This window comes from Myodes glareolus, chromosome 18 (assembly GCF_982192425.1).
Source record: "Myodes glareolus chromosome 18, mMyoGla1.1, whole genome shotgun sequence".
Classification (NCBI taxonomy): domain Eukaryota; kingdom Metazoa; phylum Chordata; class Mammalia; order Rodentia; family Cricetidae; genus Myodes; species Myodes glareolus.
The window spans coordinates 61,937,061-62,223,204 of NC_142043.1; the positions used below are offsets into that span (position 1 = coordinate 61,937,061).

A 286,144-nucleotide genomic window follows, 5' to 3' on the forward strand; every position below is an offset into this window, starting at 1 on the left:
TCCCTTCCCCCGAGACCCACACCTCCAGAAAAAGCAAGTCCATTTTGTGTTGTCCATATATTAGCTGGAGCATGGTCAAATTCCTAGTGGCTAGCCCCACAAGGGAGGATGAGTCTCTCCTGCTTGCATCCACACCAGAAGCCATCATCTGAGGAAAGCCGTTTGGTGGACAGAGCTGGACGGGGCTAGTTTATCTGAGCCCATACCACATATTGCAGTGCTGTGGCCCAGTGAGGGGTAGAGCCAGCTCTCCTGTGAGGAATGGAGCTAGATCTCCCACACCCACGGACATTAACTTGGCTTCAGGGGGCAGTCCCGACCACAGGCATCTACGCGGGTTTTAGTGGTAACATGGGCCGCAGACATTGACAAGGCCCTTGGCTGTATCAGAACCACTGACCCAATCACGGCCCTCAGTGGCTGCATGGACTGTGAGCCTCAACATGGTCTCAGGTATACATGGCACATCAGCATGGCTCCCCAAGAAAGCAGAGTCTGAGGACACCACCCAGGTACTGGGCAGCAGCACAGACTGCATTATGTCCCCATGGCTCACAGGCTTCATCATGACCTGGGCAGCAGCATGTGAGCCACAGCCCTCTCTCTGACCGGTCACTGCCATCGCGTCCCCAGTTCAGCCTCTCTCCCTAGCACAACACACCACTCTGTGTTTCTATTTTTCCTACTTCTTTATCATGTGTTTTTTAATTTACATATATACATATACATATATACATATATACATATACATACATATATATATATATACATACATACATAATTTTCTGGGCACCAGATCTCATTATAGATGGGTGTGAGCCATCATGTGGTTGCTGGGAATTGAACTCAGGACCTCCAGAACAGCAGTCAGTTCTCCTAACCTCTGAGCCATCTCTCCAGCCCTTCCTCATGTATTTTTTTTGGCATAGTGGTATCTGCCTGCCCCGAGCTGCGGCTCCAGGGTGGCACTTTGGTGGCTTCCAGCAGCCTGGGGCCATGGGGACCTGCCTGCTCTTAAGAAAGGCAAGAAGGTTTGTAGAGAAAGCCAAGCCAAGGCAAGGCCATGGACCTTCGGAAAAAGACACACACATCCATTCTGTAGGAGTGGCGTGTCCAGGATGGGGTAGGAGGGGGATGTGCCACCCTCTCTGACTCTCCTTTGCCTCCAGGAATGACAAGGATGAACGGGCACACCCAGGTGACTTTAGTGCCTGAGTGGAGGGTAATGAGGCTGAGAGAGACACAGGTCTGGTGGAGGCACAGCCTGGGGCTGAGGAGTAGCTGATGCTTCTGTTATCAGATTCAGCGCTATGGAAGGTCCAGTCTAGGCTCATAGCAAGTCCCCAGGGGCAGGTGCTATACATAGCTATAGATGCAGACAGCTAAAAAGAAAGAGTCAGGCCACATGTCCTGTATCTTGGACACTGAGTAGGAACTTCAAAGGGTCTGAAGTTTCCGTGACTAAACTGTGGTGATGGGGATGCAAGCTGGGGCTCCCCACTGAGGACCTCCATGCCTGGGAACCCCCAGCAGGGTCATTTGGAAACCATTTTGGATACAGGCTTGTCTGAAAACCCTGGAACTCCCTATGTAGACCAAGCAAGTTGGCCTCAAACTCACAGAAATCAACCTTTCTCTGCCTCCTGAGTGCAGGGGTTAAAGATGTTTGTCACCATGCCTGGCTAGTTTATGAACTGTTGATGGTCTGAAAGTCTTGACTGCTTTTGAACTACCCACAACACAACCCTTTGCTTGAGGGTTGCTCTAGAGAGCATTAGTTTTTAGAAAAGCATAGTAAAAATTATGAAGATATACATGTACTGTACCCCCAGTGATCCTGTCCCTGGGACTTAAGCTTAAGAAATGGAATCTGGGGGGCTGGAGAGATGGTTCAGTGGTTTAGAATACTGGCTGTTCTTCCAGATGACCCAGGTTCAGTTCCCAGCACCCATGCAGTTCACAACGGTCTGTAACTCCAGTTCCAGGGGATCTGACACCTTTACATCAATGCACATAAAGTTAAATTATTTTAAAAAAAAGAAATGGAATGTGGCTTGTACACTAACTAAAAAATTATAGAGTATAGACGTTGCTCTTAATTACCCACCATAATTAGACCTTATTATTGAAGACACTACTCATCCTGGATGCAGGGCATAGAGAGATCAACCTCTACTGATTGGCTATGAGGTCTGCTCCGCAGGTCAGATATCATGCCTGGTTCTGTACCTAGTTAAAAGCCCATGACTAGAGAGATCATGTTCTGGAGGGAAACCTGTTATTGCTATGTTAATAACTGTTATTGCATGTTAACAGTCAAGCTGCCTTCTAAATATTTATGCTTATGCCCACAGATTTGTGTGGCTTTCAACTTGGTCAGAAAGGCTTCTAAAAAGAAGTAGCAGCTGATGCAGAGACTTCTATCTGGCCAGAGTGCCAAGCGTGAGTAACTGTGAATGCTCGCTCACCTGTATTAAATCAGCCCGGCAAAGGCTGAGAGAGCAGCAGAGGAGTGGGCAGAGCGGAAGTGCTGACGGATGGAGGGGCAAGTGAAATGACGACGTCCGGATATGGTGTGTGTGGCTGCTGCACACACCAACTCACAGCAAGCCATGCATGGCTACTTACACAAGACCTGCACAAGATCAAGCCAGTCAAAATGACAACACAAATGGGGGAGGGGCCGTTAGCAGTTGGTTGTAGAGGGACGGAGGGAGAGGAACTCTCCTTTGGGAATGTGGCTGCTGGGAGGTTTCCATACCCCAGCGGCTGGACTCACACCCATGGACATATAGACAGGACTAATTGGACTCAAAGTTATTAATAACAAAATGGGGGCATGGAGTTGGGAGGATGACATGGAGGGCACTAGGAGGAAGAGCTGGGAGGGAGGTAATGGTGGATGGATATGGTCAGAATCCATTGTATGAATATATGAAATTCTCAAGGAATAAATCAAATATTTAAAATCACAACTGGAAGGAAATCACCACGAAGAAAATTACAAAAGTGTTATATTTAAAAACTGACTGCAGGTGCAGTTAAGGAAAGGTGTTTTGGCAAATTACCCTACTTGTTTGCTTTTTTTTTCCAGAGAGACTCATTTTATATACTCCACGTTAGTCTTGAATTTGTGGTGATCCTCCTGCGCCAGCCTCCCAAGTACTGGAGTTCCAGGTGTACAACTTCACATCTTGTTCCATTACTGTGCTTCTAATAATAAGACAATAAACAGTATTGGGAAGCATAATACAAAGACTGAACGGGGTTATAAAACAGTAGTCCCTTATTTTTAAAATTTTAAAAATAGTGTGTGTGTGTGTGTGTGTGTGTGTGTGTGTGTGATGTAGAACCCATAGAGACTAGACAAAATCATCAGATCCCTGGAGATAGAATTACAGATTACAGGTGGTGTGTGTATGTGTGTGCGTGTGTGTGTGTGTGTGTGTGTGACAGAGAGACAGAGAGAGAGAGAGAGAGAGAGAGAGAGAGAGAGAGAGAGAGAGAGAGAGAACGCCCTGGAGATAGAATTACAGGTGGCTCATGATGTAGGAGCTGGGACGAGGGTCTTCTGCAAGAGCATCTCCAGTCCTATTGTCCTATTTTTAAGACTATTGCAGCCTTGTTGATAACTCAAACTAGTGTTTAAAGACTTGTCCCCCAAACGACCTTGGGGTCTGAGTGGAAATAAAAGTCTTTAATGGAGGAGAAGACCCTGAAAAAAGAGGACAATGCCTCAGGACTCAGAGTTGAAGCAAGGGGTATAACTGACAGTGGCAGAACAGGCTGGAATAAAGAGAACAGAAACACTCCATTGTTTCCAAAGGGTTCACAGTGTCTGCCTGGTCCCCTGTGTGGGACAGACCTGGCATGGGGCCACAGCCAACCAGCACTCTATTTCTCAGTACCCTGAAGCTTCAAAAGCCTTCACTCTCATCTCAGTGGGAGATAGCTTTGAGTTATCTGCTGTTTCCTTGTTGAACAATCTAAAATAAAACCCTTTGCTCAACCAAAACCTGGGGTCCAGACACTGGTTTCCATATGTGCCAGGCAGTGGCCTTCCTTGGCATCATCTTGAGGCTTATGGAAAGGTATTTGGCTTGAATGGGAATCATAGAACTATGATTCAATAAAAGGTAAGTAGAAAGATAGCAAACAATGTTAGCAGTTTGCTTGTAACCTCAGATGTGGAGACAGGAAGATCCAGAGTTCCAGGTTATCCTAGGCTACACAGCAACTTCAAGACCAGCTTGGCCATGAGAGGCCCTATCTCAATAGACCCCAAGCCAAAACAACAGCAGCAAGAGATCTGCAGAGGTCCAGCTGGGAGATGCAGATGCTCAAGCTTGCCTTTAGCATTTCTGGCTCATTTTAAGATACTTGCTGCCTTCTGATGAATGTACTGGGGTTGCCACTGACCAGGGTGTGCCAAGATGCAGTTAACTGAGCAAGCCCATCCCTGGACTGGCCCCCTTTCCAGAACATGCAGTCAGAGGACACTGACCCCACAGGGTCATTTACGAGATCACAATGCACAAATGTACACAGAGGTTTGACCCTCTGTCCACAAGAGAACAGAAGAGGGATCAGGACAGGTGAGGGGTGATGTCTCCTTGAAGCAGAGCAGAAAGGTGAATTGCTGCCGCAACACCATCCCTTAGAGCACCTCAGGGAAGAGGCAGCACATCTGCCGCAGGCTGGCTCGTCCACCCCATTACCCTCACTGGCCATTAGTGAGGGGAAGTGGGGCTCGGCTGCACATTCAGGTTTCGGTAAATAACGTGTCTGTTCTCAGCAACTTCCCGGCCGTGAACGGGTTTGCAGCCCCTGTAGTCATTAGCTTTTCACATGGGTTCTGAACTCTACTGCAGAGGGCCAGATGCTCAAGTTCACTCCTGCCTCCTGACCAGCCAGCCTCAACATGCCTGTTCCCAGAAGGGCAAAGACTCAAGGGTCGGCTGGGGATAAGTCAGTGGTTTGAGAAGCTTCAGGGTCTGCCTCCACCCTTATGGTCACATCAGGAGGTCACCTTGCCCCACAGGACAGAGCTTCCTGGTGCCAGGGAAGGGGACAAATGGATGCCACAGCCCAGTGTAACACTGGATGAGACAAGCCCTTTTAAGGGACTTCTAAGAGCCTCAGGCATTCTGAAAGAATACAATGTGCTAATCACAGCCTGCCCCCCACCCCCAAGCTCAGAGCTCCCACTCCTTACAGAATCAGTGACAGCCACTCACTAAGGAGGCCCTGCCTGCAGGACCTTGGAAGACCTACATGAATTTTCACAACAGGAAGGGAGGAATAGAAAGACACATGAGAGGTATTTGGGAACCTCTTGTGGAGGCTGAGGTATGTATGACCTGGGCATCGACCCATTTAGAGAAGAGTCTGAGGTTAAATGAAGGGTTGGTGACACTGGCTTGGGGACAGACCTGGGCCCGCTGCCCCTAGGATGCATTTACTATCCAACACAGACTGAAGCATGGGTCCTAAGGCCCCACCCAGGAACTCAGTCCTCCCCCTGGCACTAAAGATCTGCACCCCTGGATCAGATGGCTTGTCCTGGGATATCAGGGGCTGGGGCTAGGGGTAGAGATTGGTGTGGGCAGGAGTTACAGAGGATGTGGACAGAACAGTTCACACTCACCTAAACCTAACACCTTAACTGTCATCCAGGTATGTAGCAATGCTGATACCCCCACAGAGCAGCAGCGGCCACAGCACCCTCCCAGCACTGGCACCTTCTACCCACATCTGCATAGCTCCCTAGCTTGGCTGTGCTGTGGACCACCAGCCACTTGGCCTGGGAGGTCAGACACCTCTCCTGAATGTCCGGCCCAGAGTGCTGCTGAAGAGCCAGGGCTACAACTGGGACAGCTGAGTCCCCAAGAGGCAAACTTGACCAATGTGAGGTGCCCAGGCTCCCTCCTGTCTCCCTCTCTCCCAGACTCTTCAGAGAGACATTCCTCCTTGCAGCCTGTCCAGAGAGAATGGACAGAGGGTAGATGAAGACAGTCCTGCTAAAACTGCTATCATCTAAGGTCTCTTGAGAAGGGACAACAATGACTTCACACTACCGGGAAAACTGCTCTCAGTGTCATACAAAACAGCTTTGTGATGAGGCCCTATGAATGAGGAACACTTATATGAACTATCAAAAAGGTAAAATAGTTATTGAGCTATAATGACCTGAGCTTGATCCCCCATACCCACATAAAATGTGTGTGTGTGGGGGAACAACCCCACAAAGTTGCCTACTGACACCCATATGTACATGCTGTGTCATGAGTGTCCAGATAAAACACACACACACACACACACGAATAATACAATTGAAAATTAGAAGAATGACTTTGTAGAAAAACTTTACATGATTTAGAGACTACGAGTTTAGGTTTTTCAGACTCCAGAGATGCTTCTATTGTTTGATGGCGGTGTCTGTCAGTTGGCACGGTGTCCATTCTATCTGGTATACAGAGTTGATAACTATTTAAAGACTGACAGGGGCTGGAAAGATGGTTCAGCAGTTAAGAGCATTGCCTGCTCTTCCAAAGGTCCTGAGTTCAATTCCCAGCAACCACATGGTGGCTCACAACCATCTGTAATGAGGTCTGGTGCCCTCTTATGGCCTGCAGACAGAATATTGTATACATAATAAATAAATAAATAAATATTTAAAGACTGACATACAAGACTGTGTCAAGGGCACATACATGCCGAATTCCAAAGAGTGTATAATTAAGTATTGAGACATTATTAGAATCTTGAAATAAAAAAATCTAATTTGACTTTCCTTTCCTTTATTCTAGGCCTTAAATAAGTTAAAAGAAGTAACAATTGATTTTTTATAGTGCTAATAGCATACCTTATGATTCCTAGGCTATCATTCTTTATCAGTCTAAGGATTATTCTTTTTGTTATAACTAAAGATATAAACAAGTTATAAATGATCCAAACCAACAGCTGCTTATAAGTCATAGACATACATGTTTTAAGCTGGTTATAACAAAAAAAGTTACTTATAGGATTTTCTAAGATCAAAATTTAGTGCAGAGGTCTTCTCTTCATATAAATGTGTGAGTGTTTTGGCTGTATGTGCACCACAAATGAGCCTGCTAACTACATAGACCAGAAGCTGGTGTCTGATCCCCTAGAACTGGAGTTACATATGATTGTGAGCCACGCTGTGGGTGCTGGGAATTGGGCCTGTGTCGTCTGCAGGAGCAGCAAGTGTTTCCCATTGCTGAGCCATCTCTCCAGCCTCTCCACACTTCTTTTTGTTGGTCAAATTAGGCAGAGAGATTATTTTTTGACACTGCCTTTCTTCCTATGTGGCATCAGATCAGTACAGGTTATATCAACCCCTAGCCACAGAGTAAGTACTCAATAATGCTGTCAGGGAAAAAGTGCAAGATCTGAACACCCTACCAAAATCAAAAATTAGAGCCCTAGAATCAACGAGGTTCTTGGGCATGTCATTATCTCTCCACTAGGTGGAGCTGTTGCTCACCTTTCTGCCTTGATCCCCATTTGTGTTCTGTGCTTAGTCTTAGTAGGCCCAGGAGTGTGGTTCCCTTTTTTAACTCATGCTCTTAGATCCCACATATCAATCAAGTGATAGACAACTAGAAGACAGTGTTTCAGAGCACTGGACAAGAAGCAAGACTCTGATGGGGCCTAGCGTTTAAAATCTCAACAGGAGATTGCACCTTGAGAGTGAAGATGGCAACCCTGGCCCCTACAGAGACTTGTCTCCAGGTTTGGTATTGTTCATGGCTGACTATTCATGTGCATGCTTTTTAGCGTTTGTTTCATCTTTTCTGAAGTTCTAACATTGCTGTGGACAAGGCAGAAACAAACTGAGTATTCTATCCCTGAGTTTTGCAAAACTGAAACGTCATCTTCCCATAGGTATAAAATGCTGCTTTGTCTCCCTCTGACCAGCACAACCATGCCATGGCCAGCGACTAAAGTAACATTTTCATGCCCTAAAAACATTGTGTGCTTCGCCAAGTCAGCCCTCCCTCCCTCTCTCCAGTTCTGGGCTTCCACAGATCGTTTTGCTGTTTCCATAGTTCTGCCTCTCCCGAAATATCACAGCCATGCAGTGTACAGTCTTTTGAGATCAGCCTGTCACGACGCTTACTTGCCTTTTCAGGACTTAAAAGCTTGTCTTTTCAGCACTAACTCACATCCTTTGGCCTGAATGAGCTGGTTTGGTCTGGTCACCCATTTGTCTACTGAAGGGCTTGTGGGCCCCTTCAGTTTGGGACAATTATAAAGAAAACTGCTATTGTTAGCAGCATCTACCATTTGTACTGCTACCCAAAGCCAGGGAGACAGTAACTAATGAGAGGAAGTAGACTCAAGGCTGGTGAGAGTACACAAGTAAAACAAGGAAAATGGACTTTCTCTCTCAAGCGTCCGTCTGAGGGGCAGTGCTCAGGTCTCTCCTTCCACCACGGGGATCCCAGGCATCAAACTCGGGTCTGAAGTCATCACCAAATCCTGGGAGTTTGACAGTTTCACATTCTATACTTAATAACTTTTGTGATGGGTTCACAGTATATCTAGATTCAGTTTTCCATGTGGGTGTCCAGTTGCTTCAGGACCATCTCTGCTTGGTAGGGTTGTCTTTCTCCTTTGTCAGGGATCAGCTGATGATGATCAGTTATCAATAGGGCTCTTTTCCCTTCCACTGACTTTTTCTTTCTCATACATCCCAATGGCACCCTGCTTACTTGCTTTAACAGGTCACTCCAGCTCTCCTCCTGGGCAGTGGTCTTCCTAGGAGAACCCTCCCTCGGACTCTCAGGTTTCTATTCAGATTGGAGAGGGCTGGGGTGTAAGCACCTGGCAGTGAAGGCGCACACAACCTGTTTATCTGTTCTTTCGATGCTGGCTGTCCATCTCTCTAACTGCTGTTGTTTCTTTCACGAGACAGGAAGGGACCACCACCGGTCAATGCTGGCCCTTTAACCTGTTATCCAGCCCAAAGCACACATGAACAAGCTTTGTCATCACACGCCAGATCAGGCTCTATGGACAGAATGTTTGTAGACCAGTCTCTTAGGACTAAACCTACCTATAATCAGTGGGGTCCAAGACGACCACACAAATGACAAAGTCAACTGCTGTGGGAGGTTCTTCTGTCTATGTGTTGCTTTTATTTTATTTAAGATTTTATTTATTTATTATGTATACAACATTCTGCCTCCATATATGCCCACATGCCAGAACAGGGTGCCAGATCTGATTACAGATGGTTACTGGGAATTGAACTCAGGACCTCTGGAAGAGCAGTCAGTGTTCTTAACCGCTGAGCCATCTCTCTGGCCCTATGTGTTGCTTTTATTGGTTAATGAATAAAGAACTGCTTTGAGCTTGTGGCAGGGTGGGGTGGAGTAGAGCTGGGTAGGGAGGACTGAACTGTATGGGGTGGGGGAGAAGGACAGAGTTAGGAGACGCCATGGAGCTGCCACCAGTGTCAGACATGCCAAAACTTTTCCCTGTAAGCTCCGCCAGAGACAGACACTGGAACTTTACCAAGTAAGCCACAGCCACGTGGCAATATACAGAATAATAGAAATGGGTTAAATTAATATAAGAGTTAGCCAATAAGAAGTGAGAGCTAATGGGCCAAGCAGTGATTTAATTAATACAGTTTCTGTGTGATTATTTCTGGTCTAAGCTAGCCGTGCAGCGGGAACCAACAAGCACCTATTACAAAATCAACAGAGTTGTTACTATAGAAAAAAAAGCAATTAAGCCCTCTGGCTTCACCTACTCATAGCTGACCTAAGATTTTGGAGACTACATGGCTGAACCATGCATTATGTGCTTCCCACTAGCTCCGATAACACCTTGACATGGGTTAGGATAACAGTCGCTTAAGTACTTTGTGGAAAGCCAAAGGCTGCTTTTGCAAAAACAACAACAACAACAAACAAACACACACACACACACACACACACACAAGTACTTAAGGCTATACTATCTGATGGGTGACTAAGATAGAATAAAAGGCACATTGTGTCTGTACCCTCTGCTGTTTCCATTCAGGCCAGTCTCTCCTCAGTTTTGCATGTAAACTTTTCACTTGAGTATGTTGCTGAAGCCTAACACACAATGAGCTTGGCCTGCTGCCAGTTAAAGTGAATGTGCCTTCTGTCCTGTCGTGTACTTTGCACCCACGGTCCCTCATCCTTATCCTAAGACCCAGACAGAAACATGAAGCCAGAACAATTCTGAAGACAATAAAGCCAGCTGTAGCTCAACAGTGCCTAAGCCAAAATGATTGCATACAACAAGAAAAACATCGTTTGAAACCATGCCCACGGACAACTGCCAAACACCTTAGTCTACTCCAGATGCTCAAGTAACTGCGAGCTGTTCCCTCTGTTGAATGGGATGGCCTGGTGATGTCTTAGATCATGGCCTCTGCTCTTACTCTGAAGCTTCACCCTGCCCCACCATTTTTAACACTGTCTATCTTGTTCAATATGTAGCTTGGTCTCATTTCTACAGTTTCCATATCACATGGTCCCATTATGTGTTATCAACTTCTTTCCAGTTCAGAGCCCACTCACCCATGAAAACAAGTTCCACCCAGACCCCAGACGACTAAGTAACAGCTGCCTGGTCTTTATTCTATCTTGTAGAGAGTTGACTAAGATTGTGGAGCAAAGATCTCAGCCTAATTCCCTTGATTTTTTGACCAAGGCCCTTCCACTGTGCATCTTCCCTCTTAGAGTCAGACACAGTACAGAGTCCTTTTTCATCAAACTGTTTCACCAATGTGCTCAAGTTCTGTGGCTTCAAGAGCATCACAATCTTCCTGTGATGCAAGGCACCCTGTCCATTCCTGGGCAAAGGCCTGACAGGGCTCCCAGGCCACCTGGATGGCCAGGTGAGAGGGCCTGCTGTGCAGTTGGGAGCACACCATGGTCACTCATGGTTGCTACCAAAGGCAGTAAGAGCAAAGCTGGAAACAACAAAAAATGAAAACAGCAAAATTCTACTATGGGGCTCTGATCATCATCAGTAGCTGGGCCACTCACCTTATCACTAGACATCAGCTATGTCCACAGCTTCGGTGGAAGCACAGACAGGTAGGTCCAAAAACATCTTCCCCTCTGTTCACAGGAGGCAGGTGACGAGAGCTGTAAGGCATGTGCAGCATAGCCTCACACAGGCTGCTCATCGACTCAGAGAAAGATGAAGGGCTAAGTGACAGGGCTGATGGGGCCCTGCCTGCCAGGTGACAATATTTAGCTGACAGCATTTTTGCTCTGTAACAGCTAACTACCAGGAAATCTGACATATGCCAGGAAAATACAGCTTTCAACTATACCCTTTTAATAAAAAAGCTTTCTGAATAAAAAAGTTACTGCCCAGGGTTAGTTTGAAGTGGTTTTTATAGGGTAAGTTCTAGAATGTGTCACAGTGCACTGTAAGAAATGTTTTCCCTCTTGCCAAAGGCAAATCCATGTCTGGAATGGATTCCCCATCTCACCGGGACACCCAGGCATCCACATTAAGCTGATTAATGCAGGGTGAAAACAATCAAACAAACACAAGTTTGGAGGCTGCCCTCACCTGACTTTGCTAAAAACACCCCATCTCCACACAAGCCCCCACATCCACACTCTCTGGTCCTACTTCTCCGGTTTGCCTCTGAGCTGGGGGGACAGAATGTACTCACAGAAGAGGGTCTCTGGCCTTAGAAGACGCTGGGGCTACAGCTCAGCAGACACTGAGCAATGACCTGCCGATTCAGGGTGCGCTTTGAAGTCTTTGGAGCAGTGGGGTTCGCTGGATATCTACCTGCGGGGTGACCACTTTACAAACCACCTGGCTACAGATCCCGCATCCCTCACCCACAATGGGGAGGTCCTGGGCAGGCTTAGGAGGGGCTCACAGGCAGGGACTTTGGTCTTGTTCATTATCCCATACTTTTAAATGTCTTCAGCTGTAGATACTCTGCATCGGCCCAGCCTTCCCTCCCGTGCAGCCCTGCTCCAGCACATGCACTCTCTCCTCGCATCCCTCCCACTGATACCTCACCCCAGGTTTCCAGCTATCAGACCACTGCTCTGGCTCTCCCTGTATCCGGCTCTTAGTCTGTGAGGTCTGGGTGACTGAGGTCTGCTGAGATCAGATTTAGCAGGCATGCCACCCCACTCCACCCTCCACTTGGCAGAACAAGCTTTTTTCATGATTTCCCATCTCAGCAGAGAATTTGACCCTATGTTAAGTTCTTTTGCTTCTCAAAGTGGTGATCATACTAATTTCTCTGCTACAAACAACTTCTTATGAATGAACGCTTAAATTTACTCTAGTCAAAAGCTTTGTTAATGATACCCTGGAATTATATTATTTTCACACACCACAATTTTTCAAAAACATATGTCAGGCGGTAACTTAATGTCATTGACCCAGTACCTCCTAATGGGTTGATGAAGGGCTTTTCCAACCTCCAAGAAAGGATCAAGAGGCCCTTGTTCCATTGTGGCAAGGTTTAGCCTCAGTTACATTCTAATTTTGTCATTGTGGGTATGTTAGAAAACTGAATGAACTAAAAAAAGAATAATCATACCAACAGTCTTGACTGTATTCTGAATTTCTAAGTAATACTCCCCAAATCCAGTGGTTTAAAAATTTAAAAGTTGTAAGAATGATTTTAATGCTTCGTCAGCTGTCAAGTCAATGAGGTTTTTATTCAAGTGTTTTACAGCAAAGGATTAGAAACCACTTGGCTTGCAGGAGAACCTGTCATCCTGTCATCCCGAGTCACGGTGTTTATGACACAGCCTATCAAGGGGCTGCCATTTATCTGTGATTCTTTGTCACCTTGTTAAACCTAATAGATTCAGAAGGGTCTGGGACATTGAGATACAAATTTCAATGTCCCCCCCCCCATTTAATATTGGTAAAATGCTTTCCCTGCGCCAACATTTTACATTCCACTGCAACAGTGCAGTTGCAGAGCTAGTGCGGTCTATTTATGGCAAACGCCCTCCATATAACCTAATCCTTCTTGTCACACCAGTGAACCAAGTCAGACCTATCTTCTGTCAGAAAAAAAAAAAACTGACCTACTTTTCCAATAGAAACAAAAGTGTGAGCAAGCTTTTCCAGGGAGATTGAAAAAGAAAACCATGAGAAATGAGTTACGGTAGACAGCTTGGAAGAGAAATTTCTGGGGACAATGAAGTTGGGATTTTAAACACATGGCTCTAATATAGTTATTTGACTCATTTTGTATAGAAAGAAAATGAGTCTTAATTTGTAACAACCTCATGAAACATGCAGGTGAATGTTCAGGTTGTGCACTGAGGGAAGAAGACTCGTGTCCTCACGCTTATGGCTCCTAGTTTGTTTGCTTGCATAAACATGCTCTCTCTTCCCTCTAGTTTCTACGGCACTGGGGATGGAACTCAGGGCCTCTCCCATGTGCTCGGACTAACTGTATCACAGCCCTTCTCTTATCTGTTAACATCCTCATCAAATGCTCCTTCAAACTTACAAAAACGAAAGGTAGGAGTTGTTGTCAGAATTCTGAGAGCTTGTAAGAAAATTCCAAAAAAACAAAACAGTCTTGTGACCTTTTTCTTCAAAAATATGGACTTGTTCTCGAAATGCGTGTTCATGCTCCTCCCAGGTGTAGCAGATAGAAGTGAGTTTACTTTGGATTCTTCACCACAACTGGCTGTTGTTATTGTTTAAACACCTCTACAGAAAAACATGGTTTTGCCACGTGCAGTTTGTCCCTGTGGCTGTCCACAGCTGATCTCCTGAGAACTCTGCTTATGTGACCATTCTTAACCCCAAAGGATAAACTCATGCTCTGAATGAAGTTGGCTACTGCGCGAGACTTTAGTCCACCTCATGTTCAAGATCAAACCCAGGTTCAACCACCGGTTAGAGCAGTAACAGATTGCTAAAAAGCGAAGTCAGGTAGCTGTCACACCACAATGTACGTCTGCAATACTTTAAAGAACATTTAGTTCACTCACAGAAAATAAAAGACACAAGCAGAGAGACAAACTGCCTGAGACCTAGCCAAGTGGCCTCTGACCCTGGAGAGGAGGGTATGAAAGGAGAAGAGGCAGTTGGCATTTCCTAGGTCACACAGGTTAACAGTTGTTTGCCCCCATTTTTGGTTTCCCTGTTTTCAGCCTGAGATAAACAATCAAAAGCAAACGTGTTTAACTGAGTAAGTCAAACTGTCAGCTGAATTGGTTTTACTACCTGACCAGTTTCAAAACAGAGAAGAAGGTCATGCATGTCTCTAACTGTGTTGCTTTTAAAAAATAGATGGGCACTGGGCAGTGGTAGTGCACGCCTTTAATCCCAGCACTCAGGAGGCAGAGGCAAGTGGATCTCTGTGGGTTCGAGGCCAGCCTGGTCTACAGAATGAGTTCCAGAACAGGCTCCAGAGCTACAGAGAAACCCTGTCTCAAAAAAACAAAAGAAAGGATGGATGGAAGGGAGGAAATAAGGGAGGAGGGAGGGAGGGAGGGAGAGAGGAAGGAAGGGAGGGAGGAAGGAAGGAAAGGAGGGAGGGAGGGAGGGAAAAAGGGAGGGAGGAAAGAAGGAAGGAAAGAAAGAAGGAAGATATATGGTACATATGACTCTTTAAAACACCTTTACATTTATTTTATATTTAATTGTAGAAATATCAACCAAATAGGTGTTTTCAACAGAAAATTAAAATCAAAGCCATTCCAAACTCTACCATAGCCATAGTGCCTTCCTTGTAGACTTATCCACATGCTTCTTTACATAATACATGCACATTCCCTCAAGATTACGCTTTCTACAATCTTGTAGCCAACTCTCCCTGAATCATGAACGTTCTTCCTTTTCACAGCACCCTGTATACTGGAGCAGAGTCAAAATGTCCCCAGGAAGACAGAGTAGCCAGGAGCAAGGAATTGAGGGAGTCTCAAGGTGGACACATGCACTGAGCACTTGGTGCAATGTACAGGAGATAACATGACCAGACACACTCGAGACCCACAGCCCTCAGGTGGCAGTTATCCATACTTTTCAAATTATGATCAAGAAGTTTTGATTCTAGACCCACCAATGGAGGCAAGAACAAAAGCAAAAAGGACAATCTCCACAAGAAATCATAGTGAAATGTCTTAGTCTTTATTGAGAACATCTCAGTCCTTTGTCTACATGTGACAACATCTCATGCTCAGTTCCGGCTGGGCTCGGTGTGAGAGGAAGCTCATGCAGGCTGTAACATGTGGTATATACATAAATATACATACAGAGAACACTGAGGATTGTATCTTAGCAACATGTTTCTTGGCTGAATTACATTCATGAAAAGTGTCCAGATTCTAAAATCAAATTAAAAGTATATAACTCAAAGCCTGGAAAAGCAAACAGCTTTCAGGGGCTTATCCCATTAACATTCCACAAACTGTGCTTTTAACCTACTGTGTTCCATTCAGAAGAATGGCCCATCAGTTCCTTATGTACCATCAGCTCCTGCTGTGGCTACAATTAAGTGCTTCTGAGGCTGGGCACTTGTCATACAAACAGCAAACACAAAGTACAGGCACTACCACAGAGACATGAAAATTTCCCCAGGAACAGAAGGAAAAGTGCACTGAGCGGCCAGTCAAGATTGATCAGACCTATGTGACTTATCTGCTCATTCCCTAATGTCACATGAACTCAGCAGCCCCAGTGTGGAGCAGTTCACAGCTGCAGATCGGGTGTCACCACCTCTTCAGCCTTGGGGAGACTGTCACAGGCTAGATATGCCAAGAGACAAGGATGCATACAAGCTGTACACACTGAACACATACACTCTGCCCTTCCCATGATATAGTCTGGGGCTGACAATATGAAGGAATCTTCAGAGAGGTTCCCTAATTTTGAGAACTTACAGATGTGAATTTCAGCTCATTTTCTGTCTCTTTCTGGATCAAAGTTACGACTGGACAGAGCTGACATTTCCGAAGTAAAATATTTTGGAAGTGACAAGTTGCTCCTGCACTGTGTGTATTTACTCTTAGCACGGGGTAAAATGCAGCTTACCCCACATTCCTGACTCTCTGGTGGCTGCCCACCCTTGGTGCACCTGTCTGAAACTAAAGGGGAGACATAAGTTTAAAAAACAAGTAACTACAGCCTGGGTAAGATGAGCTGGGGATAAAATAGAGAGCAGCCTTAGGAGACGATGGCTTGCACACTTAAAACTTATTTTTAATTATTAGAAAAAAACCTTAATATAGGAAGAATGGTCAAAGACTCAGATTCAAAGCTGTAGTTCTTTGGTGTCCCTCGCTGGGAGAGGTGCTTCCTCCTGATATGATTAACAGGTCAGGGTTAATGGTATGGACACCACAACCACCCTGCCTAGATCTAAGTGGAGAGCCCTGGCCCTGCGCAAACATGCTAGCCTACCTGAGACTCCCTCGTGATAATGACCTCCTAGTGCGTAACTACAGCCCTGTCAAAGCTGGGCCTGAATAGTCCTGAGGGATACTGTTTTTTGGAATTAATACTTCAGGTTTAGCAAAGTACACAGAACAGAGAACCTCCTGACCTTTACCTGCTGAAGTATCCAAAAAATTTGCATCATGTTCTTGGCGTGCCAAGCTTTCTGCTGAGTGTGTGATGTCTAGATCCTGGACATGGACTATCATCATGGCGTCACCCACGGTGACCTTCAGGAAGGGGCTCAAAGAGCTTAGTATCTTAAATTAGCATTTCTGTTTCCTTTCTCTCTGTCACAGGCTGTTTGAGCTGCCCTAACCAGGGGCAGGCAATGCATGCCCCATGCTGCCTCCTTCTCACCACAGGGTGCCCTCTAAGCTGCCTTCCTCCCTCCTTCCAGGGCCTTGGTCAGGTGTATACAGGACAGGCCCCTGTGGTTTCAGGAGCTCCATGTGCTGTAACATTTGCTTCCTGGTTGGGCACCCTTGTTATGTGACATGGAAAGTCAGATGTAATGCAAGGTTTTTAGTGTATATGGGATATACTTTTGGTGCACTTTAAAACCAAAATGTACTTAAAAACAAACAGAAAAACCCAATTAAGTCCCTCTCCCCACCTCCACTAGAAAAAATACATTTAAAACAAGAACAAGAGCACACCAACATGGTGTTTTTCTTCCTGGAAAGTGCAGGAACCTGTGGGGAAGGTGCTGATACTATGACAATACGAGACCCTTTTCCTAAGGAACCCCAGTGCATTTTACCCAAACAAGGCCCTGCCATGGCACACAGGGCTCTGCGATCCTGACTGGGAGAGCTCACCCTTGTCAGGAGGGCAGGTGGTGAGTTGGAGATGTCTGTGATAACACATGTCACTAGAGAGTTCTGGTAGGACCTTCATGCCATGAGGATCAAGTCCCACAGGACGAGAACCAAGTGAGATACCCACAAGGACACAGACAGGGCTCCTGACATGGGGACACAAGTAGGTTCCGTGTAAGCAACAACACACAGCCTCTTGAGGTCTGCTGGGAAACTGGTGGAACCGACAGTGGCTATGCTTTTGTTCTGGTTTTTCGCAGTGTGTCAAGGACACAAACACCTGGATGAACAGCGCAGAGCCATACAGCTGTCAGCGCTCTGGATGCAGCTGCAGTGCACGTGTGCTGTGGGATGAGTCTGCATCTTCTCTGCTCGTGGCCCTGAGGCTCTTCAGAGCAACCCGCTGGACCAGGCTGGCACATTGAGCTGACAGCCACAGCCCCTCCTCTCTCTACTCCTCCCTAATCCTGAGTGGAAGCAACAAGGCACCTGGGGCAAGTCTGAGCACAGGAGGTCCAGGCGGTCCACTCCAGGGCCCTGGGGGCCACCCTGTGCCTAAAGGGTGCTGAGAAGCATTTTGGGGCTTAGCCACAAGATGCCAATAGCACCCAGGCCTGCCTGTCGAGACACCAATGTCTGGTCTGCAGCGTTCCGGCCTCACACTGTCTCACCAGCTTCAACCTGAATGTTTTATAAACACGAGTCTGATAAAGCTAGAAGAAATAACAATACTATGCCCTACCTGGCATGCTCCAAGAATGGTACCGGCTTAAAGAACTCTTTCCATCCTGTGAAGCTTTCTGAGTAGTCAGTGGTTCCAACCCACCAGATCCCAAGGAAGGAGCAGAAGGCAGGCTGTGTGCTCTGTGTGCATAGCAGCCCTACTGAGTGCTTCTAGGTCCCAAAACCTACATGGTTTAAACCCCCAAGTGATGACCAGCCAATACAGGCTATGGACATATTTCATCACCAGTTATTTAGAAGCAAATCAAGTTCTCCATGATTTGAGCCTAACCAGGGGCATGGTAGTTTCTAGAGGCAGCCAATCCTAGGTCATGACTCTGCAGGACACAGCATCCCTGCTGCAGGGCCAGTATGTGCCAGGGTCACACCATATCATGCTGGGTCACCCCAAAAGAGCTGTTAAAACCTACTGTGAGGACCTAACTGTGAAGGACCTACGGAGAGGAGCGGCCATGCATAGATGGGTGCATGGTGGTTCTCTCCCTACCTCTATATTCTCGTGCTCTTCCACATAGAAATGCTTTTCTTTTTTTGCAATTAAAATAATGTGGCATAAAAGTGACCTGACATAATTACTTCTTATTTTATAAATCTCATTCCTAGCTCTGAATAAATTATTTATTCAAGAATCTCACACAAAGTAATTTCTATTTTCCTATACTTAGGAAGCCCTACTCAGTAGAACTCAATGTCTAATGTAAACTGAGATATAAAGCGGTCACTGGGTAGCTCAGGAGGGGAAATGTGTGATAAGGGGTGGTGATGGGCCCCTATGCCCCCCCCATGCACCTCCACTGTGCACCTGATCCCCATTCACATGTGAGGTGCCCGGCACCAGACGTCCCCATGCTGCCCTGTTGGGGTGAGAGCTGCTGGGGACGGTGCTTGATGTCCAGTGGTTCCCCCAGACTCCCCATGCCCTCCCTAAAGTGCACACCTGTCCCGGTTCGGATGCAAGGCTCTGGGGGACGACTCGGCACTGCAGCCTCGCACTCTGTGCTTGACACCCGCCTGGCTCAGGGAGTGAGAGAGAACTGGTCCTGCTCTGTGGGCTTCTCCACCCAGGCGCCCAGCCCCGCCTTGATGAAGGCAGTGAACAGACGTGCCTTGGCAGCCTGGTACTCCTTCGCTGCCAGCTTGGACTCGTGGTATGTAGTGGGCTTAGTGATCTTGGTGCGCAGCAGGTGGGGGGGAACCTGTAGAAGGATACATGCACATGTAAAGCAACCACTGGAACAGCAACAGAAGAGAGAGAAACCTAGGGTAATGTCAAAAAATGATGCTCAGGACTGTGCTGGTTTGTGAAAAAGCAGACAGAAGAAGGTGCTCTCCTAGAACAGAAGCGTACCCTCAAGAGGCCAGCCTAACGCTCAGTTCCATCTCTAAGCAGTGGCTTGCAGGTCAGACAGATGGCTGCAGAACCTGTGCTTCTGGAAAATCCCAGGGCACAAGTTCCACCTGTCTCCTGTAACTATTAAAAAGAACACCTAGGTGATGCAGGCCTTGCCACATGGCAGAGACAGGAGGTGTCCTGCAGAGCCCTTGGGTTACCATGACAGCATTTATTTGTCTTTCCCCATGAAGATGAGAGAGCCTGTCTGAACCACTACTCTAAGCTGGCCCCATTGTAAGAAAACACCACATCCCTGACTTAAACAAGAACAAATGTTATTCTGCCTTATTAGCTTAAGTTTTACTTGGGGAAAAGGGCTCTGCAGCTAAATTAAGTTTCTGACCCTTGATGAAGGGAAAAGAAGCCAGCATGGCAGTGCTCAGTGATTTCCCTTCCTTTCCGTGATTCCCAGCACAATGGCACCAGCAGTCTCCTCCCTCGGTGCCAGGACAGCAGCTAAGACTCTGCAGGAGTAAGGGAGGAATCTGCCTTTGAGGCAGCTCTCAGGCTTGTGGAAACAGGACCATACTTTTAAGCTAACAACAATCTGAAGAAATAGTTTTCAAATGATCTCGTTAGGAAGTTGCAATGACGACATGATGATGAAAGCCAGGAGGGATGGAAGGAATGGAGACGGACACGCTGGGGGAGGTAGGCCGACACCCAGTGAGGGCGCCTCAGTACCTTGCCGTGTACACGCATCCAGCGACAGTACAACGCGTGCTTACACAGGCGGGATGGGCGGCCTAACTCGTCCTTCCCTGTTGTGGCATTGATGATCTCTATGGCAGAGTCGCCCACTGTCCAGTTGACACTGAAGTTGGGTGCCTTCCCCGGCTGCCGTGCCTCTGCATTGCTGATGCCTGGAAGAGAGCAGACACAGAAGTGACATGAAGCCCTTGTTTCCTACCAGGAGGAAGGAGGTGGCCAGCACAGCACACAGTTCAAAGCTCAGGATGTATATCATACCAGGACAAAGCACATGACTGCCACAAGGAGAAGCCTAAGCCTCCCAGTGTACAGCTGCTTCTTGGTGGCCCAGGAAAAACAGGGCTAAGAAGTCAGAACTGATACATAACTATATACTCGCCTGTGAAGGACAGGACTACAGTCTGACAGATTCCTGAATCCACAGGATTTCCTACCAAGTCTTAGCTCTCCCTGGGGACCAAGAGAGCTAGAAACCTCAAGCTGCCTCAAGTTCTACAAAGTGGCATCAGTGGGACTGCTCAAAGACAGACTATAGCCTTGCCACTAAAATGCCATGTACCAGGCCACTCAGTCTCACAGCACAGCACTCCAGGCATGTGCGGAAACCTAGTACTTAGCAAGTAAGTACAGGTGCATCCTCGTACTTAAGTTATTTCACTGTAACTAACCACAGGCTTGCTTGAAGAGTGAAAGGTTTTAGGAAGATATCTGGCCAGGTGGTGGTGATACATGATTTTATTCCCAGCACTCAGGAGACAGAGGCAGGAGGATCTCTGTGAATACATGGCTAGCCTGGTCTACAAAGTGAGTTCCAGGATAGCCAGGGTTACATGGAGAAAACTGTCTTGGGGAAAAAAAAAAGAAAAGAAAAAAGAAGGAAAGGAAAGAGAAGTATCTGGCTAAGGAAACTGAACACATACATTTAAGTTTTATGCTGTGCCTTAAGATATAGGACATGTGCATGCTATGGCCCTCTTACAGTCAGAGTTCCTGGGAGAGAACAGCACAGGGACAGAAATTCTGCAGAGAGTATCCCTGAGCAGGAAGACTCATCACAGCATGCTTGCTATTCAAGACTAAAGGCTTCTGAGTGGACTGAAGGGAAAGGTACCTGGCAAGTACATATAAGACAGAGACAAAGCCCTGGACCAAACTTCTAAAAAGAAATCAGTGTTAGAGAAAAAAGTATCTATGATGGACTTCATCACAGAATTCTGAGTGCAGCAAAAAAATACCAGTGAACCACTGGGCATGATGAGAGAAGCTACTCAGAATAAAATACACACACACACACACACACACACACACACACACACTTGGGGGAGGAGTTAGATAACATGAAAGAACCAAACCTATGTCTAATTTCTGAAAGAAATGGGACACAGAAAAAAATATGTGAAGAAACAAGAATAAAATCTTTCCACATTCTACGGAACCAACAAACTACAGAACTAAGACATTCAGCTACCCCCAAGCATACGGAGTATGAAGAAACGACATCAAAGCGTATCAGTAAACTGCTCAACATCAGCAGAGAGTAAGAAATCTGAAGCACAGTCAGGGAAGACAAACAGAGGAGCCAAGATGGGCTGGGCAATGCAGATAAGAAGACAGGGCAATGGCCTTTGAGTTCTAAAGAAGCATAAAGCCCCTACCATCCCAGAAAGATACACGAACTCAGCAAAATCTATTTTTAAAGATGAAAGCAAAATACACTTTCAGACATACTGACGCTGAGTAGTTAATTCATCTTCAGGAGACTCTTAAAAGGAAGGTAAGAAAGTCCTTCAGTCAAGGGGGAAGATGATAGCCAAGTAGGAATCCAGACCCACACAAAGGAAAACAGGGAGGGGGAGGGGCGGGAGGGGGAGTGACTCCTTTATCATTTAAATATCTTTAAATATAATAGAATTTTGAAGTGAAAGTAATAATGTGGAATTTTTAGCACACAAAAAATTAAAATGTGATACCACAAAGGCTGGGGGAAGAGAAATGGGAGCATCTATTGTAAGAGTCAGGGGCATGCCACTGTGTGTGAAGTGGGGTAGTATCACTTGAAGGCAGACTGTGGTACATTAAGGATATATATTGTAAACCCTTTAAAATTATTAAATCTACAAAAAAGTAACAGATAAAAACGTAAAAGGGAGCTAAAATATAATCAAACACAATTAATACCATGGTGAGAAAAAAATAGAAAGGGGAAACAAAGAACATTTGGATCAAATAGAAAATAAGGAGCAAAACTGACAAAGTTAATATTATCATAATAAAAATAAACGGATTAAACACCCCAGTGAAAAGGAAGAGATTATCATGTTTAAAATAAAAAGGTATTTAAAAGATATATATGCTATCACTAATCAGAGGAAGGCTGAGGTCACAAAGCAGACTGCAGAACAAAGGACATTTCCAGAGATAAAGGTCATCTTACAGTGATAAAGGAGACTGATTTATTAAGAGAAGTCAAAAATCCTAAACTTCTATGCATTTATCACAGAGCTGAAAAAATACATGAAGTACACACTTAAATTAGGAGAAAGAGACAATCTACAATTCTTGTAAAGAGAGAGTCAACATGCTCTCATGAACTGACAGGTCAAGTAGATCAGTTAGGACATGAAGATATGACAAAGTCAGTCAGCTTGGTCCAGCTGACCTTTGTAGATCATTCTACCTAAAAACAATCAATATGCACTTTTTTCTGGTCTCACAGATGGATTGTAAAAATATATTTATGCAGGGTGGTGCTGTACACCTTTAATCCCAGCACTCAGGAAGCAGAGACAATCTGATCTCTGAGTTAGAGGCCAGCAGGTCTATAGAGCAAAGTTCCAGGATAGCCAGGGCTACATACAGAAACCCTGTATGAAAAAAAAAACAGTATGTATATATTTATTTTGTATACACATGTACAGAACAGAATAGACAGGTGGTGGCCAGAGGATAGCCTGTGGCAAATGGATCCCTTCCTTCTACCATGTGTACCCAGGGGATCCAACACAGGTTACTGAGCTGGACAGGAATTGTCTTTAACCACTGAGCCATCTCACCAGCCCAATACAGAACATTACTGCAATGGAAAATAAGTCTTAATAAATTTAAAAGGACCTAGATTATAAAATGAAAGTCCATTGAAAACTGTAACACAGACATTTTTGCAAACCCCTCTAGTATTCTGAAAATAAGCAGCACACTTGCAAATAACCTATAGGCAAGTAGTTCTGAAATAAGTGAAAACACAACATAATGATATTTATAAATTCTTTAAGAGCAGTAAAAGATAATGATCTCTGCTAGCATCTTGAAGAACTAGAAAAAGATCAAGTAACACATTGTGTGCACAAAAAGATGAAAATAATGAAGAAACAGGAGTAATTAAAATACAAAACAGGAAATAATAGGAGAAAATCAATGAAAAGCAGCGATTATTTTTTTAGAGATGATCTAAAGAATTGCTACTAGTCATCTAGTTAGGCTGACTGCACTGCCTCAGTTTCTACTGCTGTGATGGAACACCATGACCACAGCAGTTTGGGGAGGCAAGAGTTTATCTGGCTTATATTTCTACATCACTGTTCATTATGGAAGGAAGTCAGGACAGGAACTCAAGTAGAGCAGGAACCTGGAGGCAGGAGCTGATGCAGAGGCCATGGAGGAGTGCTGCTTCCTGACTTACTCCCCTGGCTTACTCAGTCTGCTTTCTTATAGAACTCAGGACCACCTGCCCAGGGATGGCTCACCCACAATTGGCTGGCCCTTACCCATCAAGCACTAATTAAGAAAATGCCCTACAGGCTTGCCTACAGCCTATTTTATGGAGACATTTTCTTAAGTGAGGCTTCCTCCTCCCTGAGGACTCTAACTTTTGTCAAGTTGACATAAAACTAGTAGGCAGTACAATCACCAATATGATGGGACACAATGCCACTAGAGATGCCACAGAGATTAAAGTGGTAAGAATATCAGGGAAACATTTACACGCACATTTCACAATCAGATGAAATGTACAAACTTCTTAAAGATACAAACCACCAAGCTTACTCAAAGACAACGAGTGAAGAATAGACACTTAATTTGTAATTTCTTGTGACTGGAGAAATGGCTCAGTTCAGTGTGGTTGGGACTACTGGCTACTCTTCAAAAAGATCTATGGCAGCTCCTAACTGTCTGTAACTTCAGTCCAGGGTATCCAACACCCTCACACAGACATACATGCAGGCAAAACACCAATGCCCATAAAATAAAAATAAATAAATCATTAATTTGTAATTTCCTTATAAAGAAATCTTCATAAAAAGGCTTTACTATGAATTCAACCAAACATTTAAGGAAACATTAATATGAACCCTAAACAAATGTGAAAAGAATTTGGAGAGAACTGAATCTCAACTCATTTTATGATTGAGAAAGATATTGAAAGAAAACTATGGCCGGGTGGTGGTGGTGCACACCTCTAATCCCAGCACTAGGGAGGCAGAGGCAGATGGATCTCTGTGAGTTCGATGCCAGCCTGGTCTACAGAGCAAGTTCTATGACAGTCAGAGCTATTACAGAGAAATCCTATCTCAAAATAAAGAAGAGAAGAGAATTACTGCAGTCTTGCAGCTCAATGTGGTAATGTACCCCAATGTTGTAATGTAATCCCAGCACTCAGGAGGCTGAGGCAGGAGGATCAAGAGTTCTATCTAGGTCAGGCTGAGCTTAACATTGTAAGACATAGTAAGAAAGTAAGGGTGTAAGATAGAAAGGCAAAGGAGAGTTGACCTTACCGCTGTCTAGAACTTCTTAAAACATGGAGTTTGTCACATACATGGCTACCCACAAAAAAGGCGAAGTTAGACATCACAAGAATGCGCGCTGCTCAGAAGGAAAGTACCACAGATGTTACCAGGTATAACTGGTTCAGTGTTACCCAGCAGCTGTCAGCACTGCTGCATGTAAACAAGGCGCAAGCAGGGTTCTTGCCAAGAAGTATATGTGCTGAGCCCGCCCAGCATTTTAACAGCTAAGACAGCCCATGACACTTGTGAAGGAGCATGTTCAAGGCTGCAGCCGTGACAGACAACTCAGCATCTTGGGCTACTTCCTGAGTCCTATCACTTCCTCTGAGAACAATACCCTTCTCAGTTTTTCATGGGGATCCTTGATTCTGATCCACCTTAGGATCTGCATCTGCTTCCTCCTGGCTTTGCTGCTGAGCTATCCAACTGCTGAATGGAAAATACCAAGACAGTTCCTTTTCTGAAGGGAGGAAGAATGAATGTCCACTTAGCTGCGATTTGTGGGAATCTCTGACCATAATGAAACTGGATGTTTCTATACAAATGGCTATTTGGATTGTGTCATCTTCCTTTTCAATCGCATTACTTTTGTGTGACAGAACCAGAATGAAGGCCCATTGTTGAGTGAATTCTAGGCATTAGCTCTGCAACATTCTACTTTGACACTAAATAGCCAATTAACTAAGAAGTAAAACTCTAAAAGTGCAAACACCCCCCTTATATTTTAAGCTAAGTAAATTGCCATCTTTAACAAAAGCAGAGCAAATAAGGCAAAAAAAGAAAATAGCTAGCCCAAGGTTCCAATCTAACTACATGCTTTATCTGAGCAGAAGGCTTTAAATGGTCACATGAGTACATTTCAAGTCTCCAGGGCTGACACATCATGAGGACGGACACCCATGAGCAACTTACCTCTCTGGGGCTGCAAAGTGAGAACTAGGGTAATGAGTTGATCATAGGCCACCGTGCAGAAACCAATAAAAACAGGAATGACTTGGCTGGTAATGAGAGTCCCCAGTTGTTGTAAATTAAGTGTGCTAAATAAGAACTTTTAACACAAAACTGCAGAGAAACTGTGAATTGGCCTAATAACGGATTCAACAAAAGAATCAGGAGAGCTGGCACTGACTTTTTCTTATTTTCAAATCAAAGGCAAATTCTAATAGGTCCCTCACATGATAGAGTAAAAAGAAATAAATTCTACATATAATTATCAATACAGATACTTATGATTTCTATCAGTTCATGTTTTAGAAATTATTATTAGTCCTTATTAGTAGATTAAGGGAAATGCAGTTGTGTTTGGTTTGAAAGAAAATGGCTCCCAAAGGGAGTGGCACTATTAGGAAATGTGGCTTTGTTGAAGTGGGTATAATCTTGTTGGAGAAAGTGTGTCAGGTGGAGGTGGGCTTTGAGGCCTCCTATATGTCTCAAACCACTTCCTGCTGCCTATAAGTCAATATGTAGGACACTTGGCTCTTTCTACCTGCATACCAACATGTGGTACCATGATGATAAGGACTAAACCTCCAAAACTGTAATCCATTCAATTAAATATTTTTCCTTTATAAGAGTTGCCATGGTCATGGTGTCTTTTCACAGTAATAGAAACCCTAAGACAGCCCTAGTCTTTATTCTGCAAATAAGAAACTGAACACCCAATCCCTTCCCTCTGGGGGAACTGAAGCAAAGGATTTTACATGGAAGACAAATGCTCTATAACTGAGCTATGTCTTTAGCCCCAGGCGTGAGTTTTAAGAGTGATGCTATGTAGATGGTACCTGCCCATGATGGCCCAGAGAGCCACCAGACATTGGAGGGAAGCTGTGTCCACTGACAATCGATTACGTAAGCTGGAAGTTGTGCAGCTGTGGACTGTAACTCTTACTTTCTTTACAGAAAGTGGCTTGGTTGCTGCTTGTGAACCCCCTAGGCTGAGCAGCCACTGCTCTCCTGCAAGGAGGAGTACAGCTTCCCCAAGCATGGCAGTACTACTGTCTCTCCAGAGCTTCCTCACACACAGGCTACACTCCTAGAAATCATCTGCCCATGACCCCTGGTTTGTTCATTCTTGTGCCAATATTGCCCTTAAAACCAGCATTAAGGGAGCCCAGTCCACCCCATACCATCACAGCAGTCTGTCTGTCACCCAGGCCCTAGAGCACTCATGTAGGCACAATTATTGCCACTGGACTTCCTTTTTGTATCTCAATGAGCCTTGGATAATGGTATTGGTTAGTAGAAGATCAAAGTCAGGGAAACTATTGGACGAGAGCTGACACCCAGCTGCCCTGAAATATGCAAGTGCTGGATATGCAGCTGGCCGGGAAGAGCTGCTGAGAAGGGCTAGAGAGGCTTCAGTCTCAATCACTGTGAAGTGACGCCAGGGAGATGGCTCAGGAAGTAAAGTGCTTGTCCCACAAACAGGATAAGGACCTGAGTTCAGATTCTTAGCATTTGTATAAAAAGTAAGTGTGGCTGCACATGCCTGCAATACAAACCATCACTTGTATGTGTGGCTTCATGCCAAAGCCAATGCACCAGCAAATTCTCAATGATATACTTTCATGGAGAAATAAAAATTAATTCTTATTTCAAATGTGGCAGCATTAAAAACAAGCAAAACAAAACAAAACAAAAAAAAAAAAAGAAAAAAAGAAAAAAGAAAAAGAAGAAGCAGTCTGGTGCCAGACTTTTTAACTTGATTTGTGAAATTTTAGATCACCTTGTCTTGGTGAGTTTAATCATTTTGTGTTGTGTGTGTGTTGATTTCCGTTCCTCCCTAAAGACATGACAATTCACACGGTACAATGGCCTTCATTCTCACAGAGAAAACTGGAGGAGGCAAGGTCTTCAAACACAACACCAACTATAACCAACAAATGTACTTTACACCACATCTGCTCAGCTCGGAAGGGCTGACAGAAATCAGCTGATGTCCCAAATGTCCCTTTGTTCAAGTCGCTTGTTAGATATAAGATAACATCCTAGAGAACTGAAAAGGCTCTGCCATGATGGGTATTTCCTAAGAGTGTGACCTCACAAATTAAAGATGATATCAAGTTCTCTGCGTTTGTTTCTATCACTATGGTATCTGTTTCCATCTTTAACTCTTCAGGGATGTGACTTTGCTATGGACCATGAGAACAGGAGTATTTACCTCTCTCAGTCCCTGGATCACCTGACTTCAGGCATCCTAATCTGAAGGGTCCTTACTAAACAAAGCAGCAGCAGCAGCACACTGCTGCTATTTCAAAAGCAAAACATCTCCAAAAGCTTGCACCTTGCAAGGACTCTGGTGCTGTCCAGTGGCTCAGCTGTGAGTCATGCTCCACTTCCCGAGACTGGACAGTACACCTGTACTTCTCATCCAGAAGGACCAAAAAAGGTACCTGGTCCATCCCAATCACTGGACGAAAGAAGAAACCAAGGCACACAGGTTATCAACAAGGCAAAGTCAATAGAGGGTTATGACCTAGACTCTCTTTGCCATCTGCATAGTCAGCCTTACTCAGCTGAATTGCGGGTATGGTCTCTGAGAAGGTAGGTAGGCCAAAGGCAGGATGGCAAAAATAAAGGTTTCTGAGAGGCCTTGGCGAGTATAGGTGATACAAAGAGGAGAAGGTGAACAACATTTTCTTTTACATACTTTGTACTCTCAAAAAAATATGGAATACATTAGTAACTTTATATTCTATCCAATAGATATTTGCCATATATATATATGTGTGTGTGTATATATATATATATATATATATATATGTATGTATAAAAATCCACTGAACAAGAAAGGCAGGACCGTGAGGAGTGCGTTCACCCACTGATACAAGGGGACTGATCTAATAAGAGTTCACCAAGGCCAGTTGGACTGGGACTGAACGAGCACGTGATCCAACCAGATTCTCTGAATGTGGCCGGATTCTCTGAATGTGGCTGGCACGGGGTCTTTCTGAAAAGCCATTGACAATGACACGGGGACTTGTTTCCTCTGCATATACTGGATTTTTGGGATCCAGTCTGTTTGGATGCTCACCTTCCTGGACCTGGAGGGAGGGGGGAGGAACTTGAACTTCCCACGGGGCAGGAAACCCTGACTGCCCTTAGGGACAAAGAGGGAGGAGGAGAGGGAGTGGGGGGATTGGGAGGGTGTTGGGAGGAGGGGCGGAAATGGAAACTTTTATAAATTAATAAACTTTTATAAATAAAATAAAGAAATGAATTTCCTATACATAAAACACATCTGATTTTTATGAATGAGGTCCATCTGTCTACTCAGCTCTCTTGGGGTATCTGTGTGGCCTGTCTCTCACATTCACACTCCGTGAATGAATGTAAGACAGTGACAACGGGAGCTGAGCACTCACTATGCTTTGGATCTGGCTGGACTGTGTTTTCTTATACTTGTACAGAAGCTTGTACTTAGTGTGCTGAGGCCAAGGGGGTGAGGTCATTGGGCATACACCCTCATGAGGGACTAACTTCTCACAGGAAGGACCTGGCCAGTTCCTGGAGAGCAAGGTTTATAAACAGGGATCCTGGTCCTTACCTTGTTTTCTTGTCATGGGTTTGTTTCTTTGTTCTCTGTCCTTCTCTCAAATTTGTGGGGAGGAGGGAGGGAGGGGAGGAGAGAGTGCACCCTGATTGTGTTGTGTGCCTGTGGAGGCCAGAAGAAGCATCGGGCCCACTGGAGCTGAAGTTATATATAGTGAGCCACGATGTGGGTTCTGAGAACTGAACTGGGTGCTCTTAACTGCTGAGACATTTTTCTAGCCCCACCATGGGCTCTACACGCCTTGCTCTCTTTCTCTCTGTCTCTGTCTCTGTCTCTGTCTCTGTCTCTCTCTCTCTCTCTCTCTCTCTCTCTGGTAATGTCTTCCTATGCCACACGAGCTAGACACTGAACAAATGAGGCCCCCTGATCTTGGACTTTAGTCTCCAAAACTGTGAGCTAAACGAGCATCTCTATAAACTAGCTATGTTCTAACACTTAGCAACAGCTAAGAAAGTAATCTTCCTCCAAATGTATCACACTGAAAATTTTCTGACTCGTGAGAAATTCATGCAATAACAATACTCAAAAGGGTCTCAATATTCCAAGTTCAACTTAACCATCAGGTTTTGAGTAAAAAAAATTAAGGAAAAATAACTATGGAGCTGCAATATTTGATTCCAGATAACTTTCATCTTTTCCATTCCCTGATTACTTCATATGCTCTAACAGGCATGCTATCGAATAAAAGTCCACACTGCTTTCTTGCAGTTAAAGACATGCTAGTAGCCAGGCACTGAGGCAGAAACACATGCACCCCCAAATGACATTTCTTTTAGTTTAGGATATGGTTTTAGTCTTGAGCTTATAGAAGTAAGTAAAATGTTATTTTTTAAAAGAGTAAAAATACCTTAACTGTGTCCTTTTAAATAAGGGTGGCTTAGAAGGTAGGACCTTTGAATTCAAAAGCTCCTGTTCACTCTACTGTTAGCCACTGACACTCTAAAAAAGAAAAGAAACCAGTAATAAAGGTGTAAAGGGCAGGAGAAGGCACCAGTGAAGGACAGGCATGTGTGATCAGCATAGCTGCCACACCTACCACAGTTCAGAGGAAGCTGGTGGGCTGGTGTCAGCAGCACTTGGACAGTGTCTGGGTGAGGATGGATGGTTGCCAAGGCCCAGTCTGGTTGGTCTTGGGAAGACAGCCTAAGTCTTTGCCACTGGGGCAGGAATGAATACAAAGTACACCAGAAAACACAGAGGTGTCAGGCTCCTGCAACTTCTCTAGTGAATACCGAGGTTCACAACTGTGGAAAGGCATTTATCTTGTAGAAAGATTGCCTTAAAAGGCCCTGGAGACTAGGTTGACAAGGTTGACCAGGCAAGAGACAAGGTCTTGTTCCCTTTTAATGGCTTTGCTGCTGCCTGACAGTCATATGCTGGCTCCAGGTGGGGTGATGTATAGGACCTAGATACTGTGAGCTCAGGGCACTGAGGTGGGAGGTGACGCAAGGGTACTTGCCGCTGAGCAGGGGTTTGTTGAGGGTGTAGAGTGGCGGCAGGTCCTCTATGTTGGAGATCCGCTGGTACATAGCCCTGGAGAGGTGGTCTCCATGGTACAGGCTGCCCAAGATGATGCTGGAGAAGTAGATGGGTTCTACGAAAATGCTGAGCAGGGACCCCTGGATGCCCACCACGTTCCAGCTGCAGGGAGAAAAAAGCACATCTCAGTAGACACGGGTATGGCATCACACACAGACAAAGCTCGGAGATACACGGCTAATGCTGGAGGGATTGTAAAAGGTGAAGACCATGGCAGTGAAAACTGCTGACTTAGCAGCTCAGTTAAAAATTATCTTACACAGTGAAATAACTTTGGATCATAGGCTTAGAGTTTCTATTGCTGTAATAAAATGCTACAACTAAAAGCAACTTGTGGAGGAAAGGGTTTATTTCATCTTATAACTCTCCGTCAATCACATCCCATTACTGAGGTAATTCAGGACAGGAACTCAAGGCAGGACCTGGAGGCAAGAACTGAAGTATTAGTCATGGAGAAATGCTGCTCACTGGCTTGCTTCCAATAGCTTGCTCAGTTTGCTTTCTTTTTTGTTTTTTGAGACACAGTTTCTCTATGTAACGGCCCTGGTTCTCTTGGAACTTGCTTTGTAGACCCGGCTGGCCTTGAACTCAGAGATCGCCTACCTGTGCCTCCTGAGTGCTGGGATTAAAGACATGCAACACCATGCTCTGCTCAGCCTGCTTTCTTACACCATCTAGGACCACCTGCCCAGGAGTAACACCACCCCCTTTGGACTGGAACTTCCTACATCAATCATTAATCAAAACAATTCCCTATGACTTGCCTACAGGTCAACCTTACAGTGGTATTTTCTCAAATAAGATTCCCTCTTTCCAGCTATGTGTAGGTTTGTATCAAGTCGATAAAAACTAACTAGCATAGCTATTAAGTTTTCCCATGATAACACATTTTCTGAAGGTTATTTCTTAAAAGATATTAAGAAGTCAAATGTTTCTTGTGAAAAATCTGAGGGAAATTTCTCAAGGACAAATACATATACTTTTTCTTCTTCTAATCAAATGGTTGTTCAATCAGGGAACAAGGTGTCCTGATCCAGGACTGACCAACCAACCCTGCAACTACTCAGGCCCAGAACCAGGGTTATGTGTTGATCCACACCAACATCTACCCCATCTGCTGGGGTATGGAGTGGGGGCAGTCCTGTGAATCCTGGGCTGCAGGATCTCCACAACACAAGGCAATGGGATGTCCAGGAAGAGTCCCAGTGAGGGCCTAGCATCAGTGGTGTAGCAGAGACCAGGGGCCTTGAACTAGACAAACGATTCTTTTTAATAAATGCTTGAATGGGGGGGGGGGTTGGAGAGATGGCTCAGCGATTAAGAACATTGCCTGCTCTTCCAAAGGTCCTGAGTTCAATTCCCAGCAACCACATGGTGGCTCACAACCATCTGAAATGAGATCTGACTCCCTCTTCTGGCCTGCAGGCAGACACACTGACACAATATTGCATACATAATAAACAAACAAATAACTAAATAAATAAATACCAGGTACTGGAAGGAAACACATTAAAAAAATAATAAATGCTTGCATGTAAAAATACATGGATAACAGGGTTTACTGTGTGACTCACTGTGACACACTGGAACTTCTATGACAAGATTTTCCTTTTCTTTATTTCTCTCTCTTTTTCCCCTCTTTCTCTCTTTTTTATTTTGATTTACTTTTTATTTTATGTACATTGGTGTTTTGACTACATGTGTGTCTGTATGAGAGTATCAGACCCCCTGGAACTGAAGTTACAGACAGTTATGAGTTGCCATGTGGGTACTGGGAATTGAACCTGGGTCCTCTGAGAGAAGAGCCAGTGCTCTTAACCACTGAGCCATCTCTTCAGCCCCCTTCTTTTTCTCTTAAATTTGATTTTGGGGTGAGGAGGAAGATGGGTGGGATCATGAAGCATGATTAAAAGATACAAAGAATAAATAAAAAATGAATTAAAAATAAAAAGAATAGATCTAGGCTCTGACTTCTGGCTAACACTCTAGCTAGACCATGATCAAATAATGCCACTATTGTTTTGCCTTTGTTTCCTCTCCTGAAGGAAACAAGAGGTCTGCTTCTCTCTCCCTGCAGCAGCTGGCACAGTCCTAGGAACACAATGACTGATCTAGTCCACTTCCTTCCAGGAACCCCCCTAAACAGGTCCTCAGAAATTAGCACATGTCCAACAGGTCAGTTCTCTCTTACCAGCTCCCCTGGAGCTCCCGAGGCTCCTGGCTTCTCTGCTGCAGTGTGGAGGACTGGGCACACGTGTACTAACCACTGAGTTCCCTCACCAGCCCTTCCTGTACCGTGTACTTCTAATCTCTGTGACCTCTCTCAGCCCCCACAAAGAAGGTCAACGCACTGAATGGACAACCTATAATTCCTAGGACACATTTTTTTCTACCCTCTAAGAAGGAAATGAAAACAGTCTTCCCCATTCTTAGAGAACATCTGAAAAGATTCAGCTTGGGAAGCCCAAGGGCTCCTTTCTGATGCAGATGAGAAGCCTGCTGATTTAGACGACTAAGCAGAACTCAGTCCCCTGGGCAGTGATGCTGTGATCTTGCAGAAACCAGCATCTGTTAGGACTCATTAGTTCTGAGCACACTTCCTAGGAGATCCCAGGAGCTTCTAGAGCTCCAAGGTACTGGGTAGAAAACAGCTCTTAGCAAGCTCTACTCAAAGACAAGCTTCTGTCAATCAGCCTTACAGAGAATAGCCAGGCCCACTTTCCTGGACCATAGACCACCATGGAAGGACATCACAGATACAGCAAGATTCAATGTGGCAAAGTCAAGTAACCGGCACACGCACTGCAATCATACACCTAGAGATGCCTGCCCAGTTTCTATGCCCACCTAGGGCAGGGCACTAGATGAGGAACTTTCCTGCTCAGGCCGCAGAAATTTGTCACCAGAAGACAATGGGTATCCCTGCCTCTTGGCCTTAGGCCTGTCCTGCTGGGTTCAGGACTGGTCTGAGGCTTTTTTGTTTTTGTTTTCTTTAGGTTATTCTTTGAGGATGGGCTAAACAATATTGTCATCTGATTTCTCTCTCCTGACCTGGCCCTGAGCATACCAAAAACAGTGACCAGAAGATATACAACAAGAGTACTACACTGACTCAACCATGGCCTCCTTCCACAGCCCTCGCTCAGACAAGCAAACTGTTCAGGACAGCAGTTTGCTCAGTGGGTCTCCTTCTCTGCTTCCATGTCACAATTAACCTTCAGAGAAAGCCACCTCTGCCCTTTGAAATAACCTTGCCCACAGTTTGGCTCTTCCAGGAGCTTCTGATGCCTCTATAGAAGGCCCTTTCCCCATCCTGTCAAGGAAAGCTGCTAACAGGGAGTGGAAAGAGCCCAAGAGAAAAAAGTGTACTGTAGCCAACAAAGCTGGAAGGAGTTGGGAGATCTGAAGAGTGTTTTGATATCAGACATGGAGATGCAGAATTTGGAGTTTGCCCAGCTGGTTTTCAGTCTTGATTTGGTTCAGTATGTCCTCACTATGCTACCTTCCTACATTTTGGAATAGTAATGTATATCCTGTGCCATTATATGTTGGAAATATGTGATCTGCTTATTGATTTTGATTTTATAGGAGATTACAATTAGGAGACTGTATGATTTCAGAAGAAACTTTGAACTTTAGACTTTAAAATAAAAGTTTGAGACTATTATAGACTGTGGGAACTTTGGAAGTTGGAAGTTTTGTAATATATGGCTACAAGACTTTGGGGGCCACGGACTGGAATGTGGTGGTTTGGGGGAAAAAAAGGGAGTGGCACTGTTAGGAGGTATGGCCTTGTTGGAGTAAGTGTGTCACTGTGGGGGTGGACACTGAGGTCTCAAGCTACACACAGTGTAGAACTCAGTTCACTTCCTGTTGCCTGTGGATCAAGATGTAGAACTTTCAGCTCCTTCTTCAGAACCATGTCTGCCTGCATGCTGCTATTTCCCACCATGAAGATAATGGACTAAACCTCTGAAAATGTCAGTTACCCCAATTAAACATTTTTCTTATAAGGGTTGTTGTGGCCATGGTGTCTTTTCACAATAGAAACCCTAACTAAGACAGGCAGTGATGGGTAGAATTAGAGTTTAAAAGCTACTGAAAACAGACAAGCACCAGGTTAGGATCCAATTCTATTGGCAGACACTAAAGGACCAGGAATTCAGAAAGACCAGAACTTATTAGGAAAACCTTTCTTGCACAAAGTCAATATACAGAGGCTGGAAGAGGTGTTTCTTTTTCTAAATGCTCAAGTCCAGCTAAGCAAATAAATAAAAGGCAGCAAAAATAAAAAGAGAAGCATGGACCAAAGACTAACAATAAATTTCCTGAACACAATCTTGAAGAAATACAGATCTATGAGTGCCCTGGAAAATAATTTAAAGTAACTGACATATGAATATCTACTGAGCTAAAAGAGAACACAGGCACTCAACAACACTATGAAAAGACTGGATGAACAAAACGAGATTATCAACACAGAGGAACTACATCAATACATGAGACACTCTGAACATGAAGAAAGCAACTGAACTGAAAAACTTGGCTGTGGGATCAATGGGAGAAAGAGCCAGTAAACTTAAAGACAGACCATCAAAATCATCAGTAGAGAAGAGAAGAAAAAAATACAAAGAATATAAATGAAGAAAGGCTGTGGGACTTACGAATACCAGTGAGCAGAATAACTTGTAAGTCCTGGGAATTCCAAGAGAGAAAGAGAAAGGCAATGAGAGTTTATTTGAAGAAATACTGCATAAAACCCAAGGAGAGAAAAAGACCACACAGATTCAAAGGCAAAGAACTGAAATGAGCATAAATACAAGGAAAATGACAGTGAGTACATTTCAGCCAAACTAAGTCAAGACAATCTTAAAAAACAGTGGGGAAAAGTCAGTGCTCATATAAAGGGAGTTTATCAGTTTTTCAATAAAAATGTTATGAACTAGAAAAGAATGGGAAGATACATCTTCAAGAGTCCTTCATAAATGAAGGGGAATCATGACCTCCTCGGAGATTACCCTGATACCAGTGGGCAGAGTTCATTATTTCTAGACCTTAGAAGAAACAGAAGCACAGACAGGAATCCTTCAAACTGAAGCATCACAACAGTAGACAGCGATATAAGGCTGGATAAAAACATGAGACTCTCCTGCAGAGGTAGTCACATGGTCAAATACAGTAACGTCAGTGGCTGAAGAGATAGCTCAGCAGTTAAGAGCACTTGCTCAGAGGACAGGGTACCCAGCACTCACATCAGGTGGCTCAAAACCTCCTGCAACTCCAGCTCCAAGAGATCCAATACCCTTTTTCCAGCTTCTGCCCTCACATTTATGGCATTCGTTCATATATACACACACACACATACTCATAAATAAAAATAAATCTTTAAAAGTTAACTATTATAATTTTTTATTTTAAAGACAGAGTCTCATTGTGCAGTTCAACTGACTTAAACACAGGATTCTCCTGCTCCAGCCTTCTGAGTGCTGAGACTGGATATGCACTACTATACCTGTTTGTAATTTTGATTAACTGAATTTAAATAAATTATGACTACAGATCTATGTAAGGGGCATAAAACATACAAAGACGACCTGTGATATTGACAACTGTGAGGGAGTGGAGCTAGAAAGAAGAGTTTTCATATGTATTTGAAATTATATCATTATCAGTTTAAAATAGAATGCTATAATTTTAGGATGTTTTATGCAATTAGAATTATAACTACATGGATAGAGAGATGACTCAGCATTTAAGAGGATGTTCTTCCAGAAAACCTGAGTGTGGTTCCCAGCATCCAGATACAGTGGACTACTGACTGCCTGTACCTCCAGCTTCAGTGGTATTCAATACCTGACTGTCACACACATCTGCACAGCCCCTCACCACACACACGGCAATAATTTCTTAAAAAAAATCTAATAAAATGAATCATAGTCACAAAGGAAGTTCTGTAGAAAGTATACAAAAAGAAATGACGCCTATGAGGACATTTTAAAAGAAAGGTGGTTAAGAGAGTAAATCAGGTAGAAATAAAACTATATGCTGCACAGAAATAATAAGATAAGCCTTCACTACCAAGAATGTTTTAAATGTTAGTGGTCTAATCTCCCAGCCAAAGGACAAGATTGACAAATGGATTAATTACATAATAGGGTAGATTACATATTAAGAAATTGACTTCAGCTGAAAGTGAAGAGATGACACGAGGTATTTCATGCAAAAGATGGCCAAATGAGTAGGGATCATCAGACAACAGGAGCAAGACAGAAACAACAGACTTCGAACACTGTAGACCCTTGGATCTATCAGAAACATAGAACACTCCACTGTTAGAACTGCAGGCTACACATGCGTCCCAAGTGCATCTGGAATTTTAGGCAGACCATGCATCAATCTCAAAACAAATCTTATAAAATTCAAGAAAATTAAATCATACAAGTAACTTTCCACTCACAACAGAGTAAAACTATAAATCAATGTAAAATATGAAAAATTAAAAATTAAATATACAGAAACTAAATGTCATGGCCTGTAGTCATCAACAAACCAAAGTTACAAAGGGACTTAATGCATGAAAATAAAAGTGAAACATACGAAAGCAATGGGATACAGCAAGTTCCTGTGACATCTCCAGGAAGCCTGGAAAACCAAACAATGTAGGGGAAAAAAGAATAAGGATGAAGGGTCCTATTTTCTAATTTAAAAATGGTGTAAAAATGATAGTAAACAAAACACAGTGATACTGGCAGACAAACATACAGTGTAACAGAACAGAAGGGACAGTCCACAGATAAGCCTTCATGTACTTAGTCATGATTTCCAGAAGGCGACAAGGCCATTCAATGGCAAGGATCCAAAGAAGATCCTGAATTACCTCAAAGCTTTAAGGATGAAAGTAATAACAATCATGAAAGGATCTCTCCAAATCAAGAAGAAAAGGGCAGAATTGGAGAGACGGCTCAGCAGTGGACCTAGGTTTAGATCCCAGCACTCACACGATGGCTCACAACCATCTGTAACTCTAACATCCTCTTTCAGTCTATGTAGGCACAAAGCATGCACCTGGTTCACATACATACATGCAAACACACATGCATACAAATAAAATAAAATAATCTTTAAAAGGAGAATTAGAAAAGGCTTCAAATGAAAACAACTTAAAAACAAGTGGGTAAAGGATATAAATATGCAATTCAAGGATGATAAAAATGAGTAAGTGCTTCACTGCTACTGAAGAAATGTTCCATGTCCCCACTAGTAAGAGGAGGGATGCAAACTAAGTCCCATCATGTCTGCTTATGAAATGTGGTGGAAGCAAATATGAGTCTACATGGTGTCAGTTGATGTGACAGCAACCTGACACGACTCCTAGTCTAAAATCCCAGAGGCTCTAGCACAGGTTTTGTTGTGAGTTTCCAGGAGTTAGGGATGCAGGGAGAAGGTAGCCAAAGTAAATCCCATCATGATGGACACTGGGGACCATCACCTGACCAAAGAGATCATTTGCTGAAACATAAAAACAGAATAGCCACTGGAACTTGTACTGGCATCTGAAGAAACGATTTCTAAAATCTGACCTGGATTTAAGCTCCCAAGGGAAGCTGTTCCCAAGGCACGTGGCAGGTTAACTAGAGCAGCTTGTTCATGGAGCACTAGCCTTGGCCTGGGACAGCTCACACTGTTCTAACTGGTAAAGATCAATTGCCATAATGTTAACTGATGGGCACATCAACCATGGACACCGTGTTCCCTGCTGACAAGGAAATGCTTGCGTGTTTTCCTCTGGGAGCAAATTGTGTCAAATTTCATAGCCTGTAGAATGCTCAACATAACCAGCTTAACCCTGACACCTATATTGAAGAAGACATAGTAAAAGAGAAGATGAATGTTCTGAAGCAAGTAGTGTGGGGAAACTGGGGTGTCCTGCGCCATGGTCTCTCTTGTCCCCTACAGGCAGTCCTAGAAGTACCTGTATAGAACCTTAGTCTTTAGAGAACTCTTGGAGCACCTGAGCAGGAAGCCAGGTTAAAATCCAAATGATTTTGAAATTGGAGAGTTAGGAAAGGCTAATAAGAATCACACGTGCATGGTGAGGGGGCAGGCTTACCGTGCTATCTTGTCACTGCAAGACATGGTGAGCAGCCGTTCCCCCTGTAGCACCCCATCCCAGGTCTGGATGCTAGCGTTTGATCGCACAGGGATTGTCCCTTCACCAGACTCTATTTTTGTCCGTAGCTGTCCCCTTGCTTTGCGATTCGGATGTCTATCAGCTGGTTCTAAATGGAAGAGAGGGTTCAAAACCCACAAGTAATAAAACAGCTAACTTAATGAAAAGCACATCTAATGTACTAAAATTTAAAGTATAATTTATGGATATTTATGCAAACACTTATTCAACCCACACAAAATATACATTCCAGTAAATATGTAAATTGAAGTGAAAAGACACAATACAGACTAAATTATGAACATGGAAAAAGGTGGTTTACATTTTCACTGAGATGATTTCTATAATTAACGAGTGGAAACAAATGGAGAAAAAGGCTAAGATTTGCTAATTCTGAGTGATAGATACTCAGGTGCTTGTTATACACTAACTTTTGTATTTTTATCATTTCAAAAATAAATACAGACAAACACAGAAATCAATCCATGGGAGTATGTGAAGGTATTTCCAGTGATTATCAGTGAGTTATAGGAATATGAGTGACTTTGATCTTTTTATTATTATTTTTAAGAGTAGTAATTATTTACAGTGAGTATTGCTGTTTTTATAGCCAAGGAAATCCATTTGCAATTCATGGTGCTTCGGCCTGAGAGTAGGAATGTACATACAAACTGTTATAAAACCACAGTCCATGGCTGTCCTCTCAAGGATGGGACAGACAGGCACTAGGGGCCTTGATGGCCTTTGTCCACCTCCTCTGTGAAGTAGCCTCAATGCTCAATCACACATGCCTCAGTCAGCACTTACTGGAAATACAGGGGTCACTTAGAGGTTGCTTAAGGCTGGAAATGCCTTCATTCCACTCTAATTACTTAGCCAAAATTAGCACCTTTCTTTTAGAATTAGCATTTTTCATTCATTAAATTTTAGGTTAATTTGGAAGAAAGCATCTGTACTCTTATCAAATCCATACCTAAGACTGAAATTTAAAAAAAAAAAACAAAGAAAAAAAAGAACATTGATGTGGATGTGTTCTAACACTACATTATATTATGTTTCTTAAAAACCTGTCAGCTGGTGAGAGTCTGGCGTCATACCCTCTAGCACTGGCTCGTGTGGAGAGAATATTCTGGCATCTCCACAGGGAGAGGTGCTGATGTACAGGTGGAACTGTACAGTATCTTTCAGTCGGAACCCGCCCCGTTCTGACTTCTGAAAGATGGACTTTTTCTGGTCTTCTTTGTTACTGCAAGGGAAAAGTCATGAGAGTGACAATTAAAGGTGTGTGTAGCCAATAGGGGTCTATGGTCCCTTCAGTGATCAATATGTCAGACTGCAAGGTGGAAAGACCACATGGGAAAAACGGCATTGTCAAGAGGAGCAGCCAGGTGCAAGGTCAGCTCTGACCATGCCCAGTGATAAACTGAAGATGGCCTTCTTTATCAGGCAGTTTAGGAAGACATGTTTAGATTCACAATGCATGATTCACAATGCATGAGACAAAAACCACCGTCTCAAAGGGACTTGAAATTTATGGATATGTTATGTTTCTCAGTATGCATCTTATGTAAGTATGTTTGTGTGTGTGTGTGTGTGTGTGTGTGTGTGTGTGTTTATGAGTTAGTTCACTCTAGTTCACAACTGAGCATCATGGGAGAGTGGGACCTGCTCAGACAGCATCACGGGAGAGCAAAGCGTGGCATTAGTATTCTTCACACAGTTTTGGTCTTGAGAATTCCTCAGTGCTTACACAAACAAGTCAAGCCTATGCAATGCTTTCTGAAAGAAAGTACTTTTAAAATAGCTCCTTCACTTGTTTATTCCTAAACTTACTTTAAATAAAGCTCAAGTTGTGCATAAAGAAACCTGAGCAGGGACCTTCGGGAGATTATCTCTGCATGGCAGTCATTTAGTGCAAGGCCACGGTCACTCATGTATTCACCGTTGATACATTTCGTCCCTGTCGAAACACTTATCACCTTGGCGTCTTTGACATCTGTACCTGAAAGACAGGAGAGTGACTGGCAACTAATGACACTGGACTATTTGACATATGCTCTCAGCAACTGGACTACTTAGGGTCAGTTGAACACTTAACCTTGTTTTCATATGTCTCAGTGTCTCCTGATTCCTACCCTAAGAAACCTGAACCTATTTAAGGTTCTGTACCACTTCCAGGAGGCTACCTTCCTCACCCTGTAGTCTATACCCTAAACTTCATGTGGTCACTTCTGGCATGCAGGGGTGTTTGAACATTTACCCTTGACTATAGGTAAGAAGCACCATATAAATTGCCTGAAATTAGCCTCTAAAGTAAATATTTAAGAGACTAGGCTTAAAGGCCTAAGAGTACCAAGGTCCACATTTTCATTAGTAATCTTAACCATGCCAAGAGTGAAATATACAATGTAACCTTCCAGAGAGGGAAAATCATGATTACATCCTATGAAATAGATCCCTGACCCAGACATGCTACAAAGACCTGGATATGAGAGGGGATGTGTCTCAGTGGTAAAACATATACCTGACATGGGTAAGGCCCTGGGATACATCCCTAGAATAACAACAGAAAACAACGAAAAATCCGACAGCATCAACAAACCAATCCTGAGTATGACCTTCATGCAGACTTGGTGACTGGTAACTGAAATAGTATTGATACCAATAAGGTACAAAGGATCCACGCTTCAACAGAAGCCAGACAGTACTACACTGTTTCTAGAGCATATCGGGTCATAATGATGTCATATGGTGATATAGCATGCTCTCTCCAAAGGAAAAGGCAGGTTAAAAAGTTGAACATTTTGGGGACTAAAGAGATGGCTCAGTAAGAGCACTTGCTGCTCTTACTAAGAATCCAGGTTTAATTCCCAGCACCCACATAGCAACTAGAAACATCTGTAGTTACAGTTCCAAGAGAATCTGAAGCCCTCTTCAGGCCTCTAAGGACACTGTATGTATATGGTAGACTTATACACATAAGAGCAACATACATGTGCTCTCTCTCTCTCTCTCTCTCTCTCTCTCTCTCTCTCTCTTTCTCTCTCTCTTTCTCTCTCTCTTAAAAGTTGGATATTTTGGGAGGCAGAGACAGCCTGGTCTACAAAGTGAGAGTCAGAGCTGTTACACAGAGAAACCCTGTCTTGAAAGCCAAAAAAAAAAAAAAAAAGTTGACTATTTTAGATGAAAAGAGTTTTGCTTTATGTAAATTGGGTTTTTTGGGGGGGGGCAGTTGCTAGAGATTGAACTCAGGAATCCTGAGTGCTAAACATGTGTCCCGCCCACTAAGTTATGTTCTCAGTCTAAGGAGAAAAAGGTTTCTGATGCATAAAGACAAAGAATAAAAGACAGTTTTCTGTTGGTGTCACAAGAGAGCATTTATGTTTTTCAAACCAGACAGCAGACAGGCTTGACAGCAAGCCAGATGCTTACCTGTGGTCATCACTACTCCAGAAAGCACTTTCCTTCGTGCGTGGGGGGAGGAAAAGTTGTCTGTCAGGTCGCTGAACTTACCCAGGACCAGGCGTGAGACAGCATCTGCCAATACCTGGGTGAAGAGCAGAGACCAAGTTTAGGGCCAGGGGATCCCTGTGGTGGAACCACTCTCAGTGTCAGCACACTGCTGTCTACTGCAAAGAAGAATCTTATTGTCTCACTGCTCCTCTGGGAAACCCACACAGGCACACCCAGCAAACAAGGGTGTGCATGCACGGGGCAGGAGTGGAGGCAGGGAGAAAAGTCATCAGTGTAAAAGTTTTACCTAGCATGGATCCTGTGTGCTATACTACTAATGACTTGGCAACATGGGTGCACTAGTGCAATTGTGGCATGACTGTTATTGTTACTTTACAGTTGAATTGGAGGCCCATTCTACACAAGGAAATTCATGCCTGGCACTGTAAACCTGTCCCAAAGTCCATGGCTGGGGAGCTCACGGCCTTAGAGATGTTTTGCTAAATGGACATGCTGTCAAACGGCCCTGTAAATATTTATGTTTATACTCAAAGACTAGTGCTGCTCTTAGTCTTAGAGAAACATGTCTTTGTATAGCCTGCAGCGGTGAGTGTAGAGACTGATAACAGGCAAAGGTGATGGGAACCAGTAACGGTTGAATGCTTAGCCCTGAACAGAACGTCTGTATTATCTCCTGTAAGGCTAAGAGAACACTGTGGAAAAGAGATAGAAAAAAAAAATTAGGAGGTGGAGGGATGTGAAGAAGTGCTGAGAAACACTGTCATCTAGACATGACACAGCTTCTGTAACCACTCCCTGGCCTTAGGAAGAGCATTAGTGGTTACCCACACAATACCTGAAAAAGGCTGGGTTCTATCAACATTCTATTATGAGTGGATGGGTGTATTATCTTCTTTTCTTGTTGCTGTGATAAAATACCCTAGCAAATGCAGTTTAGGGGAGAAAGGGCTTATTTGGCTCACAGGTTACAGTCCATCATGGCAGGGAAGTCGTAACAGCAGGAGCTTGAGAGAACTGGTCACCTTATATCCACAGTCAAGAGCAGAGGGCAATGAACTGATGCATAATTCTAGTGCTCAGTTTGCTTTTTCTGTTCTTAGACAATCTAGGTATTCCTGCTGGGGAGAAGATGCTACCCACATCGGGTGGGTCTTCTCCCCCAATTAATTAATATAACCAAGATACTCCCCACCCCCAGTGCCCCGGGCCATCCTAATACCAATAATTCTTCATGAAGACTGCCTTCCCAGGTGGTTCTAGATTATAACCATAATATTGAGGGAGAGTGGCTCTGAGGCTCCAGCTATCCCTAAAGAACTATAGGAAGTTAATGGTGGATGGGGGAGAGGAAATCATTTTCCTCGGTGGTGTAGCTACTGGTAAATTGCTCTTGCTCAAGTAAATAACCCCTTACCCATACTCGTGCAAGCAATCCTAATTAGACACAGTGGGTCACACACAAAAAGAAAATGATATGAAAGTAGAAAGAGCGTATGGTGGTTTGAAAGAAAATGGCCCCAAAGGGAGTTGGCAATAATAGGAGGTGTGGCCTTGTTGAAGTAGCTATGTTCTTGCTGGAGGAACTGTGTCACTAAGAGGTTGGGTTTTGAGTTCTCCTTTGCTCAAGCTACACTCAGTGAGACAGACCACTTTTTCTTGCCTGTATATCAAGATGTACCCAGCATCATGTCTGCCTGGACATTGCCATGCCTCCCACCATGAATTGTAAGGCACCACCTCAATTAAACATTTTCCTTTATAAGAGTTGCTGAGGTCATGGTGTCTCTTCACAGCAATAGAAACCCTAATGAAGGGAGCTTGTTGGGGAGAAGTTCAGTGGGGGTAGGGAAGGATAAGAGAGGAAACTGGGAGGGAGGAAATAATCAGAGAAATATATATGACATTGTGAAAGAATGAATTTTTCAAATGTACATTTTCGTGATGTGGGATTCCCCTCTGTATGCTGTGAATATCATTGGTTAATAAAGGAACTGTATTGGGCCTATAGCAAGCTACAAGGGAACAGAGTTAGGTGGGGAAAACTAAACTGAATACTGGTAGAAAGGAGGCAGAGGCAGAGAGAAGCCATGGAGCTGCAGCCAGAGACAGATGTGCTGAAACTTTGCTGGTAGGCCACAGCCTCGTGGTGATACACAGATTAATGGAGATGGGTTAAATTAAGATGTAAAAGTTAGCCAATAAGAAGTTAGAGCTAATGGGACAAGCAGTGATTTAAATAATATAGTTTCTGTGTGATTAATCATGGCTAAGCAGCCAGGAACTAACTAGCAGCCTCCTCCAACATTTTTAAAGTTTTAATTTCATATAAGGGCAGGCACAGCTCCAAGTGACTTTTCTGCAGAAGTGTGAGCCCCTGACACTTGAGCCAGGAGCCTATGATGTATACTGTGAGACACGGGCAACTGAAGAACACAAGTATTTCTGACTCTCTGAAAAGGCCTTATGGACCTTACCCTTTGTGGCTGGGGCTGTACTCAACAAAAGTATAAAGATCCTAAATGTAGCTGGGCATAGCTGCCTACTCCTTTAATCCAGTACTTGGGAGGCAAAGACAAGTTGATCTCTTGTGAGTTCAGGCCAGCTTGGTCTCTATAGTGAGTTCCAGGAAAGCCAGAGCTACACAGGGAGACCCTGCCTCAAAAAACAAACTAAAACAAAAACAACAAAACAGAAAAAACAAAGAAAAGATCCTATACCCCAACTACTCACCTTCAATAACACACACAAGGGTGAGGACGTGCTTTACAGTTGATTCTTGCCAATACTACACTGGCAAGCCTGCTATAGCAGAGTGCCACAGTTGTGGTATGGCCAATGCTGTCTGACTTTATAGCCCCACCTTAGCCTGGAATATCAGACAGGCAGATAGCCCTCAGGCTGGGGATGCTTGGTCCAAGCCCTTTAAGAGATATTTTAGGGTAAAAGCAAGAATTTACATCTATCCTGGAATGCAGGCCCTGAGTCTCGCCACCCTGGACCCCTGCATATATCCACTGAGTTTGGTCCTGGAAGTCCACTCTGAAAAGATTTTACTGTCTTCATCCTCTGTGGTTCATAAATTTCTGAGCTACCCTGGGGCTTTAAAAGGGGCAGTGCTGGTTGTGCCACCGAGCAAAGATGTGACAATACAGCTCTGTTGTTCCCAGGCTCTAAGTGGCCCCAAATTAGAGGTCTAGAAACTGGTGTTTGACATCTCAGGACCCAGAGGGAAGCAGCATTAAGAGGCAAGGAGGGGACCAGCCTACCTCAACACAACTAGATCCTGACAAATGCCATTTGCCTTCCCAGGTCAGGAGCTCAGTCCTTTCCATACCAAGCCACTGAGGCAGCCTCAAGGGGCTAGCGGGGTGTGGTGGGGTGCATGCCTTTAATCTCAGTACTCCCTGAGACAGGCAGATCTCTGTAAGTTTGAGGTCAGCCTGCTCTACATAGAGAGTTCAAGACCACCAGGGTAACATAGAGAAACCTGTCTCCAAACAAATAAACAAATGACAACAACAACAAAAAGCAGGGCCGAGGCCACCTGTCCTCAGACCATCTATGTGCTATCCTTCTGCGGGATCCATGGCATCTGAAAGAGTTTCAGTGGTTTGGATACCACTGTCAACATTAAAGGAAGACAAGCCACATCAGATGGAATGTTAAACTCAGGCCAAAAGATTTTAATAAATCTAAGTCTGGAAATAAAAGTCACTTGGGATCTAGTACCATTAGTTTGTAAAATAACCAATAGACTACTTGGTTATTTATTCTTGGAGGGATGTTAATAAGGGACCCATTGGGAAGTAAGTACATGTCACAGAAAGTCAGTAAAACACCATATTCATTCCTCTAGACTAAGCTGTACTTGGTTGCTTTAGGTAAAGCAGAACAAGTCTTTTTTTTAAACCAATATTTGGGTTTAACCCCAGAACTTGGGGGTTAAACCCAAGATGAATCTTGGTGAGTTCAAGGATAACCTGATCTACATAGCAAGTTCCAGACCAGATAGGGCTATAGAATGAGACCCTTCCTTTAAAAAAACAAACCAAAACCAAAAACCAGCAAGAACTATGGTCACCATAACTCTAGCTGTATCACAGGCCAGAGAGAAAGGGCCACACCTGACTCCTAGGAGAATGCAAACCTTCCTATCCACTGCATTTTCTAACTTGTTAATTCACTAATTCTGGTCAATCGCTTCCACACTAAAGAGCATTTTGACAAAAAGGAATTAAGAAAGAACACTGAAAAACAGATCAGTGAAATCTGGGATTCCAAGAACCCAGATACATTCAATGATTTGGGATTTGATGAGGACTGAAGGTCCCTTTCCCTTCTTCCTCCTTCAGAGACCTACCCTGAGCTACTTCAACATTTCCTTTTTTTATGATGAGTTTTCTATGAGGGGCACAAACTTGAGTAGCTGTCCACGTCCAACTGGAGCAGGGAGAGGCCTACACAGATGCCACAGAGGAAATTTGGCACATAGAAAGTCCTAGCAACTGGCACTTTCTAGAATGTTTATGAAAGGGCTCCTTCTTGCCACATCCCCTGCCCTGCCAATATGTTCTCTACTGCTCTGGGGCTAGTGTCCCATCACCCTGACCTCAATAGGGGCCTTCAGCTGCAGACTGGCCAGCAGCCCTTATTCTGGGCATGATTTCTCTGTGAAATGTCTCAAGGGATGCCCCACTGAACAAAGGACAAAATTCCAGCATCTGGGCTCCTGGCCCCATTCCCAATAAAGGAATGCTAAGGGGAGAGGGTCCCTTTAGGGCAGAATTAAATGGAAAGGCAACTGTGGTTGTCCTGGTGCAATTCCTGAGGTATCCCTGCTCTGCACTGTCATGACCCTAGTGAGCATAAATCAGAGGAGATTAAATCAGATTATCAGTGGACAAGTGACCATGTGAACTGAGGCAAAGTCACTCCATAGTCAGACTTACCAACAACTGTTCCTGCTAAGTGCTTAGCAACATTGGAGTCAAAAGTAATAGTGAAGACTAAAGGCTGCTTAAAACGTCATCAAGGGAAAGGCCACTCTTTTGCAAGCACCCATTTTTCCTCACCTGCGGCAAATGCAACTGAAGACCCTCACTGAGAACAGGCTGGCGAGATGGTGTTTGGTCCAAGTGCAAATTGAAGACAGTAGCCAAGGCAGACTGTGCAGCCCGGGCCTTGGCAAGCTTCTTGTTTCTCCCTGAGCCCTCAAAGAACTGGCCATCTACCACCACGGACATGACAAAGCTCTTGGCATGGCTCTCCCCACTCTCAGAGAGGAAGTCATACTTCAGCCCTGGACGCAGCTCATTCAAGATCATCACAGGATTCTTCCCACTTGGGGGTGGGAATGGTGGTGGGATAGGCAGAGGAGGCTGGGTGAGGCTGGCAGGCACTGGGGAGGCTGACAGGCTAGCATCTCCACTTGAGCTGAAGGAGTCATCCCCATTGGAGCCTACGTAGAAGGGTGGCTCTGACTTGTCTGGAGTCTCGAAGCCATTAAAGAGTGTGTCAGGGAAGTCGGCCTGGTCAGATGTGAAGTCTGTGTTCACAGAGAGGGTCCTTCCCATGGCCAGGTGGGCCTCAGAGGCATTGGGAAACTGGACAAAAGACCTCAGGGCCTTCTCAGCGGCATGGAGTTTTGCCTTTTTCTTTGTAGGGCCAGAGCCCTCAAAGACCTGCCCGTTCACCTCCACAGACATGACAAACAGAGGCGCATGCACGGGTCCTGTCTGGGATAGCAGCATGTACTGTAAGCCAGGTTTGATCTCGTTCAGCTGCATCAGGGCATTCTTGGGCAGAACTGGCCCTGGTGTTTTCCTTCGCTTCTTCAGGCGGTACTTGGAGTGGCCATTGCTGCCCTCCTCTAGGGGCCGCTTCCTGCTGGTGCTACCACCACCCCCGTTGGAGAGCGGAATAGCCTCGCCAGGACCAGGTGTGCTGCTGTCCTTGGGGGGCATGTTGTCCAGATTGCGGTTTTCTTTAACATCAGTGCTGCTGGAACCTGTGGTGCCCAGAAAGAGTAACTTACAACGCCTTCGTTGCAGGATCTTGTAAATGTAAAATTTATAGATTCCTTTATCTCTTTGTAGCTGGGTAAGTGATGTGTGTGTGTATATTTCCTTCCTTAGTGCAAATGTGAAGAACTACACACTGACCAAAGACATAACTGTTTGGGGCTGGAATGCACTTTGAGGTTTTGGGTTTTTTGGTTTGTTTGCTTTTTAAACTAACACCTATTGTCTCTTTTAGTTAGTTTATCAATTTCTTCTGCATTAGAAGATAAAATTTTAAAATTATTTTCTCTATCAAAGACATCCTAAATCTTTCTAGCTTACCAAGATGCTAGATGTTAAGTTAATCCACAAAGATTCACACTAAGGCTAATAACGAAGTGGCCTCAGAAACCATCAGTCACAGGCATTTATCTCAGCATTGTCTTCCTTTGCAAGGATACTGACCTCAACTGACAGCAACGTTTAAACTGTAGCACTTCTCAGCAGAGGAGGCGCCACTTAGCAATGTGTCTTCACAACTTACTTGGTTCTTGAGGCTCCAAATACCTAACCAAATCTGATTATTCGGTTTAGTTTATGAATTAATCATAGAAAACTGCTTATATAATAAAAGTATTATGACTTTATAGATTTATTTTTGAAAAATAATGTATACATTTAAGATTTTTTTCATTATACATCAGTGCTATTTGCTTCAGAACCTTTAATAAATTTTACACTAGGAAACTATATAAGAATGAGATACAGAACTGGAGCAGCAGGCAAGCAGTGCTCCCTAATTTCACAACATGCCACAACCCTGCCTTTCTAAAGACATTGGTAGGTTTCCAGAATAACTTGGTGATCTTACGTTTCAAATGTACTTTACGTGGAAAAATAAAAGATTATTTTGATATTTAAATGGAAAATAAATGTCAGGCATGATCGTGCATACCCGTTATTCTACGACTCAGAGGGGAGTTGAGAGTCAGAGGAAAAACTGGCTATACACAGCCATGACCTTGTCTCAACCTCCCACCAAGCAAAAAGAGAAACTATTTTTTCAAAGTGGGGAGTGTTCAGTCCTCCCTTTAAGTTTATTAAGCTTTCTAAAAAAAAAAAGGCAACAATAATTTCTCTTTTATCACTTGGTTTTGCAGGCTTGTGCAGCGTGCCTGTGCAATGGGGCTGTGGAGTGTTACGGAGATCTCCAACCACTAGCTCCAAAAATCCAAAGTAAATCTTAATGGATGAACATATTCCTAAACATGGTGGCTCCAGGGTCTGTTTCCACCATGCAATACACCAACAGATTTTCTTTATGTCAAACAATCTGAAAACACTGAAAATGTTCCTCAGTGAGCCTGTGGGCAGGGTTAATGTGAGGAACGTCCTGGTTGTTGCAGTCAGACTCTGGAGTTAAGAATCAGATGCCCCAGGCCATCATCATTCAGCTGAGACAGCAAAGATGATCAAGATAAACTCTGTCCATGGAAAATCTCATGTGTGAGGTGGGAGAAGGGGTCTCTCAATAGACACCTCTTCCCTAGAACACTCCTGACACACACACCACTTCTCCCAGCTGACAAAGCTAATGGAATGGGCACTAAATTTTCATTTATAACATCCTCCAGCAAAAGACCGGTAGGTTACTCCTTTCGGTACTCAGGGAACAAAAGGTGAGAAGGCAGAGCAGAGACGGACAGAGATTAATAAACGGGGAGAACATCACATACTACATTCTGCTCACAGCTCGAGTTCATCAGTAAACAGTATGACCAGCATAGAAACAAACATCAAGGCACTCCGGCAAGCATTTAGCCAAACATTAATGGTGACAAACAGCCAAATGCCCCCAGAACTAAGGTAACAGTATAGATTATGAGAAAAAAAAATACACTTTCTGTGACAGCTGAAATCATTCTCAACTCTTACTCACTTCAGAAGAAAAGGTACCCATCACATGTTATCAAAAAAATGCTCCTGAACAAACAAAAATAAAATACTCCAATTAGAGACAGAGCCCACTCTCTGCTGAAGCAGGCACTCTCTCTGCATACCACACTGTTGCACTGAGAATGTAAAGTGAATCACAGTAGAACTTTAACTGCTTTTAAAACTGCAAGAGATATATGACTGACATTTCAAGTTTGCACTAGACCCGAGAGTTTATTTTTATAGGAATATTATTTGGGAGGACCCTTCCTTAGTTAAATTACCCAAAGCTCAACGGTGATGGCCACAGCTGTAGACACAACCCACAGTCTCCAGCCAGCAGGTAGTTCTGGGGACACCTTCATATATTCCCCAGGGGAGGGTCACTGGACTGGCACAGCACTGGCAATACTGTCTGAAATTTAGTTTTAGACCTGTCAACACTAAGAGTGCGGGGTGGATCCGCCAGCAAAACCACAGCTTAAAACATCTCAAGAATAGACCTGAGGAGAAACAACCAGTGAGCTGTAAGCAGTGTCCACGTCAGCTGAGGCAAAAGCATGTCAGCTACACTATTCGAAATGGCACTGGGCAGCTGCTTCATGCCAGCCAGTGGTGGTTCTTAGGGTAGAGGGTGTCTGCTGCACAGCCCACCCCAGACCCAGCACAGCACTACAGACTCGCCTGTCTCACACAGTGCTGTGAGGCTCTGAGTGTCCAAGAATTGCAGAGCAACAGTCCCTGCCACTGGGCTGAGTCACGGAGAGCGTGCTGAGCCTGGTTCTCACCAGTATACCACCCCTAGGAAAATGTGGCTCTGCTGTGCAGCTGCGTGTTCTTCCTTCAGACAGACAGAGCACCTTAGCTGGAAAAGTGCCTTCTTCCAGGCAACTTCCCCTTTAGACCTGCCCCTCTCTGGGACTGAGGGTGGGCAGCAGTGACTGGTGACTCACAGAGAGCAATGCCAAGGGAGGAAACGTCGGTGTGCCTGAGGCCCCATCCCCGCAGCCCTGTGGAAGTCGGTGTGGAGAGCAGAAAAGAGCCCCAGTGAGGGTTTGGTTCACACTAGCACCAATCGTGTTCCAGTCTTCAGAGACTAAGATCATGTGGACACCCTTCCCTCCAATGCAGGAGCAGCGACTGGGTTTGAAGGGAGCTTTTTGAACTGTTTTCCAGTGACCAGGAATCTGAGTCAATCAAAAAGGTTTTCTTGAGTTTATACTGGTGAAAGTTCAGAGCTTTATTTTAAGAACCACAACTTCACGTGAAGCCACACAGCATTATGAGAGAGGCACCTAGAGGCGTATTTTGGAAATAAAAATGATGGTCCCATGATGATAATGAGGAATGAAAACACTACATAGGTGGCTGTAAGAAAAATGTCCACAGTAAATATTGATGCCTATTATATAAAAACCCACCACTGCCAATAGCCCACATCTTGGGAACCACCAAACTAGTCTTATTGATCAGATTTACAAACACACTAATATTTTAATGGGACATGAACTACTTGGGCACTATGTAATAGGCCTAGATCTTACTCATATTCTCTTCATCTTCTATATCCATGGTAAAATGCTTTTGAGGGTTTCTTGACTGGCGGAGACCACTTCTGTCTGAAAGACAGCAAGAAAAAATGTTTAGTGTGTGATCCTGGAAAAATGAGGGATGATCTCTGTGTGTACTGATCACCACATCCATGCAATTAAAAAAAAAACCAAAAAACAAAGATCATAGAAAGTATTTGGCTTGTCATTCGGGAAGGAACATTCTCAGCCTCTTTCATCTCCTCTCTTCATGCTCCAGGACACCCGACTTAGCTGCCTTACGTGGAAGGACAGTGGAGGTAAGAAGGGGTTGCCACAAAGGAACCTCAGTGTTCAGTGTCCCTCCAGGGAGTAATGGGCCACTAAGGATTCTGGACCAGGAACAAGGGGGTAAGTCTACCCCGTAAGGGCCTGCTGTCAACAACTATGTCATAGCTGATCACAGTCTCACAACAAGCTCCAGAGATGTTTGTCACCTCTGCCCTGGTAGGTCTATGGTGATAATGATGTCACATACAAGATACCTCAAGGAGTTTACCCACACTTCCATGCACCCAACAGCATGTCACAGGAGAACAAAATGTATATAGTAACTTAAATCTAATGCAATTTAGTCTAACACATTCCTTCACCACACACAACTATTTCATTAGCAGGAGAAATAATGAAAAGATCTAAAGAAAAATTACAACTGCCAAATCACTGACCAATTCAAGGTTTCCATCTTCCCAAATATTTCTGATAAATTACAATTAAGAGAAAAAGGATTTGCAAATTTTGAAACCAATATTCCTCTGTAAACAGAATTTGTTTTATTAATATCAATAAAGTAAATTCCTTGCTTTTAGGGAAATGGTAATTAAATATGCTAGGTAGTACATATATCTCACATAGCACTTGCATGATGGAATTTCTACACAGAATCCTTTAGTCAAAGTTTTCAAGGGGTTTGAGAGATGGCTCAAGCATTGGATGATCTTCAGAGGGCTCAGGTTTGATTCCCTGCACCCACATGGAAGCTCACAACTGACTGTAACTCCAGTCCCAGGAGATATGATACCAGTACTCTGTGGTCTCCACAAGCATTACATGCACATGGTGCACAGACATACATACATGCAGGCAAAACACCCATACATATAAAATAAAAATAAAATAAATCTTAAAGAGAAAGCTTTTTAGGGTGCTAGAAAAGCATTATCACTTTATATTAATTCATTGTTTTAAGATATAGTTCTAGTATCTATTATGTTTAAAGTAATGCTGGGCACCATAGGAAGTGAAAATCAATCAGATAGATTTTGCAATTGAGGAATCCAAATGTTAGTACTGTCCAGACAGCTGGTTATGTTAAGGAACTTTTGCTAATAGTTATGGGTGTGGAAACAGTAGTTATCTGTTAGAGGTACATACTGAAGTATTTACAGATGAAATGATGATGTCTAGAACTTATTTCAAAATAGTTTGGTGCAGTTTGGAAAGAAACAGAGAGAGAAATAGTACTGGGCTAGTGACTCTACAGGGGACGAATATGAAGGGGACAGGCATGCAGGGGACGGGCATGCAGGTCCACTCTGCAATGGTGTATATTTTATATGATTCTGCACTGTATGACTCAGTGTCCTCACTATGCAAAGTTTTATTTTTGAGTGTGTGTGTGTAAGTCAGAGGGTAACTTTGTAAAGTTGGTTCTCTCCTTACACCTTTATGTGGATTCCAGAAATGAACTGAGGTCATCAGGCTTACACAGCAAGCACCTTTACCTACTGAGCCATCTCGCCAGCCCAAATCACAGCGGAAAGTTTTAGGAGAAAGTGGGGGTTTGGTGATGTATCAAGTATGGGAACACTGTAGCGGGGCAGGCACCTTTAGGAAGGAAGGGGTAAACTCAGGAAACAGGGATGTAGTTGTTCATTCAGACAAGTTTTGGCCACAGGTTAGCCTGTAATAATACTGCAGAGACAGAAAATAAGTGGAGGTAAGTTAAACAGGACAGAGAACAGACTTCTCTGAGAAACCCAGACTATGTGGTAAAACGGAAACTTAACAGAAAGTTCTTGTTCGCTCAGAGGAGGCATAAGACAGGGAGAGGGCACAGAGGCTTCTTTCTGTAATGATGTGTAACTGCACAGATCAATAACTGTTCAAATTACCAAGAATAAATAACTGTGGACTGCTTAGTCAAGGGTGGGACACCTACGTCACTCCCTTCCTATACCCCCACACACATACGCATGCACAAACACGTGCTCACGCATACACACACACAAACACATGCACACACACCTCAGAAAACATCACTGAAAAGGGGGTAAGAATTGGAGTCAGGTAAGGAACGGTGTGGGAAGCTGGCGTCGGCCATGATGTGGTTGTTATACTCTTGAACTCACAGCACTTGTGATTACCTGCACAAGACAGGACAGGAAGGGGCTCATGAACCCCCCACCCCCACCCCCGCTGCTAATAGCTGGTGGTGGAGAGAGAGACATTTTCTCAGTGGTATAGCTACTGGTAAGGGATTCATGTCCTGTAAACAAGTTCATTTATGGTACTGGAAACAATCCAAATGAAACTCTTTGGGTCACACACACCAAAAATGTAGCAGAAACAAAGCTAGTTAGGAAGAGGATGGGTATCAGTGGGAATGGGAGGGGACAAGAAAGGATAATTGAAATATGCTCAAAATCCAGTGTGGAGAAGATGGAGAAAATATACTTTATCTTTTCTTCCTATTCTGTGATATACAGCTGAGAACCCCAGATTTTAGAATAAAAGAAATAAGACAACCAGATCAGGGTAGTTATGCTGTGCCCTAGAAGCCAAGGTGGTACCCAGAAGCTCTGAAATTTCCTTCAACCTCATTAACCTGACTTGGATTGGAAATTGCCAAAACCAAAGGGCACGGATCAAAACAAAGTGAACAAAATTAACCAAACAAGAAAACAAACCCTGACAAAAGCAACTGTTTCTGATGAGAGGGAAAACTCACAAACAACACTATCTACTATAGCAAAGCTCACAAAAGAGTCCAGCCTAACCCCATCCATGAAGGGCTCTAAGTAGGAGCCTGAAGTTCTAGACAGGGGTGGAATGAGACTAGCCCAAGAGGGGAGTCACAAGGTTCACTCCCACTAGGCTGAGACAACTCTGTTAGCTACCTGGCAGGAAAAGGCCACTTATTGCTACCACTGGAACCCCTAGAAGGGGCAGTAAGAGGCCTTCAGTGCAGGCTGGTTTTATGTCAACCTGATACATGCTAGAATCAACAGAGAGGAGGGAGCCTCAATAGAGAAATGCCTCCACAAGTTTGGACTAAGCAAGCCCATAGGGCATTTTCTAGGCTGGTCGTCCTGGGTTCAATAAGAAAGTAGGTTGAACAAGTTAAGCAGCACCCTTCCATGGCATGTGCATCAGCTACTGCCTCCAAGTTCTTGCCCTGTTTGAGGTCCTGACCTCTCTGCTTTTGACAATGAACTGTTACATGGAACTGGGAGTGAAGTAAATCCTTTCCTCCCATGTTGCTTTAGGTCATGGTGTTTTATCACAATAGTAACCCTATTGTTACTAAGAGACTTTCTGAGGTGGGAAGCAGCAGTGAGTCCCAGCAGAGTTTTGGACTTGCCCCCTCCCTCTCAGCACTTGCAGTAAGGCACTGTTCCTCTTCCACTTACAGAGTGTGGAAGAGTAAGCTTAAGTGAACTGGAAGACCCTGAGTCTCATGACATCACATGAACAGACTGAAATTAAAACAAAACAAAATAAAACAAAACGCCTATCACCCAGCGGCTAAGCGCACTGGCTGCTCTTCCAGAGGACCTGGGTTTAATTCCCAGCACCCACATAGCAGCTCACAACTGTCTGTAACTCCAATTCCAGGGATCTGTCAGGTCAAACACCAGTGCACTTTAAAAAGAAAAAAAGAATTGAAGTCAGAGAATCCGGAGGGCACCAACAGTGAGAACAGTCCACAGATGACAACACAGAGATGACAGACAGGTGGAGTGGTCAGGAAAAGAACTTAACACAGAATTCACCCCTAGGAAAAAGGGAAAGGAGGAAGGCACTGCAACTTCAGCCCTCTGGGTAGAGGCACAGCCGATAGCTAGGTCAGAGTCAGCAAGGGACAGACAGCAGAGCACAGGACAGAGCAGAGCTCAGAACAGCCCCTCACAGATGAGCCTAGCAGCCTGGACAAAGGTGCAAGGATGGCCAGAGGAAGGACAGCCTTCAACACAGAGGGGAGCCAGGAGAGGTGGAGGCTTAGCAGAACCTTGGCATACTGCATACAAACATGATCTCAAAATGGGTCAGGGACTGAAGTGCAAAAGAAAACCATGAAACTTGCAGGAAAACCTTAAGAGAAATTGCTTGGAATCCAGGGCCTGGCAGAATTGTCAGACCTGACAGTGTAAGTGCAAGCCAGGAAAGGGAAAGTTGATAAACTGGACTTTAGAAATAAACCTGCTCTTACAGGCTATGCTTAAGTACACATTAGGAGAAACCAACTGAAAACTCCGGCAAGGAGTGTAGACAAGAAGATCAACAGTAAAACAAATATCTAATAAGAAAACTAGAAAAAGTCAGAAAGAAACCATTTGCCACAAAGGACACACGGGTGGGAATCAAGCACAGAAAAACATGTCCACTGTGCCTGGCCATGAGGAAAATGTGGGTTAAGAGAACTAAGCACTGCTACACAACGAAGAGAACATCTCACACGAGCACCTCAACTCGGGTGCCACGAGGACTAGAGAGACTACACCTGTGCCTGCTGGCAGGAGCAGGGATAGAAAAGGCACGAGATGGAAAGGAATGTAAAGGAGACAGGAGAACAATAACTAAACATGAAACTGCCACACGACCCAGCAAATGCACTGTGAGGCCTTTATCCCAGAGAAACAAAGGCCTTCATCCTCATAAGCCCCGGTTCTCATATTGCACAGGGATCGACATTATCTCACAGGAGAGTTTAATTCAAAGATGGGCAGAAGGCACGCAATTAGTCTAATTTCACTTTTTATATAATTAACTAATAGTCAATGTGGGTGGAAGTTGGCTTTACTTAAATGTCTGCTGCAGTGCTGGATGCTAAGGCACAGGAGAGCACAGCCTGGTGAGGACCACCTGGCTTGCCCAGTCTGCCTGATTGTCCTGCTCTCACTGAAATTCTGTAAAGGACATGGAAAATGTCTCACAGTAGAAAATAATTGTGCTATGCTTGGTGGCGGGTGGGGGACCTGTGTGGTAAGAACAAGAGCTAGAAATCCCTGCAGAGCAGAAGCCAGCACCTACAAATGCCAACCCTCACACCAAAGGTTATAAAACAAAGTGGAGTGAGACGCCAAGAACTTTACAGCATTTCACATGACTGTTTCTTAAAGCCTGAAAAGAAGCTCTTGTGGCCTGAACTATGAACAAGAATTAAAACCCCATCAAAAATCCTAAAGGAAGAAAATTCCAGGGATGGGCTTTATTTGACAGCAACATTCAAAATAACTACTTCATTCTTCAAGCTGCCTCCAAGGGCAGAGGTAAGCTAATGCTGTGAGGCAGCAAGTGCGAAGACCTTCTGACTGCATCAGAGGAGCAGAGACCTGAATTTAACCATCTGACTTTGCTTCTTTAGCACCACTAGTCAAAATGATCCTAATAGCAGTGTAGAAAAAGAGAAGTTTAGAATAATCATGCAACTCAAAACTAAAGCAGCAACCTGTGGGGAGCATTTCAGGATGGACACAAGAGCTTCCACACCTGAAGGGCCTCAGCTCAGAGACCGAGTGATAGAATGAAAAGCCAAGCATTAGAACATAACACATTCAGAAACAATGCTTGGCAAAGATGCTGCTTTAGCTAGGGACGTCCACATGAGCTTTCTCTGACACATGAGCAATTCATCTACACTGTCCTTTCTCATTTACCAAACAATACTGTGATTAAATTGGCAATATTTTATTTTTAAATTAGGCGGGGATAAGTGATTCTTCTTATGTATCTTTTTAGACTCTTCTGTTGTAAAACAAAAGAACAAAGGCTTACATTAACATCAACCTTCTAGGCAGCCCTCATCTTCCCATGGTGGTGAGGCTACAGACCTTCCCACTCTCTCCCTTTAACAGAGATATTCTAGACTACAAGAGAAAGAACATGACTACATGACTTGCTTATATCAAAAATGTACCAGAACCTGAATCTTTTCTATTGAGCTAGTGAAAATGTTATCTCTAAGTATACTAAAACATTTACAGATAAAGATAACTGGTAAACAGGAGGGCTAGGGAACACTTCTGTTGGTAAAGATCACATTCTGCTGGACAAACGTCAAGTCCCAAGTTTGGATCCCCAGCACTCACATGAAAAGTTGGGTGCAGCAGACAGTGTCCTGGCTTCAGTGCTGAAAGAGTGGAGCCTGCTGGCAAGCTAGCCTAGCCAAATTGATGAGTTTCAGGTTCAGTGAGTGACCTTACAAAAAAATACAGTGGAGAGTAATAGAGGAGGAAGACACTCACCATGGATCTTGCCTCTACATGCACCACATAAAAAAGGTAAGTTGGAAAACATAAATAAACTCACTAATAATTATTATGGATTTAATCAATTTCCATTTTCCCTCAAGAAAATATAGATTTTTTTTTGAGACAAGGTTTCTCTGTAGCTTTGGAGCCTGTCCTGTAACTAGTTCTTGTAGACCAGGCTGGCCTCGAACTCACAGAAATCTGCCTACCTCTGCCTCTCGAGTGCTAGGATTAAAGGCCTGTGTTACCACTGCCTGGTAAGAAAATACAGATTTTAAGAGTACTTTTACATGTTTCTTATGACTATTATTGTTTTTTTTAAAAATATTTTTTATTTATTATGTATACAATATTCTGTCTGTGTGTATGTCTGCAGGCCAGAAGAGGGCACAGAAGGTTGTGAGCCACCATGTGGTTGCTGGAAATTGAACTCAGAACCTCTGGAAGAGCAGCCAGTGGTCTTAACTCTGAGCCATCTCTCCAGTCCCGGTTTTATTTTAAATATCTATGAACCAAACAATTAAAATCAGAGCTTTGTTATTTGTGTTGAGACATTACATAGGCTCAATACTAGGATAAGTTTATAGCCACTGCAACAAAACAAAACACCTAATGAAGAGTTGATTATTTAAAATGGTTCCTGAAATACAAATGTCTCATACCACCTAAAAAAAGAAATAAACTGAAATTCACCAAGTTAATCAAGTGTGTCAGAAAATGCAAAGCATATCATGACTGGTATTTTGCTTTTGATATCACCTAGCAAAATAATACCACTAAAGTTTCCAAAAATATTCAATTGACGGTGTTTTCAAGGAAATATTTTTCTTTCCAGAAAACCACCCACGTATCCTGATGCTTGTTTAACTCCTGCAGAGTCTGTACATATTAAGGAGGAGGAGGCAGGTTGTGTCAGCAAAGAAGGAACTGGACATAGCATTTAAGCAAGTATGTCTTTTACAGTATAATGCAAGTGGGGAAATTACAATCAGGACAGCCAGGCACAGCATTCATCATGCTAGGTAGAGGGTTAATAAGAGTGGCTCATGCAGCCGGAAAGAAGGAGCCTAAGGGCAGCAGAGAGCACTACCAGAGGCATCAGCTCAGGAGGACCAGAGCAGGTTACTGATGCCTAGCAAGGACAGAGACAAACAATGAAGATAATAGAAATCATAGGAAGGGAAGCAGCAACACTACAGGGTGTGGTCTAGTTCCCTCTACTTCACTAAAAACAAAGTATCATGCAAAACTCACACACAGACAGCAGGAGAGTCATGGTGGGGGGTCTGTCACATGCCAATTACATGTACAGTGCTCAGCTACTAGTGGACAAAGCCTGGCAGAAGTAAGTCCAGTACACAGAAGTCACAGAAGCACAGGCTCCCAGGCCCACACTCTGCAAGCTCCACCGTGGCCCACATGAGCATCTCCTCCTGGGCTCTGTTAACTGTAATCTTGTCCCAGGCTAGAGGCCCTCAGCTTGACTTAGTGCATTCATCTTGCCTCACAATTGCTGTGAAGCCTCTGAGCAACCCTGATCTATTTTTCTGTATCATTTCCTACTCACAATCAGTACCAGGAATGTGCCGGCATCTTACGTTTTAGCTGGATACAAATCAAGTTCATTCCAGCAAGGATGGGAGCCATTTTGATGAATACTCAATAAGCACCCTCTTTCTGCCCCAAGATGTGGGAATACACCATTCTTCCTGCTTCTCTGACCATGCTTCCACTTGCCAGTCTCTAATAAGCTACATCATCTGACATCCTGGATCTGTCCACCTTTCTTTGGCCTTTAAGTATCTCCTGTCAATGACTTATGGTTCTTTTACAGCGGGTTTTCAGAAACACTGGGATCCCTTAGAAGACTAGATGTGATTTCTCCCAATTGTAGATCTGCAGTGCTCTCCTTCAAATTACTGCAGGGTGCTTGCCTCCTCTCCAGACAAGCCCAGGTCAAACACCTGCTCAGAGAGACTTTAATCATCAACCCATCCAGGTGCTACCCCCACTCTAGACATGGTGGGCCTAACACTTGTAGACTCCCTTCCACAGCCAAAGCCCACATGGGTGAAGCAACTTAACTCTCTTCCAGTACCCATCCATTCCTATCAGCCCATATGACTCACAGGTCAGTGAAGATGGCATGGGGGAGGGCTGAGCTCCGCCCTTCACAGCTCTATCCACCTCCTGGCAATAGCTGTGCTAGATAGAGAGGTACATTCTAGCCCGTACCACCACAATCATGACCCCCAACGCTTTACATTGTCATATGACTGCCACAGTTTTTCTTCAAAGTAACCCATAGGGTGCAAGGAGGGCCAAGAAACTCCTGGGTGCTAGCTGTTTCTATATTGGCTAGTCATTAACATGGCCACACACTATTCTTTACCAAAAGAGGAAACATGTACTTTTACCAATTATTTCTATCTTGAAATAATTGAATAATTTTTGCTGGAGTATGCCACTAGACAGCAATTTGTCCAGTTGTGGACTAGCCACTGTGACTGAGTAAACACACATCTATTGTGCTGAGACACACACAACTGGGGCTATGTGGCTAATGCCAGCTAAGTTTACCAATAATGTCAGGTAGCAGCAGGGTAAATGGCCCCATACTGACGGCAAGTACGAGATAACCATGGTGAGGACTAGAGCCCCAATGTCCTCTTTATTCAGCATGTCATCTGTATGCATGACTTCCCTCCCCAGGAAGTGCCACACAGGCTTGTTGTCAAGATGGAATTGTAGGTACTGATGGTCTCAAAAGCCCAGAGTCAACATTTCCTCTGGGTGACCCAGATTCTCATACATAGCTGGCCTCATCTGCAGTAACCTGCCCCGACAACAGCCTATAAAGCCCACAAAGCTTTTGATCTCTGTGTCTGCGGCACATAGCAAAGTATTTCCCAGGGTACATAAAGGTGGGCGCCCCCATTCCTGATCACATCTATGCTCACAGAACCAAGGTGCCTTAGGGGACCACATCAGCCACGTCTGCTTCCTTTGCACTGAGTCTATCCTTGACAGTGTATGGCTGCAAGTCAGGTCCTTGATCTGGAAGGGCTTATAAGGTGAAAGGATCAACGGAAAAGGCAGTTGTTTGACACAATCAAGATTAAGCAGTATGTTCCAGATACTTTTACTCTCCTTGGCTGAGGTACATAAATTCTCTGCTCAGGTCCCTCTCTACCAGATACCAATAACAGCCTGAGTTACACAGGATGGCTGTGGTGGGGATGCTGGAGAACAGCTGGGCTGCGTCTTGCTAAGGTCTGCAGGTCCTCTGACCAGGCTTGAGCAGTGACACACCTTCCTCGTGGGGGCAGTGAAGGTCACATTGAGTGGGCCCTTGTGACTGAGCGCCAGTATGGCCTGCATACGGTGAGTACTCCGGTCAATTCGAAACACATTCCAGCAAGAAGCCAGGCCAACACAGAGCCTACTGTCATGCCTCTTCATGTCCTTGATCAGTGACTGTTCTTGGCGAGTCAGGAAACTGACAGTGATAGAATCTTGGACAGGGTTAACCGTGGTCAGCAGACACAGCCTGGTAATGCCCTAAAGTCTGGCTGTTTAAACTAAAACAGTCCCTAAATAAATACATTCAAGTCACAGCTCAACTTTTTTTTTTTTGGTTAAACACACATGTAACATGGAGCTTATATTTAACAACATAATGACCTAAAATGGAGTAATAAATCAGGTCTACATCTATGAATTAACTGAGAAAATCAAATCCAGACCATTTTCTCTAGGAAGAGCATTCACTATAAACAAATGATGAAACAGAGTATAAAATATTTAGTATGTAATTTAAAACTACATAATAAGTTAAAGCTATATCCAGAAAATTTTTAGCAATTTATATTGGATATATAAAATCTAGAATATTCAGCTTTATATTTAATTAGTTTTCCTTCCCATTGGGACAACTAAATGGAGCAAAGCCACTAAAAATGTTTCTAAAACTGTATTTTCAATATTAACATTTACACTGGGAATTGGAATTGCTGGGATTTATTTTGGATCCAATTTCTGTAACAGTTCAAGTGTGAATTCACATTCCAAGTGTGATTCAGGACTTCAGCTGCTAGACCAGAATAGGATGCTGCACGGAATGCATCCTCTCTGAGAGGAGCCCTTGCTCTGGCATCAAGGTCCTCACTTGTGTCACGAAGTCATCAGCACAAAGACAATGAGACACACTCCATATCTGCCAAGTCCAGAAAATCTGAGCTATGTACCCACAAGTGGTGCTGTTCGGAGAGAATCAGCAGCAACTTTCTACACGTGAGGCCCTCTCATAGCTGACATCACAGATTAAGTATCTTCTACTGTTACCAGAGCTTAGTGAATGTCCTTCCTCTACCTGTACAAACAGCGTAACAGCACAAGTCACAGAAATCACCTCCCTAATCACACGACAAGTTCATATGGTCCATTCCAGAACAAACCTCATGCCTGAGAGTCAGGACAACTTACTACTGAAATCCTGGTTCTAGGTCTGTGCTGTGAATGTCCAAATCTTTGATGCCAGAATGCAGAAGTTCCTTATGAGAACTTGTTGGACAAGTGGGTAGGTGTGCAGATGGGCTAGGGCCACTCCATCCTACATCCCAGCACTTGCCTTCATCTTCATCTCTCAAAGTGACCTCTCTGCATAGACTAAAGCTGAGACTAACCCACGACACTGAGCAGGGAAGGTTGCTCTGCGTCTCAGGGCTATTTTCCAACAGTACTCAGAGTGTGTGTGTCTCTCCTGAGCTAGAGCTTCACTGCCGCAACGTACCCAGCCCCATTCACATCTCCACCCGGAAACAAGGCAGAAGAGGCTGGCCTCAGGTCAGAACACCTGACAACAGCCTTCATGTATGAGCAGAAGGACTGGGAATAGACTAAAGATGATCTCACACTTGGGGCAATCGAAAGACTCAGTGAGAAAGCAGAAGAACTGGGCACAGACATGGGATCTTACACAAGGCAGGGGTGGGGTTGGGGAATACAGTGAAGGAGCACCTCTGAATTTCAGCTCACCCCACCAGTCACCTACCTACATGGTGGCTTGGGACTGACCCCTGAATAGGCTCTAATATGACCCACAGTCTGACCATGCCAAAGGCTCCTGTCAGGCCTTGACCAGCAGCATTTGCCTGGTCAGCACCAAGACTAAACAGCTTTCCTTCCCATGGGACTTTCTGCTGTGTTGGTGGCTCCTTCTAAGTCTGCTGCACATAGCTGACCAATGTTTGTCTGGGCACGGCAGGGCAGGGGGAGAGCAGCCACTCAGGAAAGGCAGGAGAGAGGAAAAAAATCACTGAAATTGTATTGTTGCCACAGTTCAACATGCAGCTTAATACTGCAGTTTCAACACAAAACTAAATTTTAAAAGGCATGCATTATCCCAGTCTTAGAAAAAGCGCAATTCATTACACATGCTCTGTAGCCCCTTAAAGTATTTCAAAAGCTCACACTTTCCATCGTAAATAACTTTGGTATAATTGGATGTGCTATCTTAACAGCCCCCATTGTTTTAGAGGTGTTTCTATTAGTTTCAAAGACATATTATAAACCACCAAGAGCAATTGCCACCACACACAGTCACGCTGCTCAGTAACTGACGATGAGCTTATTAGAAGCATGGCCAGAAGCAAAGTCCCCATACTGTCCAGGCCTTGCTGCTATCATGTGATACTCTGCTCTTTAAGATGCTAGCCTAAAGAAGGCAGCCTCACAGCAGAACTTTTCCTGCAGCAGACAGCTCGAGAGGACTTAAGGAGGGTGCCCAGAGCTGGGACCGCAGTGAGGCCAAAGAATGAGGTCAGAATAAGGCTTGGATGCTCCAACATTCTCCCAGCTAGGTGGTTCGTAATGAGGGTCTACAGAACAACTGGCATTTCTAAACTGGGTTATTGGGTCAATGCTTCCTATAGTTTTGCTTTTGTGTGCCTGACTGGCACTATGACCTCCAACCTTTTAAAACTTAACTGAAGATACAAAGGCCAGCAGGACTGGATTCATTCAAGATGAGAGCAAGTGGGTAATTAAATGGGCTTTTTTGAGCCTCTCTTTGTTCTACACATATAGTAGCAACCTCAAGGGCACAGATACAGCGCCCACGAGGATGTAGGAACCGTGATGTCCTCTAAACCCCACCATTCTATTAAGTAGAATTAAGTCTCCATTACACTGAGCACGCTATAAAGACTGCTGACTCTGAAATTAATTTCTTCTTCATCCTATAAAAACAATAGCTCATTTTATTTCCTGAGGAATTATCATTGCTGGCTTCAGAGTCTGCCATGGTAACAGGCCATGCCCTAATCCTGTGCAGTGGTAGCTCTAGGCAATGCCTAAGAAAACAGGCAGGGGCAGTGAGTCTCACAACTCACGGCAGCTGCTCCAGGCTAGAAGCATTTTTTCCTTGAGACATTTTCTAATATTTCCAATTATATGAAGACAGTAACTGTGGGCAGCATTTGTGAAATATTTTTCATCCAAAAGCCAATGGTTTGAAATTTTTATAGTAATGGACAACTCTTGGATTCTGTTTTTGTTTTTTTTAAAACAAACAAACAAACAAACAAACAAAACAAAAACTATGGATTTCAAAGTCTTAAAACACTGAATGGAACTCAGTACTGAAATAAGCCAGGTACTGACTGTGGGGATTTATCCTCTGCTTTTGCAAAAGGAAACTATTCCCACAGTGACAGCTATGGTCTTACCCTCTCAGAGTAATAAGCAAATTTAGGGAAAAAAGGCACTAATGAAGAGAGGCAGCAAAAGGCAGTCATTACGAATCATCTCTACAGAAAAGTCTTGTAATGTTAAAGCTTCAAACTTCTGCAGCCTTACAAACATCCTTCCAAAAGCACCCTGTAGACAGAAGCTGAAAGAACCTCTCTGCTCATACTTACAAACGTGTTTTCAGAGCTTCCTTTGTCGGCATGCCCTAATAATTCCATAAAGTATCAGCTGAAAAGAGGTAGTAAAATTAACAGTGAAGCAGAGAAGCAGCTGGCACTAGCAAGGTTGAGCCATGAGGCAGTCCACCCCAGAAGACACTTTCATGTGGCATGCTAACTCCACTTATATATCCGAGTAATTACCTTTCCTCTCAGAGCGCTTCTTGCGCCTCCTTTTATACCGACGCCTCACGATGCTGAGGAAGGCGCCCGTGGTCAAAGTCCCCAAGCCCAGCGATGCCATATGGACTGATGAGTGCCTGCCAGCCCCTGCTAGTCCCAAGCTCGTTCTGCGTTCCTCGGTCGCTCAGCAATAACACAGAGAGTCGTTTCAGTGTGCAAAGCTGGGACTGAGTCGACAGCCACCCCTGCCGGCAGGATTTGAGTGACTGACTGCTCCTCTGTCTCAGGCTCATTCATTAAGCCTCGGAACTAGGCAGAACTGGGCTGAATGGGACCCAAATGCACAATGATTTCCTTGCACACACCCCCAGAAAGTGACATGTGACAGTTAACCCTCTAATTCCAGCACAAAACATTGGGGTGGCTGCAAACCTTTCTGGGAAAAGTCTCTTACAACAAACATCAAAGTCCTGTTTAAACAAAACTTCCTAAATTATGAATAAAATAAATAAAAGTGAAATAAATAAAATAATATGAATATCAATAATGGAGTAGTTTGTAAAATAAAAGAGCAGGAGAAAAAAGAAAACTAAAAACAGGCTGCTACAAACCACAATGCAGACAGAGTGAAGAAGGGAGACGAGAAAAGTCATAAACATGCCAGTGAATGGTGAGGCTGGCCCAACAGAGTCCCTGGGACAAGACCACCTTCACTCACAGTCTCCCAGGTATGCCCTCCTCTCTTCATTCATGTGTTTGGGACCAGTGCTGACCTGGTTCCTTCAAGAGTGTAGGGTATGGGCACTGATGATCAGTGCTGAAGGATTGGGGAAGACACTAACCTCTATGTTTTCCATCATGCCTAGGGAACTAACACACAGAGCCAGCCTAGCCTAGGACAGTACTCTGCCCAGCAAGAAATATGTGCAAATTGTGTATACTTTCAATTATATATTTTAATTTTTTAATCCTTTAGATTAAGACTTCACATGCTTCTTTTCTGTAAAGGGCCAGACAGGAAGACCTCACGGCTGTATGTCCCTGCTGAACTTTTTGTTTTGTTTTTATCTTAAAATGTATAGAAATAGGTTATAGCCTAGCTGCCAACACTTCTTTAGGTTGCTATTATCAACAAAACATGGTATCTTGATTTGCTATTTGTTCCAACATGAATGAGCTTACCACAGAATACCCAGACACATGTAGTTACAACTTCATTCAGGCGTCTCTGCTCTTTTGCCAACTTTCAGTCATAAAAACCCATCTTTCCACATGTTCTTTCCATTCTGAAGGCATATTTGTTGGAGAACAAAAACACTGTTTCAGTAATACATTGATTTAATTTTTTAAAATCTAGGCAAGATATGTTGTTCTCACTGTACTCTTATCTCAAACCTCCACCCTGCTATATCAGGTTCAGGCCAGTAACAATTGCAGACAATAGGCCCAGGGAGGCTGCAGCTGTCCTGGAGATGACCTGATGCTGACAGATGACAATGGCTCATGTATATGCATGGTGAAGTCTTAACTTAATACATGATCCACGCTCTCACCACAGGAGGCAGGAATGCCTCAGGAGACACCTATAAGATGTCTGTGTGTGTGTGGGGGGGGGGGTCCTGGAAGTATCTGCTAAGAAGGGCAAGAACCAAGAGCCCTTGGGAAGATGAGACTGAACCTGTAGTGCTCTGTGGTGGCACAACGGTGAGTTAGTATCATGGGTAGCAAGCAGGGTCTGATTTGAAAGGGCTCTTCCAGCTTAAACAATACTTTAGAACTTGTCCTGAGAGACACACAGAATTCACATTTATATCCTACAGTGGACTGGTAGGAGGGTAGGATGTAAACAGACAGGGCTGGTGGCAGTCATGGCTGTAAAGCAGAGAAAAGGAATGATGGAAGGCTGGCAGAGAAGAAAGGATGCTGAGGTGGGCAGCAGAGGAGAGAAGCATGCTTCCAGGGGAAGATCAGACACCAGAGGACATAGAGCTCAGCTCCTGAGAGGGCACTGTAGTAAGCAGCTGAGACAGGCAGATGCCAGCCCTGTTCCTACTCCCTAGACTGCCGGGGACCAGACCAACAGGGGTTACCAGAGAGTTGATTCTCCTAAGCCCAGCTAGGATGACAGATCCCTCCTTGTCACACTTTCCCTTCCTGATTAGTTCCTGCACAAACCACCTTAGCACATGGTTTAGTGTCACTGACAGGGGAACCCAGCCTGGAACCCACTCACCTGGGCTCTGGCTTCAGTACAGCCTCTCCCCACCCATGAAACTCTCAGCTCTCAGGACTCTCACCCATCACTCGAGGGCTATTGGATTTCAGTATCATCAAGGAATGGATCCAAGATACCTGCCCCCATACGAGATGTGTAGAAGTTCAGGTCCCTGACATAAGTGGCACAGAATCTGCATGACCTGTGCACTCATCTTCTCACAGATTTTAAGTCACCCTACAAGTAATTTTCATACCCAGTACAACACAAATGCTATATGAGTATTTGTCACACTATATTAATTAGAAATGGCAAGTAAAAGTCTATACATGCTCAGCCCAGAAGCAATTTTCCCAAAAACTTTCAACCCATGACTGGAGGTAGATATATTCCACAGATATAAAGAGGGGTTATCAGTAGGCAAGAGCAATCAGAGCCAAGTCCAATACCTACAAGCAATTATTCAGCTTTAATGCCTTTATACTGTGTTTACACTTCCTGAGGCTGTTGGAGCCCTGCACACTTGGTAACAGAGGACAATCCTCCTTTGGGTACCAATAGTACATCTAAGGAAAGACTGGCTACGGGGGAAGTGCCTTTAAGGCTGTCCCATGTATGGGAAACAAAGAAACCCTTTCACAGAGATTAGTGGCTAGTTTTGGTAGCAACATTGACATGTCTCCAAAGTTAGTTCAAGAGGGCTGTGTGTCAGGCCTGCCACCTCACTAGGCCTCCTGCCAGGCAGGCAGCATGAGTGGGAGGGGCTGCCAAGAATAAGGCAGTAGAAATGCCTAGAGGCACTACAGAGGGCCAGATGGCCTCATAGGTTTGGACACCAGCCCCAGGGTGATCTAGACCTATCCCACACCTCTAAGAACAAGCCTGTGGGAACCACACTGTGAAGACTGCTGGTCACACTCAGAGGCTCCTGAGCTGGGATATGAAACTCCTCTTCTGCTGTTGCTGTGTTTTTACTGTGCCCCCAGGATGTTTGGTCTTGGGAGAAGATGACCTGTTTTGAAAAACATCTGGTCACACCGTCTCCAATCTAGGAGGCAGGTTCTATAGTTTCTTGTCACAAGTCACTGGGACAAAAATCTACTTGCCTGTGCTTGAATAGCCACTGGACATCCAAAGCCACAATCAAGATCAGGTGTACGGTACAGCTCCCACCACAGAGTCAAAAGCACCTACGGGGACGAGCACCAAGCCACAGAGCCACAGAGAAGATAATCACTTAAAAGGAAAGTAAGTGAACCTCAGTTATTGGAATAAGGAACTGGAAAGGCTTGGCCCCACTCAATTACATTGAGTCCCTTGCTGTATTTAACAGCAGAGACTTGGCATCTAGGCAACAGTGAGCAAAGCTGGTGCTGTGTGCACTTGTCTTCTCACAGCAGCCATCTGGATCTCATCTGACAGCACAAATCAGGGCACATGATTGACTTGGCCTTCTTGAGAGTCAGTGTGATTTTTGATTGCAGCAGTTTGACAAGGAACATGGCATGAGATCTCTTGGAAACTGGGGTATATGGCCAAGAAGAACTCTGGTGACACTGGTGTGTTTAACATGCCAATTAACACGGAGTCATCCCATAGTCTCCACTGAAGAATACATGTCCTAACTCTCTCTGTGTATACCATTTCCTTCTTTCTTCTTCTTCTTCTTCTTCTTCTTCTTCTTCTTCTTCTTCTTCTTCTTCTTCTTCTTCTTCCTCTTCCTCTTCCTCTTCCTCTTCCTCTCCTTCTCCTTCTCCTTCTCCTTCTCCTTCTCCTCTCCTCCTTCTCCTTCTTCTTCTTCTTTTTGCCTTCCAATTTCTTCTATCTTTAGGATTAGTTAAGAAAAGCATCAAAATTTCATGTCTGATTCATGAAAATAAAAAAAATGCTGCAGAAGTGGCTTCCCTGACAATCACACAAACTGGGTGTAATTTAAAAAACACTTCAAGCCAGGTGTGCTGATACATGCTTTTAATCCCAGCATTCAGGAGGCAGAGGCAGGTGGATCTCTGAGTTCGAGGCCAGCTTGGTCTACAGAATGAAATCCAGGACAGCCAGGTCTACACACAGAAAAACCTGTCTCAAAGAAACAGAGTTGGGGGGTGCTGAATTATAAACCCTGAGTCGATTATTTACATAAACCCAAAATGTGAGAAAATGTAACATTCCTCAATATAATATTTGAAAAATGTTAAGGAGCATGTGAGTGTGTGTGTGTGTGTGTGTGTGTGTGTGTGTGTGTGTGTGTATGTTTGGTGCCCTTGGAGGTCTGAGGGAGATATCAAATACCCTGGATGGATCTGGATAGTTGGGAACTACCATATAAATACTGGGGACAGCACTGGGTCCTCTGTAACCACTAAGTCATCTCTCTAGCTCCTCTTCAATATAATATTAAAATGCCTCAGAAGTATTTAATAAGAAAACCAGAAAAATATCCCCTTATCTAACTCACATTTACTGGAGCACAGGATGTCCTTGATGCTCAAAAAACATCAGGAGACAAAAACGCATGACTGTTTTCCTGAAACCTATGTTCAAACAAGGACAAGAAGGATGCACAGGGAGCATCAGACAGCTAGATGACACAGCATGCCCTGTGGGTAGTGGAGAGATGCCTAGAGTGGTCAGCATGGGGTAAGGTTTCTCCACGCTGATAAGACAGTAGGAAAATGGACCTCAGGCTGGTGAGGGAGCTGGCCATGAACATAAAGCATTCATATTCCGTAGGCAGTGCCCAGCTAGGTGCTGGCCTAACTGCCAACCAGAGATGAAAGAAGGGGTCTACGGGCTGAGCATGTGGGACTTCCTAGGCAAAGTGGCAGTCACTCAATAGAGGGGACTACCATGGGACTGTTGGTTCTGACCTTGTTTTAAGAATGCTGGAGGTTAGGAGGGAGCAGTCAGAGGTAACGCTTAATGCAGGAACACAAGTCACGACTCAGGGACAACAGTTTAAGATGCAGTAAGCAAGCATCCCATGATCTCAGAAGCACAGCCAACAGCTTCCTGGATACGAGTGTGGAATCCAAGAAAAGTGCAAAGGAGAACAGAGAGGGGGACCACAGAGCAAAGGAGCAGGATCTGGGTGTTTGCAGATCCACAGGAGCACACAGTTAGCAGGGTCTGAGTCTGGAAATCAAGAGGAAAGCCAACACTGGAGACAAGGGGTTGGGACTCTCCTACAGAGGTACACTAGATTATCAGCAGACTGGCCTAGATGACCAAGGGCAGGGCAGTGCCTGAAGAAGCACTGCAGGAGTCTAGATGGGGCGGGGGTGCTAGGCGAGGTAGGGGTAGAGCAGGGAGTTCCCCAGGGAACATGCTACCGTGAGTGCCTCAATGGCACCCATCCATACTACAAGTGTCTATACATGTACCCTATACATGCTCACTTAAATCTCACCAAATCTCAGTAAGGAGGCTTTACAATGACTGTATAAGAAGAACCAGACACCCATCAATTGCTTTACAGCCATTCATGCCATGCTTGTTTAAGGAGTTGTGCAGTCTACAATCTACACAGGTACATGCATCACCATGGTTATAGCACAAGCTAGAGCTAGTACCCCAACCAAAGGCTGCTTCATCTCTAATGGGCCAGGCTTATACACAAGTGCTCACTTATTTACTTCCCTGAATCTTCATCTGTCAACCATTGAAAGCAGCCTTGGGACAAATCCTGGGCTAACCTGGGAGTGTATGTCTTAGCTTCAGAGGCTCTCAAGCTGTCAGGGCTGATGCTGCCCTGAGGGGCCTGGCAGCTGCTGAGGCCCTGCACTTGCTGAGGTGCAATCACAAGCAGCATGCCAACCTTGGGACTCAGGCTCCACGTGTTACTACAGCAAAAGCACATTTGCTCTAGTTTACTCTTTAATAGAGCACAAATGCTGAAACAGTAAGCAGCAACAACACACACACCTTCTTTGTCGTGGCAAGCTTACACTTATCACGTTAAAATGGAGGGAATGTAACTTGTTCTACTGGCTCAGCCCCTGGTGCTGATGCAACAGCTTTGCTTGGCGCACTGCTCTCTGCAGTGATCCTACAGCACCACCTGCTGGCGAGCGTAGCTCTGAGATGGGCCAGATGACACCCAGAGAGTGCTGTTAGGAGCTGACACTTGGTACTTGATCTGAGAGCTGGAAATTACGGACATTTCCTTCAGAGGGTGTGCTGAGGCCAGGAAGAACCAGGATACTGACTGGGACGTGGAGGTTGACTGCAGAGGACAAGAGGAAGGTGTCTCTCCCTTGGTGGCAGTGTGAGAGAAACTGAACATTTTTTTGGAATAGGTCAAAAATCTTTCCAAATCTCTCCTTAGACTTGTTCCCTACCATGGGCACTTACACAGGCCCTGCCCAGTCCCATGCTGTCTGGCTTCTACGTTGCCTGGTGCCCTTTCTGTCTCACCCTGCTCCTACCTAGGGTGCCCACCTCCTGCAACCTGTCAGTTAAATACCTATTCAATTCCTGCACTGGGTTCACTTCATGTTGCTGGCAAAGCCTTGCCAACTTTGTCCTTTGGTTCACATCTCTGCTTAAGACCACCAGGGGGCATACATACTTGAGAGCAGAGAAGTACCTGGCCCTAACCTTGTCCTTTTTACAGTTACTCTCTCTGTGTAGTCAACGGACCTTGACCATCACTAGTCACAAAGGCCTGAGAACTCTAGGGAGTCACAGAAAGACACATAATGTTTGATTCCGGATAGACACCAAGGAAGGGGGTGCAGCTCCCTCACCATGGTGGGCAGCTCCTTGCCATGGCTGTTGTGGGTAAAGGAGGCATCCAGGGCCTTCAGTATTCCAAGTTTTGTCAGATGTTTCTTGGGAGAAAGCTTTTCAGTGTCATACAGCAATGTGGCAAAGGTACACTGATGGGTCTCCACAGGCCCCGGTCTGTGGGGCCCTGCTGGAACCAATCAGTATGTTCAGACTCTCCCGATCTGCAGACCCCTTTACTTCCAGCCCCAAGGATTCTGCAGCTATTTAGTGAAGAGGAAACAACAGCCACCTTCCAAGAGCCAGCTACTGCCCAGTTACAGCCCAGCTGAGAGCCAGCTACTGTCCAGCTACTGCCCAGCTACTGCCCAGCTGAGAGCCAGCTACTGTCCAGCTACTGCCCAGCTACTGCCCAGCTGAGAGCCAGCTACTGTCCAGCTACTGCCCAGCTACTGCCCAGCTGAGAGCCAGCTACTGTCCAGCTACTGTCCAGCTACTGCCCAGCTGCTGCCCAGTTACTGCCAAACTACACCAGAAGATGGATCTTGACATCCTTACTACACTTTCATGGACAATCCTGAAAACTTAAGAGCCATAACAGACAGACTAGGAATCCAACCACTTAAAAACTTAGTGTTCTTTAAAACAAGTTTTACTCAGACAAAAACTTTTAAAATGAAAACAATCTCAGATCACTGACTCAATCATTCCAAAACTACAACTATCCTGCCCAGCTACAGATAAGGCCAAGGCTGCACCCCCTTCCTCTTCCGCACAGAGTATCCTTGCCACCTGTTGGGGAATATTATTTTAAGGTGTGTTGCTTTTGCTTACGCTGCATTTGTTTAACTCTGTGAAGCTGTGATTTTATCTAAAATTCCCAATGGTCCTAATAAAGAGCTGAATGGCCAATAGCAAGGCAGAAGAAAGGATAGGCAGAGAGAGAGAGAGAGAGAGAGAGAGAGAGAGAGAGAGAGAGAGAGAGAGACCCAGCCACTCATGGAGTAAGAGTGAAAATAAGATATACAGAAGAATGGAAAGAAAAAAGTATATAAGCAAAAGGTAGTCAAGATAATTTAAGAAAAGCTGGCAAGATCAAGTCAAGCTAAGGCTAGACACTAAGAATAAGCCTCCGGGTCTGATTTATTTGGGAACTGGGTGGCAGGCCCCCCCCAAAAGCCAAAAGAGCAAAGAGTAAAACATCACAACAGCTACCTGTCAAAAGGACCCAAGGACAGAATCCAGGGTGACCTGTTCACTACATGCCTCCTCCTAGGCAGCACTGGAACTCAACCAGAGGCCACACCACGGTCTCGGCCCTCTGCACAGCAGGCAGTGTGTGGTAGCCCAGGGTTCTCTGCTTCCAGGCAGGTCCCATGGTCCTCCCTACCTCTCCCTGCAGTTAGGCCCATCCACAGGGCAGGCACACTTGTTGGTAAATGAGTGAAGGAACACAAAGTGTAGAAAGGATCTTACTAGCACTGTGACTCATACAGGGACAACCTCCAAAAGCCAACAGTGTACTCAAAAGTAGCAACTCTGTATTTCTTCCCTGCATCCAGGGAGTGTGCCATTTTCTTAGCTCATCCCCTCTAAGGAAAGGGCGTTCAAGACAACACATTTCAAACAGAAGGTGACTGCTCATTTTTGAAATCACAGTCATAGACTACTGAATCTGTCTATGTATCACCGGGATATAGCATGATAGAAAGCAGAGCCCAGCCACTGGGACCACATTTTCATAGAAAAGGTGACAAGGCCATTCACCAGTCCATCTGTAAGCAGAATAATGAGGGTAGCTCAGCTCCTTTTCAACATGGGATGGGTAGACTGCACCCCTCCTGGCTCCAGCCCCATACACAAGGGTCTCCATGGGACTTGCCATGGGTCAGCAACTGCCCTGGTTCCAGGCTATAATGAGGTTTGGAGAGCAGTTGTGGGTGACTAGATTCTTAGGATGGTATTCAGCTTCATTCTAACCCTATCACCAAGTACTACCAAACAGCATGGCTCCAGTTCTAGGGCATCCTGATCTACAGAGAATCTGAGTTCAGCACCTGGGTGCTAGAAATTGAATTCAGATTCTCAGTAGATCAGCCAGAGCTATTTACCACTAAGCCATCTCTCCAGCTCTCAGCTCCTTTAAAACAAACTACAATTATTTATTTGTATACATGTGTGTGTATATATGTGAGTTTGTGCATGCTCATGTGCACGCGTGTGCACACATCCACACACATGTCAGAGGATTCCCAGTGTTTTTCAGGCTTGGCAGCAAACATATTTACCTACTGAGTCACCTTATCAGCCCTCCAATTCTCTATAAAGAATATTTTGAAAGAAATAATCAAGAAGCCTATGAACAGGTTTCTAGGGCAAGATCTGGAAGGGTTTTGTGCAATTTGTACCTTAGGACTCTGGAATACACTCCTCCCAGCTCATGGATGAGTTTCCATTCACCTTCCAGACTACTGCCCTGGCAGCCCCTGTACTAGTTCCTGGAGTCCTCTGAAGCACCAGTCCCTGGAGATGTTCCTGATCTTGGCATGGGTCAGATCCTTAAGAGAACTATGGACCATGTACCACTCAGATAGACAGACAGTTGGGACTGTGAGAGAGGAAACAGGAGTGGAACTCAGTAGTGGTAGCAGATGGAGGTACAGGGGTTTGGTCATTAGTAATGCAGGTCTTTATAGATTTTAGGAAATGAGAAGGACCCTCCCAAAACAGAATTATACACTGTACTATAGTAGCCAATATTGTTTGTCAACTTGACTACATCTGAAATCATCTAAACACCAAGCATGCCTGTGAGGGATTTTCTTGACTGGATCATTTGTGGGGGGGGATACCCACTCCTATTCTGGCCACACTTCTGATGGCAGCTCACGTAAAAGGACATGGAAGGAAGGCACTTTTGCCTTTTGCCTGCTTGTCCTCACCCTCACTGTTCATCTATCCTGTTGCTGAGGCATTCATTTGCTGGTATTAGAGCCCACTTCAGAATTCTTCAGGATAGACTGAAGATCAGTGCTGAGCTCTCTAGGAATCCTCTGGAACTCCAGCATCAGATGAAGGCTGCTGGGCATCCAGCCTCATGAACTAATCACCTTCCAGATTCTTTGTCTTTCTGTCAGGAGACAGTAACTGTCTGACAAGCAAGACTACAGCCTATAAACCACTCTAAGAAATTCCATTTGACATAGAGGGGTCAATTCTATCAGTTCTGTTCCTCTAAAGAAGCCTGACTAAGACACACACCAAAAGTTGTCTAAAGTGAGCTATGTGAAGACCTACTTGTGATTTACACACAAGCATAATGATGTTTGTATATCTTTATCATATGGGTTTTTTTTTTTCAGCAATGTAACCCCTGTGATGCAAAGAACACAAGATTGCATCACCTTAAGAGGGAACCCCAGTACCTCTGCCAGCAGTAATCCTCAACCTCTACTCCACTTCTTACCAAGATAGCACAGCCAGCCTGCCAGCACTAGATGTAAAGCCCCCAGCACAGTGCCATGCCTGTCCGAGGAGAGTGCCTGTTATAAAGTAGACATGTGAGCAAGAGAGAAAGACTCTTTCAGCCAAAAGATTACATGTTATTTTCTTCAAACCTGAAGAAAAAACAAAAACACCAAACTGCTGCCAAAATTAGCTTACATCACCCAAATTAAAAGCAATACACAACTTCTAGACTGTGGCTAGCATTTATTCACAAAGAGCCAGTAGGAGGAGACACACTCCACAATGCTAATACTTTATTATTCCAGTCTTTAGCTTTGCTTGCTCAACACATGCTTTACCTAGTGCCTTGTGACCTGATTTTCTTGTATCTCTTTAAAAACAATTTATTTGTGAAAGGGCTATAAATAGCTCACTCCTCTAGAGCTTACATTACATAGGAATCTTGCTGTTTCATATACATGACAGAAGTAAGGCGATGCTTAATTTCTATGGCATTAAAAACAGGTAGTCATTAGTTGAGCTCAGAGAAGCAGCATGAACCTTTAGGTCTCTTCAGATTCACTTCAGCTCTGGGATGTTCGGTGTCTCTCGGAAAACTTTGGTTGCAAACTGACTTCACATCACTAATGGAGCTAAAAGATGGGCCATCAGCAAAAATAAAACTCTACTCCCAGGCACATCAATGACGGTAACTGTGATTTTGTTCTTTCCACTTCCTGATTGCCCCCCCCCTCACCACAGCCCCGCCAAAGATCAACATCAGATGTAAATAAAACAGAATCTCCTTTAAAGTTCTTAGTTCTAGAACATTTGTGAGCACAGAAATAACGGATGGGTCATTTTTTTGGCACAAAGTCAAAACTCAGGAGAAGAGCGTCCACTGCTGTTCCCCAAACACGGTGATCTCCAGGGGCTGCGAACTGTCCTGTTTTGCTCACGTGGACACCCTCTGTAACTCACCTATTCGCTTGACCCTAACTGCTATCAAGGCTCTTCAGCCGGCCGTGCAGGACTGGTCAGTGGATGGCTCACGCTGGAGCTGCCGCACAGGTGCAGAGTCTATACATGAGGAAGCAGTGAAGCCACGGACATGCTGTGGCTACAGGCACAGAGCACCCTCTGCCGACACAGTCCTCCCATCTTTGCTTACCTCCACACCAAGAAAAACTTCCAACCCTCACCTTCTTGAATGTGGCCATAACTGAGTTACTCTTCATACTAGCATCTTGGGGGCTTTAGCACCCCAACAGAAACAGATGCTAACTTAACTGACAGTCATAAAAACGAAACACCAAAAAAAAAAAAAAAAAAAAAAAAAAGAATCCAAGAAAACAGTAAGAAATGGTAAAAAGCCTTCATAAGACCTTGCTTAGTACCAGGCACAAAGCACTGACTTTATCAACAATGATGAAATCAGAGTCAGTCCCAAGGACAGCAGGTGGGATGTGAGGTCTAAGAATGACTATGGCCACAGAAAGACCAGAATGAACCCAGAGTAACAATCTGTGCCGAGAATTATTCAGTGAAATCCATTTCAAAGGCAAGCCAGGGGACTTAATTAAAGCTTTCATTTTCTTTTCTTAAAGGCGGGGCTTTGCTAAGTATCCCAGGCTGACCCTGAACTCTTAATTTTCCTGCCTCAGCCTTTTGAGGACTTGGAATTCAGGCCTCTGCCACCACAGCCGGCACAAAAGTCATCTGTCAGACTTTATGAGATTTTAAAAGGCTTTTACTTACCTTGAAATTTGTTTAGTTTTTATTTTGGTTCAAATCCTGAGGCAAAACTCCTTCAGGACAAGCAAAGTGAGATCACAGCTCAGCGCTAAAATAGCAGGTGTGATGCTCTGGGCTGATGTCTTCCTTTAGCCACACCTAGAGTTCTCCATGTCCAGTTTGACAAACCTCGATCTGTAATAAAAGATTCAATTACTCAGTACTTTAACTCAAGGTTAAAGCCTTTTCACCAATTTAGAAATGAACTCTAATAATATTCTTATTTGTAGGCTTGGCCTTGAACTTGAGATCTTGCATCCACCTCCCCAGAGCTGAGATTACTTACAGGCATGTGTCATTGATTCAGTACTCTGAATTCTAAAAGTCTTCTTCCTATACATCAGCTTATTCCATTTTACACATGGTCTTATGAACTTTTTCTTTCTTTTTTTTTTTGTTTTTTTGTTTGTTTGTTTTTGTTTTTTCGAGACAAGGTTTCTCTGTAGTTTTGGTGCCTGTCCTGGAACTGGCTCTTGTAGACCAGGCTGGCCTTGAACTCACAGAGATCCATCTGCCTCTGCCTCCCGAGTGATGGGATTATAGGCGTGCACCACCACCGCCCAGCTGGTCTTATGAATTTTTAAAGGGGAGCCACAGTAACTAGTCACTTGACCACCACAAGTCGGTGCACATGTTACACCCACACTTAAATCTTGTTGGCCCAACAGAATACCCTAACAACACCAGGGTTAGAAAGGAAGGAGGCCTCAGGTAAAATATATTCTCTTTAAAATACAATGCACACATTCACATGCAAATACATGTGTGTGAGAGTACAGACACAAGAACACATATGCCCAGCCCTCACTTCTGCCCTTCTGGCAACCCTGAGGCTCCTAGAGGCTAACTGCAAAATGATATCTATAGCCCAGTTCTCCTGTTTTCAACTAGTACTTCACCACATAATAGACTCAGAACCCTACAGAGCCCATCCTAGATATCTGGGGAGTTATGTTCGGAGGTGACTAGGCTTCTAAGTAGATCCTTGCTAGGAGCAAAAATGAAGTGTACTTTGTGCAAGAGCTGCCCAGAACAGCTACTTCATCACCTCACCATGCTAGGGCACAAGATCCCAGTCCTGATGATCATAAACATGATGCTATTTTATATGCACTGTCACACTGCACTGAGATGCACTGTCAAATACCCAGTGCAGTCAAATAAAAATATTACTTCAGACTACGGCAACACTAAACATAGAGCATGAATTTCACCTCCAAAACTTTTAAAAGTTAAGTAAAATTAACAAATGCCAAGAAAATTACAGACTTACAAAGACTTCAGAAGAAACAGAATACCTGACTAGACTGTATGTGTGAAAGCATCAGAAAACAAAATTTACCCGACAACAAACTCTCCATACCTAGACGGCTACTCCAGGAAGTTTAACATATCTGCCAAGATAATGAAAAGGGAAAAGACTGGTCAGTCCCATGCAAACAGAGGTCCAAGCTCTAAATAAGAGGTGAACAAATCCAACCCAACAAGATGGGTTACGCTGTGGCTGCACACGTGAGAGAGTGCAAAAGCCAGTTTCAGTGATCTGCCAAGTTAACCAATAGGAGAAGCATGATGCTGCCACTGCCTGAAGTTTCCTCCCAGCAAGTCCAACCATACCCTCACAGGTGCAAGCTTAAATGGAAAATCGAGGATAAAAGTCAAGACAGAATTTTAAAGTGTAGTGTAGAAGGCATCTACCAGTGTGTGAGGGAAGATGCCATCAAAGAGCAGTATGGAGCACACTGGGTACCAACGTCCATCTAGTTTAAGCTGGTGATGGGTACATGGTCATGCAGTTAAAGTTATTCTTTTATACTAGTTTCTTCTGTATTGAAAACATATTAAAAATGTATTAGAAAAATGTCTTCAATAACAATTGGTTTACAGAGCATTACTTGCAGCTGCTATAGGGCTAGCTAATGGCCACCTGTTGGATATTACCACCAGATGACCGCCTGTAGCATAGAAAAGAACAGAGGACCTCACGCACAGGTCAGGGATGAGGGCTGTGAGTCAGCATGAAGGCAGCTGGAGACTCTATATTCCTCAGAAAGGAGAAGAGATACTGAGGAGAAAGGGAGACGGGAACTAAGTATGGCAGGCAGACACGCACATACACACACACTAGGCAGAGTTGTGACTCTTGTGCCTGCACAGGCACATGAGTGACTGAAAGAACAGACAGCCCTCAGGGTGGAGGAAGAGACAGTCACACCGACTGACACTCCCAGGAGCTAGTATCCCCTCCACTACTGGAGCTCCTCTTGGTGGCTGTTCCAAGTCTCAGAAGCTGACAAGTGCTCCAGGCTCATCAAGCTGGAAGGCGTCTTCAACAGCTTACACACTCATACAGGAAAGGCTAATACCAACAGCAGTACAGTACAAACTGTATTAGCATGAATTTATCACTCAGCACTTGATAGATTTGCTGTGCCCATAATAATTGTATTGATTAAATGAAACAATTGCATTTCGTCTTAAAGTGATATTTATCATTATAGTTTAATCAGACTATGGGAGTAAGGACTTTGCTCTGCCAAACACTAAATACTCTCATTTTCTACCTTGTAAAGCCATGAAACCAACATCATTACACAAGCATGGGGTTAAAAGTAAGCTCACTGGCAGAGCCACAGTGCTTTCAAAGGGCTGCTATCCCAGGTGTAGGTACAGCAAGCTCATCTGATAAACAACAAAGATAAAATCACCAGGGCCTGGAAGGGCACCGGGACCAAGAAGCAACCTCCCTACCATGAAAACTGCTTCATGTGGAATGCTAACATGGTCCTGAGAACTGGCAGTTATAAGAGGAGGACTGAGGGTCCGCAGACCCAGAGAAGAGGGGTTGTCACCCAGGGAGACAGAAGGGATACTGCCTCAGCTGACTGTCCAGGCACTGTAAGAGAAGGGGTAAGGTAGAAGGCTCCAGCCCAGTTAGCAGCAAGAAATGTGCCTGAAGGGTGTGAGCTGGAAGCTGGAAGTACGAACTGGCAACAGGAGAGTCTCTCAGAGAACTCAGTGACCAGCGCCCAGCAGAAAAGCAAGCCCGAAGTTGGCAACCACTCCTGGGACTGTGGTTCCAAAACGAATAGGTGAGATTTTCAATAAGCAATGTGCTAAAATCAAAAGGGAAGAGAAATCTTAGAAGCTTCATGGATTGCTTTAAAGTAGGAGGCCAGTGAACTACAGTCCATGACCATGTGCATCTCAATAAGGACAGCACCTTCACACCAGCACACAGACCCAGCACAAAGACCGTGCATACAGTAAAACTTAAGAATAACAATCCTTCATAGAGAGACACTAGCAGCTGAGCTCACTATTCCACTGAAGGATGCTCTGAAACAGGACCAAAGTGTATTCTAACAGTTCATGCCAGTTTGGGTTTTAATTTAACCCCCTTTTTTTTTCTCTGACACAGACTAACATCCTAAGAACAGACTATGGAAATTTAAGGGCTCACGGCACATACAAAGCTCCACCTACACAAGCCTCCTGGGAAATGCAGGGGCACTACATGGCTCACACAGTCTGGCTCCCTGGCAGGGACAAGCAAGGGTCAGCAAAGGCTGGGGCAGATATGGAAGTATCACCATCTTCTCATAAACTCAACTGTGATAATACTGTTCACTGGTGTGGGAGAATTGTCTGTATTCTGTCAATCACATTTTAATAAAACGCTGATTGGCCAGGAAGGCAGTATAGGCGGGAAAGCCAGACAGGAAGTAGGGGTGGAGCAAAGAGACTGAGAGTATTCTGGAAGCAGAAGCTCCCTCCGCCACTCCTGCGCAGACCATCGAAGAGGCAGCATGTAACTTGCCCAGCTGAGAAAGGTACGGAGCCATGTGGCTAATAGATAAGGATAGTAGATAAGGATAATGGGGTAACATAAGTTATAAGAGTTAACAAGAAGCCTGACCTAATGGGCCAATCAGTTTATAACCTTATGGAGTCCTGTGTGTGATTTCTCTCTGGGATTTGCCGGCTGTGGGGTACCAGGCGGGATGGAAACCCCAATAAGCCAGCCCCTTCATGTTACAGATGGCGCCCAGACATCGATAACTGAATCCACAGAAAGCCTGAGAAAGCTTGGGAAAGAATAGAGTAAAGCATGTTTTGTTGGTAGCAGCAATTTCTCGGGTCTGCTCTGCTTGCTAGAGGCAAGCAAATGCTTTCATCTAAGAGAGGCTTCCTGACTCAGCTTTAGCTGCAAAACGTTGCAGCTCATTAAGAGGTCCTGCTACGAAACACTTAAACGGTGTTGATGAAAAGCTGAACGCATGCTTTTCGGTTTTCAGTCGTAGCAGGAAAAAAGCTGCGCTGTTTTAAAATGCCGGCCGTCCTGCCAGGGCAAACTCTGACTCTTCCAGGCAGGCAGTCCGACTGAGTGTGGTCTGTGAGCAGAATGATGCAGCTTGCTTGCTGGCAAGGACCTTGAAACGCCATAGACTTGTGGCGATAGAGCGGTACCTCTGCTGTGAGGCTGGAAAGCCAAGGAATGGGCTGGATTCAGCCATCAAAGCCATGGCTTTCATCCTCTCCTTAATGAATCCTGTAGTCAGAAAAAGAGAGATATATAGTAAAAGAAAGACTCAAAGTTGAAGAAAACCTCTAAGTGGTTTACTATGTGTTAAAAATACATGCAGGTTAAAGGTTAAAGTTCTTAGGGTGAAAAGGGAAGAAAGAAAGTAGTTGGGTGTGGTAGTACACACCTTTAATCCCAACACCTGGGAGGCAGAGGTACGTTGACCTCTGAGACTTTAAGGGGCAGAGGTAGTTGACCTCTGTGATTTCAAGGTGTGGTAGTACACACCTTTAATCCCAGCACTGGGGAGGCAGAGACGGTGGGATCTCTGTGAGTTCAAGGACAGCCTGGTCTACAGAGTTATTCCAGGACAAAGATATAGAGAGATCCTGTCTCAAAAAGTAAAAGTAAAAATAGAAGAAATAGAGGTGAAAATAAAGATGGAAAATACACAGAGAATCTTGATACTGTATGCTATTATGCTCTCTTTGAATTGTTTGATTGTTGAGGAAGGAGCAACAGCTGCTAAAGGACTGTTGTTTATAAATACTGCTGAACTAACCCAAGATAGGAATTTTGAAAATACCTTGGCTTCAAAACTGAAGTCAAAAGGTTTGTTACTTTGGAGAAGAGATTTTGCTTTTGTTTCCACAGAAAATGAAAGGCTATGGATTCATTCTGGGTTAAGAAAAATCATCTTTGATCAAGGAAGACCACCTGAGAAATCTCCAATAGGAACAGATGGCCCAGATGACAGAGTTCTATATCCAGAACAGATTCAAAACTGCTGCCTGAGATGATCAAGACTCACAGGATACTCCAGTCAGGACTTGATTATAACTAAATTTTCTTTAGGTCCCCATAAGATCATCAGCACCCCCAACCAGCAGGAAGTAGCCTGAAATACTACGCCCACATTCCCAACAAATGGACTATGGGTATTTTCCTTTGTTTAAAAAAAAAGAGGGAAATGGTGTGGGAGAATTGTCTGTATTCTGTCAATCATACTTTAATAAAATGCTGATTGGCCAGGCAGGCAGTATAGGCGGGAAAGCCAGACAGGAAGTAGGGGTGGAGCAAAGAGACTGGGAGTATTCTGGAAGCAGAAGCTCCCTCTGCCACTCCTGCGCAGACCACCGAAGAGGCAGCATGTAACTTGCCCAGCTGAGAAAGGTATGGAGCCATGTGCTAATGTAGATAAGGATAATGGGGTAACATAAGTTATAAGAGTTAACAAGAAGCCTGACTTAATGGGCCAATCAGTTTATAACCTTATGGAGTCCTGTGTGTGATTTCTCTCTGGGATTTGCCGGCTATGGGGTACCGGGCGGGACGGAAACCCCAACAAGCCAGCCCCTTCATGTTACAGTTCACTTTTAAATATGTTCACAGTTTTGTTTTGTTTTTTGTTTTTTTGTCAATTCTGACTCTATGGAATTTTTTAACACCCCCCCCCCCACTCCCCACACATACTGAATCTCATACAATCCACACGGGCCTCAAACTTAGTATGCAGCCACAAATGACTTTAAATTTCTGATCCTTTCGCCCCTATATTTTGAGAACTAAGATTAGAAGTGTGTGAACTGAGGCTGGTTGATGTGGTACTGGGAGTCAATCACAGAGCTTCATGCATGCTGGGCAAGCACTTCAACAACTGAACTACAGGCCCTGTCCCCATCTTGCAATTTTTAAGTGAATTAGTGAACATTTTTGGAAATACTTTTATGACTTTAGAGAAAATACTATTTCAAGCTTTCAGTGATCTAATGTTCCATGTGAAGTTAAGGCCTGTTGCAAATATTAAAAGAATTCATTAAACAAATGGAGTTTCCAACATCTGACTGTTTATGATCAGTTCAAGAAGAATCTAATAATCCTAATATCATGAATGAGCTCTGTAGTTCTAGAGCTAGATACCAGAGGAAAGACAGACATGGAAAGAGATATACAGAAAAACACAGAGAGACAGAGCCCAAGGAGCAAGCCAGCAAGCCAGTGTGGGTGCTGGCCTCATGCTGAGAACAGAGTGGAGGTAGTGAGTGAGAGAGATGCTGGCTGGTACCTTCTTCCTCAGGTCCACCCTCCTGGGAGAACTGTCCACCCCTGAGCACACGACAGGTGTCGGGGAGGGGGCACTCAGGCCCCAGGAGGAGGGCCTCTGCCATGGTCAGGTGCTCACATCCTGGCAGACTTTGTTTGTTTGGGCACTGGAAAGGAACAAATACCATCTTGCTGGGTGGGCCTTGAGAATTTTCTACATAATTAATAAAGGGCTACAGGGGCTGAGATTTTCTTTGTCACTAAACAGGATGATCAGCCACATCATTTTCACTATGGCTTTTTCTTGCTTTTAGGGAACTATTTTTATAACTTGAAAGTAAAGGTACTTTCACCCAGTTATAGCTGACAGACTAACAAAGGCAAGAGGATTGAAGTCAGGGTGGAGCACATGCAGATAAGGAGTAACAGAGACTCCTGCTTCAACAACAGTACCTCACATAACCTCTTGAGGCAGTGTCCAGTCAAATGAACTTTTCTTCTTAGCATGAGTGACCCTGGGTCCCCAGATGACACACTGCTACTGGATGTATCTGTGAGGGTTTTCACACATGTTGGCATTTGGACCTCAGTAGACCGTCCTCTATGTGCTAAGCATAACCTGACTCACTGAAGGTCTGGGCAGAACCAAAACAGAGGCAAGAGGACTCTGTCCCCTTCTACCTCCCTCCCTGGTTGACCTATGATATCTCTGGGCCTAGTGCTAGGACTCACACTGATGCTCCCTGATCTCAGTCTTCCCAACTCAAACTGAATTACACCCTAACTTTCTCAGGGATTCAGCTCACAGAGACGGGCTAGGGAATTCCCAGCCTCACTGATTACAACCATCAATCTCTCTCTTTAGCTTGTTTGCTTTCTCTTACATGACACAGAAAGATGGAGAAATTAAAAACAGAAGCAAGGACACACCCCAGTATTTCTCCAGACAACACTGAGTGATACACCAGCAGACACAACTCTGTTGAATGGACCTGTCAACTCACTCTTTCCCTAAGGAAACTTGGAATAGATTGTTTAAAAGAACAAATAAGATCCAGAGAGATGGAGACCTGAGTTTGACCCCTGGAGCCCACATAAAAGTGGTTGGAGAGGGGCTGGAGAGATGGCTCAGTGGTTAAGAGCTTTGCCTGCTCTTCCAAAGGACTTGAGTTCAATTCCCAGCAACCACATGTGCTCACAAGCATCTGTAATGAGATTTGGTGCCCTCTTCTGGCCTGCAGGGATACATGCAGGCAGAACAATGAATACGTAATAAATCGATCTTTAAAAAAAAAAAAGTGGTTGGAGAGAAAGGACTCTACAAAGTTGTCCTCTGACCGCCACATGCACATCACAGCACACAAATGCACCTCCCATTACACATAATGACGAGGATGATGATGATGATGATGATGATGATGATGATGACACCACAACTAAGAATTTCAATGAAGAATCATACACGAGAGGGGGAGTGAAAAAGAAGAATTAAACACGTAGAATTGCAAATTCAAGGAGTTTTCTATAACAGAAAGAATAAAACAAAACCTGAGACTTGGTCTAAGTCAAGTAGAACAAGAAGAAAGATGTTCAGAAATCCTGATGGTGGTCAAGAAGGCCAATAAACCAGTCTTGGACAGGTGGGTACCAAAACAAACAATAAATATAAGGTCCAATAAATTTGCTCTGTGAACTTAAGGAGTGTAATAAAATAACAAGTACCAGCTTTACTTCTACACACCTACAACTTCACCTACATATGATCACCTCCACACACACCAACTTTACTTTACCTTCCCACCAACTTCACCTCCACACACCTCAACTTCACCTCCACACACCCCAACTTTACCTCCATACACCGCAACTTCACCTACATATGACCACCTCCACACACAACAACTTTACTTTACCTTCCCACCAACTTCACCTCCACAAACCACAACTTCACCTCCACGAACCACAACTTCCTGCCTATATTCTCACAATTTGACCTCCAAATAGCTTGATGTTCCACCAACTTCTCTAACAAGACTCAGGCCTATCAACCAATTTTGTTAATTAAAATCATAGAAAATGTGATCTGTTTATATAAGTAATGTTATACTTTTGAAGTATTTGCTAAATCAACATAAAAAATGTCATTTTACACGTGCAACACTGTATCTAACATCTAAACATGAAGGGCAGCTGCCTATTCAGGAAAGCCCTATCATTACATTACTACTGCATTCAGATCTGTATCTTGCTCCTTCAGGATGCACTAAAGTCTTTAACCACAGACCAGACAGGGCAGAGAGGGTCAGAGAAAAGCTTACAGAAGGACTCATGGTAAGGACTGTGCTTCCATGAGGCCAACCAAGAACTGAAACCACCCTCCCACCAACCCAGCTACCGAGTCCAACTCCAGCCAAGCATCTAAGATCCCTTTATAAAACAGTAACAGCAGCACTCCTCCAGGGTTGCTGTGATACGGAAGGGCAAATAAGATACTGCAGCTGTGTCTACTTACAGCACCTGTCAAAACCTGGTTGAGTAAGTATATCAGAGACAGAGGTCAGGTTCAGGGTCAAAGTAAGCCAGGTTCAGTTATGCTGGGACGTTCAACAAGCATCCCTAATGAAAGCAAAGCAGGCGTCCCTAGTATACAAAAATCACTATGACCCCAAAGATCAGAGGTTACATGTGACTAGGTACCTAAGAAGCATTCTGCTGCACCTACAGTGCCAAACTTCAAGGGTATACTGACACTTGGCAGAAGAAAAAGCACATCCTCTCTGGAAAACCTCCTCATCATCTGAAGCCATCACGATTCACACAAGACAATGTCAAAAGAGAATGGATTGTACTAGGAAAACAAGGTATGAGGGAGAACAGCAGCAGCAAGACATTCAAGGAACAGTTCATGGAAACAGGTGAAAATAGGAAAACAGGATAACCAAATGGACTTGAGGGAGGGAAAAAGAAATTCCAGAAATAAAAAAATACAGTGACTATAATTAAAAAAATTAATGGACATGTTAACAGCATAACAGACCTAAAGATAAAAGGGAAACAGAGGAAGAACAGGAGGTATGATCTAGAGTGCAGTGTAGAAGTATACAGGAAACACAAGACACTGGGGCCTAACTGTAACAGAATATGTGCCTACTATCTTAGCTTTTCGTTACTATAACAACACCTGAGGCTCTGCTTTGGAGGCTCTTGTTCCTGACTGACTGGCATGAAGCAACAGCATCCTTGATGAGGCAGCATTATCACCAGAGAGTACATGGCAGAGAAACACCACTCTCCTCACAGCAAGGATGCTAACAGAGGGCAAGCAAAGAATGTAGCTTCTATAATCCCCTCCCCTGTGACCTGAGACTTGGCTGTCAGGCCCCACTTCCTAAAGGTGCTGCTACCTGACAGTATTTTCTTGGGGATCAAAACTCCAACACAGGATCCCTTGGGGTGGGGGGATGGGTACTCTCAATTCAAATTCTAGAAGGCAGAGAAAACACAAATAACTACAAACCTTGACCAGGAACAGAGAAATGAACCAAAGCAGGAAAAATCACAAAGACACATGAAGGTGGGGGTGGGGCACGAGATTCTAAACATGTGTAGCCAGAACAATCTTTTCATAATGAGGACAAATAAAGGTGTTTCAGACAAACTGCTGCTGGGACAATCTGCCACCAAAGAAGTCCTGGGGAGACATTTCAGAAGTAATATGGTCCTAGTGAGAAGACATAGTATAGAAGACTGAAAAAGAAAGAAGCCACGTGTGAAGACATCAACAAGCGGGGGAAAAAGTTTCACATAACCGTTCCAGCAAGTGGGACCATGTCCCAGTCTTCATGAGGCCAGTGTAACCCTGCTGCAGACACCACGAATCAGTAGTCAGTGTCTCTTATAAATGTAAACACAAGAGTCCCCAGAAATTTAAATCTAGTAATACATAAGAGACAGAACACCAAGCAAGCTGGATGCATGCCCACCAGGAACATATAGTTAGCTTTAACATTCAGAAATAAATTGAGGAGGTAATTTAGCATGACATTTCTACTCGAGCATTCTTCAAGAGTCCTTAAAATTTCAAATTGGTGTTGACATAACTTTCCAACATACAATGAATCTGACAGTTTTCACAAGGAAGAAAGAGAAAGAAGGAGGAAGAAGGAAGGAGAAAAGAACAGAAAATAAATAACAAAGCTGATAGAATGAAGACAATGCTTTTGTTAATAAAAATGAAGGCTAAGTATCACAACCTCCTCATATCCCTCCTCTGGAGGGGGGCAGCAAAGTTGACAGGCACAGCAGAGCACCTGGGGGCTGTCCTAGGAGACATTAAGTCATTACTAACCAAGCTGAGGGGAGGCAGGAGCGAGACATCTGACTTTGGTTCCTGGGAGACCCCAGGATTGCTCTGTTATTCTCATCTAGCAGGAGCAGGTATTCTTGTTAAAAGGTAGTTCACCATGGAGCTTCCGGAGGCTGTGAAAACTGTAGTCACAGAGTTCTGCACTGTGTGCTCAGGTATGCTTATCTAGTAAAATTGAACCTGGTTTAAATGGTAGGAATGCAGCTCAGTGACAGAGCATTCAGTGGCAGCTCCAGCATTCACAAGGCCCTGAGGATCATACACCTCCAGTCTACATAAAAAAAAGAAATTAACTCAAAAGTTCCATACCACAGAGCTCTAGACCTACATACTGACATGTAGTACGGCACAAAGTGAGCCCAAGGGCACCAAATACACCCCAAACCCAGTCTCCTGTAGTGCACACAGTGAAACTTCATACCCTCTCTCTTAACACAATTGAAGTTTGCCAAGGGTAACCTATAATGTGACTTTACACAAGTCTAATTCATTACAAGAAGTATGGCTCTCATGCAAAGCTGTGACGCTCATGCAAAGGATGTCTGCTTATGGAAGCCACGTTTAATTTATCTAGACATCCACTACTCTACCTAGTTTTTGTTTTGTTTTGTTTTGTTTTCTCTGTGTAACAGTGCTGGCTGACCTGGAACTCACTTTGTAGACCAGACTGGTCTCGAACTCACAGAGATCCACCTGCCTCTGCCAATCCCAGTGCTTGGATTAAAGGCATGTGCCACTGTCACCCAGCACACCTAGCTTTTATAACCACAGACTTGCTTTTGTATAATCGTTTCCATATTAGGTTTGCACAAGTTGTTTTACAGTGCTTCTGAACCATAATTATTCAATAACTTCATCTGGAAGGCCACTTCTATTTTTTCCCTATAAAACAGATGTTTATAATTTCTCCAACTTGTTAAGGTTGTGACATCTTATCTGCTGGGAATTGTACTGACTAAGATAACGGGAAATTCTACTTGTGATGATCCAGACAACAAAACCACCCAGCCATCTTCAGTTTATGGAGTGTACTTATGCAATGAGAAATGACACATAAAGACACACCATCTCTTACACACAAGCTACTGATGAGCTCCCTGGAACTGGCTTCATCTAGTTTCTTCCCAATCCCTCAACAATGCTGAGCTATGTTTCCATTGGAAAGCAAGACTGTCCCCTGTAGAAGGGGCTGAAGTATGGAACCCTGCATTCTCCAGAAGAGATTTAAGAGTTTCTGATTCAAGTGGTGATGAAGTTTCTGTCTTCTCATTCAGCCCACTGGAGGGTCACAATGTCAGAAAGGGTCCTTTATGCCATTATGTGAGCCACAGTAGAACTGACAATTACAAAAGGAACTTAATGACAAACAAGAAAACTTGCCAAAGTCCTGAAAGCACGAGCAGACAGAGGCAGGGTGACCTGACAGAGCACACTGCAGCACGGGACCACCGAGGGAAAGAATCTTCTCAAGCAGTCAGACGTGCGGTAGGTAAGAACTAGAAAGTGTAAGCATTCCCACGGCAGATCTAACCATTGATACCAGTATCTTAAAAAAAAAAAAGTCAGTTGGGTGGTGATGGGGGTGAAAAGAAATCAAAATGTCAACGAGCAAGGATGGGAAGAGATTCCCCTGCAATAGAACAAGCTGATATCCAATTTCTCATCTGTAACATCAGACACTGGAAATAACAGAGAGTACTAAGTTCAGTTCAGAGGGAAAGTGATACAAACCCTGAATTCCAGACCCAGTCAGAGGATCAATCAACTGTTAGAACATAATGATTACATGTTTGAACACTGGGTAAGAACTCAAGAAGCCTGTCAGTCATGATTCCATAAAGCAGCTGATTAAGGAGGGGCTCCAGCAAAACAAAAATAGAACCCAAGAAACAGACATCATAAGATAGAGAAGCCATGGCAACGGAAGCTGCCAGAAGCAGCACGAAAACCTACAAGACAGTTTCCATGTGAACCTTCTTTGATTGGCAAGGGTTCTCTGCTTCAGAATTACACTTCATTCTATTTGGTTCTAAAGCAAAATATATTTATGTTGTAATAGTGTTGTAAATGTTGCTTTTTTTACAGTAAAATTTTTAGATTAAAAATTCTGTAGAAAAAGCACAGAGACCCTAAATATAGATGACAAACAGATTACAAGTGTTTCAGACTTTGCCAATATAAATTTAAAACTATAGCTCATAACAGTGGAGAGCTGGGAGACTGACAACTGCCCACAGGATCTAACCACAGAGAAAATAACCACAGTGACCATGAAAAAAACTTAAAAGAGAAAAAATACAATCCACACTGTATACTGCTGGGCATGGGGAGGACAGAAGGAGGAAATTTTCTTTGTGTGTAAATGTATGTTGGGGTATTTGCATAAAGAGACCAGAGGTCAACCTTGAGTGTTATTCCTCAGATGCCATCAACCTTGTTTTTTTTTTTTTTTTTTTTTTTTTTTTTTTTTTTTTGAGGCAGAGTCTCTCATTGACTTGGAACTCATTGATTAGGCTAGGCTGTCTGACCAGAGAGTTCCAGGGTATCTGCCTATATCTGTATCACACTGGCTTTTTGTTTTGGTTTTTTGGTTTTTGTTTTGAGACAGAGTCTCTCTGTGTAGCTCTGGCTGTCCTGGAACTTGCTCTGTAGTCCAGGCTGGCCTCGAACTCAGAGATCCACCTCTCTCTGCCTCCAGAGTGCTGGGATTTAAAGGTGCACACCAATGCCACCTTGCTTCAAACTGCCATTTTAAAACGTGGATCTGGGGATCAAACCTTCTGTTAAAAATGTTTTAGACTTATTTTATGTGTATGAGTCTTTTGTCTGCATATACGTATGTGCACCATGTGCATGCCTGGTACTTACAGAGGTCAGAAGAGAGTATCAGACCCCTGGAACTGCGGTTACAGACAGTTGTAAGCTGCCATGTTGGTACTGGGAAATGAACCGAAGTCCTCTGCAAAAACAAGTGATCTAAACCACTCTCTCCGGTGTCATCAAATCTTCTTAAACATAATTTATAACTGTCTGTTACTTGAATGCTGTCGGGTAGCTGTTTCCTCAGGATTGACCCAGTCTTTCCTAGAAGCAAGAGAGGATTCAGGAGGTTCATGAAACACATAAGAAACTTGCAAGATTCCCATGTTCCCCTCCAGGTTATACGAATAAGTTACTCGCTTGTAGGGAGCAAACTCCAGTGGTGTGGTTGTCTAGAAACTACAATGAGGCAGCTTTCATGAGTCATCACCCATGCTGAGGTGGGCTTTTTTGGTGATGTTGTTGCTCTAGTCATCCATGTTTCTATAGGTAACTCCAATAAACTAACTGATACACCAGGCTAGACTTGAGTAGTTTCTTTGGTCTATCATTGGCTTATTTGGGGTAAACAGAAACAGACTCTCCCCCACAAAAAAGTCATACAACAAATGTGTTTTTTAGTACTTCCTGGTATCACTTTGGGTTTTTAAATCACTAAATAGAGACTCATTAATAGAGAGGACTTGTTAAGTAGCTTAGTGTATTAACTGAGGACATGACTGCTGCAAGGTATGGTTAAGTAGAGGGTTTTTATTGAAGATATTAGGGAGAGAACAGCCAGAGACATCTGGAAGAGTCCAAAACAGAGAGAAAGTTGCAGACTGAATATGGCCAGCAGCTTGGGCCTGGCCAGGAGAGGGAGTGGGGAGAAAGAGAAGACAAAAAGAGAAGAGGCCCAAGAGAGAAGGGCAAAAGAGAGAGTATAGCTGAAACAGCAGGGTGACAAGAACTGTAAGAAGCTGTGGGGAGGGAAGCCCATAAGCTGGAGATGTTTACAGTGGGAAGGAGGTGAGAAGAGTCAGATAGCATCATACTGAGGGGACCTGGAGGCTAGCATGTGCTTTGGTATACTAATAGGTACCACAGGTAGTCATTTATCCCTTCTGCCAGTGATAAGGGTATTGACCACTTTGTTAGAGGGTAAGGGGTGCCAGAATTTGGAGAATGAAGTTTCCTTTGGACCTGACACTTAGCACACTCTGTACAACACTGCAGAATAATGTGCTCTCCTCCTTAAAGGATGGGACATAATGTGAGCAATGAATGGTTGGGTAGTATCATCATGATGCAACTCTGCATCTTCATCCAAGTCTAGATGGCACAGCTCACCACATACTGAAGCTGCATGGTGTGTGTATGTGGCAGGAGCTCTAAGAGCTGTGGTGAACAAAATGAGGCTCCATCAAGCATAAGAAGAAATGATGTAATAAGATGCAGTAGAATGAGGCTGCTGCTGACACAAAATGGTGTACTGTTTTCTAGTAAATTTTCATTTGGATGACAGAATATACTCTGAAATAACAATGAAATATAGTTAAACAAATACACAAACTAAAACCACAGTCAATGATGCCCAACCATATGTGCTGTACTTTTAGGCAATGGCAGAATACAGAAGAGATGTGTATACACCCCCACCACCACACACTTCAGCAACAAGTACATTACAGCATTACTACAACTACCATGTAAGCAGGCAGTGGAGATTTTTCCAGTTCTCATGTAATCTTAGATTCTGCAATCATACATATATGTCAGCCACTGACTGAGAGGTTGTTATGTGGGACTACATTTGAAATCAAAACTTTTCAAAAAGGGATTTTTCACTGTACAAGAAAAGGATAAAATATGACATCCTATGAAGAAGGGGGAACTTTCTACAGAACACATCATGATATACAAAGCAAATGGATGCGATGGGGAAAATTATCTTAAAAGAAACTCAGAAATGTAGAAATTTTTTTCCTCAGTAGTGGAGGCAAACAGAGATGTAGAGGAGGGGGGAACTCAAAGCCACTCTGAGCAGACCCTTCCCAGGCTGGCCAGAGATCAAAGGCCTGGGGCAAAGTCAATCTCAGGAACAATCCTGATTGACAGTGAGGCAGAAGAGAGCACTCTGTGGGCTGTTAAGGGAAAGGGCCTATGGTAACAACTAAGTTGTTTACATAAGCTAGCTTCAGTGACAGCAGAGGCTGGAGTCCAAAGGATGATTGAGGGTTAAAACAGTAGAGCATGAAACAGAAATAATAAGGGGGCTTGTAGCTGGGTATAAGATAACCAAACTAGGGAGATTAGACAAAGGGTGGGGCTCAGAGCCAATGACGCAAAAGAACAACTGTAAGGCATTACTATACTATTCCTTCTTACAGCCTTGGTTCTATTGTAGCTAACCGTAGCAGACGGACCTAGAGGTAAGGATATCTTCCATCATGAAGCTTCCACCTAGAAGACCACCCCAGACCACCTCACCTTCAGATAAAAGGCTAAATATGAATCAAGAAAGACTGTAGCTGGAGCTTGGTGGTTACAACAGAATAAGTCTTCTGCCGTGACAGAGTTGTAAGCTGTTCACATAGATGTGAGAACTAAGAAAGCTTAGTGCAATTAACAGCACTTGAGACCCTGCAGGGTTAGAGGATGGTTAACACTGGCCCACTGACTAACAGTTAGGAGTCAAGATGAACAACAAACTAACAAAAACACATGTCAGAGGTGGACAGGGGTTGTCAACCATTCCTGATTGGGTAGGCAGCACGTGAACAGCAGAATCATCTCCCACTGGCTTGGTCCATGATAGCCCAAAGAGAAATGATGTCACAGTAGTCACCTCAGCCTATGTCCGGTTTCTGCTATATTCCCATAAATGCCATAGACAAGTTAAGCATTTTTTCCTCTCTTAAGAGTATCTTCTACTCTCAGTTTTTCCTATTTTTCTTTAAATGACTAATTTTCCTCAGTTTCTCACTTTTCTATAAATTTTAATAAAGCTTCTCCTGTTCTGCATATATACAGCTGTCTTTAATCTTTATTAATAAGAGACAATGAACTTGGACCCACTGTTTCAGGTTGATCTTTGATAACCATTCAGTGTCTCACACCTCAGGACCCTGGGCCAATACAAGTGAGCTAAAAGAGGCCTCAATAGGATAACACAAAAGCTCAAATAAATTGATGATCCTGTGCCTGAACCTGACACTTTTCTCCTGGGGACAGTGACAGATGCAGTGGATATCTTTGCCCCACTACCTCCTTTCATGAGGTGGGAAAAATTGAACCCCATTTCTTCTAGGCAAGTGTCATACCTCCCAAAGCACACTCTAGTCGTTGATGGCATTATAACTGGCATCCCCTAAAGCACTTATATTCTTAGTCCTACATGATCCAACCTCATACAAGAACTTGGTTTCCACCTATTAAAAATGCAGTATTTAGTTCCACTGCAAGAATCCCTTCCCTGGGAGGATGTTAACAATGTCTACTCCCTCCTTTTAAGGTCCCAGTGACCAACAAAGAACAAGCCTACCAACTTTCAACCTGGGGAATCAATGAGTTTGTTGTTTGGGTGATCTCAAAGTTTCCTTACTGAAAAGTTCCCATCCAGCATGGATGATGGTTTCCCCAGAACTACTGGACATGGAGTCTCCTGTTAATCTCCCCCAGACTAAATATTCTACCACTTCCCTGAGGCTATGTACAATTAGGGCAGAACTGCAAACAAACATCTACAAGGAGCATCAGGACTCTCTGGTGAAGGTCTAATGGTTCCCCCCTCCCCCTCCATCTCTGAAGGAATACCCACAGTGAACAAACGCAATGGAGATGATCTCTTGCAAGCAGGGTTGGCACAGCTGATCTGATGGATAGTGACAGCTGTTCTGCTCAAGGATAACACTCTTCAATAGTTCCTTAGGTAAAAAGGGTGACAAAGAAGAAACACACTAATATACAAATGAATATCTCTTTAGCTTCTAGCCTCGAAAGAAGAAATAACAAACTCCTTTTAAATGGTAAGTAGGTGTCTCTAATATTTAACCTTGCAGAGGCAATTAGACTCAGAACTACACAATCCCACAGTATGGAACAGAGATGCAGAACCACTCTACTGGATTTTACAGCAGATGAAGGCTCCACACATTACAGATGAAAGTAAAAAAAGCAAACAACTTCTGAAAAGAACTGAAAAATTGGTACATAATTAATAAAAATTTTAAAAAACATCTAGATTACAAAATTTACATAGCAGACATGTAAAATTCAAAAGTCAAAGTGCAAAGTGTGGGGTGGGGAATGTATTTCAAAGGAAGTCAGGAGCTTGACTCTGGTTTGCTCACAACATAGGGCACAAGACATTATCTATAACCAGATGGTGAGTTCTAACTGGGCTTCTTACTCCAGGTTGTCTGGAGAGTTCGGTTTGGTGGACTCAGTCAACTAGAGGCAAAAATACAGCCAGTTACTGTGACCATCCAGTGGCAAGAGGAATCCACAAAAGTTCAGGACTCTGCTGTCCCCATGCGGCGGGAAACCTAAATATAGGACAGGCCCTTGGACCTTCACTAGGGCTGAAGTAATCCCAGGAGATGAGCGCAAATACCTCAAACTCACAGTTTGTACACCTCTGAGATGAAGGAGTAGACTATTCAAACACTGTTGTGTAGCTATTTCTAAACAAAACATTGCCTGAGTGGAGGTGGGGCTTAATAGGTTAGGAACTCAAGGATATTTAGGAAGCTCAGAGAGTTTTAAGTGTCACAAGCCCTGTCCCCAAGGCTATGCAGAGAGCAAACTACTGCCAGGGAAAGAAGATTTCCATTGGAGTTGTCTACAAGTTACCCACAAAGCTCTAGGAATACTGGGTCTCAGGTGGGCTTTTTGGTGATACAGCTGCCTTTGAGTCATCCGGACTCCTGCAAGTACCCCTCACCCACACTCCTGTGAGTAACCTCAATAAATGCACTCATTCACCAGGCTAGACTTGGTTGAAATCTTTTTTTTTTTCTTTTGGTGTGTCATCAGTGCCTTATCTGCAGTGAGTAGACGTTTGTTCACGTCTCCCCAGGAAAAGTCACACAGCACAGCTTTTCATTAGACATTTGGTCATCCTAAGATTTCCTGGGCCTTTATAAGTCAAGGGGCCCACAAGGCCAGCTTGTGAGGAGATAAGTGAGCTTGGGAAATGTGCCCCCAGAACAGCACACTGGTGTTTTGTTTTTTTTGTTTTTTTTTTTTTTTTTTTTTTTTGCCTCTGTTGATCTGAGTAAAATCACATTGACTCTGACTCATTCTCCCTACAGCTAGCACACTGGTCTCCACACAGGACAGAATGACCCTCATGCCCAGAACTGGAAGCTGTCCTGTTTGAGAACTCAGCTCCACAGTTTGCTGGCCTTGGGCCCATATTTTAATCCAAAGCTCCTGGAGCCTTCCTCCTGCAGGAGAGAGTAGCAGTGGTGCCTACCACAAGAGCTACATAGTGTGGGTAGATGACCCATATGGAAGAGTGTATAACCCCTATTAAGAGCAAATGCTCAATAAATGCCAGCTATCCCTGGGGACAGGACAACTTCAACACTACTAACAACAACAGACTGCCAAGCACAAAGCTTAGATATATTCCTGATCAACCAGTTAGTCGAAATTGAATAGTTTTACCATTTGCTTTAGTACAGCCAAGTCTTAAAAATCATACTAGAACTCTGAAAGAGATGGCTCAGCAATTAAGACTAGTTGTTCTTCCAGGGGACCTCAATATGTGCCCCAGGTTCAGTTCCCAGCACCCACATGGTAACTCAAAACCATCTGTAACTCCAGTCCCAAGGCATCTGATACCCTCTTCTGGGCTCCCTGGGCACACAAGTGGTACACAGACTTGCATACAGACAAAATGACCATATACATAACATAGAACAAAACCAAACCACACTGAGCTCAAGCCTCAACTCCTGTGCACATTGCAAACATGAAACCTGCCTGGGAGACAGACTGTTGCTCCACTGCCCCAGTGCCCATGTGCTATTGCACAGACTTTAGACCACAGACATGCCTGATCACACAGTGTTCCTTGAAGGAGGGAACAGTTTTAGCAAGTACTAAGAATACTTTAAATCAGCTGAGTGTTAGCTTTCTATGTGGCATTCATGACAGGAGATTACTTACACAGTAGAAGCCAACTTCTAAGCTGAAATCTGAGAAATGTAGGCAGTAGCCAAGATGTAACTGACCTTTCCACTTGCTGGGGAAAGGATCGGAAGGCTGAAGCTGGGCTAACTCTGCATGAGAGCTCCTCAAATGGGGACCCATATTGGGGAACCCCAGGGGCACAGGGTAGTAGCATGGCCCACTCAAGTCTAGAGCCTCCATTAGGCTCAGCTGCCAGGCAACTTGCTAGCCATTCCTAACAAAAAGCTCCCAGACACTTCTTTAGCACCTTTTCAAAAGCAAAGTTATAGATAAAGGTAAAAATTAGCATTTTACAAAGTATTTTAAAATTTACTAACATATTTTGTCCTCAAATAACCCTAGAGAGACATCCAAGGAAAGAACATAGATTCTAAAGCAGAATGAAACATATAGGCACCCTCCTCCAACTGGGGCCTTCCTCCCACAATCACAGGGCTACACGTGTACCTCCTGGTTGCGTTACCCATGTACATATGGTCCACAACTCACTGTGCATTCTCTGCCCTTCTGAGGACACTCTTGACCTTTGGGACCTTAACTTGGGATCATGACCTAACTTGACTAGGACTTCTGGGTCAACTCTTGAATCACACAAGTTATACTGGGGTAATTATTAATTGTAGGCTCTTTCACTATCAAACATGTCTAAGCAACATATCTCGTGGTCACTTACTCTGTGAGGCCTACTTGCCCAGAGCAGAAACTAAGTATCCATACTCAGCAGGATGAGTGAATAAAGGCTATCTGTAGTCAAACAGAAAGAATCACACAGCAGCATGAATGAGCTGCTGGAAAAGCAGGAACACAGATGTGCCTCACCCCTCAGTACTGAGCAGAAGAAACAAACACAGAGATTTTTAGGGCAGTAGAACTATTCCCCATGACACAATAAAGATGGTTACATGTTGTCAAGCATTGTCTAGCCTACAGAGTGTCTACTACCAAAAGAGGACTCTGCTGTAAATGTAGGTGATGATGATGTATCAGTGTAGTTCATCAACTGCTTGGAAGGCCCATAGAACACAGGAAAGAATTACATGGCTGGCTTGTAAGGATCTACATGAAGAGATGCAGTTAATAAGGAATGCTCCAGAGTTCCCCCACCATCTCCAGAAACCACCTCTAAAATCCTTTATACATTCCCAACTCTATCCTTGAGGTTTTCTGGAACCTTCCTAACACAGACATAACTTCTAGTAGCTTAGTAAGAACCCAGCAAGGCCCTCTACTCCAGTGATCCAGTCTTCTTTACTTCAGGGAACAGGTTAGGATTCCCCTGCCTCATGACCTGCAGAGGACAAAAGCACACCAGAATGTATTTTCTGTGGCCTCTAAAGGCCAGGGAAAGATGAGTCTGATGACTCACCTAGGGAAGGAAAACTAGTTTCTATGGCCTGCAATAAGGAGGAAGTAATGAATTGGGAAGTGTGTATGTGTGTATGGGGGGGGGTGTATAGATAGAGAGATACTGACTACAATAACATGATATATACAACTATTATACATGATATAATATATACCATAATATGACATCTTCGTACCTTCTAACGGAATGTAGACAGTGGAGGAGACTCCACATATTGGGTACAGGGGTACATAGAGACTGTTATACTTTGAATGTGAAATATCTTCTATAGACTGAGTTTGAACACTTGGTCTAGAGCTGGGAGTGCTGTGTGGAAGACTGTGGTATCTTTAGGAAGTGGAGTCTTACTAGAAGTGAGTCACTGGGAGCAGGTTTTGTAGTCCAGCCCCACTCTGCTATTTCTCTTCTTCCTGATGGGGATGCAGTGTAACAGTCACCTCCCTAGGTGACTTGATTATGATGAACTGTATCCTCTTGAACTATAAACCAAAATAAACCTTTCCCTCTTTAAGTTGGTTCTTGTCAGGGATTTGGTCACAGTAACAGGAAAAGACATGAAGACAGGGATTCTCTGTACATTCTGTTTAATTTTTTTCAGTGAAAATAAAACTACTCTAAAAAAATAAGCTTTGTAGAAATGCTAAAAACAGACAGGGACAGGACTACAAATGCTAAAATGCTCACTGTGCAAGCATGACAATGTGAGTCTGACCACCAAGAACACACATAAAGAACCAGGCACAACACTACTTGCAATCCCTGCACTGAAGAGAAGACAGAAGAATCCCTGGGTTCATTTTAGTTGAATAAGCAAACTTCACATGCATACACCCTGCCTCAAAAAATAAGGTGGAAGTGATTAAGGAAGGCAGCTGATGTCTATCTCCGTGCAAGTAGACACATGAGCATGTGCGTGCACACACACACACACACACACACACACACACAGAGGTGTGCACGCACACCAAAACAAAACCTATACAGGTAAAGAGTCTGATGTGCCCTGGCAGGGCCAGCAACAATCTTTTTGGAGGTTTTTTTATTTGGGCGGTGGGGGGGGGGGGAGGGGGTGGTGTCCGGACTTGGCCTGGGTGGAGGTAAATAAGTTTGCTTTGCAGCACTTCACTAAATTGCAAGCTAAGGCCCATTGCACTTTTCTGTGTGTGTGTGATGCTTCTCTGGTCAGACAGTAATTGTTTCAAATCACTGCTGATGGGAAACTTAAAGATGGGAAAGCAAGAACAGACAGAGCCCCAGACATAGGGTCATTGTCTCGGAAAGAATATGAGACACAGTTAGGCATCCTGATGACTTAAGCACACACTCATAGAACACACGAACTCACAGAGCACGTACGCTCAAGGGACAAACACAGAGGGAGGTGCATATGAGAGGGAGAAGGCAGATGATCATGGACCTGTAAGAACAGAGACTGGGAGAGGCAGTCTGAGTGATTTGAGGAAGCAGCATGGGAATTTTTCTTTTTCACAACACTGTCCATGAGGTTTGATTTACTATTATTCTCTTAAACAAGGAGAAACAACAACAATGACCTAGTCAAGACAAAATTAATCTTGACAGTGACAGCAACCAAAACCACTAAATACCAACAGATCTTTAAATACTGGAGCCTCCAAAGGGATTGGTTTGTGCTTAAAGAAGTTAGGATTCTTCCTTCAAACTGCCATCATGAAGAATATAATCCCCCAAAAATTAAAATGTTCTGTCAGAAGCAGTTATTTGGTTCAACTGCCAGGAGGAATAAGTGAACAAACAAGAGAGAAAGTGAGCAAATCCTGCCAAGGTTGCCACCAGCAGGTCCTTACAGGCACCGCACCCAGCCCTCTCTGGAACCTGCCTGAGGCCTGGAAAACACCAAGTTCTTTGCCTTGGTGTGTGCTGCTTTCCAACTAGCTGGAAACAAGGAAACCAGAATTCCATCACAGGATAAGCAGTAACGACTTCAGGCTTGTTTCCTGGGGCCACTGGCCAGTCAAGCTGCCATTTCGCTGACGCCAGCTTCTCAGTGCAGACTGCACGACCAGGAAGCCAATAGTGCACAGGAAGGAATCTTACATTTTCTTTTCAAAGTTTGGAAGTGAAAACACACGTAAAACAAACTAATTTGAGCTTTCCTTTCCACATCAGCTCACAAAGCAGAAAGACAGGCTAATAAAGAAGTCCAAGCTTTCTGGAAGAGAGCAGGGGCTGTAGATACATGCTTACAGTGACTTCTGACTGAAATAGAGCTTTCTGTGGAATGTCTATGAGGACAGGGAAGGAGGGAAGCAACTCCCCTCAGTGAGCTAAACACATCAACAGAACCTTCTATGGTGAATTACGAAGGGAAATTTCAGGAGCAAATTGTTGCTTAAACCCAGTTTGCAGTAGCTTTTCTATAAACTACAACTTAATCAACTAAGAAGCACTTCAAATACTGGTTTTAATCCCAAATCTGGGAAAACCAAAGCATACTAACAGCTCAAAAATTGTATTTGCCTTCTTGCCAGGAAGGTAGTTCACACCTAATAAGTCTCCATCTAGAGGAGCACAGTGTACTAGGCGTGCAAGCCACAGACCAGCTTCTGGGGACACAAAACGATGAGTGCTACAAACAGGTGTGGTGACACATGCCCGGAACCTCAGCACTTGGAAGGCAGAGGAGGGAGGATCACTGGAAGTCTGAGGCGCCTGAACGACAGAGAGTACCAAGTCATCCTGAGCTATAGAGTGAGAATCTGTCTCAAAAAAGAAGGGAGGAAGGAGAAAATCACAATATTAATGCTAAAATCCAGGAACCAAAAAAAAAAAAAAATCAAACCAGTTTCACAAATAACAACATACGTTGAGGATGTGGGATAAAAGAAATCCCTATTTACTGCTATTGGGAATATAAATTATGGAATAATTCAGTATGGAAGTCAGTATGGAGATTTCTCAAAAAAGAAAAAAAAATCTAAAAATAGAACTATCAAACAACCCAGATATACCACTTCTGGGTATTTACCCAAAGGCCTCTAATCAACATATTCAAGAGATACTTGTACTTTAGCTTTTACTGAAATACTATTCATAACAGCTAAATCATTTAATTAACCTAAATGTCCATCAACAGAGAACTTTTAAAAATGTATATATATACACGATGAAATTTTAGCTATAAAGAAAAATAAAGCTTTCAGAAAAATGAATGGACTTGGTATTATTAAGTAACCAAACTTAGAAAGACAAGTACCACATGTGTTGGGGCTGAAGCTATAGCTTAGAGGTTAAGAGCACTTACTGTCCTTGCAGAGGATCCAGGTTCAAGTCCCAGGACTAACATAGTGGCTCACAACCATCCATTGCCCCAGTTCAAGAGGATCCGACACACTCTTCTGACCTCCATGGGCACCAGGCACACATGTGGTGCACATACATTCATGCAGAATCACTCATACATTAAGAAAGCACCACATGTGTTCTCTCATATGTAAATCCTAGCTTCATATATACATGAAGGTGTGAGTGCGGGTATAGGTCATAAAACTAGAAAGGGGACTATGAGACAGCAAAAGTTTTAAGGAAGTGGGGCAAGGGGAACAAAATGCACATGCCATAAAAGGAAAAAGGGAACTAGTAGGATTAGAAAGCTAAAGCAGGGAAGAACAGAGGGATAAGGCAGAAAAAACGTACTCTGCAAAGCAGGAAATTGTTTATGACACATAAATGAAAGAATTCATGACAAGTTAGCAATGATCAGGAGATATGAGTATACACAGACATAGTCAAACCAAGACACAGCCATGCAGACAAGAGGTTCACGCATGCACTCCAGCCCGCAGGCACATGACTTAGCCCCAGCTCTGTCACAGCAGGAGCTTCAGCAAGTGACTCGGCTTTTCTTCTTGTTCAAACAAGAGCAGAACCTGAGCAATGCCTACTTCCCCGCCATGTTCACAGGACATGTACAGGCCACTCAACTTCTGGTGGCTTGACAAGGACCACAACCACCCAGCCTTCCCGGATGCAACAGTACCCTTTCAACTGATTCTACACCTAAGCTATGAACATTACAAAGCCTATAATGACAGAACTACCCTAAGGAAAAAGTAACAGAGTAGAAACTTTGAATCCTAATTACAAATTTAGAAATGAGGCACAGAAGTCGGGGCAACCTCAACCGAAGAATGGATAAGGAAAATGTGGTATATTTATATAATGGAGTACTACACAGTAGAAAAAAATAATGACATCTTGGATTTTGCAGGAAAATGGATGGAGCTAGAAAACATCACTTTGAATGCGGTAACCCAGACACAGAAAGACAATTATCACATGCACTCACTCATAAGTGGTTTTTAAACATAAAGCAAAGAAAACCAGCCTGCAAATCACAATCCCAGAGAACTCAGACAACAATGAGGACACTAAAAGAGACATACATAGATTTAATCTATATGGGAAGTAGAAAAGGGCAGATCTCCTGAGTAAATTGGGAGCATGGAGACCTTGGGGGAGGGTTAAAGGGGAAGAGAGAGGCAGGAAGGGGAGCAGAGAAAAATGTAGAGCTCAATTAAAACTAAAAAAAAAAGTCGGAGCAAAGGAGAAACAACTCAGAGTCACCCAAGGCAGAGTGAACAGTAAGCAAGGAAGATGAGGAAGCATCTGGCAGTTTCTACGTGCTGCTGCTAGGTGAGAATTTGGTTCCCAAATGTCTACCAATCACACGATTGGTACCTACATGCTAAATCATTCAGGGATACAGTTGTCGTTGCTCTGGTTAGAGTCCCTTCCAAAATATGCTTACAGAAAACTCAAAAGTAAACCTCATGAGCAGCCACACTTTCTTCCAATCAGTAAAGTACCTGCCCCTTCCCTTTTATTCACAAATCACTTCGGTGATTTACATCATTTGATGATGCCCTTATTGGTGAATTAGCACAATCTATGCTTCAGAACACTTGTCACCCAGACATGTGAGGGATGGTATCCTAGTTCCTGAGTCATTTCCACATGTGTATGCATTAGTTACTTTTCTCTTCGCTCTGATAAATGCAACTTAAGGAAGAAAGCATTTATTTTGGCTCGTAATTCACGAAGGCAAAGAAGGCCTAATAGCAAGAACAGTTCTAGCTGTGGCAGCAGGAATGTGAGGTGGTTGGTCACACTGTCTGTAGTCAGAAAGTACACAGAGATTAATACTGACTCTTATCTGGCTTTCTTTTGCCCATTCTTTTTTCTTTAAGTTTCTTTTTTTAAATTATTTTTATTCTATGTGTATTGGAGTTTTGCCTGCACATATGCCTCTGTGAGGGTGTTGTGAATTTCTTGAAACTGGAATTATAGACAGTTGTGAGTTGCCATGTGTGTGTTGGAATTTTGAACCCTGGCCCTTGTCCTCTGGAAGAGCAATCAGTGCTCTTAACCACTGAGCCATCTTTCTAGCCCCTTTCTTTCTCCCATTCTAATATGAGATCCCAGCCCATGGGATGGTGCCAAACACACTTGGTGTAGGTCTTCTCTCGTTCGTTAACCTTCTCTAGGAACACACTACCAGACACTCCCAAAGGTATAACTCTCAAGTGATTCTGAATCCAGTCCAGTTGGCAATGAAGATTGAACGTAACAGCATGTTTATATGTATGTTGTCTTATCATGTCTTTTGTCTATTTTCCTATAGGTTTCTGATCTTTTCCCATTCAATTAAAAAAAAAAAACACGGGCAAAAGTTTTTTATGCAACATCCTTAATGTACTCAAATTTACCCATATTTCATTTTGTTGAACCTAAACTAAGTTATATTCTTGAAAAGGCTTTCTTTCCTATTTGCCCACATTTTCATTTAACACTGCCAACTTTCTTTTTCTTTTTCTTTTTTTAAAATTCTTTATTCTCTGAACCATTCTGAGCTTTTTATGGTATGCAATATAAGGAATAAATCTATAGTGGGTGGTTCTGTCAGAGCATAATTAAAAAGGCCACCCTGGGCCCAGCAAGTTGAGGTATTCCTTTATTATGCACTAGATTTCCGACTGGTTTGGGGGCTTACAATGAACTTGTTTAATTCCCCTGTCCATGAGTGCACCAACACCATACTTCAGGCAGGCTTCTCTTAATAGAGATACTGCTTGATAAATGCATTGTTAGAGTTTTTACCGTGGAACATACATTAAGGGTTTACTAACACAATACAGGATGGCTATGGTATCAGTAGGCCACCTATTCTAGAGTGCTAGTTATGCTACCCAATGTTGAGCTGATTTTGGCATGTCGTGTATGGGTATCTTCTCTGCAGAAGCTGGCGGTGTGTGGTGACACTAGTAGGACTATCATCTATTCTGAGCTCCTTTTCTCTAATTTTTTGGGGTATTCATGTCTGTTTTCTATTCAATTTTAGAATCAACTGTATGACTCACCTCTCCCCTCTCCTAAAAAAAAAAAAAAAAAAAAAAAACCTGACTCTTGTTCTTTTCATATTTGTGCTGGCGCTACATTAAGTTTAGAAATTGACTTAGAGCCTAGGGAGGTAACTCAGTTGGTGAAGTGTTTACCTAGCATAACTGAAGCCCTAGCATTATAGAAGTCTAGCATGGTGGAGAATGCCTATAACCCCAGCACCTTGGAGGCAGAAGCAAGCTCAGGAGTTCAAGGTCATCCTTGGTCACACAGTGTGAAACCTTATCACAAAAAACAAGCACTATCACTGAGATGGACATGTCTTGGTTTTTCCCTACGTGATGTTTTTTATTTGCAGGCTCTTGATATTAAAAAGTAATCTTTAATTATTATTATTATTGTTTTGCTTTGTTTTTTTCATACAGGGTTTCTCCGTGTAGCTCTGGCTATCCTGGAACTCACTCTGCAAACCAGGTTTGGCTTCGAACTCAGAGCTTTGCCTACCTCTGCCTCCTGAGTGCTAGGATTAAAAGTGTGCGCCACCACCACCAGGCAAAAGTAATTATTTTTAAAACACCAAGTTAATTAGGCAAGATTGACTCAGAACTGACATTCTGAAGATGCTGAAACACCTAAACCAGGAACAGGGCAGCCTCTACATTATCCCTTATACCTTAGATTTTGAACAGTTTTTGTTCTAAGAGCTTTTATTACTGGCTTTGTTGATATAGTTATCTCTTACACAACATCTCGCAGCTGGCTCCTTATGGCATGAAAATATTACTGGTGTTTGAATATTAATTTTGTACTCCTGTCTTGGGAAATACTTTTATCAGCTGAGTTATTTTTATCGTGGTTCCCTAGAGTCATCTGATACAGCAGCCACCAGCCAGGCCTGGGCAGGGGGAAGGGTTCCAGTCTGCTGTAGGGTTTTTGGGCAGTCTACCAACAAAGACACATTGCCTTCTACTCTTCATCATTGACGTCTTTGTTTTCGCTTGACCTTGACTCATCTTGCCTGGATGGTTGGCACACCAGGACCTCTTTGTCATCACTAACGAATTTGTACCTGTGTGCTTGGTGCTGCTTCTTCCTGCCTCAGGTTCTTCCGTGCTGCCCACTTCTCTACTCTTGGGGAAGTGGGGGTGGTGAAGAGCAAGGAAAAAGAAGAAACAAATTACCAGCGCACAGCTTATTTTACCTTCCATCTCATAATCCTTTACCTCTCTGCTTCTCAAGTACATTCAAGTGCCTCTAGTGACAAACTGCTTCACAGAAAACAAACAAAAATCTCAAAGCTCCCGGCTGAGCTGGACAGTGGTAGTGCACACCTTTAATTTTGGCACTCAGGCAGGTAGATCTCTTGAGTTCAAGGCCAGCCTGGTCTATAGGAGTTCCAGGATGGCCAGGGCTACAGCAATAGAGAAATTCAGTCTCGGGGTGGGGGTGGGGAGACAAACAAACAAAAAACCCGCTTCCATCTGATACATGTTAAATTACAGTGGTGTTTGTGAGTACTGAAAAAGACAGATATTTACACTTGTAGATATCTTTATTAGAATTTAAAATAAAGAAAGAAAATGCATTTCCCCCATCATTACTTCAGGATCCTGACGCTCACAGGCTTATTGGTCCTATGTATAATCTTCATTAACTTATGATTCCTTTCAGCTGTGTACGCCTCCAGACGGACCGATGTCTGTCACACATGGCACAAGGCTTTATGGTTGTAAAGTAGGTCAAGTTTGTTCATAGTGGCTTGGAAATTGTTTTTAATAATTTGCTGATTAGTCTCTAAGCCATTCATCATTAGGACAGTTAGAGAGGGAAGCAAGCACACATAGGTCTACAACTCCCAGTGTCTTCAGGTTTGTAGGTAACAAGCAATCTGTTTAAATATGGCAGCATTGGGTCTGTGTACTTCCTCCCACCTGCCTCTAGGACAATCATCCCTGATGGACACTTAGAACTAGAGTCATTCTAGTGAGTGGCAGACTGCACTCACAGTCACACACCAGTTTAGGTTGCAGTGTTGAATACAACCTCAACCCACATGGAACACAGAGAGCTTTGTTAAGGATCATAAAAAGGCTTTAAACTCAGCAGGCAACACAGGCAAGCAGAGAAAGGAACCTATAAAACCCCCCATGGAATTTAATAAGCCTGTTCCAGGATACAATTGCAATAAAGAGAAAGAAAGGAATTAATACTGCTATGGAAAAGAAAATAGCTTTGAAAAGTTTAAATTCTATTGATAACACCAATGAGCAAGAAACAAACAGTCCTGACCCATGAAATGACACCCCACAGAAGAATTTCTCCACCAGATTGCTGATAGGCCTCTACAGTCACATCACAGAACAAGACGACAGTATCACTAGCAAAACAGACGGAAAGAAAAAAAAAGCCGATTTCAGCCAAAATCCCTAGGCACGGGCATACTGTGAAAAGAAACTCACATAGTACGCTCAAGGGTTTCCTGGCACTTCTGCAGAAAGGTGAATCACATTTCCAGTCTACGGTCTGCCCGCAAGCCCCAATCCATTTTCATAAAAAAAAAAAAAAGCCAGCTCACAATAAAAGGTACATACAGAGAAATACACTCAAACCTCACTCCTTCCTTATTTGCAATTTGATTTTGCATGGTTATAATTACCCAATGTCAACCACAGTACCACCATATTCAAAAAGGCTAGTGAACTGTAAGCATTTCTGAGTAACACAAAGAAATCTCTCATTGTGTGGCTTTACCCCACCTAGAAGGTGAATCATCCCCATGTCTAGTACCTGCACACACACACACACACACACACACACACACACAGCAGACACCACCTTCCTGTTAATCACTCAGGAGCCGTCTTGGTTATCAGACAGACTGTTCAACATTCTAGCACTGCCCACATCACCCACCTTACTTTTTTACATCAAGTAGGCTCTGTGTCATCTCACACCACCACGATGACAGAAGGTGCTGTGCAATAAGATGTCCTAAGAGACAGCATGGTAGCTTTGATGCTACAATATAATTGTTCAATGGAATGCTGCTAATTTTGTACTGGGCCTGATGTATTGGTTAAATATTATCACAAGTGTGTATGGTTAGGAGAAATAGTACCTATAAGGTTTGGTAGTATTCACAGTTTTAGGCACCCATGGGATCTCAGAACACATCCCCGGTGGGCAAGCGGGACACAGTCTATACTTATATGAAACAAATTTAATAGAGAGCATAAAGATACAATTGTAGAATGCTTTTATCTTTGCAGTGATCAAAATAACTCAATATTTAGGACTGGCTCTTATGGATTGTCTCATTTAAATGCAATTAATTAATTGTGATCTGAGAACCTCCATGACTGAGCACAAGAGATGGAACCAATCAGGAGCAGCTGAGAAAAACAGAGAAACCAGGTCTTTCATCTTTCTCATCGTTCTCAAATGGCCAAAATGAAACTCAAGTTCCTCTAAGACATAAACCAAATAGCCAAACATTAAAATGCAAAGGATCAATGATGCATCAAAGACTAACAGGAAGGCCACTTAGGAAGGAAAGCCAAAAATCCAGCAAGCTTCACCAGCCTCCACACTAGCCCTGCTGCAAGAAACTTCTTCAACTCAATCTCCAATGCTGGACTCAGAATGTGAGGACTTGATTTGGGAAAATAGACTTTCTATTCTTACTACTAAAGTTTAGATCCCTTGGCAGATAGCAGACATCCCAAAAGACCTGCAGAAGCATGTGGAGACAGCACCTTGTGTGAGGCCCCTGCACAGGCTAGAGGTAAGCTCAGCAGACCAATTAGAAAGTGTCTACAGCCCTGGCATCTACCCATATAATGCTAGACTAAGTGGAAGGAAAGATTTGGTTTGGTTCACAGTTTCAGAAGATTTCAGGGAGACATGGCAAAGCCATTCAGTTCTTTGTGGTGAAAACATGAGGGAGAGGCTGTTACACCACAGTAGACCAGGACAGGGGCTAAAAATAACCTTCAAAGGCCCACCACCAGTGACCAACTTCTACCATTTAGGCTCTACTTCTTGAAATCTCCAGAATTTCTGAAAATAACACCACCAGTGTGGATCACTATAAGTCTGCAGGGACATTTCATATTCAAACTATAACAACCTCTCAAAGACATCCATAGATATTCAGAGCTTCTCAAGGCTACCCAAGGTCATCCAAGGCCACCCTATGCTACCTATGATGACCCAATGCCTTCTAAGGATACCCATGACTGCCCAGTACCATCTAAGATACCCAAGGTCACTGAAGGCCATACAAGGATAGCCAAGACTGCCCAAGGCCATATATATAGATACCCAAGACTTTCCAAAGCTATTCATGATACCTAAGACTCATAATCTACACATCCGAAGGTACCTAAAACCAATGAAAACAGCAAGACCACTCAAGTCCACCCAAGATTATTGAGGATTGTCCAAAGCCACCCACAGTCAGAAGACACAAAAAGAAAAGAGAATGGAAGCTCACATGGAAGACAACAGTAATGGTCCTACATGAAGGAATTATTCTCACTTTTGGAAAATGTATAAAATTGTACAAGCTAGAAAACACTCACTCCCAGGAGGACCCTGAAAACAAAGCCTCTGGGGCTTCATGTATTAACCCGTATTTTCTAGTTTATTACATGTATTCATGTACTCCTTGTAAGTGTGCTTACCACTGCCATTTAGTATTCAAGATCTAAAGATACACTGTTTAGGGTAACAAACCTGTAGGAGGAGGAGCGGGGCCCCTTGTTTGTACCGGCCGCCAGGCTAGCTTACTCAAAATAACCACACAGAAATTGTATTAACTAAATTACTGCTTGGCCCATAAGCTCTAGCCTCTTATTGGCTAACTCTCACATCTCGATTCAACCCATTTTTAATAATCTGTATGTTACCACGAGGTCGTGGCTTACCGGGAAAGATTCAGCATGTCTGACCTGGCAGCTTCAAGGCGGCTCTCTCTCTGCCTGCTTCTTTCTCCCAGCATTTAGTTCTCTTTTCCCTGCCTATCTAAGTTCTGCCCTATCAAAAGGCCAAGGCAGTTTTTTAAATAACCAATGAAAGCAACACAAATATAGAAGGACGTCCTACATCACAAACCTACAAAGAAAAATTGACAACAGACGTCAGGATGAGATGATCTTCATTTGAGGCAGAAGGTATAGACACAAGAGGAGTATCTAAGGAATTATTAATGTTTTCTTAAACATGTTTTATGTCTGAAATATTTTATATTTAGAACCATCTTAAATTGAGCAAAACATGAAGTATTCACACAGCTCACACTTAGGTATGTTCTTCTATAATGAACCTAATATTAGTATATTTCCTTACAAATAAATTAATATTAATTAATATTAGCTGAAATCCATACTTTAGTCAGATTTCCTTAAACACTCCCATCCAAAGACTTGACATTTGTCCTCCTGTCTCTTCAGGCTACTCCTGACTGTGAGTTTCTCTGACAAAGAAATCAAAAGCATTTTTTTGGTTTTTGACCCCCCAACTGGAACATGCCCTATGTTTTCTCGGAAGTAGAAGGGGCCTGGGTTGTCAAAAGGAAGATCACACAGACCAAGGGCTATCTTCATGACATCATCCAACTACATACAGTCAGCCCAATCCATCACTGTGGTACTGCCCTGGATCACCAGGTAGATGTATATTTTCCAAGGTTCTCTCTGTGCAGACTTTCATTGTTCCCTTTAACCTTGTGCCCCTAAGAAGAACTCAGCCTTCCCCCCACCATACCCAAAGGCGGTCATGAGCCTCTACATTCCCCTTCCCTTTTTAGGACACAAACAGCAGAGGCTGTGGGTTCTGGTAGAAAGAGAGCTATGCCTCTTCGTTTATTTACCAATCACTGATTTATGTTCATGTAGACTCATAGATATCTACTTCATACTTTGTGCTATCACTCAATATTACTTTTGTTACTGAAACTGATCCAGCAGGGTCACTGGCATAGCCTCCAAGTACTCCCAGGTTGCTCTAATCTTCCCATCAATGTGGGGGTTGCTGTATCTAAGTATTTCCTCACTTTCTGTCACCAACAGGTGTCAAAGGCTCACCATGAGCATCTCCTGTCTAATCTAGGCCCCTGCAATTTCCAAGAAGTTCTTGTTCCTTACATCTTATTTTCATTTTTTATGGAGCATGCAGTTGTTCTGCCACCTTAGGGTACATTATGTCTTCTGACAACAGCCTTCAAATATGCTGAGAAAATGGCTTTTCCACTGGATGTGTCTACATAAGCCTATAAGAAGAGCTGGCTGCATGGAGTGGAAAGAGGAGGAAGTTTAAACCATGCATAAATATTCCGGTAATTTAAAAATATCTTAAATTCTGTATTGATAACAAGTAGATATTAAACAAAGTAAGGAAGATAATACTTAAAATTCTGATTGGCAATCTAAAAAAAAAAGGTCTAAATATCTCACTTATATTGGGAAAAAACATGGTCGCCACTGCACTTGCATTTATTCCCTTAGAACAGTTAGCAATAAACAAACAAACAAACAAATAAAAAGGTCTGCCAGCATCCCCGCTACTCAATCCGAATGCCTGTGATTCTGATAACAGAATGCTACCTGGCAAGTCACACGCTGTGCTTGAAGAGAAAATGGAAATATGCACTACTTTCCAAAAGCAAAAGAATGGCTAATGGCAGGAAAAACGTAGTCTCCAAATTCTGACAGGAAATAAGTATCATATCATTTCAAAAGCATTAGGAAAGTGTTTTAGTTATATCATGGGGATACTACGGAAGTCTGCACCATGTTAAGGCTTTTAATACAAAACTACACCCACTCCAAGGGGAAAATTTCAACAGTGCATCCTGGTCTGCAAAGACTAGGTCCTGGGCATCATCTGAGCATTTCTTTGAAGACCATGGGGCTATAAAAGAGAGTACTGGACAGGAACCATAACTAGGCAGTTACAAGACCATAGAGCAGCAATGGAGGTAGTATGCAGACAGGGCAAGACAGCTTATGAGGTCCAGTGGGCAAGGAGATGGGGTAAGGTAGGTTCTCTTCCATCACATAGACCCCGCATGTCCTATCTGGGGCTGACCATAAACAGTACAGCGGCAAATCCTCACTGAACAGGACCCAGAGTAGACTACAAATTCCTTGACTAGAATCTCCAACCAGCACCTACACACACCAGCACCACAGAGCACTGTGTGGAGCAACATGGCCATGGTGGCCGAGCTTGACTTGGCATTACTGCTGCCGGAATGAGGTGGCCTGAGGCCACCATGCCTACCCCCATCCTGACCCCTAGTGGCCCCTGATTAGCCGTGAAATCACTACCCAGCATTGGGCTCCATACCTACAGCAGCTTCCTCCCTGTACCTAGCTCTCTCAAACTGCTTGCTGTGCTGGCTCTGAGGCTCATGGTTAACTAGGGCCGATAGCCTGTACGTTGCAGCTTACAGATAGCATGCAAGCAGTTGACAATCAATATTAAAGCCTCCAGAAATGATCAGAAAAGAGGATCTCACTAGACGGGTTGGAGTCTCCAGATCCTAGGACCAACACCAAGAGAGAAGAGAAAAGGCAGTTTCCTGCTGAGCTAGAACACTGTTTAGGAACTTAGAGCACTGTAACTCTACCCTGGGACTCAAGTGTGCCTTTTCCTTTTATCTTTCACTCTTTAAACTTACGAAGTCACAAAACAATGGGTTGCGAATGGAACCTCAATGTCTTGGGAGAATATGGGCAGTCGGCATTCTCCTAGGTCACCCTTGTAGCCACCGTTGCAGAGTTCTCTCAAGAACCAAAGAGTTTTGGGGACTTGACTTAGGGACAAAAGTTGACCAACCAACTGGCTCAAGGACAGCTACATCAGCTCCACACTACATTAGTCAGCAGGTCTATCATGTGTGCTCCAGCACTCAACACGAGCCTGAAGCTACAATTCCAACCTGCTCCCACATGATCTTCAGGTGCTACCTTTGGCATCTGTGTAGGTCAAATAGCTTTGACAAGTTAAAAGTAAACTGTTAAAAGTAGCTTTTAAAATCTTTAACAAGAAAGACTAAAAAGGAAAATTAAGTATTTAAATAGGAAATACAGGCTAGAGAAATTGCTCAGTGGATAAAAGCACCCAACTTCTCTTACAGAGGACCTAAGTTCAGTTCCCAGCACCCATATCAGACAGCACACAACAGCCTGTAACTCCAACTTCAGCAGTTACAATGCCTTCTTTCAGACTCCATGGAGACCTGGACTCACAAATATATACCCCCCCACACACTTTTTTACTCTTTAAAAAAGACTAGAGGTCTGGAGAGATGGCTCAGAGGTTAAGAGCACTGACTGCTCTTCCAGAGGTCCTGAGTTCAATTCCCAGCAACCACACGGTGGCTCACAACCATCTATAATGAGATCTGGTGCCCTCTTCTGGCATGCAGGCAGACGTGGAAGGAATGTTGTATACATAATAAATAAATAAATCTTTAAAAAAAAAGACTAGAAGTTTACTTGCACTATGTTTATAAAAATGCTATATTGTTTTATGCATGCTTTTATCTTTGCAAATTCATATTTAGACTACTTTGTGTATAAGTCAGTATCTCTAGACAGGGCAAGAGACTACACCTCAAACAGATTATGGAGCATAAGCTGATGCAACAGCCTTCTGGTAGCATCAGGTTCACATCCTACAGATACTTGAGGACCTGGGTACTGTGACCATCACAGCTCAAGGCAGGCAGGTCACGAGGCAATACCAGGTATGATGGTTAACTCTCTGTCTGTCTGTCTCTCTCTCTCTGTCTCTCTCAGATTTAGGTACCTTCATCTGCATCCAACAGAAACGGTACTGTGTTTTTAAAAGGACCCCAATGTGCCTAAACTTTAAAAAAAAATAAAAACTAGAACATTAGGGTTGGAGAGATGGCTCAGTGGTTAAGAGCACTGACTGCTCTTTCAGAGGACCTAGGTTTAATTCCCAGCCACACATGGCAGTTCACAACTATCTGTAACTCCAAGATCTCTGACACCCTACACATATAGGCAAAATCCAATGCAAGTAAAAGAAAAAAAAAAAACCTAAAACATTGAGGGCCAGGGAGACAGCTCAGTAGGTAATGTTGCTTGCCACCAAACCTGACACCTGAGTTCAATTCCCAGGACCCTTGGTGACCGTCCCCTTAAGTTGTTCTCTCATTTCTGAACATACATGCCCATGCCCCCAAACAAATACAAACATAAATAAAACATGTTTTAAAATGATTTTAACAGACTCACATTGAACATTAAAAAACACAACTAATTGTAACTGATTAGATACAATAAAATAAGACTGCTGTCCTATTAGAAATCGCATTTTTCAGTTCCCAGTCCTACAATGCTGTGAAGAGCACTGCTAAACCCACAACCATGAGGATTCCTCAATGGGAAGGCAGGAGTGAACACGTCTGTCAGGTCACCACACACAATCCTGAGGATCCATCACCTATCAGTTAGTGTTCCACCCCACCCCATGAAGCTGGTAAAACAGCTACTGAGATAGTATCTTCTTGGGGGAAATGAGCACCTATAGCAAGGATATTTCTGCTCTACAGGGAACATGTAGTTGGTCTAAAAATCTCAAGCACTAATTCTAAGACAGAGGCAATGAGGGTCAGAGAGAAGCTAGGCCAACACCCAGCCTATACTGGTAAAACCTCTGCCCTAGAGAGAAACTTGAACTAAGTTTGGGACAGAAGACTGGAAAGGCACTCAAGTACACTGACAGATGGGACAGACATCAACAAATACTACCTTAATGGCAGCTTCTGACTCCTTGGTATATCCTGTTCACCTTGCCTCAAACACAGTGTTCAATAATTTAATCACCACAGGAAAGAGGGACTAACATCTTGCTTTTACACATTGATAAACTGAGGCCCAGCAGGTTAACAATCACATAGTAAAGCAAGAATTCTACCAAGTAGTCAGATTCCAGGACCCAGATGATGACCCCTTCCCATGGCTGAGAGCAGGACCCAAGTAGATGGGGAAAGCTGTATGAGGAGGCCACGGTCGCAGTAGACACAGGGAGGGTAGTCTGAGGGACTGCTGGCAGATGAAGCCACGTCCAATATACTTCAGAGCCAATGAGATTTTTATCCCAGCGGTGCTAGGAAGTCTCTGAGGACAACAGGCACAGGGCCAGGACAGTGAACTCTAATAACTGCAAGCAGGGTACCAATAGCATGGAAGAACTGTGGAGTTCAGTCAGGAGATTACTGTGGAAGAAAAAGAGAGATGTGGGTTAGCCTGCCAACTACTAAGCAGTAGAGAGCCCTAGAGAAGTGGACATCTTGGAAAGGAGGCTGCAGGGACAGTGGGTATATTGATGCAAGGGACCTGAATGATAAAAGGAAGCAGAGATTCTGGGACATGCACCAGCTCTCTAGCAACCAAGTGGGTGGTGGTGGCAAGTGCTGTGAAGAGGAAGGCTGAAAGAAGAAGCACCGGGTGCAGATGTCATGCATCTGGAAAAGCAGGTGAGAAGAGCTCCCAGCAGGCCACCAGGAGCCAACATGGAGCTTGAGAAGGGAGGGGGGACTAGTGACTAGCATGACCCTGAATCCAATGACACACCTCTCAGCTGCTAAAGCTGAAGTCATGGCCCTCTGAGCTGTGTCTAATCAAGACAGGTCCAAGTGAAACACAACCTCATGGGCATATCTCAAGTCCTCACTAGCACTAATCCTCCTGTCATAGAAACTCCACAGGTAGACAGCACAGTGACCTTTCCAAACTAGCTTTGAATTTATCCTGCTCCGAGGAAGGGAAGTTTCTTTCCCTTTTAAAAAAGACCCAAGTCACCTCAAACCATGTCACCAGAGTCGTAGGTATCCCTGACTAGTTCTCAGGCTGTGAAGATGCAGTCCTCATATGAGTCTGGCCCCTCTCATCTGCAGGAGAGCTGGTTTCTCTGTTTGCCTTTGTTCCCATTAACTGAGAGCAGCACTGTGGCCCCTTCTCTTTAGAGCACTGAGGGCCAGTCCCTCAGCTCTTGCCTAGAGGGCAATGCTGTTAAGTACAGGAAACTTCCCTCAGCTTAGCAGAACACCCTGCATAGAAACTAAACTTGAAAAGCAAATGAAAGAAGAAGACTCCTCCCAAGTCTCCAGAGGGCCCCCATCCCTTCTCTTAACCCTTCTGGGTTTTCCTTTGGTGCCATCACTCCTAAGGAGGCTGAAGATAAAAGCAAAGCAACTCCAGATGCCTTCCCTCCCCTTTGGTTCCCAAGATGTTTTTGCTTTCCTGATGAAGAAAACACTCTTCCCTGCTTCCAACTGGTCTGCTTCCCAATCGCGCTATTGAAAGAAAGCCATTACCAGATCCAAGGACCCAAGCTGGAGATGAAAAACCACACTTTGGTGCAGCAGAGTAGAGGAGGCAGGATGGCCTGCTGTCCCAGCCCCAAGATGCTCTCCTATCAGTAATGAAACCCAGGGGCCGAGAAAAGAGATTTGGGAGATAGCCAAAATACATCCTTGAGGCATGAGTGAAGGGTGAAAAAGGAAGGAGGCTGACAGCAGCAGTCAGGGGCAGACTAGGAGGCAGAGAAGGATTCAGGATATGAGCAGGGGGATCCAAGAGAGAAAAGTAGAGAGGAGTCTGGAGTACACAGAAGACTAGCCAAGAAGCCACTAGGCTGGCACAGACCAGAAGCAGGACCTTTTCAAGTCCTACTGAGACACTTTGACTGACAAAACCATCGGCTGGTAACCTTGACAAATGTTAGATTGTTAAGGATTAGAAGAGCCACTTCGGAGTTAGCGGGGAGATCAAAACCTGAGCCAGGGAGGCGGACATCATATCTAAGCCAGGAGAGCTGCTTACCACCAGCATGTGGGAATAGAAGCTTGGATGACCCTTGTCCCGCTTCAAGGTCTTCATTTTTCTCCTTCTTCACAGTGGCTATCTTTCATCATTTGTGGAATTGACCGAGATACAGCTACATAACAAGATACTCCCACACCAGCAAGGATCATGCTTCATTCCTTCGCTACAAAATCTGCCAGAGGCATGCTGGAGGAACTAGCTGTGAAAGAGGACTGGAGGGGAGAACCAGGTGAACTTCAAGCCCACCAGGACCTTCACTGTCTAGGGGACCAGGGATAGGATATGTATAAGGAGCCTGGACAGCAGGGGCTTCCAGGGCTCCAGATTACACCGCACCAAGCCCCCAATCCTCTGGTAAGGAGCCCTGAGACCAGATGTTGCAGCTCCTCCAGGTTAGCAATGGAGGGGCCTCTTCTGCAGAGAGGCCTGACCAAAAGGAATGCCTGTGCATGTGCAACAAGAGATTTCAGAAGTTCCAGAAATTTCTAACACCTGAATCTTTACCAAAACAGGACAATCATACTTCCAGAATCACTGAAGCAGGAGTGAAACACCACTGCAACAGCAAGGAGCAACAACATGACCAGAGAGAGGACTCAGCACCCACCAATGCCTATATCTTGTGCTATCTACAGGATGAGAGGGATGTTTCAGGAAGCCTGCAGGGTGAGCCATAAGCAGACCTGGGTGGCCATACCTGATACCAGTAGAGGAGGCCTGGACCTCACCTGGGTCTTCAAGGGTTCTCCTAACCTTGAGAGTTGACTGGAAATATAGAGAAAAGCCCAGAACAACAGGCAAACTGCATAACACCCTGGTACACACCAGCCAGGGTCTGGCTCCCAGCCGAGGACAAGTGACTAAGTGAAGCCCCAGGCAGCACGGGCAGTGGTGGGGCTGCTTCCTTCCTTAGAGACTGCCTGCTTGGGAGCTGATTTTAGAGCCTTTGGTTTCCTGGTTTTCATTGTTCCAATTGTGTCAGCTCTGGGGTGTGATCTGAGACACCAAAACTATTCTGATCCATTGGCAACTAACAGAGAGCCCCCTATCAGCTGCAGAAGTAAGACTGTGCTTTCTTTAACTTCAAAACACAAGAAGTAATAGCAATTTGGACATCTTTAGGACCTAGGCTCTAAGTTCAAGAAAATAAGTAAGAGCCCAGAGAGATGGCTCAGTCAGCAAAATGCTTGTCATGCAAGTAGGAGAACCTGAATTTAATCCCCATCAACCACAAGGAGGCTGGGGAGATGGGGGTGGGGTTACCTGTAATCCCAGTGCAGGGTGGGTGTGGAAACCGGTCTTCCAACAAGCCTGGCAGAATCAGAAAGTTCCAAATTCAGAGAGATACCCTGTTCAGAAAATAAGGTGGAAGGACAGTGAGATGGCTCAGCATGTAAAGGAACTTGTCCTGAAGAAATTTTGCCTGAGTTGAATCCCCAGAATTCCAAAAAGTTGTGCTCTGACCTCTACATGCCTGCATAAGTGACCATGTCCTTGCATGAGCTCACACACATATGCATGGGGCGGGGGTGGGGGTGGGAGTCAGAGACAGAGAGAGAAATAATAATAATAAAATTTTAAAAAATGGATGGAAAGCCAGGTGGTGGTGGCGCACACTTTTTAATCCTAGCACTCGGGAGGCAGAGGTAGACAGATCTCTGTGAGTTCAAGGCCAGTCTGATCTACAGAACTGAGTCCAAGGATAGCTAGGGCTGTTACACAGAGAAACCCTGTCTCGAAGAAACAAAAACAAACAAACAAAAAAACCAGCAAAACAAAAAGGTGGAAAGTGATTGAAGAAGACATCCAACAATGACCTCTGGTCTTTATACATTCACACATACAAAAAAAAAAGAATTTTAAAAAGTATAGGATGCACAGCTCTTATTTTTACAGAAATGGAGGCTATTAAAATAATTTCTTAAATAATTATTCAGGTAACGGGTTAGAGTCTAGTATGATGCTAGAAACAGCTACAGTGACCATGTCCTTCGAGTCAACTGGGATTTGGAACAGTCCCTAGATTTAGGCACTGCTTCGATATTTATAGGAAGCTGTGTTTTTCCTGTGTCCTGTGCTACTGGTATCAGTCATGACCAGGTGACTTATGGGGGTAAATACATGTCCCTCTTTAATAATCTAACAGAACACAGCAATGGAGGAAATTTGACTTTAGACAAGGACTCCTAAGCTCTGATTTTTAAAGGTAAAATCACCAGGTATAGTGGTATACACAGGTAGTACAGCATTTACAAGGCTAAAGCAGAAAGATCGAGGCCAGCTGGGCTACAAAACAAGGCACTATCTCAAGAGAAAGAAGATAGGAGGAAGGGGAACTATGGGAAAGGGAGGGAAAAAACAGGGGAAGGAAGGGGGAAAGGGGAGAGGGGGAAAAGAAAAGGAAAGGGAGGGAAAGAAGGAGAAAGGGAAAGGCGGAGGAGGGGAGACAAGATGAAATAACAGTGATCAACTTCCAGACTAAGACTTGCTCTCATAATTGTTACCTTGAAGAACTAAATTCCAAGGTGTAACTGTACTAAAAATAGAAACCATGTATGCTCCCAAAACATTTTCTGCTATGTTCATGTTTTGAATCCATCAAACCAACCAGTTATGACACTGTAGGAAGGATGAGAAAGGTCAGTCACCACACAAAGGAAAGAAGGAGGGAACTGTCCACTCCAGAAGAGCACCAGGGAACAAGGGAAGAGAATTAAGACTACGGGGTCTCAGGACAGGCCTGCCACATTCCAGGCCTCCCTCCTTTGGCCACAGTAACTCCAGGCCTTCCCTACCACACTCTCTGCTTCTCTGAAACCTCCTCCAAGAAACCTGAGAAGGGAGCTGATCTCTAGAGTCTTGTGAATTGTTCCAAATAAATAAAGTAGGGCTATTTTCTTATTAAAATAAAATAATGATGTTTAAAGTAAAGACGAATTAATTTGCGAAGGATTAGAACAGCAGAAACCCAACTCAGTACGCAGAATGATGAGCAGATGGGGCTCCAGGGTCTCCTGGCTTACATCCAAATGCCCAGCCCATCACCATCCAGGCACCATCTGGATTCACCAGTGCCTCCTCCTCACGAAGCTCACCACTCAGAGTATCCACCTTCTCACCCACAGCTCATCGCTATACCCAGCACACTAAACATACTGTGAATGGGTAGATGGCCAGGCTCCCAATCCTCAGAGTCACCAAGCTGCCCAAAGACACATTCACCATAGGAAACTAAAGCCAGAGGCCCATACCACCTCCTGCCCTCTCTAGGAGTGACTCACTAAACCAGGCTCACTACCATTCACTCAGTGGTGACAGTTAATGCCATAAAAAGTACTATTTCACCAAATTTCCAATTACTATACTGTTATAGCCCTTTAAGCATTAACCTTTTCTAATGTAAAATTATAATTCAACTTCTTTGCCTTTTAATCGTAAGAAGTTAGTAAAAGCAGAAACAATCATACAAATAGCGAAGTTGAATGTCAACTAACATCAAAGCAGGAAAGTTCACAACCCAAACAGTGGAAGAAATCAGGTTGACTTAAAATAATGCCAGGGACAAAATTAAGTGGAAGTCTGCGTAAGAAGAAAACTGTCAGGGACAGTCTATAGATGTGTCATCCAAATGAGAGATGCTTCACGAGGACAAAACTGGCTGACCTTTGTATGTACTATCATACTTCCAACTCCAAAATGTGCCATAACAGGCACACAGTAGGAATTTAAAAAAAAATCTGTTTAATGACTAGGTAGACAAATGAATGGAGCAAAGCCTAGTTTGTGCTAAGAATGAGAAGATGCATGAATTTAAGCCAATGGCACCCCCACATTTAAGCAGAGTTGTTATCACAACCCATGTTGTGTAGTCAACAAAACTAGTACCCAGAGCAGCCATGGCCTACAGGCTCAGGACACTGCAACTACTCAAAGATAAATGTGTAAGGACAAGAGTAAGGACACCATAGCAGCATAGGTCAGCAGCAGTCACCTGAAGAGGTAGAAGCATGGACTAGATAGCACAGGGCTATTTCAGGAGATAGTCACATGAAAACACTACGAGGAGAGCTATCACCTGCTTCCCAACAATGCCACACTTTCAGCAGTTCCGTCAACAGGTGACAGCACACTGGCAGGCTGAACTAAAATATAAACTAACAAAACTGGCAAATGCTCCAAATCAGGCTTTGTCCCCTACCTGGAAAATGAGGTACTAAATATTTACACCACTAGGGATACTGTGCAGTCTGTAACCCACGTCTCAAAAAATAGGAAAAGCTCGGGGGCTGGAAGTGGGAAGAGTTTCCTCTTGAAGACAGCATTAAACACAAACTGTGGTTTGCAGCGTGATCAGAGCAGGTTTCCCTTAGAATGCAGGATGTCAGGAAGCCCATTCTGACTTTTCTGTATTTAGAGATGGTAGAGGGAAACCATGACCATCTCGGCAGATGCAGACAGTAAGTTCCAATGCAGCTTGTGACAAAGATGACTCTAAAGAGTCCTCAGCAAACTGGGAAGAGTCAGTCCCTTGCCACAGATAACACGTACAGAACAACTACAATGATCCCCCATTTAATGGCAGCATGAGGGGCCTTCAGTGAGAGATAAGGGTCAAAGAAGCAGCCTGCCCATTATCACCACCATTCATGCAGCACAAACCACAGGGTATCCAAGACTCTAGACAATTAATGCTACAACTGAGCATTAGATATCATAATACCATAAGTAAACCATGTGCTCAGAATAGGATTCTTTATGTAGACACCATGAAATATAATTGCAAGCTGTGGCTATAATCTCATACAAAATCCCCACAATAACAAGTCTCAGAGGATAACTGATGAGACTTCTACTGTGATGATGCTTGGCCTGAGGGCATGGGGCAGACCACTCAAAAATGCAAGCTAACATATTAGGCCAACCTCAAGCTACAAAAAATTAATTTCATATGAATCAGCTAAACGTGAAAGGCAAAACAACCACTAGAATAAAATGGATAATAATACAGAGAAATGTTTTTAGATGAGATATAATATCCCAAAGACATAAAGGAAAAGACCAACACATTTAACTATTTGGGAAAAAAAAATCTTCTTTTTGGATAAGGAAAGAAAAATGAAGGAAACCAAAGCCAAAGATCAAGGAAGGCAGGAAGCTAATGTAGGAAATGTTCATTCCATATTGGGAATCAAATACTCAAAAGCACCTCTAGATTTCGGTCAGCTGAGGGCTCACTTTTTCCTGAGGATGGAGAGAAGCACTCCTGTCCCTGAGGGCTCGTGTCCACCCATATGTGAAGGGACATCTGCAAAGTGCTACACACTGCAGTTAGAGAGGCACCCAGGATTTCCAGAAGGATGAAGTGACCTGACCCCTCTCAGCATCAGAAGAACACAAGCTGGGTGGTGGTGGCACATGCCTTTAATCCCAGCACTTAGGAGGCAGAGGTGTTGCTCTGGGTGCGCTCTCTCTATACATTCTTTCTAAACCTTTTATTTTGAGATTTTAGATTTACACAAAGATTGAAAAAAAAACATAGAAAGGGTTTCTGTACACCCTTCACTTCACCCCTTCTGAAAGCATAAGCATAGGGATCAAGCTGTGAGCACTGGGAAAGACTAGGTAGGAGATGTCAAACTAAGAAATGAACTCTGATGTGGGACGATTAACTATATCACAGACTTTACTGACAGGTGGCAGCTTCCCACGAACCTTTCTCCCCAGGATCCCATTGGGCGCCTACCTTGTATCTCACTGTTGTGACTTCTCTACATCCTCTAAGCAATGTGAGCATCCCCAGCCTTCCTTTCCTCCTCTGTAAAAGCACAGCCCAAGCACTGACAGGTGACCCCTAATGGAGCAGTCCGAGTTCTTTCCTCATTAGATAATGAGCCTGGTTGTGTAGGGACACTAGAGGACCGCATGAGGCAGGCAAGCTCATTGCAGGCCAGGTCACCCCTGGTGAGGCACTATCTGTTGCCTTTCTCCACTCTAAAGTTACTTTTTCCCTTTTCAATAAATAAAGAACTTGGGGTAAAGATGTTCTGTTTCAAGACAAAAATCCCTTTTCTCCTCAACTTTTCCCCACTAATCTTAGCACCGACCTCTGGAACACCTATCCTGGGATCCCAGAACTGTAACCACAGTGTTTGCCTACGGTGGCTAAACTAGGCCCTTCCTTGTTCCTTCTGCACTGACTGGCACTCTTATGTGAGGAATAGCTGTCCATTCTTCCATATTTACATGCTTATCTGGTCAGTTGGCTGTATTAGTGGAGAATGACCTGTACTTTAGTCTATAACTAATTAATAGGTTATAAATTCCCTTTCTTTGTTCGTAAAGGGCTCCTTCAGGTTGGCCCTGAACCTTTCCTCTCTTCCTGGCACCAACAGACACCCCAGAGATGTCTTCTGTGAGCCACCGCACAGGATATGTGGGTGTGCTCACTGACACTGAGTGGCATTGCTTCTGGGCCTCCCCAGAGTACCTGTGTGAGATCACACGCATCTGCGTTGCCCTATACTATTAAAGACCACCCAACTCCAATGCAACACCACATTCCAGCCCCTCCTGCCCTTATCTGAAACCTCCTGGAGCAAGGGAAATCCTGGCTTCTGTTATGATCAACCCATGTTTGAAATTATATTCACATAGTACAGGCTCACATATTTAGCTCTTGACCCTCGAGAAACAAATCAACCAAGACAGAACAACATTTCATTTGGTTCTTCTAGCTTTACCCTTAAAGAATCCAGTCAATATACTGTTTTCTCTCACTTGCTCTACTTGGGTCTCTACTTGCATCCCATATAGGGTCACCATGTATCCTAATTATCTACTTCACTGGTATATGAAGCATCTATATCTCCAAAGGCTAGCCTGTATCACTTTACTGTATACTGATATACAGTATAAGGTATACTGTTACAGTGCAGTGACCCATCTTTTCTTTTTTATCACTTCTCCATCCTGCTGTGACCACACTCCTCCATTCCCACCTCTTTTTGTACAAGCATCTAGCCAGCATGCATTTCAACACGAAGGAAGCTCACTAAACATTCGCACTCAGTACATCCTGGAAATTGTTGTACGACAGCCCACAGAGATGATCACGCTCTTCATGCCTCTCATGAATAGGAGTATCTAGGTCATGCTACACATATTTTCATATTATTGGATATGTGTTTTCATAGGCTGAATGTGGGTTTTATTTAAGGGGTTCCATGGCTCAAATGGTACAGTTGATTTTCTCTTCTGATGAATGAGTAAAACATACACACACACACACACACACACACACACAAATACTATTGAGGATCTGACATAAGACTGTCATCTTAAGAAACCCACATACTTATGCTCAACATTATGCCAAGATAATTCAGATAATTCATCCTGGAAACAACCAAGGCACATGGTGTAGAGAACTCCTCAGTAGAAGACAATGGTTGTGAACCTAGCCTTTAACAGCAGAGCCATCTCTCCAGCCCAGCAAAAGGCAATGGAAAACCAATCTCAATGACAGAGATGGGTAAATACATCCACACAAAGATATTTTACTAATGTCTGGAGTAGCATAATTTGTAATTGTTAAAAAGTGGAAACAGCCTAATCTTACGTCATTTCTGGTAAGAGATGACCAGGATGTGATACATACACATAACAAAAGAGCAGACTGCAACTGCAAGCCTGCAGGGTGGGTGAGCCTTAGATGCCTGTAAGTGAGCTATACCCTGCAGAGAAGTCTGCCTAGGACCTGATTTCAGTAAGATGAAGGCTTGGCAAAAGGGAATCTAGAGATTGCATGCAGATGACCTAGAGCAGGGGCTGGGTCTTAGTTAAAATTTCTATTGCTGTGATGAAACATAAGCTTACATTTCCACAGCACTGTTCATCACTAAAAGAAATCAGGACAGGAACTCAAGCAGGGCATGAACCTGGAGACAGGAGCTGATGCAGGAGTCATTGAAGGAAGTTCCTTACTGGCTTGCTTCCCCTGGCTTGCTCAGCCTTCTTTCTTACAGAACCAAGGACCACGAGCCCAAGGACAGCGTGATCCACAATGGGCTGGACCCTCCCCAGTTGATCACTAATGGAGAAAATACCTTACAGCTGGATCTTATGGAGGTATTTCCTTAACTGAGGTTCCTTCCTCTCCAATGACTATAGCTTGTTTCAAGTTGATACAAAAGCAGCCACTACAGGTTACAATGAAAATAACTGAAAACAGACATGGAGGGCACTCAGCGCAATGGGAAAGCACCAAAACTGGACTATGGTGATACTGTCACAACCCAGGCTTGCAAGAAAATTCTTGAACTAAAACAAGCGATTTTATTTTCTGCTTCATCTTCCCAGAGCACTCTGAAAAATGAACCTTCAGACGTAATTGGATCCTATTTGCATTATGTATTGCTTCCTTCTGCACTCAGTAAGATCAAGAAAATTCCTGGGTCAATTCTTAGACAGACTGTGACAAGGTGCAGCTAACAGCCCAGTGAATCCCAGTGCTCACAACTGCTGCTCCTGAGAAAAAGGAAAACCTCCCTTTGCTCCAGGCAGGGTCTTCAGGAATAAACAACCCTAAACCCACTAAGAGTTTGCCCTTCATGCCCATCCGATGTGTACCTATGGCTGATCAACACAGCAAAAACTTCAGGCCAGCAGAGTGGGAACTACATGCTAAGCATGCACAAGAGGCATACATCTGGCAGTGTCCTGCAGGTTACACAGCACCAGCCTATATTTCTGTGGAAATATAATCACTGTCCTTATTCAGTTTCACTAGAGGGATAAAATTAAAGAACAGAAAGCTTTCCTGTGAAATGATCAAACATGTCACTCAGTCATCTGCAGGTGGGCGATAATCATCTACTATGAGGTACCAAGAAATACACAGGGGAAAAATCCCGAGAGTGGAAGTCAATGTCTCTGCTCCTGGTCGCTCTACGGCGTAAGTGCCAACGGACAGCTGGTTAGCAGAATCCAGACAGAGGTTTTCCTCGGAGCACTTCCAAAAGCCGACTGAGATGTTATGCAAGTCAATTTCTTTCACAGAGTTCCAGCAATGGTGAAATCTAGGTTGAACTCTGTGATCCCAAGTGTAGCTCTGAAATCCTTATGATTCCCTCCTCTGAACTCCACATCTTATGAAACAAAGATGCTGCAGCTTCATTCCCAAACCGGCTCCAAACTGGAGCAGTTACTTACCACTCACTGATTACGCCACTACCTTCTTGGAAATGGAAATTTAAACAACAACAAAAAATTACTGCATGAGGCTCTGCAAAAGTTTAGATAGCATTTTAATGAAAAAAAATTTCAATGTATTATGAAAGGAAAAATAATCCCCTAGGGTATTCCACAAAAGAACATGATGTTACATGGGGAAAAATAATAATAAATCCAAATACAAAATGATAAATTCAGTTCCAGAATAACGATTTGGCTGTATTGTTATTTTGGGTGAATATTTCCCCCAGAAAGAAATCAATCTGTATTCATGGAGACTAATAAACATGTATCTGATGTAAGTAATTTTCCTCCTATCTGGAACAGTATGGACATGAACAATAAAAGTCATTGCACCTTGAACTGTGGCTCAAATACATGAGTCTCTTGGGGCCTTTACCTTCAAACAGATGGGTCTCAGGCCATTTGTACTCAGGCCTAGAACGTGTAAATTAACACTAAGGGCTTCCTCCCATTCTTGTATGAGGTATGTGTGTTGGGGGTGGGGCCACCCAGGAAATGAGTGCACTCTCTCTGAGGCACATAGAATCCCATCTGCTCTCATGCAGCCAGGATATATAAAGGTGATAGGCTCTGCCAATCCAACACCCCCACAAGATTCTACCTCAAGAGAGAAAAATCTGAAGAAGTAGGTGTCTGGTACACAAAAAGAGACAAAAAGCTTAAGAGATGTCAGATTGGAAGGGCTCTGAGGTTATGCTCCCTAACAACCTCGAATAAATTCCCTTTCTCAATAGACCCAACTCACCCAGAGTAGGCTAGCCATCATGTGGTTAGTGTGCTTGGGTTGTACTTTTTAACAGCAATAACAAAACCTGTGTTTATGTGCACTGCCCATAAGTAAAGGTATATGAAACCTGATGACTTTCAGACTTGTTTTCTAGCCCAAATGGTAGATGTGTTGACAACTTTATAATGTCGGGAGAAGGGGCAATTAAATCTTAATTGATTATCTTTATCAGTCATGATAAACTGCAAATTCACATAACTGCTAAGTTCGAGACAGTAGACAACCTAGTCCTTCTGTACCAAATGAAGTGCAAAAGGGCTTACCAACTCTGGCCCTCTGAAGTCTTGTATTTCCTCACAAAACCAGAGTCCCTTATTTCACTTCCTTTAATCCTGCCCCAAACCTGTTCAACTCTTCAGAACCCTCTTCCAATACTGCACCCCCTCAACAGTCATTGACCCAAAGGGACATCTGTGTGCAAGTGCTAGCCATGTATGGACCTTAGCAGCCAGAACACACGAGGGGCATGGTATGTGCTATTAACTACGCCTGCACAGGAATTGTACAATCAATATTTGCGGGACAACCAAAGAACCTTAGAAGCCACCACTTTAGCATCTTCATTTCACATTCAAAGAAGCTGGGGCAGATTCAGAACCAAGATGGGATTATTCCCCACAAGTCCCTAAATTCTGGAGCACTCTCCTACTTGGTTCTCAACCAAGCAGTTGATAAGCTACACTTTCTCCAATTTTAATTCCTGTAAGCCTCCACAGTTGAATCACATAGATTTTTCATTCTGTCTGGCTGCTTTTTTCTGAAACCTCCCAGAGCATCCGACTTTCAAATGCTGTTATCACTTCAGGGAATGCATTTCAATCACACACCGCCCAAGAGTGTAAGATGATGTTGTTGAGGCACAACTTTTTTTCCCAGGATGTGAACACCCTGTTTTCAACAGATTAATTTACTATATTGTACTTTGTGATTTTATAACAATTTTGAATGTTTTGTAAATGTTTCTATTCTACGAAGAAAAGCAAGGAAGTCTGGAGATAACACAGACATATGGGCATAAATACATGACTGATTCAGTAAGTACAGTAGGATGTGGGGGGCAGCATGTAAGGCAGAAAAGCATACGTTTGCAGAGGCAGACAACTTCTTCAATTCAGGCTCTATCACTTACCACCTACATAAGGAATAAGAAAAAGTTACTCCCCCATTCAGCAAGGATTTAAAAGTACCTGCCATCTGCCAGCCACTGTTCTGGGCCTCAGGACATATAGTGCACCAGTCCTGCTTTCCAGGAGTTTCTGTTCCTGCCAGGTAGTTGTATGTGGATGAAAGGAGGGAGTAAGGTACAGACAAACGACAAAAACAACCTGAGTGACAGAGCACATACATATGAATGTGTGTGCAGAAATATGTGAGAGCTGGCTAGACACCAAGGGCAGATTGGGGTAGAAAACAGAAGGGGCTGGCTGGGAGCACCTGAGATGGAACTGGTGCAGGGTTTCAAGCAGGAGAGTGATGTGATGTACCTCGTATTAAGAGACTACTTGGCTACTAGCCAAGAACAAACTGAAAGGACACACGGTGGGAAAAGGGAGATTGGGCAGGCAGCCACTCAGGTAAGCCCTGAGAGCAACTTCTCAACGATGAAAAGGGGTGGTGACCATTTCACAGAACAGTGTCCTCCCAAAATCAGTATGAGAACCAAACAAGACTAACCATGCATGACACACAGTAAGAGCTTAGGAACTGTTCGCTAAATAATAGCCAGCTCTCCCAAGACGACTGAACCTCTTTACATGAGTTTCATGATTGATCTGAAAAAACACCAGCCCTGGGATGTCCTAGAAGAGAACTGACCCAAAAGCAAGGATCTCCCTGAGCATAGCAGTTCTACCAACTTAAAACTTAGAAAGCTTGTGACTTATAGACAACATGTGATGTATTTCAAAGACTATGTAAGCGCAAACAGATGCTACACATTTTATACTAGTGAGTAATCTGATGCAAAATATCTGTGCTCAGTATCACCACCCAAGAGTGACAAGAGCTTCCCTAACAGTTCCCTGACCTACCATGTCCAACAGCAAATAAGACCCACTTCAGAATAGAAGAGAGAATGCTGTACAAAGAAGTCAACAAGTGCCTAGTGAGAGCACTCGGGGGGAAAGAACTTGCTACACAACTATGATGACCAGAATTCAATCCAGAGAACCCATGGTGAAATGAGGGAACCAGCTCCCAAAGTCATCCTCATCTCTAAAGATGTGTGTAGCATTCAGAGGCTGTGCACATGTGTGTGTGCACGCACACACACACACACACACACACACATACACACACACACACACACAAATAAATAATATTAAAACAGAGAGTGAATGAGTCTCTCCTAACTGAGAAGCCATTGATAGTTAATGGCTTCTAGGGCAGGAGAAGAAATTTTTTTAAGGGTGGAGCCCTAATAAGTCAATCACACTCCAGTGAATGATCCCATACCTACCAACATATGATCAGCACAAATTGAACTCAGTAGATTATTTAAAGGGGGTAGACAAGAAGTGGGAAGGGTTGGGGATAGGGAGGTGGGGGTATTTGGGAGAAGCTAGAAAAAATACATATGAGACATGAATAGTGGTTGTGCTGGCAGCTCTTATGCCAACTTGACACAAACTAGAATCATCAGAGAGGAAAGAGCCTCCAGAAATGCCTCCAGAAGATCAGGTTGTAGGCAAGCCAATAGGGCACTTTCTTAATTAATGATAGATGGGAGTAAGCCCAGCCCATTGTGGGTGGTACTATCCCTGGGCTGATGGTACTGGGTTCTATAAGAAAGCAGGCTGAGCAAGCTATGGGGAACAAGCCAATAGGCAGCACCCCTCCATGACCTCTGCATCAGTTCCTGCCTCCAGGTTCCTGCCCTGTTTGAGCTCCTATCCTAACTTCCTTCAATGATGAATAGTGATATGGAAGTGTAAGCCAAATAAACCCTTTCCTCCCCAAGTTACTTTTGGTCATGGCGTTTTATCATGGCAATAGTAACCTAACCCTAACTAGCATGTGGTACAGGCCTTTAATCCCAGCACTCAGGAGGCTGAGGCAGGTGGATCTCTGTGAGTTCAAGGCTAGTGTAAACTACATAATGACACCCTGTAGCACAAAGCAAAGGAACAACAGAATACATGAAATCTCAAGAAATATAATAAAAATATTTTTTAAAGGGTGGAAGACCAAGAAGACTGACTAGACACACCGAGCTGGGCTCCCACACAGGTTATCTGAGTCACCTATGCCATGAACAGGCATCAGGGGAAAGAAATTGTGGCTACAAGACATGGTTGGAGCTTCTGGACAGCTCAGGGTGTGGCAGCTCATGGGGAGCTGAACAAGAACCACCCACAAGCTACAAAGTGTCCTAGGGTCAAAGCTGCTGGGACTTCTTCATAGGTTCTGTGTCTGTCCTTCAAAATACCCTTTATAATAAAATGTAAATGTGAATAAAGTGGTTCCTTTCTGGGAGCTACTTTGAGAAGGGGCTGTGAGAACCCTGACTTGTCAGTCAGAAGTTCCAGAGGTCCAGACAAACCACTGGGCCTGAAGTGGAGGTCATCTTAAAGACAGAGCCCTGAGCCTAGGGATCTATCATGCTCCAGGCAGACAGTATCCAACCGGACAGGAGCAGAGGACACTGCTGATGTCTGGTACAGAGCCCAGAGCCAACTGCCTGCATAGTGAAATCTTGCCACCCTCCGAGGATGATGTCATGAGGGGGATAGTAGAAAAAACTGAGTCTGCATTAGTGTTTTCTGCTTCGTCTCTCCTCTTTCTGAGCTCAATCCCGCACCCACCACCAAGGAAAGGTTCCTGCCTTCTCTCCTTCCCCACCTCTACAACTCTGAGCCTGCATTACATGAAAGCTTTAACCCCACTTTAAAAACCTGCACTGCCTATAGCACCTGTCCGTACATGTCCCTCCAGCCCCACCTTCAAATCTGCAACTAGACAATGATACGGTCCCTTGCACAGTTATGTTACTAGACAACACAGCTCTCTCTACAGCTCTACCAAGTAGGTGTTCCCCAACGGTCTTTTCACCACACCTTCACAGTAAAGGTGACACACAGCTCCACTGCCCTCCAGCTTTCCAAATAATGACAAAACTCACACTACATATGGACCTCAGTCACCCTCTTTCTAGCAAGTCACAGACACAATAACTTCAAAGGACAGCATCTGTTGTGCCTTACTTACTCTTCTCCTTCCCCCGGCCCTGGCATCTTCCACAACCATACACATGAAGCAGGTTCCCAACAAAGCCTGCGTGAAGAAGCATGGGAGGGCCCTGTTTCTTGAGTAGCAGCAGTGAGTTCTGCCCTGTATGGGGAAAGCTTCTGAGCATCGCACTGAAAACAAGGATGTTTCTAACTTCAAATTCTAAGTAGCCAAACAACCACAAAGACTACAAGTCAAGCTCCTGCAAGCAAGGCATGTCATCAAACTCTTAATGGGAGTTTTGTTAAACAGGATGAACATCAATGTAAATGCTGGCGCCCTCGATGTCACCTTCCCTCTGGGGTTGGGGACATTCCAAATGCAAGCCGGTCATTCCTTCTACAGCTTTCAGATGCCAGGTCCTCTCATCAGGGCTACATCTGATAACTAAGGATGTTAGCTCTCCTTCCACTAAGGACAATTTAAAGACAAGGGAATTTTTTAATAAAGAAAAATTCCATTTCATATAAACCTCTCATAAAAAAGACCACAGGGCATGTTCACTTGTGAGAACGGTATTCCAGGTCCTATGCCATTCTTCCTAATCCAGGCTAACACATCTTTCAAATACTTTTGAATGAACTGAAGGTCCCAGATGCAGTAGCTGCCTCTGTGCTGGGGCTGAACGTCCTCTCTCCTTTAGCCCCTGGAACTTAAAGGACTTGCTTCCTGCAATGTTCATTCCAATCAGGTCAAGAACATGCTACCATCACTATCTAAAACAAGATACACAGGAGCCTAGACCATTGCCCCCATTTTGAGTTCTAGCAGTCTGCTTTCCTTTAAACAAAACTTCCTTAGAGAGTCATCCACATTTAATCCCCCAAACATCCCTTCTCCCCACTGCTACAAAACCCCTCCAAAGTCACTGATGGCCTGCCTCTCATCGAATCCAAGGAAATATTTTCCAGACCTCCAAAGACTGAAAAGTGCCTGATCACTGGATTCCTGGCTACTGGACCTTCCTGCTTGCCTTCTTCTTCAGTAGCCACCACTTCAGTATCACAGTACCTACCTCTGCTCTTCTGCATCCATATTCCACTGTCCAGCCTAGGATACGAAATAGCAGCTATACTCAAAAAGACACCTAAATTTATATATATGGCCCAACCTTTTCCTGGGTCTGTCCTTGAATTTCCATTTCTATCCAAATCTCTCATTCAGATGACTAATCATAAAAACAATAAGCTAAGCAAACTCTCTTAAATACTGCAAGTCAGGTACTATTCTAGGCCTTCTTCATTAGCTCAGCATATTGACTTGACAACATTTGAGATGGTTGTTTTCTTTCTTTCTTTCGTTTTTGTTGTTGTTGAGACAGGATCTCATTGTGTAGTCCTGTCTGACCCGGAGCTGCCTCTTTCATATTGGGACTAAAGGTATGCACCACCACACCTGGTAAAGACACAAATTCTATTCTCCCTGAACTAAGGATAAAAAGCTGAAGCACAGAGAAGTTAAATAGTTAGGTGGTGGGATGGCACACTGAACCCCTGGTTGGTGTATGGTATGATTGCTGCGTAAGGTCTCAGGCTTCATTTTCCAAATCTCAAGTCCTAATCCCTACCCTAAACATACAACCTTCCCAGGCTTCCAACTCCACCAATATGGCACTACCCTAAGCTAAAAGTCAGAAGACTCAATTCTAAGCAATGTGTTGTGATTATATTACTCCAGTATCCTTTTTCATGAAAGCACAAAGGCACCGTAATAGTCTATGCTCAAAGTCAGTCCTCTCAATGAGTGTAAATGAATGCTAAGTGGTAAGAAAGTGTTGCCATCCTCTAATTGGCCCATCTTCCTCTGTCAGGAATATAAAAAAACAATGGTGCACCTCACAGACAAAGTGTCTTACACAGTGATGAATCCACCTCTCCCCGGTGCTGGGCCCCAACCCTCACTGGTCTCCACGACTACTCCTGCCTGCAGCAATGAAGTGAGGGGGATGAGTGTAGCATGCTATAGAGGATCTCTCTGTGCCACTGACTGTGTGACTTGGAACAAGCTCCTCACAGTTCCCTGCTTTGACAGCACCATCTATAACAAAGGACTAACAGTAAGAGTCTGGAAAGACCGTTTAGCAGGACTGACAATCTGAGAAGTTGTCCTCTGACTTCCACATTGTCTACACTCACACATACATGAAAATAAAATAAATGAATAAAAACCTTGAACAGTAATAATGTTCACCTTTTGGGCGGCCTTGAGCCTACAGCTATGAAGTATCTGAAACAGTCTGACACATGACAAGCTCCTAAAAATCCACAAACCAGAATGATTCTTTTGAAAGATAAACCAGATCATGTCCTTCCCTATTATGTTCAAAACTCTCTAAAAGGGAAAGGGGGAGGGGGAAGAGCAGGCAGGCCAGCCCTCTTAAGACCTCCCATCACTCAGGGATTAAAATTTAAATCCCTAACCACAGCCTCTATAGTCCAGCAAGAACCAGCCCTCCCCACCTCTCCAGCCTCATTTCCTGCCACTCTCCCTCCCTTTCTGACCACAATGGCTCCCTGACATTAACAACACATGTCAAGGCCTTTACCCCAGAGTCCCCTCTGCCTGGAAGGCTGCATCAGGCTGTAACCAAACATATCCCCACACTCCTTGGACACCTATTCTGTTTCCTTCCACCTACCTCTTCTTCCTTTGCCCCTCAGGGTACATAGACATTAGAGTCTAGTCTTGCTCAGGATTCCACTGTTCCCATAATGAGAACCCCAGGTAAGCAGAACTAGCCTCATCAGGCTCACTAGAACAACAACCTGGAGCACAGGTACCCCTGATGAGAAAGAAACCGCATCCGGTTTTAAAATCATTGATCTAGAGCCAACAGCTTCCACTCCGTTCTTCAACATAAATACCAGGCACCTTTAAGCTACTTTCATTCTCCTCCTGCTTCATCTGGACTCAACCCATCATGCCTGAAACCAAAGTCATTGGCATACATATTCCTAGAGTACCACATGAGTATAAACACTAGGAAGAACAACGGGCAGTATTATCAAACTGTTTAAAAGAAAGCAACAACAACTTGATTATTAATATCAATGATCCTAACTGCTGTGGAAGGCAAGGTAAAAAAAATCACTGCTAGCCTGGTTACTGCACCTTCTTCATCCACTCCTCAAGAAAGACAGTTGCAAACGATAAGGAAGAAATCTTAATTAATCTAGTGCAGTGATTCTCAACCTGAGCCCTTTGGGGGGGTCAACACTTTCACAGGGGGTCACATATTAGATATCCTGCATAGCATATATTTTCATTACAATTAATAACAGTAGCAAAATTGCAGTAATGAAGTAGCAACAAAAATAATTTTATGGTTGGGGTCACTACAACATGAGGCTTGCAGCACTGGGAAGGTTGAGAACCACTGATTTAGTGGGCAGTTTTTAAGTAAAATTGTTGCTAGTTATTTATTCTACTTCATATACTATGAACACATTAAATAAAGGGTTTTATTTATTTATTTGTTTGTTGGTTCATTTTTTTTAATTGAGCTTTATATTTTTCTCCGCTCCCCTCCCTTCCTCCCCCATCTCCTTCTACCTTCTTCCATGATCCCCAAGTTCCCAATTTACTCAGGAGATCTTATCGTTTTCTACTTAAATAAAGGGTTTTAAGTCTAATCATTTCCCTCACACCAAACTGCAGACTTTGGAAATTCTCATGTTAGAAAGACACTGAAAACCATCAAGTTTTCCAGTAGAACTGAACCTCTCCAAGCGTTCATACTAACTTTGATCATCTCCTTAACGTCTGTATAACTTCACTGACAACAATCTCCAAAAGCTGTTTCTAGATAACCTCTGAGCTATTTAAACAATATTCTCTGGTCCTGTGTATTTACACAGCACTCAAGGCAGTAAAATCCAGTTCTTAAACACAACTTACTGATAAAGAAATTTGGGATTAAAGATTATGAGCAGATCTTTCTTGTGCCCATGTATAAATAAGAATCCTACTGTTAAACTGTTAATGAAAATTTTAAAACACTACTATTTTAAAAACTGATACAGATCCATAATTCCAGATACTGGTACATTGCGTTGGTGGTATAGTGGTGAGCACAGCTGCCTTCCGGATACTGGGATCCTAAGACAGGTGGACTGATAGTCTGAGGCCACGTGGGCTACGTAGACAATGAGTTCTAGGCCAACCAGGGCAACGTAGTGAGACCATTTCTCAAGGTTGAGATATAGTTCAGTAGTAAACCACTTGCCTAACATGTGCCAGGGTCTTGGTTCACTCACTCCCCAGTACCAGAAAAAAAATTATATTAAAATATATATATATATATATATATATATAAAAAACTATATATAACTGAGTGGTGGGGTACAGAACGGAATGTAGTTGAGCCTATTCTGTATGCCTTTTGGATGTATTATGTACACATGAATTGCTTGCCTTCCTGCATGTATTATATGCATACTTAAGTTTTTAAACCTAAAAGCTAAAGTTTTATACTTTTGCAAATATTGTAATTCTATCTCAAAATGTTAATGCTATTAAAGTGATTAGTAGGCAAACTGTCCGTGGGTTTTTGTACTGTGTGGAGTCCAGTCTTCTCTCTGTGTAACTCCAGAGAGAAAGTCTAGCATATGATCAGTTGCAAATTGTTCATTCACAGGACAAGATGGCTTTAAATGGTTCTTTTTTAATTCCAAAATATTCTGAAGCAGTTTAAATGCTTTACGGCATATAAACTTACAAAGAAGTGAATTTGCCTATGAGTCAAGATGTGTTTCTCAGTATCTAATCTTCCTTCCTTGGCCTAGCAGCAATGATTGACTGAACACATCATGGAAGATACGTCATTATTTTCTCTCTCCACCATTGTCCTTGCAGAAAAGGCTCCTTCGATCCTTCCAAGTGGAGCTTCGCAGCTGACGCAGAAGTAACTGAATGTGCCCGGTTTCTGAAACCCCTTGACATCTACCAGGCATGGAGAATGCATTCTTTCCCAAGCCTGTGAATTCCACCTCTCCACCACTGTGGGATCACAGCACCCAGCCCGAGGTGTCTCATCCAATATTTATCAAGCCCTGTTGTGGGGTGCCTGTACTGTGAATCTGCTCCTTGAAGGAGCCTCTACCAAGGGACCATTAATCCTCATTCCAAAGGAACTGTACCAACCAACCTTCTGCCTCCCTTTTCTTCTCTCCCTCTCCAGGGAACCCTCCCAAGCAAACAGGGTAAAGAAGTTTCATTGCCGAGAAAGGAAGAAACAGCAGGCTTCTTCAAACAGCTTAGACATTGCTCTTGAGTCAAAAACAGTTTTAGAAAATGCAGCTTCCTTTCAAAGGTACAAAGAGTAATACATTATTTTTATTCTCGGTAAAAATTACTGTTTGGTCATCTTAATTACGGCACCTAACAGTAAGAAAGCAAGTTTGCTATCAGGCTACTTTTCATTATCCTTTCAGAATGGAACGCAATTACGGTTTTCAAAAGATGCCCTCCCCAGAAGTAACAACCCAAACCTGCTAACTGAAAACATTAACGTCCAACCAGACACAACGGTGTAGACACTCCCCTCATAAATCCCGAACCGACAGGCAACTCCTGTGCCACTACAGTCTAGCGTCCACAGCCCCATCTGACACCTTCTCTCGTACACAGTCACCACACAGTGATTTTCCGACTACCTATGCGTGCGCCTCAAAATTCACCTCCAGTCCCTAATGTCCCCATGGCTCCCACAGCAGCAGACGCCGGGCCATCGGGGCACTCGGAACTTCGTCACCCAGGAGCAGGGCGTCCCATGCGGACTGTGTGCCCTCGGGAAGGACACGGACCACCAAAAAGCAGCCTCCCTTCCCCGGGTCACGGTGCCCACTCCCTGGCAGCGCAGTGTCTCCTTTGCATGACACAAGGCGCTCACCACGGGGCACAGCCTCCCCTATGTGGAGTCTAGGGTTAGGATCTCCCTCCTCGGAGCCCAGAGTACCATCTGCAGGTTACAGGGTTCTTCCCTCCCTGTGATGCATCTTCACCTCTGTGGGGCACTCGCCCCCGCCCCTCCTCTGGGCGCAGTCTCCCCTCTGCCAAGCACATGGTCCCTTCTGCAGGGCACGAAGTCCCCATCCCCTGGTACGTCTTCCCCTTCTCGGAGAACAGGGTTCCCACCCCCCTGCTCAGCCTCCCTTCTGCTCTCGGCACAGGTACCCTCTGTAGGACACAGGGTCCATTCTCTGGGCGCAGTCTCCCCTCTGCCAAGCACATGGTCCCTTCTGCAGGGCACAGGGTCCCCATCATCCGGACGCAGCTTCAGAGTGACACAAGGTGTCTCCTCCCCGGGAGCAGCCTCCCTTCTACTGGGAACAGGTCCCTTCTCTGGGATACAGGTCTCCATGCCCGGGCGCAGCTTTCCCCCTGCAGGGCACAGGATCCCCCTTCCGGAGTGCAGTCTCCCCTCTGCTGGGCAAAGGTCCCCTCCCGGGGTACAGGGTCCCCTCCCCGGAGCACAGGTCCCCTCCGCCTGGCACACGGTTCACTTCCCCGGCGCAACCTCCACTCCGATGGGCACAGGTACCCTCCCTGGAGTAGAGGGTCCCCTCCGCGGGCACAGCCTCCTGTCCGAGGGGCGCACTCTCGGCTCACCGCTGCGCAGCGCATCCCACGCGGACGCGGCGCCTCCAGGAGCGGACAAGCCGTCTTGGGCGCAGCCTCCTCCCGCAGCGCAGCACAGCGCATCCGAGAGGACGCGGCCCGCCCTCCCCGCGCCGCTCGGGGATGCGCCAGCCACCCCGCAGTCCGCCGCGGGCCCGGGGCCGGGATCCACAGGGTCTGGGGTCGGTGGTCAGGTCCACAGCCGCCGGCGCTGCGCGGCCTCAGCCACCTGCCCCGCGCTTACATAAATGCGGCCGCCCGCGTCCTCGTCGCCTTACCTCGGGTCACGCTGCGCCCGCGGGAAGCCGGAGTCTGGCTCTGGGCGCTGCGGCGGGCTCGGCTGGCCCCGCGGCCCCGGCCAGGAGCCCCTCGCCGCCGCCTCAGCCTCAGCCACCTCAGCCTCAGCCGCTGCCTCAGCCTCTGCCTCAACCTCAGCGCCGGCGGCTCCGCCCCCTCGATTCGCCCCGCCCCAGCCGCCGCAGCCGCGCGCGCGCGATCGTGCAGGGGTGGAGTTAGCGCCCGACGCCGGCGTGCGCGCGCCCGCGCCTCCGGGCCTCGAACCGGAGTCCCCACTCGTTTAAGGCGGGAACCGCGAGGGTTAGCGGTTAGAACCAAAATACATCTTGTGTCGCCTGGGAGACTCGAAGGGGAAGGAAGCCTCGGTCGGTCACGCACTGAGAAGATCGACGGGGCCGGGATTCTCGAACTTGCCCTGAGAAGACCCGAGAGAGCGGAAGCCTCAGATGGAAGGGAGCTGAGGGGACAGGTGGGACCCTAGAGATCCTGTAGAAACTGGAAACTGGGCCGGGAGCCTCGCATGGAAGCGCGACTGTGGCTGCCCCGCTCGAAGACTTACTGCATTTTGTGCGTGGTACCGCGGAATCCCGCAGAAATCATCACTGGGCCTTCCTTTGCTTTTGAGAGATGGCCCTAGTCACACCCACCTCCGTAGACGTTGAAAATAAGTAGGCAAAGGACCAGGGACATGGTTTTGTGAAGCATTTGTTGGTCACGGGGAGAGTCCAGGAACTAGAAATGGCAGTAGGTTTTTAGCTTAGACCCCAGGGTCAGGTTCAGGCTCTGCCCCTTCTTAGGCATATCACACATCTCCTTTACTCATTTCTTTAAATACTAAAGAAAAAGAAGAGGACTAGTAAAAGATGAGCGCAGGTAAGGTATTACTGCTGTGGCCAGCATTCTGTATGGCCTCTCAGCCGACCAGCTCACCTTTGGGTACTATGCCAGAATGGGATCTAAAGAGGTCCAGAATTTGAAGCATAAACTGACCGCAGGAGTCGTGCTACAGTGAGTCAACGTCCTCTTGACCCATCACTTGGCATAACAGAAGAACCTGCCCCTCGGCCCAGCCCTCCAATGAGTTCTTAGGCTTTTCCTAAAACCTGGGCACCAGGCAATCTCTACAGGGGTACTTGTTGGCAAGTAAGTAGAAACCATCATTCTTGGACTGCCTACTAGGACTTCAACTCTAACATATGAATTTGTACATAAGGACAGCATGTCTGTTTCTGGGTATCACACTATCCCAGAACTTACTAGCTTAAACAGTCATGGTTGGTGGATCTGGCAAACAGCAGCTTATGCTGTGTTCAGCTTCATCTCTGCTTCATGGGTGATCTCACCCCCAGAGGCCATGTTACTAAGCTGGCTCATGTTGCTTCTCGTACCGGCTGTGGTCTACCTACAGGAAAGCAAGTTCCAGCACACGGAGCCTTGGCAGCCACTGCACACATCACCTGCTTTCCTGTGACTGACTAAATGGAAGTTCCTGGCCTGACACAAGTAAATATGAGAGACAGATGTGGACGAAGGAAGCACATTCAGTCAGAGGCCGTCACTTGGACAGACCTTTGGTTTGTTGTGGACTGTTATAGCAAAAACATAACTACGCCAGTCTCATCCAGGAGTAGCTAGGATAGTCTATTTATCTGCTGTGTACACTGCCAAAAAACACCTTAAAGTGAAGATAACAAGGCACATAAACAGAGGCAAGAAAATGACATTCTGTTGGCCTCTCGGGTGTCTGGTGGTATCATGTGCATGGGAGAGTGAATTGATTAGAAAGACATCTTCACTTTCATAGTCTAGAAGTCGATTGTGTCAGGATGCCTGATAGGAGCATAACTGGGAGACAGTCCAGTGTAAGGAGCATGTATGTGTGTTGTGCCTAAACTGTGCAAACCCACGATGCCACATAGCCGTAAGACTGGACAGATTGTTCACCTTCCATCGGTGGGAAAGGTGTGTATCCACTTGATAGCCTGGTCCATCACTGATGACCAGAAAGACTTCATGGTACAATCTTAGGAACCATCGTGGATACAAGTGTGAGTTATGGGACCCCAGAAATCCAGTCTAGTGGAAGAAGCAGGAGGCCGATGGCATTTGATCTGCCCCTTTAGCAGGAGTGAAGACAGTGATGAGGGTGCCCAAAGTAGAGGAAAGAGTATTTGTCACCCCAGGAATTAGGAGAACTCTGCCAGTATTCCCATGGAGTCACCCTGATTGGCCCACTTCTACCTTACACCCTCCCTCAACTATCAGGAGGTGAAATCTATTGAGTGACTAAGCTGCAGAGGATAAACAGATCTGTGACCTGTTTTTGTACGCTTCACAACCTAAGAAATAATTTTACAATTAACATTGTAATGGCAGGTGAAAATATGCAACAGGCTTCTGTAGTTTACAAGGCTTAAAATATTCACCATTGGCCCTTTACATTAAAAAAAAAAAAGAAGAAGAAGAACCAAGTAGGATCTATCTTTATAGCTGGGTGTTAGGTCAGCCTCCATCATGCCATCAAAGTGTGTAGGCTTCTAGGGAAAAAAAACAAGTAAAGGCAGCAGCAGTAGTTAGGAATGCTGGCTGATGGACACCAGTTTTAGTGCCCATAGGGTCCCAGGTTAGATGCAGAGAGCATAGGTCAGGTGGAACTAGAAAGAGTTTGATGGAGGAGGGTTATCTGTCTATTGTGTTATTCTCATTGGTCAATAAAGAGACTGCCTTGGCCCTTTGATAGGACAGAAAATTAGGTAGGCAGAGTAAACAGAATAGAATGCTGGGAAGAGGGCAATGGGGCAGACGACATGGAGCCAGCCACCAGGTCAGACATGCTGAATCTTTTCCGGTAAGCCACCACCTCGTGGTGCTACACAGATTATTAGAAATGGGTTAATATCAAGATATGAGAGTTAGTCAGTAACTAACTCTCTAGAGATAATGGGCCAGGCAGTGCTTAAATGAATACAATTTGTGTGTTGTTATTTCTGGGACTAAGCTAGTCATGCGGGAGCCGGGTGAGGCGAAAAGCAGGCCTGCCCGCAGCCCCTCACTATAAGAGTTGTATTGGGAACTAGATCTCAGTGAGACTAAGGAGGACAGACTGATGTCACAGCCTGAGAGTGAGGACCAGAACTTAGAAGGACTGCCAGCTGGTGCTGGAGGAGATGGCGGTATGTGTTGCAGCCGGGGGAAGACAAAATCCAAGGTCCTTCTGGGCTCTGTTGAGTGTGCAAGTCTGTCAGATGCTCAAATAACACCAGCATGAAGGTAGGTAGCAACAACACACAGAAGAGCAGAATCAGAATGAGGCCGTTCATTTAAGACCCAAGAGTGGAAAAGGTCACCAACCACCTACAGAGTGTGGAGAGAAGAGCAAAGAGGAGCTGGTACAAAGGAGGACCACAGAGACAGGAGCCAGTAGAAAAAAAGATAAAAACCCGTCGGACTTGAAAACAGGAGGTTATAGTGACCTTGAAGATTCAGCAGTGTATTGGGGACGCTGTTAACTACAAAGGAAAAACTTCAAATCTCATGGCCCATTTTCTTAAGTTTTATTTTTGTGGTGCTGGAAATCAAACCCTGGGAGTCATGGAGCATTCTACCACTAACTCACTCTGACCTCAAAACCTAAGCACGACAAAGTAGAGAGTGACTTCACTAATAAAATCCAAAATGATTACAGAACTCGGCACACCAAACTCAGTCAAGTAACAATATCATGTTCCAAGTTACATTTTTTCAAAGAACATGACTTTGTATTAACACTTTGACATTTACTAATCGCATCAAACCTGGGACAGCACTGTGCAATAATCTCAGAAGCTGCAGAAAGGGGTTTTGAGAAGCCATTTTGGTGGACCAGGCCTTGTAATCCTAGCACTAAGCAGACTGAGGCAGGAGGATAGCTTGGACTCCAGAATGAAACCCTATCTCAAAAGGAAGAAAAAAAAGTGGGGGAGATAAAAGGCTTCTAATAAAAGCCAGCATTGTTTATATTTGGAGAACTACTCTGAAAAGAACAGAAGAGAACTTCCTCAGTCTGAGGAAGGCTGTATTAGGATTCTCTAATGCATCAATTCTCAATCCCCAAATCAAATCTCAAACCCCAAATAACTCTTTCACAGGGACCCCCTAAGATCATCAGGAAACAGAAATTTACATTACAATTCATGACAGTAGCAAAATTACAGTTATGGGCAGCAATGAAAATAATTTTATAATTGGGGTCACCACAACACAAGGAACTATATTAAAGGGCCGCAGCATTAGAAAGCCTGAGAACCACTGCTCTAAAGGAACAAACTGATAGAATAAATATGTATTACTGTCTGGGCTTGCTTTCTGTTGTTAAAAAAAAAACAAAAAATCAACTTAGGAGGAGAAAGGGTTTATTTGAGCTTAGACTTCCAGGTATACAGTCCATCACTAAGGAAAACCAGGGCAGGAACCATGGTAAAATGCTGCTTACTGGCTTGCACCATGTTTCTGTACAGCTACCATTTTTATACGGCCCAGGACCCCCTGCCTAGGGATGGTACCTCTGGCAGTGGGCTGGACCTTCCTTTATCAATTAGCAGTAGGGGTAATGCCCCCACAGACATGCTCACTGGCCAATCTGCTTGTGACCGTTCTTCTATCAAGACTCCCTCTTTCCAAGTAATCCTAGGTTATGTTAAGATGAACAAAAGACAAACCAAGACAATTACAAAGGCAATTTATTAGACTGACTTACACAATACACACTGGGTCGTCCAACAATGACTCGAGAACCTGAGAACCTGATAGGTGTTTAATCCGTGAGGCTCTATGCCTCAGAGGTCTCGATTTGGCACTGAAGGTCTGGAGGACTCCTGGAGAGCCACTGGTCGCAAGTCCACACTGGAAGGCAGAAGCAGCCAGGCTCTGATTACAGCGAAGGATAGCAACAGCAATATCTCAAGGCGCAAAGGTAGTCAAAAGCAGTAGATCTTCCCTCTGATCTCCTTATATCCAGGCTGCCACTAGAAGGTGCCCACACCTGAGAAAAATCTTCCCCGCTCAAATCCTTGTAAGAAATGCCCTCGCACTCCTGCTCAGAGACTCATCTCGCACTTGGTTCTGATCCAAACTGACAACCAAGATGAACCATCGCAAGAGCGGTCTATGAAAACACCTGAAACAAACTCAAAATGCCAAGAATATTCTCTCATTTAGACGCAAGGTAGGAATGTTACTCTTCTCCAAACTGCAACTGCCAGTGTCTGGTCAGCCTAGCAAGACAGGCATGGAATAAAATATGTAAAGGAAGAAGTGGATATAGCCACGTATGACATGTTTTAAAAAGACAAGATTGCAGAGTTTAGAGTTGGCATGCACCACTCAAAAATGACTTGTTGTGAATCAACAGCATGTCATTTAAGATTTAATTTTAAGGGGCTGGAGAGATGGCTCAGTGGGTAAGAGTACCTGTTGCTCTTGCAGAGAACCTGAGTTTGAGTCCAGCACCCACGTGGTGGGTCACAAACATTTGTAACTCCAGTTCCAGGAAATCCAATGCCCTCTTCTGACCTTCACATACACGTGATGAACACACATATATGCAGGCATCACACACATAAAACAAAATTAGGAAATCTGGCCGAACATTGGTTGCACACACCTTTAGTTCCAGCACTCAGGAGACAGAGGCAGGTGGATCTCTGAGTTCCAGCCTGATCTACAGAGCGAGTTTCAGGACAGCCAGGGCTACACAGAGGAACCCAATCTCAAAAAACAAATCAAAAAAATTAGTAAATTTAATTTTTAAAGTTGAATTTACTTCTGTGTCTGTCTCTCTCTGTGTGGATATGTAGCACCTGAACAAGGAAGTTGTGAGTGACCCAGAGGTATGCTAGGAACTTAACGCCAGTCCTCTGCAAGAGCAGCAATTGCTTTTATATATTGAGCCTTCTTTCCAGTCCCACCCCCAGCAAACAGAGATTTAGAAAAACATCACTTTATAGTAACTACAAAAGTATGAATTAAGAATAAACTTAAACAGTATATACTCTTTGAGAAGAAAAAGAATTTTTTAAAAAAATCAATGAAAGAGCAACTAAATGTATAGCCACACATTGTGCTAATGGCTAAGCAGATGTCACTATCAGCCACTAGGCTCCTGCTGAGTATCTTACCATGGGTTCCATGCAGCCTGGTCGGTCCTAAGGTATGTAATGGGAGGCTGGCAATCTAGAATAGCCCAGGTGCTTCTAAAAAGAAACTAAGGCCAAGGATTTGCACTTCCACTAGCACGGTGTACTGCTCAGTTACAGGAAAGATTTTTGTGCAGAAGTGGACATAGTGACCAATGAAAACAGGCACACACATATGTTGGTATATGACAAGGTGTTAGAGACCAGTGGTGAAAAAGATGACCAACAGGTGATGCTAGGACATGTGTCCACTAGAGGGGAAATGGAATTAGAAACAAACTTCCCACTATGGGGAAGAATCGGTTCCAGGTGAGGTCGAATTTTGCATTTCTCTATTACTGGTGAGGTTGGACATCTTTACGTACTTTTCTGAAGTGTCTGTTTTTACATTTTGTCAATTTTTATTTAACTGTTGACTTTTTGTTATAGTTGGGTTTTTTTTGTTTTTTTTTTAAACATTCCTGCTGGAGTAAGACACACTGCTTTGCCAACTAAAGGGCTGTCACTTGCAAGGGACCTGCATCGCCCAACAGCAACTATAAGTGAACTAACCACAGATTTCTTGGTAGGGTGAATAGAGTAGCGGTTTAAAGCAAGGAAGGAATGATGATGCTGTTGCTGCAGTAGATGTAAAATTTGGCTTTTTACACCACTTTAAAATAAAGGACCTGAACCAAACAGGAAGGTTTTAGGTTTGTTGCTTATTTGTCTGTTTGTTTTGAGGACAGGCTCTCACTTTGTAGACCTGACTGGCCTGGAACTCACTTCATAGAAAAAGCTGACCTTGAACTCGTGGAGCCTGGCCTGCCTCTGATTCCTGAGTGCTGGGATTAAAGGCACGTACTACCATCCTGGTCTTTTCTCAGTTATTTGAATTACCATGTTAGCAGGCTTTCTTGAGACACAAAAGAACTAGCAACTAAAGAGGGCAGTGGGAGCCTGAGCTGCTTCTTGCCTCCTCTAAATGCTGTTCTCAAGTTGGCCTGAGGGACAGTAGGTGCTCAGTTGGTAAGTAAAGCCTCTTGGGGACACACACCACAGTATGTGTGACGTCCCTACCAGTGATTTTAACCTTGAACTTCAGGGTTCAAACCAACTGTCCTATGCAAACCACTGTATAGAAATAACATAAAGTATAGTCTGTGTATTTTTTGTACATCTTATTGAGACATAATTTACAGAATAGTAAACGTGTGTCAATAAATTAGCCTGAAGTGTATATACCTGTGAAAACTGTCAAAGGCAAGGCACAAACACGACTGCCCTTCCAGGACCCAGGATGTATTTACAAGCATCCCTGCTTTTGTATCCCCAAGATGGCCTTGCCCTGTCTTCCATCCCATGAGTTAGTGATGCCCTTTTTACCCTTACATGAAGGCAACCACATGATAAATGCACTTCTGTGTCTTGTTTCTTGCATTTCACCCTGTGAGAGCCACCTTCCCTAGTACCACACCTTTTTGTTACCATTAGCCACATGGCTTTAAGTTTCCTCAGTGTACTCAGCCACGGCTGAGGAGGCTTCACCAGCTGCCTGATTTTTCTGTTATGTCTAACCCTTCTCTGAACGCTCTGCCCATGCCTCCAGACACACATTCTCGGGCTCCAGCTTTAAAACACAAGAGGCAGGAACCCTCTCTGCTCTCATAGGCAGTGCCAATTTCCCACATGTTTTCTACCAGCAGAAAAAAAGCAGACTTCTGGCCACTGTGTGTTGCATCATCGTGACCTGCCCACGGTCTATGGTACTTCCTTCTCCGATGGCCATAGGACTGAGCATATTGATGGACTGACTCTCCACATGGACACACCCTTTGGAGAAGGGCTACGAGGTTGCTTTTTCTCTTACCCCATTCTTTATCTATCTGGACACAGACTCTCACCAGTTGTGAGTTATAAATATCTTCTCTCACTTTCTGGCTTGCTTTCTCATAATCTTAATGGCCTCTGATAAATAGGAGTTCTTAATTTCAGTGTGAGCCAATTTGTCTTTTTCCTTGTGGTTAGTGTCTGTTGTGTCTTGGCCAGGAAATCTCAGCTCCTTGTGTGGTCACAAAGATACGCTGTCATTAGCTTCTTGACGTGTCCTCACCGTCTTCCACTCTACGGTGATCATCCACCTGCAACTTTTTCCTCTGCCCTGGGTGAGGTAGAAGTTCAGATTCAGCCTGTTTCTATTGAGTGTCCAGTTAGCCCATCATTCAGTGCTTTGGTACCTTCGCAGTGAATCAAGGGCTCGGGGTGTGGTGGTACTTGCAGGCCCATCCCTCCACACCAATGCTACTTTTCTTGGATGTGGTCACCTGACTACCTCTGTACCAATACTTGCTTCCTTGAACACTGGGGCTTATAGTAAATGTTTTGACTACAGCATCACCATCTAGTTCTGTTATTTTTTTTAAACATTTTCTTGGACTAGGGTCACATTCCCGACACTGTGACCAGTCCCACAGGATTGTTTTTTGTTTGTTTGGTTGGTTGGTTGGTTGGTTTTGGGGGTTTTGTTTCGTTTTGTTTTAATGATCTTTCAGGTTCATCAAAAGGCCTACTAGAATTTTTGCTAGAATTACACTGACATCACCAGGCCTGATGGACAAGCCTGTAATTCCAGATGGATAGGAGGCTAAGGCAGGAGGATTGCAATCAAGGCTTGCCTAGGATAGTTTAAGGCCAGACGGGCAACCTAGACCTGTATCAAAATTTTAAAAGTTAGGTCTAGAAGAGGTAGCTCAGTGGTTAAGGCTGCTCTTTCTGAGGACCCAGGTTCAATTCCTGGCTCCCACATGGAGGCTCACAGCCATCATATCCCATCTCAAGAGATCTGACACTCTCTTTTCACCTACAGTGTGCCAAGAATGTATCTGGCACACAGATATACATGGAGGTAAAACACTCATACACATAAATGAATCTTTTTTATTAGTTAATTAATTTATTTATTAAAAACTTCCACGTCCTCTCTGCCTCCCTTTTCTCTCCCCTTCCCCACTTCCCCCTCACTCTCTAGTCCTAAGAGCAGTCAGGGTTCCCTGCCCCGTGGGAAGTTCAAGGTCCTCCCCGCTCCATCCAGGTCTATAAAGGTGAGCATCCCAACAAACCAGGCTCCCACAAAGTCAGTCCATGCAGTAGAATCAAAACCCAATGCCACATAAATGAATCTTTTAAAAATGATTTTTAATTAAATATTAGGAGGCCAGAATAATGGCTCAGCACTGAAGAACACTGGCTACTCTTCCAGAGGACCCACCCCGGTTCCAACTCCAACACCCACATGTTGGATCATTACCCTCTGTAATTACAGTCCCAAAGGCTCTGACATAGAACCTAGGGCATCCTTGAGTCTCTAGGCTCAACCTCTAGTGCTGTCAAAAAAAAAATCACTTTTTAGTTATATGTCAATTTTTCAAGAATGAATATTCTCAGACTGTTAAAGGTGCCAATTCATGCTTATCTCTTTCCTTTCCTTTTCTCTTTTGAGACAGAGTTTCTCTGTGTAGGCCTCGCTGTCCTGGAATCTGCTCTATAAACCAGGTTAGCTTCAAACTCACAGAGACGTACTTGCCTCTGCTTCTGAGTGCTGGGATGAAAGGCGTGCCCCACCACCACCCAGCTCATGATTGTCTCTACATTTATTTAAATACTCTTCAGTTGTTCTCACGAATTTCTGTGGAGATATTTTACGTATGTAAGAAATAATAGGCCGTGGTGGCACACACCCTTTGTCCCAGCACCAGCAAGGCAGAGGCAGGCAGATCGCTGAGTTTGATGCCTGATCTACCATGTGAGTTCCAGGACAGCTAGAGCTACACAGAGAAACCCTGTCTCAAAAACAAACAAACAAAAAAAAGATACTGATTCATTTTCAAAAGTGCCTTGAGTCTGCTTAGGTCCAGCCAGCTGAAGTTCAAATATAAAGCCAGCCTTGCATTCAGGAATAAGTCAACTTGGGACTAGCCTTGCAGATAACCTAGAATTCCAGTCAGGAATCTCTCTACTTGACTATCTACCCAGAGTCTTGCTTTGTAGACTACTGTGGAGGCATGAGAGTGATGGAGAATCCTTGGCACTACGGCTGGACCCACTATGGCCTGCCTGCCCCCTGCCTGCCCATTTGCTGTATCCTGGTGATGCTGTGGCTCGGCCTAGGAGAGGGCTGTCAAGCTCCATTTTCTATGAAGCCCTTGCAGGTAGCTCTGGATGTGGTGAAAATAGGTCACTCACTGGCTGTGAGTCCTTCCTCGGGTTTCAGATTCCTCATCAGAGAAGGTACAATTGTCTCAAAGGGAAGTCATCTATTTTAAAGTAGATAAAAATAATATCTAAACATCAAAACCAGACTTCTAAATGAAAGTCATTCTTTCAACCTCAACTGGGTGCCAGAGGCCCTTCTTACCTGTGGTGGGATATGTCAGTCAGTGTTTAAAAGACCAGGATCTAAAGGGGGAAATGTCTCCACCTGTCCAAGGCCAAGCACCACGGGAGCATGCAATAGAGTTACTAATCAGAACTTCACTGAGACTGTGCAGGGGGCGGGTGTCCCACTTGATTTCTTATCTCACCACAAGTGGGAGTGAGAGAGAGCCCCCAGAAATCTGCACGGCAAGGAGAGGACAGCCAGACCTTCCTGGGAGAGGATTTGGAGAGCTACAGCCCAGTGAGAGTGTGCAGGCCCAGCACCAGCCTCCCTCTGCCTCGCTGGTTCCAGGGCCACATTCCAGAGAGATGAGAGCATTCACAGTCTGTGCCTATCTGTTTGAGTCCCATACATACATACATCAGCCCACCTATTTTTTGCTTTCAAGAATTCCACTTCTATTTTTGGTGGAATATAAAATCTTTGACTATTTCCCAAAATGGAAAAGCAGATTTCCTTCCTTGACTGTCTGGTAATATCTCCGTTTGCATTTGGTCTGTGCTGACAGGGAGATCTGCGAACCCCTCCCCATCTCCCAAGTGGCAGCTGCCTGAGTACACCACACAGATGGCTTTCTCAAGCCCTACTTGCCAGTATCCCCTAGGTAAACTTGAATAAGGGTATCAGGTATACCCACTACTCCACTAAGTCAGCCCCTCTGTAAGGATCCAGACCTCCAGCCCCAGAACCTACCAGCAAAGCGGGGGGGGGGGGGAGAAGGAAGGGGTGAGAGGGAAGGGGTACCCCCCTTGTATGAACTGCAGAATATGAGGTAGACACTGGCGGGGAGGGGAGTTCTTATAATAAAGTTAATAATCAGAACTTCAGCAAGATTCAAGAGTGTGGGAGGTAGGGGTGTCCCAGTTCGGCCACCATCTCCTTAGGGCTGGAGATGAGGGAGAGCCAGGAATAGGTGGCTCAGGTTCCTGCCATGCTGCTAAAAGGAAATTCCCAACAGCGTGGCAATCTCATGTGCTAGGGGATGAGGTCTTGAGCTCAACAAGGAGACCTGTTCCTAGAGAGTAGCAGAGCTCAGAGCTACAGCCTCTCTCCCTCCTCACAGTTGGTTGCCAGAAAAGCCAGCTCCTCCATGCTGTGTTTCCCAGGGATACCCAGCCCTGCCCACCCCATTGCCACACCCTCTTCTCACCAATCACTAACTCGTTTCATTAACATACAATTTACATATGCTCTAAAGTCAGGTGGGTAATGTCTGACAAATAGAAACTGGAATCAGAACCCCAGACTGGAGCTACAGCAGCTGTTACCCCAGAAAACTCCATTGGAGTCAGGCCTCCAGCCAAGGGAAGCCTGCCTTCGGATTTCTCACAGCCATGGGTCTATTCCTGGACTCCCCATTCTGTCCCATTGATCTGTTTCTCTTCATGGCAACACTACACTGCCTTGAGTGTGTCTGCTAAATCTTTAGGCCTGCCAGGGATGTCCCGAGGCATTTCTATTTCATTAGCTCTCATTCCAACGGGCAGTGTCTACAAAGGGCCCTGCTGGGAATTTAATGAGGACAATTGGACCTGTAGCCTCTTCAAGAAGACTGAACTTGACCCTGCTACTGCTGAGTCCTCCGGTCGATGATCCGGGTATGTTCCTGTCTCTGTTCATGGTTATTGTAATGTGTGTATGGGGGAAGGGGGTGATGAAGATGTCCCCTATGAGATAAAGGAGGGCTCTTCCTAGCCTTCCTTTCCTAAGAGGTTTGTTTTCTTCTCACAAATACTTACTGAATTTCATAGCTTGTTTTCTTCTGTCTTCAGAATGAAGTCAGGATGTTTCTGCTTTGTTCTGTTAAAATACTGAATCAAGTCGACTGAAGTTCAAACGTTAAACCAACCTTGTATTTCAGGAACAAGCCCTGGAGATGGTCCAGAATTACAGTCAGGATCTTCTGCTTGACTACCCACCCGCCCAGAGCGTGGCAGGGAAGGAGTGACTTACAGATAGATGTGAGCACCTCTCCTTTCAGGAGCCTGAAGGTCTAAGAATGTAGCTACAGACCTGGTGTCTAGTGACTGCCCATTTTCTGATTCACAGACAGACTTCCGGCTGTGCCCCTATGCAGTAGTCTGTGGTCTCTTCTATAGAGTCACTAACCCCAATCACGAGAGCTCCATTCTCAAGTTCAAATCTCCTTCCCAGACGCCGGTCTCCTAATTCTACCACCTTGGGGGTTAAGATTGCCACATATGAATGTTGGAGGAACATGGACAGAAATACCACTGTATTCCCCAATGACTTAGGTTGCCTTCAATTTTTCTTGGCTGCATTTCGAAGTTTTCAGGAGGTAGTCCAGTACCAACTACCAGTGCGGCACAGAGGAACAGTTAGACAGTTTCTCTTCAGTTTCATAGAAGAGCAAATAGGTCAGTGAGCATCACACACATGAATCTTGGCCATGATTCATGGCAGTTACTCTTGTGAGAGTCTCAGAGATAGCCAGGAAGCCATGATAGAGGCTGCAGAGGTCACCATCCTCTGCAGGTCTGTGCATCTTCTAGTGAAGTTTAGCCTGGGGATCTTATGCCTTTGTTGGTATTGTAAATGATAGCCTTACAATTCATTTCTATTTGTTTCTTGCTTGTGGAAAGAAAAGGAATTGAATTTGCAGATCAAACTTACACTTTCTTTTCTTTTACTGGTTTTTGAGTCAATCTCATAAAGTCTGTGCTGCTCCAAAATTCTCTATGTAGAGGAGGATGATCTTGAACCCCTGACCTCCCAGCCTCCATCCCCTGAGTGCTGGGATGACAAACCTATGCCACCACATCCATCTTAGCCTTCTGTTCTCCAGCTTTGCTGTGCTCACTCACTCTTGTGGTCCTGGAGAAATTGGAGTGCTTTTGGGGGTAATGTTTTTAGGATTTTTCTGCATTAGCATCCAGTCATACTGTCCATGAATTGAGATAGACTCACTTCTTCTCCAGCACCAGTATGATTGTTTGTTTGTTCTCTTTCCTGATTGCCCTCACTAGGACCTGTGCTACAGGGTCACAGAGCTGACCATGGGGTTTATGGGAGAGTGACACCAGACAATAGTCATCCCAGGAAGTCACGCAAGCCATGGCAGCTCAAGACCTGGGCCCCAGAGCTGGCGGAGGGGCCTGCTTCCCACAGCCCACTGACAAAGTGTTTTCTGTTCCAGAGCGGTGAGCATCAGGTAGATGCTGATAGTCCATCTCATTCTCTGAATCTTAACGCGGGAGGACATCTTCCTGTTGAAGGCTCGTCTCAGTATCTCTTTCGTCTCTCTCTGGTTTTGCCTTTTCTTTACATTTCCCTTTTGCTCTTTGTCGTAGATTTCCGTGAGTTCTTCATTTGTCATACACGTCATAAATATTTTCTCCTGGTTGTTACTTACAGTTTTATTTATTTTTATGTATTTGCATATTTTAGATAGGCTTTCTCTACATAGCCCTAGCTGTCCTGGAACTCACTATGTAGACCAGGATAGCCTCACACTCTCACAGAGATCCACCTGCCTCTGACATCCCCCACACATCCCTTCACCCAGTGCTGGTATTAAAGGCCTGGCTACTTATGGTTTTCTTGACTGTTCAAAAGGCTTTGCCCTCCTATTTGTGGCCCCTTCTTATCTTTGAGTCACAGTGAGCGCACTGTTCCCAGCCTCCAGGTAAAGCAGCCACTTTGTCCCAGCACTGATATGAGTTCGTGGCTCACATTAGGTCCTCTGCCCGTGGGAGGCTAACTCGCAGGTGAGAGGGAAGGGGTCATTCTCATCTCCTCCTCAAGGATGCCCAGAGCACACCCCAAGAACTCAAAGACCAGATTTGCCTTAGAGATGCTCAACACCCTCTTTGTCCTAGGCAGATTCCAGTGCCCTTGGCCTGCTTCTGCATTTCTTCTCCATCCCAGGTCCATCTGTCCCTGCTGTACCCCAAGGCCAAGGTCATCTCTGCTGGAGCTGCCACCCTCTGCAGACTTTGTTGTGGTTTTCTAGCTTTCTTTGAGAATCTCACCGAGTAATCCCCATGAGTTGTGGCAAAGACTCATGTATGTGATGTTCAGTGGCCTTTTAGCTTCTTTCAGTTGCGTTTTCTTTGGTAGTTTCTCTGGGAGTTGGTGCTGGACCACACCCAGCTCACCCTTGTGAATGGGTAACATTCCTAGGCAAGACCAGGAGTGATGTTTTTGCCTCCTTACTCCTTTGTCTTGTCGCTTGTGGTATTGTTTGCCTGCACAATGAACATACTTTCCTCCTGTGGGGAACAGCCAAGTCTCTTCCAAAGCAGGGTTTTTAAAAGCAGGAGCCACCTCTCCCAGGGCTTTCAGCGCGGAGGGGAGGGGCAGGCTTCAGTCTGCAAATTACAGCCCCGTGTGCCTTAATATGCCCTAAAAATACCTCCCATTTGCATCTCCTGCCAGCCAGTGTTTAAGAGACTTTTTTGCTTGAGGATTCCTGGGGAAGGGATGGCACCGGCTCTGAGAGCGCCTTCCTGCGGCTCCTCATTGTGCTCCAGCTCTAAGTCACCTTCCAGGAAGAGAGGAAACCGGAAAGGGCAGGAAGCGAGATTAGTGCTGACAAACAGAGCAGTCTCTACCCTGCATGTCAGCTCTTGGGTTTTGTCTTCCTTTTTATAATAAAGGTTTTCATGATTTTTTTTTCCTCATGGCTAATTTGAGATTCCGGTTATTTAAGGAGCCAGAGATGGAAGCCAAATGACTCAGCCCCGCAATGGGGAGGGATTTCCTTAAAAGACCTCTCAGTTTGTGGGAGCGTGGACCAGCATGACTGTTCACAACTTGCTCCTCACGCCGGGAGCTGCCGTTCAGACACCAGACCACGTGGCAAAGAGCTCGGTCTAAAAATACTGTGCTTGCCCATCACAACAGCTCCTGCTCACCAGAATGGACAGAAGCCACGGCTTGCCTTGTCTGCTGGAGGGAGCCCAGCGCTCTCTGAGCACCTGGGTGCAGTGGCCGCTACACCTGGCTGGACAGGCTGCTGAGCCTGCTGAGCGTGAACGTTGTCTAGGTCTGTCCCTGCAGCTTGTCACCTGCAACCAGACAACCCACTTATGTTCCTGGCATGTTTGTCAGAGGAGCTTTTCAGTCTTTTGGGACCTGTCCACCCTGCAGACAGACGGATTTCTAGCCCGTGTTCTCCCTCCCTGGTCTATGAGGACTCTGGACACTGCTGTGTAATCACCTTCTGCATTTGGGGAAGTCATTTTCATGGGGAGTCCTAAGAGTGGGCCTGAGGGTGCCAGGATCAGGGAAAAAATTCCCCTGCTCAACCTTCACAGCGACTAGGCTGGTGATCATCACAGATCTGGTCCCCATGATGCCCACCTCAGACTGACCGGTTGCAAACAGATGGGTTCCAGGACAAAATATCTGCGTAACTCTTCATTCTGATTCGAGACCTGCACTGTGCCCAAGAGAAGCCACTGGGTATGATGTTCAGGGTCTATAGAGCCACATGACCTGTGGCCCTCCCTGCCAGTATGAGTTTTGCCTCCAGGAGAGAGCCCAGTTCAGGGGCAGCAGGTGAGAGTTAACAAGGTGTCTTTCCCCTCGTCCCTGCAGCCAGTCACTTCACCTGAGTCCTCAGACTAGCCTTGATTCTCAGATGCTGACACCCCGAGGTCCCAGGATCAGATTCCACTCTGTTGCCCAACACCAGCTCTGGTGTCTGAGGATGTCAGTAGTGGGTGCATGTGGACAGCATGGCTCTGAGTGGCTCGATGCAGAAATTGTCTTATTTTATCCTCAAAGGTCATGTGACTGGGCTCAGAATCCTGAGGTCACACCTGCATCCCTCACAGTGGTATGGAGCCCCTGTGTTCGAGGAAGCATCTAAGGTTGGCCTATATCTGCATTCCTTCCCTGCGTTGCAGACTGTGACACCTTCAGGGGTCATTTGCCCATCCCCCACTCTCAGCAACGGCTGGCTTCCACTATCTGATTCCGGGTCTCAAAAGCCATCATTGTGTATTTTATCTTTTGGGTCTTTTTGGTCGTTTCAAAAGGGCTAAGGATGATCCTTGCTATTGGGGTAGTCAGTGACATTAGGTCTGCTCATTTCCATCTTGTCTATCACAGAGCAATCTCCACGACCCCAAAGTCTCTGAAGACAGAGGACACAGATTGACTAGTTTCCTCTGTGGGTGAGAAACTGTCCTTCTCTGACCTAATGCAAAGCATGACCTTGACGTGCTCCTCACGGGTTCAACGACTCCTAGACTGTGGCTTGCCTGGTTCTACACTGACCCTCAGCAGGCACTTCACACCCTGATGTCTTAGCTTCCAGCTGAGGTGATACCTCGCAGTCCAGTCCAATCTCCTATCAAAGCAGTCCTGAAGACAAAAGAAAGAGATGAACGCTCTTTCCAATGCACAGGGCATGTGAACGTCCGTCGGGCGAATGAATGAATGAATGGGCTGTCCAGGTCCCAAACCTGGGCTTGTTCCTACACAGTTTCAGTCTCCTCGCTGTGAAATTCAAAACTGGGACACTAGACAAAACTGAGTTTTGCAGTTATGCACCAGTGCCCACTCCTCACGCCTGCTTGGTATTCTTACCTAGTGCCTGTCCCTCCTTGGCTCCCTGGTCCTGTCAGAGACCAGCCCAGACACACCTTGCCTCCTTTCCCCCAACTAACCCACACTGTAGGGCTGCTGCCTTGGCCATTTTCAGTGAGGGGCAGGTAGAATGTCATCACCTGAGACAGGCTGACTAGAGATGACCTCATCCCCACTACTGTCCGCTGATCCCCTTTAGCATCTGCCTGAAGATGAACTCAGCTGACCACGTGGTCTGCATCTGACCCCAGAGGACCAAGGGAGAAAGACCTCAGCAATAAGTTTCTAGCCAGGCCGTCCTCTGAATCCCCCTGAGAAGCTGTATGAGGAGCTGCTGGTCACCAGGCTGGACTTCACCAGGGGTCCACCTCAGCTCCACTCCCATCGTTCAGGCACCCAGACTGCCAGTCAACACTCTAGACATTTTGGTGGGGATGGGGAAGACATCTTTTTTGTTGTTTGTTTAGTTATAAAGAGTTTAATTTTCTGAATATGTTATTGTTAGATCAAACATTGACCAACATAGATGAAACAGTGGCAAGGGTCCCTCTATTCAAAGTTCCTGGAGGGTTCAGAAGCAAATTCCAAGCCGTAAGCAAGTCCCCTCTCTCTAAAAGCAACGATAATTACACACACTACTCTTCGCCTTGCCTTCACAACTCATGAGACACTCGCACAAAAAAAAAAAATGAGCGCCACCATGGCTGGCCCAAGATGGTGGCCCCACCTCCAGGATGGCTGACGGTCATACAGTGCATCCAGGGAATGAGCCATGTCCTTGCCCCTGTAGAGCATGTGGAAGCATGCAGAAGAAACTTGACTGGAAGATGAGCAGAAGTGGGGGCCCCACGGTCTTCATGCCCTATCAACAAGGACTCCTTCCCCAACCCTAGGAAGTGTGATCTCTAGCTGGGTGTTGCTGCGGCCTCAATCAGTACTACACCTTGGGCAGGGAGCCTAATGATGACCACAGTGCCATGGGGCAGACAGAATGAGGCTGGACTCCCAAGTATGCTTCCCAATAGAGCTGACAAGGCATACAGGAGGCTAGCAAGGGACAGGGCAGGGAGAGGGGCCTGGGAGGGAAGGAGAAGCAGCCATTTGCCTTGAACTTGTACCTTTTGAGGGCCCAGAAGCCAGCCAGATGGGAGGTCTGTGGGCCGTCAGCTGTCCTGGTGGTTAGTTTCTGTTGTCCATCCTGCCATCCAGGTTGCTGCTTAGACATCATCTGGGATATTTCGGTAGTCAGCAGACTGAGTGAAGCGACTGTCCTTCAAGTCACAGGCCTGCCCGATCAACTGAGGCCTGAGTTCTACAGGCCACTCTGAAAGGGAAGGTGTGCCCTCTCTGCTTTAAGATGACAAACCCAGCAAAAGTGAATCGCCTGGCAGAGATGGGGATGGGAGGGAGTTTGTTGCATAGCCTGAACTGGTCTGAGGCAGAGATCCTTTTGCTTCAGTCTCCATACCCACAGATGTCGCAGGGCAGGGTGGGGATGGAGGTAGGATGTGCACTCTGCCCTAGTGCCTGCAGAGACCAGAAGGTGGCATCAGATGCCCTGGAGTTGGAGTTCCAGGCAGTTGTGAGCCTCCTGATGTGGGGGCTAGGAACTGAACTTAGGTCCTCTGGGGGAACAGACTCCTCTCTTTCCAGCCCCTCTTGAAAGTTTTTAAAAACCTGTCTGCCTCAGCCAAGGGGACGTGCTTGCTTCAAGGCCCCTGGACGTGACTGTGCCTGGAAGCTGTGTGGGTATGTTGCAGTTGCTTAAAGCCCTGGTCCATTACTGCCCCAGGCTTCAGAGCCAAGTTGGCATCTGAAGGACATTCAAGCAGTTAGTAGTCTCTGGAGGCCTTTGGTTTCCTTCTAGGCTTCTCCTTTCTCAGAACAGTGCCTTGTCCATTTTCCCATCAGAAGGACCAGCCCAAGGCATTGCTCGCCCACAGCTTGGGCTGCTGCTCAAAGTCTGGATCGCAGAAGAGCAGTGGCTATCAGAGGGTAAACGACATGTGCGTTGTCCAGTGATGTCTGGCATAGTGTAAGTGGATCCAATGACTCGGAGGACTTAGAAGATCCTAACTCCTGGTTATATGCAATTAATCAACCACATAGCTTCTTAGAGATCAGCTTGCATCCCACATAATGACACCTGATTCACATTCACCCTGCCAGAGGCCGCAGTAAGAACCTCATGTGGTTCCACTTAGCCGACTCTCAAAACTGCCCCCAGAAGGGAGCAGTGCAGCAGTTGCTCTTACAGACAAAGAGGAGTCATGGAGTCATGGACAGCTGGGCCAGGGCCAGCCTCACATCCAGGGTACCAGCAGACTCACACAAACCACAGTCATTCTCCCCACACCAAAGCATGACTGGCCTCCCTGAAGCCTGACTTCTGAGAGTCATTTACATGTACTCCTGATACCTGCTGTGGGGCTCCTCTCCCACCATGCACAGAAATGGGTATTCAGCACAGGAAAGCAAATGCAGAGGTGTGAACATGCAGGGAAGCTGCACCCTGACTGTAAGCAAGCATGGAAGACAAAGTCGTAAATCACAATGGAAGGACGCAAACAAAGCAGCACTATGGAATAGCAAGCAGGGTGCAGGGGATATTTGCAACAAGTGTGGGAAGCAAGGGCTCAGTGTCTTGGCTAATTCTGAGAGCAATAAAGTCACCAATACAACAAATAAATATGTTAAGAAACAAAAATAGAGAAACCAATAATAAAAAGACTACCATTCTCAGTGGGGAGCTGAGGACATTAGAGATCTTGTCACTTGTTCCCTCCGAGGGTCAGTGAAAAGTCTTATAGTACCAATGACTTAGAATTTGCCTGGAGACTGTAATCTGAGACGTACCCCCAAAATACATCTGTAGCGCTGTATTCATGGCATTTTATAACAGCCAAAGTCTGAATACCTAAGCAGTCAACAACAAAATATTACTTAAGAAGAGTCAAGTGTTCAAACCAGGGCATACTGTGCAGCTAAGTGGAAGATTCGGAAGACTGACACTTGCTGACTTGAAAACTGCCAACAGCCAAAAGACTACACGAAGCCATGTGCAGGGCGAGGTGCCATCCACTGAGTGCGCACACACAGCCCAGGGTGCCTGCTTGGAGCTCCTCGTGAACTTATGAGTCAGGGTAGAGTCACTTTCTCTTCTTTTTTTCATGCTAATTTTGTTTTTTCCCATAATAAATATGTAAAGCACATGTCAAAGGATAATTTTTTTTTTGTTACAGTAGGAACAGAATTCCATCCCACATCTTAGCTTAACCATTAGGACAGCTGGACCATGCAGAGTCCTGCCTCATTGCCGCTCAAGGCTCTGCTGCAGTGAGGGAAGGAGCTATGGAGGAGTCAGCTGACCATTCTGGGCTCTTTACTGAGCACAACCGACTGGAGCCCGAGCTGCTCACTCAACTTCTCTGAGTACTTGCCCATGCGCTCAGACATCCCAGGACGGAACGTTCTGTAACCACTGCAGCAGGTCAGAATGGGAGCTCTGGCATAGGCGCCCCTGTCCTGATCCCAGGATGGACCAAAACATGGCACATCTGAGCAGCGCTTGACCAGAGCGCTGCGCACATCCACGGCTGCTGGGAAAGCAGCCGTAATGACATGGTGTTTGGAACAGAAAACATGCCAAAGCCCAGTGTCCGGGAATAACACTTCCCAAGCAGCTCTGGCCACAGAACAGGAGCGGCGTTCAGTGCTGTTTTAGGACAGGCCAGTAAGAGGCAATCTCAACTTACTGGGTGTGTTAGGGGTGGGTGTTAGAACAAATAGACACAAAAATGTGCAAGGGCTGGAGCCCAGAGGAATATGCTCGCTGCAGACGCGAATCAGTGCAGGAGCTTACAAAATGTGGGTAAGGGGTTACTAACAGAGGCACGGGTGACCCCCAAAGCAGTCACACCACCGCAAAGTCTCCCCAGCCTGGAAGGCTTCTCCACGGCTGCAGAGGCAGAGCCAGCTGTTCCACTCCCAGTTAACCTTCCCTAACCCTCTGTTCTCCAGCTCCTCCTGGAGGCGCCAGGCCATTAGGGCAGAATTGCATACAAAGGCTGGGATGGATACTCAGGCCAGCCAGAAACTCAGATGAGGGTCCAGTGAACCGTACTACCTGCCAGCTCCTGGGAAGGAACATCAAACAGTCAACAGTTGCTCGTAATGACCGTATGTGCAAACAAAGGCACTCTGCTGTCGGCACTGCCAGCGCTGCCCTGACCCAGTGTGCCATCTTGCGATTCCGTTTCTCAGCAACATGCCATTTCTTTGACTCCCTGCATATTTCATTTTGATTTTAAAAATCATTCATTGAATGTATTTATGTATCCTTCTCAGTCACAGTTAATTTAAATGTCATAAGGATATTTTTGCTTTACAAAGAAGGGTCTATAAAAACATTATATATCTTTCAATGACTTTTTTTAAAAAAAAAACTTCCTGTTTTCTTCCAATGTGTTTTTTATATTTTTAAGCATTTTGATCTCTGTGAAACTTTGTTCTGACCACATTCGTTTTCTTAAGTTCTTTTGTAATCAAATACTGTATTTTCTGTTTGTACCAAAGTGACGTGAAAGTTACCTCAACCAAGAAGCCCATAGACTAATGTCCACCAGATGGCCTGGCGCCTCTGCTCTCAGCAGAACACACCCACGTTCTGCCCACTTGCTTATGCTGAGGCCTAAAAATGGATGCCAGGGGTGAGAAGGATAGGTCTCACATCCTCTATGTCTGGAATGGACAGACTTTCACAGGAAGAAGAAGGTGAGGTCCCTCTACTCAAAGTGACTGTCAACCTGGAGAACATTCGATGGGAAATCCTGATCATTAAAAAAAAATTAATTTTGGATTGAGAGATGGTGCATCGGTACAGAGCGTGTCCAACAGATGAGCCTGACTCCCAGACCCACGTAGAAAAGCTAGGCTGTGAGGGGTTGTAATCCCAGCCCTGGAAAGCCAGACACAGAAAAAGAAACAGATCCTGAGTCTCGTTGGCCATGTTCCAGCTCAGTGCAACACCTGAGGAATGATACCTGAGTTTGTCCTCTGACTTCCACATGCACATGCATACATGTACAAGCGTGCCTACATATGTGTGTTTGTATACCTGTACACACATGAATACATGCCACACACAGACATACTGACAAATTCAGCTTGCAGCATGACCATCAATTTATTAGTTGATCATCGCCACTCAACACATTTTCTGAGTGGAGGTTCCCTAGTAAGTTTTCAAGACTACAGCTACTGAATATGGAATTCTCCTTGCTAATGATTTCTCGCAAATGTGGACATGGGCATCTCCTTCAGGTGTTTACTTTTCTTCAGCTAGCGAATACCTGGAGTGGATAATCCCTGTAATCCCAGCCCTCAGGACACGGAGGCAGGAGGGTTGCAAGATCCAAGCCAGCCTGGGCTACAGAGAAAGACCCTGTTTCAAAAGTCAGACAGGAACAGCAAAGAAAAGGATAGTGAATGCCCCAAGACCACAGCTGGATTTGAGACAGCCGTGCCTCTGATTTGGTGCAGCTCACAGCCAAATCCACTGGCTGAGGACCTGAAAAACACTAAAATGCATTCTGCAGGAGCTTCTAACATTAACCATCCAACCTCACAACTGCCTGAGAAATGTAATCTCCCATGAAGACAGAAACAACCCCCAAATTCTGGTTTGTTATGCTCCTCTGAGAATGGAATTAAGCAATCACAAAATGGAAGTGGCTTTTTGCTACAGTTTCTGGCTACCAGTCTTAACCACTATAACTTTTAGACATATAATTTTTAAAAACATCATAAATAAAAGGGATGTAATTTCACTGGCAATATCCCACCCCCATCATATTTTATGTGCCAAACATCTATTTTGAGAACAAGTTCCAAAATATTTGTCTGAGTTTAATTTTTTTTTCATTTCTTTGTTTTTGGAGGGGTGAGACAGGGTTTCTCTGTGTAACTTTGACTGTCCTGGAACTAGCTCCGTAGACCAGGCTGGCCTCCCACTCACAGAGATCCCCTTGCTTCTGCCTCCCAAGTGCTGGGTTTAAAGAGATGCATGCTCATCACTGCCTGACTTGAGTTTAAATTTTCAGTGATTATTTTTCATTAATTTGTGTGATATTGTGTTGGATCTTCGCGCAGGAGCTACTTGAACGGTGTTCTGTGAGAGACTTGGGGTCTGACCACTCCATCCCCATCACCACTCACTGCTGTTTGGTTCTTGCCTCTCATGGACAAGTCTACTCAAACGGCTTAGTTACTTTCCATTTTTTAAATCACCCCTTTCCCCACCTACTTTCACCCAAAACCTCTGCTAGCTTTGTTGTGACTTCTCTATGGTCATATATTCATCACATTTTTATAAGCTGATTTCAGTCACTTTTGTTCTGGCCCTAGTCCTAGAGCCGAATGAACCAGTTTCCTGTGGGTGCTACTGATGACATAAAGGTCAATTCTCAGTTGGCTGGAGGGGCCTTTCAGTGCTCAGTAATGATAATGCCCCTGGAGTTTTTGCTTGAAGTGTCTGTACATTGACTTCTGCTGCCATGGCATCTTAGCTGGGTATAAAACTGACCTTCACATCCTCCCTTACAGGAGTTTTAAGTTCACTACAAAACTAAATGGAAATTTGAGAATTTTCCATGTATTTCCTGTCTCATAGGTTATCCATTACTGGTACCCATCACCCAGTGACCCAGGACAGTCCATCAGCCTGCTAGGAGTCCCCTAGGTACTATGTACCCTGTTAGTTTTGGCTGAGGTTAAATGGAATGTGCCCCCACTACAGTATTTTCACACAACATTCTCACTAGACAGTAGTTTCTCTGAACTGTCTGAGCACCCATCCTTCCCTCAGGCCCTGGGAAATCCTTTCTAAGGTTTCGGACTCAAACAATGTACAGTCTTTTCAGACTGTCTCCTTCCCTTTGTCATATGTGCCTATATTTCCTCTATGTCTTTTCACGAGCTGATTGTGTCCCTCCAAACCCAGATGCTCAAATCTTTACCCCAAAGTGCTGGAGTTGGGAGTCAGAGGATGAACACTAAGGCAGGTGATGTGTCAAAAGGGTGAAGTCCCAGAGGCGGAGAGGCAGTATAATCTAAATATCCAAGTCATAGGGTTGCCCTGGAAACAGTTCCCACCAGACACAGAACCTGCAGGTTCCTTCCTTGGTCTTGGACTCCTAGCCTCTAGTACTGTAAGAAATAAAATGTTGTTGCTTACAAGTCCCTCCATGTGTGGAATCATGTCATTGCAGCACAAACCTACATGTAGCTTGATGGCTCATTGAGTTTTAGTGCTGAATAGCATTCCATTGTATTCATGTGTCATAGACCTGGGTCACTTCCAGATTCTGGCGATTATAAATGCTATAGACACTAACAGAGGGTCACTTATGTGGACACAAAATTTTAGTTCCTCTGGGTCATTACCAAGGAACATGAGTGCTGAGTTGTATAATGGGCATGTGTTTAGCTCTGTAAAAACACCAAATCCAAGCTGTCTTTCACGGTGGGACCACTTCCATTCCCACCATTCCTAAAGAAAAGCCCCTGATGTGCCACATCCTGCCAGCACTTGGCATTGTCAGAGCTCCTTGTTTAGGCCATCCGAGCAGGAACACAGGGTTTTATTTTGGTTTTCATTTCCCTGATGGCATACACCGTAGAGCCATCTCTCCGCGCACCACACATTCTCCAATGAGACTCTTTCACCAGCCTTTGCGGTCCAGCCTTTGTTTTCCTTTTGAGTTTTAAGAGGCCTGTCCCTCTTTTGGATAGCAACCCTTGATGGGATATTGCTCTTAGAAATACTTTCTCTCAGTCTTGGTTTGTCTTCTCGTTCTGTTGTCTTGTCCCTGCCTCCCCCACACTTCTGTTTGATTTTGTGTTTTACTGAAGAATGAGTGTACTGATGGAGTGAGAAGTGAGCTGGGTGGTGACCTCTGCACTGCCCGGGTCATCACCCATCTTTCTAGCAGTCCACACAAGAATCCTCCTGTGTAGCTTTGGAGTTTTGCTTTGTTTGTTTGTTTGTTGTTTTGAGACAGGGTTTCTCTGTAGCTTTTGGAGCCTGTCCTGGAACCTGCTCTGTAGACCAGGCTGGCCTCGAATTCACAGAGATCCGGTCTCTGCCTCCCGAGTGCTGGGATTAAAGGCATGCGCCACCACCACCCAGCCCTGTAGTTTTGCTTTTTACATCTAAGTCAATGGTGCTCTCAGTGTGGAGAAGGGTCATCCTATGTGTCTCCGCTCTCTCATTTCACGTCCAGGTCTTCCGGTACCATTTGTGTTCTTCCCCGGGTGTTGCCTTTGCTCCTTCCTCAGAGAACCGCTTGCTCTAACTGTGAGGATCTATTTCTGGGCTTGCTATTCTGTCCCACTGATCTGTGTTTCTGTTCTCTCCACACCGCCACACACACTGTCCTGATCACTGCAGCGTCACAGTAAGCCACGAAGGTGGGAAGTGTCGGTCCCCCGACTTTGTTCTTCTCACAAGCTGTCACTAACAGACACAGCCCTGGAAGCCACAAACTTGGCTTGGTGTAGAAGATACCATCTTCCTGGCAGGATCCTTTGTGCCACTCACAGATAACCTCCAGCCTCAGAAAGAAGCTACTGTCCTGAATTTTTCCCATGCGCTGTTTCCTGTCTGACTTCCTTCCTGTGGAATCACAGGCCTGCACTCTGTGACGGCCCACAGCAGTGTCCCCTGCATCAGCGTTCAGTGGGACCCCAGGCTTCACAACACATCCTTTACTCCTGCAGTCTAGCTGGGGTCAAGGCCATCAGAGTTCACGGACAATGTAGGACCCCTGCAGGGACATAGGTCATGTGATCATCCCCCTCACTGTAGCCACATACATGTATCATGCCTACATGTGTGGAAAAATCCCACAATGCACTGTTAGAATTTTCATTTCAAGTTAGATATAGTGGCACATGCCTTTAATCCTAGCATTCGGAAGGCAAAGGCAGGCAAATCTTCTTGAGTTCGAGGCCAGCCGGGTGTACATAGCAAATTCCAGGCTAACCAGGGTTACATATTGAGATCCTAAGGTGACTTGGTGATTGAAAGCACACTGACTGCTCTTTCAGAGGTGCCAGGTTCAATTTCCAGCACCCACATGGCAGCTAGCAACTATCAGTAACTCCAAGATCTGACATTCTCACACAGACATACATGCAGGCAAAACACCAACGTACATAAAATAAGAATAAATAAATTATTTTTAAAAATTAAAATACCAAAGACTTTATTTTCAGAGGCTCCTGACGTGTAATCTTTCTGGGGTCTCAGCTGGTGTCCCTTGCATTTTCCCCTTGAGAGAGACTGTCCCTCCTCCTAGGGGTTTCCCACATTCCTGCCAGGCAGGGTGACTGGACAAGTCCTGCCGCCCACCTCGTAAGCAGCTTCCTTCCTCTCTGTTCCGGAAGGTCAGGAGGGTCACGGGAAGAAAGGGCTTTCCTTTCTCTCAGTGTCTTTAGGATGTCAGCCTACAATCTCAGGGTCCCATTCTTGGTGGATTATCGCCCGGGCCCCAAGGAGCTGACTTTGCCCGGCTCCTGAAACCATGCACATACATCATCGAGTTTTGAAGCTTCGACTGTGGTGCACTTCGGCTGGTTTTCTTTGTATTTTTTCTTAAGGTTCTCTGAACTTAAACCTAAGCTTAAAACTTCAAGACTGGGACTTTCAGCGTCCTTTTCTCCCCTGCGCCCCAGTCTAGTCCAGTGTATTCTAGGTCCTGTGATATGTCTGCGGCCCCAAGGAGCACTGTGTGTTCTAGATCTTTCTCTATCCTGTCCAGCATCACATGAAATAGTGACAATGGCTAGACAGTAGCATCCAGATTCAGCTGCTCTCGCTGTGCGAGCAGGACCAATCCAGAGTCATCTTCTCCCCCCAGGCCCAGCCAACCCGTCCAAATGCAGTACAACATGGTGGCTGTACAAGGGGGACCTGGGAGGAGCCACCAAGACCTAATAAACAGACATGGCAGAGCTTGACCTCTGCCCCTGAGAAAGTCACGACACACACTCCCAGTGTGCTGGGCAGTCTCTGGAGCTTGAGGGGGCATCTGGTGGGTGACAAACTGCCCTCCTCTGTGGGCAGTCTGCCTCACCGGATCAGAATGAAGCTGCCATGCTGTTTTCCATTCTCCTGACTGCTTCACCTCAGCACTTCTGCTGGCCCCAGAGCCCTGGCTCCACCGTTGATATTCCAGGTTTCCGCCTGGACCTGGCAGTACTGTAAGTATGGGATACGTGGGAAGCTCCCATTGCAGGTCCACTTCCTGGGCAGCAGCCCCCGCAGGGCCAGTCCTTGGGATCTAAGGGTTTAAGCAGAGTAGTGTGGCTGTCTCCTCCATGTGGATGTGACCATTGCCTTCTTGGAGCAGAGCAGCTGGGATCGCCGGCGTGCGACCCCATGAGATGGCGTGTGTTCATATTCCCTTGTGGGTGGAAGAGGGAGGCTCACCCCTGGGGCTCTCATCCTTCAGAAGATCTTCCCTTGATTTCAGTCACCATATAAGAGTAGACAACGGACTGGGGTGGGACCACACCCCTAGTGGAACTAGCTGCCTGAGTCCCCCTGCTCCTGTAAATAACCCCAATAAATTCACTGACTCCCCAAACTGGACTCAAATTTAACCCTGCCTTTGGCCCTCTCTGTCTGGGTGAGCAGACGTGTCTTTACAACTTCTCCAAAGAGTCATGCAGCAAGCAAGAATCACGCCTTCCCACATGTCACTCAGTGATGCATGCCCCGCCTACAGACCAGCCTGCCCTTCCTCACTCACACCACCCTGCTCCGTGTCAGGGCCCCACAGCAGACGCCCACCTCAGCTGTGGTAGCACCCTGTGCTATTTCTGGGTGACGTGGTGGCGTGAGGACTCTTGGGGCTGTGGGAATCAGGCGGCAGCAGCTAACTGAGTTCGGAATCCTGGAAACCCAGTGCCTCCACTGTTCTCAGTTTACTTTCCCTCCAAGCGTGTATTTGGGGAAAGGGTATGAACAAACAGCAATTTCTCATCCGAAAGCCACCGTGTTTCCAGAAGGAAGGTGGCCTTGTCACCGGGTAGGTCAGGCGCGGAGCTCCCAACATTTCTGAGATTCCTAACCAAGTGTGACCAGAGATTGCCCCATCACTTGTGATTTTGTTATTTTTTCCGTTTTCTTCCCAAAATGGCCCAGAAGAGCAGACAAATGAGAAACAAAACAAAACAAAGAAAACCTCCAACTTTAAGTCTAAGCTGGCTTTGATTTGTCTGTGGGCACAGTAGCAAAGCCCGAGGGATGTTGTTAAGGTGGCAAGCGGGGAATTTGTCGCCGCCCATGAATTCAAACACAAGAGTAACTCAGTTAAACTGCAAAATGGGAATCCTTCTCCAGGCAGGAAACAAACATTTGCGGAGCCCAAACCCAGTCTCCACCCAACCGCCACACATCTCTCAAAACAGGGGCTCTGCAATGCCTGGGTCAAGAGAGCGCACACAGAAGCAAAGGTCAGGGGACTCTGCAGAAGTTCTGGCTACACCTAATCTGCCCTAGCACCCAGACAGCTGTGTGCCCTCGAGGCTCAGGTACCCCCAGAGCCAGTGCCCACCTGCCCTATGCTGCTAGGCCAGTGGTGTCCTGCTCCATGCCTTCTGCTACTTCCTGTCTGTGTTGAGCCGCAGAGGCAGCTTTGTCCCCGTTACATAAACTAAGACTCCCGGGGACAGCGGCCCTAGATGGTCCAGATGCTGCCAGGTCCACAGGCTGCCAAGACTAACCAGTGACCATGCTGGAACTGTCCCTGCTCAGTGACCCAGACAGCTGGGGTAAGAGCAAGACAGAAATCTCTCAGACCCAAAGAGTGCCTTTTCTCACCATGAGAGCTAGGCTCTGCCCTAGGTATCTTGATGTCAGTTGGGCTGGCCTGGGAAGTGAGAACCCACAAAAGTCAGAGAGGCCTGAGCTGATCTCTTCCTAGGTCACGGTGGTTGGTTCTCCTCCCATCTCCACTCCCCAGCCTCTCTGGTGATTGGTGACTGAACTCAAGGCTCCACCACTGAACTAGTTCCCCAGCCCTCTTTCCATTGTCATTTTGGAGACAAGGTCTCACTAAGTTGAGTGGGAAGGCTTTGAACTCAGTCTATAGCCTAAGCAGGCCTTGAACCCATGATGCTTCTGCCTCGACCTCCCATAACAGGCCTGTATTATCAGGCTCGGCTCCTGTGTGCTGTGCAGCAGCGTACTCTTTGTTTGTGGGGCGAGGGAGAGGGAGGCCAGGTGTTCACATCGTAGCTTCCTCAGGTTGAGACAGGTTCTCTCACTGACCCAGGGCTTGTCACTGAGGCTGGATGGTTAATCAGCCTGAGGGATTCTCATGTCCCTGCCTCGCCATCTCTGGGGCTATAGGCACATATCGCCATGCCTACTACTTTCCTTAAGTCCAACCACAGATCTACATGCTGTACAACAGGCACGTCCCTGAGACACCTCTCTCTCTTTCTCTCTTTCTCTCTCTCTCTCTCTCTCTCTCTCTCTCTCTCTCTCTCTCTCTCTCTCTCTCTGTTTGAAGTTCTGCATACCATAGGACTTGGCCTGTGAGATCAGGGCATAGTCCAGTCTACCTACTAACTAAGAACCACAGCAGACCAGGCAGAAATTGGTACCCTGCCCTCCGCCATGGTCAAATTTATTAGCCACTCAAGAGCTTCTGGGGTTTATGGCATCAATCAAAGGCCTTGCTACATTCTGAAGTTTCAAAGAATGCTCTGGGTTTTGGAAAACGCTTTTGAGATTCCATTTTTAGCCATGAAGTATTTGAGCTGCTGGGATCACTCTGCTGCGTGTGATGTTGCCGTGGCTTGCTGCTGGGTGTGACGGCGGCACCGGGGCTGAGCGTCCTGTTCTGTGCAGCTACCCAGATGCTCCCACTTGTATCAGGTGTGAGGGGTCTCCAAAGGCCCACCATACCCTGTGTGCCCCGCACGCCCTCCTGGGCTCTCTGCTCTGCCTTGTGCCTGGCTCTCCATCACCCACAATGCTGGGATCCTGGTGGTTAGAGACACCGTCTAGATCCTCTTTTATGCACCTGCCCCCGGTCGCTCCGTGAACTCATTTCCTGGTGCCTTTCCCCTTGTCCCTGCTCTAGAGTCCTTGTTTGCCATCAGACAACTCACTGCCTCAGACAGTAAAGTCTACACATCTGCTTCCCCTTTGCTACTTCTGAACCCTTTGCAGGGGCCGGGGGGGAACAAGAAAGGGGCTGTGCCCTGGTCAGTCAGGCACACAGGGACCCAGTCCCAGGGTCATCCGTGAGGATGGTTCTGCCTTCTTATCTCCTAGCCTCCCCGAGCCCCCCTGAACTCCAGACCCTAGTCTTCCTAAATTTAGATGGCTCTGCTCTTCTCATCCTGCCCACCCCCAGGGCCCTGAGTGAGGGTGACTTACCCTCCCCTCTCCTGCCCTTCTCTCGCCCACCCTCTTCTTCTCCCTCTCCTGCTGGCCAATCCCCTGTCCTCCAAGAGCCCCTGGGCTGTGGCATTACTATTGCATTTTAAGGATCAAGCTGTTTACATTCTCTTCCTTCTCGAGCAGAACAGACCACAGGCCGGCTGGCTTCAGGTCTGGGCTGTGGGTAGTACTGGAGGCCCAAGCACAGTGTGCCAAGTGCTGCGGCCAGGAGGAGATGAAATGCAGCCTCCATAGCGCGCAGGCTGCTGGCGTTTGCAGCCTGAGTGAGGTCAAGACCTAGACACTCGGTGCAATCACTTCTGACGTGAGGTTCTGTCTGCAGGTTGAGACAAACCACAGACACATGGACTGACGTGTCTGAGACCAACCCCTGCTGAATGAATGTCAGGAGCAGAGCTCAGTTCACACTTGGTGTGATCCTGCTGAGTCTGCACTGAGCCCATACCTCTCCCAGGGATTTCGTTTCACTCGCAGGCCCAAAGTGTTATCTAACTTCCAGCTTCTCCAATCAGCACCGAAAATGGCTTTGCGACCAAATGAGGAGGAGAAGCCAGGGCCAGGCTCCTTTCGCAGAGTTTTAGCACATACTGTGGCCTCCCTTCACCTCCCAATCCCTGAGCCAGAGACTTATCTAGAGCAGTGGTTCTCACCCTTCCTAACGCGGCGACCCTTTAACACAGTTCCTCGTGTTGTGGTGACCCCTCCCAACCATAAAACTATTTTTGTTGCCACTTAATCACTGTGGTTTTGCTACTGTTATGAATCATAATGTAAATATGTGACATGGGAACCCTGTGGGGGTCTCAACCCATAGGTTGAGAACCAGCGACCTAGAGACGTCTCACGTCAGGCTTCGGACCTGGAGGTGGATCCTTCCATGCTTTATTAGACTCTGTAAAGCCTCCTGAGATAGGCTATACATCCTTAGAGATTGAATTCTGTCCCTCCAAACCTCAGGGGAGCCTTCCCCATGCGTCTGTGTACTTACAGCTCGGGTGTGCAATGCTTGATCCACCATTTTTTATTATTTACTTGCTGATATTATCATATAATTACATCATTTCCCCCATCTTTCCTCCCTCTAAACCCTCCCACATATTCCTCCTTGTTTTTTTTCAAAGCCATGGCTTAGTTTTCATTAATTGTAATTGCTTGAATATATGTATATGTACATACAGATATATTCCTAACTAGCACCTGCTCAGTCTGACTAATGTTCCTCATATGTATGTTTTCAGGGCTGACTCTTTGGTATGAGATAACCAATCGGTTTACTCTTCCCCAGGGAAGACAATTTCTTCTCTCAGCATTCCTTGGTTGCCTGCAGTTTTTGTATAGGGTTGAGGACACATGGTCCTTCCCCTTTCTCCTTTGGTATGTTGTTGTCCTTGCTCAGTTCATGTTTAGACAGTCATGTTGGTGAGATTTTATGGGTGTAGCTTCTGAGACTACTAGGAAACGCAATCTCATAGCAAACTCCCTGATCCTCTGGCTCCTAAATCTTCTACCCCCTCTTCCGCAATGTTTCCTGAGCCTTACGTTGTACTGTAGATGTATCTACCTGCTGTGGATGCTCCATGCCTTAACACAGTGACAATGTGTTATTCAAACCATAGCAGCAGGGACTATATTGGTTAATTTGGGGACATTTTATTAGCATATATTAATTGTAGAAAATAATGGGTTTTGTTGTGACATCTGCACACATACATGTCACCCACTCTGCACAACCTCGCCCCTCTCTTGCCCCCTTCTCCCGGTGGCCCCCTTCTTCTTGAGTAGCCCCCTTCCACTTTCATATATTTATTTTCAGTCTAAGTTCCACATGTGGCAGAATAGATGAGAGGTTTGCCTTCATGGGTCTGGCTTATTTCACTTAGCACGATAACTTCTGGATCCATCCATTTCCCTGTAGGTGCTAGGGCTTCATTCTTTATGACTGACTGATAGTCCGCTGTGTGAACATGCATTTTCGTGGGTCATTCCTCCATGGTAGTTTGTTTTTGGAGAACTTCTCTGCAGATTTCTGCAGTGGCTGCATCTTTTTACATGTACCCAAGCAGTGTTCAGGGCTCTTTCTCTCACCTCTCACCCATATTAATGTCCTTACGCTTCTGAACGGCAGCCATTTTGATGGGTGAGGGTGGCTTGTTGAGTGGTTTTGATTTGCGTTTCCCTGGTGGCTAAGGATGAAATGCCTTCCCGTGTATTTATTAGCTCTCGATATTTCTTCTTTTAAGCATGGTTTCTTCGCTTCATTTGACCATTTTTTGGTTGCATTATTTAATCATTAGGCATTTAATATTTTTTTTAGTTCATTACTAACTTACCTTTGCTTCAGCTCTTGGGAACCTGTTTCTGTGATGGGTGCCAGGTCACGAAATGCTGAGCTTATAGAACGGAAGGCCTGAGGCAAGCTGTCAACCAGTGTAGTAGACAGAGGGACAGTGTAAGGGTCAGGGTGCAGCAGCCGGGTGCCACAAATAAAAGATGCCAGAGTGAAGGGATGAGGGTCCTCTTGGGGGGAGCTATAAGGTGACTGAACTTTCAGCACCCTGGGGGAGCTCTCAGATGTGCCAGCTGGCCTGCAAACCTCCCCAGAAGTCCTTTCTGCCACACGGTTACAGATTCTATTTTTCTCTTCCTCAAGCATCTAAAGATGTCCCTGGCTGCCTGTCTTTATGATGCCTCCCAGGGCACCACTGGAAGTCACCAGACTGTAGCCATTCTGCAGCAGCTCCCCAGGGTGGGGAGACAGGACCCTCCAGTGGACGACTCACAGAAACAGCCCAGACCATGCTTGTTTGGACTCAACAGAACCCGGCTTCTCCTGGCCAGGGACGTGGGGCTCCCACACAGCTTCTTTTGCAAGACTGGATGGGGACCGCTTGCATTTTCCAGTGGGGGGACTGCCACTCTTGTTTTTGGTCATGGCTGCTCCGGGGCTGGCATGGGGTCAAGGGACACAACTCTATCTTAAAGTTGGCCCCTCTTAAAAACCCAAATACTATCAAACGTCACATTCCTGAAGCTAAAAATAACCACAAAACCCGACATTTCCTAAGACACGAAGGTCGTGGCCAAGAACTCTGGGGCTACAAGTCCCTGTGTGAAGGGGCTGTCAGACGGCTATGTGGGAAAGGCTGCGGCTGCAAAGCCCTTGCAGTCTGCCTTGTCAGTGTCCTTTGTCCACATCCTAGCATCTCCACAGAGCAGTGGTGTTCCCCAGACACAGGCGGCGCTGGCTTGGGCTTGTCCCAAGACATCCAGTATACCCCATGCCTTGAGAGGTCCGACCTGTCTGGGTGAGAGGACTCGCAAACCTCCCAGAAAACAGAATAGTGGCTTCCGTTCCTCTGGCAAAGTCAAAGAACCGAGACCCTAAGAAACCAACCGAGATCCTGAGATGTGGCTCAGTCCACAGGGAAGTGCCCTGGCCCTGAGTGAGGGCGAGGTGTAAGAACAGAATCGGGAGTTTAGGCATGCCCTCTTGCATTTGGGGGAATCAATGGAAGGGGTGGGTATTTTTTTTCTGAACACAGCTGGTTGGAGTCTGGAGCTGGGAGGAATGAGCTTCCTGCCCCAGGACTCAGGCTCCAAGACACTGGGTCTATTGCCTTGTCCTGCCCATGTCTGTCACCTGGGGGCCCACCAAACTTCATCCAGCTGCCTCCTCTGCCTATGTGGCCACAGGGGAACAATTGGGGGGCATAGAGCAAGGATGCTGCATGAGGTTACCCCAAAGCTGAGGAACTGAACCCAGATGAGCACTTTGGTGACCTTGCCCATTTCCATCCATCACCCATCAGGAGGAGCAGGACCCTCACAAGGGGAAAAAATGCAGAGTAGGCGACACCAATACTGTCCCAGACATCTTTCCCCATCTGACTAATGTGGGGAACACAGAGGGAGGGACCGGCCTTGCCTATACAGTGCAACAGGATCTTCAGACACTCACTGCCCCCAGGCTGGATGGGGCCCATGTGGGGAAGGATTGGCTCACAGGCAGAGGGACGGCGGGCAGATGCTCAGAGACATGGGACAACACAGACGGTCACTGAGCCTGGGCTGTCTACTGTGGCCCAAGCGGCCCCATTTCAAGCCCTCCGTCTGTCCCCTTGGACAGGCATCTTCTCAGCACAGCAGGGAAAGGACAGTCTGATGCTCCCGCAGAGCTCCTGCCACAGAGGAGAGTTCGTCCTTGGAGCGGCTGTCTGCTATAAATACACTTCTGAGTCAGAAAATCAAATGCCTCCAGCCAGGCAGCCAGTCTGCCCAGCAGCTCCATGGCGTGGGGTCCAAGTCCTCCCCGACCAACCCAGAGTGGCCTACTTTTCAAGGCAGGCACACCTAACAAAGGCAGGTTGGATGGGCAGGAGGGAGGCAAATGTCCCCCTCAAAGTTGCTGTAACCTTATTGGAGGACTGCTAGGGTGGACATCCCGCCCCCATCAGCTGAGGTGGGCTGGTTCCAGGGGCCCTGCAGACTAGGAATAGTCTCTCTTTGTTTCTTCAGGTTTAACAGAGGCCCTGACATCTGCTCTCTGACCTCTAAGCTGACCACTCTATGCTTTCAGGGTTTTAGGAGGCAGAAGCACCACTTGTAGCCAAATTTCTTGAAGTCTGGGAAGCTTCTGTCAGAGGCTATGTACCAGGGCTTCATGGGAGGCAGTTTGCTATCCACTGATGGCCCTGCTTGGGGTCTCTGTGGGGTTGGCTGGTGCCTGCTGACGCTGCCCCTCTGGTCTCTGGTGGAAGTAGCTGTCCTAACGCAGGGCTTCTTCATCTTTACATAAGCCTCCTCCCCACAGGTCAGGCGAGCCAGCATCAGAGATTACCTCAAATGGTGGCTTCAGTGCCACAAGGACCACAGTTTGACCCGACTCAGTGACCTGCAAGCATACCACAGGTCGGCTCTCAGAAGACAGCCACAGAAGGACAAGGAAAGGAACATGGGCGCAGAAGAGACTCATGTGATACGGAACATGTTTTTGCAACTGTAACTGTGAAGGAGCGCCTGCATTCAGCCTTCCTAGGAACTACTAGACCGTGACATTTGTGTCCTGACCATGACATCATCTGTTTAGATGGCTCTGGGTTCAGTGAAGCTGTTTTCAATGGAGTCCTCAGCGTCTGACAGTGCCCGGTTTAGAGGGAAGACAAGACCACAGAGCAGCCTTGCCAAGTTGGCAATGCCAAGGGAGGCAGGCTGGTGGGGCCAGGGGATCACAGGCCAGAGAGTGGGCTGAGCTCGTCAGCCTGTGGCTGTCCTCCAAACAGGGTCCTATCACGGTGAGCTGATGCAGGGCTACATGCAAAGACTGGGGGCCGAGCAAAGACGGCAATTTGCTCAGGTCTGGGAGATGTGGGGTTCATCTCTGGGAAGCTGACCCGAGGTTGAGACCCAGCAAGCGCCACTGTGGTGAGCACATCACTAAAGACCCCTTTGTCCTTTGTCCTCAGCACCCTTTGTCGTATTAGTTCCAGCTCCTGAACTGTCAAGTGCTTCATTAGCCTCACACAAAGCTCCCTGGAGGGGAGGAGCCAGACCAGGCTCTCTCAGAGGAGGAGTGTGGTTGGAGATGTACTCTGAAGAGGACCAGACAGAGCCAGCCAGGCCTCCAAAGGTCACAGAAGAACCCATCCCCATCTGGCCACCACTCTCCACGCATGTACGCATGCACACGTGTGCACACATATACATGCACATGCACACAGATATACATACACCTCCTGAGCCCCCTCTGCAGGGCATGGCCTGATGTCCCCAAGAGACGGGCCCACATCTCCACCCTGGAATTTACTGTCAACTCATTAGTTGTTCACAGTTGGGATTGAGTTCAGAGTCTCGGGACCAGGATACCCTAAATCCAGGGACAGGCTCCCTAAGGAAGTAAAGGACAGAAGGAAGGCCAGGTCAGGCAGGAACTGGGATTGCCACTGCAGAGGGCAGCCGGCTGTCACAGTCAGGCTACTCATATGCACCTCCAACTGCCCCAGGTGTGTTCACCCTGCGCTTGGAGCACCCAGTGTCAATGAGTGAAATGGGCCCTGTTGTGGGACAGCCACAGAAAGGAGGTGCTCCCGGGTATATAAGGAGGCCAGGGTTAAGCCTCAGAGCCGGGGCCGGAGCTATAGGCTCTCATGAACTTTGCTTGGCACAGGTGAGTGGGGGGGGGTGGCATGACCCCTTTTTCTTATGGAGGACACACACATGTAGAAGCTCATGTGGAGGCCAGAGGTCAGCCTCTGTGTCACCCCCCATTGCTGACCACCTTAGGCTTGGACAGGATCTGTCATTGAGCCTGCAGCTCACTGATGAACTAGACTTGCAGGCTAGCAATGCCCAAGGACCCGCCTCCTCTCAACTCCCCAGGGCTGGGGTCACAGGCATGGACCGTGGTGTCTGACTTTTTACATGGGTGCTGGGGATCTGAACTCAGGTCCTCAGGCCTGAGTGGCAAGCACTTTACCAACTGAGCTGTGTCACAGCTCCACGGGACATGTTTCTTCATGGAAAACTCATGCATGTTTCTAGAATGGGACCTCTTCTCTAATAGGCTCCTCATCTTTTGTTTTGTTTTGTTTTTCAAGACCGGGTCTCTCTGTGTAGCCCTGGCTGTCCTGGAACTTGCTCTATAGTCTAGGCTGGCCTCAAACTCACAGAGATCTGCCTGCCTCTGTCTCCCAAGTGCTGGGATTAAAGGTGCACGCCACTACCACCTGATTAGGCTCCTGATTTTTATGCCCCCGTGGACCATCTTTAAGACAGTAACCAGAGGAGCTCGGAACATCTATGTGTGGTCCACCAACCCTGTAATCCTGAGACATCCTACCCTGGAATCTTGTAACCTCTTTGAACACTGAGGTCTGTGTCAGCGTGAGTAGCCACTTCCCACACCCAACTGTGTTGCAGGAGCAGCACTCGGTGTGTGTGTCCGAAGTGGGGTATCGCATCAGCTCTCTCTCTAATCAGACTGTGGCTCATGCTCTACCTGTCCAAGAGTCTGTATGTCTGACTTCGGGGGGTGGGGGACTCAGGGCTTTAGCTCTTCTCTGAACACCCCAATTAACTGTCCTGCTGAGCCTAGCTAAAGAGAGTGTCAATGCCTGTGGTCCCTTCTAGAAGGACCATGCTCTCTTAATAGTGGGAAAGTGGACTTTCTCAATCCCTGGTTCCCACACTGTAACTGAGGAGTTTCTAGGGATGTTGATATCCATCCTCCCAACCTACAGAAGACACCATCCAAGCCTTTCCAAGCCTCAGGCTTGCCCATCTTCTCCAGTAAGCTCAAAGAGATGCCTGCCAGGCCTCTTTGCAGCTCTACCCAGTTGGGTAGAGGATTCCTCTGTGGAAATGAATGCTTTGGCAATCTGTACCCCTGCTCCTTGCAGCACAGGGCCTGGGTTCTCACTGTCCAGCAGCATGGCTGGCTACTCTCAAAACAAAGCCACCCTCATGCCATAGAGAGCTGAGCCCTGTGGGTTGGTGCTGTCCCTCCTTACAAATCATGCATGCTCTGAAAGGTTCTACCAGCTAGATAAAGTAGTCATCCAGTCATGCAGGGGCTGGTTGATTTTTATGCCCAGGCTTTTGAGCTATGGGGTCAGGCTTCCCTGAGTCCTTAAGCTAAAAATAGCTAAGTTGAAAAAAGGAGATAAAACACACCCACTGCATCCTGCACGCTTGCTGGAAATCGGCCTGACAGAACGAGGACCATGAAGCAAGCCCTGCTCCATCACCTCAGTCCCATTGGGATAAATCCAGTTACACAGTGGTCGGTGATCCAGCCAGATCCTCCCCACCCCCCGGCAAGACTGCCCCAGGGCTCTGGAATCCAGGGAGAACCAGTGATGTCTCCCCTTCACGCCCCTCCAAAGACACTGGAGTATGAGGCAGGAGAGTAGCAGCATGGCCCGACTCCTGGTGAGGAGAGAGGCCCTCAGACCATAGACACCAGCCTGGGATCTCCCCATGTCTCAGCGACCGATGGTTCATTCACTATTTCCGTTCTAGTCTCGTAGTCAGTCATCCAGAAGCAGGCTGGCGCTCTAGCCTACCTGACCACTCTGGAGATGACGCGTCCTCTCTTCAGGCGGAATAGAGGTGATGACAGGCAGGTGAGACTTCCGGGACTATGAATCAGCCCCCAATTATTGAGGTTGACTGTAAAATAGGATGCCAGGGAGCCCAGAGCCCCACATCCAGCCTGAGAATGCCTTGCTCAGAGAGATGAGCATGCCACCCACTGGAGTCGTTTTACTCTTTGGTTCTCTTGTTTCCTCTGAAACGCTCCTAGGACTTACACAGCCTTGACTAGAAAGGTGCTGAGCCCCTCCTGGCCTTGGGCCTGGAGACAGGGGGCTCTCCACAAGCTTACTGCGCGATACACCACCTCAGAGAGGCAGCCACGCATGCTCAGGCTGCTGTCATTTCCCCCAAGTACTAGGAATCGCTGTTCTTGGATTCTTTGATTTTTCTCTCCTCTGCCACATTGGCCTCTGTGACCTCACTCACAGCATGGCTCTCTTCATCCCAGCCTTTCCGATGTGACTTCTTGGGATGTCTTTAGTACCCTGGCTGTCCATGAGAAAACTATGTTGCCGGAACTCTTGCCAATGTCTGTTTCATCAGTGGCACTCCTAATGGGTGCAGCTGCTCTTCTGTCTTGCTGTGGGTCTCCTTAGTGACCCGTGATGCTGAGCTACTTCCAGGGCTTCTTATTCATTCGAGTCTTCCCAAGTTTTAAGTCACGTCCTCCACTCCTCTGTACTGTCATTGTTTTGGTGTCCCCACAGACATCAGCTCAGGGAAAGGATGGTGTCACTCACCTGGATGTCACTGGCACCCTAAGAGGCTTCAGACAGCTTGCTGACATGCCCATCCTCCACCTAATCTGTGAAAGGGAGGCTGTGGGCTCTGATGGGCCAGGTGATACCTGTACCCCATGGGGTATACAATGGGGGACAGTCCCAAAACAGACATTCGTCAGTGAAAAGACATTAAGGCTTTAGAACATGGCTTTAGAACTTTAGAACATGGAAGCCACCGACTTTACAAGGTTGCGCTCAACAGACACACCAGTGTGCAAGTGAGGAGACACTCAGGGCCCCTAAAGGACATGCATGGCATGTCCAGGGAGGACACATGGGTCACAAAACAATAACACAGCAGGGCCAGAGTGAAGAGGGGGAGGAGGAGAATGACCCTAGCTTAGTGGCTGCTACTGCCATGAATTGTGACGTAAATATCTGATATGCAGGACTCAAAGGAGTCGTGACCCACAGGTTGAGAACCACGACAAGCAGAACGTTATCTAGGGGGTTGGGATGCTGGTGCATTTTGCTGTTTTTGGTGAAGCCATATTCACTTACACTTCTAGAAAGAACACACTGGGCCCACGATGAAGAAGGGCAGCACATTGTTAATGCACAGGTGTCTCCTTGACTGCACAGGTGTTGTAGGGAAGAGGTTTCCTCCCAAAGAGGCAGCCTGCCCTTAATACCAATCTGGGATCCACTCACTGACCAGATGCCCTTCACAAACAGGCGCTGGACTTGTATCAGAACCACCTATGGGGCTTCACAGACAACTCAGAGAAGCTCCTCAGCACTGGGGCCCACCTTATTGCAAGACTACGACCCTTCGAGCCTTACCGTACCTCTTTAAGCCACAGCAGCTGCCATCACTGCCCGCCACCACTTTCTTAGCTTCTTTTCTTCTTGCTAAGACAAAAGACTCCCAAGGAAAGCAATGTAAGAAAGAAAAGTTTATTTCAGCTCCCAATTCCAGGTGATAATCCACCGTACTGGGGAAGTCCTGGAAGCAGGAACTGCGGTGATAAATACATGCCAATGCTCGTGAAGCCTTCTCTGTTTATACAGTTCAGAAACCCCATCCAGGAAATGGTCCTGCCCACAATTAAGACGGGTCTTCCAATATCAGTTAATATAATCAAGATCAGCCCCATAGGCATGCCTAGATGTCCATCTCCCAAGAAATAACAGGTTCTTACATGTTGACAACTGACACTAACCATCAAAACTCCCTCTTGTCAACTTGACACCTGTGGTGGTTTGAAAGAAATTAGTCCCCAAAGGGAGTGGTACTGTAGGGAGGTGTGTCTTTGTTGGAGTAGATGTGGTCTCATTAGAGGAAGTGTGTCACTGTGGAGGCGGGCTTTGAGGTCTCATACATGCTCAAGATACCACCCAGTGTCTCAGTTCACTTCCGGTGGCCTTTGGATCAAAATGTAGAATTCTCCAGCACCACATCTGCCTGTATGCCACCATACTCCCACCCACCATGCTCCCTGCCATGATGACAATACATTAAAGCTCTGAAACTCTAAGCTGTCACCCCAATTAAATGTTTTTCTTTATAAGAGTTACTGCAGCCAGGTGATAGTGGTGCATGTGTTTAATCCCAGCACTCAGGAGGTAGAGGCAGGTGGATCTCTGTGAGTACAAGACTAGTCTGGTCTACAAAGCAAGTTCCAGGACAGCCAGAGCTAAACAGTGAAACCCTGTCTTGAAAAACAAAAACAAACAAACAAAAAAAGAGTTGCCAGAACTATAGTGTCTCTTCATAGCAACAGAAACCTTAACTAAGACAACACACAAGCACATTACTTTTAATCTATAACTAACCTTCTACTCCTTATAAGCTCATAAGTTATAATGCGTTCAGTACAACTTCAACAGTCCCCTGAGTCTTTAACAATTTTAATACCCTAAATAACCAAATACTCCTGTGAGTTCCTACAAAAATAAAATCAAGCCACCTACTTTCACCATATAGAACAGAGTAAACAGTACTATTCCCAAAGGGAAGAATGGAGACACAGCAAGAACAATCAACCCCTCTAATTTCATCACTAGAGGGGAGAAGCAGGTGGACCTCTGAGTTCAATGCTAGACTGCTCTACAGAGAAAGTTCAAGGCCAGCCAGGACCACCTAGTAAGATGAGAGAGAGAGAGAGAGAGAGAGAGAGAGAGAGAGAGAGAGAGAGAGAGAGAGAACAGAGGAATGGACAGACCAAAACAAGACCCCAACTTCAGCAGGGCAAACATCAAATTCTGCAGCTCCCTGTCTGGTATTTGTGCATTTTAATATAATCAACTGGACTCCTGGGATACAAAAGATGCATATAGACCCAACCCTCACCCCTCCAGCTCTGCCGTACTCAGCACACACTGGTTCTTTGGGCCAGCTCTATCCTGTTCCTGTAGCTCACCTTAGTGCACGTCCCATGATCCTGGCATTTACAATATCCTAGGATCCCACTGCAACCTAGGCTCTACCTTTATAGCTTCATGCAACGGCCTCTCTGGGCCTCTTTGCAAGACTCCAACCCTGCTACACGCTGGCCTCAGCTGCTTCCCATGACCACCTCAATATTTCATCTTCCATGATGAAATATCAATACAGCATAGATGATGTCGCAGACTCTGTCACCATCTCAAGATGGAGGATGCCCTGCCCTCTTCCCCAAGTTCTATCTGTTTGTATATGCTGACCCTAAGGAAACATTTTCCTGGCCATTTCTTTTGAGGGACAGGGAACCTTTCAGCTTAGGTTTTTTTTTCTTCAAATAAATTTAGAGCTAAATAGGATGGAGCCTGTGGTGGGTGAGGTCTCCTATGGTGCCAGCACAGCACAGGAGACGTCTCTGTAATCGTGCTGATCTCGAACAATCACAGCTGCTTCCTCGGCACCAGTCGGAATGTTCTGCTATCCTGAAATTTCCTCTGCTAAAGAAATCAATCCATTATTTTAAAATTCAACCTCACTTGGGTTCTCACAGGCGGAATGAAGTCAGATTCTTGGCCCACATATCTCAGAAATGACCCCTTGCTCAGTTCCTGATTCTGCTGTGCTCCTTTCAATATTACAGTTTCCCAAGCTGACAAGGGCAGTTTAAGGGGAAAAGGGTTGGTTACTAGTCATCATCTGGCCATGTGATACCCTGTCTTAGGGCTTCTGTTGCTGTGAAGAGACACCATGATGGCAGAAACTCTTATAAAGGAAAACATTTCATCGAGGGGCAGCTTACAGTTTAAGAGGTTTGGTCCATTATCATCATGGTGGGCCATGGAGGTGTGCAGGCAGACAGGGTGCTAGAACTGAGAGTTCTACATCTTTCAGGCAATGGGAAGTAGACTGATCCACTAGGTGGTACCTTGAGTATAGGAAACCTCAAAGCCCGCCCCCACAGTGACACACTTCCTCCAACAAGGCCACACCCACTCCAACAAAGCCACACCTCTAATAGTGCTACTCCTTATGAGCTTATGGAGGTCAATTATGTAAAAACTACCACACATCCATAAGGAGCAACAGACAGTAATGAAAAAATTCATGCCATTGCCCAGCTCATATTCTCTGTCCATTCCAGGCTCTCCTACCCAAGGAATGTGCCATGTGCCCCCCCCCCCCCCCCCCCCCCGCCACAGTTAAGATTGGTTTTCACACATCAATTAGCATAATAATGGAAGTCCCCCACAGATATGCCCAGAGGCTTAGCTCCCAAGTGATTCTAGATTCACCCTCAGGTCCCCTCAGTTGCCAAGATGTCTCAGCAGGGCCCTATGTTCCCTCTGATAGGATAGCTCCACTAGGCTGGGGATATGGCTCAATGGAAGTTCTTGCCCAGCAGATATGCGACTCTGGATTCACTCTCCACTGAGAGGGTGACAGACAGCAAGAGGGGGGAAGGGGGAAAGAAGAGAAGAAGAAGTGAAGATGGAAGGGGGGCATATGGGGGAAAGAGAGAAGATAGCCCCTCAGTGAGATGTGACATTTGTCCCACTCACCTAGGGTCTACCACCTAAGGGATACAGTCATCCCCAAACCTGGCTGGCATGCTGTAGCTGGAAGCTACCAGGTCACCTGCTGGCATCTAGTGATTCATGGGAAAAATCAAAGCTCCAAAGCCATATGGATCTCCTGAGATGTTTCCTGATGAATAATTCACTCCCGGACAGGCTCGGCACTTGCATTTAAGTCTGATTTCCTCCAGTCTAATGCCCAGCAAGCAAATGGGAAGGACTATTTAATTTGAACAGGAACATGTGCTGGCACCAGGATTGCCAGCCCCCTACGACAGGCCACTCAGTTTCTTCCTGGACAGGGCACCGGGGAAAGGGGCTATCCTTGCAGAGTGCCAGGCCTGAGCCTTCCTAGGGCTTAGGCCGGGTCCCTGCATAGCTGGCCTAGTGACCATTGGAATGTGACTGGGAATGACAGAGGAAAAGGGAGCTTTGGAATCAAGAGTCTCCTTGGTGCTGTGATTTAGACAGACCCAGGCTGGGGACACCCACCCAGACCAGCTTCATACAGTATGCAGTCACGGAACAATAACCACAAACCTGCCCCACCCTTTGACACCATCCCAGCTCATTCCCTTAGGTGCCTTGTGGGAGAAGCTCCTCTACCACGTGACTTCCCCAGACTCTTCCTCTCAATCATTATCGTGGGATTCCTTCTCAGCTTGGCAGGGTCTCCAAATCCAGGTCAGCCTTACTTGGTCATGGCAGACTGGGCTGTGACCCATCGAACAGGCTTGATTTGAGGTGCCTTCAGCGAGGCTGAGGCACTCACATGATCTGAATCTTGTGGGGGGCTACCAAAGAATGTGCTGTGGGGCAAGAAATTATCCCCCTTCTGTTCCTCACCCTCCACTGAATGACATCCCCTCTCTCTCCTTTCTCCATCCCCTTTCTTTGTCATTGGTACTATCTGCCCTCACATGCCTTCCAGTGCCATCTACAGTATGTCTCAGGTGCCAACAGTGGTATCTCTGCAGCTGGCCACGGCACCAGGACAGCTGCTGGCTCCCAGAAATCCTGGTCGGGGGGAGCTGGAATGGGGTGGGCTGCAGGCCTGGCTGAACCAGGGATGCTGCGATTGCAAAGAGCTGTTTGATGGCAGAGACCTGCTGGTCCTTTTCAGCTGCGATGTGGATTTGAAATGTGCGCCAGGGCTGGGGGTGAGGCTCACGTCGGCAATCCCAGCACTCAGAAGGCTGAGGCAGGGGCCTGGTAGAGGGCACAGTGACATGGTGGCAAAGGCACTTGCTGTGCAAACCCTGATAGGCTGCGCTCCATCCACCTCCAAGTCCCGCAGCAGGCTGAACGTGGTAGTTCATATCTGCCATCCAGCACTCCCGGAGCAAGGCGGGAAGCTGGGATGGCAGAATCACCCAAAGCTGGTGGGCTGCTATCCTGGAGAACACAGCAGAAACAAGAGGGACCCTGGCTCAAGGTGGAGGCTGAGCATTTACTCCTTAAAGTTGTTTACTGTTCTCCACACATGCATGCCCCCTTCCAACACACAAGTATTTCTCAAACTTTAAAGCTAAGGCTGAATCAGTCCAAGTTCAAGGCTAGCCTGGGCTACATAGTGAAGCTACATCAAAAAAGCAAAAGCATCCCTGGAAAGGCCCTATGTTAAAGGTTTGGCTGACAGCATCATTGCTATCAGGAGGCGGTGGGCGTGGGCTCCTGGGAGGAAGGGAAGTCACTGCGAACATGTCACTGAGGATTTTGGTACCCTGGCCCTTCCGGCCTCTCTCTTTGCTTCCCATCTGCCATGAATTAAGTGAGACTTCCCACTCCCCGGCTGCTTTCATTGTAATGCGCTGAACCATAGACCCAAAGCCACGTGGCCAAGCTACCAGGAATGGCGACCTTTGAAACCATGAGCCCAAGTAAACATTTTCTCTTAGTGCGTTGACTGTCCCCAATATTTTGTCACAAGAGTGACATATGCATCATCTAGAAGAAGCAAATCCAGAGAAAGGAAGTGGGTTAGTGGGTGCGGCGCTCAGTCTCAATCGTTTGGTGCTGTGAGGGCATTTCCAGAGAGAGCCACCTGAAGGACAAGTGACCCTTGTGAGTGGCACTGTCCCATGCTGGCTGGGGTAGGGGGGCATGGATCAGACAAAAGATCCAAAAGAAAAGAGTGGCAGGCTGACATTCCCTCTGTGTCTGCTGGCCTCCGTGTTATAAGCCACTCTGCTCTGCCTCGCCCTCCCCACCATGATGCGCTGCACCCTCTGAAGCAGCGGGCAGAGCAAGTCCTCTCCCTCGGGCTGCCTGTGCCAGGTATCCTCATGGCACCAGAGAGGCTCACTGGCCTTGTGGTTGTTCAGGGTGGGAGGAGGAAGAAAGGGAATGTTCCAGGGCAGCTAGGGGATCCTGGAGCTTCCATTTGAAGTGATGAGAATTCTGGAATTGCACAGACGGCCGCACCACAGAGTGTGTCAGCCGTCCACAGCGCTGCTTTGCCTATAACAGCCAGAGTCCACAGACATGAACGGTTCCTTACTCTTCAAACTCTGTAGCAGACAAGATTAAAAGAATGGAAACTGTGAACAACAGGACACACCCATGCCAGTCGGCCACACCTCTGCGTTCCATAGCCCAGGGGAGGGCACTGGTGCCAGTGTTAGGAGCAGTTGGTCATGCACCCCAGGAGGAAGGGGCCCCAAACACGGTGCTATCCACCACAGCTCTTGGAGAGGTCTGGCCCGGCACATCCCAGGGATACACTTGAGCCAAGTGGCCCGGCATCTTGCCAGGACAACACAGACTCTGGCTGGCTCCCAGCAGCTCCTGAGCCCTCGAAGGCCCCATCTACCCCAGCTGCCATCGATTCTGGACAGTGTTTATGGTGTAGTGAGATGGATTCACCCTCTGGAGCGGCCTGCAGGGATTTAATGAGCAGACATCAGACTTGAGAAGGATGTGGGGAAAGCTGGGGACTAGAAAAGCACCCAGTCACCCAGCCCTTCTCCTGCATGATGGGGCTGATTCAACAGCTGTAATGGGGGCCTGCCACCTCTGCAAGCTGTGTCCCCTCAGCACACACGCTGGCTGTCCTACCATCCTTGGGGCCAAAGGCCAAAGTTTTGTATAGAGCAGTAGCTGGCCTGACCCTTACTTGGTACCTGCTGTGACTGACAGCTGAAAGTCTAGGCCGTGGAGACACCTTGTAGGCTACCCATCATCTCTGGAACTCCACATTCAGGAGATGGGTCAATACACTGCCCATTGGTGTCTAGTCAGACCCTTGAAGTGGCCTGGGACAGCACTGTTGGAATCAAGGGGATCCAGAATGCTATCCTAGGCTAGCCCAGAACCAGTTTTTCCTGGCAAATGAGCTTCCCATGTGGCTATTAAATAGGGTGATCTTGGAGCTTGCCATCTCCCATGCCCTGGCTCCTGCTGCCATGCCTATTCTCATCTATGCAGGGGCCACATGGGGCAGCACCATCCAGGTGGGGCTCAGTCAAGTCACCAATGCTAAGCCTCTCCTCCCCCTTTCTCTCCACCAGATGACAGGGCCTGTATTTCCTCAGGAGTTTCTCCCCACAGTGAGACTACTCCCTGGCCTCTCACCTCTCTGCATGAAACTCCCAGGGCCACCATCCGTCCAGGAAATGAAGTGAAGATTGGGTATGGCGAAGGGCCCCAGATTCTCATGTCGTCCTTGGCTTTTTAGAATGCTCAGGCAGTGGACCAGCCGGGTTGTGGTTGATAGTGAGATGGAACCACCTAAAGGGGTGAGCTCTCTACCCTGGCCACTGACAGACCAGTTCCACTACGTCCAGGGGAGGCTCTGGGACCCATGTTGGAGTCACAGAAAAACTGTTTGACATGGGATTTCACTTCACACAAAAGCTTAAGCTGAGATAGGGCAGAAACCAACAGAATCAATTTGTGTCCACCTTCTATCTGTGGACTGATGTATTTTCCATTGCATTACATCAATAGAATTATGTTTATGTAGCCTGGGGAGTCTGGCTTCTTCCACTCAGAAAGGCTCCAGTCCCAGCACATGGGAAGCTGGTGCAGGAGGATCATGAGGGCAAGGCCAGCCTGGGCTACATACCAAGCCAAAAGGAACAGATGCTACGTAAGGAGACCTTGCAAGTAGACAGGCGGTCTCTTTCGCTCCTGGGTGGATTGCTCGGCTCTGCAGAGCACAGTTGACTTTGGAGGCCAGGCAGTGAGGTCATTCTGCTCTGTGCCAGTCCTCACATGTTCCCAGCCAACCTCTTGGCATCCAGGTGGGAGATGGTGGCTCCTTTAGCAAACAGTCATCAGCGATGGGGCCACGGGCCTCTGGGGCTGGTCTGACTGATGCTGTTGACTGGTGTGAGCTAACAGCCTCGGATAGGTTTCTATACTGCCTTCAGAACTTGCTGTAAGTTTTTCTTTTCTTTTCTTTTTTCTTTTTTCTTTTTTTTCCCCCCAGAATTAATGATCAGGGTAAGCAGCCCGGACTAGTCCAAGGCCAAGTTTTCCTATGTGAAAACATGGAGTCAGTTCCCACTAAGCGTCCACCAGGAGTACGACAAGGTAACCACAGGTTAACTGGGCAGAGTGTTGGCTGGGTCTCACAGGCCTGGAGGACTTCAAAGGAAAGGGCTCTGACTGCCTAGTGACATACACTGCACTCCTCTCCAGATGCCCTGCAGCACGGGGACACCCTCCACCCACAGCTTCCTTTCTGTCCGGCCAGATTCTGCTTCCGCAGGCACTGGGGCTCATCTGCCCACTTTCAGGGCCTGGCTGGGATCGGCCCCTCCTCTGCAGATTTGGGGCAGGCGGAGGCCCCTGAGTACTCACAAGGAGCATGATTGGGGAGGGCCCCAACTGACAAAGACTTGTGAACCTCAGTTGTGCGGCCCACGGCGCTGAGCTCCTAGGTTCTACCGCACAGGCTGAAGTCACAGGCTGCAGCCCTGAGATTTCTCTGGAATGGGTGGAGGAACTTCTGACTCAGGCAAGACCTATATGCAACCCTCCTCTGGGACGTGTGGTGACAGAATCTGAGCTTGCTCTACACAGGGTGAATGAAGGACACATGGGCGGAGGCGGCAACAAGGAAGGCCCAGATGGAGCATTCTGTGACCATCTAAACCACCTCAGCTTGATCTTTCTGGGGCTTTATGTAAGCATCCTTCACCAGTCTGAATGATCCCACCCCATTAGTCCCTGAGCATTGAATACAGGTGCTCCTGGCTGGGAATGAGGCTTCACAGGTTGATGCATCCTCCTGGCTGGGCCTGGATCCTACCTGACCATCCTGCTCTACCCAGCAGTAGTAGTGATTCAGTGATTCTGAGCCTAGTGCCCCTTCTGCCTCCCAGGAGCATCCAGGGACAGCATGTCAGCCTATGTGGTTGGGATGCTCTTGGGTCATGCAGAATCTCGTGACAACCTCCAACCCGCCCTACCTGCTGGCAGGGATAGCATCAGGGAAACATCTTTTCCACAGTGGTTTGGCTCACTGTAACTCCCACTTCAGGGCACTCCTAGCACATTCTACCCGCCCTGTGGAATGGGAGCTCAGCAGCCTTCGGGAAGGCAAATCCGGATACCTATGGCCCCAGGGCCCCCAAGGCCAGCCCGGGTTCTTACATTGTATTGGAAAGGAGCTATGTATATCCAGGGAAGCAAGAGGCACCAGGGCCGCTCGCAGCCTCCTCCAAGGTGTGTTAAAAATGGAACTGCAGCAGCACCTCACCCTCCGTGCAGCAACAAAGCTGACAATGCAGACTAAAAATAACAGATGTTTCTCCTAGAGGCGACAGAGTCAGGCGTGCACCGACACCCCCCACACCCCTCCTGTACCGCAAAGGCTAGGTCTGCAGAGTCAACTGGCCCTGGATGTCGGATCTCACAGGCTAGCAGAGACTGCAGGAAGCCCTGTCTAGTGGCCAGAGGCTGCAGGTACGACACACCCACACTCTACTTCATGTCCGGTGCTGCTGGAACGGGCTCAGTGCAGGCAGCAAGGGGTTCCTCCTAGAGTTTTTGTTTGTTTGTTTGTTTGTTTGCTTGCTTGCTTGCTTTTTTTTTTTCTGCCTCAACCCAGAGCTGCTGAGGGATCTTCTCCATGTATCCATGGATATCCTTGCCCAGTGAAAGAGGCAAGCAGGTGAAGGAGGGGACATCAATCCTAAGTGTCCTCACATATTCATGGCTCCCTGGAGTGCCTGGCATGGCAAAAGACCAGGAGGCCCACAACAGGGGTTGTGGGTTCAGGGTAGCTCAGGTCAGCTGAGGTCTGGGCCAGCACTGCTCCCACGTCCATCACGACACCTGTCCAGTCAGGATGACCCTCAGGGACACGAAGCTGGGGGCACCATCTAAAGTCAGCCTCACCTTCTGCAGAACCTCGCCCAGGATTCTTACTCAGCCTCTCTATGGGGACTTGCATCCACAGGGCAGTGTATGGATCCTCGCTCAGCCTCTCTATAGGGACACCCTTCCACAGGGCAGTGTATGGATCCTCGCTCAGCCTCTCTATAGGGACACCCTTCCACAGGGCAGTGTATGGATCCTCGCTCAGCCTCTCTATAGGGACACCCTTCCACAGGGCAGTGTATGGATCCTCGCTCAGCCTCTCTATAGGGACACCCTTCCACAGGGCAGTGTATGGATCCTCGCTCAGCCTCTCTATAGGGACACCCTTCCACAGAGCAGGACTGGGTCCTGTCAACTCTGTTTCACATCCTTTATCTGCCAGAGACTGCAAGCCTCGAGGGACATAGATCAGGAACCACAAGCATCTTGTTTAAGTCAACTGGTCATGGGCAAAGCAGAAGGAAAAATCAAACCCAGGACAACGTGCACAGTGGTTTCCCCACCTCTCTGCAGCCAGGCTGAGGTTCACAAGGAAATCCACTTTTCTGCAGGGAATCCTAAAAACCCTTCTGTGTTTCTTCTGAGCTACTGCCCTCCTCTGGGGTCTACCAGCATGCTTCCAGTAGGGTGAGCCAGGGAGGAGACCACAGAACCTTCTCTAGGGTGGGGTCCCCTACTCCCCATCAGAGCCTGGCTTGGAGGAACAATGGAGACTGGTTTCCCAGTGACCAGCTGTTTCTGGGGCAGGGCCCATGGTCCCAATGCATTGCCCAGGTCTCGTGGTATCCCTTAAGGCACTGCTAAGCACTCGGGCTGAGGCAGTAATTAAGGGTTAGTCATCCCAGGGGTCACAACACACCCATTCACCCTTTCCTCTGAGCCTTGGAAAACAACCTGGCTTTGAGCCCCTACCTAAGAAAGCTTAGCAGGGCCCGAGGTCCCTGTGTGCAGGAAGCAGTGTGCAGGGTGCTGTTCCTGAGGCCTTGACATGCAAAGCTACCTCCTACATGCTGGATGCTCAGTCAGTCCCCTCACTCAGCTAGGTCCCGAGCACAGCCCCAGCAACATCTCATTCTTCCCCGTTCTTCTCGTTCTCTTCAGGGTGAGATGGGCTGCTCACCCTGGGTATTTCCAGAAAATGAACTGTGATCTGGCCTCTAGAACTATGCCTGCCCATGCAGGCTGTGCTGGGCCAGCCTGAGTCCCGGAGCTGTACTACAGACGAGGGAGCGCAGGCTTCTCCTCCAGCCCCGATCCCAGGCTGAAATCTGGAAAGTCTCCTCACAAAGCAGACCACTGCAAAGCGTAAGTGTGCCCTGCTCACTGCAGAACCTTAGGCTGGCCCTCAGCAAACACACACGTAGCCCAGGAGGTCAAGTTCAAAGAGACAGGCAAGGCACATACCTGCAATCCCAGCACTTGAGGCACGAGGATGAGTGAGATCCTGTCTCAAAGAACAAACCCATTCTATACACAACACACTTGGAGGCAAATACCCCCCCCCCGACAAACACCTACCAGAGACACCCACGCTGTCTCACACTTGAAGTCAAGGGCAGGCCCCATCTCCATGCCATAACACATTTTATAGAAATATTAAACAGAAATGTCATTTTTCTTGGTTTTTCAAGACAGGGTTTCTCTGTGAAACAGTTCTGACTGTCCTGGAACTCACTTCATAGACCAGGCTGGCCTTAGACTCACAGAGATCCGCCTACCCCTGCCTCCCAAGTGCTGGGATTAAAGACGTGCGCCACCACCACCCGACCACACACAATCTTCTTATAGCTGATACTCTCATGCAATGACAACTGTCCCCAAACGCTTTTCCTCCTTCTGCTGGCTCTTTTCATCCCTCACAGCCCATGGCAATCGAAGAGCTGTGACTGGTGACAGGCAGGCAGGGACCCGGGGAGAGGGGGCAGGAGGCAGGGTTATCCTATACACCTGAATAGGAGGCGGGTTTAGCTAACCTCAGTGGGAGCAGACTCTATAGGAGAGCAGTCTCCAGGCCACACATATCTGTGGGGAGAAAGCTACCGTGGACATTATCTGCACACAGGCCAGAGGAAGGCTTCTCCAGGTCTCTGAGTTTCACTCATCAAATGCTTTGCCACTCCCATAGGTGTCAGACACAGGGGCCAGTCATGGTTTAAATGAGAATAGCCCCTATGGGCTCATATATCTGAATGTCTGGCTCCCAATTGACGGATTGTTTCAGAAGGTGTAGGAGGTGTTGGAGGGATATGTCATTGGAGTGGACCTTAGATTTCAAAAGCCCACACAAGACCCCATCTCTCCCAACCCCCCAAGTGTGTATCTGCCTCTCTGTCTCTGTCTCTTTCTGTCTCTCTGTCTCTTGCTTGCGGGTCAGATGTAAGCATGGGCTACTACTCCGGCACCATGCCTGCCTGCTGCCATGCTCCCTGATGTGACAGTCATGACACTCACCCTCTGAAACCGTAAGCAAGCCCCCAATCATATATGTTCTATTATAAGTTGCCTTGGTCATGCTGTCTCCTCACAGCAATACAGCAGTAACTAAGACAGGGCCCTTGACATGGTCACGTCCATATCAAAAACACACACTCGTTTAGGACGTCACTCACTCCTACTGCCTGGCGCTGACTCGAACCAGGCACTTCACCATATATTGCCCCAACTAGACATCCTTCGAAACAGTGAGAGGACGGTTCTTGCTCTCCAAGTTCTAAGGCCAGCATGTTCAGCTCCGGGGCTTGCCAGACACCCGGGTAGTAACAGCCGAAGGCCCAATGGGCTGGAAGACTGCATGCAGGATGGCTCCCTCCCAAGGCTGGCAGGAAGGCCTCACCCCACCATCCGCCCCCAGTGCTGCACTAGACTCCAGCCCGGAGTTTTACAACCTCATCTTGGGAGTGGCAATTGCTTGTGACTGCCATTGGTCACAGACACATTTGGCCAAACGGGGACCTCGCTTAAGTGTTAATGTGGAGGCAGATGCCAATAGGATGCAGGTCAGCTACACCCAGCTTTGGCCATCGCTGGGGTCCTAAGGTCTTCTTCCAGTAGATCAAGGAAGGAAGCCTCAACCTTCTTCATCAGATACTCAGAGACGTGACCCTTGGCCAGAGGCTGTGACCCTCCGGAATGGAGCTGAGGAAACACCCACGTCCTTTCCCTGGGCCACTCCCTTAACCGTTAGGAAGGAGGGATAGAGAAAAACACCTGGACCCTCATGACAGAGCTACTCCCTGAGAAGGAACTTGTGACAAGAGCCTTGGCCTCCAGCCGGGACGGGGTGGGCAGTGCCGTACAGCTCCATGCCAGCCATGCACATGCGACCCCATGGCTCTGGGCAGGTTGGAAGAGTAATGTTTTGTGCCTTGGTTTCCCCATTTTTTCAAAGCAGACAACATGGGTACGCGGCAGTGGTACTGGGGAAAGAGGAAGAGCATGAGGTCAGCCCGGCCACCAGCAAGGGTGCTGGCCTTGTGCCTGCACCGACTTCTCAGTGTGCCCTGCTGTCATGTGCGCCGCCTGCTGCAGATTTCCTTCCGTTCAGCTGGAGGCACAGCCAGCGCTGGCACAGGACCGCGAGGCACAGTGCCCTCGTGAGCCAAGATGACACACACATTTTTCTAAGGTGTGTATAGTGGAAACAAAACCAAAATATTAACACAAGGCTAAGTTTGTTTTACAGCCGCTGTGATCTATGGCGGTCCTTGTTTGAGTCTATCTAAACAGCTTTCCCCGCACTCCCGGCCCCTGCCAGCTTCCTGCCCTGTCCCCTGGGGCTCCAGGGATAACCTGTTCGGTTGGCATTCAGAAGACAGAATCCCATCAACAGCAGATCACCCTAACAATGTCCAGGTCCCCCAGGCTCTGCTTCTCCCTGGCACTGGCTGGGTATGGAAAAACCCAAGTTAGGTCTGCCACACTTAGGGTCTCTGTGTGTCCAGGGTTGCAGTAGGGCCCATGGGTGCCCTGGCTTCTGAATGCTTGATGGCTATGGTCCCCTCTTCGAGCTAGAGCAAGAAGCAGGGACTTGTGAATCTCCATGGCACAGCCCAGTGCCAGCCTCCCTGACCTCCGGCAGTAGTGACTTTCCTCCATAGGTCTCACTGAACCAACTCAGTCCCTCAGATACTCGGGTTCTGGGCTGCGAACTTCTTCCTAAACCCATGGGAAGTCTCTAGGCCAGGAGAAGCTGCTCTGGGGACAGCAATGGCAGTGTTCCACAGCGCTGTCACCCTCCCAGGAACTCAGCCTTAGAAAGAGGTGAGAAGCAGGCTGCCATCTGTGTGTGGGAGCTGAGCTCACAGGGCCAGTGACTGACAGGTGCTGACAGACGCAGATCCACAAACAACTTGAAGCTGGTTTCCCAAGATAACCATCCCCCATGCCGCCTTAAGAGAAGCACTCATGGTAACGGTAAAAAACACCAAAATGTCACACGGCTCAGAGAAAGCAAAGAACTTCAGAAGAAAGGCGGGAGGGCCAGCGAAGTCTTCGGGGAGACTAGGCCAGCGGGTGTGGAGTACTCGAGACAGCTAAGGCTGGCACATTATACTGGGTGCATGCTACTACACGGTACTCAGTTATGACGACAGCTCGAATCGCTATACTCACACTCGATGTGACTGTCATACCCTGTGCACTCGGCTAACAGCTGGCACCAGTGACCACCCTAGCAGCTATCGCTGGCCTCAGGTTTGTTCCTCAGGAGCTGTCTATCTTAGTTTACGAGGTAGTGTCTTTCACTGAGACCTGAGGCTCACCACTAAGCCAGGTCATGTGGCCAGTGAACCCCAGAGATCTGCTCATCTCTGCCTCCCCAGCATAGAGATAGCAAATGCACATCCAGGGTTTTGTTTTGTTTTAATTTATTCTTCTCTCATATATTACATCTGGACCACAATTTCCCCTCCTTTGTCTCTTCCCAATCCCTGTCCCCAAACCAATTCTCCTCCATTTCCTTCTAGAAAAGGACAAGCCCCCATGGACAGCAACCAAACAGGGCATATCAAGCAGCAGTAAGATCCGGCGCTTCCTCTCATATTAAGGTTGGATAAGGTGATCTAGTATGAGGAAAGGGGTCCCAAAAAGCTGGCAAAAGATTCAGAGAAGCCCCTGCTCCCACTGTTAGGAGTCCCACAAGAAGACCAAGTCACACAACTGTCACATATATGCAGAGCTCCTAGGTCTGTCCCATACAGGCTCCCTGGTTGGCAGTTCAGTCTCTAGGAGCCCCTGTAAGTCCAGGTTGGTTTATTCTGTGGGTTTTCTTGTGGTGTCCTTGATTCCTCTGGCTCTTACAATCCTACCTCCCCTGCACACCCAGTTTTAAAGGGGATCAAACTCAGGTCCTTGTGTGACAAGCACTTTAGTGACTGAGCATGTCCAGTCCATATTCCACATTTTCTTGAATGTGGCTACTGTGACTTAGCTGTCTTTCTGCTGCCGTTGATAAACCAAGATCAAAAGCAGCTTGAGGAAAGGTTTTCTTTCAGCTCACATCCTTTAGTTCCACACATCACAGTCCACCACCAAGCCAGCTTGCCTCCAGTGTCTGTTCACGTGGCAGATTGTTCTCCATCTTTGGCTCCTACCCAGTGGGTATTTTTTGTTTCTTGGAGACAACAGAAAGTTGGCCCAGCATCCTTTCATGATAAGAGCTCTGAAGGAAGCAGGACTAGAAACGGCACTCTTCAACCTAATAAAGACTATCTACAGAAGCTGGAGAGACGGCTCAGTGGGTAAGAGCACATACTGCCCTTGCAGAGGACACGTTTGGTTCCCAGCACCCACATTGAGCAACCCGCAACTGCCTGTAACTCCAGCTCCAGGGATCTGATGCCCTCTTCTGGAGACCATGAGCACCTGCACTCACACATGCACAGGCCTCCTGACACACACACTTCTGGGCACATAGCCAAAGGAAGGGACACCTATGTAGAGGTGCTGGTTTTAGGTCAGCTTGATACACGCTAGAGTCAGAGTCATCTGAGATGTGTCCATCCTGATGGCTGACAAAGCAGATTTCAAACCAAAATTAGTAAGATGAGATAAAGACCACCACATATTAACAAAGAAAGCAATTTATCTAAGATATAACAATTATAAATATATATGCAATAATGCTGGAGCTCCTTATATCATAAAAACAAATACTAGTGGACTTAAAAGATCAGATTGGTCTTTTATATAGCTTATCCAAACTGAAAATCAGCAAAGGACCCTGAGAGTTAAACTACAATACAAGAAATGGACTTAGCAGATGTCCACAGAAGGCCCTCCCCAACAGAAACAATACACATTCTTGTCAGCCAACCATAAAACCAAAGTAAACCACATTCCAGGTCACAGATTGATTTTTACTAAACACAAACGAATTTAAATAATCGCTTGTGTTTTATCAGCTCACAGTGCAACAAAAATAGAACTCAACAGCAAGAAAAGCACCAGAGACAACACAAACAGAGGGAGACTGAACAATACACCTGGGAGCAAACAATGGGTCATTGAAGAAAATAGAAAAGTTAAAAGTTCTTAGGACCAAATGAAAACAAAAGCACAATTTCCCAGAACATCTGGGATGCAGTGAGGAGGTTCTAAGAGGAAGTGTGCAGCTATGAGTGACTTTTAAAAAATTTTTTTAACCAGAATGATCTCAAATAAATAACCCAATGATGCACTTGAAGGCCCTAGGAAAACAAGACCAAAAGCTGTGGACAGTAAGGAACAGTAACGATTTCTAGGCAGAAATAAATGAAGTGGAGACACACTCAGCACAATCCCTCTGGAAATCTCAATGACGATTATCCCAGCACTAGAAAAACAATCGTACATTTCATATGGAAGCAGAAGAGGCTCCACACAGGCTTAGCAAACCTTAGCAGAAAGCAATGCTGAAGGTATCGTAATAGCTGATCTCAAACAGTACAACAGCCCCATAGTAATAAAAACAGCAGGGTGCTCATGTGTTTCTATTCCTGTTGTTATAATAAAATGCCCTGATAAAACCTACTTAAGGGAGGACTCGCTTACTCTGGCTACCTTTCCAGCGTATGGGCCATAGCAAGACTGCAGGAGCTTAGACTAGCTGGTCCCACAAGAAGAAGCAGAGGTGAATGCAAGCTGTTGCTCATCTGGAGAAGGGAAAGGGATGTGAGGAAGAGAACAGGAGCTGAAAGAACTCAATTAAACAAAATATTTAAAAATATTAGGTAGAAGCAAGAAAAACACTAACATAAAGAATTATTTTTGAAAGCCCAATAAAGTAACATGACTAAGAAGCGGTTCATCAGACTTCTGTTAAGTCAGGACCAGGATGGTGGCTTGGTACGGTTGATCCAGCATGGTGGCCCAGCATAAGATGTGCAGGTCTGGCTGGTGTGGTTCTGTTAGGCTGGTGTGGCTTATGCATGAATAAGAAGCTGGGCTCTGTAGAACCCAGGGGTCCGGTGGTGAAGCAGGTGGTTCAGAGCGGGACTGGGTGTGAGCAGGATGTGATCAGTTGGACATGGTTTGCAGTTTCTGGGGTGAGAAGACAGTTCTTCATGGCTCCTCTCAGGGCCTGGTGGCACCTGGCAAAGGTAGGGTCCAGCCTCAGGGGACTCCCAGCCTGAGGCTGGATTATAGTACAAAGCCAGTGCTTTTTCTGCTGGCAAGAAGTAATGAGTTCATATATATAGCCTCTCTGCTCAGCCATGACCAGGTACAAACCCCAGAGGAGTCTGTGCACCCCAGAAATGTCCAACAGGAACAAGAAGATGCAGGTCAGGTCACACATGAGTGGGGAAGAGCCAAAGAGTGCCAGCAAAAGATGCAGCTGGAAGGGAATTCCCTGCGCCCAGTTGGAGGATCTGGGAGCACAAAGCCCCGCAGCACGCGGAAAATTAATAACCCACTCACCCTGCCAACAGGAAAAATAATAACAGAACACATGATTTTCTCAACAGGCCCCAGAGCAGAATTCAGTGAAAGTCCACATCGCTGTGTGATGAAAAAAAAAAAAAAAAAAAAAAAACGCTCTGCAATTAGGAATAACAGGTTTCATCACTCTTCTAATGGAGGACGGTTTAAGAGCAAACGCCTACACCGTACCTGGGAGAGTGTGCGGATTTGCCTTAAGAACACACACATGCATTCCCATGGACAGGCACCACACATGCTGCAACACACCACAAGGCTCTGTTCTGAGGATGGTGTACTGCACGCACACATGCACACGCGCACACATGCATGTACACACACTTCCATTTAGGCGGCTACTGTTTGACAGGTTATCGCCCTGAGGATTCCAGAAAGCCTCAAGACTTCACGTTGGGTTAAGGTCCAACATGCTGATGAGGCAGGCATGTCTGAAGGGAAAAGAGGAAAGACAGTCAAGCAAGCCTGGCCCTGGCTCAAGAAACCTCAGTGTACACGACCTTCACGTGAAGAGCCAGCAGTGTACTGGCTTGGACTCCATCAAGAATACAGGCTGGCTGTTTTCCCTTAGCCAGCTCTAGCTAGACACAGTGACACCGTTAGCAGGAGTCATAGCAATGAACAGTGACTCAGAGGGATTAGACAGACACGATACCCTCTTGGACATCCTGGTGGCTCTGTTCCATCCGTCTGTCCACTGTCCACTGCTAGCATATGCCTCCCAGGTGATCTGCCTATATCTTTTGCCCAGATGGTCACAGCCCAGGGGCTTTGGGCTAAGTTTACTATAAAAAGACATTTCACCACAGAGAGCCCTTGTCCCAGAAATGCAGGACATGGAGGTAGAGGCACTGGTCTTGAAAGGTGTCTCTGTCCTCAGGGGTCCAGGGACACTCTTGCAGGGGAGCACAAGGGACCCACATTGCCAGAAAAGGATGTGCAGAATATTACCAGGCAGCAGGAAAGACTCCTGGATTAGGTAGCCTTGGAGGACTTTAGGAGGAAAACGAAGCTAGATAGAGTTCCTGTAGTCACAGGCCCTCACGGGGACATACCTCAGCAACACACGGGAACACCTGGCATTGGAAGAGGCCTAGAGTCAGATTGCAGACCTTCGAGAATTCGGGGGGGGGGGGGGACCTGAACATTGCTGAGAGGCCTAGGCCCAAACAGCCTCACCTAACTGCTAGCCACACTCACCATCCTCAATCCCTGAATTAATGTCTCAATCTGGTGAGACTATGTCTGGGACCCTGACTGCAGGCAGGTCCGCCCAGTGGTCTGGGCCGTCCCACCAGGGGCCCCGAAGGAACTGCTCACTGGGTTCCTTGCTGCCACTACAGCCTGGTGAGCACAACTGGGGCTGGTATCCCTGGGGCCCAGAGACCTGAGCGATGGGCCTGGACTGGAGGCTGGTTTTCATGTCTCTGTACTGCAGAGGTAGCTATTTGGGCCCTGGAACCACACCAGGGCTCACAGTGACCAATACTGATCAGTAAGTGATGATCAACCCAAGGGATCAGGTTTCCAAGGCCCTCCCACAAATGCCTCTTCCTGCAACCCTAAGATGGCATCTTCACCTCTGGGAGCCCTGGGAGTCAGAGGAAGTGCAGTGGTCTCTGGATGAGAAGCAGGGCGTGAACAGCTGAGTCCTTGTTGGAGGCTGGGACATTTAAATGGAACCATCTTCTCTATGCCCGACTCAGGGGGCCTCACGGCCTCTACAGCTAGAACTTAGCAGATGGAAGAGACACTGGGGTCTCAGGGAGCCCCTGGTGGGGTGTCTTGAATTGGCCCTTAGTGCTCCTGCCTCTCCTCCAGCACAGCTTACCCCAATTCAGCAATCCTGGCTAGCTGTGCCCTGGTCAGGACCCCCCAGGCCAGTCCTGAGCTCCAGAACCCCCAAACAGGAGAGCTCAATCTGTTTCCTCTTTTTTCCACATTAGGTGTATGGAAGCCTCGGAGCTGCCTGGCAGTCTCTGAGAACCTGAGAACGGAGACAACACAAGAAGACAGAGACTCCTGACCTGGGCAGAAGTCAGGCCTGGATCAGCTTTGACAAATTGCACCCCTCGTGTCTAAAAGGCCATCCTTGGGCCCCCATGATGGGCCACATGTTCCTCCAGACTAGCAGGCACCTCATGGGGGAGTCTGCTCTGGAACTGCTAAGATACCCCCATTCCAGGACCAAGAGCCCAATAGCACTGGGTTTCAAGGCTCAGAAGGGTTAGACCAGCTCCCCAAGCATCCCCTGGTCCTTTGGATATTGTGCTGCCTTGGATCTGGTATGTCTGCCATGTGACCCTTGGCCTGGCCAAGTCCAGCTTGCCTTTGGGTGTCTGCCCTTCAGTCTGGGCTATGAGGGGACACAGTTCCACAGATAAACAGGCATTTTCCCCATGGCCCCTAGGATTTCCCAGTGACAGTCACTGTTCCTGCTGGACACTTCCTGCCCCTTTGCCCAGCCAGTCTGTGAACTCAGCAGACCTAAAACACATCTTCCCAGGGGCCAGCTTCCCCACTAGGGCTAGTCAGATCAGAGACTGGGGCTTGTGGTCACATAGTTCAAGGACAGGGGGTGGGGACGGCTTCCGAGAATATCTCACACTTAGATGAGGCTGTGGTCCCCACAAGCTGTCCCTTCCTTGGATCTCCTGACCACAAGGTGAGCTGGAACGTAGAGGATGTAGGCCTGGCTATCAAGGCCAGGTACCCTGGGCCCCTAACTTCACCCCCTATCCGGAGTCCCCACTTTCGGCTGTGGTTTCTTCTTCTACCTGACTACCACACAGTACCTGAGGCATCTTTCATCCCACCCCCTCACTTCCCATGACATCAGCAAGCACAGGAGTCAGACAGGGTGTCCCTGAAGGCTGTTTAAAATCCACAAGTCAGGAAATCAGGTTCCCATGGTGGACATGGACCTGACCATCACCTCATCTGTCTTCTGAGCTATGGTTTGGTAATAATCAGTGCCCCTGGCTCAAGGGAACAGCTCCTTCCTAGCATCTAAAACATGACTTACCTCAGGGATGATAATTGAGTCCCCTGAGCACTGACAAGCCCAGGCCCACAGTCTTCTGGTTGTCTATGGCCAAGGACAAGTCCCATGGTAGACCTGGTACCTTCTGCCCACAGTAGAGGACAGGGTGGTCTCTGCGGGTAGGACTTCCTTCTCCTTGGCTCTCCCACTGACCCAGCCTCCCTCAATCTGGGAAGCACATTTAGCTCAGTAATACTTCCTGTCCCCTTACCAGTTCTCTCTCCTGAGTTCCTTCCTGCCTAGAGAGACCGGGACTATGATGGCCAGGGCTTTTGCATCTGCTTCAGCATGACAAGAACAGGACTGACATCTAGGCCGCAGGAGACTGGGCAACCCTCCAGATTTCTCATTGACAGGAACCCACACTGCATTTGGGGCACCAGATTTATGTGTGGGTTTCAAGCAGCTCACAGCAAAGACTGGTAGGTGACCAATGGAATCTTTTGCTTCCTTGAAATTCCTAGATTGACTACATCTCAGCCTGCTTACAATTCAAATACCACAGGCCATTGTCTTGTCCCTAGGCAGCCTAAAGCCTGTCCCTGACCCTCTAGAAAGAACAGCACAGGGCCCAGGCTCTGGTCAACCACTCACCCTCCTGCCCAGGGTCTCAGAGAAGCTGCTCGGCCTCATTGTTCAAGTTTTCCTCCATATCTCCCAGACTGCCCTGGAACTGGTTTCGTGAAGGGCTTGTTTGCACCCAGAAAACATGGAGAACGGCTGTCCAGAGGTGAGGCCAGGCAGATGGTGAAATGAATGGGAGTTAGAGGTGACTCTGCAGACAGAGGAGGAGCAGGCCCTGAGGACAGGCAAAAGGTACCGGGGCTGGTGACTGAACCACAGGGCATGTGTGGAGTCACTCCAAAGGGAAGATGGAAGCTGTTCCGTCCTGCAGGCCTGACCGGTGCCTGTGTTCCAGATGGGAAAACAGAAGCCAAGAGGACTTCGGGTGTGTGAGGGGCTCTGCTAGTCAGAAACTTACTCAGGAGGAACTTCTCCTGAGGTTTCCTTGTTCTGAGAAGAGATCCCTTCAAGTTACCCTGCTAGGACACAGCATATAGTCACTTCAGAGGGAAAGACGGGACCGCAGGTCTCGGTGTGAATTCAATTACCAATCCAAGGCCTCAAGGTTGAGTACTGCTTCAAAACACTGAAGGGAGAACGTGGAGGGCCTTGTGGGAGAACAGGGCTCTGTGGGAGCCTAGACATTTAGGACTCACCCAGTCCTCGGCTATTGCAACTGGGGACAGAGTCCACACCACCTCCAGGCACCTGGCTGAGAAGGGGGCTCAGCACTCAGGCTGGGTGGGTCAGGAGGGAGGCTCTCCCCCACAGACCTCAGTTTCCCTCTGCTGTGGCTTTCTCCTTCAGAGGCATGACAAACACTTCTTGGTCTCTGTGTCCGTGAGACTATGAAGAAATACTTAGATTCAGGAATACAATTGTCAATTTAAAAAAAAAAAACAGTTTATTAGAAATGGCTCTTTCAAATTTGTAGTATTCTTTCTTAATCTTGAGGGAGACTGAATCCATACCATGATGGCCCTTGAACTGTGCTAGCCCACATTAGATTCAGAAGAAAAACACACTTGAACTGGGGCTCTACTTAAAAAAGGGGGAGGTAGATAGGAGCTGGGGAGATGGCTCAGTGGTGAAGAGCCCTGGCTGATCTCACAGAGGACCTGTCCAATTCTCAGCATCCACATGGTGGCTCACAACCATCCATAACTCTAGATCCAGGGGATCCAACACTCTCTTCTGAACTCCACAGGCACCAAGTACACACATGATACAGATGTGCATGCAGGCAAAAACACCCATCCACTTAAAATAAAAATATATGTTTGGAAAAAAAAATAAGGTAGATAATCTCAGGGCCAGGGCTCAGGCCAGACACCCAAGAGTGACTTCAAAGAGGATGTGGGGGCCGGCCTGCTATCGCCACAGCCAGCTGGCTCTACGACATCCTGGAAGCACGCGCTGATAGTGCTCCCTGGAAACAGGCCATGGGGGTGACTGAGAACTGGGAGGAAGGCTGGGGCCCTCCCTGCCCACAGCTGCCAGGCCATGTTCAGGAGCCACATATAGACAAGGCCTGGGCAGCAGCCAGTACTTCCCAGTGTCTCAGGGTGATGTTATCGCTGTTCAGGGAACATTCCAGAAGAAACGAGCCTGGTGTTTATTCAACACTTGGCTTCTAAGCAGCACAGAAGCCTGTGGAGTGTCGGCCTGGGCTGCTGCACAGCCTGGGAGCCGCGCATAAGCCCGTGTCTCACACATCCCAGCACCCTCCATTCAGGTCGAGCCTCCTGGAGTCGCGTCCTTCACTTAACTTAACCAAATGAAGTCTACGGGTGCCCTCAGCTCAGGCAGCAGAAAAGGGGGGTTCCTGAGCAGAGGGAGGCTGTGGGCAGTTTGAAAGATGAGATGCCCTCCACTCATTTTTCCCATCATTCAATCATCCAATGACAGGGAGCACAAAGCACCCTCTACCCACGGTCCATGGCTTCCGGCCTGTGGGAAAAGAAACAGTATAAGACAAAGGGTATCACATAGGCGTATGTAAAGCATGCCACCAATGGAAGACCTGGCCACAGCTGCACCCACAGACTGCTCCATCACTCCCCCGGGCCCCTGGCTCTCCAGCATCACCGTCTCCTCACCTCCCAACCCAGTAGGGTTCCAAGGACTGTTCATCTCAGAGAAATGCTAAAAACCCAGGTGCCCAGACCAATTTTCTATTCTGAGAAACCGCACTCCCAGAAGAGTCAAGGGTCGGCAAATTTGAAAATGAAGTCAGGTGGGACACACCTGTGATGCCATCGCTTGGTAGACTGAGGTAGGAGGTTGGCCGCAAGTGTGAGGCCAGCCTGTGCTATGTAGCAACTCTGTCTCAACAACTACGGTCAGAGCAGAGAGCCCTAAATCGAGTGACTGTTCTGAGCATGGGCATGCAGGCTCACACTTTCCCCTTCCCCCCATGACCCCCAAATCCTGGGACCAGAGTAGAAAGAGAAGCAGTGTGGGACATGGCTGTGAGCATTCGGGCTCCAAACTGTTTCATTATGCTACCCAGCTGGTACAAGGCTCCTGCCACACCACTGTGTGGCTACGCCAACCTGACTCTATACTCACAAAGCAATACCAAGTCCTGTGATGTCCTAGTCACCCAAGTCTCCAAGCCTGTTGGAGCGGGGAGACCAGGGTGGGGTACTCGGGGTGCTCCATGCATTCTGATTGTCATACAAATGAAGGCCATCTATAATTTATCCCAGCACACAAGGGTAAGCTGTGTGGTCTGCCCAGGATCAGGGAATCCTGCTTTAGCAGGTTGGCAGCCGGGAATAGCACAGTAGAAATGTAAAAGGGACCTGAGGAGAGGGCACACAACTGGGGAGCAAGTCCAGGCCACACTGCAGTATGGCTCTTGTCTGGCTGGCTGCTGAGAGATGAGGTCCCTCAGTGTCCCAATTACCAGGACTTATGACAGCCTCCCTCCCAACTACCATACACACCCCAGTAAGGATGGAGCAGGCAGATCCAGTCCTGCTTAGGACAGAGGAAAGCCCACGATCAGGGTCTGGGCGCAAGGGGATACTGCTTAGTTGGGAGTCCCTTAGTCTGGGGCCACCGACTTGTCTTCCTGTGCTGGGCATGTTTTGCTGACAAAGTATCCGAGAATGGACTTATGAGAAAAGGTCTGTCCCTGGTGGCTTGTCCCCATGGTGGTGATGTTTGTGTTACTGAAAAATCCAAGAGGGTCCCAATGCACAATGCAGTGTATGAGGGTACACTCCTAAAGATCTAGGTTCACAGGGCCCCGCTTCCTCCCAATAGAGGGTCTCTGGGGACAGTCACAGTAGCATCCCCACAGCCGCCCGTATCTGCTTAGCAGACAACCACCCTCAGAGACGTACTCTGGCTGCCTCCTGCTCCCACTGTCTGACTTCCCTGACCCTATCTTGGTGGCTGGGGCATCCTAAGTTGGGTGTGGCTGCAGAAGCCAGGTTCCACCTCAGGGACCAAGGCACTGCTGTCCCTCAGGGTCATTTCATCTGCTATGTCACTTTCAAATCAGCAAGAAAACCAGGGAACTGTATGTTTTCACAGAAATGTATTGCTATGTAATTCATTCTATAAAGATCAAGAAATACAAAAACAGCAAACTTCCATCACCCACGCAGGGAACCGCTTTCTTTGGATCTGCCGTCCGCGTCCATCCGTGTGAGAGCACATGCTTTGCCTGAAGTAAAATAGGGTAACCACAGCCAACAAACCCCTGCCTGCCCGCGGTGTTCAGTCTCTGGCCAGCTGAGAGACACTCTGCTCTCACACACCGTCACCTTGGGCCACTCCTTTGCAGCGTTTCTGAGGCAGTTCCAGTGATGCCCGCTTGACTTCTCTCCTGCTCAGTCCATGCACGTGTCCTCTGCTGGACTGGCCCTGACCTGCTGCAATTGTCCTGTACATGAAGTTGGCCTGTGGAATGCTCTCCCAGGTAGAACCCTGAAGGATGGCCCTAGGTTGCAGCAGGCATCATGAAAGTGCGTTAGCAACCAGGGCCAGACTGGGGTCACTTCAAGTCGTATCCCAGAAACCTCAGCACACAGAGTGTGAAGACAGGAAACTGTAAGCAGTGCCAGCCACACAGAACAGCACTTGCACCACAGGTGGGTTAAGGCACACATGGTTTCTCTTCATGAGCCCCTAGTCCCCGCCAGCAAGGCAGCTCCAGTGTCTCAGCAGATGGCTGAAATGGGAAATGGCCTCTGACAGAAGGAATCTGAGTCTGTGACCAGGCCTTGCCACACTTTTTTTTTTTTAATTAGTTAATTTATTTGTTTGTTTTTGAGACAGTGTAGTTCTGGCTGTCCTGGAACTTGCTCTGTATATCAGGCTGGCCTTGAACTCAGAGATCTGTCTGCCTCTGCCACACCCAGTTCAGATCTATTCTCTCTTACCTTCACCAAGGCCCTATGATGTCCATACCAGGACTGGGGTCCTCATCTGCTCTGCCCAGGCTCCACTGCTGCTAGTCCTCACTTATGGGGCAGGAGACCTATGAGGATGAGGCCTGAGCATGTGGGTGCCCCTGTAAAAGTCTAGGGATCACCTTGGGGTGGGGGGGGTGAGAAGTCACATCAGCACCTTCCAGATGTAAGGTGGGATATGGGTCAGTGTGGGTGATGGGATCTGTGGGTGCTGCCCTTGCCTTTCACATCCTGAGAGCCCACAAATGTTAACACGAGTCTATCTTGCCACCAGTCAAGCGACCACAGGGCTGGGCCTGTTCTGCCTCCAGGCGGGACCACTTGTTTCCCTGATCATTGTACTAAATGGCAGCAGCGAGCAGCCTGGGCTGAGAGAAGCCAAAGCCACAAGTAGGTGTGGCCTGGGTGAAGGCAGACCATGTGAGAAGCAAGGCAGCCAGCTGGGCTGCCCTGTTGTGACCAGGGTCCCAAACAGAGTTGGGGAGTAGTGCCATGGTCTCAGGGATGGAATTACTTGATAGGCCCCATTCACACTGGGATAGCCCCTGCAAATCTACACATGAGCAACCACCCAACTCCTCTCCCCCACCCCCCACTAGCGGGGGACCCTGGGCTTGTTCTGCAGATGCCCAGGACAGCTGTCCCAGAATCAGGTCAGTGCCGGAAATCCAGGCGTGGCTGGCTCTCAGTGGGAAGTGAAGCCCCAGAAGGCTGCAGGTCACAGAAGCACAGGCCACAGGTCACTTTATTTGTCCTCCAGCAGCTCTTCCGTCCCCTTCCCTAGGTCTCAGACTGGTCAGGCGGCCACGCAGGTACAGGACAGAATTCAAGAGCTGCTGGCACCTCTACCCACATGTGAGTCCAAGGATCTCACAGCACACACTGTCCTGGTTAGAGTTGGTTGCCACCTTCCAGCTGCATCTGGTGGGCCAGCTGCCGCCCGATGGCCAGCAGGGGACTGGCTCTGTAGGATGAACTGGCCAGCAGCTCCCGAAAACGGGTCCTTTCTTCCTCACTGAAAGAATGGAAAACAGAGGTCAGCACAGGAAGAACAAGAACTCCCAGGACCCACACGACAGGCCCGGGCCTAAGATTAGAGCAGACAGCAGGGGCCCAGAAGCAGCACAAGGTACAGTGCCAGGGCCACAGGGCTTCCAGCAGAGGCAAGGGCACAGGGGCCGCTGAGTGCACATCAACCACAGACGGGGTCACCTTACCAGTAGGTCTAAGAGGAATGTGCTAGGGGCTGCAGCCAAGGCAAAAGCTGACAAGTGGGGAGCAGAGGCAGCTCACGTGCCCTGAAGACAGCCTTATATAAGAGGTGCCTTTCCCCCCAAATAAGCCCAGAATAGATGTGTACTGGAGAGCGCTAAGCAATGGGGCAGTGACACAGCTATGCACACAGGCAACTCCGGGGCCTAGCTTCCTTAGTGACCCTGACCTCTTAGACACACAAGAGCCTTGGATGTCAGGTCCTCTCAGCCTTTCTCTCACCTAGCAGTCACCTTCAGCAGAACCTGGAGACATAAGCCACCAGCCTGTGTTGCTTCTGAATGCGATGTCAGTCAACAAAGAAGGTGTGGTGGTTTGAATGAAAATGGCCTTATAAGCTCATGTTTGAATTTTTGGTGGAACTATCTGGGGAAGATTAGGAGTTGTGGCCTTGCTGGGGGAGGTGTGTCACTGAGGGTAGGCTTTGAGGTTTCAAAACCCACACCAGGCCCAGTCTCTTTTTCTGTAAAGCTCTCGGCCGCTGTCCCAGCACCATGCCTGTCTGCTTTCCACCTTGAGGATCATGGATTAAACCTCGAAAACTGCAAGTCAGCTCCTAGTTAGAAGCTTTCTTTTATGAGTCGCCTTGGTCATGGTGGCTCTTCACAGCACCAGAAGAGAGATTAAGACAGGTGGGGAAGACGTAGGAGGTGCAGCAACAGAAGAAGCTGCGGGGACGGGGCACCTTCCAGCAGGTAGAGCTGCGGCTCATCCCAGTCACGGTGCAGAGGGAGCTGCCCTGGTCCAGGCTGGGTTATAGCAGAGGCTCAGGAGAGCAACTGCCAGAGAACAGTAAGGTGGATGCTCGCTCAGCAGAACTGTTTGCACTAGCTGCCCTCAGACAAAGCGGCTGAGAAAGACGTATGTTCGCAGGAGAGGGAAAAAGAAAGGCATATAGGTCCGCAAGGAACCAAGAAAGACAGATTGAGAGGTGTGGCGGAAAGATGGGGAAGCCTGAAATGCACGATGGAGCTCCGAGGCTGAGGACTGGGAATCAGTCTGCAGAACAGGAATGAGGCTAGCTGGGCCTACTGCCTGGGCCTGCTGGGCCTACTGCCTGGGCCTGGAACTCCAGCTGTTCAGAAGGCGGACACAAGAGGACAAAAACTTCAAGGCCTGCCTTGGTCAGAGAGAGCAAGTTCAAGACTAGCCTGGGTAACTTAGTAAGTACTATCTCAAAAACGAGCAGGGCAGTGGTGGCGCATGCCTTTATTCCAGCACTCGGGAGGCAGAGACAGGTGGATCTCTGTGAGGTCGAGGCCAGCCTGGTCTACAAGAGCTAGTTTCAGGACAGGCTCCAAGCTACAAAGAAATCCTGTCTTGATTTAAAAAAAAAAAAAAAAAAAAAAAAAAAAAAAAAAAAAGCTTTAACCTATACAATGAAAGAACAGGAAGAGCTTCAGGAAAAATTGACACAGAACACTCAACACTACTAAATAACAGAGGTTCTATACATAGACAAGGGAAAAAAAAAGATCATTTTGGAAGCAAAAACAACAAATAAACAGAAAAAAAACACGCGTGGGTGTGAGATTCAGGCTGCCTCAGATTCCCCTAAAGCCAGCACACCACTGCAGCCAAGTCTGCAGAGGTCAAAGAATGAGCCAAGAATCTCCTGGCCACGCTCACATTTTAGTACAATGTCAGTCAGCCAACGGGACAATACCGCCAATGGGACAAGGTGTAGGGGTTGTGTGTGTCTAACCCACGGTAAGCACATGTCCCAGCCACCGTACCAGAGGCTCAGGTAGGGAAAGCTCCATACACAGATGCTGTCACCACTCCCTGGAATCACTCCCGATAGGCGTCCAAGGCCTAACTACAGGACAGCAAAGTTCTTAGTCCCAGCAATGTCTCCCATCTAGAGTCAGAAGCCAAACCAGGCCAGAGAAGATGGTGGGAGGCTGGGGTGTAGATGAGATCAGGAAGAAGGCCCCGGTGGCCCCGGGGGTAGGGTTGTACTCACAGGAGCTGCTGTCTCTGGGCTGTACTCATCCGGCTAAGCTCCACTGGCCTGGGCTTGCTGGTCACCCTCCTGTGGACACAGAAAATTCAAGTCAGTGACACCACACTTCACTAGGAAATCTGTCTCTGTGGCTCCCCTAGTGTCTACACCACCAGGAGTTCATGAGCTCCACACTGTACACTGGCTGTAGGTCTAGATGAGCTGTGGCACCTGGGTCCCATAACCACAGTATCCAGGGTCTTGTCTTACTCCCTAAGGTTCCTGTGTGATACAGAAAGACATCACCCTAGGAAAACAAATCACATCTGTACCCTGAGTCTGCCACCTGTCCGACCTGAATGCAAAAGCCTTCCAGGCAGCAGCCTGCCCTGGACCCTTTACTCCACTAACCTTAAAACACATCGCACTTCCTGACAAGACACAGGTACCTGACATCTGTCCCCTCACTTCTGATGAGAGAACAGAGAGCTCTACCAGAGGTCTGCGGCAAATGCCACTCCAACGTGACCTTAGGAGCCAGACATGAACCCCGTGTCCGCCCTACTGATGTCAAAGTGCACTGAGAAACTTGCCTGCTGACCTCCAGATGAGGGTACCCTGAAAAGATTCTCAGAGTCTTCTAAGCCACCGCACTGGGTCTGACATTAGGGGTTAGTCTGTGAGTCTGGGGCTCAGTGCCAGGTAGCAATCTCCTAAGGTCGACTCTGATGGCTCCAGCCATGCCAGGAGCATTCTTGCAGGTCCCCAGGAACTGAATCAGTCTTTGGAATCTCTGCCCAGCAATGGCAGAGAGGACAATCCCAGAGCCCACCACCACCTGACAGGATGATTTCAGAGATGCCATGCTGAGCAAGTGAAGGAGGAGCGCTGAGCGGGAGGCAGCAGAGGGAGGGCAGAAAGCACCGTGTCCTGGAGCAGTATCTAATCTAGACTCCTGAGAGCAGACCTGGGCTCCTAGTCAAGCTCCTTTTCAACTATGAATGCACAACACTTCTGTCTTCTCAGGGCTCCTCACATCCTGGTCTCTGGTCCCCAGTTGGTTAGGATGGTGACCTCATGCCTGTTTGTTAGTCCTCCCAGAGGCCCCAGAATCCACCGTGGTATGAGAAGACCCTACCTAAGCAGTGGTGGCCAAGGTCTCCAGCCCAGTCTGGACAGGAACAGCGCCTCAGGTGACCTAGCTAGGGAGCTCCCTCAGCCCCACTGGCTGTAAAATGCAGTCCGGGGCCTCTCTGAGTCCGGAGACTGCAGTCCAGGTCTCACAGACCTCTACGCAGAGGCAGAGTGATCCTGAACTCAGACACTGGGAACAAGAACACAGCCTAACTAACCCTGTGAAGTTCTTCCACGGACAGATAGACAGGGGACTTCCTAGAGCGCAGCCCCATATGGTGTTTCATAACTGAAAAATTTAAAACTAGTAGATTTCCAAACATACAACAGCCAAAAATAGATTCAGAACCAAAGGCCAAATGAATCCAGGATGTTTTTGGCAGAGTTTGCCTGAGTTGCATCATGCACCTTTACTGCAGCCTTGGTCCTGAATGCTCCCAGCATGCAATGCCAACCAGCAGTGTGCCTGACCTGTCAGCTCGGATTCAAGGCGGTTACACGGGAGCAGTGGCAGTGTAAGGTTTATGGCTCTCAGAGAAGCATCATGGTCAGCTGGGGAAACAAAGGCTTGTAATGTGTTCTTATCAGTATCAAGTCAGGGGGTCTTCGTGCTGCATTTATACAACCCTTGATTTAAAAATTTCTGTTTGACAACCTAGATGCCCCTCAACTAAGGAAAGGATAAAGAAAATGTGGTACACTTATACATGGAGTAATTCTCAGCTGTTAAAAAAAAAAAGACACCAGGAAATTTGAAGGCAAATGAATGGAACTAGAAAACAGTCATCCTGAGTGACATAAACCAGACCAAGAAAGATAAGCATGGTGTGTATCCACTTATATGTGGAGAGCAGCTGCCAAATGAAGGGTAACTTTATAACCCACAGCCCCAGAGAGGGCCCGAGGCAGGACACATGGATTTCCCTGGGAAGGGGGAATGGAGATTTTTTTGAGTAAACTAAGGTGAGCGGGGATGGGAACATGAGCGATCAGGTTGGGGGGTTACAGAGGGGTAAGAGTACTAAAACAGACTACTGGAAATGGGGAGGGTATCTTGAGGCCAGGTAAAAACCTGGCATAAGGGGACCTCCCAGGAATCCACAAAGATGACCACAACTAAGACTCCTAGCAAAAGAGGATACGAGACCGGAACTGGTCATCTCCTGTGACCAAATTGGTGTCTGACCCAACCGTCATCAGAGAGGCTTCATCAAACAACTGATAAGAACAGATGCAGACCACAGTCAAACATCAGGAAGAGTTGGGGGAATCCTGCTCCTGAAGATGAGGAGGAAGGACTGTAGAAGCTGGAGGGTCAAGACCACCACAAGAAAACTCACAGAATCAACTAACCTGGTCATAGGAGCTCAGAGAGACTGAACCAATAACCAGGGAGCCTGTGTGAGACTGATCTGGGCCCTTTGCATGTGTTACAGTTGTGTAGCTTGGCCCTCTTCTGGGACTCTCAACAGTGGGGACAGGGGCTATAACTCTGACTTAAGGATATAGATACTCTACATCCTTAAAAAAAAATGTACAGTCAGGATTTATTATTTTTTAAAAAAGATTTGTTTTTAATTTTACTTATGTGTGCATGTATGTGTCTGTGAGTGGATGCCAGGAGTACAGGTGCCCACAGAGGTCAGAAGAGGGCGTAGGAGCCCCTGGAGCCGGAGTTACAGATGGCTGTGAGCCACTCAGCGTGGGTGCTGGGAAATGAACCAGGTACTCTGCAAAAGCAATAGGCATTCTTGATCACTGACCCATCTCTTCAGCCCAAGATCTGATTCATGTTAAACAAGCATATTCACCTCATCAGTATACAAATATGCTTTTATCTTTAATAAAGGCAAAATTATATATATCCTACATGATTGTTCTAAAATAAATTTTTGATTTATGATTTATTCTGTCAGTGGTTGATTTGTACAGCTACCTTATAAACCTATGTACTTGGAGTCATATAAAACCTTCCCGGGAATAGGGCATAGTGGCACACATCTTTAATCTTAGGACGTGGGCCAAAAGACCTCCGTGAGTTTGAGGTCAGCCTGGTCTACAAAGTGAGTTCCAGGCCTGCCAGAGACCCTGTCTCCAAAAAAAAAGAAAGGGGGAAAAAAGTACTCTCAGGTGTGAAGAGGCCATGAATAGAAAAAGCATAAGCCCTGTCATAGAGATTTCCTTTCTTTTTATTGTTTTTGTCTTTTAAGACAGGAGTTCCAGGGGTTCTACAGTTCTGGTTGATCTGTAGACCAGTCTGGCTTCAAACTCATATACCTACCTGTCTTTGCCTCCAGAGTGCTGGGATTAAAGACATGTGCCACTGTAGCCAGCCTATTCTAGAGAATTTCATCTCTCATAAGTAGGTTGGTTAGTAATAACATGGTCTACAAGGTCTAGTCCTTCGGGGTTCCTGCTATATGTAAGAGTCTGCTAGACATTCTGCAGAACACAGAAAAATGTGATGGACAAACTGCCAGTATAGGCAAAACCATCTCTGAAAGTTCCTCCTTCGTGGAAAAGTCTGCTAGATACTATGGACTTATAGGCTGAAGATGGATGCCCCCAACGGTACAGAAGAACATTGGGTGACTGTTCAGGTAGCAAGATGTCTCTGTCAATTCTAGAATGTTGGAAGTTGTTTGCAATGCACATCCTGTTAACTTTATATCCTTCTGGAGTCTTTGATGAAGTTGAAGAATAGATAGATATAAATATTGTAACTGTAATTCTTGCTTGATACCTGTTTTGTTATATACAATTTTACTATGTTAAAGTTAAAACCTTTTTTATTTAAACAGAGAAAGGGAGGTGATGTGGGAGTCCCCTCTGTGTGCTGTGATTACCATTAAAGAATAAAGAAACTGCCTTGGCCTGTTGATAGGGCAGAACTTAGGTAGGCAGGGAGGACTGGACTGAATGCTGAGAGAAAGAAGGGTGGAGTCAGACAGATGCCATTGAGCTGTCGAAGATAGACGTGCTGAAATTTTGCTGGTAGGCCACGATTTCGTGGTGAGATACAGATTAATATAAATGGGGTAAATTAATATAAGAGTTAAACAATAAGAAGCTAGAGCTATTGGGCTAAGCAGTGTTTTAATTAATATAGTTTTGTGTGGTTATTTTGGGGCTGAGCAGCCAGGAACTAACTAGCTGCTTCCCACAACAACAGTCTACCTCAGGAATCCTGTAGACCCTCCAGCCTAGTTCCAGGAGAGAGAGCAGCCACTACAGGGGGTACCTGGAGGGTATTGTGACCCTCCAGTCTAGCTCCAGAGAGAGAGCAGTCACTACAGAGAGTACTTGGAGAGTATTGTGAAGACCCTTAGGCCATTCTGACATGCAACAGTACTAGGCCATACCATGGACTTGCAGTAGATCCCATGGTATGGGAGAAGGTCACAGGACTGTCCCACATAAAGTCCCTTTGAGCCTAGGACATGAGGGGGGCAGAAAGTGTGGCCATCAGACATAGCACCATTCTTCCCACTGTGAAAAACACTGTCCTGGAAAAGGCCAGTTAGGCATTAGGTGGCCAAGGGGCTGGCAGGGTGCAGGTATGGAGAAGAGTGGCCGAAGGCAGAGTCACTGGCATGTAAACATCCCCAACTGCAGTCCTCAGTGCTGGGTGAGCCTCCCACCCTGACTTTAGCTCTGCCTCTGGGACTCCCCATGTTCTGTTGTGTGTCTCTTCCCTTTCCTGTACAACCATGACTATGATGTAACAGCTCTCTCGGAGACCACTGAATACTTCCCGAACCACCACAGTGGAGTGCATGCTCGTAGTTGCTACAGTGAGGACAGTCTTGGAAGGCTCTCCTAACTCCAAGTACACATGCTTGGGTTGGTGTGTGTACTGGAGCATCTGCTCTGTCAGAAGTCAGACTCTGAGGTGACCAGCACTCCAGTCTCAGATCCTGCTGTCTGGCATCATTCCCCAAGGCAAGGAACCAGGCTCCCTGGAGAAACACCTGGTACCAGGACCAGGCAGAAGATGCCTAAGGAGAGATCCCAGCATCTGTTAACATCAGAAGGTGAGTAAGCCCTCAGACACACCCACCCCACGGATGGGCAGACCAGAGCCATCAGGGAGCTACTGAAAGAAATGCCGGTGGCCACTGTTGAAACAATTGCAGTTTAAAGGAAGTGGCGTTGGATGATAGCCCAGAGCATAAAGTAGACACTCATGAGTCCTCAAGAACATAAACCAATGATGGGGAAATACTCAGGGAAGAGAAAAGATGCCTCTGCAGTAGAAAGCAAGACTCTGCAAACCCTGTCCCGAAGAAGAGGGAACATAGCTCCCCACCCTGGGCCCAGCGTGGCCACGCCCTTCCCAAAGGCACAGAGTCCAGCACAATGAGCGTCCTGGGAAACACCTCCTCTGGGCGCTTCAGTGATGAGTTAGGCTGGCAGTGAGTGCATGGATAATGACATGAAGAAGGCCTCAGTCTGCATGAGCTTCCTCCCAATAACCCAGGTCTTCTCTACCTGGGGTAAAAAACATGGGGTGGGGCATGGTGAAAAAGGCTCAACTCACTGGGTGGTGGTAGCGCACGACTTTAATCTCAAAATTCAGGAGGCACAAGCAGGTAGATCATTTAGAGGCCAGCCTTGTCTACAGAGCGAGTTCCAGGACAGCCAGTGCTACACAAAGAAACCATGTCTCAATCTCCCCCTCCCTCCCAGCTCTCCCCAAATGCCTGTCTCAGTCTGAAAAGCTCACACTCAGGAGGAGCCTGAGGAAGCAGGAGGACCACATGTCAAGCTCCCTCCAGTAAATTACTATTTCCTTTTGTGGTGTGCATTCACATAGGTGTGCTCACATAGGTATGCACATGTGTGTGAGTGTGTGTGCATGCACATGTGAAGGCCAGAGATCAACTCCCAGCATCTTCCTCAATAGCTCTACCTCACTTTACTTGGATTATCAATTTGGCTAAACCAGCCGGCCAATGAGCTCCAGAAATCTTGCTGTCTCCACCCACGTGGCACTGGGGTTACAGAGCCATGTCCGGATTTTTACATGGGTGCTGGAGATCCAAACTCAGGCCACCAACAGTGCACAGCAAGGACTAGACAGACTGAGATGTTTCCTCAATCCCCTAATTACTGCTTTAAATTTAGTGTGTGAGCAAAGCACTCAGGGCTGGGACAAGATGGGAACCTTCTCCCATCACAGCTGAAGCAGCCCTGAGCAGGCACACAGTCCCAACACGTTCCTCCCTGGACTGGTAGAGCAGACTGTTTATGCAGCTCTCCCCATTCTGGGAGCCCCAAGCACATTTTTCAGATGAGAAACTATAAAGAGGGAAGGGACCCTTGACCAGGGTCACATTTTTTTGCTTAAGAACCAGGAATGGAATCTGCATCGCTGGCTCTGTTCAGCTCGAGGCTTGACCTTGTGTCAGCGCCGAATCTGGCTTGAACAGAATGGGTGTTCCATCTTGGGAAGCCACCCCTTGGCCATTTGACTTCACAGCATGCCATCCACCTGCCCCACGATAAGGGTGAGGGTTCACAGATGAAGTGTACATAACCTTTGCTTTATCCCCAGATGAAAATTCAGTAGGAGAGAGGATTGTTTTAGAAGGTAAAATAAGAAGAAACAAGTCTCGTGGTGGCTTACAACTGTAATCCCAACACTTAGAAGGCGGAGGCAGGAGAACAGCATTAAGTTCAAGGTTGGTCTGAATTATACGATGAGTTATAAACCCTCAAATAAATAAATAAGTAAATGAATGCATGAATGATAAAAAACCAAAAACCAGTAACGACAAAGAGACACTGAAAGCCCAGCAACTACGAGAGCAGAGAGCCCTGAAGCTGCTCCCCCTGCCCACGAGTGCTGCTCTGCACTTTTGAGTGCCCCTTGCCCTGTGCCCATTCTTCATTCCTTCACTGCGCAAACAGGTTAGACAGGCTTAGGGCTGGGTAGGGTCCATGCCTACTAACTGAGGTCTCCCCACAGAGTGCCCACATACAGACACTCACCCTTAGTGGGGATCAGGGGACAGAGGAACACAGGCAGGTGGCAGGTGAAGGACTGAGAACGGGATGTCAGAACTGTCTGCAAGGGGCACAGGAAGGTCACTGGACACACAGCAATGGCCACAAGGCCCGTGTGCATGCGTAGGCTGGACACTGAGGTGAGTTCGAAGAAGGCCGAGGAAACACACTGATGGGCTAGCCAGGCTGCCACCAGGGTAAGTCTGGGTGCGCCTTTCATAACAGCCACCACACCCAAGGCTGAGGCTCTGTGGGTCCCATGGGGCTTGAGTGCTGACTCACTCACCTTGCGGAGATGGGAGCCTTCAAAGACCGCTATCGATCCCTCCCTTCCCCTCTGAACCCAGGGCTGTGGGGATCCAGGGCTGACCACAGCTCTGGAAGAGATGGTCAGTACCAGACACTCACCTTCTGGTTTGCTGCTGTCGACTGGCCTCCAGTTCCTGCAGCTCAGGCAGGGCATCCCTCAGGGGGTGCAGGTCGCCCACCACCACCGTGGCCTTGCGCCTTCGCTCCTCCTTGAGCTTCTGCTCAGCCAGCTTGATGGCTTCAATTTCTGAGGGGAGAGACAGAAGTACATGCACATTAAACCCATTCCCCAGAAACCCTCCCAAAGGCCACCAATGCCAAGGCACCCACTGATGCATACATCCTGGGGCCTGCTTGTTCCCACAGAACAGAGTGTTGTTTCCCCTCTGTCACGAGCTCTGCGCCCCTAAAGACTTGGGGGGAGGCAGCTCTAAGTTATTTTTTTCTTCTTAATCACAGAGGCACACTTTAATTACAGGGCTGACTTGAGCTTAGAGCTGCAGCACAGGGGACTTCCCCCCCTGTAAGTGGTACAGTGCAGGGCCCAGGCACACAGACAGGGGGCTGAGGGGCCCTACAGTGCTGGGTCTGGGCACACAGACAGGGGGCTGCAGCATAGAGTCTGGGCACACAGACAGGGAGGTTGGTTCAGGGACAGTGGGCACATAGACACAGGGGGCTACAGTACAGGGCCCAGGCACACAGACACAGGTGGCTGGCAGTGGGCAGATGTAGTCCTGAGCTCCATATCCTTAGGTCTATTACTAAGAAACCACAATATCCTTTTTATCCTGGGCAATCTAGAACCATGTGACACCTCCTTGAGACTGCAAGATGGGGACAAGGGTCATGGGGAGGAATTGACAACCCAGGGAACAGCAGGGAGCAGGGTGGGCGGCCAGGTGGCATGCACAGCACTAATGGAAGAGAAAGTTCACTGCAGGGCACAGCCTTGGGATTGGATTTTCTTCAGAAGATGGATTTAATTCCAAATTGCTAATACGACAAGTGCTTAAACTTGCTATTTACTGCAGGTGGCTGTGGGTGTACGCAGTTCTGGGACAAAGCCCCACTCTCTCTGGGTGGCATAGCAACACAAGGACCTTTAGTCAGACACTTCAAACACATGCTGGCCCTAACAGAGGAGTGAGGCCACCAGCAGCTTCCCTCTTAGAAAGGTAGAGGCACCTCTGCCACCTACTCCAGCTGGGAAGATGCCTCTCCCCAGGCAGGTCAGAGAGGCCCAACCTGACCCCCCCAGGCAGGTCCAACACAGCAGGGGCTATCACTTCACCCTGAGGCAGACAGTCCTCCAAGCCCTCTGCCCAACGCAGCCCGCAGCCAGAGAGACTTGGTGGATTTATAAAGCGACAATCTGGTGGTTTTTTTTTTTTCAGGCTAGCTGGAACAGAGTAAACAATTCACTTAGCACCCCATCACACCCGCCCCTCTCCCCTGAGCCAAAGTTTGGGGGCTGAACTTCCCTAGCAGAAAGAAGTGCTAGGGGCCACCCTCTTACACATACCTGGCAGACCCAGAGAAAGAAGAGCGAAGCTGAGAAAGACATGGAGCCCTAACACACACAAGCAAATCCAAGCCAGAGATGCCCAAACAGGGCAACCCAGGGCATGCAAGGATAGTTTGGTGTCTGGAAGTTGTTGGAACCCACAATGAACCATGGTAATGCTGGCTAAAAGGAAAAAACCCTGGATGTGCCAGAAGAGATGTGGTAAAACTCACTATCTACTCATGGTAAAAGATACAATGAATCCATAAACAGATCAAAGATAGTAAATATCTCATTTCTACTGAGCTCAACAAGATGGGGCCAACCGCAGTCTCCTGGCGCTCACTCCCATCTGGCAGCTCACTGCTACCAGTGAGGCAGGGCGACAGAGGTGGGAGAAGTGGAAATGGTGGGGGTCAAGGTGGATGTCTCAATCCCTACCCCACACTGCAATTGGACTTTAACCAAACTGAGCTGGGAAATTAATCTAAATCCTATTCTTACACAAACAAAACAAAACAAAACAAAACAAAACCCTCAAGTGCCAGAGACAGGAGGGTAAGAAGTTCAGTTTCCAGGACAGTCCAGGATATTCAAGACCCCGTCTCCAAATATGAAAATCTCACAGTGAACAAAACATTATTTCAGCAGAACAAGCAGGAAAGCAGAAAGTGAGTACTACTAACCCTCAAAATAAACAAGAATGGAGTCCAGAGCACAGTCCAGACAAAGACAGAGCAGTGGCCACAGCTGCTGCTGCCCCTCACTCCCTGACCCGGAGGATGAGCTACTTGAGACTCTAAGTAAGTAGAGAACCAGCAAAAGCCCAAACACAGGGAACCCAGGGAAGGAAATCCCAGCTGTGAGATGCAACTACTGAGCTGCCGAGCCTCAGATGGGCGCGTGAAGTGGGAGTTAGCTGTGGGTAGTGAGAAGTGCAGTCCTGGAGGACACCGGAAGCAGGAGAGTCTGAGCAGGCCACAGTGTGAAGGGCCATCATCAGACCATGCTTCCTCATTCCAGGGAGGGAGACCATTCCTCAGGGGTCTGGCACTGGGGAGGTTAAGTCAACAGGCCAAGTGGAACAAAAGGGAGGGAGGGACAGGACAAAGATAAAGTTTGGGACAGTTCCGCACAGTGGTAGCCATGAGAGGTATTGTTACAGGTCCCAGAGGGTCTAGTGTGTGTAGCTACCAACCCCAAGATGTGACCTTAGCAAGATCACAAAATAAAAGGTTATTTAAAAACAAAACAAAACAAAAAAAGTGTACTTTTACAACTTTTAGAAGTTTGTCCAAAACAGCGCACGCGCGCGCGCACACACACACACACACACACACACACACACACACACAAAACATCTATTACACTGATAATGGAAATTAAGGGAGCTAATAGCAATGATGAGGAATATCGTGATTCAGCACTTGATTCAGTGCTGGTGGCAAACCCTCCTGAAGGTGACCAACAGACTCAATGCGACCCCAGTCACAATCCTGCTAAACCGTTGTCTTTACAGAGACTGAAAAAGAAACAGTAAAATAAAATGGCCATGCTGATCATCAAGAACACCCAGAGCAACCTAGGACAAAGGAGCAGAGGAAACCTGTGTCCGCCTGCTTGAACTATGGTGATCACGAGCCACAGCAGAGCATGGAACGGAGCAAAGCCACAAGACTCTCAAAACAACAATCCAAAGAGGAAAACAGTCTGCATCAGACTGTGGTGACCCACCAATTCACAGCAGACAGACACCACTTCTAAGGGACCACACCTAAGGACTAGCTAGGTTCCAGCTCCTTCAAAACAAGCATCTCCATGACTTCAGGTTAGGTGCTCTTTGGGGTTGGTTTGTTTGTGACACAGAGTCTATTACACAGTACTGGCTGGCCTGGAACTCACTATGTAGACCGGGCTGACCTCGAACTCACAGAGATCAACCTAGGCAAGGCTTTCTTAAACTAAACAAAACACATGATAACCCTATGGAAAAAGAAATATGAGTTAGATCTTTTTAAAATTAAACTCTTGCAGTTAAAAAAAAAAAAGGCAGGCAGTGGTGGCACATGCCTTTAGTCCCAGCACCCAGGAGGCAGAGGCAGGTAGATCTCTGAGTTCAAGACCAGCCTGAGATACAGAGAGAGCTCCAGAACAGTCAAGACCATAGAGAAGTCCTCCCTCAAAAAAGAAAAAAAAAAAAAAGTTAAGATACTAAATGGGCAAGACAGTCTGCAAGGAATACTGCACACATGGCTGACCAGGACGAGCAGGTCTCCCAAACACACAGCTGATCAGGGACAGCAGGTCCCCAGTACAGCACAGCAGACCGGAGCCAGCGGATGCCAGCACACACAGCTAGCAAAGGCAGCAGGTTCCCGGCACAGAGAGGGCCCCCAAGCTCAATAATAAAAACACAGAGCAGCTAGAGAAAAATGAACCTCACTGAGGATGAACTGCAAGGGAGATGTACCCACGACAGCACTGTTCCACAGAACGAAGACCAGCAGTCCACGAGTGTTAGCCCATGTCTCCAGGTACATGACTGAAGACTGGTCAGCACGGCTGTGTGGCCACCGCAACTCTCATGCTGCTAGAGGGGGCACATGAGCGGCTGCTTCAGAAGAATGTCTGGTAGTTGCTTATAAAACGAAACATACACCTGCCCTATGACCCACATTCCATTCCTGAGTATTTACATAAGAGGAATAAAAACATGTCCACAGAAAGACTGGAACAAATGCTCACACAGCCTTACTCGACAAGATGGGAAGGCAGATATCCATCAACACCACAGGGCAGCAATGATGGACACAAACAGTGGGATGTCTCTCAGCCATAGGGCTGACCACTGCCACGAGCAGTGCGGCATGGCAGGAAGGCAGAACATGGCCTGTGTGAGAGCACTCTCAGGAGACAACTGCAAACCCAACCACAGACACACTGGACATGGCACCTCACCCTGGGCAGTCAGGTAGCAGACACAGCTGTCAGAAGTCACTGTTGTGCTTGGTGAACACACTCCTCACAAGAGAACAGGCTAAACGCTAGCCGACCTATTTGTGGGCAGGTATACAAATGCTCCTAACTCGCTTCGAAACGCACTGAGATGCTGAAGCGTAGACAGGAATGGACCAATGAACGGTTGTGAGATAAAGAAGTACAGTGCTAACTGAAGATGCAGCTGCCGCTGTGCTCAGGGCCAGAGAGTCAGACAGGAGCTAACAGCGCAGAGAAGACAATTGGACTAGTGATTAGTAGCCAGGATTCTCAGACTAGAGATGAAGCCTCTTAATGAATCTAAGCAGAAACAGCAGAACACAGATACAAACGACAAGACAAACTCAGCAGGTAACAGCTCTGAGGACCTAGGTTCAACTCCCAGCACCCACAGTGTGGCTCACAACCGACTACAGCTCCAGTCCCAGGAGATCTGATACCTTCTTTTGACCTCTGTAGGCATGCACGCCAAGCAGACATACACAGAAGATACCTAATGAGAAAGCAGGGCTGGAGATGTAGCTCAGTGGTACATTTGTTTAGCATAAGAAAGACCCTACGTTCAATCCCCAGCACTGGAGAAGGATTTGGGGGCAGGGGGACAGAGGAAGGAAGAAGCAACACACAGCCTCTTGTGAATAATGTCTGAGATCTGATTAAATTAGACTATCTTTGAAGAAATCATGAGCAATCAAATGGATCAACCACAGGAACAAAAGGTTCCACAGCAAAGAAGCACACCTCTGACACGGTCAGGTCCTACAGTTGAAGCCTCAGCATTTACTGCTCCACAGAGAACATACTGCACAACCTTTTGCTAGAAATTGTGAGAAAGTGAAGAGACAGCCTATTTCTTTTAAAGCCATCTATAAAGTAACAAAATAGGAAGCTAGGAATCTCTAAGGAAATCGATCAATTCCTATAAACACTGCTTCCAAAAAACCACCCTTTTCTTTAAAGTTTTCAAGAAAAAAAAAGAGAAATATTAGCTTATTTTCAAGAAAAAATAAGGTAAGTCATATTTAAACATGCAAGTATATAAAAATGAAAATACTCCAAATTAACTCCTAAAGTTGGCAGAATCACACTAAAAAGATAACAGCTAAGAAAAATAACTTACAAAGCATTCTATACAATTTTCAAGTAAACACAAGAAAACACTTAGGAAAAGTCACACATAATCAACATTATGGGAAAAATAACTACCTAGTACAGGAAGGGAGCGAGGGAGAGCTGCTCCATCTGCTCCAGATGCCTGACGAAGACTGAGACCAAACCCAACCCCAGACAGGCCAGGAGAGCTGCTGTACTCCCGCAGACCTTCAGCTGCATGACAGGGGCACGGAGACCAGGAGTTCAAAGTCAGCTTCGCCTACCCGGGAAAGTTAAGCCAGCCTGGGCAGTAGGACTCCATCCTCAGCCAGACCTGGAAGGACCCACAGGCAGGCCTAACCTCTGTGGGGTTTTGACCCCGTAGATATACGTGTCACCTCTGTAGTTAAAGCTTTCATTGTGGTGTCCCAAACAGACCCTGTATCCAAAGGGACAGAGAACAACTTTCAAGATGGTGTTCTACAGAAGAGGAAGCAAGGAGGTTGCAGTAAGCTCACACTGTGGGTCTATGTTCACTCTGGGGACAAACCACCTCATGCTGTCCTGTTGCCGACTCCCTCTATGTGGCCGAGAGAAGCCAGTGACTGACTGCTGCTAAGGCTTCCTAGTGAGCTCCTGCTGGATCCCATCAGGGGCTGTGAGGACAAGGACATGACCAACATCCATGGGGCGGAAGTCCAGCCATGTGGCACGGGTGTCTGAATGAGGACAAGACAAGTTTGACTAATTCACAAGATGACGATATGAACTTACTCTGTAGCCACCGCTCATGGCGAAGCCTCAGTTTTTCCTTCTTGGGCAAAATGGTCTTTGGCTCTGTACCTGAGGAGAGAGAACATATGAGTAATTAGTGAGGTCAGACAGAGTCTTTCAGCCCAGGTCCCTCCATCCCTGCAGAGGTTAAACATGCCCAAGTGAAGAACAGTCCTACACCCTCAGCCTCAAGGCTCCATATAGCAGGGGACCCCTATGTTGGAACAAGGCTGTAAGGCTCTCCAAGCTCGGCTGGGCCCCCAGTCTATTTGGGGTAATGTGAGGTTGCCTTGGTGTCAACCAGGTCCTAGGCATGACATACCTCCACCTTGCTTGCCAGCATTAGGACAGAAAACCTGAGAACAAAGTCCCCCGGAGACCTCCCATCACCATACACCAGCCTGCAGCCTCTCGTCTCTGGCTCTCCACCCTGTCTTTACTGGTGGTAGCTTCGCCTGCCTGGCTTTATCCTCTCCTCCTTGTGCTGCTGGCCTCAGATAACCCGCTATGGTGTGCTGGTACATCCCTACTGTAAGGGCTGGACTGTGTTCCAAGTCCATGTGCTACAGTGCTAACTAACTCTTGGTTCTTTAGAATGGAATGGCAGGCGGCCAGGCATGGAAGTTCATGCCTATTATAATCCTAGCACTCAGGAGGCTGAGGGAGGAGAACTGCCATAAATTTGAGGCCAGCTTGGGCTACAATGTAAATTTCAGCTACAAAGCAAGACCTTGTTTCAAAATATTTTTTCAGAAGGAAAAGCAGTATGACTATCTTTGGAGACAGGGAGTGATGTGTAGTTCTGAATGTCAACTGGACATACTGGGAAGGTGGTCTCAATGAGAATCATCTAGATCATGTTTGCCTGTAAGGAATTTCCTTAATTGGATTGAGATGGGAAGGTCCACTGTGAATACGGGTGCACCACTGCACGGGCTAAGCCCCAGACTGAACGAAAGGAAAAGAGGGCGAGCTCCGCATAGCATGCTTGCATCGCTTCATAGCTCTCAGCTCTTGACTGTGGGTGTAATGTGACCAGCTGCATCGAGTTCCTGAATAAGCTGTTTCGGCCAATGACATAGCAGAGCTAAGCCAGGCAGGGAAATCTGAATAGAGACAGAGAGAGAGAGAGTAGGTGGAGTCAAGGAGACCACACCATGTAGCTGCAGAAGGAGAAAGACACCAGAAACTTACTGGTAGGCCACAGCCTCGTCATGATACACAGATAATAGATATTAATTTAAGATGCAAGAGATGAGCTAGCTAGGAATACACCTAAGCTATCAGCCAAGCAGTGTTGTAATTAATATAGTTTTTGTGTGATTATTTGGGTCTGGGAGGCTGGACAGCCAAAGAACAGTCTTTACTTACACATATATGCAGGCAAAATACTAACACAAATAAAAAAAAACAAACAAAATCATTTTTTAAAGGAACAGGGTTCACATACAAAGGCAGTTTAAGTAGAACAAGATCCCCTTCACAAATGAGGTCATGGCCCTAATCTTACTGACTGGTATTCATATGAGGACCATGAGACAGGTGCACTCAAAGGGAAGGCAACACAGAGAAGACACCATCTGCCAGCCAAGGAGGACCAGGAGAACCAAGGCTTCCTTGTCACAACTGGATCTCGCAGTTCTAGCCTCCAAAACCACTGAGACAATACACATTTAAGACACTGGGTCTGTGGTACTGCCAGACAAGACCATCTTCTCAGAAATGATGAAGAGCAACCAGCCAGGCAGAGGACTTCTCTGTGGCTGAATGTTCATTTGCCTTGGGACATTTAAGAACACAGGCTATATCTCCACCAGGAACCAGATGACATGGCCCCATTTTTCAAAGGAGAAAACCAAGGGTCACCATTGCATGCTCTGTGGTAACATCAGTTAGACCCACCCAATTAACCAGAAGTTGGCTGACTGTGGAACAGAGACGACCAGGCTGTGTGAGCAGAAAGCACCGAGAACAATGAGAGCACTGCCAGCAGGGCTCCCTCTTCTCTGAGAATGCTCACAGCCCACTCTCAGGACAGCTGGAGCCAGCCAGGGTCACCACCCGGCCGGTGCAGCACCTCCTGCCTATAGTGAATAAGGAGGACGAAGCATGGAAGGCAAACCAAACAAAAAAACTGGTTACTGGGCCTCCAGAGCCCCACATCCTCAAGCAGCTGGGAGGCATGGCCTCTCAGTGAGATGTATAAGTCTATGAAATAACCCTGGAACCCCATTTGAAGGAAACACCAGGACTGGAGGGTGAAGGGGGTCGGTTCGCTGCTATCTCCGCTGCTAGTCTGCTCCAGAACAACACAAGGATGGTCCGTGCCCTCGGCCTTAATGACTTCCCCGGAGACAACACATGCTCCTAAGACCATGTCTCCTGACATCTTACCCACGTAGATGTTTCCGAATAGTACAAAAGAGAAGCTGCCATGTTTAAGGATAAACAAGAGACAAGTCCTGTCGTGAGAAACTGGAGACCCTATTAAGCTGCTTCAGTCTCCGTGAAGGGACCAGGGACAGAGCCCCAGCGGCTGGTGACTCAGGTCCTACCACAGTCACAGGCAAAGTGCTGGAGCCCTGTGCCCCTGCTTCCAGCCTGGAGCTGACCTGTCCTCAGCTTTCCACCCCTAATTACTCATTTCCCACTAGAAGAGAGGGCTGGGGCTGCACAGCTTGGTCTGAGATGGGGGCTATGGGGAGGGGGTAAGAGGGCCCAGGGTTCAGTAGCTGCTCCTCCTGTTGGTCTAATGAAGGAGCATCCAATGCACTCTACTGAACTTCAGTGTGCCTTAGCACCATACCTAGGCAGGTGTCACATGACTGGATGCAATGTCAAACCACAAGGGGGGTGACAGCAAGGCCTAAAGGTGGGATGTCAAGCTGGGGTAGGACTTGGGGGTTATCTAGGGTGCAGGGAAACTTGTAAGAAAAATGAGCCTAGCATAGTAGGGAGGGGGGGCAATGTGCCCAATGGTAAGACATCCCAGGAGGCAGGAAGTAATTCTCTTTAGATGATTCTTTCAACTTTCTGTAATTCTGCAATTACTCTAAAGTAAAAATAACACCCAAGGTCAGTGGAGACCGGCCCAAGCATTAACAGGCCTAGCACCACACAGAAAGCAGGATGCTGGAGCAGGCTACCGAGAATGCTAGCTAGAATGTGACCCTCTTAGCCCTCCATGGCTCCAGAGAAACAGAACCGAACAGGCTGTTCTCGCAGATGCAAAGCGTTTGGAATGCTGAGGTCATGCAGAAGCTGAAGCCCTGACACAGCCCTCGGGGTCCCGCCGCCCTTGGCACTGACGCTCCTCCTCGCTTCACTGGACTCTGCACAGGCTGACGGTTACTCCCTGTGGGCAGAAAGACAGGCCTAAAACAGGCAGCAACCAGACACATATGGGCAGCCTCCATGATGAGCTGGCCCGTGCAGGCTAGAATGGAACAGAATGAGCTGCCACTGCTGCCTGAACAGAGAGAGCTTCCCAGGAGCTGCTGTGACAGGAACAGCAGCTCAGCCCTAGCTGTGGCCAGGACAGCAGGGCTTTGAAGTGTGGCTGCTCCTAGGCTTCTCCCTGTCGACAGCCTGTCACAGCACCGGCTGCAGCCCTCACACTCTGAGGGAAGGAGACAGGGCCCAGAAGCACTTCTGAAGAGTGACAAAGTGACAGCAGTGATGGCCATACAGGGGCAGGACATCTCGGCTCGAGCTTCCTTACCAGAGAACCGGAACTCGGAGCAGGTGCCAAGCTAGGTCTAACTGCAGAATCGCGACTCCCTCTACAGCTTACCCTCAAGGAGAAGTAAAATGTTTAAAATAAAGCTTGCAACACAGTTGAGACCTAAACCAATCACCACTGACTGGGCTGAAAGCAAGAGGACTGGACAGACAGGAAGGACCAGAGCAGCAACAACGTTGGCCCTTCCCAGCATGAGACGGAGATGCCACCTCCTGGTCCTCCTGGGCGGCTCAGTACCCACAGCACCCAGAGAGAGGGACAGTTTTTCACTTCTGTGACAGAACAGCTGAGATAAGCAGCACTGGAGAGGCCGAGGCAAGAAGACTGTCGTTCGTGAGTTCAAGGTCAGTGTGGACTGGGGTGAGACTGTTTAAAAAGGAAGCAGCTGGATAGCTCAGGCAATGACAGTGCTTGCTGTGTAAGCCTGCAATCTGAGTTCAAACCCTGGGTCCCACAGCAGACAGCAACAGTCAACTCCCTCAGGCTGTTGTATGACCTCCAAACATATGAGGTGGCTCATGTACTTGCACATATGTGCATATATATGCACATACTGTACACACATCAGCAACATCACAACAATAATAAATTTTAAAAAGGAGGAAGGGCTTCATGTGGGGCTATCTGGATCATCTAGATGAGGTTAACTGAAGCAGGAAGAACTACCCTAAATACAGGTAGTACCAGGCTGGAGTCCCAGACTGCAGAAAAAGAGAATGTGAGTTGAACATTTACCACCCTCTGCTTCCTGACTGTGGAGAGGGGCAGTGGCTCAAGAAGGCATCTGGGTAGCAATGGGCCACGAAAACCCTACGGAGTCACTGGGGCTGCCAAGGCCCTAAAGAGACAGCATCTCTGTGTAGAATGTGGGAAATGCACAGGACAAGGGTGTCCGAAGGGAGGCAGCCGGATCAAAGGCAGAGCCCAATAACAGGACAGGAGCTGCTAACCATAGGGTGACATCTGCACAGAGCACACAAAAGCCTTTCTACTTCTCGTTCGCCCCACAAAGTTTTATCTCAGTACCTCCAGCTGCCCTCCAGCCTTGCTACTGGTGGGAGATGGGAGAGAGGAGCGGAAAGCCTTGGCAGAGCACTGCCCTTCAAGCTCCACAAACAGCAGAAAGATGCCGAGGACCCAAAATAGCCCCAGCTACTTGGTCCATGGAACTGGGCCTAGAAACAGCACCCCATGTGCTCAGACAACATCCACTCTTGTCTGTACTCCCCAGGCAAACAAGTGTCTAAAACACAACACCCCAAATAGGGTATAGACACCCCCAAAGAGCCAAGCAGCCTCCAGTATCCTGTACCCTGGTGTAAGATTGGTGGTAGGCACAGGGTTCCTCTCCCGAGAGGGTTTTGAAGCAACTAGGGGCAATCTACAGGGACAGAAGAGCTCCTGAATCTTTGGGTCCCAAACAAGAGCCATCAGGCCATCTCATCAGCGACTAGGAAGAAATGATGTCATCAGGTGGGCCGGCCTGGGACAAAGCACAGTGAGGGCACTCTGAGATCGCACAGGCTAAAGGACTAGGGAAAGCAAATGGGCATGCGGCTCCAAAGAGACCACAGAGAATGTGGCAGGTTCCCTGTGAACACGGGGAGAGTTAACATGACATCACATACAGGACCCACACAGGACCAGGTTCAGTGGGTCACCTCAAGGTAGGACCAGGTATCTCTGCTGATGTTTCTTGGTTATGAGTCTCTTCTCATACAACCCCAGGTAGAGGTTGTGCCCTGATGGTCAAGTCTCTGCCACAGGGTGGCAACAGTCCCCAAGGCTGGCTCCATGCTTAGAGAGCCAGGCCTCCAGCAACTATCCTCCCTTGTCTCTCAAGACCAAGTATGCCAGAACCCCAAGAGCTCCACACAACAGATCCCATTTCCTGGGGCCTAGAGATGCAGACCTGGGCTTCAACACTACCGCAGATGGCAGTCTCTACTGGGTAGAGGTGGGCACTTAACATGGTCCACCACAGAGCACAGGAAGCACCCAGGAAGTGAAGCTGTCCTATGAGCCTAACCTTCTACTACACGTTCTTATTATACGCTTGAGCAGGTTATAGGCCTCAAATCCAACAGGTACCTTTAGTCTGATGAAAGTGCCCCCTGTCATGCTATTGGGAACATGTTCCAGTCACTGTCACAAGTTACTTTATTACCAACTTAGGCCGGCCTCTATGCTCAGGCTCTGAAAAGATAACCTGATAGGTCCTGGCACCATATAAACCAGCCGGGCGGTGGCGCACGCCTTTAATCCCAGCACTTGGGAGGCAGAGGCAGGCAGATCTCTGTGAGTTCGAGGCCAGTCGGTCTACAAGAGCTAGTTCCAGGACAGGCTCCAAAGCTAGAGAAACACTGTCTCGAAAAAACGAAAACAAAAAAATTAAAATAGATAGATAGATAGATAAACTAAAGCTGCAGGAAGAAAGTGGCAATGGGTAGGCCAGAGCCTAGCCCTAGCTGGCTCCCTGCTGGCGCAAACAAACACTTCCACATCACACTCCACAACTAGGTAATGGAGGACCCAAGAAATGCCACTGGAAGGGACACACGGCAACAGTCACAGGTCCTGCCAACCCTGATTTGGTATCTCAACAAGATCCATACACCACTTTGTCAGCCTAGTACCCCACAGAGAGTACTTTGAGGAGCGAGTGCCTCCCCTCCTGCTCTTACACTCACAGGACACTGCAGGCAGGGTCAACTCACACTGTGACTGGCTTCTCAGCTCCTCCCCACAGCTCACTGGGCTGTGCTTCTGCTAAGCCTGGGAGCTGAGTAGGAAAAAGTGAAGAGTGTGCCCTATGGGTCCTGTCCTAGCCCTGAATTCACAGCCATCTAGTAAACAAATTCCTGAAGAAACTCTCATCCGCCTCAGGTTCTGTATGCACCAGGAACTGGCTTCCAGCGGGTCCTCTATCTAGTCCAGGACCTAAGAAGGAAATGAAGCTTTGCTGCCCTCTGCTGACCAGAATATGAGTACACAAAGGACTAACACTCAGAAGGGGGGGACCCTGCAAAGTCACATTCACTCATTCTGCTCAGCCTCGGGGAGGCTGAGGGTCTAAAAAGATACAGCCACCTGAGCTCTGGAACCTGTCAAGATACCTGAGAATGACCACAAGTGTGCACTCTGGGTTTCCTGCATGCCAGCTCTGCAGCCACTTCACCCAGTCTAGAGCTCCTAACGACGTGCTCCCCACAACTCCGAGGGCCTTTGCGCCTAGCAGCACTCTGACCAAGGGCCACTGACAGTGCTGTTCACACACTTTTCACAGCCTTCATTCCAGGCGCTCCTGCCCCCACCCTGGCTCTCCTCTGCCCCATCCTGCCCACCTCTAGGAGACAGAATTCAGAACCCAGAAGATAGTCTGGAAATGGACTGAGCTTACTTTCTGCAACAGTGAGGGGACAGAGAACCGGAAATCAAATTCAAAAATGTTCTTGTGGGCTGTCTCCTCCAGATAGCACGATATCAAGTTTTAGTGACATGCCCAAGGTCAGTAAAGGCAGATGGCAGACAGCGCATCACGACCATGCACTAGGTGGTGCCATGCCCAGGCTCACTGCACAGCTCCAGCTGACTAAAGAGCAGGTAACACACCATGTGAAGACAGGGTGGGAGGAAGATGCTCACTGGTGTCTGCCAGCCAAAAGAGCAGGCAGGGGAGCCATAAACCACTTCACATGGGGGTTCTGGATCCCACAGAAGACCCTTTAGCCCACAGGACAAAGCTGGGTTTATTGGCTGGGGTTGGGGAGAGATCTCTGGATCAGTCTCACCCCTCCTCCTTGGGCAGGAGGTAAAGACACACAGATCAGGAGTCCCACAGCACAGCAGCAGAGTCCAGCACCTCCCGGAGGCAGAGACCTTGCCTGTCACAGAAAGGCAAGCTCAGGGGAGCAGGAGAGGAACTGGCTGCTAAGACACCAATAGGAAGATGAGAGATGACTGCAGCAAAGCACTCAGAGACAAAGGAGCCACCTCCTCCTGGGGCTCCAAGCCTGTGCGCTGTAGGACAGCCTGTGAGCGCACATGGGGCATGGCAGTTGTCTATCCTCCTCGGGGCCACAGCAGTTGTAGCCACCTCAGCTCCTGGACCTGAAGTGTGGAATTATTTCTGACCCAGTCCTGGGCAAGAATGAGGCATGGGAAGGAGGTGCTGCAATGGCACAGACAGAAAAGCACCCACAAGGTATGGCTTGTACCTCTGAAACTAGTGGGTCACGGGCAGACTGGGGAGCAGAAGTCCTGGGTGAAAGTGTACTGGGTGAAAGTGCACAGCCGTGTGAAGAACCCCAAGGCCCCAAGGCCTCGGACTATGGAAACGGCAAAGCCTTACTCTGGTCCAGGCACGGTGTTTACCATGGATCAATGTGCAAACATACCAACTACAGCTTCCTCCTCCCAGATGACTGCAACCGGAGACTGCTCCCCTACACAGACCTCTTTTGCAGGCGAGTTTCATGCTTGACACAAGCTAGAGTCACCAGAGAGGGAGTCTCAACTGAGAAAATGCCTCCATAAGATCAGGCTGTAGACAAGCCTGTAAGGCATTTTCTTAACTAGTAATTGATGGGGGAGATTCCAGCCCACTGTGAGTGGTGCCATCCCTGGGCTGGTGGTCCTGGGTTCTATAAGAAAGCAGACTGAGCAAGCCAAGAGGAACAAACCGGTAAGTAGCACTCCTCCACAGTCTCTGCATCAGCTCCTGCCTCCAGGTTTCTGCCTTGTGTGAGTTCCTCCCTGGTTTCTCTCAAAGACTGCGAGACGCAAGCCAAATACAACCCTCTCCTCCCCAAGTTGTTTTGGACATGGTGTTCCACCATCACAGCAATAAAAACCCTAAGACATTCCTGAGTTCCCAGACTGCCTGGGCCCTCCACCAGAGCAAGCACAGCCGCCAGAGGCCACCCACTCCAGCTTTTCCGTGTGTGTGTCTGTCCTTTCTTCATTCCTGTGTTGCCCGCCACATTTTCAGGATCAAGCCATGCAGGACACAGCAAGAGACTGAGTCAGGACTCAGCTCCCTTCGTGACCCAGGCCCACTCTGACACAAGTCAGGGCCCCCTCCAGCTGCCTGGTTCAGGGAACAAGGCAGCCAGGAACAGAAGTGTTCAGCACTGAGAACAGGAAAAGTACCAGTAGCCAGAAGATGCCTGTGGAGAGGGTCTGAGATGCAGACCTAGGACTCTGGGACACCAGGCTCTGCATGCCTCAGCCAGGTAGGAATAAGATAAAGGGCTGGGGATTTTCCTCCCTATGCACGGGGCTGTTCCCAAAGGGTCTACAAGTATGGCTGTGTCCAATGAGTGGCTGATCTTTTGTGCTACTGGGCAGAGACAGAGCCAAGTCTACCCTACTCCATCGGGACTCTGTGAGGCCTAACAGTCACCTATGTCTAGCCTAAGGTTAACTGTAACAACTGGGGAAGTTGTAATGACAGGGAAGTTGGGGGCGGGGGGGGGGGGCAAGAAGGTGGGGGGTGGTCAGAACACAGATGACACGCACACCAGGGAAACTGCAAAGAAAAGTCCCTGGAGGTGTCTCAGAGACCACCCTTGGTCCCCAGGGATGAGTTCAGCATTCAGGATCACCTTCTCCTGGGACATCCTGTGTCCAAAACACATGCACTGAGACGGGCAAGAATCACAGGCATGGAGAACCAAGGCTACTACTCTCTGGCCAGAGCTACACATAACTCAGGCTGAGGAGCCTCCTACAGCCCCAAAACCCATCTCTGCCTCATACTAAAACTCTAGATCCTATGACCCTACGAAAGGAGAAGAAATGGGAAATACACACAACTAAGAAGGCCAAAGGTCACTCTAGGAAGTGAGAGCTCAAATGTGATCCATTCCTTATTTAAGGTTTTATGTACATATATGGTTCTTTTTTTTTTTTTTTTGAGACAAGGTTTCTCTGTGTATCCCTGACTGTCCAGAAACTCGCTCTGTAGACCAGACTGGCTCAAACTCACAGAGATCCACCCGCCTCTGTCTACTGAGTGCTGGAATTAAAGGCGTGCACCACCACCTAGTGGGTATACAGATTTTTAAAACATCATTATCTGAAGTATTCCATCAGGTATAGTTTCCAAATTCTTTCTAATTGTTAAGTAGTTAACCCTTTGAGAAAGCACTGCTATCAAGTGGGGGCAGTGAGAGTGACAGGTGGTCCAGGACCCAAACAACAGGGCTTGACAGAGGTACCAACAGGAAAAGGACAGGACAGAGCTGAAGGAGGCGCTGCCGTGGCAAAGCCTGGGGGCTAACCATGTTCTGCAGGGTCCAGTTGGCAGGAAGGAGGTCCATGGCTCAGCTGAAGCCTAAGAACAACTCCCTGTCCCTAAGAAGGCCATAGCGACTCCTCGGGAGTTGTCTAGCTGGGTCACCTTGCTGGGCCTTCCTCAGGAAGGAGCAAGAAACCAGCGTTTGCCAAATGTCTGGATCTTTCTGGATACAGTAACCTCAGTCTCTATAAGGTGGGTCTGTCACCATTTTTATATACTAGGAATGACACTTAAGACTGCCAAGTGTCTCCCCTACCTGTGAGTGACCTAGACTGACTTGTGAAGAAGGTTCACTACTCTCTTGACCCAGAAACCCCTACAAAATCATGCAAATCAAGAAGTTCAAATCTTCGTAGCCACTTTAAGAGCATCTGTGAAACAGCCCAGGCCATCAAAGGTCTGCGTATTTGAAAACCACCGAATACCCGAGAGATATCACCTATAAGAAACAGAGTGTGGCGTTCAGGCAGTATGATGGCGGAGTCGGTAGGTGCACCCAAACAGTGGGGCTGGACACAGGGTTGTGGCAAAAAAAAAAAAAAAAAGCGCTAAGTTTTTGCTGCATGTGCTTAAAAATGCAGAGAGCAGCGCTGGACTGAAGGGTTGAGATGTAGGTTCTCTAGTCATTGAACACACCCAGCGGAGGAGAGCACCTGAGATGCACCAACGACTTACAGAGTTCACTGGCAGACAAAACCATACATAAGCTCCTCCTGCCACACTGAGATGATCCTCATTGAAAAAGACCAAATTGTTCCAAAGCCAGAAGAGGGGGGTGCACAGAAGAAGGAAAGGGAGAAGGCTACCACAGAAGAAACTGAAGAAACAAAAATTTAAGCCACAGGAATAAATTCAGCATGAAATAAACAGATAAAAGTTAAAAAAAAAAAAAAAGGAAAGCCAATAGTAGGGCCAGACATGGTGTCACACGCTTTTAATCCCAGCACTTGGGAAGCAGAGGCAGGTGGATCTCTGTGAATTCGAGACCAGCCTGGTCTACATAGTGAGTTCCAGGTCAGCCAGGTCTGGACAGAGGCAATCACAAAGCCTGCCTGTTTTCTGCCTCCTTGTTATTATATAAGCATAGCATCAATTTTGTAGGTAAGCTTACCTATTGCAAGAGTACTTAGGATGCATGCTGAGAATTTATGAGTGAATTGCCAGGCAGTCTGGCACCTGCTTCAAAAGTACTCGGTATATGAGTACCAAGGGTGGGCATTTGCCACATGGAACTTCTTTCTACTTAGTATATTTGAAATTCTTTTCTGTAAAGGAAACATCTTTTTTTGTTTTATTTTGAGGACAGGGTCTTTCTACATAGCCCTGTCTACCCCGGAACTCGATACATAGACCAGGCTGGCCTCGAATGCACAGAGATCTGCCTGCCTCTGCTTCTCAAGTGCTGGGATTAAGGTATTCGACACATCTGGCCTAAACATCGTTTTAAAAGCACAAGCTAGCCCACAGACAACAGTCAGGCTTCCCTCTCACCTCTCCAAAGGTAGTGACTCACCTTTCTTTAGGGACACCACACTCTTCTGGTCCAGCTCCAGCCTCTGCACCAAGGCACTAGGGTCTATCTGTGTCCTGGCAAAGATGTCATTGTGAACCAATGTCCAGTCCTGCAGTTCCAACAAGAAAAGAAAGAGGACAACACCAAGTTGGCCTTTAGTATCAGAGTCAAACAACGAGAAGATGCCAAGGCAAAAATCCTCTACTTCTCATCCAGAGAGGCCCTGGGAGAGTAGCTGTGTCCTTATTCCCAGATCAGGCCTGTGCCCAGACTGCTCCTTCCTTCCCCCATCAGACTTGGAACAATCAGAGCAGCTGGGTCCACCAGGAAGTAGAGCGCAGCTCCACCAGCCCAGGGACTGAACACGGCCTCCATGCAAACATACGCGGACCCAGAAGCAGCTCTGAGGACCCTGAGCTCAGCCCTCCCAGGACTGAGGAAGGGGAACCTTCTACATCCTCTGCCACCTTTGAGGGTCAAAACAGGAATACCAGCCACATAGCCTTCCAGTAGAGAGGCAAAGACACGAATGGCCAAAGGAGCTTAAGAACATCTCTGTCAACATGTGGCTTAAGCTTGAGCCAAGCTACCAAATTAAAAGAAAAATGGGGAAAATAAGATATAGGAGGCTACAGGACAATGGGAGGATGTACAAGGAGATGGGAAGAACGCTCAAACAGTTTAGCCACATCCAAAAATAAAAGCTAAGTACAGTAAGGCCACAGCCTGGGCACAGAGAGTGTGACAAGCCAGCCTGAGCTATAGTGAGACCTTATCTCCAAAATAAAATAAAATAAATAACATAAAACAATGAAATAAAATAAAAATAAATAAAATACAAAAACCCCAAAGCAACAGCCAACAATGGTAGACAGAGGTCAGCAATAGAACAATTGCTTAGGTTCAACTCCTAGTACAGAAAAATAAGCACTAATTTAAAAAATGAAGATGACATCCAAGCAAACAATATCAATGATGGGTACAACACTAACCTGCTTCCCACAAGCAAAAGTAAACTCGGAGGAGGAAAGGTCAATGTGGAAAATTCAATGGTACTTCTGTACACTAGTGATGTACAATCTGCCCCCAGGAAATATTCCATTTGCAGCAGCATCAAAAAATAACAAAATATTGCCAGCCAGTGGTGATGAACACCTTTAATCTATGCCTAAATCAATCAATCAATAAATAAGATATTAAAATACTAAGTCAGACATGAGCGGCCTGTGCTTGTAATTCCAGCACTTAAGAAGCAGAAGTTCAAGGTCACCCTTGGCTGAAGAGTGAGAGTTATGGGCCAACATAAGCTATAAGACCCTGAATCATAATAAATAAATAAATATATAAATAGTGCAATGTTTGCCAGGCAGTAGAGACACATGAACTGTAAAACCTTGAATCATGAATGAATGAATAAGTAAATAAATAAATAAGAATGCAATATTTGCTAAGCAGTAGTAGCACACGCCTTTAATCCTAGCACTCAGGCGGCAGAGGCAGGTGGATCCGAGTTTGAAGACAGCCTGGTTTACAGAGTAAGCTAGGACAGCTAGGGCTGCACAGAGAAACCCTGACTAAATATAAATAAATAAATAAATAAATAAATAAATAAATAAAGTGGGTAAAGTGTCTCCATCAAGGTTGATGAGTGAAGTTGAATCCCAGGACCCATGTGGTAGGATGAAACCGAACCCTACAAACTCTTTTCTTACTTCTGCATGCACACCATGGCATTCCTGTGTCCAAGCAAATGCACACAAAATAAAATACATAGCATTTAAGAATAAACAACAAAATTAGTACAAGAATTGAATCATAAAAACTGCAAAGTATATTTAAAGGAAGAAATGGTAAGTTACCTTGTTTTCATGAACTGAAAGATCAAATATTCTTAAGAGGGCAATATCTTCTAAATTGTTCTAAATATTAACTAAAACTACCAAATGTCTAAATCAAGGAAGAAGGCTCAGCGGGTGAAGACCCTGTCCATCAAATTCTACCCCCGGAACTCACATGAAGGAGAGAACTGACTCTCATGAGCTGTCTGTACTCCACACACACATCTAGGCACACATGTCTCCACGTGCAGACACAGTAATATAAAAAAACTTCACACCAGATGTCTTTTGTGTGTGTGTGTGTGTGTGTGTGTGTGTGTGTGTGAAAACTGACTCGCTGATGCTAAAATCCATAAGGGAATGCAAAAGACCCAGTTGGAGACCCAGAAAAGGGTCTGAGGATCTACATTTCCAGACCTAAAGCTGACTCAGAACCGCTAAGTCAAGCTGTGTGTGATACTGGCATAAGGATTAATGGAACGAAACTGAGAGCTGAAGCCAAAACTCTAGAGCCAGATTTTGGCAAATACCAGCAACTCCCCTAAGTAGCTGGCACCCTCCAGGATTTACTTAACTCTTAAGAAATCTTATCTTGCTGGGCATGGTGGCGCGTGTCTTTAACTGAAGCATTTGGGAGGCAGAGGCAGGCTAACCTCTTCTGAGTTCAAGACCAGTCTGGTCTATATAGTGAGTTCAAGGACAGCCAGAACTACAGAGAGATCCTGTCTCAATAGGAAAAAAAAAAAAAAAAAAAAAAAAAAAGGATGAGAAATGAGAAATGGATGGCTCAGTGATTAAGAGCACTTGCTGTTCTTGCAGAGGACCTATATTTGGTCCCTAGCACATCCGTGGTGCCATACAACCATCCCTAACTCTAGTTCCAGGGGATTCACCCACACAAGCCCTCTTTAGCTTCTAACAGCGCCAGATACACATGGTAAATGCATACATGCACTCGAAACACACACATAAAGGGTTTTTAAAAAACTCATCTGTCACAATCACAAATGAGATTGTGTCGGCTTTACAAGTGCGTGACACATGGCACACAGTAAATGCTTGACAAGAATGCTTCAGAATAACTGATGGGAAGGCACTGGCCCCATGGTCCAACAATGGCCCCTCTGTTGCTCCTACGCAAACCAGAAAATATTGCCAAGGCAGCTGGAGAAGGAGCACCAGGCAAAAATTATGTGGATGTATCGTGCAACACTGACAAACTCTAACAATAGTGGGTTTCGAGAAAGAACCCAACACAAGAGACCACGATCTCCATTTACACAAACTGTCCACAGCAAAGGCCAAAAGTAGATTCTTGCTTGCAAGTGTGGGTGGATGAAAGGCATGGACAACTGTAAAAAGAACAGCGCTTCTTTTCAAGTCACCTAACTTCAGGAACCTCCTCTTCTTTACTGAAAGCCCGGTGCATTTTAAAGAGCTAGCTAGCGTCCTCCAGCATTTCCAAAACGTAGAGGGGGGCTCTCCTCCACCAGTGGAGTGTTTCTGGAGCCCCACACTTCAACCAAGAGGGCACACGATGAAGGCACAACGGCTAAAGGTGGGACCGGGTCAGGACCCTAACTGGAACCCACACAGTGGGAGACGGCAACCCGGCCGTGTTGAACTCCGGTCCTGCAAGGCACCTGCTCTGCGAAAATTCCAGCCACGCAGGACCTTTGCTCTGCGGAGACGCCAGCCATGCAGGACCCCTGCTCTGCGGGGACCCCAGCCATGCAGAACCACTGGTCTACGGAGATTCCGCTCAGTGGAGACCTGGTCCGGGCCGACCCACGCCCCGCACCTCACCTTTGCTCCCGCTCCGCCCGCCGAGACTTGTGGGACGGCCGGCTCCAGGGCGCGGGGCACAGGGCCGGGCGGAGCCTCCCCGTCGGGCCTCACGGCCGCCCGATGCACACGTGCCCGCAGCGCCCTCACTTTCCCCATCTTCACTGGAGGATTCCACGGGACAGTAACGCCGCCTCACTAGCAGAAGGGCCTCCCGGAAGTTCTCCCTGCGAGGCGGAAATAGAAGATCTAAGTTCCGCCGATCCCCGGAAGTACCGCCCGTCTTCTGTGCGCGGTGGCGGTGCTTACGGCCGAGTGCTACCGCTAGCGTGTTAGCCATGCGCCAACGTGGCTGCTGTAGGACCGTTGGTCTTGCAAAAAGCCAGGGAAATAAAAACGACAGAGGCCTCGGGTGCATATGACGAGAAACGGCATGTTTTTGTGGGGCTAACCTGAGGCAGAGTAGGGAAACAGGTTCACGCCGGGGCCTTGGCCAAGTGGCCCATATTATTCATGCATGTTTCTGTTTGTTCAACATTGCGTTTCGTCCTCAAAACAGGTCCTGGGAGTTGGGCTTTTCTCGTCCACTTAAATGAGGACCAGGCAGCGAAAGACTTGGCGGCCTCCGTCCTCCCTCCTGCACAATCGGCTCCTTGCCCCTGTGCACCCAGCATGTATTGCGTAGGGAAAGCAGGGCAAGAGGGAGAAGCGAGTCCCACTGTTCACCCAGGTGACACCTGTAACAAGGCATGCTATGGTTGGGGCCACAAAGGAAAGCTGACCCAGGCGCAGCCGCCCTCGTACTTTCTACTATGGCAGAGGGCGTCCTGGGCTGTCCCTCGGGCCCCACGTGCCACCGTGGTTGTTGAACTGCTTAGGGGCACTCTTGTCCCAAATAGTGCTCTAGCCTGCAAGGGGGCGCCCATTAATTCTTTGGACTCCTGTACTCCTTTTCCTGTCGCTTGAGGGCACTCGTGTCCCGCTGGCCTAGCTCCTGCCAACCTGGGTTTCTGAGTAGAAAGGATTGCACTATTATCTCTGTAGCCCAACCCTCCAGGCCCATTACTCGATCAAACTCCCGGCTCACCCTACTGAATTTACCCTAGAGGCTGGGTGTGGGTGAGAACCACTGCCTGCAGGCGCTTTCACTGGCACAGCTACTGGAGGTACACTGCCCTAGCACCTGACCGTGGGCACACAGCTGCCTAGCCAGCAGCAATCAGTGGAGTAACCTGGGTCCAGATCAGCTCCCCTGCCTTTATCCAAGTCATGGAGATAAAGTAATGCCCGGCTTGTCTCATGAAGAAGCGGTCCCTTGAGACTCCCAGGGAGGTGGCTGGCCTCCTTTTTTGCGTTTTTTTTTTTAAATTTTTATTTTTATTTTGCCTCAGGTGAGTTTGTCAAGGCCTGAGCTTCCCAAGCCTCAGTTTCCCTGCTTCTACAATGAGGGGGTGGGATAGGCTAGAGTGCTTGTGAACTGAGAGTAAAGCAAGAGGAAGTGCCTACTGGCAGCTTGTAGCTGGACCTCATGGTTTCCCAGGGTTGGGCAGAAAAGAGGCTGGTGACCCAATAGGGTGTTTGCCATGTGAAGGGCAAGTACCCAAGCCCAGTGCTAGCACAGGAACGCCCAGCACTTCCGAGGCCCAGGACTTTCTGGTGGCTTGTGGAGGGCCGCAACCACATTCTCCATTACTTTAAGGGACAGAGGTAGTTGACCTCTGTGACTTCAAGGTGTGGTAGCACACACCTTTAATCCCAATGCCTGGGAGGCAGAGGTACGTTGACCTCTGAGACTTTAAGGGACAGAGGTAGCTCTGTGACTTCAGGGTGTGGCAGTACACACCTTTAATCCCAATGCCTGGGAGGCAGAGACACAGCTCTGTGAGTTCAAGGTGTTGTAGCACACGCCTTTAATCCCAGCATTGGGGAGGCAGAGACAGTGGGACTATAATGCGCATGTGCTTGGTAACTTTCCGTTGCTGCGTCCCTGCCTACTCCCGAAACAGACCAATCCAAGAGTGACACACCCGAAGTGAGGACTGTTTCCTATATAAGGGATGGGTTCCCCTCATTCTGGGTCTCTGCTTTGGAAGCTTATGCTCTCTCTCTTAAGACACATTAAAGCTTTTCTGCAGAAGGATCCTAAGTGTGCCGCGTCGTTCTTGCTGGCAAGACGGTAGCGCGGGAAAGTGGCTGAACTAGCAGTGCAGAGTCCTAAACCTGGCTCTGATCCTGTTTGCTAGGCAATGGGGCAACAAAGCCATCCCCACTCCTTCATATCTCCCTGGAGAGGGAGGCCTTGCTGACCAGCAAGGACACCTTCCACCCACCTCGGTCAACCTGTGAAGGACACAGCCACTTTCCAGCAGTCCCCTGAAGTGTGGTCAGAGGAGACCTGAGAAAGGTGTCCTTGGGTGTCCTCACCCTGTGCTGTGGCTTCCCACTGTTGTTCTGATGCCACTGATGCTGTGCACCCAGGCTAATTAGCCAGGGCCTGGTGCTATGGCCATAGAAAGGCCCTCTGGGTTGGTGTTACTTCTGCCCTGGTACCCTTTGACTTCTGGCTCTGTTGATGGCTTGCGGTGTCTTCAGTGTTCCTTTGGCCAGGTTATCTCCGTAACTGAGATGTTTCTGCAGCCTGGGGTCCTGAGACCAAGGCAGCCCCACACTTTTACACTCCAGGGGAGCAAGGGCTGGCAGTGGTCCAGGGTGTGTGTCCCCACCCGTCCTGTGGGAAACCCTGCAGTGGCACCCAGGGTGGGTCAGAGGAAGTGAGCTGGGAGACCCATGTCACAATTTAAAGTGCTGAAGACACAGGAGACCTGAGAGTCCCCTGGCATAAGAACCCTGATGCCCTTACCCTCGGGGGTCGGTTATAGGACTGGGCCATCCTTTCAACACTCTCTCCCCATTGAGTCAGACCGCTGAACAGGTAGAGCTGCTTTCAGTGGAGTTGACTTATAATAACCTCCTTACTTACTATAAAATGTTATCATAAACAAATTGAAAAGAAAAAAGAGTTAGCTTTAAAAAGTTGACACTTCTTGGATCCTATAGCCCAGAACTACAGTGTGACAACCATTTCAAGCAGTCCCGGCTGGCTCCTCCAGGATCTGGGTGTCCATTCAGAGTTGATTACTGTCACCATTGCTGCTGTTTTTAGATCTTGACAAGTCAACACGGCCATTGTCCTTATTCTGTCTCTGAGCCCTAAGCTGGCCCAGCCAGAGAGACCACTACTACCAGTCTGTTTACTTGTTGTTTTGATTTTTTGAGACAGTCTCTCTATGTAGCCCTGGAACACACTATATAGGCCAGGCTGGCCTTGAACTCACAGATCCCCCTGTCTCTGCCTCCAGAGTGCTGATATTAAAGACATGTACCATCACACCCAGCTCACCTACTGTTCCTTATACCCTATTTCGGGGGGAGGGGTGTTGATCAGTCCCTCTCAGAGCTAACCTTCTGCCTGCCTAACGCTACCTAGAGGGATGAAGGGGAATACTTGAAAGTGGAGGTGGTATTTGGATTGGACCTTTCAGTACCGAAAGGTGTAGGTGGGCAGGGGATGGGTTCAGGAACAATCCAGTGTGTTCAAAGACGTGAGAGGTAGCTAGGTTTGACAGAAGCCAGAGTGGTGTGTAGTGAGGGAGGGGGGTCTATATTCTGTAGGTCTCCTGGTGTCCAGAGCAGGGATAGTTTGAGAAACAGTCTCTCTATGGTGTTCATTGCTCCAGCTCTCAAGTTGCCCCTTCTTTGGGGGCAGTGAGCAGAGATGCTTCCCTGATCGAGGCCCCCAGACTTCAGGTCTTCCTCGATATTGCCCACAGTTTGTCCTCTTGCCCTCTTCCCTTGAAGAAGCCAAGATCGCACCGCTCTACATCCCCGGAGATTAGGGCTGAATAGTTTGATTCCTTCCATTACACTTAAGGAGGCTCACACAGATTCAGCAAAATTAGGAAGAATTGTCTGTATAAGTTCAAATGGAACCTAACGAACTATTCAGGGGCTAGGGAGGTCATGGACTAGAATAGAATCTACTACACCAACATAATTCTTTCCTATATCCTAAAACTTATCCTTATGCCCACAAGTGAGTGTAGCTCTCACCCTTCATGAGGGATTCTTATTCTTTACATACATATATATGTATGTGTCTATATATGTGTGTATAGCCAGGCGGTGGTGGCACAGGCCTTTAATCTCAGCACTTGGGAGGCAGAGGCAGGCAAATCTCTGTGAGTTCAAGGTCAGCCTGGTCTACAGAGCAAGTTCTAGGACAGCTAGGGCTAGTACACAGAGAAACCCTGTCAAAAAAAAAGCAAAACCAGAAAAAATCCAAAATATATATGTGTGTGTGTGTGTATATATATATATAATTGTATATACACACACACACACACATAAAGCAATAATTTAAAAAAGCTATCAATTTGAGAGGGAAAAATTGGGATGACTTGACAGTGATTGGAGGAAGGAAATGAAGTAATTAGATTTTAACTTAAAATATATTACACAAAATAATAATTATTGAGGGCTGGAGAGATGGTTCAGTGGTTAAGCGCAGTGGCTGTTCTTTCAGAGGTCCTGAGTTCAATTCCCAGCACCCACATGACAGCTCACAGCTGTCTGTAACTCCAGCTCCAGAGGATCTGGCATCACACAGACATGTGTGCAGGCAAAACACCAATGCACATAAAAAATAAAAATAAATAAACCATTAAAAATGATCATTGTTTTTAAGTACAGATGAAGACTTTCACTGACTTTCACTCCACAAACAAAAACCAAAAGTGATTTCATCAGATTCCGCAAACACTGATCACTAGGACTGAATTTCATCCATACACACAGAGTGAGGGATGGTGCCTGGGACCTCATACATCCCCTAAACACTCTCTACCCACTGAGTTGCCCTCTACTCCCCCGTTTTGATTGCTTACAGCCTCACATGTTCTGAGCATCTGTGCTGTGAGCCAGGCCTTTTGCAGGACCCTGTCACGTGCCCCCAGCTGTCCTCAAACACTGGCACTTAAGGGAAACTGAGGCTCAGAAAAGGAAAGACATGGAGAATCTTGAGGGTCTGACCACAGTTTGTAGGCCATACTGTGTGCTGATGCTACAGCCAGTGTGACCCCCGACAGACAGAGAAGAGCAGAAAAAAAGGACCCAGAGGAACCTGAGTGCAGAAATCAGGGTGAGAACACATTTGCTTGGATGAATGCAGCCCGGGCCTTCTGCTGACATTCTCCTGGGGATGTCAGTAGTTTTGTTCCAACATCGGTGGAAACCACACACTGAGCAGGAAATGGTGGTTTGGTAAGATCTGGAAAGAGAAGTGACACAGGGCAAGCAGAGGTCTCACCCAGGTGGGACCTGGGTTGGGGCTAGGTGCCTCCCATCTGACCTATGAACCTCTGCCTGTCCCATAGCATGGCCTTTGGAGTGCAGGGGATTGCACTAGTGGGAAGATAGTTTTGCCTTCACATTTTGGTAATGAAAATATCAGTCCCTTCCTGTTCCCTCTACCCCACATGGTCCTATAATTTTTATTTTTTTTTTACTTTTTATTTTATTTTATTGGGTTTTTTGTTTGTTTGTTTGAGACAGGGTTTCTCTGTGTAGCCCTGGATGTCCCAGGACCCACTTTGTAGACCAGGCTGGCCTAGAACTCACATAGCTCTGCCTGCCTCTGCTTCCTGAGTGCTGGGACTAAGGCATGTGCCACCACACCCAGCTTTAATGAATTCTTAGCCCTTTTATTGTTCTGATCACACAAATTAGCTAAACTAATTATAGTTTTGTGTATGACTTTCTGGTTTTCCTCTAGAGTTGATACTTGCTTAACTTTTTTCGTTGCTCAACCCCTTCTGACTCCAGAGCCGCATTTCCCCGACCCCTAGGAAGATCTGTAAAATGATTCTCAGAATAATGTCCACATAGTCCAGCCTGTAGATCAGTCTGTCTAAGGAGGGATAGGAAGCAAATTTGGGTCAACAGTCCTAGAAGGGCCAAAGTCCTGCCCCTCTTAAATACTGTGACATCTTTTGGTGACTCATGGAAGCAAGAATTTGACTTCATCAGCTCCTTTCCACAAAGAGGAAGACAAAGGAGAGACTGTCTTGGGGGAAGTGATTGGGTGAGAAGCCACTGTGGTCAGGACAGGGAGGGCAAGGGAACAACTCTGCTTCTCTCCTCCTTCCTGTGCCCATACCTGGTTACCCTTCTCTGAGAGGGCTTGGGATCCCTTGTGCCTGCTTGTGTGGTTCCAAAGGACCAAGCTAGAGCAAGCCCAGGGCACTGCATGTTGCCCACAGGTTTCCTGTGTTTCTCTCACAGTTCTTGCCTGCCGCCTCCTCTCACCTCCTCCTCTACCAGCTCCGCCTCCCACCTCTGATTCACCGCAGAGGTGGCCAGAGCTCAATCTATGCTGCAAAAGGAAGTCTCTTGGGGGAAGGAGTCAAAAAAGGAAGAGGCAAAGATGGGGGCAGGGCATCAAAAAACCGGAGTTGGGCCAGAGGGAAACTTGAACAGGTCATCTGGGAGGCTCAGCGAGGCCCAGGGAGGTCCAGGGCTGGGGACAGTCTACGAGCCAAGTTTGTAGCATACTCCCAGGGTGTATTAATACAATGTGCACCCTGCCTCAGTTCTTCTTCCCTTCTCTCTCTGCTGGCCCTTGCTGGTACCAAGGGGCCTCTCCCATCCCTCACTGACCTATCAGATTGGCTCTCCAGCAACCCTTCAGTATCAAGTGCAGCACCACTCCCCAAAATCCTACTTTCACTAAGAGCCGCCAGCTTCATCGTGGTAACGGATTGAAGTGGAACTGGGGAGCACATGGCAGTGCTTGGATGGGCAAATGGAGGAATGGTACATAAGATGCTCCCTGTCTTCTGAGTCCTCACAACCTCTTCTTTCTGTCTTGTTTGTTTGGAGACACTCTTTGTATCCCTGATCGTCTTGGAACTCACTCTGTAGACCAGGCTGGCCTCAAACTCAAAGAGAGCCAGCTGCCTCTGCCTCCTGAGTGCTGGTATTAAAGGAATACAGGCTTTTTTTTTTTAATAGCAATCTGATATAGCCGAGGATAGTCTTGAACTTCTGACCTTCCTGCCTTCATCTTCCAAGTACTGGGATTACAGACATGTAGAATCACTCCTGGAGTAATGCTGGGTTGAATCTAAGGTTCCGTGGATGCTAGGCAAGCACTCTGCCCACTGATCTATAGCCCATCTCTCTTCCTGGCTTCCTTCTAACTCTTGCCTACCAGGCCTGGATTGTCTTCTGGGTTCCCACTCACTGTGCCGTGACCTGCTACTGACCTGCTCATCTCTTAGCACAACTCAGTGTTCTCTAGGGCCCATTGCTTGCCCTCTGTACCAGGGAGAACCCTCACCCACCCCTGATGAACTTAGTCTCCTTCAGGTGTGAGTGAAAGGGACCTAGATGGAACTTGTGGGTCTACAAAAGGAGAAGCCGGCTTCCAGAATCTAACTCCCGCCCTGCCCACCCCTCCAGCCTCAGGACCTGGCTCCTTCTTGAAGTAGTTCAGGAATGGCAAAGAAACGGTGCTGCATCTCAGCATATTTGCAGGATGGAAGCCTGGTCTTGCTCTCTGGGACCGCATCACCCTCCCAATTTGGACCAAATACAACCAAAAGTCCAGCGGCTCGCCCACTAACTGCTTGAGCCCGGTGGCCAGCTGGCCATCTCTGGCCTCTATTTTCTCACTGTGAAGAGAGAGGCTGGTAGCTTCCTGGTCCTCCCACACTATGCTTTCCTCTAGGCATGGGCACGTCTGGTGTTGTAGGTGAATTGCTTCCTGTACTTGCCAGAGTTTCACATAGAAAAGTGTGAATGGGTTTTGGTTTCCAGCTTTGAGGGCAAATACACAGGTGAGTTTTGTGCAAAGTCAGAGGAGGCAAGTGAATGTGCACGCACACACGTGCATGACAAAACAACTGAGCATGACTCCCCAGTTGTGCCATCAGAATCTCCTCTGGCCCTACCTGTGCTCCTTCCACACTCTTCCCGGCAGTTCTGCCTAGCCGCCCGAACTAGGTTCTCAAGGTTAAGTTGAGCTCTCTTCTCCACCGGCTGCTGCCAGTCCCCAGCTTTGCCTCAATGGGCTCCTTCCTGACTCTGTCTCCACTACAGGCTTCCCCATTCTTTAAGCCCTCATTATCTGTCAGGAGCTTGGGTTATTTCGGTTCCTTCCAGTCCTTCGCATTTGCCAGCCATTGTTGCCCTCAACTGTGCAGTTCAGAATGCCAGTCTCATTTCCCCTTGATTCGTAAGTGAACCCTTCCTGTCTTTTCCTTCTTAGTCTGCCCACGTCACCACATTTAGGGCTGGCTTCACCTTGGAAGTAATGAGTCAGGCTATGTTTTGAAGTCCCACCTGCCCATATCTGCCTTGAAGTTGGTGTTACGAGCCCTTGGCACACTGTGATTATCGAGGTGGTTGGTCTGAGCTCTGTGGCTTCTTAGAATTATATTTTCCACTGGTCTCTCCCAGTTCCCATTTTTCTTTTCCCTTTCACTCTTTCCAGTGTGAATGTTTATACTGCAACATTTTTGTTAATGAGTTTTGTTCTTGACAGTTTTTGTATAGATGTGACAGTTAACCTTTCTTGTGAGGATATAGAGTACCCTTGGAGACAGACATGGGGGTTTATGAATTTCATTTGTTGCTGTGATAAACACCATGACCAAGGCAAGTTGTAGAATGAAAAGATAGCTGGGCTTATGGTGAGAGAGAGAGAGACCTTGATGTTGGGGAAGCCTGGCAGGGTGGGGGCTGGAGCAGGAAGCTGAGAGGTGACATCTCAGCTGCAAACCCAGAGCAGAGAGAGTGAACTGGAAACAGGGCAGGGCTAAACCCCCTCAAACTCTATCCAGTAATGCACTTCCTCCAGCAGGGTTCCACCTCCATCACCTACCAAAACCGTGCCACCAGCCAGGGACCTACTGTTCCCATAAGTGGGTCTGCGAGTGGTAGGGGAGACAATTGCACTCGAATCACGGCAGTGTGTCTGTGAGTGGCTTTTCAGACTCAGCTGGGGATGGAGAAGACCCAGCCTGAATATAAGAGGCACCAGCCCACGAGCTGGAGTCCTGGACTGAATGGAAAGGTGAAAGTGAGCTGAGCACCAGCGTTCATCTCTGCCTCCTGACTATGGGTGCCATGCGATCAGACGCTCACACTCCTGCCGCCGCTGTCATGCCTCCCTTGTCGCAATGGATCGTGTCCCTTCTTAAACTGTGAACCAAAACAAACCCTTCCTCCTTAGGTAGCTTTCTGTCAGTCATTTTATCAGAACACAGTAAGCGTCATGGCTGCTATAGGGGGTGGCAGTTCACACACTGAGCATTTTACTGTCTACTCAGCAGGGATATTTTGCCACTTCGAATGAGATATGGAGACACCCTTCTCCCCAGAATGTTGAGAACCAGCCCAGCTCTGTAATAGCCATCCTCTCCCCACCTACGCACACCCACCTCAGCCTGTGCTGACTGCTTTTCTATCCTTTACTTCCTTTTTTGTTTTGTTTGTTTGAGACGGTCTCATGCTGTAGCCCATGCTAGCCTGGAGCTCACTAGGTAGCCAAGGCTGGCAATCCTCCTGCCTTAGCCTCTCAACTGATAGGACTATAGGCTTAAGTCCTCATGCCCAGATTTGCTCTCTACTTCGAGAACAACTTTTAAACTTCCCTGTATAATCGAGAAACAAGAGGTGCCCTGTGTGTGTGTGTGTGTGTGTGTGCATGTGTGTGTATGTGTGTGTGTTGTCTGATTTATTTCACTTAACATAATAACCTCTCTCCTCATCAATGTTCCTATAAATGGTAGGATCCTCTTCTATGTGCCATATATTTTTTACCCATTCATTCACCAATGGATTCCAAGTTTGAGTCTCCTTTATGGCTCTAGTGGATAGTGCAGAGGTCCCTCAGCACACTAATTTCCTACCATTAAGCTATCTACCCAAAGAATATCAGTTCAGATGGTGGTTCTATTTGTGGTTTTTTGAGGAAGTTCAATCTGGTTCTCCATACTGTACATGGTAATCAGCATCCCTACCAGAAGTTCATAGGAGCCCCTCCCACTCCAAACCCTCACGGCATCTGCCATTGCCTGGGGCGAGAGGACCGCCCTCTTCTGTAGCTTTGATTTGCATCCCCCCCCATCGTCTAGGGATGTTTAATATTTTTCCATATTGGTCGGCGACTTGTACATTTCTTTCCAAGAAGCAGATGATCAGATCATTTGCATAAAGTGAGCTTCTTTCTCCTGTTTGCTGTGAAACTTGCCTTTGAGAAGACTCCCACCATTGTGTTTTTTTTTAATAAAAGTTTTCTCTTTATGAGTCTTAAGTATACATATGTTTGAGAAAGCCAGAAAAAGAGCCTTCAATCGCCCGGAGCTGGAGTTACAGCTGGTTGTGAGTTGCCTGGTGTGGGTGTCGAGAACCAAACTCCAGTCCTCTGCGAGAGCAAAGCTCTTAACTGCTGAGCCCTCACTCAGCCCCTTGCAGTTTTGAGCTGCACCATGTGACCAGCATTGTGACCCCATTATTAGCCCATCGTGGAGGTGTGCTGGGTTTCTCACTGGGGGATTTCTCCACAGCTTGGCAGGGTTCTAGCCTTCTCCTTTCATGGTCTCCCTTCATAGTTAATTTTGACTACTTCATTGTTTCTGTGTTTTAGACTACACCGAGGCTTGCTTTGTGGCTCAGCAAGTGATCCCCAATATTTTAACATTATTGTGTATTGTGTTACTTTTACTCTTTTGGCATTTTGAGGGGGGACCCGCCACCCAGCTCCTAAATAAATCACACACACGGAGGCTTATTATTGCCTATGAATGCTCGACCTTGTTTCTTGCCAGTTTTTCTTAACTTATATTATCCCTCTGGGCCTTTATCTTTCTCTATTTCTGTATCCCTTTCTTTGCTTCTTTCTCCATTACTTGCTGTGTGGCTGGGTGGCTGCCCCTGATGTCCTCTTGCCCTTGTTCTCTTGTTCCTTCTCCGCCCAGATTTCTCCTATTTATTCTCTCTGCCTGCCAGCCCTGCCTATCCTTGCTCCTGTCTCGCTATTGGCCGTTCGTCTCTTTATTAGGACCATCAGGTGTTTTAGACAAGCACAGTAACACAGCTTCACAGGGTTAAACAAATGCAACATAAACAAAAGTCACACACCTGAAAGTAATATTCCTCAGCATTTGTGTGCAAGTTAGAGAGAATATTCCTTCAAACATTTCACAGCACAATTTCCGTTCTATTTAACTTGTCTTTCTTTTTTTAAATATTTATTTATTTATTATGTATACAATATTCTGTCTGTGTATATACCTGCAGGTCAGAAGAGGGCACCAGACCCCATTACAGATGGTTGTGAGTCACCATGTGGTTGCTGAGAATTGAACTCAGGACCTTTGGAAGAGCAGGCAATGCTCTTAACCTCTGAGCCATCTCTCCAGCCCTTAACTTGTCTTTCTGAGTCACATTTATGATGGTTAATTTTGATATCATCTAAATTAGGGATTAAGAAATACTGGAAGAATTAGTGAAACAGTCTTTTGGGTATTTCTGTAAAGGAGTTTTGAGATGAAGGTGGGCAGTACCATCCTGTGGGCTGAGGTAGGACCCAACGCCCTCTTCTGACCTCCAGCTGCACCCACACACAAACATCCACACAAACACATTTAAAAAAAAAAAAAAGCTGAGCATGGTGATACACACCTTTAATCCTAGCACTCCGGAGGTGGAGGCAGGCAGATCTCTTTGAGTTTGAGACCAGATTGATGTACTTAGAGAGTTCCAAGACAGCCAGGGCTAAATAGAGAGACCTTGTCTCAAAACAACAACAAAATTAATAGATAGATAAATAAACATAATTTATTATTTTTTAAAGATTTGTGTATTTCTTATATATAGAGTGTTTTGTATGTCTGCAGGCCAGGAGAGCGCACCAGATCTCAATATAGATGGTTGTGAGTCACCACGTGGTTGCTGGGAACCGAACTCAGGACCCTCTGGAAGAGCAGCCAGTGCTCTTAATCGCTGAGTCATCTCTCCATCCCCCCAAATAAATACAATTTAAAATAAAATAAAATTTGACTTTTTTAAAGAAAGGGAAGGTTGAACTACTGAAGCTACGTTCCCCTTCACTTTCCAATCTGCCACAGTGAGTCTGCTCTCATCCCCCACACTCACCACGGGCAGGAGTCTGTCCTGCCCCCAAGCCTTCCCCTACCAAGGTAGCCATATCCCGTGAGCCAGAATGAATCCTCGCTCCCTTTCATTTCTCCTTGTCAGGTATTGATGTCAGGGATGAGAACAGCCACTGACACCACGCTAAAGAGGCCTGCAGGTCTACGGCTCCATCAGTTAGCTCATGTATCAGTTTTCACTGCATATTTCGTAAGATCTAAGATCGTGGGGTCTGTGTGCGTGATGTGAAGTGTGTCCGTGTTTGTACATTTGTGAGAGAGCCTGCTCATGCATGCACGCCCCAGTGGAAGCCAGAGGTTGGTATCTGATGTCGTCCGCGATGGGCCTCCATCTTATTTTTTGAGATAGGGTTTCTTTACTGAACCTGGAGCTCACCCATTAGCTAGGCTGGCCGACCAGTGAGCCCCAAAGATCCTACTGTCTACACGCGCAGCTCTAGAGTCAGAGATGCACACAGTCACACCCAGCTTTACATGTGGCTTCTGGGGAGGCGAGCTCAGGTCCTAATCCTGTGCAGCCAGCCCTTTACCCTCTGAGCTGTTTCTCTGACCTCTGGATTAGACTTTCTTGATCTTTCTGGGTAGTATTAGTATCTTCTACAAGGATACGTAGATCTTCCATTCCTTGCTTTAGTCTTCAATCCTCTTTGAGGTAGGCTCTTACAGTATTGCCTGACTGGTCTTGAACCCACAGCAGTCCTTCCGCCTCGGCCTCCGAAATGCTGGTCTCAAGTGTGAACCTTTGCACCTACTTTCCAGCGCTGTTTCTTAAGTTAGTCTGATATCATCTTTCTCTCATTTTTTCAGCTGTGAGAAAATACACATAAAAGTTCAGGGGTGTTAGCTTCGTCTTCTTGTAACCCTAGCAACCATCATCCCCAGGACATCCGGCAACCCTGAAACTGTCCCATTCAATAGCTTTATCCCCATGAAACTATATCTTTGAAAATTCTACCGACTATATCACAGGCAGAAAGGGTAGAATGTGAACACTGCGGTCTTTGGTCCCCACTCCTTTACTGAGGCCGACTTACGTCCAGCCGGTCCTGTATTCACGCCCATCTCCAACTCCTACCCCGATCACAAGGAAGAAAATCTGAAATGTTATCATATCATCTCAAGCATTTCAAACTCTTAAGAGGGAGACAGTGAGAAGTAAGCACAAAACATCATCGCTGAAAAAGACTAACGACTTCTCAACATGGCCAACATCTCAAATCTTAGGTTAAGGTTCCCACTCCGGGTCTCTCTTTCTGCCCCCTCTACTCTTGCAAGTTGTCATGTGGGGTTTTGTCCACCCTGGACTTAGTGATTTGAGTCCCTCTGTACCAATCCCCCGCACCCCCAGGAACCTTCTCCCAGCCTCCTTCCTCCCTGCTTCCTTCAGGAGACTGCCGCCTCAGCCTGCACACCTGTCGCTGGGTGTCTCTCTCTCTCTTTCTCTCTCTCTCTCTCTCTCTCTGTGTGTGTGTGTCTCTCTCTCTCTCTGAATGAGGACCCACGCAGTCAGCCTCTGCTCACGGGTCCCTGAGTTCCTACCTCTTCTCGACATGCTCGATCGAGAACCCCCCAGTGCCATCAATGACCGTTGCCTCCCCCAGGAACCCCTCCTCTCTCGCTACAAAGCTTGCCATCACTTGCAGGTTCCTCCCTCTCTCGGTGTCTCTTCCCTGACTCCCCGCTTGTCAGGGGGCTGGGGTGAAACCCACATGTGGGCCAAGGAGCAGCATTGTCACCCTACTTCCTCTTGGGTGCTTACTTACAACAGGAAGCATCAGGCTGGGGCCTCAGTGACTGTGTTCTCTAGACACCGCTGCAGAGCCAGCTGGCAGGGAGCGAGCAGACATTGTCAGTCAGCCAGACCCACTGAGTGGAGGCCTCCAGGAACCAAGAGCGGTGAGTGCAGGGCCCCTGTGCTGGGCTTTTCCCTCAGAATTCCTCTTCACTTCTCCAGCCCTACAACAGGCGCTGGCGGCCCATCTGTGTCCCTAGCTGGGGGTATCTCGCAGGAAAAGGTCTTGAGACCTTTTCTTTATGATTTCTGGGTATCCAGACCCTCCTGACTGATGTCCACTGGAGGGAGGTGTGGTGCCACCCTGGGGCAGAGTCACAGAAGCCCTAGGAACTCCTATAACCGGGTGTGGGTCAGCCGGCAGAGGACTGAGTTGATTCCCTGTCTGCGATGGTGCCCCGGTGCCTGGGGCTGAGGAAGGCAGCTATGACGGCAGGGAGGACGAAGCAAGCTGTGGAGTTAAGGGGATGTGGGCCGTCACCTACCCGCTATGGATGGAAGTAGATGCCTGTGGTCATGGAGGTGACTTGCCAGATCGAAGGCAACAAACGGGAGAAAGAGCTGCTGAGACATCCGTTGTTGCCTGTCTGCCTTATAGTGAGGGCCTTGAGATCTTTGTGTCTTAGAAAAGGACTTCTCAGACTGCCCCGCAAGTCTCTGGGACCTGGGCTACAAACGCCCAGCCTAGCCCACAGCATACCAACCAATGAGGAAGTCCTCTGCCCAACAATCCCACACACTGTAGTGACCAGGCCTGGGGCTAGGAACCACAGGGCCACATCCCAGACAGCGGCAGTAATGGATGCCTGTGGGGCCCAGCCCTACGAGATAGGCTTGGGGACAAGGGGTGGGGAGTGGGGACAGAGGGCGGGGTGGGTTATAACTGCTGAGGGGCTGGCTGGCTCTGTGAGGTGGATTCCATGAGCTTGGGTCTCAGGTGGCAGACACCCACTCTACTCTGTATCCAGCAGTGGATGAGTTGATAAGCGATCGTTGATATCTGCTATAACCGAGAGTCAGGCCCAGGGGCCTCTGCCAAAGCAGGAGTCAAGTGAGCAGGCCCTGAAGGTTAGATGGGGCTGCAGAGGTTCAAACTTCCTATCTCCACCCTTCCCCAACAGCTCCGGTTTTCTCTGTTGAAGTATGTGGATACCGTCTTGTCAAAGGCATGCATTCTGCCGCCGGGGTGAACTGCAGTCACTCTGGGATTGTGTGGGCGGAAGAGTCATACAATTGCCCTTTACAGGAAGTTCTGCATGGGGGCTATCTTCGATATAGGGCTTGATAGGAATCATTCTGCTTTCTGTATAGAAAGGGTGTGGGCTGTGCAGGCCGCTGGACTCTGAAATGAGAGGGTTGGCTTTGCAAACTCCAACCGTCTGCACTGAACAGTGACTGAAAACTCACTCCCCGGAGGATGGAGTGATGGAGGCAACCGCGGCTCCCACTAGCTCCAGCTTTGTCACTCAGGCATAGGTGGCTCTCTGCGGGTGGCAGGGCTGTGGGAGGGGCTAATTGTGTGGGTGGGGCTGCATGGAGCCCCAGTGGGGTGACTCTGTGGGGAGGAGCAGGTCCTGGATCAGCCTCTACCTTTAAATTCCTCCCCTTTTGGCCTTGACTCTCAGTCCTGCCTGAAGCTGTGTCAGTCGGGGCTCCCAAACACTCTCAAGTGGACTCTGTCACCCAAGGTTACAGTTCTAGCCTCTGAGAAAACCAAGCTCAGGATGCCCTCTGCCTGGATGCTGGGCACCCTTGAGTGATGTTCAGAAGATTCCTGCAGGCAGTCAGCCCAGCGCTAGCTGTGTCCAGCCTCCGTTCTCTTTTGCATGAACGGGACCTCAAGTGGGAACGCTAGTTCCCTCCCAGATCCCATGGGTCCGAGCAACCCCCAGGCCCTGTGGAGGGGTCTCTGTGACACTTTGACAGTGGGAGGCAGCAGCCAAGCTGACATGGGTGGCCCGGGTGTGCTGGGTGGCTGGATGGCTGCTGAGCCCTGCTGGCTCTATGAAGTAGGTGTCTCTGCTGGCTGGAGTTCAGGCCTTGCCTCTATATGTGAATCTCACACATAGTAGGTCTGACAGGATTTGCTTGGAGTCTTAGGTGAGGAACAGATGAAGGTAAGGCCACTCTGAGGTCCAAGCAGGTGAAGTCTTCTAGTCCTTTCTTCAGGAACTTCTCCTAGAGCAGAGAGCAGGTTGGTGACTAAATTCTAACATAAAGCTAGAGTCAGGGCCCTCATCATCATCCAGCAAATGATTCCTTGGTAAAGAGTTGGCCCCAAGAGGTGATGTGTAGGGCTGGAGAGATGGTTCAGTGGTTAAGGGCACAGGCTGCCCTTCCAATTCCCAGCAACCACACGGTGGCTCACAACCATCTCTAGTGGGATCTAATGCCCTCTTCTGGCACAAAGGCATACGTGCAGATAGAGCACTCATATATATAAAATAAATGAATGAATAAATAAGTAAATCTTAAAAAAAATAGGCGATGTGCTGAGATCAGATCAGGTCCTAGCCTGGGTCCTGCTCGGTGTGTACCCTGATGGCCTCCTCCCTTCCTAGAAGACATAGCATCTGGGCTACTCACAGTCCTAGCATCAAGGAGACCTTCTGCTAGGTCTCCCCTGGATCCCTGTGAACACCGACATCCACGACCAGCCAGTACTCAGATGGTCTCTGTAGGATCCGAGAAGGTTGGGACCCACCACTGCTTGGTGCTTATAGGGAAAGAGAAAGGCACGGAAGCCCTTTGGCTGTCTCAGGATCAGGTTAAATAGGAAGCTCAGCCTCACAAAGCTGTTTTTGTTTGTTTTGTTTTGTTTCCTGAGACAGGATTTCTCAGTGTCACAAGTCTGGCTGTTCTGGAATTCCTTCTGTAGACCAGGCTGACCTTGAACTCACAGAGATCCGCCTGTCTCTGCTTCCCAAGGACTGGTATTAAAAGCATGCGCCACCACCTCCTGGCACAGTGCTGTTTTACATCACCCCAGCAGTGCCCTGAAAACTGGGCTTTAATTCAGGGTCTAGAGGACTCAGAGTTCTTTACAGAAATGAACCAACATGAGGCAGGCCTGCAGGAAAATCTACTTTGAGTCTATGGACATAGATGTTAATCCCTGAAAAGGCCTGCCCAGTAACACCCAGCCTCATGTGGGAACCAGTGTTGGGGGCCTGTAGCTCAGTCATATAGACACATGAGAGTCACCCTTGCAGGGTCCTTTGCTTCCAGCAAAGAAGGAAATGGAGCGGCCTGTGTGTGGCCCTTTGCAGCTGGGCCTATGTCTAGGATGTTCTGGGGGTGGGGCTGATGTGTTTTTCTTCTGTAGCTGTGCCTGGCTGTGTGGCCTAGGTGTGTGAGCCTGTCAGAGCAAACCCACAGACTGAGGCCAGACACAGGCTGACAGAGACAAAGGCTAACCCTTCGTCTCACAGGGGTCCTGTGAGCAATGGAATGCCTGTAACATGATGGCCTGCTTGTGGGGGTTTCTGTCCTGCCCAGTTCCCACAGCCGGTAAGACCCAAAGAAATTACACAGAGGTCTATATTAATGATAAACTGATTGGCCCATTAGCTCAGGCTTCTAATTAACTCCTATAACTTATATTAACCCATTATTCTTATCTATGCTAGCCACATGACTCAGTACCTTTCTTGGCAGGGCAAGTCAAATCTACTTTCTTTGGTGTCTGGGCAGGACTCCCAAAGGAACTTCCTTCTTCCCAGAATTCTCCTGTTTGACCCGCCTCTACTTCCTGTCTGGTTGTCCCGCCTATACTTCCTGCCTGGCTACTGGCCAATCAGTGTTCATTTAGAACATAATTGACAGAATATAGAATTGTCCCACACCAGAATGTCCATTACTGTTTCTAGAGGACAACTCTCCACTTCCAGGAACTGGCCCTGACCCCAGGGGACCCTCCACAAGCCCTATCTTACCAACAATTCATTGAAACAAGTCTCGGCCTGTGGACAAGAGATGTGGACATGGGCATGAAGGTCTCTATGATGCTCAAATCTGGACAGTGAGAAATGCAGGGACTTTGAGTCTCCCAGTGCTGCTGCTTTGGAAGCTTCTGGGGACAGACCTCTTGTCTGAGCAGTGATCAGGAATCTCCCTGAGCTCCAGGGTCTAAGGATGCTTAGGGTCATCACCAGGGAGCCATCAACTGTGCTCCATGGTGCTGTTTAGAGCTGTAGGCATTTTGGAACATATGGAAACTAGGTGGAGGTTGTGGGACATGGTATGTGCAGGAACAACCAAGTCCAAGAATGTCTCAGAACAGCCTGAATGCCCCAGTCCCTGTCCCAGAAGGGACCAGCAAGCATTTGATGGATGTGCTGAGTTAATGAATGAAGTGATGAAGGATTGATGAGCAGGCTCCCACAGCAGTGTGAGGTCACTGCTTCCATTCTGCCCACTGTCATGGTAGGGCTCTCCTCGGGGATGTTGGCAGCAGGGACAGAAACACCAATAGCTTTGGGATCTTGAGAAACAATTTCACACAGTACATCTCTATGTGACGTCACCATGCACAATTACTACATAAAGCTGGGACATATAGACAGAATATGGAGGAACCTGAAGTCACTGGTGTGATGGTACCCACAGGACTTTGATTGATGGCTTTTCCTTTTTCCCGGCCGTTCACTTTCACTACGAGAATGAGTTGCCCCGGCAGCTGTCCACACCACGACGCTACTGCGTCAGATTCCGCAGGGTGGGAGTCGTGAGTGTTAAAATGGTAAAGCCATCTTCCATTGGAAAGCTACTCCAGAAATGCCTATCTTTGGATGGGTATCCCATGCCCCTCAGCATCTGAGTTCTGCCTGTTGAATGACCTGCTCGCAGTCCTGCTCCTTGGAGATGCTCACCTTTTATTATTAACTTCTCAGATTCTGTTAGGGGGAAGCGCTGTAGCAGGAAAACTCTCCTGCACTAGCATGCCTGTAAGGATGTTAGGAGTTTCCCTCTGTGGGACTTCTTATTGCAGTGTTATTTATTTGTTTGCTTGCTTGCTTGAGATAGGGTCTCACTATGTAGCTCTGGCTGTCCTGGAATTCACTGAGTAGATCAGGGTGGTCTCAAACTCACAAGAGATCCACCTGCTTCTGCCTCCTGAACCCTGGGATGGAAAGCTTGTTCCACTGTGCCTACCTTGTTGTAGTGTTCTTCAATGGCTTTAGAAGTGAGTTTCATTTAATCCTAGTTGGTCGGTTGCTGCAGCTCTCGGCATTTCCGGACTCCATCAGTAGTAAGTACCATGGGACCATATCTCTCGCTCACTTAGGAAGTTTCTTTTGTAGGATCTGGCGGTTTTCTGAGAGTTCATGGAACCGGTATCTTCCATAATCAGTGCTCCTTCTGACCCCTTTGGCCTGGAGTTCTAGGCCAAATGGACCCCAGATGCAGTATTCCAGAACCCAGCTCCTCCATCTGTTCCTGTGGGTCCCTTGTCCTAATTAGCTTTGTCAGTTGTACACAGCGTTAAGTCATTTGAGGAACTTCCCAGATCAAATGGTCCTGTGGGTGTATCTATGTTGAAATGTCTTGACGATTAGTCGATGTTGGAGGTCCTATCCCACTGTGGGCAGCACCACTCTCTGTACAGGTGGCCCTGGGCTATCTAGAAAGCTAGCTAAGGGTAGGCCTGTGGGAGAGTGAGCCACGAAGCAGGGTTCCTCTGGCCTTTCTACTTCAAGTTCCTGCTCGAGTTCTTGCCCTAACTTCCCACGATAATGACTGTGACCTATAAGCTGAAAGAAGCCCTGTCCTCTCCTAACTTGCCTGTGGTCAGTGTTGAATCACAGCAACAGAGGGGGAACGAGAACATCCTTTGTGCCCCATGTTTGTCCAGAGCACTGGGTCCTAGGCCAGTGTCCCCAAGCCAGCTGCTCCCTCTGTTTCTACTGCACCCTTCTCCTCTGCCCAGAGCTCCGGGACCCCAGAACCCTGTCCAGTACCCTGAGCCCATTTGCCTCTGGTTCTCCTGTGAATGTGTAAGGACAGAAGTGATTTCATGTTGACACCGGACTGACATCATCTCTGGCCATCACACACCTTTATTCTTTGTCTTCCTCAGACAAGGGCGGTCCTAGGAATCCATCTACTCTCCCTCCAAACTACTCGGCCAGTCTTCAGCTGCTTGGTTGCCCATGTAGCTCTCAGGCAGGCGCCTCGCATGCTCTGGCTCAGGACAGGAAGCCACCCACCACTAGCCTTTTGTAAGGCTCACCACCTCTCTGCTGATTTTCTTACAACACCGCCCACAGGATTTCACATGCCTCCAGTTGTCCTCGAACTCACTACGGAGCTGAGGGTGACTTTGAACTTCTGGTCCTCTAGCCTTCACCTCCCAAGTGCTAGGATTACAGTTATAGGTCACCATACCCTGCCCAAATTGCCTTTTGTTTCCTCCTTTGCCATGTGCTTTTCATTCTTCATGGGGACATGTATGAAGTAGTGACTTTCCTATCACAGAACCCAGGTCCAAAGAAGTAGGGGCTTTGTTCCGCCTCTGTGTAATGCCACAGTTCCCAAGGGAATCTTCAGGGAAGGGCAACCCAGACCTCACAGGACGAGCGGCCTGCTGATCTTCATCACTTCCTGGGTTGGGCTAGCACTTGCCTAGTGGAGGGTGGAGATTGAGGGTGGCTCTAGTGTAGAGTTCTAGTAGCTACTGGGGTAGGACTTTCTGGGGAGGCCTTTGCATAAGGTCGCACCACAAGACTTGGCGAGGGTACCTGCCCAAAGCTCCAGTGAATACCAGGAGCTAGAGGAGACCTCCTTAGGGCTGTGAAGTAACCATGGTAACCATGACGAGCTCTTCCACCTCCAGGCGCTCTTATTCTTGCCCTGCCTGGACTGGTGGTACAGTCCCAGGGGGCCGGCAGCTACAGTGACCAGGGGTCTCCTCATTTGCTGGCTGCCAGATCGAGGGGAGGGATCAGCTGTGCTAGGCACTGAAAGCACTGAGATACAACATTCAAATCTGTCTTTCCGAGGGCAGGCCCCACAGGACCTGGGCCAGCTGGTTGTTTATCAGAGACAGGGCCCTAAGAGGAAGGGCTAAGAGGTGAGAAGATAAAGATGGTAGGAAAAAGCTGGGGTTAGGAGGTCTTGTACAAGCTTATGATTTAGTACAGCATTAGCCAGGCGGTGGTGGCACATACCTTTAATCCCAGCACTCAGGGAGGCAGAGGCAGGTGGATCTCTGAGTTCGAGGCCAGCCTGGTTCACAGAGTGAGTTCCAGGACAGCCAAGGTTACACAGTGAAATCCTGTCTCCAGAAACCAAAAAAAGAAAAAAGAAAAAGGAAAAGCAAATAGAAGTACAGAGTCTTATAAGTTTTTTTTTTTGTTTTGGTTTTGGTTTTGGGTTTTTTTGTTTTGTTTTGTTTTGTTTTTCGAGACAGGGTTTCTCTGTAGCTTTAGAGCCTGTCCTGGAACTAGCTCTTGTAGACCAGGCTGGCCTTGAACTCACAGAGAACCGCCCGCCTCTGCCTCCTGAGTGCTGGGATTAAAGACATGCATCACCACCGCCCAGGTTTAAGGGGAGAAGTGCCAGCAAAAACTACGATATATATATATATATATATATATATATATATATATATATATATATATATGAATGACTAAGTCATGAAAAGCTAATCAAGTAATTTTGCACAAGGGGAATATGGGCTATCTCAAGGACAGCAGAGACTGAACACGCAGATGGCCTTGGGGATAATAACCTTAGCCCCTTAGGATGGGACGAAGCCACAGCTCCCTCAAGGCCCTGGCCTGTGCTATGCACAGTCTAGGTTTCAGACAAGAAGCTTTGCTCCTTCTCCAAACATCAGGGCCTCAGGGAAAGCCTTAGACTGGTCTAGCCCCTGACGCCCACGATCTGCTCCAGTTACACAAAAGGAAACTAAGGCAGAAAGAACTAAACAGGCTTGGCTCTTTCGGGTTTCTATGACGCTGGTCTCACTAAAGCCCACAGAACTCGCCAGGCAGGGCTTCCCCTGTGCTGATACCCACACAGAGGCTGGCAGGAGCTCAGTGCCAGGCTCTGCTCACCCGGAGCTTGGCCTTCACCTGTCTACCTTCCAAGCTCACATCACTGTCATTGTCTGGAGTCCTCTGTGGGGCAGAGGGGGCCCAGGTGGAGACGGTTGCTCTCAACAGCTCTCAGTTCTTGAGGGCTCAGCACCCGGAACAAAGCTACCCCGGCCACCACCCACTTCCTGTGGCCAAGGTCAGGGCAGGGCAGTGTGGTCTGTGGGTTGGTCCTCTAACCAAGTTGAACACTCTCTCTCTCTCTCTCTCTCTCTCTCTCTCTCTCTCTCTCTCTGTGTGTGTGTGTGTGTGTGTGTGTGTGATGCATATGTGCATGCGTGTGAGTATTCGCATAGGTATAATGAGACACTCAGCCCTGTATCCTGCTGTTGCTTGGAACTTCAGTTTCCCCATTTGAAGAACTAAGTTTGAATACTAACTGTCATGACTGTTTGCAGGGGTATACCTGTGGGGGTCTCTCCCCAAAGCATCATGTCTGTACCCTAGAAGGTCTCTTCCCCACTCTCCACCCATGGCAGCCATGGCCTCAGAAAGGGGACTTTGCTGAGGCTGACTGGATTGCAGTGTCTGCATGCAGATCTTAGGGACGTGTGCCAGGTCCCAGGTTAGCCAAGGGAGCTGGTGGGCCATGTGTGTCACCCCTAGCAGTGTCCAAGGAACTCTGGGGTCGAGGATGCAGAAGCAGGATCAAATATAGCTGCCTCAGCTTGAGCTGGGTGCCCCGGGACTGGAAGATGCGGAAACATTCAGAGCTGGGATGGGTCCCGTGTAGCTTGAAGTCCACTCCCAGCCTTGCTATAATCTGCTAAACTCAGAAAGCCAGGGAGGAAGTCTTACTTTTCCTTATATGGGGCAGAGTGGGCTTTCATTTAACATCTCTGGACCCTGGAGGCAATCTTTCTGGGGTCACAGGTCACTTTTTAGAAGGGTCAGAAATGGGGATACACAGGGCCCCCAAATGGGGTGGCCCTAGAGGGTGTTATTACTATCACAGACTTCAGCATGGATGCTGGTCTTCAGGGAACAAAGGTGATGTCAAGGACCGTGAGCTGGGGCACCCAGTACTCTGAGGCCATACAAGGCACTAAGCTAGCCTCAAAGCACTGACCTGACAACACTGTCCCCATCCTCACTCGGGCTCCTCAGAGGCTCAGCCTTTCCCTGCAGAGGAGCTGGTCATGGCTTGGGAAGGCATGTTGATTTTTGTTTCTGACAACACGGGCCCTGGTCATGTCTCTTCCTGCCTGCCTGCCACAGATCCCCGTGTCTTCGGAACTCACACACAGGGGCCACCCAACCCAGAACATCACAGGTCCCACGGGCTGAGTCCTGACCTCTCTGGATCCTTCCAGGGAACAGAGGGCAACAGTAAGGATCTAGGAGAATGACAATCCTGCCAATGCTCAGCTATAAGGAAGGAAGTCACATCCCAGGCTGCTCAGCATGCCCAGTCCCCTGATGGGCTCCCTATTAGTTCAAGGCCATCAGGATCATTGCTTATAAGCAGGATAGGGTGCTGTGGTCCAGAAACACGGCAGCAGGTGGCCAGCAGTTGGGTAGTCCAGGCTGTGGATGAGCTCAGTGAAGCCTATTCTCCACTGCCAGGCACTGGTATTCCAATAGGGTCCCCAGTTCTAGCTCCACCAGGGCAAGACTAGAATCAAAGCTCCAAGAAGTATCTGAGACAACCAGAGACAGGCAGTCTCTGTGAGTCAGCTCAACCCTGCTCCACAAGTAAGTACTCCAAGTTAATGGTTCTGACTGGGCCCAGTTCTGCTGTCTGGGTCAACCAGGTCTGTGGGCTAAGCTCACTGTGGCCTTGGAATACACTGGTGTTACAGGACTGCCCTGGGCAGTGTAAGCCACTGCACTTGTATGGCAGAGATGGGGCTGTATGTGGCATGCCTCTCTCTCTCCTTCATCTCCTCCCTCCCTCCTCTGTATGAGTGTGTGTACTTGCCCACCTCCTTCCCTCCTCTGTGTGTGTGTGTGTGTGTGTGTGTGTGTGTGCGCGCGCGCACATGCGCACACACACACACACACACACACACACACACACACACACACACACACACGCATGCATGCTCATGGTATCCCCACAGAGGCTGGCTGCCTGCTATTTTAGGTACCTGGCCACCTGAGCCAGTATTCAGGCCTCCACATCCCTCCCTGTGGTAACTGAGTGGACTCATCCCCATGAGCCTTGAGAGCTATCTGTGCTGGCCCTGCCTGGTTCTCACACCCTGTGGCAGCAGGACAAGAGGCCAGCAAGAAAGAAGTCCTCAGGGGATCAGCCTGAAGTCACCTAGTCCTTCTCTCCACAGGACATGCTGGGCCCACACTTACTGCTGCTGGCCTTAGCTGGACTCCTCTCCCTGGGATCTGGTGAGTTCTGTGGAGTTGTCCCTACATATGACATTCCCATACGGCAGGCCCACCTCATGTGCCCTTGAGCATAAGTTCCCAGGTGGCTGAGGAAGGGCCGTCCTCTGGGAGTAAGTCTCAGGATGACTTTGGTTCCCTATAACAGGAGATGGGAGATGGGGTCCCCGCGCTAGTCAGAATTGCTACTCCAGAGCGCTACTCTGAATCCCATTGGGGTGACTCAGAGCCCTTCCCAGGCCACATAAAGCTGTGGACACTAGCCTGCACCCTCCCCAGAGCCTTGTCTAGCTTTGCCTCTACCCCCACTTTTGAGGACAACCAGAATGGGCTCAGGGTCCTCATCCAGCCTGTCTGTCTCCCCAGTCACATCCCAGGAGTGTACCAAGTACAAAGTCAGCAACTGTCGGGACTGTGTCCAGTCGGCGCCTGGCTGCGCGTGGTGCCAGAAGCTGGTAAGAGCGGTGTGGGTCTTCTGACAGAGTCTAAGCTGCCCTTGTCACTACCTCTACTTCTCTTAAGCTGGAGACACTAGGGCGATCTCCTTAGGACGTAGCAGGGGTGACTCAGTAGAGAAGGCTCTAGAAGGGAGATGAATGTACTGTGGTCACCCAAGCTGACCCAGGTACATAGGGGAGGACAGTCCAGCTTCACAATATGAACGAAGAGCAGAAGGAGGTGAAGGCCCACAGTCAGGCATGGTGGGAACGTTTCGCCCTTGAATGGCAGTCCCTCAGTTCAGCTGCCCCCCCATAGAGGGCTCTCCCATGGGACATACCCTCCTCCCAGGCTCCCCAAGCTGCTGACCCCACAGGGCAACCCACATGTTACTCTTTCTCCTCGGTTGTCTGATCCTTTCTAGTGGAGGCTACAGACAGGCAGCCCCTGTCCCTTCTTTTTCACAGGTCTTTGAGAATAAGGTATTTACTTTTAAAAGCCACTGAGTGTGTTTTTATAAAAACATGCGACTGCAGTCATTCTTCTGTTGCTGCCCTAAAAACACCTGACAAAAGCAACTGAAGGAAGGAAGGGTTTGCTTTGGCTCACGGCTAGAGAGGACAGCCTGTCATGGCGAGGAAGTTGAGGCAGTGGGGGTGTGTGTGGGGGGAGACAGCCGGTCACATCCCGTCCACAGTCAGGAAGCCAAGTGATGAATGCCCACGCTCAACTCCCTTCCTCCTCTCTCTTCAGCCCAGGACCCAAACCCATGGGTCAATGCCACCCACACTGGGCAGGTCGTCCCACTTCAAAGAGCACAGTCACCCCACCCCTTCACAGTGTGCCTGGAGCCTTGCCTGTTGGGAGATTCCAAAGCCTGTCAAACTGAGGACCCACACAAACCATCACAGGCCCATGTTCATGTTTGATCCTGTTACCAAACTCAGGAGACCCCTATCAACCCACTGGGCAGGCCGTATGCCAATCTTGCCAAATGTTCATCTTTTTCCTGGCTGCTGTAACCTGTGGACACGCAGGATGTCATTTTACTTGCCTTATATCCAGAACAGTCCCAGCTTTCTCCATCTTCACATGCCTGTCCTGTTTAGAATGAGTGGAGCCACCAGTGTAGAATGTCCCTTGGTGCCCCCCACCAGCCCAGCATGTCCTCTGCTGTACACTGGGGGCACCAGACAGTGACTCATCCTTTGCGGCCTACGAGAGGCACACGTGGTGCCCTCATCAGTGGGTCCTACGTCCCTGCACAAGTGATGCTTGTTAAGAAGCCAGACTTCTCCTCACTTCCTGTGTCCCCTCCCAGTGAGCGACAGGCTCATCCGTGAGGTGCTCTCAGGTTGCTAGGATTCACTAAGTCTGAGACCTTGCAGGCTGTCCACTGGCGACCCAGGCCAGCTCTGTTACCACTGTAGTGACTGTAAATGGTTCTCTGTCTCTCTCTCTCTCTGTCTGTCTCTCTCTCTCCCCCTTTTCCCCCCCTTCCCCCTTTCTCTCCCCAGCCCCCACTGATGGACCTGCAGCTCTTTATTCTGCCCATATCACTATTCTTATCACTATTATTTTTCCAATCTGAAGTTCAAGCTGTCCACGTCAGGCCCCCGGGCCCCTCTAAGCTGTTCTCAGTGTCATTCATTTGACTTTTTTTGTGATTGTTGTTGTTTTGATCATTTTTGTCTTGTTCTGAGAACTTTTATACTTGGGACTGATAAGCTCTGTTAACTCTACTCTGACCTCCCCTACCCTGGCCCAAGAGTTAGAGTTACAGAAGGCTCCTAGGCCTTAGTGAGAAGTGGGCTCCCAGCATTCTCTGTGACTTTCCTCACCCTCTCCTTCCCAGAAGGCTTTTGACTTCTGTCTCTAGCAACCATGTCCGCCAGAGACAGCTTCAGAGCAGAGGCCTGGTGTTGCAGCCTCTATCCCGTGACGGAGGGAGGCGGTGCAAGCCTGGACAAGCCATTCTCGCAGGGGCTGGCTTTTCTCTCCTTCTCTTGAGCCGTTTTATTAGTCTGAAATGAACAGTCGGGCCGCTTTTTCTACGAGGATTACGCGTTTGCTTCACTTCTCTCTATTCTTGCTGATCGTCTGTGCTCCTTGAGGACTTGAGACGCAGCTCTGAAAGCCAGCATGGAGCAGAGGCAAAGGGGAGTCTTCCGCGTTTCTGAGTCGTTCTTCTGGCTTTACCCTCTGTGGGCAAACAGGCCGTCCCAGTGTTTGTTGGTGCTTTGCAGTTGAGCCAGACCCACTTTGGATGCAACAGGCTCCAGCACAGGACCAAAAACAACCAAATACTTCCTTGTCAAATCCAGGAGGCTTTTGAAGGGACACGGTGGTCAAGATGAAGGAGCCCCAGGCTCTCCACTCCCCTCACCAACTCGCTTCCCTATGAACTGCGAGAAACTTGACCCCAAGCTCTGCTGTGAGTCTCAGCAAGGGCCGTCACGTTGGCTAAAAGAGCACCTGTGTTCTCTTGGGAGGCAGCAGCTCCCTGGACAAAGGCCCTGCTGAAGAACGGCTAGAGGGCTCTGGCCAGCCCTTGAGCTTGAGGCTACCGATCAGCATTTTGGCTGAAGGTAGAGAACCCCAAGTCTTTGCTGATAGAGTAAGTGTCCGAAAGATAGAGAAAAGTCGATAGTCTATGCTTCTGGTGACCTGGAACTCTCCGGAAGACTTGGAGCTGTCCGGGTGACCTAGGTTGTCTGGGAGTCTGGTTTTCCTTAGATGACTGCCCCGTCCCACAAGGATCTCTAACTGAAGTTTCGAGGGCAGGTTAGGAGGAAAGGGGGCCGGACCCCATGGTTCCAGCACTATGCCTTCTGCCTGACCCCTCCTCTAGAACTTCACTGGGCCAGGGGAGCCCGACTCCTTGCGCTGTGACACACGGGAACAACTGCAGCAGAAGGGTTGTCCAGCCGATGACATCATGGAACCCAGGAGCCTTGCTGTGCCTCAGTACGACCCACCGGGGGAGCGGAAGCAGCTCTTTCCACAAAAAGTGACGCTTTACTTGCGACCAGGTAGGTTTGGACTCGGCTGGGATGGGCCGGGTGTACAAGGAAGGCATCCAGGAGGGCAGCCTGCGTGACCTGTCAGGGCTGACGGATGGGTAATGTCTCTGGGTTGGACAGTGAACTGGGCTGGTTGATGAGCCTCTTGTGACAGAAGTCTGAGCTCTAGAGCTACTGAAAGGGTTCCACGCATGAAAGTGCTTGCCACCAAGCCTGGTGACCTGAGTTCAATTCTCCAGGACCCAAAGGGTGAAAAGAGAAAACCAACTCCTGGAAGTAGTTATCTGACTTCCATGTGCAGAACATGGTGCGTACAAGCCACCCTCCCATAAATAAGCAAAACTGTAATTTTTAAAAAAGTTACTTCAGCTGGGCTGTGGTGGTGCATGCCTTTAATCCCAGCACTCAGGAGGCCGAGGCAGTGGATCTCTGTGAACTTGAGACCAGCCTGATCTACAGAGCGGAGTTCCAGGACAGCCAAGGTTACACTAAGAAACCCTTTCACACACACACACACACACACACACACACACACACACACACACACAAAGTTACTTCAAAGTCTGAGCTCTGCCCTGGGTGGATTCACTCAACCCCACTGTCTGCCCTGGGTGTCTCTCTTAGCAGTGTGCTCTGTGCCTCATTGAAAAGGGGAAGCAAACCGTTCAGAAATCAGCATGCATTTCCACTCTCAAAGGCTCAGGCACTCGGCACAGTGAGCACACTGATTAAGTCTTATAGACCTGCTTAAACCAGGCTTGCCCCAGGCATGCTTGACCGGGTTGGAGGCAGTGAAGTGAGCACAGGAGGGACAAGAGACATGCTGCGGGCAGACTCGATGTCACAAGGGGGATCAGCAGATTGCCCTGAGAGCCGCTGGGTGGGGACCCCAGAGGCTCGTCCTGGTTTCTTTTCTGTTGCTGTGATAAAACACCTTGACTAAAGGCAACTTAGTGGGAAAGAGGGTTGTTTTCAGCTCACAGTTTCAGCTCACGGCTTATGTTTCAGGGAAGACTTAGGCAGCAGGAACTTGAAGCTCACATAACATCCACAGCCAAGAACAGAGAGAAATGACAGCTTGCTTAGCGCTAGGCTCACTTCCTCTATTTTTAACAAGACCAGGGTGCCCAACCGGGGAATTTTACCGCCCACCCAGGCTGGGTCTTCTCACATCAATGAAGTCAGTCCACCATAATTGCCCAAGATACACCCACGGGCCAACCTGATCTCCACAGTCCTTCAGTGGGATTCTTCCCACGTGGTTTTACTCTGTGCCCAGGCTAAGCAGTGCCCAGATCTAGTTGGTGTCTGACGGGCAGGTTGACAGGACAAGGTAGCGAGGAAGTAGAGCATGAAAGGAGGCAGAGAGGTGGCTTTGGGTGGTCAGCCTGGCGACATCAGAGAACAGAGCTTGTCCCATGAGCTCTTGTGAGTTGACACAAGGCCTTCTGCTCTGGGACCTCTGCCCCTGCCCCTGTCCTTCTGACCCCTGAAGGGCCATTCTGGCGTTCTCACCTTCCTGAGCAGAAAAGTTCTAGCTGGCACAGGTGCAGCCCCTCCTAGTGGGAAGAGAGGGTGGCTCTCTGGACCTTCTTTGTAAAAATGTTAATCCTTTGGTTGGTTGGGTTCCACCCTGCTGGTCTGAATGGCAGCACCACAGACTGGATGGTTAGGCTTCCAACTCATGAATTTGCACGGCACACATTCTCCACATGCAGGCATTCTTGTACTTAGAGAGAGCCCACTTATCTGAACCCAAATCTGCCCGTCCTGTGTCCTGGCCCCAGGCCCATAGTAAAGGGGAGGCAATAGGAATCTAGGGACTAGGTGAGGGCTGACAGACCACAGCCAGGCTCAAAAGTGTCCCTTGCTCTCTTCTGACAGGGCAGGCAGCTGCATTCAACGTGACTTTCCAGCGGGCCAAGGGTTACCCCATTGATCTGTACTACCTCATGGATCTCTCCTACTCCATGCTAGATGACCTCAACAATGTCAAGAAGCTGGGCGGCGACCTGTTGCGGGCGCTCAATGAGATCACTGAGTCAGGTCGCATTGGTGAGGCCCCGCAGTGCATACGTGCTTCTCAACCTTGGGAACACCCTGCGGCTGCACAGAAGCTGGGGAGCTGCATATGCATCGCTTATGTTGCCAGAGTCAGCCCTGCATCTCTACCACAGCCACATCTGGTCACAGGCTGCTAAGACCTGTGGACTCCTCCAACCTTTCTCTCTTTCTTCTTTATATTTTGATGTTTAAAAGACAGCAGTACCGCAGTGCTGATTTCTGAAAAGTGTGTCTGACTTACAGTAACCACACCATCAATAGAGTAGTGGAAGCAAACTTCAGGGCCAGTCTCAGGGCAAGGGTCAAAGGGTGAAGGTTGCAGCACTGGCCAGCACCAGCAAGCTCACCAAAAACGTGGGACAAGGGAACAGCACTTTGGCCTCATTGTCTATGTGTGAGGATGCCCACACGCACACTGGAACGCAGGATGCAAGCAAGCTATAGTCTTGTGTGCTCACACACTCACACATGTCCAGGATCCCATACACAAACATATTTGCATGTCTGTGTACATGCCTAGTCACACATGTGTGCCTGTAGGCCTGCATACACAAGACCACATGTATATATCTACATGTACTCACATGCAAACACTCATGATCACACATGTACATGACTGCCACATACCTGTACATGTTTGTACATGACTTCGCAGGTTCTCGTGTACACATGACTACACACATGCTTGCACCCTTACCCCACTGGGAATTTCACTGATCTGCCTGGAGCCCTGCTTGCTGCCTCGTCCCCGTAACTCCAGCCTCATGCTGTATATTCTTCAGGCTTCAGGTCCTCCCTGTCCTGCCTAAGGGTCTGCCTTCGGTCTCTGTCCCCTGTTCCCCCGCCTCATGCCATGTACCCCTCAGGCTTTGGGTCTTTCGTGGACAAGACTGTGCTGCCCTTTGTCAACACACATCCGGAGAAGCTGAAGAACCCGTGTCCCAACAAGGAGAAGGCCTGCCAGCCCCCGTTTGCCTTTCGGCATGTGCTCAAGCTAACCGACAACTCCAACCAGTTTCAGACAGAGGTCGGCAAGCAATTGATTTCCGGAAACCTGGACGCCCCTGAAGGTGGACTGGATGCCATAATGCAAGTTGCTGCGTGCCCGGTGAGATCACTGTCCCTGGTCAGCTCTCCCAATTTCCTCAAACGCAGGAGCTCCACCAGCGTTGTGGGGCCACTTGCTCTGGTTGGTGGGCCTCTTCAGGGACTTCACCCCATCTGGCCCCATGTTGTCACCCCGGGTCTTGGAAGGGCAGCCTCCATGCCCCAGGTCCCTCCAAGCCAGATCAGAGAGCAAAGGCTGAGTGGCAACATAGCCCTGAAAAATACATTTCAGCCTTAACTGATAACCCTTAAGCTCTCCTGAGAGCCAGGGTGCCCAGCAGCGGGTCTTCAGAGTGAGGACTGTCCTTAGCTCCGTGTCTCCTCATCTACACCCCGGCCTGTCAGTTCCAGACTATGCTTATAATGTCATCATTGCAGAAAGCCAATCCCGCCCCAGCCTGGCTCTCAGTACTCAGCCTTGTTGGGCTCATGCTGTGGGCACACACATTCTACATGTGTGTTGGACCATGGGACAAAGCCCAGGCAGGTGCTGCATGTGTGTGCTCCTTCCCTTGTTCCAGGCACTCAGCTCCCCTATGGACATCCCTTGGTCCCCTCTTTAGTGGTTGGGAGGTGTTTGCCTTTTAGTGGACGCTGCTGTGTATCTTTCTCCTTCACAATTGTCACTGGGGTCCAGTTCCAGGTCTGAAGAATGTTTATCTCTTTAGATTCAGATGTGTTTCAGCTCTCACCTCACAGTCCTACAGGGCATGCTGGGAGCTATTGGCTTAGGCACTTCCTGGGCACTGGGTGGGCACTCTCTCTCTGGGTGGGGGTCTGTGTCTGGCTCTGTCTCTCCTCTCCTCCTCTTCTTCTTCTTCTTCTTCTTCTTCTTCTTCTTCTTCTTCTTCTTCTTCTTCTTCTTCTTCTTCTCTCTCTCTCTCTCTCTCTCTCTCTCTCTCTCTCTCTCTCTCTCTCTCTCTCTGTCTCTGGAGTGCCTAGCAGGGAAACCAAGGCAGGTAACCTCTGGCTGCCTTCTTCCCCAGGAGGAAATTGGTTGGCGCAACGTCACGAGGCTCCTGGTGTTTGCCACAGATGATGGCTTCCACTTTGCTGGTGATGGGAAGCTTGGCGCCATCCTGACGCCCAATGACGGCCGCTGCCACTTGGAAGATAACTTGTACAAGAGGAGCAATGAGTTCGTGAGTACTCTGCCTGCCTTGGCCCATCCCAGCGCCATTCAGGAATGGCAAGAGAACAAGGTGAAAACAGGGTCGTGGGCTGGAGAGATGGCTCAGTGGTTAAGAGCATTGACTGTTCTTCCAAAGGTCCTGAGTTCAATTCCCAGCAATTAGATGGTGGCTCACAACCATCTGTAGTGAGGCCTGGTGCCCTCTTCAGGCATGCAGGCATACAGACAGACAGATACTGCATACATAATAAATAAGTAGAAAAAGAAAACAGGGTCACATGCCTAGGTGATGCCAGCAGAACCCAAACTCTTCCTAACACAAATAACAAATCACAGAGGAGTTCCCAGAGACCCTGGTGACCTAATGAGATTCCTGGTCACATCGGCCTGGAAAGCAGTCCTGGTCCTGGTCCTCACAGTAGAAACCCTGACACAGCACCCCACCCCATCCATCTCACCGCCTCTATGCATGCCTGCTCTGCCCGTAATGACCCTGTCAGGGCTCCAGGTCCCATCTCTGAACACTCATTCCTTTTCTAAAGTATCATGAAGAATTTTTGCACCCCTGTACTGCAGGGACCACCTGAAACACACTGATGTGGAGTTGCTGGCAGATAGAATCTGGGGGTACTGACCCCCAGGCAGGAGCAGGGGTATCTTATGTCCGTTTGCCATGCCCCTAAAGTTGAATGTCATGCCCATTTGCTGTACATCATGGTGGTGAGGAGTGGGGTCTAAAATCTAGCCCTAGTGGAAACCCAGGTACTTCCCTGGTGCCTACACAGCAGCTCCTCAGGACGCTGCCTGCATTCCAGCTGCCCTTAGCACCCAGAGAGGTAACTCCTAGGAGCGTTGCTTACCTGACACTGACCAAGAGAACTATCACAATTGTCAGGCTTCTCTTCTTGTATTTATTTCAAAGTAGTTGGTTTCCTGTCAATCCTGTCACACCGAGTAAGGCCTGCCCTGAGCAAGTGGCAATGCCCTGTCAGCCTGGACGCTTGCTCTCCCAAGGTGTCCTGGAAGATTTGTCTGACAAGATGTCCCCTTTCTCCAGGACTACCCATCGGTGGGCCAGCTGGCACACAAGCTTTCCGAGAGCAACATCCAGCCTATCTTCGCAGTAACCAAGAAGATGGTGAAAACCTATGAGGTAAGCAGAGCCTTGTGCAATGTGGGCAACAGGCCCCCTCAGCTGTGAGTGACAAGCCAGGCCCTGCCCAATATTGCCTCAGTTCTGCTTTCCGTGTTGGCCTGTGGGTGGTCAGCCTGGCCACTGACCACAGCTTTCTGGGTGTGAACATCCTGGTGGAGGAAGTTGAGGCCGCCACTGGGCTACACAGTGTCCATGTCTTTCTGCAGCGCTGCTTGCTCTTTTTGTCTCTTCTGAAACAAATCAGCCTGGAACTGCTTCTCTCTCCTTCCCCTCCTCCCCTCTTTCTTCAGCTCAAAGAGAAGCCCCCTTTGAATAATCAACATTCAGATGGAGCCAAACTCACAAGTTGGGACCCCTCCTTCCTCCACGTGTTGATTAGCAACAAGCCTCCCCAAAGCACCTCAACAAGCAGAAGCCAAAACCAAAGCAAACAGGATCTTGGGTTTGCCATTGGCTTTGAAACAGTTGGTCCGTCCTCCTGGGGAGGACGCAGCCATCCTTGCTCCTTGTAGAGGCAGGCCTGATGACACCAGGCTTTGCATCCTGAGAGCTCTCTCTGGTGGCCTCTAGAGGAAGGCAAAGTCCCACTCTTGTCAGGACACCCTTCAGTTTGTACAGCGGGAATGTCACTTCCATCCCTTCATCTCTTAAGACAGTAGTAGTTGGAGCCAGTGGTGTCAGAGCCAGAAGCGGCTGTTTCTGACGGTCGGGGTGGCTCCCTGTAGCCCCTCAAATGCTCCTTGAGGCTCATCCTGTGTTTCTGCTGCTGCTGCTATCATGCCGTGTGTGTCCTGCTTTGGAAAGGCAGCTGAGGAGCTGAGGTAAAATCCTCCAAGGATGCGTTCACACAGGCAAGATTCTCAGGTGTTGTCAGGCTCCTAAGCCTCCTCCCTGGCTTACGATTTGCTGGACAGGCCAGCAGAATTAAGCAAAGTCACTAGACTCCCAGTGAGTTTGCCACAGTGTCGAGGTAAAGTCGGTAGAGATAAGAAAGAAAAGGCGAAATCTAGGAGCAAGATGGGGCTCAAGCTTCCGTGGCCCCTCCCCTTTCAGGGTTAATCTCTCAGTTGACCAGGACCCCCAGCCCCTCCTGAGAATGACTGGATCCTTTGTGGGTTGTCCTCTCCTCACAGAGCTGTAGCAGGTCCTGACTCTTTTAAGGAGTGGCATGGGTCGCGTTGCAGAAGACACCGTGGTGATGGGGGAGAAATCTGCAGACAGGGGACTTGAGTCCCAAGCCTACCACCGGCTAGGCTTTGATGGTTGAATTAGACGGGGCTCTCTGGAGGAACCGAATTGACAGAATATTGTACAAGGTGACCCGTTAGAATGCCTTGCAACCCCTAAAAGCTGAATTGTGCCACCATAGCTGACTGCCCTCTCAAAAGCCTGAGAGATTGGTAGTTGCCCAGTTAATGAAACTGGATGCCCAGCCTGGTACGGAAGGACTGAAGAATTCCTGGAAAGTCGCTGCTCTTTGGTCCACAATGAAAGATGCCTTGTTGTGATGTTGGTGAAGGACGGCAACAGTGCAACGGGGTAGATGCGCTCGCAAGAAGCAAAGGCAGACACAGAGCTGGCAGAGGGTGCTGCCCACTCTGCAGGAGAGTCTTCCTCTTTCAATTAACCCTTCCCGGAGGCTTATCCAAAGGAATATCTTAGTTGACTCCAGGCTCAAGCCAGTTGACAATCAAGAATAGGCACAGCAGGGGTCACGGGCCCTCCCAACCTTCTGCCCCTTAGGTGATGGTCAAGAATATAGGGATGGTGAGGGTGGTCCACACTGGACCCTCCTCCTGTCCAAGCCTGGTCCCTGTGCCTGCGCAAATGAAGCGGGTTGCAGAGCCCAGAGACGGTTGATGACTCGGTTATGGTGGACTCTTGGAAGGGACAGACTTCATTCCAGAGACTCAAGGAAGGCTACTGAGCCTGCGTGGCTTGGTCATCAGCTCTGTGGAGGCGTGTAGGAGGCGAATGACCAGGTGCTGCTCATGAAATATAACACGGCCATGAACACTAGGGGAGATGTGAAGAAAATGCAGGATGTCCATCGTTTGAAGGCTCCGTCTGACCAGCCTCCTCTGGGCAGCTGACTTGTGCTGCTGCAGCTGCTTGACACCGGGTTATGTGGCAGTCACTATTAAATGAGAGCTCTGAAACCCATTGAACTGGTCAGGGCTTACCGCTTCCTGTGATCTCACCACATTGTACTGTTATCTGCATGCTGATGTGGTAGGAATACTGTCCTGTGGTGAGGCAGGCATGTGCTCCCAGCTCGGAGATGCTATCAGATTGAAGTGTCCACTGGAGACATTCGCACCCAGGAGTGTAACCTCCACTCAGGACTTTGGAGCTGGTCTTTCTCCCTCCTCCCTCTTTCCTTCCTTGTCTCCCTTCCTCTCTCTCTCTCTCTCTCTCTCTCTCTCTCTCTCTCTCTCTCCCTTTCTTTTGGAGGGAAGGTATCTCTACACAATCCTGGCTATCTTGGAACTCGCTTTGTAGATCAGGCTGACCTTGAACTCACAGAATTCTGCCCGCCTCTGCCTCCCAAGCGCTGGGATTAAAGGCGTGCACCACCATCTGGCTTTCGCCCCTTTCTAGGTCTGAATTTGAGATTAAACCTGTGCTAGGAATGCTGTGCTGCTGGTCCACAGCCTCAGCCCTCTCCTCACTTTCTCTTCTGAGACAGTCTGACTGAGTAACCCCGGCAGGCTCTGAGCTTGTCATCCCCCTGCCTCAGCCTCCCAAGTATCTGGAATGAGAGTCCTGGCACACCAGACCAGCCAAGGGCTTGCTGCTCCTCAGCTGGGATGAGAGGCTGTGACACAGGCTGCCGCACACAGCAGGCCTGGCTCCTCAGGGCTTGCGCCCAGAATCTGTTATTGGCATTCAGCAGCACACCATTGACTTATGGAGGAATGTCATGTGAGCCAAGCTCGTGAGCAAGGGAGGCCGTGGGCATCCATTCCAAGCCTCATGGCTGGGGAGGGGCCTGTTGCACCGTGTGCCAGCTTGATCTTCTTTCTCATCAACAGAAGCTCACAGAGATCATCCCCAAGTCGGCGGTGGGGGAATTGTCCGATGATTCCAGCAACGTGGTGCAGCTCATCAAGAACGCCTATTATGTGAGTCTCCGGCAGAGCCGGGCAGTCTGACAAGGCCGCCGTGGGTCAGCGGATGAGTGGCAGGGGAGGTCACCTTATCATGTTGGGGTTCCTCCTGGGTTCCTCATAGCGTCTGGATGGGAATGGCAGGGAGAAAAAAAGGAGCACAAAGAGAGATGTGCCAGCCTCTACCCATGACTTTGGGTCCTTTTGGGGCATGGCTGACCTTACTAGATTCTGCCTGCTAGTTCCTGAAACACCCATGGCAGGCCCTTCTTACTGAGGCTCTTCCCTGCTAGCTGACATGGAATAGTGGGGAATGGATGGCTGGTGAAGGCAGAATGATGCCTCTCACAGTGGGGGAGACCCCAGAAATCATCACTGTGGCCTCGGGCCTTGAGCTAGAGCGCCTCTTTTTTTTTTAAGATTTTTAAAAATATTTATTTACAATATTCTGTCTGCCTATATGCCTGCAGTCCAGAAGAGGGTATCAGACCTCATGACAGATGGTTGTGAGCCACCATGTGGTTGCTGGGAATTAAACTCAGGACCTTTGGAAGAGCAGGCAATGCTCTTAACCGCTGAGCCATCTCTCCAACCCCGGCAGTTTGTTTAAGTGCACTCAGATTTGCTTCCTTCAGAGGCCCAGGGTCCCGGTGAACACCAGTGTGCACCAAACACACCATCCAGACCCCAACCAGTCGCAGAAATCTACTCCCAGTGGCAGGTGTCCCCGAAGTTCTGACCTGCATCCCGGTTGCTGAATGTCTCAAAGGCTAACAGCACCTACTGTGTGGGAGGCCCTTCAATACCACTGTGGGGGCTGGAGAGCAAGCCTGGGGCCAGGCTGGGAAACCCTGTTTCCTTCTCCAGCCTTGTGAGCCTCAGAAGCCCCAAGCAGACTCCCGTGCCTAACCACTGCCCAGTCATGTCTAGCTCTGTCTTTACAGGGATGGCTTGGGTGACGCCATCATTGCCCACCCACCAAATGCCACCTGTTCTCCTTCTTCTATCTGTGTCTCGTCTCTCACATCCCCTCAGCAATCTATCGTTCCTCCTCTGCTAACCCGGGGGTTCGACAGTGAAGGGATAGTCCTCACAGGGCTCATGGCTGGTAGCCTGTCTCAGAGCAAACCCGTGGCCTCAGTCTGCTGTCCCATCCTGACACAATCACTGAGCTCCCAGTAGGTGTTTGTGTCATCAGCTGGTGTGCAGAAGTATGAGAAGGGAGATGGCCAGGGGGGCAGGGATGAATGGACACGTCACCTCTGAGCATGACTGCTCTCTGCCCACAGAAACTCTCCTCCAGGGTCTTCCTAGACCACAGCACCCTCCCCGACACCCTGAAAGTTACCTACGACTCGTTCTGCAGTAACGGAGCATCAAGCATAGGCAAGCCCCGAGGGGACTGTGACGGTGTGCAGATCAACAACCCGGTGAGCCCGGCCTGCAGGGGCACCTGGGGTTCCCGCATCAGCATGCTGGAGGGGTCTGGGGAGATCTTGGTGACCCACTCCCAGTGAGAGCTGGGAGGCAAAGGAAGATCACAGGGATAAGCAAGGGAAGAGACCACTGATGGATGACTAGCAGCCTGCCTTTTTTTCCCTTTATACACCGGCGAGGAGGCTAGATGTGATATCAGGGAAAGGGTACAGGGAGGGTGCGGGGACGTGGTCTCAGCTGCAGGTTCCTGCCTTCAGCTGCAGGTTCGCGCCTATCAATGTAATGAATGCCTGCAAATCTCTAGAGTGGCCCTGGGTAGACTGGCGGGCATGGAACGACAGCGCCCTCTGGGGGCAACTTCTGGATATGCACAACTGGACAAGTGTCTGGTTGGGATACCTGAGAGGCTCAGTCAGGGGACAAGAGCAGAGCCATTACCCTGGTCACCCACAGTCCTGAACTGAACTCCACCACTCTCTTATAGGTCACCTTCCAGGTAAAGGTCACAGCTTCAGAGTGCATCCAGGAGCAGTCCTTTATCATCCGGGCACTGGGCTTCACGGATACAGTGACTGTGAAGGTCCTTCCCCAGTGTGAATGCCAGTGCCGGGACCAGAGTCGGCAGCAGGGTCTCTGTAGAGGCAAAGGTTCCATGGAGTGTGGCATCTGCAGGTGAGAAGTGTGCACGTGGCTCATGGTCCATCGGTCCTCAGGGAAAATGTCTGCAGATGAAGTGGGGTTGGCCAGCCCATAACATATAGAGCGTCGTCGCACATGGGTCACCCCACAGCATGCTAGTCCATGAAGCAGGTGTCTGTAGGTGGTATGGACAGCTCACCCAGGAAGTAGATGGCCTGCAAGTACTCCCACATGCTAGCTCTCTGACTCAGAGCAATCAGGCTAACGGCATGTAGCTAGAGTATCACTGGACCAGGCGGCTGCTCCTGGCAGCCTGGGCCCTAAAGTCATCCTGGGAACACGAGCCTCAGTTCAGGATGCAATTGAGGAGGAAGGGCACAGTGTGCCTAGTGGAGAGGCTGTAGTTGGTGGCCTGGGTGCCAGTCATCCTCTCCCAACTGCTTCCCCAGTTTCTGATCTTTGGGGTGCTCTATCCCACACCCCAGGCCCACACTGCTATACACCACCTCCCAGATACTCTATGATAGTGGTGGTTCTGGTGGTCACCCCCTGACCAAGTGGCACCTTGCTCTGGTCCTGAGTGTGCCACCCTAGGTGACCTCTCTGCAAAGCTGAGCTAACTTGACTGGAGGATTGGGTGATTGGTGAGTGAATTCTGCGGCTTCCTCCTGCAGGAGGACACAGTGGGATGGGTCAGGGTCGGCTAACGAAGCTCTTGCCTCACTGAGCTGTGTACAGAGTCCCCATGTTCTTCTTTACCTACTTCAGTGGTGAGGCACTGCTACCATGTCCCCACCAGACCCCGTTTCCAGGTCTAGGTTAGCAGGGACAGAAACTGGTTCCTTAGGACAGTCCGTGGAGACAACGCTCAGGAAGCTCCCAGATGCACCTGCCAGAGGTGCTGTTAGTGTTAGTTAGTGTGCCCGCTGCTGTGAAGAGACACCATGTCCACGTCAGCTCCTACAAAGGAAAACATTGAATTGGGTGGCTTACAGTTCAGAGATTCAGTCCATTATCATTGTGGCAGGACACGATGGCACGCTGGAGTAGGAGCTGAGACTTCTACATCTTGACCCATGGGCAACAGGAAGGGGTATGTCTCACTGGGTGTGGCTTGAGCATATATATATATATGAGCCATCCAAGCCCCCCTCCACAGTGACACACTTCCTCCATCAAGACCACACCTGCTCCAATAAGGCCACACCTCCTAATAGTGCCACTCCCTTTGGGGGGGGCATTTTCTTTCAAACCACCCCAGGGTATCATGCTTATAGGACAGTCACCTATATCCCCACAGGGACTTCCTTGCCTGGGACATGGCACATGCTCAGGAGACCTTTGGAAGCAGGCGTGGTGTGCCATACATTACAGGTGTTTGGATGAGTTCTGGATCAGGTAGGGCAGGAGGTGTCTTCATGCCGAGGGAGGACCTAAACACACACACCCCTCCCCTATTGCACCAGGTGTGAATCCGGCTACATTGGGAAAAACTGTGAGTGCCAGACACGGGGCCGAAGCAGCCAGGAACTGGAAGGAAGCTGCCGGAAGGACAACAGCTCCATCGTGTGTTCAGGGCTGGGGGACTGCATCTGTGGGCAGTGTGTGTGCCACACCAGTGACGTCCCCAACAAAGTGATCTTCGGGCAGTACTGCGAGTGTGACAACGTCAACTGTGAACGATACGATGGCCAGGTCTGCGGAGGCCCACGTGAGTGTCAGGGGCTACAGGTAGCCGTTTGTACCGCTTGCACCAGGAGACATTAAGTGGGGCACTGGGGACGGACAGGTGGGCAGACGAGCAAGCCTTCCCTGCCTGTTTCTGTGTCTGCAAGGGTCAGCATTGTCCTGGGAAGGCCATGGAGGTGACAGTCCCCTTCTGACCCAAGAGCTTTTCAGGCACAACGCGGCGGTCCCGTCTGGCTCAATGATGGCCGTGTTGCTAGAGGTGCAGGACAAGAAGGCATCCCTGGCCTCTGAGTTTTTGCCCCAATGTCCTTCCATGGTTCTCTGGAGCCATGTGAGGAGGGTTAACTAGAAGTAATTAACGGTCCTCCTAGCAAGGCGGTATCAGGCTAGGGAGCAGGATGGCTCCCTGTTCCTAGTCACCCGCAGGCAACAAGTCCCGGTGACCTCGGTTGTTTTCCAGTGAGGGGCTCCTGCTCCTGTGGCCAGTGCAGTTGCAAGGAGGGCTTCGAGGGCTCTGCCTGCCAGTGCCGCAGGTCCACGGAGGGCTGTCTGAATACTCGGCTGGTGGAGTGTCATGGCCGTGGCCGGTGTCGTTGCAACAGATGCGAGTGTGTTGGGAATTACCAACCACCGCTGTGTGAGGATTGTCCTGGCTGCCCCTCGCCCTGTGGCGAGCCCAAGTACATGTGAGTGTCTCCATGGCCCATATTGGTCTCACCGTTGGACAACCCGGGAGTCCCCCAGGGACACAACTGTACCATAGTTCTCAGCAGGATTCACCAAGCCCGGTGTCCCTGCCACCACCTACCTCCTTGCATGCCTACAGGAGTCTTAGCTTCACAGGGGGTCTAGGCCCCTTCAGTCTTTGAACCAGGTTTCCCTAACCCTACACCTAACCCTAACCCTTCCAGACTCTCTTAGAAACACATTATCCCCCATCACTCCCATTGCACTGAGACCTGAGAGCTCCCCACACCCCCCACCTGAGACTGCCTGGTATGCAGACAGCCAGACTCCTTTCACGCCACGTATCAGTCACACCTGCATTTCCTAAATCATTCCGGCCACCTCGTATAGCGCTACAGCATGGTCCAGCCGTGCATCCTCACATACCAGTGACATCCTCACACACACCTGGACATCCCGGCACACCCGTGTGTTTTCATTATTCACAAACCTTGATGCGCCGGCGCACCCTTCCACAGCCGTGCATCTCTGCACACCCACGCACCCCGACAGACCTGCGCATGCTTGCGGATCAACAGGCCACATCACACCTCATGCCCTAACAGCCTCTCAACACCCACTCCACCCCACTCCTCCGCAGCTCTTGTGCCGAGTGCCGGAAGTTCGATAAGGGCCCCTTTGAGAAGAACTGTAGCGTGGAGTGTGCCAATGTGACGCTGCAGCTCACCCCTTTGAAGGGAAAACTCTGCAAGGAGCGAGACTCGGAGGGTTGCTGGATGACCTACACCATGCAGCAGAAGGACGGCATAGACATTTACGACATCCATGTGGAGGACAACCGAGGTGCGGCTGAGCGGTGCCCGGGACATGACATGATCAGGTCTAGGTTGAACGCAGTGACGAGAACTCTGACCACGAGGTCTCTGCAGCGAGAGGACTATAGAGAAAATGTCTCTCTTCTGCGGGGGCAAGACAGGCCCGGCAGCAGGAGGAGAGCCACCCAAGATACCTGCGCAGGGCAACATTGTGGGACAGGCTGCCAGCCATCCCCTTTTCTTGTCCTACGGCCTCTCTTTCACTCTGCTCTCCTTCCCTGGCCCCGCGTGAGATGAATAGCGGGTGGCGTTTCCTGGCGGTAGCTCCAACCGTCTGTGAGAGGTCACCCAGGCTTTCCTCATGTTGGCCCCTGACCTGGCCTCCCCTTCTCTGTGAACAAGAGCCAGGTCAAGTGACCTTTTTGTATCATTTGGAAGCACGGGGCCTGGTCTCATTTCTGGTAGGGGTGAGGTTAAATTCCGTCCTCTACTCATGAGATGCACAGAGGGTGATCCTCCTGTGGCAGGAATAGATATAGAGCACTGGCTGCCGGAGGGAGGGGCTGACATCTTTGGTTTTGTGCTTTCTCCCTAGAATGTGTGGAAGGCCCCAATGTGGCTGCCATCGTAGGGGGCACCGTGTTACTCGTCGTGCTGATTGGTGTCCTTCTCCTGGTCATCTGGAAGGCCCTGACCCACCTGACTGACCTCAGGGAGTACAGGCGCTTTGAGAAGGAGAAGCTCAAGTCCCAGTGGAACAATGTGAGTGGTCTCGCTTGGGGGACCCACATGGCACACACAAGCTCTCTTTCCTCTTTGACCTCTCACGGGGAGCAATTGGCACATTCGCTACCCCAGCCGTGCTTGGGAGACCCACATAGAGTGTCTTTCCCATCTCTTACTCTCACAGTGGGACTGCGGCTGTTCTGGACTAATGACACATCCCTTGCCCCAGCAGCTTAGCCTGCAGGCTCCCAGTGTTGTGGTGTGCAGACTTAGCCTGAGCCTCGGGCCCTAGGAAGGCTCCCTGTCTTGGTTGGTTCCTCAGAGTGACCTCTACTGATCTGGCTGGTGGCTTCTTAGAATCTTGATACGCTCCCTGTCCTGACAAGAGCATGTTTGGTTCCTCCTAGGACAACCCCCTCTTCAAGAGTGCTACCACAACTGTCATGAACCCTAAGTTTGCTGAAAGCTAGGGCACGAGCTGTCAGGATCAACCAGATGAGACCCTGAGACCATGCCTCCTCCCCTCTGCAATCGTGATGTGGCTTACAGCTCACCACAGCACTTCCAAGGATCCAAAGGCCCACTCTGTTTCTTCTCACCTTTTACGTCAAAGCTGCGAGGCTTGCCACAAACTCACCCTCTCACAGGCACAATCTTGTCACCACAGAGCCTTAAGGATGTCCCAAGGTTCTGCACACATTTCCTTATATAAAGGAAGACCACAGTCTCAGTAAAGGTGCCACAGACTTATTTATATTTAACCTTGTCAGGGTATGAAACCACATCCCATTTTTTTAATATTGTTAACACATCAACCGTTGTATTATATATGGGTGTGAAACTATATCCCACATATTATATTGTAACTGTATGTGTAAAAATAATAAAGCTTCCATCCATGCTGTCCACAGATATGGGCTTTGTGGGGTCCTCTGGGCTCAAGTGGCTGAGCCCCAGTATGTTTTGTCCCACCTGCCGTTGGTTCATTCACATCCTGAGGGTTCTGGTGGGTTCTGGGCCTTGGAATGGGAGATTTGGTTCTTTTCTTCCTTACCTGTATATATGGAGCCCTCCCAGACCCAGTGCTAAATCTTGGATGGCTATGCAGCAGGTGTCAGATGACAGAAATGGCATCCTCCCCTTTCCTCCTCCCAACTTCTGTCTGTCAGGTTCAGTACAGGAGATAGGGTGGTGGCCAGAACACAACCAGGGTTGGGTAGGAAGTTTCTTTGTGAGCTGTTTTTGGGGGTGACCTGGAAATCACTGCTGACTCATGTTCTAAATGAGTGAATGATCCTACGTTATGTTCAGTGATCATGGAGTTCCTGGGTCTCTGACAGTGATGAGCCAACATACTGGTAGTTTTTCTGGAAATATTTGTTTTGCCTCATGGTCTAAGGTGGTTCCCTTGCTTAGCCCCACCTGCTCAGAAGAGCATCCTGTTATGGGAGTATGCTATCCAAACTGCTTACCTCATGGCAGACTGGTGTGGGAAGTCCTTCTGCATATGTGTTTCTTTTATTGGTTAGTGAATATGTTTTATTACCATTGATTAATAAAGAAGCTGCTTTCGGCCAATGGCTTAACAGAATATAGCCAGGCTGGAAGAGATAGATCTAGAGAAAGAAGATCTAGAGAAAGAAGTCACAAAAAGCCATGTAGCTCCTCCGGAGACAGATGTTGAATGAAACTTTAACCGGTAAACCACAGCCTTGTGGCAATACACAGATTAATGGAGATGGATTAGTTTAGGATATAAGAGTTAGCCAGAAATATGCCTAAGCTACTGGCCAAACAGTATTGTAATTAATTTAGATTTCTGTGTGATTATTTCATGGTCTGGGTAGCCGGGAACAAATAAACGACCTCTCCCAACAGCAGACAGAAGGCAGAGGTAGACAGAACGTGGCCAGTGACAAGCTATCCCAAGGACCAACCCCCAACCTTCCAGCTAAAACTCTACCCCATAGAGTTCCCAGGACCTTCCAAATTAGTGTCATTCACTAAGCACCAAGGCTCCAATACAGGAGCTTTTGTAGAAGGACACTTCATATCCAGAGATATCACACAATCATGTAAATGGTTGCCCAGCTTTTGTGCCCAAGCCTTTGAGTAGATGTGGCCGGAGAAACCCCCAAGGGCTCTCACCTTTAGACAGAGGTACTCACCTCTGGCACCAATATAGCATAGTGGCAGTAGGCCGAGCCATGGGGAGGATGCTATAAGCAAGGGGACAGTGAAACCTCTGGACTGGACCACTCTGTGGGTAGAAAGGTTTATTGGGGACCAAATGGCCAATGAGTATCAGAGTCTTCCCCGTGTGAGACATATTTTCTTGTATTTTTGATTATGCACCTAACCTTTTACAGCTGATCCATCTCTCCAACCCAGCAAAATGTACTTTCACATGTTATTTTGTTTTTATCTTTTCTTAAGAATGTAATTGTTTGGGCTGGAGAAATGACTCAGAGGTTAAGAGCATTGGTTGCTCTTCCAGAGGTTCTGAGTTCAATTCCCAGCAACCACAGGGTGGCTCACAACCATCTATAATGAAATCTGGTGCCCTGTTTTGGCATGCAGGTGTACATGCAGGCAGAATACTATACATAATAAATAAATCTTTTTTAAAAAAATATAATTGTTCAAAGCCCAGAAATAGCTGTTATTGGCTAAACAACCTAGTCAGTCTAAAAAGCAAATGCTGCCTTTCAGGCAGAGTGGATGACACAGTGGATCTCCTCTGACCCCAAGGAGGTCAGAACTCAACCTGCAGGGGAAGCCTGCATTGTCCTTTATTAGAGCCAGCGCCAAGCACAGTTGCTGGGTCCTCTGTTCTAGCGCCACCTGCTGGCGGTGCTTGCTGTTGTCCTACTGTCCTGGGGAACCGTTCGCTGCCGTGGCCAGAGGAAGTCTCTTGCCAGTTCCATGGGAGCTGCCCTGGCAACAGCAGTCAGCCTGGACATTTGTTCCAAGAGGACTGGAAATTTTCCTGGACAATGACCACTCCTTCGTAGAGAGTTCTACCTCAGCCAAGGCACCGATCCTCCTCTTTGGGGCTTATTGCCTTGCTTCCTACCATGTTGTGAGTGTGGGTAGATGGCCAGTCTTTGCCTTCTCTATTCTACCTGGCAGTTCCCAGCATCTGGCCACCTTTGAGCATTACTTCTTGCCTAAGACTCATTCTATTATATCTATGTAGCACGGATTCTAATTGGTCTTAATAAATAAAACTCGGGGTCAGATATTAGGGGGTAAAAGCTGGTAGAGTAGCGAAGCAAAGGAGCCTCTATCAATGCTCAGACCAAAGGGGGATCCTGTCTCTATGAATCCTCAGACTGCTGCTGTCTCTACAAAACCTCATGCTGCATCTGTCTCTATTAATCCTCAGATTGCATCTAAGCTCCTGTCTCCTCCCGCCTGCCCAGCCATATCACCCCTCTCTCCACCTCCCTAGTGCTGGGATTAAAGGCATGTGGTCCCAAGTGCTGGGATCACCTTTATGTGAGCTCTATTTCTCTTTTATGCAGATTCAATTTCAAGGCCTAGGGTGGCCTTGAACTCACAGAGACCTGTCTGCCTCTGACTCCCAAGTACTGGGATTAAAGGTGTGTGCCACCACTGCCTGGTGACTTAACTCTGCACTCTGATCTTCAGGCAAGCTTTATTTGTGAGATCACAAACAAATTATCACTACACTATGGTGCTGGGTGAATGTTAACGTCTCTCCCCACTTCGCCTGTTGGAATTTATTCAAAAGACAGTAGTGGTTTGGAGTAGGGTCTTTGAGAGGTAACCTCAGAGCGAAATTAGATGTGAGGAAGCTTGTGAGAGACAAGGAGCTGTCTGGCAAGTAGAGCTAATCCTCAGCAGTCACCAGATCTGCTGATGCCTTGATTCCCAGCCTTTGGCAATGGGTTTATGTCACATATAAATTGCCCAGTTTCAGGTATTTTGTTAGAGCCAAAGGAACGGACTGAGATATGCTTTACTTATGAATAAGTGTATTTGAAATCTGCCACGTGTGCTATGTGTTCTCTTTCCTGCCTTCCTGAGCATCACCCAGGGCCGCTCTGCTTTGCATTGCCCTGTTTATTAAATCTGGATTTATTAATTTGGTCTGATTTGGCCTATTGCATTGGTAGCAGAGGAGCCCAGTAACTGGGGACCTAATACCTAACGGATAGGAAGTTAGTTTTTCAATTCTTTAGTTTGGGGGGGAAAAAAAGATTAAAAAAATGAAACAAAGTAAAAAAAAAAAAGAAAGAAAGTTAATTTTCTGAATTCTAAGGCCTGAGAGGCCCAGATGGCACGAAGCAGGTCCCAAACCAGTGGAGCAAACAACCTCACACAGTCCCATTAGGGCCACCCCGCATTCCAGAGTAACACATTCTTCATCCTTGCTTAATCCAACCATGGAAAATGGGCTTTGTCCCCAGGCACGGCCCCTCCCTTGCCCCAGCGCTCTGCTGATCTCTATCTCCCACAGACGGACAGACAGACAGACAGACACACACACACACAGAGACACAGACACACAGACAGACGCACGCACACACGCACATGCACATGCGCACTTTGCCATCTCCCCTCCAGGAGTTCAAAGTCCCAACCCCTCGAGCAAGCACCCCTGATGGAGCACCTGCTGACAGATGTACTGTGACCCAGGAGGAAGCTCCCACACTTTTCACGCTGTCAGGATGTAATTCTGTGGCTAATTGAGGCACGTCCTCACACTGGTGAGAAACCAGTCACACAGATACTACCAAATAAAACTGAAAATCCCCAGCAGGTGACTCAGGTATCAGAAATTCTGATGTGGCTGTGGAATTCCCATAACCGCTGAACTGCTCCCGGTTTTCTGTCTCCCCAGCCATGCTCTCGGCCACCCAAAAGTGCTGCATTTAATAAAACATGGGCATTTTAATTTGGTTGAATTTGACCTGATTGGATTTCTTTGCGCCGGTGGAGCGGCTCATCTTAGGATTTTTCCTAACATACCCCATGAAAACCGGGGAGCACACGCAAAACCTGGGACCATGTGTTTCTCCTCTGGGCACCCGCTTAAAATACCTTGTGAGAGTGTGGCATGCTGGGATTTGGAGTCCAGACCGACGCAACTCCTAGGCCAGGGGGCTGGGATGGATGCCAGGGGCTGGGGTGAGGCTCCCAACTTAACACTACATTCCAGATTCTTTGGATATAGGGGTGACAGGAGGTTGAGGTTACAATTATGACCAACATTTTAGGCTCTCCTTGGAAAAAGGGGCATAGACTCAAGTCTGGCTACTTCCTGCAGGTATGGGATGATGTGGGAGAGGGGAGAGGGAAGAGGGAAGAGCTGAAAGTTGGCCCGCTCACACTCAGTGAAAGGTGTGGTTGGGGCGGCATCTGGTTTGCTGTGGTCCTCAGGCAGCTGCGTTTTGTGAAGGCAGGTGGCTAGAAGAAAAAGTCTTGTTATTATTGGCTCTATGAAATGGGGCTAGCCATGGGATGGGACACAGTAGCAGATTAAACCAGATTTTAGTTGGCAGGTGTCCTTGATCCAGAAGACTTTATTTTTATTCTGCACTAGATGGAACTGAGACCTGCTTGTTAAAAGGTTCCCTAGCATATCAACCAACACACTGGTGACCTTGTCCTTGAGCAAATGTGTCAGGGACAGGCTTCTTGTGAAGGCTGTGCCAGGCACTGAGTTGGCTCAGGTTTGGGACAATGACCCTGGGCTCTAATCATCTGACCCAGGGCACCTGATTCTGTTCTGGTATTTGTTTGCAGTGGCCACTGAAGCTCACTGGGGCTCTGAAACTTTGGTAGAGGTTATGGCGGTGGGAAGGGGAGGAGCCAGGACTTGAACTCCTCATGTGTAGTAGGAGGCCAGTCTTCATTCCCAGCTGCTCAGACGCAAAATAATCACCCAGAAACTGTATTAATTAAATCATGGCTTGGCTTATTAGCTCTAGTTTCTTATTGGCTAACTCTTACATCTAGAATTAACCCATTTCCATTATTTTCTATTTTACCATGAGGCTTGTGGCCTATCAGCAAGATTCTATCACATCTGCCACTGGCAGCGGCTACATGGTGTCTCCCGACTCTGCCTTCTTTCTCCTAGCATTCAGTTAGCTTTCCCTGCCTAGCTCTGTTCTGCCCTGCTATAGGCCTAAAGCAGTTTCTTTAGTCAATAACCAAGAAAAGCAACACATAGACAGAAGAACTTTCCACACCACTCATGGCTTCATGGTGACTCAAAATGCAGACCTCAAAGGGAATGAGACAGTTTATTCTTGAGCCCATTATGAGTGACCATAGCTTAGGAACATAGACACAGGTTGTTCTGAATAACGTGCTTCAAATGTGCATACAGTTCAATAGAGTCCTTACAGTCACAGAACAAAACAAAGTCATATATCAAGGCACTTTTCAAATCTTTAATATTAGAGGAAACATCAGGTAGCTGGGTTACAACAAAGCAGGAGGTCTCTGCTAGCTCTCAGGTGCTATCCATGGTATTCTAAAATTTGGGTTGGGTGGAAGATAGTGGTCTGCTTTGAATGCATTCCAGAGACTGTACCTGATAGTAAAAAAGATATTAGGTCAGAGCCAGGCCGTGATGGTGAGCACCTTTAATCCCAGCACTCAGGAGGCAGAGGCAGGTGGATCTCTGTGAATTAGAGGCCAGTCTGGTCTACAAAGTGAGTTCCAGGACAGCCAGGGCCACACAGAGAAACCCTATCCAGAAAAAAACATTAAAAAAAAAAGATATTAGATCAGAGGTGGGCAATGATTGGCTAGTAAGGAAACTAAGAGAGGCCATGAAAATTCAGCTCTGAATCTACAACATTCCAATTCTCCAAGATTGTTAATTCTAATGAATCAAGTGGCCTTGAGAAACCTTCAGCACAGACTTGTTTCTTTTCCAGGAATTGTAGTTCACACCAGTCCCCCGTGAGCCCTCCTGGACTTACGACCACGCGCATTCCATACCCTTTGGGTCTGGTGGCCCATTACCACTCTGATAGGACTATTACTGGACCCAGGGGTCAGGGAAATT

General features: G+C 47.2%; 3 protein-coding genes across 16 annotated transcripts; 1 reads left to right on the forward strand and 2 right to left on the reverse strand.

The window, feature by feature from the left end:
• Nucleotides 1-15,137: 15,137 nt before the first annotated feature.
• Adarb1 (adenosine deaminase RNA specific B1) lies at nt 15,138-138,771 on the reverse strand. Of its 14 annotated transcripts, XM_085679789.2 has the most exons (14): nt 138,631-138,761; nt 118,729-118,814; nt 91,723-91,938; nt 79,284-79,314; nt 77,885-78,055; nt 52,131-52,205; nt 47,725-48,659; nt 42,611-42,725; nt 41,012-41,180; nt 40,246-40,424; nt 39,119-39,287; nt 30,929-31,110; nt 20,107-20,285; nt 15,138-19,225 (listed from the first exon to the last, which is right to left on the reverse strand). In XM_085679789.2, the coding sequence occupies exons 6-14, from the start codon at nt 52,156-52,158 to the stop codon at nt 19,046-19,048; spliced, it is 2,136 nt and encodes a 711-aa protein (XP_085535915.1). In that variant the 5' UTR covers nt 52,159-52,205; nt 77,885-78,055; nt 79,284-79,314; nt 91,723-91,938; nt 118,729-118,814; nt 138,631-138,761; the 3' UTR covers nt 15,138-19,045. The 14 variants fall into 14 exon arrangements, with proteins under 14 accessions (XP_085535915.1, XP_085535920.1, XP_085535914.1 ...); XM_085679794.2 differs by lacking the exon at nt 91,723-91,938; XM_085679788.2 differs by lacking the exon at nt 79,284-79,314.
• A 64,717-nt stretch (nt 138,772-203,488) lies between these two features.
• Slx9 (SLX9 ribosome biogenesis factor) lies at nt 203,489-236,828 on the reverse strand. The gene is made up of 6 exons (XM_087898281.1): nt 236,622-236,828; nt 232,978-233,086; nt 221,422-221,490; nt 215,151-215,298; nt 207,621-207,689; nt 203,489-205,397 (listed from the first exon to the last, which is right to left on the reverse strand). Exons 1-6 carry the CDS (start codon nt 236,757-236,759, stop codon nt 205,274-205,276), a joined length of 657 nt encoding a protein of 218 aa, XP_087754407.1. The 5' UTR covers nt 236,760-236,828; the 3' UTR covers nt 203,489-205,273.
• Nucleotides 236,829-250,574: 13,746 nt separating this feature from the next.
• Itgb2 (integrin subunit beta 2) lies at nt 250,575-280,005 on the forward strand. Its single transcript, XM_087898282.1, has 16 exons — nt 250,575-250,732; nt 261,013-261,073; nt 261,437-261,525; nt 264,360-264,540; nt 266,416-266,586; nt 267,462-267,703; nt 268,689-268,844; nt 269,892-269,987; nt 273,026-273,115; nt 274,390-274,530; nt 275,022-275,209; nt 276,643-276,887; nt 277,326-277,551; nt 278,193-278,395; nt 278,963-279,129; nt 279,501-280,005. Exons 2-16 carry the CDS (start codon nt 261,016-261,018, stop codon nt 279,561-279,563), a joined length of 2,316 nt encoding a protein of 771 aa, XP_087754408.1. The 5' UTR covers nt 250,575-250,732; nt 261,013-261,015; the 3' UTR covers nt 279,564-280,005.
• Nucleotides 280,006-286,144: the final 6,139 nt, after the last annotated feature.

Coding starts and splice junctions, on each gene's coding strand:
- Adarb1 (XM_085679784.2), bottom strand. CDS start 65,860: ATGGCATCGCTGGGCTTGGGGACTTTGACCACGGGCGCCTTCCTCAGC. Junction 48,660..52,130: donor AGAAGATGAAGAGAATATGA/GTAAGATCTAGG, acceptor TGGGCACCACAG/GTTCCAGCAGCACTGATGTT. Junction 42,726..47,724: donor TTCAGTTGCATTTGCCGCAG/GTGAGGAAAAAT, acceptor CTCTTCACCCAG/GTATTGGCAGATGCTGTCTC.
- Slx9 (XM_087898281.1), bottom strand. CDS start 236,759: ATGGGGAAAGTGAGGGCGCTGCGGGCACGTGTGCATCGGGCGGCCGTG. Junction 233,087..236,621: donor CGGGCGGAGCGGGAGCAAAG/GTGAGGTGCGGG, acceptor TTGGAACTGCAG/GACTGGACATTGGTTCACAA. Junction 207,690..215,150: donor CGACAGCAGCAAACCAGAAG/GTGAGTGTCTGG, acceptor CTGTGTCCACAG/GAGGGTGACCAGCAAGCCCA.
- Itgb2 (XM_087898282.1), top strand. CDS start 261,016: ATGCTGGGCCCACACTTACTGCTGCTGGCCTTAGCTGGACTCCTCTCC. Junction 268,845..269,891: donor ACAAGAGGAGCAATGAGTTC/GTGAGTACTCTG, acceptor CCCTTTCTCCAG/GACTACCCATCGGTGGGCCA. Junction 275,210..276,642: donor ATGGAGTGTGGCATCTGCAG/GTGAGAAGTGTG, acceptor CTATTGCACCAG/GTGTGAATCCGGCTACATTG.